Genomic DNA, 275,009 nt, shown 5'->3' with positions numbered 1-275,009 from the left:
ATAAACACACACACAGACACACACATACACACACACAAACACACACACCACACACAGACACACACACACATAAACACACACACAGACACACACACCACACACATACACACACACACCACACACATACACACACACACAGACACACACACCACACACATAGACACATACACAGACACACACACCACACACATAGACACACACACAGACACACACACAGACACACACACCACACACATAGACACACACACACAGACACACCACACACATACATACAGATACACACACCACACACATAGACACATACACACACATAGACACACACATAGACACACACACACACATAGACACACACCACATACATAGACACACACACATAGACACACACCACATACACAGACATACACACGTAGACACACACACACATAGACACACACACCACACACATAGACACACACAGACACACACACATAGACACACACACCACACACACATAGACACACAACACACACACAGACACACACACATAGACACACACACCACACACACATAGACACACAACACACACACAGACACACACACATAGACACACACACCACACACACATAGACACACAACACACACATGAAATCTGGGTTTAGTGACTTAGGAAATCAGTGAAGGAAAGACATCTGTGCTTTTCAACTGCCAATCTCACCGACACAGCTCTACGTTTTTTGATTTATTCAACAAATGTTTAACACGTAACTACGGTGTGTGGTACTAAGTCCTGGCACACAGCCGTGACTCAGACATCCTGTTTTGGTCTCCACGTCCTGTTTTGGTGTGAGCTCTTCGTGAATAGGGTGGGCATTCTCTCTCCAGCCTCATCCCTCGGCTGTCCCCCCGCAAACCCCACTCTGCAGCCACGTGGGACTTTGTACGTACCCTTGGCCCGTCCACGGCTTGTCACGGCTCTTCCCTTGCTCTCTGCTCCTCCCAGCTGGCTCGAGGTTCCCTCTTCTCCGCCCGGCAAACTCCTGGCCTTCCTCACGTCCCAGATCCAGTCTCAGTCCATCGTTTCTCTGCCCCAGAAAAAGCTTAATGTTTCATTCCTGCACTTCCTTGCTACTTTGTGCTTCTTTTCTCGTGCTTATTATTCGGTCATCGAATGATCTGTGCACATGAACAAAAACAGCATTCCATAATAAACTCAACAGAGGCAGGGGCTGTCTAACACTGCTGACGTAGCTTTACAAATGTTCGTAAAAGAATTATCTGCAGCAGTAACATGGGCATCTTGAGAAGAAATTACTTTCTTATTTCAATATTTTTATGATAATAAGGATAAACGTTTAATCTACCTAGAATGAAATTTATCATGATACGCTTGTAGCTGCGTGAGAAAATGCAGGATATTTGATAATACAAGTAAGAATTGATTGCTAAAGGCAGGCGTCCTCAAACTACGACCTGCGGGCCACATGCAGGTGTTTTTGCCCATTTGTTTTTTTACTTCAAAATAAGATATGTGCAGTGTGCACAGGAATTTGTTCATAGTTTTTTTAAAACCATAGTCCGGCCATCCAACGGTGGTGAGGGACAGTGAACTGGCCCCCTGTTTAAAAAGTTTGAGGACGCCTGGCTACAGGTCTGGCATAGCAATGTCGAAAGAGCAGTGGGTATGTCAGTCTGCGTTTTTATTTTCCTTTGGTTGTGTCGGCTGCTTTGAAATCTTTGCTAATTCCAACACCTGGGTCATCTTGTGATTGGTCTCCATTAATCAAATTTCCTCTTGCGTGTGTGTTTCATTGTTCTGTTTATTTTTTTAATCTAGTAATTTTGGATTGCATCCTGGGCGTCGTGTGTTATATGTTGTAGAGGCTGTTATTTTCCTCACAGAAGTGTTGTCTGTTGGATTTAGCAGGCGGTCGGCTAGCCAAGTCAAGCGCTCAGGTCTACAGTGGTGCCGTCTGTGGTGTGCCACAGCTGAGATCTCCCGGTTATTTTATCTGCGGCTGAGCCTGCTCTCTGTGTTTCTACGTCAGGCGTCAGCCAGAGATCTGAACAGAAATCATTTTCCGAGCTTGAGGCACCCTCTCTGTCTCTCTTTCCACTTCCCAGAATGTTCCCTTTACCTTCCGGCTACGACAGGGAATCCTAACTCTTCTCTGGTCCTTCAAGCCTGTAAGATTGGAAATCTCTCTCCTAGTTTTAGTTAAACAACGTGGTGTTGATCAGGGACAGCACTCAGAAAAAAAAAAAAAAGGAAAAAAAAAAATAACAATGAAAATGACCCAGTGCCCTTCAATCTTCTAAGCTCAATTCCCCTGCAGTTTGATGCATACTTTTGGTTACTCACCAGCGTCCTTAGATTATTGTTTTTGCTATTCTATCCAGATTTTATTGCTGTTATCTGCCAAAGAGGTGGTCTGATGGGAGCTATTTTGTTATTATCAGAAGTGGAAACTGTCACTTTAAGTAGGTAGTCTTAGATTATATCAACCTGGGTATGTGGTCCCAGAACAGGGACGTGGTTTTTTATTTATTTATTTTATTTTTTAAAAAGCTATTTTGCTTTTATTTGTGGTATAATAAAAAATTACCACCACATTCCATAATTACATAAATTAGTATTTAGGAAATTAATGTTTTTCAAATGATCAAGATTTTCTTTACATTTCATAACTCAAGGTACAAAAATTAATGTTGATATATTGCTTTTGACTTTATAAAGCACTTGTAACTTATACTGGCAGCCAAAAGTAAGTCTAAATGTAAAAAGGAATACATAAGCCTTCTATTAATAATTTAAAACACAAAAATATTTGCACACTTTCGTGGTTTTTCTGTTGACTTCTGCACTGACCAGGAGAACAGGTTTTGCCTCTGGGCACCACGTTCTAAGGGAAACCTTGACAGCTGCCCGGGCTAGAGAAAGGCATTTTAGAAACACTGTAAGGATAAAGGGATGTTTTGTCTAGACAGAGAAGACTTAGGGAAAACATGAAACTGCCTTCACATATTTGAATGTTTATCATGAGAATGGAAAAGTTGTGGTTTTTTTCTATATTAACACAGACAGTGGGAATAAGACAACGGGTTAGAATTTATAGGAAGAAGATTTCAAGTGAACATAAGGGGAAGCAAGTTAACCTTAGAAAGATTCAATAGGCCGGGCGTGGTGGCTCACACCTGTAATCCTAGCACTCTGGGAGGCTGAGGCAGGAGGATCGCTCAAGGTCAGGAGTTCGAGACCAGCCTGAGCAAGAGCGAGACCCCGTCTCTAATAAAAATAGAAAGAAATTAATTGGCCAACTAAAAATATATATATAAAAAAAAAAATTAGCCGGGCATGGTGGTGCATGCCTGTAGTCCCAGCTACTTGGGAGGCTAAGGCATAAGAATTACTTGAGCCCAGGAGTGTGAGGTTGCTGTGAGCTAGGCTGACGCCACGGCACTCTAGCCTGGGCAATAGAGTGAGACTCTGCCTCAAAAAAAAAAAAGATTCAATAATGTAATGATTGATCACACCAAACTAAGCTCCCATCCCTGGAAGCATTCGAAGAGAATCTAAGTGACCATGTGTCAGAAACATTGTAGAGAATACCCACGCACTGATTGAGAGAAATACATGGACCTCACTATCTCTAAGCATTTGCTGATGAAGCACAACTAATGCACTTTGTACGTATAAAATTTCTCAAGATTGCAGCACATATCTAACTTTGAGAATAATTAGTGTGTGTGTGTGTGTGTTTATTCAGCTTGCCCCATAGTTACTGACATTAAGACGAAAATTATAGTGTGTACCAACTGCAGAAAAGTGCTCCGTTTTCCCTCCCAAATTTGCAGGATGCAGGAGGCCAGGCTTGGTCAGTGGTATCCCCTCCGTTGGTGGTTGCGTCTTTGGGATAAATAAGCCACACTCTCCGTTAGGGGGACGTTTCCAAGACCCAAGTGCACAGAAACGGTGTCATGTATGCTGAATCGGAGTTTGATACAAATTAGTTATTTCATGAACCCATCTCAGAGGAAGGTTAGATCCGTAAAGACATAGGTCCTCACCAGAGATAATCGCGTGGACAGTCTCGCTGTGGCCGTGCAGGCTGGAGTCCCTTTGCGTTCAGAAGAGCTTTACGTTCTATCAGGATGGACGGGGTTCCTCGACTTTCGCGGGGAGGAGTGTAATTTCTCTCCAAAGTGAGGTAAGTGTGTTTGGGCTGTTCAAATCTGCATCCTTTTAATCTACTTGCTCTAAAGCAGGGGCCCTCACACTTTTTAAACAGGGGGCCAGGTCACTGTCCCTCAGACCATTGGAGTGCGCACTGTGGGCCCGGGACGAGTCGGCTGCTAAGCAGGACAGGCAGCGGTGGCAAAAACGCCCGGCGGGCCGGATAAATGTCCCCGGCGGGCGGCATGTGGCCCTCAGGCCGAAGTTTGAGGATGCCTGCTCTGAAGCCAGCAAGAGCTGATGACTGTCGTTGCAACGTTGAAAAGACGTTTTAAAGGATGTGTCCCTCATCATTCTTGGAGCCTAAAATCCTCGTTTCATTCTTCTTTGCCTCGCCAAGTGTGTTCGTCCTCAAAACTTTCCAGTCAAGACTTCCCTTGCTCCTTTTCCCAACTCCCCAATCAGCATTTGCAGAGTCTTGTCCCCGTAAAACCCTAAACACACCTGTATCACAGCATTTTATGCTAATACTAATTAAATACTGGCTAATATTTGTGAGGCGCTTACTCTGAGCCAGAAGCTATGCTAAGGTGGTTGGGAGTATTATTGTATTTATCATTCACGAAAGTCCCGAGAGTTAGGTGATATTGTTTTCCCCATTTTACTGATGAGCACACACGGTCAGAGAGCGGGCGGGTGCCTTGTCCAAGGCTGTCCAATCCGGAAGGCGCGGCACCAGCTCTCAGGCTCTGCAGCAGGTGCACCAATGCCAGCCAGCACCCCTGTGAACACCTCATTCGCCTGCTTGTCCCCCGTCCTGTGAGCTACAGAAGACACGAGAACTTGTCTTTTTATCTTTGTGACTTCAGGGCCTGGCCGTCATGGCTGGCGGCGTAGTGCCTCAGTAGTTGCCAGAGGAATAAAGGAATGGATGAAAGAACGGTATGCCGTGTGCCCAGAAGAAGAAAATATAACATTTCCAGGGATGGAGAAGGTAGGAGAAAAAAAAATGCATGTGGAAGATACTTGATCCAGGTCTTAAAGAATGGGCAGGAACTTTCTCAGCAAAACTAGAAGCCCATTTTCCCTTGACGTGCTTTTTTGTTTTGTTTTGATTTTGCTACCAAAGTATAAATTTAAATTGTTTTTCACGGGAGAAATTAATTCTCAAAGCCGTGTGCCTGTCAGCAAAGAGAGCTCAGAGTGCTCCTGCTTTCATTAATAGTGTAAGTGCCACGTTGTGTTTGTTACTATCCCTTGCTGTGGCTGGTCATTAGTTCTCCTTGGTACAACCACATTTTTATATTTGCGAGGGCAGAGCAAGGAAAGCCCGGGAATCGACCATGAGGGACGTAACCTTCCTCAGGGATCACCGAGCAAGGCTTGTGTAGATGCAAAAGAAGGAAGGAAACGGCAGATGCCAGCCCAAAAAGATAATCAGCAACATCGAGACAGATTTCGGAAGAGTCCCAGAGCAAAGAGAGAGGAAAATGTGGAAAGGAAAAACAAGCGGTGCCGGAAGAAGAGGATGATTTAGGAAAGTGCTAGAAGAAGTTCACAAGCACAAGGAGCCCCACAGAAGCCACAGGAGTTAGGGGACAGGGATGGAGATTTCTGCATTTGCCCTAAAAGGGACGTTAAAAAAAAAACAACAACAACAACCAAAGTTTATCATTTTCTACAAATCTAGTTGTCGGAAAATCCTTACAAAAACTTTTCCATATGTTCTCTGCTTTGCAAACTCAGTTTGCGATGTGCACTCCCACCTCCTCGTTGCCAATCCATCCTGCCCGTGATAAGCCACCTCCATCTGCCATGACTGCTCCCCGCGGGGTCAGCGACCTCCTGGGCTTCCAGGCAGGAAGTGCAATGTTCCGTCCTTTCCTAAGTCCCCCGGCCGAGCCGAGAGCTCCGCAAATCCCTGCGACCGGGAGGGCGCGGCCTCTTCTCAGGAGGGCGCGGCCTCTTCTCAGATCAGCGGTTCCAGCCACACGGCCATTTGGGCAGGACGTAGGGCGGAGGAGGGCAGGGAGTCGGTGAATCACAGCGGGTAATCCCTGTGGCAATCATGTCCAGGAAACGGTAATCGAGTTGTAGAGGGAAAAAAGAGACTGCCAAGACATACTGAAAATAATGAACCCCTAATTTATGTTACTGAGTTAAAAAAAAAAAAAGGCAGCATGAATTCACAGAAGTTTGATCACTACGAGCTATCGTCAGAGGGAGAGTTTTCACGGAGGATAAACGAGGCCCTGGAATGTGAGAAAGATTATTTATGGGACGGAGTATGGGAGAGAATTCCAGAGATCAAAAATAATGTCACAAGACGTGAGAGTGGGGAAAAAGTTTAGGTGGGATGAAAAACAGAGAGTAGATCAGGCCTGTCTCGTCTCTACCTGGAAGAGGCAAAGAATCCGTGAAATCAGGGGCTGTAAAAGTGGATAAATTAAGGGAAAGTCTAGATTATGGATGAAATCTCCCAAGCGTCTGTGAAGCCAGAGAAGGAAGAATCGTTTTAATACTTCTGGTCTGTGCCATGTTTTCTTCTAACCCACTTCCTGCAAATTGTGACTGTGTGGCTCCCACTAACGTTCTGACTAGAAGGGGCCTGACTTCATCTGTCTGGGCTGCTGTAACAAAATGCCACACACTGCTTAGACAGAAATCTATCTCCCACAGCTCTGAAGGCTGGGAAGTTCAAGATCAAGGAAGTCGGGCGGGGTGGCTCATTCCTGTAGTCCCAGCTATTCAGGGGGCTGAGGCAGGAGGATCCCTTGAGGCCAGGAGTTCGAGACCAGCCTGGGCATCATAGCAAGACCCTACCTCTAAAAAAAAAAAAAAAATGAAAAATCAAGATGCTTGCAGATTTGGTGTCTGGTGAGGGTCTGTTTCCTGGTTCATAGATGGTGTGTCCTCTCTTTGTGTCCACATGATGGAAGGAGCAAGACAGTTCTCTGGGGCCTCTTTTATTTTTTTTTTTTATTCATTTATTTTTTTAATTCAGGATATTATGGGGCTACATTTTGGTTACATGTGATGCACTTACCTCGCCCAAGCCAGGGGGCTGCAAGCGTGCCCCTCCCCACACAGGGCGCCCCGCCTCCCTTAGCTGTGGGTTGACCTCCGGCCACCCCCACCTGGCCGGCACCCAGTGAGTGCCACTACCACGTGGGCACCTCAGTGTTGATCCGTTAGTGCCAATTTGATGGTGAGCACACCTGGGGCCTCTTTCATGAGCTCACCACTCTCTTATGGTCATGAGGGCAATCACCTGCCAAAGGTCCCGTCTCCTAACACCGTCACGGTGGTGATTACCGTGTTTCCCCGAAAATAAGACAGGGTCTCATATTTATTTTCCCTCAAGAAGACACCATAGGGCTTATTTTCAGGGGATGTGTTATTTTTTTAAGCACGGTACAACCATCTACATTTATTCAAATACAGTTAAGTCGTCTTCTTCTGGATCATTATAACTCTCCAAACCCCGAATCCCATCCTGAATGTCTTGCGACTCTATTTCCTTTAGAACCACTGGCCCCAATCTCTCCTGTCGAGCAATAGAGCTCTCATGGGGCAGATGAGAAGGGCTGCTCGTCTTCTTTCCCGCTCCACGACGACATGCATGGGTTGTGCAGACGCGCTGCGCAGCCACGCCCGTCACTAGGGCTTATTTCGGGGTGGGGCTTCTATTGCGCACATGCTCAGAAATCCTGCTGGGGCTTATTTTATGGGTAGGTTTTATTTTCGGGGAAACACAGTAGCAGGTTTCAAGGTACAGATTTGGGGGCGGGGGATGTAGACATTCAGTTGGTAGCAAGACTTCCTGCCAAAATGTTAGCATCTTTCTTTCATAATAGTGTGAATATCAATAAAAAGTCCCTAATGACATTCTTACACCTACCCTTTCATTTTGGAACTCAAGTCAATACAAACCAGTGCAAAATTCCAGAATTCTTTTATCTTGCTGTACAGACAGAGTTTTTCTTGAGCAGGTTTTTTGTTTTTTTTTTGGAGTTTGGGTTTTTAAGCAGCTTGTTAAATGCACATATTCTTTAGCCCAATGCTAATTAAAAGTTTTCTCTAGGCATGGTTTTGTTACTAAGTCTTGCTTTAAGCCCTTTTTTAAAAAAAAACTTCATTTGAATCTTTCTAAAGTTCTTAATTGACTATTTTAATTGAGGATTTTCAGGCCTGTGATCCTCTCCTGTTTCTCTCAAAGGACCGGAGATGCGTTTTGGTCTGGGGAGGTTTGGGTATGATCAGATTAAGGTTTCCTTCACTAAAAATTGAGCAAACTCCCTGGATCAGCACCACTAAAAAAAAGAAGAAAAGTCTCTGGGGCAGCAGACTGATAGTATTCATCATCTTAAAGTACATAAAATTAAGAAACTACACTTCAGAAAATGTCCCAATTGTGAAGATAAATACAAAATGTGCCTTATACTAGCCGGGCGCGGTGGCTCACGCCTGTCATCCCAGCACTCTGGGAGGCCGAGGCAGGAGGATCACTTGAGTTCAGGAGTTTGAAACCAGCCTGAGCAAGAGCGAGACCCCGTCTCTACTAAAAATAGACAGAAATTAGCTGGACAACTAAAAATATACAGAAAAAATCATCCAGGCATGGTGGCGCATGCCTGTAGTCCCAGCTACTCGGGAGGCTGAGGCAGGAGGATCGCCTGACCCCAGGAGTGTGAGGTTGCTGTGAGCTAGGCTGACGCCACAGCACTCACTCCAACCTGGGCAACAGAGTGAGACTCTGTCTCAAAAAAAAAATTTTTTTTTTTTTAAATGTGCCTTATCCTGAGCAGTGGGTGGTGTGAACGTTTCTGTGATTAGTGTGATCTACTTTCGGAGCTGAGGAAGCCAGGTGGTCATGAAAGCAGACCCTTACCTGCCTGAGGGGGCTGACAGCCCAGGGCACGAGAAACCCTGTGTTAGGTGACCACGTGCCTCTTTCTGCCCAACTTGAGCCTTCTCTGATACCAAGCCACCCTGATGGCAAGTGCTCAACGTGCAACACCTCGTTTCCTCCCAACCCCCAGGGCTTCTCTTATTTCCACTTAATCCACGCGAACACTAAGGTCCGAAGACGTTAGGTGATTTCCTGAGGCTCACACAGTTGGTCTAGCATCAGATGCTCGCTTTCTTTTCCAGTATCTAATCCTGAGTTTCCATTTCCTAACTTGCACAATACACCACTTCAGAGACTGTTTCGAGGCAGGCCGTCCTAGCAGAAGGTTCTAGAAATGTTAACATTCTTTTAATTGTAAAATGAGCATATTTTAAAACAGATGCTGTTACATGCAGTTAACAAAAGCTAACACGTTTTTCGGAGGGGGGAGATCAACTGTGTCCGGGGTAACTCTGGAATTTTTTGAGGGACAATTCCAGGGGGAGAATGAACCCCGTCAATGGGAAAGGGATTGTAAAAGTTGCTCTGTGGTATATTTTTTGCCATCGAGTCCTATGGATGCTAAAAAGACTACCCGCAGCGGGGCGGTTTGTAAACGATCCTAATTAGCAGCTTCCCGAGGTTAACCGTGGTGTGTGTTTGGCTGGCGTGGCTGGCCGCCACTTAATCACCGCAGCAAAGGCTCTCAAGTTATAGAAACCCGTGCAAGCGTCTCCACTTAAAGGTTTATTTGCAGAACCCTCAGTAAGGACTTTGAGTGAACCGGCCTTGCGAGGTGAGCTGAGGAGGCGTCGCTTCTGTGCGTGGTTTGTCTTCTGCCTTGGAACAGAAACGGGGCGTTTCACAGATGCCCGCCGTGGCGGGGGGGTATGTGTGTGGCAGAAACTGAGGCAGAAGCTGTGCCCCTTTGTAAAGAGAGCCTGAGCTGGAGCCTGAGAACCACGCAGGCGACGCACCTGTGCGTGAGTGAGAGCGTTCGAGCAGTCGCCTCTTCAAATCGAACCTTCTGTGAGGGAAGAGGAGGCTGCAGCTTGTGTCAGCGCGCACGGTGAGAGGGGGGGGGGTGTCCACAGCAAGCCCACCGTCCCTGGGCCGGCTTCCTTTTAAGGATGTGTGCACCGGTTCGCTCATTCCGGCGATCACGGAATACAATCGTGATCAGGAGTTTCCACTAGGTCCTCTCGGTTAAGAGTCCAGAACCTTCCCCTCCACCTGGCAGAGGCAACAGGTTGCACCTGGATGGATTGGCCCCTGCTCGTCGTTTATACCCACGGGGGGCCGCACTTGTTTCACGGGGCAGCTGATCGGTCCGTTCGGTTCAAAAGACGTGAGCGACTGCAGGACGCCGCCGTGAACTCCGCAGTCGGTGGGGCAGAGAGGAAAAAGACGGTGAGTTGTTTGAATAGAGCTTTGCAAAATATAGAGACGCACGGGTCTCGAAACCCCACATTGAGACATGCCACGAGTTGTAGGAGTCTGTGGCCGGGAACATGCCAATTAGAATGTTTGCATCATAGATTCAGAAGTGTGTTTTTGTAAGTAAAAGAAGTTTGACTTTCCAGGTTTTATATTCGTGTAGCGCTGTCTTCCTTGATTTTGTCCATGGTGATGTAGGGTATACCCTTTTTGCAATAGGCTTTTTACAGGCAGTCATGTGCCTTTGCAACGAAACACCTTTTTCATTTTAAGGATTCCTATATCACCATCCTCATCATCTGGCATTTATTGAATTCAAGCACTATAAATAATATTTAACCTTACATATAAAGAAATTTGTGTGTGTGTGTTTTCACATAAATTATTTTCAGGTCATCTTTTCTTTTTTTTTTAACATTACATCTACAAGAAAATATGAGCTCCTATGTAATGGTTTTGAAACTTAATGTCTCAAAAGGAGTATTAAAAACACCTCTACAGTTCCACACTCAGGGAAACCTTAAATCCTCTTGGCAATGGGTGAAATGTTCCCCTCTGTCCTAAATATATCATGGGTCCCGTTAGTCAGTCAGAGGCAAAGGGACTGATGAGTTTTGGGGAACAGGTACGAATGCTATGGCATTCAAAAGGATTAGCTACCTTTACTGGAATGTTAGAAAATGGAAGTATCATTTTTTAATGATGTATAAATCTCAAACTTTTCATCAAAGTCAGATTGTGCTGACGTTAGTCAAACCTAATCTAGGCATTGATTCAAGAACCTGCTGATGGGGTAAAAAAAAAAAAAAAAAAATGGAAACTTGTTAACAAGAAGTACAATTATCTGCATCTCAGCAAATAATGCCAGAGTGTCGTGTTGTTAATATATGCTGAGCTCAGGCAGCCTGTAGCCAATGAAGATCTCTTTCTTTCCTTGATATTTACAGTTGGAAGCAGTACATGGCTGCAATCTTAGTGCTGCCCCTAAAACGGGGAGTTGCTGGCTTGATACTTTGTTTTTTTTGACACTGCGAAGCATGGAAACAGCTACCTCCTTAATCATCGCCTGGTAACATCGTGTCAAAACTGGAGGGTAGCGCGTGGCTGTTTCCTGCAAGCCGCAACCCTGGAGATTTTCTGCATTGTTTAGTTGTTTTCGTTCTTGATAGACAGGCTGGGGTGTTACAAGCACAGGACTGAGCGGGTGTGTATCGCGGGTCCTTTTCTTTGTTCTCCTGCTGAAATTTTCAAGGACTGTGCAGACGTGGTTTGCAGAGACAGCTACTTGCGAGGCACCTACTATGTGCCAGGCACCTCCCTAGAGCTCAAAAACCCCTTCCACCCGTCAGCCCGCTTCAGTGAAGCTTGCTCTCCTAAGCAAAGCCCTAAACAATCAAATGAGCAGGGACGCATGGCGGGTTATATCAGCTCTGTCCCATAGTAAGAGACTTGAGTCACAATGTTATTTTGTGTTGTTTTTTCTTCCTGTGTGTCAGTATGCCAGCCCAGGGTGACACCGTTGAAATTACAGGGGAGATTATGGGTTACACCTGTTAACGTCTCTGCTCCGCCTCAGGTTGCAGCTGAGCACAATTGAACATGCTCCGACCATGTGGATTCTAAGCCTGTTTGCTAGCCATGTGACTTGGGACAAATTGCTTAAATCTTTTTTTTTTTTTTTTAATAATGGCAATGCTCCCTATTATCATTAGATCGTTGTGAAAATTAAAATGAGATGGCACGTAAATGCCAGGAACGTATTGAATCCTCATCTTGTAATCACTTCTCCTGTAGGTTCCGCCTTTCAGTTCCGGTGTATTTTATGGGCCCATCGTAGAAAACCGGATATCACAAGGATTAATTAGTTGCCTGCCTAGAATGCACAAATAATCAAAGGTCTAGTCATCATCTTTGCAGTAGGAACAACGTATTTATTCCGGGTTCCTGAAACCAGCGAAAGAGCCCTAAATCATTAGCAGCAAACAGAGTTTAGGAAAAGAGAACGGTAAAGTCGTCTGGTAGAAGACCCAGGTCTAAGGACGGCTTGAGAGTAAAAACGCCTTTTTATGTCACTGCGGTCTCTGCCCAGGCCTTCCTCCCGAAGAGGAGTCTTCGGGCTGTGCCAGGCTGAGCCGGGGCTCCTCCTCTCTCGTGGAGCTTGTAGCTCGGTGTCGTTCGTGTCGCTGAATCGCAGCAGATGGCTCCTTTTCCACCCCGCGCTGCGGTGGAACGTAGAGGCGGCTCCGCGCCGCGCTGCCGCACCGGGCCGGGGCTCGCTCTGCGCCGCGCAGGCAGGGTGACCGCGGGGAGAACACGGCCCGAGCTCGTGTGCAGAGTTGGCGCCCGTCCCCGCAAACTGGGCCGGGGAGGATCTCTCGGGCCTGGGGACTGACCGTGGTTTCCTTCTTCCCGAGGCCTCTGACACAGCCGTGTCCCCGAGGACAAGCCATCTAGACGGCGTTGGAATAGAGAAGTTATAGACCCCAGGGAAATGCGGTTTTTTTGTTGTTGTTCATGTTTTTTGTTTTTTTAAAAAAAAAGGGGGCAGAGGGAGTGTTAGTCTGAGGGTACAGGAAAGAGGAGAGGGAGTTCTGCTGCTCCACGAAATCGGAGAGGCTCGGTTTAGGGTTAGAATCTCAATTCCAAGTCTCCTTGGGAGTTGAGAAAATAAAACATCCCCGTGTTCCAGATTATTTAAGTCAGCACGGGGAATATTGTTTTTTAGCAAATTACTTCAACGTTCAGAAAAAAAACGGATGTAAATAATTCGCATGGCAATATGACACAGAATATGAGACAAAGATTATTCAGGAAAAAACCCTTTCTATGTTTTATGTTAAAACCGTTAGGTTAATAGCAAATTATAGAAATGTAACAATCAATCACGTTAGCTGGGCTAGCTCCTTTCTTCTCAAATAGGGCTCTGAGCAGGGCAGGAAACGGAGAATCCGATCTTCATTTTATTAAAACGGCCACTAAAAATTAATCAGTGGCCAAAAAAAAAAGGAGTCTTCGTAATTTGTCCTTTGAAAGGAACAAAGGTTGTGGTAATTCTACTTCCTGCATTTTCTTGGGCAAAGGTCTCTTAATCTGTTATTTCAAAAGAAGATATTGATGTAAATATCATGATTACTCTGTGTGCTGAAGATCACACAGAATTAGATTTTCAAAAGTATAAAATAACCATTTCAGCTATAGTGTCTGATCTGATTTTATAACAGGTTATTAAATTCTGTGCTAAATCTATACATAGAGATAGAGCAATTTTAGTTCAGCTGTATTTTTAAACTGATAGGAAAATGCTGTTAGACTTTATTTTTGTTGCTTCCAAGGAGGAGTGCTTGAGATTCTTTGATGCTAATGTAAGCATGTCCTTCCCCCCAGTTGTGTTTTTGGGCATTTATGGGTGCACTGTTTAGTAAAGTCAAACATAGGATTTTTGTGGGCTTTTTTTCTTTTTTTTTAATCCTGCTAACTTTAAAACCTACAGACTTTTAACAAATGGCTTCTGAAAGAACTCTTTGGTTTTAAGACTAAATACTATTTCATCAAATCCTCAGGATATGGAAGTTTCCATGTGAGTTTGCTGGGTGTCAGCTCCGTGTTGTAAGTTGCTGCAAGCTCGCGGGTGTCGATAATGTTCACCTGGGACCTGACCAGCCTCTCAGCTTTGCAGGATCCTTCTGTGTTCAGACATAACACGCATCAGACTATTCTGGAGAGGGAGGGAAGGCTGAGCCGTGAAAAGCTTCCCATTAAAGCGTTATATGCGTCTTTTATCTTCCACTAGGCAGAGTTTGAACTGAAAGTCTGATAATTTGATGTGAACCGACAGTGACAACAAAAATGGCAACTTCTGAGATTATTTAAGGGAAGGGGCAGGGTATAGACATCCATCAAGGAAACCCTCAAAGAAAGGGTTTTTATGTCTGTGTTTGCTTTTTAAAATAAGAATAGAGTAAATGGCACAATAGATTATATAAACAAGGACTTCCATGACAGGCTGTCGAAGTTAAAGTAATATATTTCACCTGGGTTTCTCAACGCCACACTTTGTCACCTTCACGCGGGGAAGCCAGTTGGAGTCTGGTCAATAAAATGCAACCCCCAGAGTCGGGTCTGGGGCAAAGCCGCCACCACGGCGTGGCAGAGTCGGGTGATTTCGGATCCACTTGAGCTGGGACCCTGTGGAGCCGGGACTGGTACCACCTGGGGCATATCCGACATTTGAGCCCGGTTTGATGAATAAACAGGCAGGTACCGTGTTTCCCTGAAAATAAGAGGGTTTTCTATTTATTTTCCTCAAGAAGCCACCCTAGGGCTTATTTTCAGGGGATGTGTTGTTTTCCCCCCCAAAGCCTCAGCTTGCAGCACGCACAGGATGGCCGGGACCCGACAGTGGGAGCCGACCTCGTTGGTGGGGCTGCCCGCACCTTTCCGGTCACCTCTGGGGTAGCAGCTGTCACGGTGGGGCAGGTGAGAAGGGCTGCTCGCCGTCTTTCCCGCTCCGCGATGACACGCACGGGTTGTGCAGATGCGCTGCGCAGCCACGCCCGTCACTAGGGCTGATATTCAGGGTGGGGCTTCTGTTGTGCACATGCTCAGAAATCCTGCTGGGGCTTATTTTATGGGTAGGTCGTATTTTCGGGGAAACACGGTATGTCAAAGGGGCGGGCCAGTGAACTCTGCTCTGGTGCAATTCGGGCTCCGGTAATTTAACGCAGGTCTGAGGTGTAAGCAGGACTAGGGATTCAAAACTGGATTTACTGCAGCCTCACAACTGCTGAGAATTAAACTACATGTGCTGCAAGTTAGGGGTGGCTAGGGTATCTCATTATGGGAGGCTTTTCTTTTTTTCCTTTCAGGGGCTGGAAGCTTTGCTGAATTACTGAGGGACTTATTTGAATGTAGACTTGGACCAAGTAATTTTCTGATAAGTCGGCCATAAATCCTCAGCGAAATGAGCGTGGTGTTCTCAGCATATCTGTTGGCTTTTTGATCATTTTTATGGCTTTCCTTTTGCTGGTCAAATTATCCTTATATGCTCCTAAGGCTCCCCGGACACGGATTAAGTCGAACGCAAACCAAGAGCCCTTCATTACTTCGGCAACTGGTTTTGATTTGGGGGCAATAAACGAGATGACCCAGACCAGATTAGGTTTGCCGAAGGGATATGTGATAAGCCAGGAGGATGTCAGAGATTCGGGCACCTTTTTCCTGCATAATGTGAGAATGAATTCTCAGCAGCTCCCAGCCAGCTGAGGGAAGTTGGGAAGAAGAAAGAAACCTGAGTGAGAAAAGAGCCACCGACCACGTGGCTTTCAGGTTAAGAAGGGTAATGCCGACAGATCATAAAGTCCCTCACCACCTTGTCCCTGATTCCGTGCGGGGCAGGGGCGGGATCAGAGCCGGGTAGGTGAGGGACCAACATGTGACATGATCCGTATCTTAGGGTCTAGGAGGAGAGAGGAGACTAATGATGGGAGTTGTTGTGCAATGAAAATGAGGAGCAGAGAGGAATCGGCAAGGTCTGGACCAGCCAGGGAAGGGATAACGGAAGAAGCAAGATCTGCACATTTGGGGGTTGGAGGAACTATTTCCAATATAAAAATTATTTTTTTTCATTTCAGCATATTATGGGGGTACAAATGTGTGGGTTACCTGTGTTGCCTTCCCCGCCCCACTGAAGTCAGAGCCTCAAGCGTGTCCATCCCCCAGGTGGTGCACACCGCACTCATTATGGGTGTATATACCCATCCCCTCCTCCCCCTCCCATATGCCCAATAGATGTTATTCCTGTTTGTGCACTTAGGTGTTGATCAGTTAATACCAATTTGCTGGTAAGTACATGTGGTGCTTGTTTTTCCATTCTTGGTATACTTCACTTAGTAGAATGGGCTCCAGCTCTAGCCAGGAAAACACAAGAGGTACTCTATCACCGTTTTCTTATAGCTGAATAGTACTCCATTGTATACATATCACACATTTTATTAATTCATTCATGTATTGATTTGTACTTAGGTTGTTTCCACAGCTTTGCAATTGTGAATTGTGCTGCTATAAACATTCGAGTGAGGGTGTGTTTTTTGTTGAGTGTCACTTGATCTTTTGGGTAGATGCCCAATAGTGTGATTGCTGGATCAAATGGTAGAATCACTTGTATCGCTTTAAGATATCTCCATATTGCTTTCCATAGAGGTTGCACTAGTTTGCAGTCCCACCAGCAGTGTAGGAGTGTTCTATCTCTGTGCACCCAAGCTAGTATTTATTGTTTTGGGACTTTTTTTTTTTAATTTTTTAATTCTTTTTTTTTTTTTTTGAGACAGAGTCTCGCTTTCTTGCCTAGGCTAGAGTGAGTGCCGTGGCGTCAGCCTAGCTCACAGCAACCTCAAACTCCTGGGCTCAAGCGATCCTCCTGCCTCAGCCTCCCGAGTAGCTGGGACTACAGGCACAAGCCACCATGCCCAGCTGATTTTTATATATATATATATTAGTTGGCCAATTAATTTCTTTCTATTTTTATGGTAGAGACGGGGTCTCGCTCAGGCTGGTTTTGAACTCCTGACCTTGAGCAATCCGCCCGCCTCGGCCTCCCAGAGTGCTAGGATTACAGGCGTGAGCCACCGCGCCCGGCCTGTTTTGGGACTTTTTGATAAAGGCCATTCTCACTGGAGATAAGTGATATCTCATTGTGGTTTTGATTTTCATTTCCCTGATGATTAGAGATGTTGAGCATCTTTTCATATGTTTGTTGGCCATTCTTCTGTCTTCTTTTGAAAAGTTTCTGTTCATGTTCTTTGGCCACTTTTGGATAGGGTTGTTTGATTTTTTTTTTTTTTCTTGCTGATTTTCTTAGTTCTAAATAGATTCTGGTTATCAGCCTTTTATCAGATGTGTAGCTTGTGAAAATTTTCTCCCATTCTGTAGGTTGTCTGTTTGCTCTTATGATAGTTTCTTTGGCTATGTAGAAGCTTTTTAATTTGATCAGGTCCCATTTATTTATTTTTGTTGCTGCTGTGATTGCCTTTGGGGTCTTCTTCATAAATTATTTGCCTAGACCAATGTCTAGAAGAGTATTTCCAATGTTTTCCTCTAGAATTCTAATAGTTTCACACCTTAGGTTGAAGTCTGATACCCAGTGTGAGTTGATTTTTTTTGAGTGGTGAAAGGTGTGGATCCTGTTTCAGTCTTCTACACGTGGCTACCCAGTTTTCCCAGCACCATTTATTGAATAAGGATTCTTTTCTCCAGTATATGTTTTTGTTTGCTTTGTCAAAGATTAGATGACTATATGAGGATGGTTTTATATCTGGGTTCTCTGTTCTGTTCCACTGGTCAATGTCCCTGTTCTTGTGCTAGTACAAAAGTGTTTTAATTACTATAGCCTTATAGTATAGTTTGAAGTCTGGTAAATTGATACCTCCTGTTTTGTTTTTATTGCCTAGGATTGCTTTTACTATACAAGGTCTTCTCTGGTTCCATAGAAAGTATAAAATTATTTTTTTATATCTGTGAAAAATGATGGTATTTTAATGATAGTATTTGCATTGAGTCTATAGATAACTTTGGGTAGTATAGACGTTTTAAGAATGTTGATTCTGCCAACCCACAAGCGCAGTATGGTTTTCCACTTGTTTATGTTTTCTATTTCCTTCCTCAAAAATTTTTAAAATATTTTTCCAACCTTATTTTTTGTAAAAAAAAAAAAAAAAAAGCAAACCTAAAGAGAATCAGAAAAAAATATACAATGAACACATGTATATCCTTCACCCAGATTCACCACCTTTTAACACAATGTTTTGCTACCTCTGTTTTACCACTATCTATATACATGGGGGTTTTTGTTGTTTTTTGCTGAATCATTAGAAAGTAAGTTGCAGGCATCACAGCGACTTACCATTAAATATTTCAGCAAGTATCTCCTAACAAACAGGTCTTCCTTCTACAACCACAATGCTGGTTTTACAGTCAAGAAATGAAACATCCCCTGAACTATCTCTATTCAGATTCCTCCACCTGTCCTAATGATGTCCTTTATAAATTATTTTTTTAATCCAGGATAAAATCCAACTGCAGTTAGTTGTCAGTTGTCCTGCCTTCTTAGTATCTCATTTAACCTCAAACGATCCCTGTTCTTTGTCTGCCACTGTATATCCTCGTGCTTTTGAAATTATGTATCGAATCAATGGGCATATTTATCAATCACCTCCTAAAATCTATACAGGATGGCAGGGATAGGATGTGCAGAAACTCAAATCCTTTTCTGCATGACAGAATGCAGGCTGGTAGAGGACTCTTGGCACATACGTAGAAAGGGAACTAAATGAAGTTACTGTGGTTTTGAATAACTGGAATAGGTCACACGGGCCAGCAAAGAACCATCCATGAGGACAAGGGACACTGCTCAGGCACCTCTGGCTTCTGCTTCCCCGAGGGAGGGGAGATCTAAAGGGCAGTGGCTAAAGGTTTTCATTCCCAGGTAAACACCTTCTAGCAAACGAGCTGCCACCCCATCCTACGTCTCCAGCAGCGGCCGTCCCTAAGGACTTGCCCTCCGTGAAGCTTCCGTGGCAAGCGGGAAATGTCTCGGCATGGCGGGCGTGCTTCTTGTCTTCCTTAAAGCAACTGGCTCACGGTGTGCCCTTCTGCCTGAAACGCTTTTCTTTCCCTCATTCCCCAGCAGCTTCCCCTGAGAAACGTACGAGCTGCCGTGAGTCCCACCTTCCTTTCTGCGTCTTTCCTTCACACTCACCTCATCGTAACACTGCTAAAAAGTGAATTTGTTTAAAAAAAAAAAAAAAAGACAATGGCTATGACTTTTTCTTTTTTTTTTTTTTTTTTTTTTTTTTTTTGAGTAAGAGTCTCGCTTTGTTGCCCAGGCTAGAGTGAGTGCTGTGGCGTCAGCCTCGCTCACAGCAACCTCCAACTCCTGGGCTCAAGCAATCCTCCTGCCTCAGCCTCCCGAGTAGCTGGGACTACAGGCATGCGCCACCATGCCCGGCTAATTTTTTCTATATATATTAGTTGGCCAATTAATTTCTTTCTATTTATAGTAGAGACGGAGTCTTGCTCTTGCTCAGGCTGGTCTCAAACTCCTGACCTCGAGCAACCTGCCCTCCTTGGCCTCCCAGAGTGCTGGGATTACAGGCGTGAGCCGCCGCGCCCGGCCAGGCTATGACTTTTATAGTGTATCTCCAGGACCTAATATGCTGTCTGAATCTTTGAAGGCATTCAGTGAAATGGTGTTGAGTGAATGAATGAATGCATAAGTAAATGAGTGAATGAATTTGACCACCAACCAGTAAGCTTTCTGGGCTATACCGAACTCTTCTGACTGTTAAGGATTTAACAGTGCGTTAAACGGAGCAATGAGCATTACAAACATGTGAGTCGATGAGAATGGATCAGCCGCTTTGTGCAAAGCTCTGCGTTTTACATTATTGGAAGGTTCCAGAGTAAACACACACTCCTCCCTTGCAGTCGTGCGGGAAGGGGTAGAATCTGGCTTGGTACCCCACGAGCCGGAGCGAGACATCCACAGGCACACGCCACACGCCACACCACGCGGGCCCAGCTACAGCTCCCCTCACAGGCTGCCATTGCCGATGTCGCAAGGAGACGGGAGAGCAGAGCCACGGGCTTCCCCGGGGAGGGCTTGCAACGCGCAGAGGAGGTTCGGGAGGTTTTCTAAAAGGAAGAGAGAGATGCGATTGAAGACATGGCACGTTTCGGGGTGGACAAGTGGCTTGGTGGGAGCTGATGGTCCCTGTGTGACAAGTGGCAGGTGAAGAGGGCTGCAGGGACACAGGGTGCAGCAGACAAGGACCCCCCTCGTGAGGACATGGGGACTCACGGATAAAGGGCATCGGCTCAAACATTGGCACTCTGTGTCTGGCAGGGTCAGGTTTGATGCTGTTTTCCGTGGGCTTCTGAGTCAGATAAGTCAGGTTTGTTTTTTCCCCATAGGGCTGGCTGGACAGGGGATGTAGATTCTGGGGGAACAAAGTGTCTGGGGGTGGTTTAACCCCTCAGGTAAGAGACAGCTCGGACTGAGGCCAGGGCCGGGACCGTGGGGTGCAGGAGAGTGACATCCCCAAGTGGGCGAGGCAGGGGGCCGGCGATGAGCGGGCCGGGCGCTGAGTGACAGGGAGGGAAGGAATCTGGATCGAAACCGCGTGCGCAGCCCACGGTGCTGTAGGGTTTGCGCCCTCCGAGTCCTCAGTTAGCATCCCCTGCTTTCTAACGTAAAATAAAGGAAGAAAGAGAAGGAGAGAGCGAGCACGAGTGCCCGCCCAGCTTTTCTGAGACGAAAACAGTTCACCTAACACAGACGAAAAGGGTAACACGCTTGTGGGAAATTACAGCTGCTGCTGCTGATGATTTCTTTGTCTTTATTTTTTAATCCTCACGAGCAGCCCCTGGTTGTGTCACTCGGTGCTGTTTCCATCCTGGATATGAGGGGCAGGAAAAGGTAGAAACAGGCAGATTGTTTGTGATTAATTTCTAAAAAGAGAAGGGCATCTACTCAGCTGCCCTCATGCCCACTCAGCCCCTGGGTCCTGTGGTTCCCGCCCGGCCTCGTCCCTGTTAGCCCCGATCCCGCACCTGCCCTGCAGGGAGAGCCGGAGAGCAGCCCGCTTCCTCCCTCTGCCAGACCCCCGCTGAGGTTTGTTTTGAATGGTGGACAAGCTTATAATCTTCACGAGAGCATTTGCTCTGAACTGACCGTGTACAAGGATGATTATAAGCTGTTGTGGCTAAAAAGATGAAAAAATTGCTTGAAAGTGTCAGAAAGATGGGGGGAGGGGGGAATGGGCATTTATTGAAACCTTAAAATCTGTACCCTCATAATATGCCAATATATATATATATACATACATATATATATATATATGGAAAAAAGGGTGATGGAAAGAGAGAAAAAAAGAATGTGTCAGAAAGATAACAAAGCAAATCATCCCACCCAGGTTTTAAAAAAAAAAAATCATACCTTTCCTGGAACATGAGAGGAGGTGGGATTTATAAAGCCATGTAAGTATAAAGACCATTGGAGGCCGGGCGCGGTGGCTCACGCCTATAATCCTAGCACTCTGGGAGGCCGAGGCAGGAGGATTCTTTGAGGTCAGAAGTTCGGAACCAGTTTGAGCAAGAGTGAGATCCCCGTCTCTACTAAAAATAGAAAGGAAATTACTCCAACAGCTAAAAATACATAGAAAAAATGAGCCGGACATGGTGGTGCATGCCTGTAGTCCCAGCCACTCGGGAGGCTGAGGCAGGAGGATTGCTTGAGCCCAGGAGTTTGAGGTTGCTGTGAGCTAGGCTGATGCCATGGCACTCTAGCCGGGGTAACAGAGTGAGACTCTGTCTCAAAAAAACCAAAATTTGAATGATTACAGGAATGGAAGCTCTTGAAATATAAAGATAAAACAATTTGGTTAGCAATATGGAAAAAGAGGGCTGTGAGGTGATTTTTAAAGTCTATATAAGCTGGGAAAGTACAGGCTGAATATCCCTTATCTGAAGTGGCTGGAACCAGAAGTGTTTTGGATTTTGGAATCTTTGCATTATACTTACCAGCTGAGCATCCCTAATATGAAAATCCAAAAACCAAGACGTTCCATTGAGCATTTCCTTTGAGTGCTCATGCTCAAAAAGTTTTGGATTTTGGGACATTTGGGACATTTCAGATGATTTTCAGATCTGAGATGCTCAGCTTCTATGTACATATTCTTTTATTTTTTTATTTCAGCATATTAATGGGGGTACAAATGTTTAGTTACATATATTGCCGTTGCCCCCCTTCCCCCTTTGGTCAGAGCTTCAAGCGTGTCCATCCCCCAGATGGTGCACATCGCACTCATTATGTGTGTATATACCCGCCCCTCCTCCCCCTCCCACCTGCCTGATAACCGAAAAGTGTTATTCCTATATGTTCACTTAAGTGTTGATCAGTGAAACCAATTTGATGGTGAGTACATGTGGTGCTTGTTTTTCCATTCTTGGGATACTTCACTTAGTAGAATGGGTTCCAGCTCTATCCAGAAAAATACAAGAGGTGCTTTATAACCATTGTTTCTTATAGCTGAATAGTACTCCATGGTGTACATATACCACAATTTATTAATCCACTCATGAAATGAGGGGTACCTGGGTTGTTTCCATATCTTTGCAATTGTGAATTGTGCTGCTATAAACGTTCGAGTGCAGGTGTCTTTATTATAGAATGTCTTTTTTTCTTTTGGGTAGATGCCCAGTAATGGGATTGCTGGATCAAATGGTAGATCTACTTGTATTGCTTTAAGGTATATCTCCATATTGCTTTCCACAGAGATTGAACTAGTTTGCAGTCCCACCAGCAGTGTAGGAGTGTTCCTATCTCTCCACATCCACGCCAACATTTATTGTTTTGGGACTTGTTAATAAAGGCCATTCTTACTGGAGATAAGTGATATCTCATTGTGGGTTTGATTTGCATTTCCCTGATGATTAGAGATGTTGAGCATTTTTTCATGTTTGTTGGCCATTATTCTGTCTTCTTTTGGAAAACTTCTGTTCGTGTCCTTTGCCCAGTTTTTGATAGGGTTGTTTGATTTTTTTTTTTTTTTCTTGCTGATTTTCCAGAGTTGCAAATAGATTCTGGTTACCAGCCCTTTATCGGATGTGTAGCTTATGAAAATATTCTCACATTCTGTAGGTTGTCTGTTTGCTCTTGTGACAGTTTCTTTGGCTGAGCAGAAGCTTTTTAATTTGATCAGGTCTCATTTATTTATTTTTGTTGCTGCTGTGATTGCCTTTGGGGTCTTCTTCATAAATTATTTGCCTAGACCAATGTCTAGAAGAGTATTTCCAATGTTTTCCTCTAGAATTCTAATAGTTTCACACCTTAGGTTGAAGTCTGATACCCAGTGTGAGTTGATTTTTGTGAGAGGTGAAAGGTGTGGATCCTGTTTCAGTCTTCTAATGTGTCTATCCACTTTTCCCAGCACCATTCATTGAATAAGGATTTTTTTCCCCAGTGTATGTTTTTGTCTGCTTTGTCAAAGATTAGATGACTATATGAGGATGGTTTTATATCTGGGTTCTCCGTTCTGTTCCACTGGTCTATGTCCCTGTTCTTGTGCCAGTCCAAGCTGTTTTAATTAGTATAACCTTGTAGTATAGTTTGAAGTCTGGTAAATTGATACCTACCATTTTGTTTTTATTGCCTAGGATTGCTTTTTCTATACAGGGTCTTCTCTGGTTCCATACGAAGTGTAAAATTATTTTTTCTATATCTGTGAAAAATGATGTTGGTATTTTAATAGGGGTTGCATTGACTCTGTAGATCACTTTGGGTAGTGATCTAATCTAAAAATAGACATTTTAACAATGTTGATTCTGCCAACCCACAAGCAAGGTATGATTTCCCACCTGTTTACATTTTCTGCTATTTCCTTCCTCAGAGTTTCATAGTTCTCCCTGTAGAGTTCTTTACCTCCTTAGGTAACTATATCCCCAGGTACTTTCTTTGTTGCTATTGTGAAGAGAATTGAGTCTTTGATTTGGTTCTCACTTTGACTGTTGTTGGCATATATGAATGCCTCTGATTTGTGTGTATTGATTTTGCATCCTGAGACTTTACTGAATTCATTTATCCATTCTAGGAGTATCTTGGTTGAATCCTTGGATTTTTCTATATATGATATCATATCAGCAAAAAGTGAGAGTTTGATCTCTTCTGCCCTCATTTGTTCGCCCTTAATTCCGCTCTCTTGTCTGATTGCTGTAGCCAGGACTTCCAGCACTATGTTGAAGAGAAGTGGAGACAGTGGGCAGCCTTGCCTGGTTCCAGTTCTAAGTGGGAATGCTTTCAGTTCTTCCCCATTCAGTATGACATGGGCTGTGGGTTTGTCACATATGGCTTGTGTCATTTTTAGGTAAGCCCCGTCTATGCCTATTTTGTTAAGCGTTCTTATCATTAAAAGGGTGTTGAATTTTCTCAAATACTTTTTCTGCATCTATCGAGAAGATCATCATACGGTCTTTATTTTTGCCTCTGTTCACGTGGTGTTGCTGAGGTTTTCATTAGGCGAACGTCCCGAGAGGAAGCGGCTCTGTGTTGATAGAGTCAATAGCTTGTTCTGTGCCGGGAGACGAGCTCTTTAACTTTTAACTCCTCCTGCCAGGCGGCCGTGGTCGCAGGTCCAACTCTGGGATGAGGGGGACAAGCGTGGACCCTAACGGAGCTTCCACTATGGGGGCGGGCGGGGGGGGGCTCCTAAGCCAGGCAGACGTCCGCAGGGCCACGCGCTTGAGAGAATGAAAGCCGATTGCCGTTAAACAGGACGGGCGAGGACGGTCTCCCCAGGAAGGTGACAGGAAACAATAGCACCTGCCTTGTTGGGCTATTAGGAGGAGGAGAGTGGTTTCTGTGTGTAGAACATCTGCAAACCCCCGACACAGGGTCAGAAGATGTGGTTAACTGCCATCTTTCAACAATACATTTGCAACAATGAAATCTTGAGTTTGGGCTGCTGGGATTTGGTCCGTTCTTGTGTGAGACAGAGAGAGAGAGAGAGATGATTTTGATTCCTAAGGCCTGTGTTTCAAGGAAAACAATAGCACTTACGCCACCTGCTCCCAGAGAGAGAAATATAAAAGCAGGGCCTCCAAACTTCTAGCTGTATCTAGACTTCGGCCTAAGACCCGGCGTCCTAAGCAGGAAAGGGGCTGTGACTTACCAGGGCTGATGCCTGACGCTGGCTTCTCTGGTGGACCCAGGGCCCAGACGGGCAGGGCAGGGACGGTCTGGCAAATGGCTGCATTTCTAGCTGGCGTTGTGCTCACACACAAGCCACGTGTGCGATAATTATTTATCGAATGCAAGAATAAATGACCAAGGTCTCGGCGTGTCGCAAATGTCCGTGCAACTGAGCTCTTCCCCTAACGGAAGTCGAAGTCTTTCTTACGAGACGAAACACTCCACGCTCGGGCTGACGTCTGAAAGAGTCTGACCGTTTACACCCGAGCTGGAACTCCGGCACCCTCCGTGTGACAGGCCACCTCCCATGTCCCCTCTTTGGGCTTTTCACCGCCTTATTTCCCCCGCTTATAACTGCGGAGTGGACGGTGTGTCCGTGGCTGAGGATCGGCTGCTGGAGCGGTATTAATTTTAGGGACGGAGTCTTGGCACATGTTCAATGTTGCCATGGAAACGGCCCTTTGCAGCGATCCGCCGATGAGACACAGGTCAAGGGCTCGGGTCTGTGTGGGCAGGTGTCACCGTCCACCCCACCGAGGACCTACTTGTTACGTCGGGGATTCGCAAGAACTGCGCCCTGGAGCCTTAGACGTGGCGTATTCCTCTCCCATTTGAAGAAAAAACAATTGGCAGGAACTAGCACGAAAGAGACGTCTTCGTTTTGCTCCAGATGAGCAGATGGAAGACATTCTAACTAGCATTTTAAGAAACAATATATTTAAAGTGACTTTTCCATTAATCGCTCATTCTCATAGTCATACGTGATGGTCTCCCTCGATAACTCACATGACACGGAACACGGAGTGCACACGCACGCCTGGTTTCGGAGACTCGCGTGTTGAGGCTGGACTAGAACCTGTAACCAACTGTCACGTGCAAACCTTCTAACTTCCCGGTGCAAAGTGTCCCCGCACGTTTCTACGCGACTGACACACACGTGACTGAATTCCAGGGAGGGCTGCAGGTCATTCACGCCACCGCTGCGTTTTCCAGGAGCCGTCTTTATAACCCTCAGCACGGCCACGGTTTTTCTGTTTTGTTATGTTTTGTTTGAGATGCACCCAACTCCAATTAAGGACGCCCCGGTCCGCCTGGTCGCCTAATACGGCGTCCTCACTATCTTTGCTCCTCCCAGCCCCGCGCGGTCTGGCGTAAGCGATGCTAACTCCACCTCGGAAATCTCCCTCAACTGTTCTTTGCCTTCCGTTCTCACTCCCCGGCTAAATTCAGACCCAGGTCATGTCTTAGCATGACTAACAAACTCCCCTTTTTTTCTGCCTCGAGTTTCTTCCACGTCTTCACTCTCTCTCCCGTCGTCTTCCCTGGTACTAGATCTCGTCAGGTCATGCTCCTGCTTAAACATCTTCAGTGGCTCCCACTGACCGCTGCACAGGGTCTCGGTTTGTGGCTTTCCAGTTTCTTGACAAGAGTCATCTCCTTTATAGTTTTACCTCTCACCAACTCTTTCAGTCCTTCCCCAATATACACACTCACGCACAATGTATTTGGTCACACTAGGTTCCTGACTGTTTCCCCAAATTCTAAAGACTTTATATCCTCTTGCCTATTTTTTTTTTTAATCTCAAATTGTCTCATCCAAATGGAATTTCCTCCTTCGAATACCTGAATGTCGACTGATCCTTTAAAGCACAAGCACATGCCTCATTCCAATCTTATCCCACCTACAACCCAGTGCAATAAATCTGTGACACCCACTACGGTAACACATCTTTACAATGTCCTGTGATATATTCGTAGATCTGTCTGCATGGGTCTGTGTCTCCTCCTCTTCCTCCTCCTCTCCTATCCCCAGAGCCTGAGCGCCAGATTCCAAAGTTTGACCTTCGTATTGTCATTTCTTAGCTCAGCAAGTGCCCATGGTGACAGGTCAGTATTCGGTCGCTGAACGAATAGACACACTAAGGAGCTACACCGAGCAAGGCTCCTAGTGAGTAGGTCCCAGACAACACTGTAAGGACAGCACGGTATTATATTAGTTGTGCAATAACTTAAACCAAGGCGCAGGGAACAACAACAACAACAACAAAGACTGAGGATAACAAAGATGTTAAAACTCCCCGGGCTGTTAGAACAAGCAAGGATTTCATTTGTCAGAGCAGGTCGGTTTGGTGACACAGGGAACGGTCAGCGAGAAGCTAAAATCGTTTGCTCCTGTTTTTGCTCTGAAAGAAACAGCTCTTTTGGGGGAAAAAGAGCTAAAAACTTTAAATAGCGACTGCTCCCTATTAATATTTCTGTGCAACTCAGTCACCATTTCGTGTTGCCCATCGCAGAACTTATAGAGTCCAAGTTTGCTTAAAAAAAAAAAAAAAAAGTGCTGTGCAAACACACTGGGCCCAGCATGAAGCAAACTCTTGCGTGCGAGTAATGCCTGGGAGCCCAGGACCCAGCTCCTGCCAGGCTCCTCCTGCAGCTTTCCCTTGCCCGCTGCTTGGGTTGGATTGTCACATTGAATCCAAATCCCAGGTACCGCGTTTCCCCGAAAGCAAGACAGGCTCTTGTATTTTTACTCAAGAAGCCACCCTAGGGCTTATTTTCAGGGGACGTGTTATTTTCCCCTCAAAGCCTCAGCTTGCAGCACGCACAGGATGGCCGGGACCTGATGGGGGAGCCGGCGTTGTTGGTGGGGCTGCCCGCACCTTTCCGGTCACCTCTGGGACAGTCGCTGTCACCACGGGGCAGATGAGAAGGGCTGCTCGTGTTCTTGACCGCTCCTTGACAAAATGCACGGGTTGTGCAGACGCGCTGCGCAGCCACGCCCGTCACTAGGGCTGACTTTCGGGGTGGGGCTTCTATTGCGCAAATGCTTAGAAATCCCGCCGGGGCTCATTTTACGGGTAGATCTTATTTTCGGGGAAACACGGTATTACTGCGGAAACCGCCTTCCAGACCAGGGCGTGACAGTCCTTCCTCTGTCTCAGGATCTTTCCCCGAGACTCAACTAACTTAATTTGCTTCCTTTCCCCCCAAAGGCTGAGGAACAGCCATTTCTTCTGTCCCCAGTCGGAACTTTCTGGCAAGGGAGCACAGAGACTGTGAACAACACAGTCCTGTAGGCCTAGAACGATCTCACAAATAGGCGAGCGGGTTTGTCTCTTGCCCTCCATGACACACGCGTGGTCTCGGGCCCTCGGGGGAAGACACTGAGTGAACACGGGAGGCATTTATTTCACGCCACGTTTCCTGCACGTAGATCTTAGATGCCAGACAGGTGGCCATTTTCAGGTGATCTGGGAATAAGAGAGCAGGACTCCCGCGGACACCTTGGTCTTTCCACAGCGCGGGCCGCGGCGGCTTTCGCTGCGCCCGCACGTCCTCCCAGGGCAGCCCCGCTGTCTGCAGCGCTGGCTCTGCTCGGAATTCACGTGACGACCGTTTCCACCCCGCAGCTGGCCGGCCACCTGCTCCCGGACGACGTCCTCACAGCCACCGGCTCGCTGACCCTGGTCTCGCTCCTCCTGATCCTCCTGCTGGCCGTGGCCGCCGCCGTGGCGGCCGCCAACAAGCGGGCGACGCAGGGAAGCTACAGCCCGAGCCGGCAGGAGAGGGAGGGCTCCCGGGTGGAGATGTGGAGCCTCGTGCCGCCCCCGGCCCTGGAGAGGCTGGTCTAGGGCGCCGTGTCCCTCTGGGGCAGGGACCCGCACGCCCTGGGCACCGCGGCCGCTCTCCAGTGGCTCCTGACACGCCTGGAGACCCCGATTCGCAGCTGGGATGTCACCAGGTGGAGGGGTTGCCGTGGCCACCCTGAGGGCGTCCGCCGTGGCTGGGCTGGACGTCATGGTCCTGCCGTGACAGCCCTTGAGACGACGGCTCCGTGCCCGTCGTTCCAGCCTCGAGCTCGGCAAAGACACCTTCCGGAGATCACGGCCTCCTGGGAGAAGTGCCCGAGGCTGTCGCCTGCACTCCGTCCTCCTCGCTGCCTGGAAACAACGCTCCGGCTTGCGTGGGCCGGGCGTCTGCAGAGACAGCGGGAAAGAGCCGGAGTCGCCAGGTCGGAGGTTGGGCCCTGCGCCTGCTGCGAGCCGGGAGCTTCCGTCTTCGGAGGAAGCCGCGGGAGTGGCTTGTGGTTTAGAAAACAATCCAGTGGCAAAAAATAAAAACTGAAGAGGGTGGTTCTCCTTTTTTGAGGATTTTTTTTTTTTTTTTTTTTTTTTTTTTGCACGTCGTGGCAGTGTCCATGGGACAAAGTGACTCCGAGGAGCACTGGAAGAGCCTCCTCGTGAAGTTGATCCTGTAGCCAGATCATCTCAAGTCGGTTACACCTAAAGCAGTCGTTCGGGGCACGGCGCTGGGCAGGGCCAACACACTTCCTACGCAGGAGTGTGGACACGGGAGGAAGACGCAGGTTCTCTAGTCTGAAAGATCCAGCTCTCTGACGCACCAGTGTCGCACGGTGGAGCCCAGAGCGAAGCGCACACACCGGCAGGGTGTGCGTCTAAGACAGGTGTCTGGGGACAAAACACTGGGGCTTCCGTGTATGTATTTCCCACACGGCCTTTGGTTATATCCAATACATGTTTTGAAATGCACATAACATGCAACTGTGGTAGAATATCGATGATAATTTAAAATTAAAATACATGCATAGATGTTTGGGTATATGCTCAATGACATGAATTTCTGTTTTATTTATTATTTTTTAATTTCAGCATATTATGAGGTACAAGTGTTCAGGTTACGTATATCACCCTTGTCCCCCCCCAAGTCAGAGCTTCAGGCGTGTCCATCCCCCAGATGGTACACGCTGTACCCATCATGTGTGTATATACCCGTCCCCTCCTCCTCCCATCTGCCCGACGGCCGATGAATGTTATTCCTATACGTGCACTTAGATGTTGATCAGTTAATACCAATTTGCTGGTGAGTACGTGTGGTGCTTGTTTTTCCATTCTTGGGATACTTCACTTAGCAGAATGGGTTCCGGCTCTATCCAGGAAAATACCAGAGGTGCTAGATCACTGTTGTTTCTTATAGCTGAATAGTACTCCATGGTATACATATACCACATTTTATTAATCCACTCATGTATTGATGGACACTTGGGTTGTTTCCACAACTTTGCAATTGTGAATTGTGCTGCTATAAACATTCAAGTGCGGGTATCTTTTTTTATAGAGTGTCTTTTGTTCTTTTGGGTAGATGCCCAGTGTAGTGGGATTGCTGGATCAAATGGTAGTTCTACTTGTATCTCTTTGAGGTATCTCCATATTGCTTGCCACAGAGGTTGAACTAGTTTGCAGTCCCACCAGCAGTGTAGGAGTGTTCCTATCTCTCCACATTCACGCCAACATTTATGGTTTTGGGACTTTTTGATAAAAGCCAATCCTCAGTGGAGTAAAGACATTCTCAGTGGAGTTAAGTGATACCTTTTTGTGGTTTTGATTTGCATTTCCCTGATGACTAGAAATGTTGAGCATTTTTTCAAATGTTTGTTGGCCATTATTCTGTCTTTTGAGAAGTTTCTCTTCATGTCCTTTGCCCACTTGTGGATAGGGTTGTTTGATTTTTTTTTCTTGCTGATTTTCCAGAGTTGCAAATAGATTCTGGTTATCACCCCTTTATCGGATGTGTAGCTTACAAAAATTTTCTCCAATTCTGAGGGTTGTCTGTTTGTTTCGTGATAGTTTCTTTGGCTATGCAGAAGCTTTTTAATTTGATCAGGTCCCATTTATTTTTGTTGCTGCTGTGATTGTCTTTGGGGTCTTCATGAATTCTTTGCCTAGGCCGATGTCTAGAAGAGTCGTATTTCCAATGTTTTCTTCTAGAATTCTTATAGTTTCACACCTGAGGTTTAAGTCTGTTATCCACTGAGTTGATTTTTGTGAAAGGTGTGGATCTTGTTTTGGTCCTCTACATATGGCTATCCAGTTTTCCCAGCACCATTTATTAAATAAGAATTCTTTTTCCCAGTGTGTGTTTTTGTTTGCTTTGTCAAAGATTAGATGGCTATATGAGGATGGTTTTATATCTGGGTTCCCGGTTCTGTTCCACTGGTCAATGTCCCTGTTCTTGTGCTTATACCAAGCTGATTTAATTACTATAGCCTTATAGTATAGTTTGAAATCTGGTAAATTGATACCTCCCGTTTTGTTTTGTTTTGTTTTTGCCTAGGATTGCTTTTGCTATACTGGGACAGGGTCTTCTCTGTTTCCATACGAAGTATAAAATATTTTTTCTATATCTGTGAAAAATGATGTTGGTATTTTAATAGGGATTGCATTGAATCTGTGGATCACCTTGGGTGGCATAGACATTTTAACAATGTTGATTCTGCCGACCCACGAACATGGTATGGTTTTGCACCTGTTTATGTTCTGTGCTATTTCCTTCCTCAGTGTTTCATAGTTCTCCATGTAGAGGTCTTTAACTTCTTAGTTAAATATATCCCCAGGTGCTTTATTTTCTTTGTTGCTATTGTGAAGGGTATTGAGTCTTTGATTTACTTCTCATTTTGACTGTTGTTGGCATATAGGAATGCTACTGATTTCTGTACATTGATTTTGTTACCTGAGACTGCTGAATTTATCAATTCCAATAGTCTCATGGCAGAATCTTTGGGGTTTTCTAGATATAACATCATATCGTCAGCAAAGAGAGATAGCTTGCCCTCTTCTGCCCTCATTTGGATGCCCTTGCTTTGCCTCTCTTGTCTGATTGCTCTGGCTAGGACCTCCAGCACTAAGTTGAATAGAAGTGGTGATAGTGGGCAACCTTGTCTGGTTCCAGTTCTAAGTGGGAATGCTTTCAAAATGCAAGTTTTTTTGAATCATAAAAACATATCTGGAACATACAAATCTGATTTTAAAACAAGTACCTCAAATAATATTTGCTCACGTTCATTCTAAGCAGAATTATTCAGTTACTGCATTTTCATGTGTTTTGCTAATCTAAAAGATATTAGAATGAACAAAAAAAAATCACAATATGTCTTGCATTTGGTGCCAAGTACAGTGCAATTCATTGAAATCAAACATTTCACCTGAAATCTTACCTGGGAGAAGACATGGTGGTGGCGGGGAAATTGCACCAAACATAGACCACAGAAATTTCTGAAAGGAGTTAATCATCCCGGAAGATTTTTTTTTTTTTTCCTGTCCCGGGGAAAGAGCAGCAGAGCCATGAACGGCACGTTCTTGTGTGGATGGGAGGTGGTAATGGATTGAAAAGAGACGAAAGGGAGATGCCAGTTATATAAATAGTGGTGACATTTAAAATGTGAGAGGATAAGAAAGGTTAAAAAAAAAATTGTCCAGCCTGCAAGCAAGGCCACCCAAGATAAATGACAACATAAGACACACCAGTGAGGGTGAAGTTCCAACGTTGCTGACGATATTATTCGAAGGGTCCTCCTTATCAAGATGATATAATGATCCGCTTTCCAATGTGCCAAGGGTCAAACGTGGCCAGGATTCTATCAAATAATTTAAATAAGTTTTAAGTGACCTCTAAGTTCTTTCCTGCTAGATTATCATTTTTAAGATAAATGGGTGAATCACTCACTGTAACAAACCAAATGTCAGTTGCTCGTATAGGTTATTCAGTTTAAACTTTAAAATACGGCCTTTATTGTTAACACTGTACTTCATTAAGGGACAACATTATGTAAAGAAAGAGATTTTTGCTTAGATAAAAAGTTTCACATTTAAATTACCCAGCAAGTAAGGAAGGGGCCAGACAAATATTGATCCTTTGGTTAGAGCAGCTGTTAAAAGTGCATGTGATGCTTCCCTATGCTTTAATTCTAGCATCTGCACTCATAATTCATGCAGAAACCGCTGCAGAGTTAACTTCCTCCAGGCTTTGGAGCGTTGGAATTTTCTGGTTCTTTGCTTGAGCTTCTCTCCCTCTCACTCCTAGGATCACATCAGAGTTAGTTCCAGGCTTTTAATTTTACCATTAGCAAACTCAGCACCATTCCTCCCGTCTTCTGTTTTGCATTTCTGATGTGACGTGTAGCAGGCCATTGGCAAAGAAAGAGATAGTTTGTCATATTCGTGGAGAGTAAACAGAGAGGTAAGAAGTTTTTCCAGAGTTCTGCTGTCTTGAGCTGGTGGTATTCTGCTCTGTTCCATCCAGACCAACCTATTAAGCATCTGCTGTGAACCTAAGGTCGTGTTAAGAGCTGAAGATTCAAAGATGAGCAAAATCAGGCGTGTGCTCTCAAGGGAGTCCTGAGAGGGTGGACTGCCCACCAGGGGCAATGTTGAAACCAAATTAAATCAGATACATGAAAATGTGTGATTTTACTTATTAAAATTTTTCCCTTCTGATTCCTAACAGAGCAGCTAGGAGCAATAGACACAAATAAACCTCTGTATGAACTACTTGTGAGACGGGGTTTAGGGGAGGAGTAGGTAAGTGAACAGTCACAAAACAATGGGGTAACTGTGACAACAGAAATTGGACCAAGAAGCTATGGGCTGGCCGGGCGCGGTAGCTCACACCTGTAATCCTAGTGCCCAGGAGGCCGAGGTGGGAGGATTGCTCAAGGTTAGTTCAAGACCAGCCTGAGCAAGAGCGAGACCCTGTCTCTACTAAAAATAGAAAGAATTAGCTGGACAAGTAAAAATATATAGAAAAAAATCAGCCGGGCATGATGGCACGTGCCTGTAGTCCCAGCTACTCGGGAGGCTGAGGCAGGAGGATTTCTTGTGAACCCTCAGGGGTTTGAGGTTGCTGTGAGCTAGGCTGACACCACGGCACTCTAGCCCGGGCAACAGAGTGAGACTCTTTGAGACAAACAACTATTGGAACTTAGAAGATGTGGCATGAAGTGAAATTACAATTATCTGGAGTTGTACCTTTATTCCTCTTGGCATGCCCAGAAAACTGCTTGCTCATCTACAACTGTATTTTTCAATTCCCTCTTGTCTAGATAACAAGTTTGTTTCTTCAGTCTTTGAATATGTTTATCATATAATCAATCTCAAGTTGCTTTATGTTTTTAGTTCTGGAGGAGTAAAATTTCTCCACGTGATTTATTGTTTAAAAGCATCTTCAGGGGGAGTTGTTTGCTGTAGTGGCCGTGTGTGCTCTGAAGTCTGGGGTTACACCTCAGAGAGACTGTGCTTCTCTTCTATGGGAGTCCCAGAGTTGCCACTTGCTGTGGACCAGGCTTTAGCGTAATTTATGTTCACGACTTCTGTGCTGAGTGCATCATACACAGAATTTATGTGCACTATAATACTGCAAACCAGGCCGGGCGCGGCGGCTCACGCCTGTGATCCTAGCACTCTGGGAGGCTGAGGCGGGCGGATTGCTCAAGGTCAGGAGTTCGAAACCAGCCTGAGCAAGAGCGAGACCCCGTCCCTGCTAAAAATAGAAAGAAATTAGCTGGACAACTAAAATATATATAGAAAAAATTAGCCGGGCGTGGTGGCGCATGCCTGTAGTCCCAGCTACTCAGGAGGCTGAGGCAGGAGGATCGCTTGAGCCCAGGAGTTGGAGGTTGCTGTGAGCTAGGCTGACGCCACGGCACTCTAGCCCGGGCAACAGAGTGAGACTGTGTCTCAAAAAAAAAAAAAAAAAATACTACAAACCACGTGCAGCAAATACTGGTTTGATTTTTGTCATACAAAATTTTTTGTTTCTAGGCTTATTTTTCCATCCGCACCCCAGGCAGACAAGGTTCTTTGTCATTTCTCAGGGTCAGAGACTGAGAGTTTTCTGGTCCCAGCTTCAGAGACCAGGTATTCCTTGACCACTTCGGTGCGGCGCTCGCCGGCCGCGACACCTCGCCCACGGCGGCGCCCACGGCCCGCACGGCGGCTGCGCTGCGCGTGGACCACGAGCCCGTTGCGCTCGCTCGTGGGATGAGGAAAGCCTGAAAACACCGAAAGCTTGTTTTACTCCACAGGCAGCTTTCCTTGTGATGTAAATCGGAACAGGTAACATATACATATCTTTTCATGATGTTATTTTTAAATGTTCACAGTTTTATTTTGATGCGTGAAAAATTAGAAAAGTCATCTCACGGCTGTCGGCTGAAGTCGACGACGCTCGGTTCATCTGTGGCCGTCGACTGTAGCCGACACTCCTACCGAGGTGGTTAAAGTCTTGACACAAGGGTCCTGATGTCTCAGCCACAGCTCCTGGGTACAACGCGCTACATCCGCTAGACCCAGGAGGGTGCTGACCAGATTTTAGCTCATAGAAATTATACCCAGATTTGCCACCTGCCACCTTCTCAACTGATTTGCCTTTAAGTTTGGTTGGTTGGTTGTTTTCAAACCTCAGTTATTTTGGGGAAGGGAGAAGGGACACAGCAAATAACTTTAAATATTTTTGGCATGTCTTGTCGAACCCTATTATATAAGTTGCTGACAAGTGGTGCTTCCGCTCTAACTGGAAAGGCATTAGAGTCACCCATGCTAAATAGATAACTAAAACCAGGGGTCCTCAAACTTATTAAACAGGGGGCCAGTTCACTGTCCCTCAGACGGTTGGATGGGCCAGACTATAGTTTTAAAAAAACTATGAACAAATTCCTATGCACGCTGCACGTATCTTATTTTGGAGTAGAAAAACAAACAGGCAAAAACACCCGCATGTGGCCCGAGGGCCGTAGTTTGAGGACGCCTGACCAAAACAAACCAAACCAAAAGCATGATTTGCTGGTGACCTTGGGAGTTTGGTTTGTACGGAACTTGTATGAAGTGGAAGGAGAGAAGGTCAGTGAGCAGAAATGCTGACATTTGCATCAGCCTCCCTGGAAAGTAATCTGGAAATGGGATGTGTGTAACCAGACGGCACGCCCGTGACTGACCAGGTAGGGTGTGCCTTCTCTTTAACCTGGGAGAGACGTCTGCTCCATTCACGAGACACTGGTTGCCGTGGGAATTTCCCTGCCACCGTACACAAGAAATTTGGGCAGATCGTGTGCTGCGGCCCAAGAAACCAGCTCCAGGCAGTCAGCCCAGGACTTGCCTTACTTGCTTCTCTTCTCTCATGGATCAAAGCCCTTTGCCATCTGTTGGAACCTTCCATGATACGCTATTTCATTTTTATGCTATTAATGCAATATTTTTCACGTACATACAGAATTTTATGTGTCCTGTAGTTCACTTTTAGTTCTAGGCAAGGAAATTCCCAGACTCACTACGTAATAAATAACTCTACCTAGGGTATTTTTCTTTCATTATACATAAGGATAATCTAAACTGGTTTTGTGTTTTTGCATCTATAAAGTTAAGCTGTGACCATGTCTCCCACACAGAGACACAGAGAGGTGATAAGGATAACCCCAGTGAGGGGGGCAGGCACAGTTTTAACAACCAAAATCAATAAGAGATGGCTGAACCCTAGGCCTGCAGGGATGATACCTTTTTTTCTTGTCGTCAGACTTTTGCTGCTTCTATGCAAACAAGAAAAGTTCTGCATGTTATTCCCAGAAATTCCGTGTCCAAAGAGAAAAGCTGCTTATTTCAGTAGGAATTAGACCTGTGCTCTGGGGGGAGACATCAGAGTTCTTGGATGAGACGTTGACCCACTGGGCCCTGAAGCACCATTCGTACACACTTGACCCGTGTTCCATCTTTGTCCTCAAGCCCGAAATGAAGGTCAATAGACTATGGAGTCGGACGGTCCTGCTCTTATATAACCCTGCTCTTATATAACTAGTGAGATCCTAACTAATGCTTCTATGATTTTTATAGCCAAGTAAAATCTGTCGGCTATGCACAGAACAACAGATACCTCTCAGGCAGGCAGGCCGGTAAGAACTGAGGCTGAAATTCCCACCGCAGCACGTGCAGAGCTCAGAGACAGGTGGCAGGGCCCTTGGGGGTAACTTCAATTATAAAAGAAGAGTCACCACCATGTGAAGTTTGACTGTGACCAATTTTATTTCATAACTGCATTGTTGGGTGGGTACCTTAGGGTAATAGTCATCCAAAATGTAGTTTTGCATATTTCTCAAATTCCCAAAGCAATACTCTTATACACAATGCCTTGCCCATAGTAGTCAGCTTTGGAGATGATTCCTACTGTAGCCTTAAGGATGCAAGAACAATGAAGCAAATCTCAATGCTGGGCAGGTGTTTATAGGTATCTGCTACCAAGCTGAGCAAAAAAAAAAAGCTCAGGATTTCAGTCCTTCTAAACACAGTTCTTCATCTAAAGCAAAAGAAATAAGCTTTGGAAAAGTTTGATTTTGAAACCCCTCTGTGGCTTTTGTGCAAAAAAGCTTTATGCATTTTAAGTTACAGAACTCATGCAGTTCGTATTTGCTGCTGTTTTAGGCACTGCTGAAAGCACTGATGTGTAACAGATTGAAGAAACCTCATTTTTGGTATGTGATTATTGAATGGTTCTCAAAAATAACCTTATGGGACTTGCATTACCTGAAGGATGGCAACTTGACATATGATGCATTTAACATGCACAGTTTCCTCATTTTGTCTCGACCTAAATGTCATATAATCAAGCAGAGGGTGTATTTGTTAATGCGCCTCAACACGGCTTTAATCTGAGAACTACAATAACAAAGAGATGGACTTACAGGTTCATCATATCAAAGAGGTAATCATTTGTGATTCTGCAATATTTTAAGGTTAGAAAATCGTATATCTTCAATCACTTCACTTAACCAAAATGTGGCTTGGAAAAAAAAAAACAAACCCATAAACCATAGCTTTCTGGATGTAAAGCATTCTGTTCACACTGCTGCTCAGTACCTTGCTTTATTTTTTTGGTATGTTTGTGTATTGCATCCAGAGCTACAGGTTTTGCACAGTGCTTTTCTGCCTCATTCAAGTACAATAAAAGTAGAAATCTATAGAAGCTCTAAAGTTAAACAAACTGTACATCATACAAAAAATTAACTTAATTTACAGTCAAAAAGTATTGGCAATGCCCTTTATAAATCTTAGCAAAGATTCATCACAAAGGATGTCACAACCCACACGTGTGGTCATCAGCTTACAAACGTCATTTTGATTTGTGTGGTGCAGAACTGAGTGTCTTAAGTGTACACACATGGAATCAGCAATTTGTACCATATACATTTCCTTTAGAGTAACAGTGCTGTCAACACTAATCTAAGGTACAGGATTTTCTTATTGCATATTCACTGTTGCTGAGGCAGTTAGTTATGATACAATAACAAATATCCATAATCATTTTAAATAAGAACATTTCTCCTACCAACAAGATAAAGAAATACATTGTTTTCTGAAATCACAAAGAACATTGCTACATACAGTTTTACGCAAATACTGAAAAACATGACCTTAAGGCATCTGCCGGGAAAGCAGATGTGCATACTTGTATGAACTAAATGATGCAAGAAAAAATATTGCACGAAATCCTATTATTTTCAAAATAAAATGCCTCTAAATGTACATAATTCTTTATTTCTTCACCAAATCATAAGGTTAACTGGTTTGCTCAAAACCATTCTGCCTCTTAAATAAGCTTTAAGAAACATACACTAACAATATCACTGGGCTGGACATAGGGAAGAACGTACCAGTACTGACACAGGGTCTGTGAAACTATTTCTTACAATGAGAAGTGATCAGAGAAAACTAGATTTGGGAATTCATTTTATATTCTTAAATATTCTGATTTACAAATATCTTCTCAGGTTTGGGTCATTTATGCATACCAAACAAAATGGAATTCATATTAGAAAATTTATTCATCAAAATCTTGTCCTGAAAATCCAAATTTTCTAGAAGAGAATGAAGGTCTACTGATTGTGAGAATATTCAGTTTTCTCCTCTTGATCAGGAGTTTACTTCTACACCTTATTTAAGAAACAACTAATTCATTATCATTCCTGGATCCTAGTAATAGGATATTAACAAAGAGCCCTAATAACAGCACTGCCATAGACAGTTTTAACTTAAAAGGGAGAGGCAGTTTCTAGAGAATGCTGTTGTCAAAATTAAAGATAGTAAAAACTGGATTCCGATCAACGTGCATCCACCTCCTCAGTTTTATTCCTACGCTGGGTGAAGTGGCCACATGCGCTGAAAGGAGCTTCATCCCCTTATAGAGAGCCGGGTGCTGTCTGGTTATCTGGTAGATTTTCAGATAAACAAAAACACTCAGAGCATCTGAATCTGCCCTTTAAAAGTGGATATCTTAGCAGCATTATACTTAGCATAATAATTGAGAAAGTTAATAAGGTTAGAAATGGTACCATTCTTAGAGTATGCTTACAGTTAAGCAGCCATAAAAATAAACTTTTTTTTTCACTGTTAGAATCCTGGGCTAACAACTTCTAAGCAGAGTATACTGTTGCTGCTGCTGTTACTATTTTTAACAGATTGGCAATTCCTTTGCCTTTAATTGGTTCCTTCAGAGCAAGGACTGTGTCAATTATTTTACTTCCCCTCGTGCTCAGTTACTGCACCTTGCATATGAGTGACACAAGTCAGTAACTATTTTCTAAATGAAGGAGCCAGTAATTTTTAATCAAGAAAATAATCATGCTGTATTTGGTGCTGTTCTAAGATGTGCCAAAATGGGTAGCTATCAAAATATACCACTTAGCAACATTTCCACTTAAAACAAGAGCCCCTAATCTACACACTACTCCTTTGTCCCCTCCAAAATGCAACAGCTAGGGGCAGAAGGATAAGGGTGAGAGTCATGACTCGGCTTTGGGGCCATATAAAAGACTACAGTCCCACAGCCACAAGTCTTATTAGTTTACACAGTTCTGTTGTAGAACAGGTATTGCTTCCTTGAAAAATAATTTCAAACAGCAGAGGAGCTTTTAAATATTTGGTTTAGTTACAGTAGAAAATATGGGCATTGCAGAAAATAAGATAACACTTTCATTTATTTCAGAACTCACCCTAAATTTCACTTCATTCTCACTATGACCACCATAGTACTGGGAAGTCTAATTTAAGAGAAGTCTTCGAACACTCAAAATTTTAATGACTTGAATTATCAATACTTGCTAGTTAGTATTCTGGATTTTGTTTTTGAAGAATATGGAGAGTTTATTTCTGCTTTTGTTTTTAACACGGAATACAACAGCAAATTTTGCATGTTAAAATAAGGCACAGAACACTTTAAAATACCTTGAGACAATCATGTTATCTGAGTGGCTAAATATCCTCGAACAACAGTGTTACAGCCAAACGTCTTGTGAGGTGACAAAGATAGAAAAAGAATTTAGATTTCTGAGGCCATGATATTTATTATGTAAATGGACTGAAACTCAAATTTGGCCTACGCTACTCAACGTTATCTCATTCTCCAGAGTGTGAGTTCTGAAATAAAAAAAAACCCACTTCATTTCCAAATTCATATTAAAAGGCTGCTTTACATTCTTTTCACAAATTATGAAGATTATTTGGCAAGCAGATTAACAACCAGAGTAACCTTTTTTCCTTCTTGTTTCAAAACAGTTCTTTTGATATATGGGCTACTTCTGTTATATGTTTCAGTAAAGTAAGTTGGAATTTTGTAACGATCATATAAAAAGCAAAATTTAACAAGAGCTTTGTTTTCTGTGTTAAAATAAGGATTTTTTTTTTACTTTATATATTTTTATCCTTGTAAGGAAAACAAGATTCATCTTTCTTCATAATCATGAATGAATAACTCAAAACATTCATTTAGATCTTGAAATGTAGATTTAAAAAAACTTGGTCATTTTCTTTAAAGTATTTAGACTGACCTCTATATATATTTTTAAGTAATGTTTTTAACAAAACCCCCTTCTAAGATTTTAAATGAAGTTATATTCTTTCAGCAAATATTTTAGAATACAGTCTTTTTGGGGCTTCTTGGATGGCTTCTCAACTTTTCCAAAAAGATAATTTTAAAAAAATAATCAGATGGGGGGGTGTATGCAGTAGACATGCTGAACAAACATACTGATGACAAATGAACCATAACATCACTGTTTTTTCCCTAACCATACCTGTCAATCTAGTCTATCATGAAGTGACCAGTACCTGAGTCCCGCTCAGATGAATTCCAAAGACTATAGTGAATTTGAAAGGAAGAGACAGATTTCCAATGCAGGAGAATTTCAAATAATTCATGTAGACGCTTCTCTGCCCTAAAGGAGGGGAGGATAGCTCCTCAGAGAATCACAGCGACTTCCTTCTGGAAACTGCCTTATGGAAGAGGGAGGGAGGGAGGAAGAGTAACTTCAGGTGCAGAAACCCAACTCAGCCGGGTCACCGGGCACTCCAACACACACAGTCACGTTGACAGCACGTGCCTTTGACATGACCTGGTATACCCGGCACTTTGCTCTGTGATCCTCCTCCCCAAAACCCACAGTCCCAGTCTCACCCTGAGGAAAGTACCAGAAAATCTCCACAGGGGGACCCTACACAGCATCTGACGGCCTCAACTGCCACTAGAATCCAGGACAGTCTGAGAAGCTGCCACCGCCAAGAGGAGCCCAAGGCAACAGGACAACTTAAGGCACCCCTGGATGGGATCTAGGGACAGAAAACAGCCACCAGGGAACAACAGACTGTGACCCAGGTATGAACTATCGTCAATACTGGCTCATTGGTTGTGACAAATGTCCACACTAATGCACAGTGATGATAACAGAGAAACAACAGTGATGTGTGGGAACTCTATGCACTATCTTTGTCATTTTCCTATGAATTATTTTTAAAAGGTAAATTTGAGATAATGATATGAAACATTTTGACAGAGAATTATTAGTTGAAGAAAAAAAAAGGAAAATCTTTGCCAGGACAGTTTGTTGCGTTTGGCTTTCGTAGGGTAGATCCCTGGACAGCAGAGGCAGACAGAGAGACCGGGAAATGCTTAAAGCGTCTCACCTGTAAACACAAGTCATTACTTCACATTATAATTCAGCACTTCATATATTTCACTGAATACAAGGTAAATGTATACCTTTATAAGTAAATTAAAAAGCTCTTTTGTAGAAATACTTAATCTTGAAAAAAATGAATTTTGACCTTGATTTGATGAATAGAAAGTCATTATTGCTCCAAACACCAATAACTCATCCTTCAGACTTCACGTGTAATTTCATAAATTATGTTAAGTATGCTTAGCACAGCTTCAAGATTAAGGCAATTAGTGGGTTAACAGTTTCATCAGTTTCAGGCTAGTTTTGATCAGTTCATGCTCAACCAGGTTAGTGCAGTAGCGACTGGTTAGGTGCATGGCTTATATATGCATACGTAGTTTAAATAGAATGAATGGCAGTAAGCACCAAATACTAGGAGATCATATGTTCAATACATGTACATACAGACTAGTACCTGATTTAAAGAGCACAGTAGAATAATCTGCTTCGTATTTAAAAATCAATGGATAACATATCCATGAAATGAACAAGTGGGGGAAACATTTGTTCCCAATGGAAAAAAAATTAAATAGTAGTAAGAGGTGTCATTCCTACAAATAATTCTGTTTATTGTTCGGATCACAGGGAATCCTGAAACGTCTCCGCAGAAGCTGGGATGTGAGACTCAGGCTTGGTTTCCACTCGTGCTTTCCTCTGAAACGTTCAGGCTCTGCTGGAAGTCGGACGCCATGTGGCACAGCGACACGACCTCGTGCAGCAGTCCGGGGGCTGCCAGAGGCTCTTGGGCTTCTTTTTCCCACGGAACAAAAGTTGACGGATGCCGCCCGGGGCAGGGTAAGAGTGGATCGTCGGAGGTCTGGCTTAGTGTTTCCTCCTCTTCTATCTTTCCTTCATCAGTCGAGGAACCTCCAGGGGCCTCGAGGTGGAAATCCACTCCCGACGCCGCCCCGGCAGGGCCACTCCCCGCGTCCGCACTGGGCGGCTTCTCGCTGCTCTCCTCCTGCAGGATGAAGAGGGACTCGGCCGGCCCACTGGAGGACACCCGCTTTCGGGGGGACGGGGGCAGGTGCCGGCCGTGAAGGGCGCAGTCGTCCTGGCCCAGGTGCCACTCGGCCTGGTCGCCAGAGCCGCCGCCCAGCAGGGCCAGGTTGCTCTCGCTGGGGGCGTTGGACTTATTCTGCAAGGAGGAACAACACATCCAGAAAACTGTTAATAGGAGTAATTTAGTGATGTTTTTCCCTCACTGTGCAGTCAGGGTCTTTCAAGGCTAGGAACCTGAAGTTCCTCCCACAGGGAATGAAGCATTGAGGGTTTAGTGAACACCCCCAATAGCTCTGTTAACCGGGAGGGACACTGGCTTCCATGTCCTTGTACTGGTCACCCGTCAAATTCAAATGAGATCATGTCACTAACGTCAAGTTCCGGAGTCTCTGCCGATCAGAACGGGGTTGCCATTGCTCAGACTTCTGTGTTTCCTCTTTTTAAGGCATTTAATTCAATGTGTTTAAAATATTCATTTTTGAAGTAATAAAATGGAAAAAAACGACCTGAATGAATACTTATGTTAAAAATATTTTTAAACCCAGGAAATAAATGTGAAAGGGTTCCACTTTTTTTTCCTTTAAAAATTTGCCCATAGAAGACGACAGTAAAACTAAACTGCAAGAAAACATTTCTACTTGACCAAAGAATTTCAACTGACATCAACCACCAGAACTAGGTAAGTGAAAGGGGAAATATTGGGATTTTATTACTGGAAATAATTCTTAGTGATTAACTATTTCGAGGTTAAATACTTCCCCCAAGAGTATAAGATCAGGAAATCACAGCAAGGACAAGAGTGTTTTCTTTTAAGTCAAAAAATCAACTAACCGTAGGTTTGTAATCAATATCATCCATGGATCTAAAAAAGTCCAAGCTTCTCGCAGCTGCCAGCTTCCCCTGATCCGAGCTGTGTGTGCTCAGGGTATCCAGGATCTCTCCCAGCAAGTCCATCTCGCCCGAGTACGGCGTCTTCACTCTGGTTTCGACGGAGTCGTCACTTTCATAGAAATAGGCAGAAGCTTCTTCGCCGTCTTCCAAAGAAACCCTGAAAACACACACAGTGGCAGACACCTGACCGCGCAGCTGCGTGTCAGTGGTAGGTCACCACTCACATTGTTAGTGAGAACTCTGAAACCAAAGGGGTGTTTCATTGGAACAAGGACAAAATTGATAACTGGTTCATTGAATTCTTTAAAGTGATGTATATATCAATTTGATTACTGGAAATTTTAAGTACATGTAAAAAGTGTACTATACTTCATCAATCTGAAGTTGGAAGTAGGGCTTTTAACACAGTCCCAAATCCCACAGAATTAAGACTATTACTTTAGGAATATTAGATGGAACACTTGGAAAGTTTGCTACAGCCCAGGTTCACTTTCAATATTTTATATGGTTTCTCTTTTCTTTATTCACTTATATTAGAAGAGAATGCACATTCCTCTATGTAGAGAAATACTTAACAGAGGAAAAAATCCAATTTGTCATCCCCATATATCTTAAAATTGTTAAAAAGCTAAACATGTATTATTTCCCTTATCTTAAAATTAACACTGTACTAAATATTCCTCTTCTGTTATCACCAAAGACTAAATTCCCCCACCCCCCAATTCAGTCTGTTTCAGCCGACTCTCATCACTGCTCCTGACATCCCACCTTCCCCTCTTGAGCATGAGGGGCAGAGCCTAACTTGGGGGCTTCTGTTTCCCTTCGACACTGTCCCAGGTATCTCTGTACCCCTCACTGCTTTCCCGTCCCGAGATGTCCCCACGACATTCCAAGGAGCACTGGTCCCTTGTGGTGATGAACCTTGCAAGGAAGCAAAAGCCCGGAGTCCCGGGGGCTCATTCTTTGAAATGTCCCCAATGCCCTAAAATCCTGCCAGTGAGCCCCCCACGCACCTGCTTGCTCGTTCACTGTCCTCGTCATCCTCGTTGTCCAGAGCACCATCGAGGCTCTTAAGAGGTCTTTTTAAGCGGGCCTAGGAAGAGAAATTGGTGTTAGCAGTTTAAAATAAGTCTCTGCAGTAAGTTTTATTAATAGAGGAGCAACGGGATTCTATAAGGAACATTTAAAAAATAAATATGCAATCCGGGTGGCTTAATGTTATAACTTGACAAACGGGGGCAGGAAGAATGGGAGGAAATCAGATAATATTTAACTCAATACTTACTAGCTCCTCAAAGTGATGAATAAAATACAAACACTGGACTGAATATGGTGTAAATAATCAGGCCAAATCTCATGAGAACAGCCTTCCTTTTGTGATCACAAATAATCTTTGAAATTAGTATGCTCACAAGAGAGGAAGAGTGTCAGGAAAATTGTAAAAGACTTTGAAAGGACAGCAGTCATTTTGTGCCCATTTCAAAGGAATGTTGGGTGTTGACTAGCATTCTGTTCCAGGATTTTCTGATACTATGCAGGTCTATAATTCATGAGCTCTATTTTACGGCTTTATACAGACTGAAGTTAATTTTTAGAGGACTGATGGTAATGCAAATGCTTTTTTTTTTTAAGAGATAGGATCTCACTCTGCCACCTAGCCTACAGCACAGTGACTTGGATCACAGCTCACTATCACCTTGAATTCCTGGACTCATGGGATCCTCTTGCCTCAGGCTCCCCAGTAGCTGGGACTACAGCTGTGCACCTCCAAACCAGCTAATTTTTTTTAAATTTGTTTTTTGTAGAGATGAAGTCTATGTTGCCCAGGCTGGTCTCAAATCCCTGGACTCAAGTGATCCTCCCACCTTGGCTGCTAAAAGTGCTGGGATTACAGGCATAGCCACTGCACCTGGCTTATGTTTTTTGTATCTATAGAGATTCAAGTAAATTTTGCCCAGTGGAGATGTAATAATTATTATAGTGTGGATCTTGGTTTTATATTTGTTAGCGTATACATTTCAATATTCCTGATCATCTAAGTTTCTGTTCTTTGGATTGTCCTTTGTACCACACCTTACTGGTTCTCTTGCTAATTAATGAGCTAAATAAAACATAAGAGTCATAATTTTACTCTTTAATGTAAAATTATTCTTCAGAATAAGAAGAAATGTTTTCTGAATATATATATGTAGTAGGTAGTTTCTGTTGAATACTTACTAAATGAATTAATCAACTGATAAGAAAATACATAGTTCAAAGAAAAAATACTTTAAAAAATTAATATAAGAAGCAGAAGAGTATTTCATTCATTCGACAAAGATTAAAGAAATGCCTTCCCCATGCCAGGCACTGGGCTACATGCCAGGGCACGATGACCAAGAAGAGGAATCCTCATAGTAAATGAGACATGAATTGAGTATTAATACAACAAGCATGACAACTACAACTGTAACTAACCTGTACTAAGCTACAATTGCTAAGAAAATACTCAGAAGCTGACCCCATCTGGAAGATCAAGGGAAGCTTTCCCGGAAAGATGCTGGACTTGGGCTCTCAAGGGTTAGTAGGCACTGAGCAGACAAGAGGTCACCGTACTGGCCCCACCGGGGCAGGCACACGGAAAGGAAAGGTCACTGCCGTTGCACTGTGGAACAGAACCTGTGTCACGCACAGCATTTGTGAAGAGTCCATCAAAACTTGCAGTTACCCTTCTGATCACTAGATGGCAGACACAGACTAAGAAGGCAAAAGACTGGAATTGATTCCTGGGGAGACCAGAGACCCGGCAGGAAAGTGGGGAGGGGAGGGAGGCAAGGCACAGACCTGGACTTGCAGGTCCAAGCCATGAAGAGCAGCAGAAAGACATTTAGTCAAAACACTTATTGAGAACCTGCAGGCAGCTGCCATCGTACACTCCCTGAAAAAAAGGTGGAAGCCACGTATCATCTTTCCTTCGGTGCTTCCTGTCTCTTCTCTGCAACACCGTCTACTCCTGTATTGCATGCGGCTGCCTTCTGTGCCGTGAGATATACCAAAGAAATGGAAAAGACAGTCCTTCTGTTCAGGACATTTAGAAAATATAGGGTAAAAAATGCCAAAATATTAGATATGATAAGTTATAGATAAAAACTTCTTATTGCACATTGTATGAACATAATCAAATTTAAACTTTTTGATCCTAGATGAAAACTCACATAAATGACCATTAATACTGATCATAATTAAGGTGATATTAAACTGTAATATTCCTAATGGAAAAGTCGGTCTAGTCAACAGACTAATAATGTTAACAATATAGAATTGTAATTATATACTATAAACAATGGTAAATTCTGGGATCAAACGAGAAGGCACAGAAATTTCTGAGTGCTGGGATTACAGGTGTTCCCTGAGTGGGTGAGCACGTGTGACACGGCCAGCAGGGAGGACGCTGAAGCGGCCCTGCCACACCCAAGGACAGTCCCCAGTGACTACGTGTTCCCTGTCACCTTTGCTCACTTCATTCTCCAGCACGCAGCTCCAGCTGATACGTGCTCCCTTACAGAGACACTCTTCCATCTTAAGTGCATTCCTATCTTACCAAGTCCTTGAGACCAAGAATCATACCTTTTAATTCGCTTTGCTTCTACTCCATGCCATTCAGAATGCAGAGAGCTGCAAGAGAATGTCACTTCCACCTTAACAACGAGTGAAAGCTGGGTAATCTAAAAGAATCGTAATTTTTCTTGAACCTATCAGAGAGCTGAGTTGCAAGGCAACCAAGTACAGTAAGTTTCATACATTACAAGCCCCTCCAAGGAGAGATGAGAGACAGGATCAGCTTCACCCTTGGCGAAGCACAAGGAAAGAGGCAGCTGCCACGTAAGCAGGTAAGAAGAAATCTGCTACAATTTTGATACAGTCTTAAAGACCAAGTGTGGACTAACATGTCAGCTTGGAACAGCTGGGATTCTCAGAGCCAAGGTGAGCTTGCACTTGTGAGCTCTTTTCCACATATAAATTCCTGTAAATTTATTTCCTAATTCAGACACCCCTGCTGTCCAGGGCAAGACAGGAGACCGAGAAGAGCTTCTCTTGCTGGTTCAGGCTTGTGACAGGCTGCTGCATAGGGACAGGCATGAAGCCCTACTTACTTTTCGAGAATATTCATTTACATAAAATAAAAGCCTTGAACTACTCCCTCCCTCCCTCCCAAGATGGCTAGGGAAATGCAGAAGTAGAACCTGTCTCTGCTCTAGGGAAAAACAGGAGACCTTGAGCACAGGATGCTATGCTGATACCAAGCAAAGGTCAACCACCGCTAAGGAGGGACAGGTAACCCTCACTCACCCAAGACCAATCACGATATAAAGAAGTTTCTGTGCTGTGAAGAAAGCCCACACCGAGGCACAGGGACACCGTGCCTGCCCAGGACAAGCTGGAGCAGAGCACAGAAAGCCCACAGGGCGGAGACCACATTACTAGCAAGAGGAGCTCACTCCTAGCGTGGGGAGCGAGAGACCAGCCTTCCCGCATAGCTCGGGTACCCTGGGACTGCCTGCTGATGGCTCCAGGTGACGCAGGGACACCGAGAAGGCCTTCCAGCACCTCCATCACGAGCTCTCCACCCTTAGCACAAAGTACCAGCAGCCCACTGCGGGCAACGGATCAACAACAAAACCCAAATCCAGTTCAATTTCCGATGGACTCGGTCTCTTACACTGCCAGCATTACAGCATAAAAGCCTCGCCCATTTCCAGGTGTAAATACTATTTAACTCTTTCTACCTGTGCGTAAGCATTCAATTAAGAATTATAAGACACGAAAAAGATGGACAAGATGCAGGAATAGATGGGATGACAGCAGAGAAATGGAATCTATTTTTTTAAAAAACAAAAGTACAAAATGATAGAAATAAAAAAAATATGGCATCGATGAAGAATTCTTAAATGGACTCATCAGCAGACTAAGGAAAGAATCAGTGAACGTCAAGATAGGTCAATAGAAATTATCCAAACTTACACACGCAGAGAAAAGAGAACAAGGAAAATGAAAAGAAAAAAAAGTCAACAAGAAAAAAACCGAACAGAGCATCCAAGAACTGAAGAATACCACCAAGCAGTCCAATTCATTCTGGCCCTAACACATAGTGGTCACTCATTAATGTTTTGCAGTAGGTTGTTGCAGTTGATAGAACAGAAACATTACTAAGATTTATGAAATTTGTAGTGAGTGTTGGAGAAACAAATACTGTCGCTACGCTAACCCTAATCTCCACAATAACTCTTTGGAGGTGGACGCAATTTTCGTAGTTTTACAGATCTGAAGGCTGAAAGGATCAGAGAGGTCAGGAGAGCTGCTCGCTCAAGTTCGCAGAGCACCGGATGCTACGCTGATACCAAGCAAAGGTCAACCACCGCTAAGGGCCTTTACACTCCCACGCTGGGGCTACCAGGGACCAGGGTGATGGCTTAGAAGTGAAGAGGAGGAGTGAATATCAAGGTCAGTGAAGTAAAATCTCTCTGAATTTGTAAATGACAGTTCTTGGTAGGAGAGAGAGAGATAAGTGATCTTGAAAATTACAGCTCAAAAGCCCTCACACACAGCATGTGTCGAGAGGAGGTACAAAAGGTGTAAACCAGCACACAGTAGGCGCACAGAGGCTCCACTACGGTCGGGCTGTTCTGTCCACATCACACCACTAAATGCATTAATGGAAAATTAATGAATATTAAGTTGAGGTCTGTTCTAAAACTTGACTAAAACCCACACATTAAAGAACCGACCCGTTTACAGAGCCTTTTTCCTGAACACAAATTAGGAAGTTTAGTTTGGCAAAATACTGTTTCAAAATCATTCCAGAAACATAGTACGTTAGAATTCATTTTTCCATTATTAATCGGAGACTATATAAAAACCCATCCAACGGCAATACTCTACCAGGCATTCTACAAGACTGTCTCCTTCTGAAAAGATTCTGTTTATGTCCTTTGCCCACTTTTTGATAGGGTTGTTTGATTTTTTTTCTTGCTGATTTTCCTGAGTTCTATATAGATTCTAGTTATCAACAGATAGACTACTGACTAACAAACATATGAAAACATGCTCAACATCTCTAATCACCAGGAAAATGCAAATCAAAACCATACTGAGATATTACTTATCTCCAGTGAGACTGGTCTTTATCAAGAACTCCCAAAACAATAAATGTTGTGGATGCGGAGAGACAGGAACACTCTTACACTGCTGTTGGGACTGCAAACTAGTACCACCTCTGTGGAAAGTAATATGGAGATACCTCAAAGAGCTACGAGTAGAACCATCATTTGATCCAGCAATCCCACTACTGGGCATCTACCCAACAGAACAAAAGACACTCTATAAAAAAGACATCTGCCCTAGAATGTTTATAGCAGCACAATTGCAAAGATGTTCAAACAATCCAAGTGGCCATCAATCCATGAGTATTAATGAAATGTGGTATATGTATACCATGGAGTTCTACTCGGCCACACACACAAAAAAATTAATGGTGATCTGGCACCTCTTATATTATGCTGGATAGAGCTGGAACCCATTCTACTAAGTATCCCAAGAATGGAAAAACAAGCACCACATGTACTCACCAGCAAATTCGTTTTAACTGATCAACACCTAAGAGCACATATAACATTCATCAGGCGTCGGGCAGGTGGGAAGGGGAGGAGGGGATGGGTATATTCACACATAATGGGTGTGGTGGCACCACCTGGGGAATGGACACGCTTGAATCTCTGAAGGGCAATATGTGTACCCCAATAATATGCTGAAATAAAAAAATTTAAAAAAGACTCTCTCTCTGAAATGTGTTAAAAGATGGAAAGAAGGCCATGTGCTCACATGAGGTCTCATGATTCACCTGTGTTTATATGCAATATGGTTGTGAACTGTTAATTACTTGGTATATGAACAGTCCTTAAAGTTGGCTTAAAAGTATTAACTATATTTAAAATACATTGTTTCATTATTCTTTCTGGTCTTCAATATTTAAAAATGTAAATTTTACCAGAGATCATGAAGTACCTTTTCAGGACTGAGAGATTATTGATCAGTGTAAATATAAGAAGGTTTTATAAGACTATCAAATAGTATTTTCGAAGCAAAATAAGTCAGCAACCCTTTGATAAATGGCAAGCTATTTGCAATTTCACTTTTGTTGACAGGGTTTCAATATTTCAACATTTAAAAAGGTTTCTTAATACATGAAGTCAACTGTATTTTCACTAAAGCAAAGAATTTGGTTCCCTTCATTAAGCAATTTGAACATGACTTTTCTAGCTGATATAAATAATTAAAAAGTCAGCATTAACAGAACTATATTATTTCCAATCACCTTAATAAATTGTTTTCAAAAAGTATACAACTAAGGATAATTATAGCTGTATTTCATTTCTAAGATTTACCATATTAATATGTAATGAGCATAAACATGTATATGTGTGGAATGGTATACATAGGTATGGAGTCTTAAAATGCTTTTATGTGTTGGGTCTAGCAAGAATCTAAACAGAAATTGCAATTATATTTTGATCTCAGAATCAAATAATACTAGGTTTCAAAAGCATTTGTCACAAATGTCAAAGACACTTACACAGGCAAAAGGCAAACAAGGAACAGACTTCTTTGAAATAACCAGTATCATACTCGAACATTAGAAAAACCATAAAGAACTTCCAGAGAAGGCTGACAAACACAGTGACCCTATTTTGTAGCTGGTGTGGAGGAACAGCCCAACTTAAGATATTTATGTATTCTAGTATTTTGTGTTACATACATATTAGGAAATATAACACTGTGTAGTAGATATAAACCCAGCCCAAATTATAATAAGATTCTATTATATTCCTACAGTCATACTTCTAGGACATTTCTGGCAATTTCTTTCTCTTGGGGGATACTAGTAGGCAGAAGTAGACCCTACAAAGAAAAGGACTGTCTTTTCCTTTCATCAACACCAACACTGACCTCTGACAAAGTTTAAAAGCTGTTCTATACACACAACCAGAGGAAAATTGCCATTTCTTTATCCTGGGGAAAAAAAATAATCTGTCTACAAAAATTAGGTACTTTTGGAATAAAGAACTGTTGTTAATTTAACCAAAAACCCTTACAAATTAAAAAGGTAACAGGAAAAACTCTTACAAAGTTAAACAGGGCAGAAAACAGTGAGGAAAAATATTGGTGATGTGATTATTGATGTCTATAGTGGTAATATTCATTACCTTTACTAAATGGAAAAAATCGAGTACCTTTGTTTTTGTCTCAAGAGTTTGTAATAAATGACAGAGTATAACATTAAAAGGATATATTTCAGCTTTAAGATATCTCAAAATACATACTGAACATGTTTGCATAAGTATGATTATCTTCCACTATATCTTTTTTAATATACTAAGTATTGTTCAGCAAAGCTAAACATTTTAAAAATGAAGTCCCAGCTAGTTACTGGAAGGATTTGGTCTCAAATTATTCCTTTAATAGGATATTCCTGAATAATGTTATGACAATATAAACATCTCCATGTATATTCTACCGTGTTTCTAAAAGACTACTCTGGAAGGTGCTCTAAGTTTTGTTTTGCGTTATCTTAAGGAAAGTGCTACATCATGCCCACTAGAGGGCACTATTGTAATCCACAATGATAAAAACACTTAACTATAATCAAATTTGACATGTTGGAAATTATTATTTTGATAGAGGAATAAAAGAAAATAACTCTTTCAAAGTGTACTCAAAAGATCAATTTTATAAATTTACATTAATATAAACTAGACTAAATACAATCTACAGGAAAGACATTGGGATGGAGACTACTAAAATGTGTTTTCATTTAGGCAAAATATTTTGTAAGCATCTGTTAAAAGTATACTCACTTATTTCAAAAGAGTTTTATCATTTGAAACCTTCTAAGATTACCTGATCACGTTAATCTAACATTTGAGCTTGATAATAGCATTCTAAATATTGAGCCAAATTAAATGGAGTGCTAAAAATATACAATTAATATTGTTTTATCATAATTTGGCTAAACTTATTTGCATTATTTTGGAAAATTTAATTTATAAAATATTTTTTTCCAATTATCTTGCCCCCACCCAGGTCACAATTATATTTCTCATCTTTTGGTTTATAATCACTTTTTCTTGGTCAAAAGCAAGTGGCTACTTCCCTCTGTAAACAATGATATGCCATTTCTCTCCTGACCAATAAAGCAAACTATTCAATGGACTGTAATTTTTACAGAGATCCTAACAAGTGCACCATTTTCTGAAATCCATTGTGTCACCTGAGCAAGAAACACAACCTTGAATTACATTCATTTTATCACCGGAGTTCAGTGAATTCCTATGAAGGCAAGTGTCATAGTACAATACTATAAACCACATCCTAGTAGATATCCCAAGTAATTTAAGAGAATCTAAGTTATCTTTTAAGTTTCACAGAAACTTAATTTCATCTGCATTTTAAAATATGAGATTTATTATCTGTAAGACAAACTATGTGATTGCGCATATGTTTTCAAAGATACCAACATACTGGAATTTCTCTTAGGTCCCTATTCAACCAAAGCAAGCCTTTGAAACGCCTTCCTTCCTTACAAGTCTCTGCATGCAAAAAAGCATATATAACTTCTGCACATATTTTGAAAGATGAAAATATATTACTCATCAATTACAAAATGAACTCATAGCTGTTGTGCTATAATTCCACAAATCCATGAGAATCTGATTTATAAGCCGTTAAATATAAAAAGACAGCAGTTTCATTTTTTAAGTGTGCATATTACCTTGCATAATGGATAAAAATGGAAAATCACATAGATCCTATTTTATGGTGAAGACACCTTATTTGTGCATTCAAAAGATAAATATTTGTATCTCAAACTATCAGTCTGCATGTGACTACATTAAAAATGAGAATGTCTCCCAGTTTAATAGTGCTTGGTCTCATTAATAGAAATTACAACTATTAAACATATCTCCACAGTAAACGCTGTATTTGGGTAAGTCTTGAATACATTCTGAGTGTATTTATCAACAGGCACACCACACTGCTTCATAAAACTGTACAAATGAAAAATAACTTTGCATTTATATTTTACCATGCTGCTTTTATATAATTAATTGGATAGGTTGAAAATATACATAGACTGCTATTTGTCCTGGACATGTAATAGTTAAAAGTGATATGTGTGCCAGGGTTTTAATAGGGCTTAACAACAAAAAGCTTCAATCCTCCACTTTCACCAGGTTTTGTTGCCGTGACTGTGCCTTGCTTAGGGCCATCCATCTGTTAGTGCTGACTCGCGACACAGCTCAGCTCTCGTGCTTGCTCACTAGCACAGCTGAGGCGTCTGTGTGTCTCACGCAGACAGACACGTTGTCATTGCTGGACTAAACCAAGAATGGCTGATGGCATTAAAAATGGAGCAGTATTTTAGATATATATATATAAATTTTTCATCTTAAAGAGATGTTTTATGCTTAGAAAATTCTAATAAATGTTTACAAGGAAATGTTTTTAGATATAATTTCAGATGATAGACTTAATGATCTAAATATTGCTCACTAACTCTTCAGTATTCTAAAATAAAAACCGTGGAAGAAGGTGAGTGCACAGGAGGGATTTAAAAGTGCTCTGCGCCGTGGCCGGTGGCAGTATTCTCACTGGACCCGACCGGCCCCGCTCTCAATAAAACCAGCGGAGGATCCTCTCCCTGGAGTCCTGTTAGGCCGGGGCTGCTGTTGGAACTGTCATCTTCACACAAAAGGGAAAAGGGCTGCGTGTTACAAATTCGATGCCTAATTGGGAGATCTCCATGGCTGTACCCCTGACATTTATTTAAGCCCCATCAACAAAACGGGAAGTAACCACAGTAATTAGCAGACCAGCACACAAATCGCTATTTGCTAGAGGTGGACCATAGACTCATAATCTTTTCCAAAATAAGCTAAATAATGGAACAAAGGCTCGAAACAGGATACATTTAGATCTTGTCTTCTACAGCACCCAGATTATAACATTTTACCTTCTTACTTTAAAACACATTCTTGGAATTCAAATTATAATAATCCTATTTTCACCTTTTGAAAATAAAGTATCTTGCTGACAATTCTGGCTGAAAACTGGAAATGGGAAATTCTTTATATACCCTTAGGTATATAAAGGATATTATATCCAATATCCAATTGGATAACTGAAGGGACTAGGATGGGATGAGTCAAGATCACATTCTTTACTTAATTTTACTGACAATAAAATGACACAAAGTTTTATAAACTTATAAATAAGGGATTTCTTGGTACAAAACTATATATTTCTTTTCTAATAATATACTGGGATCTATAGTCATCTTAGAATGAAGAAAGATACTCTTAGGCGTCCCCACTGCTTTAATAACTAGAGGATTATTAGTGACTCTGGACGGTAACTACCAAGAGAGGAGAAAGTCAGATGGTGCCTTTGCTAAAAAAGACCCAGAACTCAAGATGTATGTACACTGTCCATATAAATGAACAGCCACCTATTATTGAGTACCTATTATGTAGCAGATATTTTATTAAGATATACATTATCCATAATGCCTACCGCATTATAAAAAAACCGACATGTATTGTTATACCATTATACAAATGCAGAAACTGAGTCTTAGCAATGTTTTGTTTTGCTCAATGCTAAATGCTAGTGCCTTTCTCAAAGTTAAGTTTTGTTTGGCTGTAAATTCATACCCTTCTCCACAACTACTCCCATATGACAATGGTTAGGTACTTAAGTTCTAGAATCATCTGCCTGTTTTTGAATTTCTACTATGCTATTTATGACCCATGGGACTTTAGCCACATTTCTCAATCTCTCTGCTCCCCAGTTTCTAAATCTGAAAAATGGGGATAATAGTTTCCACTCTGGATTGCTGAAGTTTTACACGAATCATGCAACACAACAGCCTCACACAGACAGCCTCGCTGTCGTCAAGAAACTTGTCTTCCCCAGGTTTGCCGAGGCTTTTATACGATTTCAACTCTATAAAAATTGAGGTTTAGAAAACAGCAGTAAGAACATGAAAACTATCTCGATTAAAAATCCCAATGGTTTCTATAGTATCTTGCTTTTAGGTAATTAAATTTATCACGTGGCAAATCTTTTAAGAGATTTTGGTTACTGAAAGAATCGAATAGAAGATGATACCCAGAACTTGGCTCCTTTTCAGGTATAACTAAGGCCAGTTCTAACATGAGAAAGTGATGCTCCTCTTCTAGCTCAACAAGCTTTACAGTAGACAGAGGATAGTGTATTCTATTTCCAGGAGAAGCCATTGGTTTTTTTTAATGAGATTCAGTGGCTAGGTAGCTAAGCTTCTTTGAGAGAGGTGTTAGTGAGACTGAGCATTTCAAATAGGAACTGCACAGAAGAGACCAAGTGAAGAAAACCAGATTCCTGTTTCCCAAAACGAAGACCCTTGCGCCTCCACGAGGCACCTCCACCAGTGTGCGCTCTTGGGGCGACAAAATCATCTGTGGATCCCCAACATCGGCCCCATTTCCTGGGATGACTGTGGAAGTCCTGAGCAAGTTACAAAAAACAAACAAAACCTTGTGTGTTATGAGTCATGCTGTTGGGGTTTTTCTTCACTTTGGCTGCTGAGCAAGGGATGGGCCCTTAGGCTTCTTACTATACTTACTATCTCTCTGCCTTAAACTTTATCAATTTTTGTAAGATGTCAAATTATTTTTGGAAATAAGGGTAATATAAATGAATAAACATTAGCGTTTCTGACATACTGATAAATTCTGCCTTTAACTACATCTAACTACTCCTAGACATACTTACACATTTAGTTGAAAAATCTTAATATGTTCAGATCCTAACATTAGTATACTCAAAGAGAATTAGGAGTGAGAGAACTGACGAGGTTTGGTAATCATCATAAAACAGTCTGTTCAAGGCTCAGCCTCAGCTTCTAACTCTGCCATAACATGCTGGACCATATCTCAAATCAGTGGGACCAGATCATCTCCAAACAGTGAACCAAGGAAGACTCTGCAATATGGGACTATAAAGGAAAGGCAGTGGACTGTGGCTGCTCCTCCTTGGTCTCCTTGCCCAATATGCAAATGGTGTAGCTTAAGTTATTCCCACTCGTAGCTTTTCTAAGTGGCTCGATCCTCATATGAGAATTAAGGCAACAGCAACCCAATAGGGTAGGCTGATCTTAAACTTACCAAGCTTCAGATTTGTGGTACAAAGGTCCCACCTCTAGGCAGTTAAAAGTATAGATTTGTTTTTCTTTTTTTTTTTGCAAAGATGACATTTTAGCAAATAGTATTACAATAGTCCCCCCTTATCTGTGGGGAATATGTTCCAAGACCCCTAGTGGGAGCCTGAAACCACAGATAGTAGCAAACCCTGTATATACTACAATTTTTCCTATATAAGTTCCTCAGTGGGTGCCTAAAAACCACATATAGTCCCAAACCCTAATTACGTTTTTTTCCTACACATACATGATAAAGTTTAATGTATTAATCAGACACAATAAAAGACTAACAATAATAATAAAATAGAGCAATTATTACAATGCTCAGAATGGCATGCAATTTAAAGCTTATGAATTTTTATTTTTATTTCTGTAATTTCTGATTCGCTATTTTTGGACCATGGTTGACTGTGGGTCAGTGAAATCATGACAGGCAAAACTGAAGGGGAGGGCTACTGAAGAAGGCACTGAGAAACAACAGACACCTTGTGAGACACTGCCACAGTCCTCAACACCCCGTTTCTGAGAACTGCTTCCCCCGCTCACCCTGCCCACGCCTACAGCCCTCCCAGCAACATGGTCCTCCCCCTGCTTCTCTGGCTGGAATTTACAGAGCCGCAGACTAATACCTGGCCCAAGTGAGCTTGGTACATTTTTCCCATAAGAAACCAGATCCCAGAACTATTATCCACTTCTAGTATCTGCTTCCACTTGGTGCCTGCCTGGACGTGTGTGGGGGGCACAGAGAAGCAGAGGACCCTGGTCTACAGAATGTATGTACGACCAACACACACACACACAACACAGGCGGGCCCAGGTGCGGGAGACAGATGGGAAAAGGGAGAGGAGGAAGGAGAGAAGGGCAGGGGAGAGGAGGGAGAAAGAGGGTGGAATAGGTTGGGGAGAAGGGCTGATACTCCTCCCTGACTGCGTTTCCCTTTCCTGGTTCCGATCCTACCAGAGGTCTGCCCATATCCCTGCACTTGGATGTCCTGAGCAATACTTGTATCTTTATTAAAAATGCCCTGATACCCTCTTTTTTCATTTGTGTGAGTTTGCTAGCACTATCAATTAAATAATTCAAATCAAGGGCTAGATGACAATTTCAATTTAAATGTCCCATGCTCTGATTTTATAGATGAGCTGCTGGCCACAAACTGGCTATCATTTCAGAGCAATGTTAACTATCGACTCAAAGAGTCGACATTAGCATTGTAAGGAAGCATGGATTCTGGGAGCCTTGGGGAAAAATATTAAGGGAGAAAAGTAGCACAGAAAAAACTGCCAGAGGGCCAAAAATCTAGCTTTTTGAGATACAGATATGAGTCTAAAACTAAACAATCAAACTTCGAAAAACATAAACAAAACATTAAGTTATCATAAATATTATTAGGTAACAAATGATTGGCATATGAAGTCTTAAAAAATTTAGCTGTTAAAATACAACACACAGATATATACACCTATTTAAATAATGGGACACATATAAAAAGAAACATATATACTGGGTATATACATTTCCTGAAACTCAGATATTTTTCACTTGAAAAGATCAAGATCGTTATTCAGACACTATCAACATTTGCATCATAATTCTAAATATGTTGGTTTAACAAATTCCTATATACCAAGCAGGAAAATCATGTTAGAATTCTTAACAGAATAAGCCCAACTTCTCTTAATTCTTGTTAGAGTCATCATTTTTGTCATGTCCACTTGAAAACCATAAAATGCTAATGAGTGCAGATAATGGAATTAATGATATTACAACCCATAACAGCCAGGAAGATTCAGAAGTATATAATAAATGCAACTTGTTGTTCTGTAAGGTTTTGTGGAACCTAATATAATTTCTCCATCAGAATGTACAGTGTGAGGATCACAATTAATAATACTGTGTACTAGACATTTGCTAGGAGAGATTTCAGGTGCTTTTACCAAAAACAAAAAAAGTAACTGAGTTGATGGATGTGTTAATTTGCTTGAGTGTGGTAATCATTTCACTGTGTGTATCAAAATATCATGTTTATATACCTTAAATATATACAATAAAAAAGGAAATGTGTCTGTAGGAATGAACAGAAAACAAGCAAAAACAGAAATCAGCAATACATTTTATAATTAAGTCATAAAAATTTTATGCCATGTTAAAGCAAAGGAAGATTTAAAAATTAAAATGCTTTTTAGTTCTATTGTGCAGTGTGTGAATATAGTTAGTAACAGAGTGTTATATAGCTCACAATAGCTAAAGAATAAATTTCAAACATTCTCACCACAAACAATGTTAAGTATTTAGGTGGCAGATATGTTGACTAGTTTAATTGTTCATGCTGTATTCATAATTCATAACATCACTTTGTATCCCACACATTTATACAGTTATAAATGATCAATTTACAAATAAAGATAAATAAATTAAAATATAAGAAGCTGATAATAGTTCTTTTAACTCATTAATAAAACTGACATTTAGGAAAGGTGTTTCTCTAATTTAAATGTTGTTGTTTTCCTATAAAGGATCCTATAGGTAACAAAGATGTCATATTTTTTCATATAAAAATCTATTCACCATGGTAATCTAACCTAAATGCTCCAATATTAAGCCATTATCAGCTTAATAAAATGAGAAAGTTAGAGAAAAGGTACGTAAAGGTACTTATTATGTTAGAAAGAGAATTTTTGTGTTTTTCCTTCTATATATATCTGGCACCTAGAAAAGTGCCTCGTAGGTGTTGAATGCTTAAATGATTTTTTTTTTCTTTTACAAAGGCCTAGGGTTGTAGTGTAGCCGTACTGGTCCTCTCACATTCTCAGAGACTGTTACGGTTTGAATGCTTTTCCCTTCCAAATCTCATGCTTTAATTTAATTGCCATGGTAACTGCACTAAGAAGGGGAACCTTTAAGAGAGGATCAGGCCACGAGGGCCCCACCATCACGGGTGGGACTGGTGCCCTCACAAAAGGGCAAGTTTGGGTCTCCCCCACTTCTGTCTTCCCCCACCAAGTGACCCAGCATAACGCTTGATCTTGGACTCTCCGGCCTTCGGAACTCTGAGAAATAAATTTCTGTTCTTCACAAATTACCCAGTCTCAGGTATTCTGTTACAGCAGCACAAATGGACCAAGACAAAGACACATGGAAGCACTTTATGGCCATCGAAACTTCTGCAGGGCCTGGCTACGCAGGAAACCTACCTGAGCGCCAGATGGGCATCGTCCTCCTCTGCCGCGGACCCGTCACGAGACTGGAGCAGTGTTGTGACCAATCTAACTACTGACTTTTCCATCCGCAAAGTTTGGCAACCGTAAGAAATGAAGCTTTGCAGTTGCTTCCAGTTCTATAATTTTGCAACTATAATCTACTCAAAAAATATTTTCTAAAGCTAATTTTCTAAAGCCACTAAAAATATGATTTTTAGTGTATACCAATTCTGCTTAGTTAAACCATCAGAAGCATACTTATGATACAAAGGCAGGGACACACACAACTTTGACTCTGAGCACTTTGTCACTTGGGATAATATTTGAAGTAGCATCAGCATATAAGGAGAAGCTTTATAGCAAATAAAATACCTAACCTTAGAAAAAGACAGACACATAGCAGTTCACATTCTAATTTCTGTGGACTACTTTAATGGTCAAATACTTAAGTATCGGTTTCGCTTTATTTTTATAAAATAAAACTATTCGTATTCTATGACAATCACACATTTAACATCTCTCCCCCCTCACTAGACTATAAGCTCCATGAGGACATGAGTTAACGTACACAGGGACTGAGATCTGGAATATTTGACTCTAATCTTCCTGTAGCCTGCCCAGATTCCACCTACTACTTTCCTTGATCAATACTGAGAGTTTTCTTATCACATGTAAAAAATTAATGGTTCCAAAACTGTTCTTGAAGAATTCATGGGAATCACACAATTTGAGACAATGGAGGCTCAGAAGGTGAAGAGCGTTACCTGGGCAAGCCTGAGCTTTTCGTTTCCTCCCTTTTCATTATGCAGCATGTAGACTGGGGTGTACTGCACAGAACCAGAGCAGGTCCCATAATCTTCTTCATTTTCCTACATATGAAAAAACATATAGTTATTTTAAAGTGCTCCTTTTATTATGAAAATTATTGGATTAATAAAGTATCTGATATACATGCTAATAACAAAATAACACTTCTGCTGTAAGTTTAAAGAATCTATTAGGAAGAAAATGTATTTTTCAATAATATGAATAATTTCCAAAATAATTCTTATATCTTGAATAATTTGAATGAAGTTTATATGAGGACAATTTGCTCTATCACTACCCTGGAAGTTTTAAGTAGCATGTGTTCTCTAAAGGTAAAAATTGTAAGAATAATTGATAAAATCTGCAAAGATGTAATACATAATCAAATCATATACATACATATATACACATAAATATTCATATACTTGCATTATTCATAGCTTCCAACACAAATCCTCATATATAATCTTTCATAAATTAAGAACATTCTTCAATTTAAAGTAACTACTATTAGAAAGAGCCTATAAAACCAAACGATGGCATTCCTGGCTTAATTCTACACCAAAGGTATCTTTAAAAAAAATTCTCAGCTTGAAGTAAGAACTTCAATTGTGATATCAAGGCAATCAACTTTATGAAAACATACATCCTGTTAAACCATCTTTGAAGATCTCCACAGTTCTGTGATAAAATATGCAAACAATAAGGAGATTATGCAGTGGATGCATATAGAATGGCAGAGAGTTGCCAGAGGGCTTGTTATAAAAAATACATTCTGGAACAAAGGGCTAAGTATATTTCAAAAGTCATTGAAAACATAAATCTCATGGGATTTGTAAAGTATAAACTTCAAACTAATACACAGGAATCAAGGTAGAACAGGAAGAAAGAATATAACACACCTTGTGTTTTAACTTACTCCTCACTTCCTTCAGTCCCAGCTTTGCATGACTTTTTGCCTGGAAAATGATAATAAATGTGTCTGGCTCAGCATGATTTTACTACCATTTAAAGAATAAGCACACAAGATCACATTTAATGAAAATGTCTAACTATTCATATTATTTAGAAAAAACAGATTATAATCTAAAACTCTATTTTCAGGGATACCATACCACTCACTATTTTATTATACCTAAATTAGCTGGTAAAAACACAGTCTGTTACTTGCATACAAATATATGAAGGCTAACACTTAGCCTATTTTGCCTTCTAAACTATAAAGGACATGAAGGGAATCCACCAGGTTACTAATGCCTAATTTTAATTTAAAATTGTGACAAACTGGAGGGGGAGAAAGTCCATCCAGCATTGTTTATTTGGGCAAATGTTTGAACATTAGGAAGCTCAGGCAACTTCACGGAGCTTTATTGAAGCACTTTTATAGGCAGATACAGATTTTTATTAGCAGAGCCATCTTGACGGAATGGCTACTTCATACATGGTCTTTCTGGCAAAAATTAAGAGTCATTTAACAATTTACAAGTTATCCTTATGTCTCGCCAGGAATCCGGCTCCAGCACCCCGAGCCTCTCGGGTCCTGCTGTGCTTCTCTGGGGTGAAGCTGAACCAAAGGCAACCAGGGCTTTCACAAAAGCTTCGGCCTTTGTGCCGCTGGAATTCCCACTCGCAGTGGCCACAGTGAAAAGCAGAGAAAAGGAATTCACATTTATTTTGTGTTTACTGAATACATGACTGTGCTCTGGGCGCTTGGCATGCATTATCTCATTTAGTCATCATGACAACTCTGGGAGATGAGCACTAGTATTATCACGCTTCACAAACAAGGAAAGTAACTGAGGGGGCGGGTAAGTCCTCCTAGCCGAGGTCTGTTTAATTATAAAGTCTAATTTCCTCTCTTCTCAAAGGGAAAAGAGGAACTAAGGTTTTAAAAAGACATCCACTGAATTTAGGTCTCGCCAAAAAGAAACATTTGTGACCTCATTCTAGAGACATAGAGACTGAGGTCATGCAGACTTATGACTCCAGTGCCAAAACCCTTGCTCCTACTAACTCATCCTGCTTTCCCCCAAGTTGCTTCTGGAAAGAGCAAATACATGTCTTTCCCAAGTTCCTTGAAGGGAGGGATCTTAATTTCTTTCCAGTTAATATCTGCATTACTCAGCACAGTTATTTGGCATAGAAAAACTACTGGAAATGCCTTGAAATGAACAATTATTTCTTTGTTGTAAACAAGGCAAAATCAAAACATATTGCACACATGATAAAAGATAATCTGAAAAGCCAAATAACATGAAATTATATGCCATGGTTCTTTAGAGTCAATAAAACATTTGTACACTGTTGTATTTGTAAAGCCACTAAATCTATTTAAAGGGTTCTATATTAATCCTATATTTCCATTAGGTAAAAATATATAATTGCCAAGAAAAAATGCTTCTGTTTCCATCCCCTAGAATTTGTGCCCATCTTTGCTTTGCTCACATTAGACTATAGTCTAGTTTATCTAAATATCCTCTAATCCACCTGACCACACTAATCTTTTCAAACGCTCCTTAGTGTACAAAGTTGAAACTAGTGTCGGTCCCTTTCATGGTTCTGTAATTCATGCTCTGACTCATTTAAATGTCTGTTGCCCGATCTCCTCCTTTGACCTCTTTAAAATTCCCTGGAAGAGGGGATATAGGTTCTCTCTCTGCTTTTCAACTTACCAGGTTGAAACTTAATATACAAGCATTCTCTGCAGAAATGCGCAGAGCAAATGGCTCTGACTAGTAATTTAAAATGCAAAGACCTGACAAGAAAGAGGACCAAAGAAACTTTTAGACAAACAAAACATACAATTCGCTTTGCTGGTTTCTAAGAAAGGTGTGTGTTAACTCTAGTGTTCTTTGTGGCTCTATGCTTACGCTATGGAAAAGCGTAAGCATAGAAACTATAAAAAAAATTAAGCAAAGAAATAAGCACAGAAAAACGTTATGCAAGTACAGGACAAATCATTTGCTTTGACAAATACATGTATTCGGTATTTTTCCAGTGTGGTCAAAGCACAGAGCAAAGCGACAGGGACACAAAAACAGAGCAGGGACAGCCCCTCTTAACTCACACAACTCCTGCCACACTCTCTGCTCTCACTCCAGTGACAGGCACAAGCCCTACCGCATGACAGGTGCTCAGATAGTTTGTTGAATGAATGAAATAGATCTCATGTTTGAAAAATGTACTATCTATGAAAACCAAGGTGAATAAATTCTGTTATACCCACGCAACAGAAATTGGGGGTTTTCTTCATAGCGATTTGAAGTCAAAGAAGGAATTTCAGTATACAGATTTCAGAACACAAGCAATCTGGAAAGATCACTTTTTGGTACAACTATGAAGGTCACAGAATCACTTATTTGCCTGCAACAAACCTTCTGATTCACATATGACATGATCACAAAATAAATGATAAAAAAGATTGTGTATATTCTAGGGACCTTAATTTGCCTGAAATTAATTTAGGGAATAATCCTCCAAAGAGCAGACCTTTTAATTTGGAAAGATTTTACCACCTTGCAAAGAAGTATTAGAAATAAAATACTCTTACCAATTGAAAGGACAAATTTTTAAATAATAAATAAGGTTTTGAGCATGTTTGCTTCATCATTGAACTTTTATGAAAGATATGAGTGAAATTAAGGAGAAAAACACATATTTGGCAAAACAATACACCTTCTCTAAGCCTAAAGGAAAACTTCAAGTGCTCACTCAAGAAAAAAAACGAGGAGCTGTTGACTACGAAATCACTTTTAGAATCTTCGATGATACCCATTTAGATATGAGAAATGAGGCTCAACATTAGTTTGTTTTTTCACAGGGCTGCTATGTGCTATTTTATTGTGAAGAAAATCTCTTTAAACACTGTAATTAAATCACACCACCAGAGAAGTCTTCCAGCAAAGACATGGGAAAACCAAACAAAAGGCAGAGGCTGATGTGTCTAAGGCAAAATGATGACCTCTTGCTTTTGCTTCACATTAGGCTTCAAATGGTTCAGAATTTTGGTACTATGATTTTGAATCAACCCTGCTATCAAATGTAATCTTTGAAATAGGTTTTTTAAACAGAATGGGTGGCTACATTTATATTGCAATTGTAAGTCAAGAAAAGAATATGATTTCTAAACTTTTATTAAAACTATATTATTTTATTATTAATTCAATCATATCAATTCATTTGCTGAGAAGGCTTTTGAAGATAAATTCTTACAAAATCAAAACCATTGCCCTAAATATTTTTAGAAATATAAAATACATGACCCATTGAATTAAAAATAAAACTTTATTGAATACCAACACACTAGCTTCTCTCGCGAGAAGCTGCTGGTCTAATATTAGAGACAAACACACAGAAAGACAAAACAAGTGCTGTAGTGTCCTGCAGACCCTACGGACACGCAAAAATAGGGACACAAACTCTTTCTGTGTAGGGTTAGAAAATTTTTTTTCAGGGGAAATACTGCCTGACCTAAACCCTATAAAAATGAACTGGTGTTCGCAAGGGGAATAAAGGCCAGCAAATGGACACCCCAAGTTGTAGGAGTAGCTTGAGTGAGAACGGAAGGGCAGAAGGGAACGTTTCACATTCATGAAAGGAGGAGCAGCTGCGGACCTTCAGATACAGGAGGTTTGGGGAAACGAGAGGAAAAGGAACAGGACGTAGGAGGGGCTGGGTTTTGAAGGGGCTTAGTTGTAATATTAAAGAGATTTTTATTTTATTATTTACTTGCTGTTGCTAGTGTTCCTGTTATTATTTTACTATATGCCATGAAGAATATTAATTATGGAGAGCCAATATATCTTTGAGGAAAAAGATTTTGCTATATTTTTCTATTTTTTTTCTACTTGAGCCTCAAGTATTCAACAAGAATTTAAAACATATTGTTGAATGAAAGAATCAAATTTAAAAAAATGGTATTCTTCATTATGGACTGTTTCAATTTGCTACACGATTTTGCTGATAGCTTTGAAATAAAATAAAGAATCATTTTTACAATTATAAAGGAAATACCCTTTCTGTGCACTGTTATAATTTTAATAACTTAATTTGCTTTGGTCATTATTAACCCTAAGCTTTTCTAAAAGCTTATCTAGAAGAACAGTAGAAAATATTCTAAATTTACATGTTTATCATCTAGGAAAATGTTAAATATCAAATAAAAACTTACAAATTTATACGCTGTCCGTACAGCAGGAGTGGCTTTGGTCACTGCTGTGTTGAACAGTGCGCCTCCTTTCTACAAAAGAGAAACAAAAACTCATTCCCCAAATCTCTTCCCCAGAATGTCCTAAAAACAAGCATTATTAGTGGTATAGAAAAGAGCTTTATGCACAACTTAAAGACACATAAAAATTATGTCATGTTTAGTGTTTTCAAGTTTTTATATACTATAATAATTTCAAACAAATTATAAACATCCTACTCTGTTCTTTTAGTGAGTGTAATACACCACTTAAAAATCATTTCTTAAAATTTAGGCAGACTTGAATAATATGACCAGGAATATGTATATACTTAAAGCTTAAAAGAAATGAAATACAGTGGGGTTTTTTTGTTTTTTTTATATTTTTTTCTCTTTTTTTTTTTTTTTTTTTTTTTGAAGAGGAAATGAAGTCAGAAGAAATACAGTGTTTATCAACTGTTTTAATGTTGGGCAATAAAGCCTCAATCTGTGAAAGATTTTAAAATTCTCATCAAATCTTACTACCCCACCTAATTCCTTGCTCTGGAATGTAATGTAGGGTGACAGTGAAATCTTGCTTTTCAAAAGAAACCATTTATCTCTGGGGGAAAAAGTTTCTATTTTAAAATTATCTTTGTGAATATCAACAAACTAGAAACATAAACTAAAAATATTTTGAATGCAACACAATATACAAACATTTCCAATATTGCAAATAAACAGCGTAAGTATCAATAGCGTACTTTTACTGAACAGTTCTCCACATGTGAGAGCGAAAGAGGAAACTTTGAAGGCTTATCATTACCTTGACTGTATGCACCCACTGCTGATAGGACCTCGGGTTCCCTGGAATATATAAAAATGAGATGCCAGGAATAGTTGATCAAAAACAAATCCAGAAGTGAAAACCTATCAAAAACTAGTATTTCCAGGATTTTAATAGGCAAATTTTATCTGCAATGTTGTAAAAGAAGCACTGGCATTGTAAGAACTAATGAATTGCTCTAATTCTTAGGAACAGAGTAGTCAGCACTTTTAAGAATAGACAACCAGTTTTTCTTCATTCATATATGAAGTTAATACATTAATATTATTCTAATCTTTCATTTTAAGGAAATGAGAATTCAAAACCTTTCCATTTTGATAAAGAGCAACAAAGCAGTTGGCATCCAGTTGTGGTGCTCTGAATGTAGCCATCTCTAAGTCACATGCTAACCAGTAATCACACCCCCTCCCCATTCTTTTTTAAACAGTAAGACCTTTAGTGAAGAATTTTAGTGACCCCTCCCACCAGAAAAGCCACCTACCTCTATTCTAACGCATGAGTATCTGGACCAATGGTTATGACTACACAATTTAACTGTATGAAAGGATCATAGTTTTATCCCCCTTATTGTCACAAAATGTCACTTTCAATTCTATAAAAGCTACCAGCCCCACGGGTCATAAAGATAATGAGATAGCAGCTACCTAAATACTGAATAGATGCCTCAAGCAATTTGTCCACAAGCTGACAATATTTTGCTTGTCTGCATTGAGAAGTAAAAAGGTGTTATTTTAACACGCAAGTTCCACTGAAGCTAAATTTTTACCCATGAGCTGAGGAAAGCAAGAAGCTGAATTGATTCCACTTTCAGCTTACTTGTTGAGTCAAGTAAACTAACTCCCCTAGCAAATGCTTCCAATGAAATGCTGCACTTATATCAGATAAAGATCTACAATGCTAAGTTCATTTGTATCTCTCTTTATGAACAAATTATCTCAATGATTTCTGTATTTTCATGGTGTGAACATAAATCTTAATAATAAAATTAAATTTTGTGAAATTTATTGATAAGTACTTATCACTTTTCTCTTCATGTTTTATTTCTCAAATTCTAGCAACTATTTATTCACAGATAGACCAAAACTCTTTTCTCAAAACAAAGCTACAAAGAAAAAGAAATTACTATTATACCACATCAAAAATGAACATAGCAAGATATAGAGGGTGAGGACTTTTAGTTCACACAGTATCTAGATCAGTGCCTAGTACATAGTAAGCACTCAGCAAATACTGAATGAATGAATGAATGAATGAATGAATGAATGAATGGGACATTTCAAGAACTCAAGCAAAATTCTCTGCAAGTCAGGACTAAACACTAGAACAATGGAGCATAAAAGTATCAGTTCACAAATAATTAACTGCCTAGAAAATTATAACATTGTTTGAATGTTTACATTAGATGGATTAATTATATTTATGGAATGGTAAACTGAAAACCTTCTTAATACTGCAGTGGTTTGCAAAGTAAAAAAGGTAAGGACTTCTATATGATATACTTAAAAACATAAAAGGAGTTGTGTCCAAACCTTTCTTTTCAGATTGTATCACAATCTACTATTTCATTCATAATCTCAGTTCTCAAATTCATATTCAGTACTAGCCATCACTAGTAATTTCTTTTTTTCTTTTTCTTTTTCTGAGAGTCTTGCTCTGTCAGCCAGGCTAGAGTGCAGTTGCATCATCATCACAGCTCACTGCAACCTCCAGCTCCTGGGCTCAAGTGATCCTCCTGCTTCAGCCTCCTGAGTAGCTGGGACTACAGGCCTGCACCACCATACTCGGCTAATTTTCCTATTTTTTTGTAGAGATGAGGGGGTGGTGGTCTCACTATTTTGCTCAGGCTGGTCTCGAACTTCGGGCCTCAAGCAATCCTTCTATCTCAGCCTCCCAAAGTGCTAGAGTTATAGATGTGAGCCACTGTGTCCAGCCCCACTAGTAGTTTTCCAGCAGAGACTACTATTGGTCAGGAAGAAAGGCTGGAAGATATAAACTAACTGGATTTCTGTTATTTATTTCCAGTGATACTAAGAGATTATCTGGGCAAACAGCTACCGATTCATGAGACCATCTTAATGCCTTGAATAACATATCAGGTAAAATAAGTTAATACCATACATAGCTCTTATGAGGTGAAAAATGTATTTAGGACATTATATATTTAGGAGAAAATAATTAGTTGTTTATCAATTTTATCAGACACAAGTGCAAAAATCAAAATAATTGTTTTTCAGAAACTGGATAATCATATTGTAACTAGTCTTTACCTCCACAAAAGCCCCCTGAAGTGATCTCTTCTTCAAATACATCAGAGAAACCTCTTCCTGCATTTAGCTTTGCCAGTCGACCATCAATAAACTGAAATCAAGAAGTGTCAAATGTTTTAATTTTTCATTTATTTCATAAGACTAAATTTTTACTGACATAAAAAATAGCATACCCTTGAATATAAATTATATTAATATGATATACATATACACACATATAATAAAATTCTCAAACAATGGAAAGAAGGTGGTGTTCAGTAAACAGCAGCTAATTAAGCCAGAAATGTACAGGACAGGCTAACTTTGTTAACAAGAAATAGCAAAGTGCAGTAGTGAGGATCACAGGTTCTGGACAGGTTGCTCAACGCACAACCTCTACACAGGGCTTTGCACAGAGGCATTGCTATCTTGCCAAGCCATTTGCCCAGGGGGCTGTGTCCTCAGTTTCCCCAGAACCTACCTCATGGTGTTGCTGCAAACATTAAATTAGATTAACCCAGACCATGTGCTTAGCAGTCTCTAACTCAGAAAGTATCAAAGAAATGTTAGATGTTATCATTTTTGAGATTAATATTAAATTCACTCAATAAAATAACGCTCCTAGTCTAAACAATTATGTTCTAAACCATAAGAGCGCCACACAATTCTAACCATTGAACAATACAATAAACACAGCTTTCATAAGTTCCTGACATATGTGTTGACTGATCAGAATTATGATTATTAATTTAAATACAACTTAGGTAAACACATATTGACTTGACATACATAAGGTTATTTTAAACAATATTTTTCAGTGCTATTAAAAAAGACACTGCAGTGGGAAATAGAAGCTATGAAAAGCACCTGAAGATCTTTTCCAAAACGCAGAAATGCAGATACCCTGGAGAGTCCCTTCCATTACCTATTCCACCCTATCCCTAACCTGTTCCCGCACACGGCATATCAGAATCTCCAGGTACTGATGTTGCATTTAAAAAATATCCCCAGGTATTTTTACATGACCAACCCCAGGTAAAAATCTATGATATATTTTATATGTATATGCATTACTGGTAGTTGCTAACTTTTTATTTTGTTGATTTGTGATGTCTGAAATTTGATGTGCTGAGGTTACTGCATTTATAATGAAAGTGAAATACCTTAAGGCTCCCTTCCATAAGAGGCAGGGGGTAACAGAGGAAGGATTTACATGCTTTTTGCAGAGTAGACTTGAAGATATGAGGATTAACACAAAATGTTGTTTCATCCTAAAATTAATCCTGACCATAATTATTTTATCCTAGAAATTTAAATTTTAACTGAATTAAAATAAAACAGCTTGACTTTAAAAAAAAATCATCTCACACTCTTCCCAGGTTTCCTATTTGAATGGCTTATGGTCAAAACTCATTGGGAGGAGTTGCATAGGGCAATATAGTATTCCTCAGGCAGTAATTGAAGATAATTAATAGCAGAGTAAGTTATATCAGTTATACTGTAAGACTTTGAGACAAAAATCTCTTGCAGACCAAAATTAAGAAAAAATCTACAGATTCCTGTTTAAAATATGGTTTAACCACCTTTTTATTATCATAGAATACTTTTGTGAAAAAAATGGGGTAAGATGGGTTCAAATAAAGACAGCCTAAAAGAACAAAGTCTTGGCTTTCTTTGGAGCATGAGTTACTCTCACAAAACTTAGAACTCTTTGAGGCCAGAGACATACATATTATCCATTTTTGCATCCTCATTCTTGGCATGCAGGTTTTGTGTAGTATAAATGAACATGGAATGTGGAGTATAAAAGGCCTGAATTACAACTCTGCCACTTACTAGATTTTATGATCTGTAAGACTCTGTTTCCCCTTCTGAAAAATGGGAATAATAAAATGCCTTAATGGGTGGGTTTCATGAAAGCTAATTAAAATAATAAAAAGTGTCAATACTGTAGATACAGAATAAATACTAAATAATTCTACTATCTCAACCTTTTCCATCTCTATCAATTTTTGAGCTTCCTGGGGAAGGATCAGCATCTTTCTCGTATATGCATCTTAAATGCCTGGCAAGATGCCTAACATACAGTTTGAACTGAATAAATGTTGCTGAAAGACTGAAGGACACAGAAAAAGTGCTAAAGATCATATACTTTTACCTGGTTTTAAAGTTAAATAATTATAATATATAGGATCAATTCATTTCATTCTATCTTGAGATCAAAGCTAGTAACTTATGTTAATGTCTTTGCTACATATTAACATAATAAATGGTAATTTGAAAACAAGGCAGTTTAAAATGCATGCAAAATTTGATTTGCACACATTTTCAACCACAGCATTATAAATCAAATGAAAGTGATCTAAATTTGATAGATTAAGTATCATTTTTTTAAAAAAAATGAGCTGAAAGCAAAATGATAAATTTAAAGTATTACATTACTGACAAGTAAAACAAACTAAGACACCCTTTTAAAGGACTTAATTTGCTCTAGAAGATTAAGACTACAAGACTGTAAAAGGTTTTCATTTTTGTGTCTATTGGAAATAATCCACTCATTTTAGAAATGAGTGGAATAGTTCAAGTCTAAAAAGAGATAAATCCCCAAACTATTTACAGATTCTGCATTTTTGAGCATGAGTAACTTCTTTGTGTTACTAAACTAGTGATTTGAGCCAAGAGAAATTATTCACCTGGTAAAAATGACAAGTGTTATCACTGACTTTGTAAACAATCCTGTCAGCGACAGTCAGACACTTACCAATGTACATAGAATTAAAATGTTTGTTCTTAAAAGACTGATTTTGTGTACACACACACAAATATAGACACTAAATAAACTAAAAATAGGTATTAATGGAGACAAATGCAGAATGTTAACAGTTCTCCAAACACCTTTTTCTACTTTTTATTCAATAACAGCTTTTTTCCTCCCCAAGTGGAGTTGGTTCATGGCTGTAACACTCTAGTAACTCTGGAGCATTGCAAAGTGAAAGAGATAAGAACGTTTTTAGCTACTCCTGAATAGAAATAATTTTGAACTAAAAAAACATTTTCTCTCCCTTAAACAACTATAATGTGAACTCTATTATTAATGTAATGAGCCATAAATGTTGCTCCATTCATAGTTACGGATACCATTCAGTAAACACTTATCTTTAAGTAGCAGAAGACATAAGTTTTGGAAGAATGTTATTGCAAGTAATGACAAATAACATTATTAACAATAAAAGTGATACAGATACAACACAAAATTGGGCTGCAAGCAGATTTTTAAGGGAATTTAAAAATTTGCTTTAAGATGATGCTTTTAATAAATCTTTTTCTCTTTTTATTCTAAAAGAAAAAATTAAAATCTATAAATGCTAATCACAACCAAACATACACAACATAATTGGATATCTAACAAAAATTAGTAGCTATAAGTCCATAGAATGGATTCTTTAAGTTTATTATAAATTATAAATAGGTAAAATTGATTTAAATAGGAATATATAGAATTCTCAAGATAAATTAAAAATATATATAATTCTCAAGATCAGTATTATTCCCTCTAAATCATCAACAATTACAAGAACCAGATTTTATTAATCCATTTGACATAATGTTAAAGCAGTGTGAGAGATTATAAGATAAATGTTTTCAAGCAGCAAAAGTATTCTGGCTTCTCCTTTTATACTAATATTATTAAGGTTTTTCAAAGCATTTTTATCTTCAAATAGCCATCTTAATAAGAGATTGGGTCAATTTAAATAAATTATCTATTGCTTTAACCATACTGCAGTAAGCAATACTATTACATTAAAATGAACATTCACCTTTTAAATTGATTTTTAAAACAAAATTATATACAAAATGGGTGTTTCAAGAATGCAGCATAACAAAGAATTGACTCTATGTCAAGCTTCTTTCCAAAAAATATAAAGAATATGTTCTGATCAGATTCATAGATTAAACCTGAATATACTGGCTAGTAAATGGGTAGGAATGTATCTGTCCTATAAGAGATAAATTATATGCTTTTTACAGTTCTTTATTCACCAGTAAATGTATTTCCAAAATTTAATCTAAAAATCCTATAGTGGACTAGGCCATTATGGGTGTATTAATGCCCTTACTGGTCTAGACATATGTTATACAAATATATACCTGCAATTAATCCATCAAAACTCTCAAGATAATAATTGAATTTCAAGCTTTGAATATAATTTTTTAAATATTTTCTTTTAAAAAAAAGCTCATAAAAAAGATTGTGCTGGGGAGATGCGGTCAGAGGTGCAATTCTCTGCCGAGCTGAAGTTAGCAGACAGAGCACTGTTTCTGTGCTAACCAGGCAGTCCTGCTACTGACACAAAGCAGCAGAGGCACTAAAACACAGTAAACAAATCTAAACACCCAAATTCCTCCTTCAGCCTGGAGAAAAAATTACCATATCCCAAAAATTTCTCTCATGTTAGGAACCCTTCTTAGGTACAAAGATTAGATAACTACTCTAATCAAATTAAAGTCTAAGAGCTAGAGAAAAATATAGTTTTTTTAAAAAATCAATCAGAAGTCTTCAGCAATTCAAAGAAAAAATTTAAATACAATAAAAAATTGCTTTTAAAAATATATTAATTTTTAATGAATCTTTAAATTTGACTTTCTATGAATGCTCTGGGCTAAAAATTTAATAAACAGTCTAATTTAAATATTGCTTCTTATAAATGCTCAGTAAACCTTGACAGGTTAGTGGAAACTATATTAAAGTGTTACAATAAATTAAATCAACAGATATTTATAGACACCTGCTAAATGCAAAGCATTCAGTTAACAGCTACATATAAACACAAAATGCTGTAACAAGTGGAATAGGGTAGGTCAGTTCAGAGCTCAAACCTAGAAAATTAAGTATTTGAAAGAATAGAAATAAATTGTTATTTTTATGCCATTTCAAAGATTAGGTAATCAGATGACTGTAAGGCTCTAGTCTACTACAGTAGATTACCATGGCACAATGAACAGGAACACACTTCTGAAGAGTATGAAGAGCCTATTTAGTACAACTTATTACTAGAATGAACAACAAAGTAACAGTAACAGACAACACTTCTACCTTCAAGGATACACCACCCTGACTAGTCAGCGGCCACCAACACTGAGGCCAGACTCTCCACCAGCAAAAACATTACACCTGCTGTGGCTCACGCCTGTAATCCTAGCTCTTGGGAGGCCGAGGCGGGCGGATTGCTCAAGGTCAGGAGTTCAAAACCAGCCTGAGCAAGAGCGAGACCCCGTCTCTACTATAAATAGAAAGAAATTAATTGGCCAACTGATATATATATAAAAAAAAATTAGCCGGGCATGGTGGCACATGCCTGTAGTCCCAGCTACTCGGGAGGCTGAGGCAGAAGGATCACTCAAGCCCAGGAGTTTGAGGTTGCTGTGAGCTAGGCTGACGCCACGGCACTCACTCTAGCCTGGACAACAAAGTGAGACTCTGTCTCAAAAAAAAAAAAAAAACATTACACCTTGCTGAAGGCTCAGATGATCATTAGCATTTTTTGGCAATCAAGTATTTTTAATTAAGGTATGTACAATGTTGCTTAGAGTTAATGCTTTTGCTCACTTTATAGACTTTTATATGCAGTGGGAAACCAAAAAAATCCATGTGACTCACTTTGTTGCAACATTCACTTTATTGCGACCAAACCCATAACGTCTCTGAGATGTGCCTGTTCTCGAATTATACTGATGAATGAAGGAATGAATAAAGAATACCTGAATGAGTGTTTCTAAAATTTTAGTGTTCCTATTTTTTGTTATTTCATTAATAATGTGTATTCCTGGACTTTAATCCAGACCTCCTGAATCAGCAATTTGGAAGGTGAGACGAGAGAACGCACATGGCTCTCTGGGTAAGTCGGATCAGGTAGGTTATGATCACACTATGAAACACTGTTTAGGCGACTACTTGAAATCAGTTAACAAAAGATGCTGAAAAATGTATCCTTTGCCCCGGATAAGCACTCTCCACTTGAACTTTTTCATCTGCCAGTAAGTCTCCATCTCTCTCCTATGTCACATTGTGTTTTTATTCTTTTTTCATGTTATGAAATATGTGCTTGATGCACTTAGCATCTCCCATCCATTCATGTGTCAAATGTTTCCCTAATACTCCAAAGCTGTTGAAGCTTTATTACTAGGAATACATGTGTTGATCTTACATATAGACTACATAACCATGGGTAGCTATCATGAGAAAGATTAATAGAAAAATGTAGAAATTTAAAACAATTTATTATTTATGTTAAAAGCTTTTTAAAATCTTCCAAAATCTCCAGCTAACATAAAAGGAAAATATTTGGCTTCTGACCCACTCCTTTTAGCCAACATCTTATTAAGTCAGGGAAACTGGGTCACAGTACAAAATCCAGAGTGTGCTCAGGATCTTATAGAATTTTCACTTCCACACACTATACCATTATGTGACTCCAAGTTGAAAATTATAGACATCATTCAATTTAATATGCAATAACACTTGATTCCTATAATTTTTGTATTACCCCTAAGTGAATTCTATTATTTTCTATTACATTTCACAAACTCTTCATCTACTACCATTGTCAAAACATTTTCAAGAATAGTCCTTATAATAGGGAGTCACTCTGAAGCTCTTGATTTCTTTAATAATATTGAATGCCTATGATATATTAGATAGTAAGACACAAAAACACTTAAAACATGATCCTTCTCATTATAGAGTCTACAACTCAAGAAGGAGCCAAAGAAACCACAAATATTGTACAGTGCAAATCCAAAATGCTAAAAGAAGAGGAATTTATAGAAGTATGGGAGGTCAAAACCTGGAAAAGGGATATCTGAGTTGAGTCTTACAGCATGACTGAGTTGGGGAATGTTAAATGGAGAGACAGGTTGGTTAAAGCAGAAGAAACAAGAACAAGTATACATATTCATTTTTGTTGTTGTTCATTTATTCCTAGAGGGATGGATATCTTTATGGTTCCCGAGATACAAATGCTGGTTCTATCAGCTACTGTGTAAGCTTTCAGCAAATTATTTAGCTAACCTCTCTGTAGTTTGGGTTTATAATCTGCAAACTGGCCGTAATAAAGCATGTGATGATACGGTTATTTTGAAGGTTAAAGTATATGAGAGAAAGCATTATATAGTACTACCTAGCATAAAGTCAGTGTTCAATAACTGTTTTTTAATTTACTCATAATTTACTGTCATTCATTCACTATATATTAAGCAACTATTACACTCAATGCAGGTTTAGAAGAATAAAACATGAAGCTTTTCAGAGAACTAATAGCAAACAGCACAGAATGGCCGAGGCAAGGATACTGGGAGAACTATTAAAGAGACAGATGCCAGAAGATAAAGGGTTTGTGTGCTAGATTGGGGATTTGAACTACGTCTGAAATGTGACGGTAATGACACAAGATTTGCTTTTTAGAAAGAATATTCTCAATGTATGGAGGAGGCTTGAAAGAGGGGCTAACCAAAAGAACATAAAACCAGCTATTCAACATAAGTCATTGACACTGAAATGAGACTAATTAAAAATAGATAAATCTAACAATTCAGAAAGAAGAATCAACAGAACATGGCAAACAACTGAAAACTGGAAGCAAGAAAGGTAGGCAGTGACAGTATAAGAAAAAGTGACTCCCAATTTTTTTGTTTAGGCAGCAGGGTAGCACCAATTTTCAAAAGAGAGGATAGAGGAGGGTCCAATATGTAGAATACTGGTAGAGATGAATACATGAATATGGGTGTATGTATGTCTATGTATGTACACTACACATATGCATGCACATTTATATGGGTCTGGGCTAAAGATGCATTTGAGATTCATCATTTGTAGTTAAATAATGACATTGTGGTCCTTACGTAAGAAAACGCAGTGAGATGATATGAGTAGGAAAAGTAGAGGGCTGAGAGTAAAGTCCAGAGACTGCAACATGTAGGAGACATGCAGAGGCCTAAATATGACGGAAACTGAAAGAACTGCTGGAGAAACTGTAAGAAAAAAGAAAGTTATGCCACAAATATTAATAAAAAGAAACAAAGCATTATAAGTAGTAATAGTCAATATGCCAATAAATAAGTACATAAGAAAGATATTTTTAACAAGAATAGAGCAAGGATTCTTCTGTTTATCACACATGTGGAAACAAAAGCGATTCCCTCAAGAAAAGCTGCAGTACAGAGGATAATGATGATAGCATGAAAGAGTCCCTACCAAGAAGACATTAAAATAACTTCATGAGAATAACTTGTTGGTATTTTTTTTGGTAATTTGCTTTAATTTTTTAAATAATTTTAGATTTCTGGAAAAGTTGCAAAAATAGAGAATTCTCACATAAACTTCATTCAGCTTCCCCAATTATCATCTTACATAACCATGGTACATTAATCAAAAGAAATTAACATAGGAATACTATAAAAAATGTACAAATTATATTCAGATTATACCAGTTTTTCTACCAATGTTTTTTTTCTATTCCAGGATCTAATCCAGTCTCCTTCACCTGTAGTTTGTCAGTCTCTCCTTGGCTTTCATGACCTTCACAGTTTTAGAAAGTATTGCCCAATAATATAGTAGAATCTCCTTCAATTTGGGTTTGCCTGACATTTTCTCATTATTAGATTGAAGTTATATAGTCTAGGCAAGAATACCACAGTGGTGATTGTGCTATTCCTGGTACATCTCACAGGGAGTACGTGATGTCAATACCATAAATGATGGTGTTGACCTTGATCACTCGGTTAAGGTGGTATCTACCAGCTCCCTCCATTATGAACTTATAATTTTTATGTTTATAATTAATATCTTAGGAGAATATATTGATCTTTTTAAAGTTTATTATAAATATGAAAACACTAATCATCATGTAGCAAATGAACATTCAAATAGTAGGTCCCAAATAAATGTTTGTCAAAAAAATAAACACATGACCACATTACCATCTGCAATGTTTTATTATCAGATGATAAATTCCCAATTTAGGCTTTTAGGATTATTACTGAATACATTTTGAAATACATGTTATGAATTAGGATCTGAAATCAAGTATTGAGTATATAAGAAAGTTATTTTTATGGACTCATATCAGCTCTATAAACATCACCCTATTTCGCCTCATATTCTAAGACTTTAACCTAGTTATTAATCTTTAATGTGATGTCTTGTCAGATGGTTTTAGAAAAGAAACATCGAGATAAACAGAAAGGAATCAAAGCAAAGTGTACTGACACAGAAACCATCAATCACAAGGAAGACAGCAAAAGAGGAACAAAGGAACAAAGAATCTACAAAACAAGAACAAAGCAATTAATAAAATGTTACTTATGAATAATTACCTTGCATGCAAATGGATTAAATTCTATAATAAAAAAACACAGAATGGCTGAAAAGATTTTTTTTAAAGACCCAACTATATGCTGCTTACAATAAACTCATTTCAACTTTAATGACACACATAGACTGAAAATGAAATAATGGAAAAAGATATTCCATGCAAATGGAAAAAGAAAGCAAAGACTGCTACAATTATAACAGACAAAACAGGTAAGTCAAAAACTGTAAAAGAAACAAAGAAGGTCACTATAAAATAATAATGGGGCAATTCATCAAGAGGATTTAACAATGCTAAATATCCCTCTATGATCTGTCTCCTTTATGACCTTTTATCAATAGCCTTCTCTAGTACCACTCTTCCCCTTGTCCACACTTGATTTATTCTGATCTTAAGACCTCCTTAGGTCTTTGCAATAGCAATTCCATCTACCTGTAATGATGTTCTCCTCCTTTTTACATCTCAAAACTGATTATTTCTTTAGACTTAATATCTTAAGCCTAGCTTAAATATCACAATTTCAGTAATGGCTCTTCTGATCACCCAATTTAAATTGTCCATCTAGTCAATATCTCATACCCTCTGAACTTTTTACTTACTGACATTTTTCTTATTTGTTGGTTGTTTGTTAACCTATTTGCTTCATTTGAAATATCAACTCTGTGACAGATGGCTATCCACCTCTGAATCGCAAGTGCTTGGAGTAGCGGTACCTGATCCAAAACAAATAATCAATACATAATTGTTAGAGTGGATAAACAAATAAAATGTCCTCAAGGCAATATAGGCACCAAGAAAGCAACGTAGACTTAGTGAGAGAGAGGGATACTCAGGGAAGCTGGGAAAGGTAAAGGTCGGTATAAAAACAGATAAATTACAATAACACGGGATAAATGCTGTAACTCAGATACAAACAAAGTTCTAAGGGTACAAAAGGACAATGATTGGTGTAAGGGCTGACATTAGAAGAGGCTATGGAAGAATGACAGAATCATATTAATGCTGGTGACACGGTACAACATATGCAAAGCATTACACTGTGAAAGATATGTTTGAAGGAATTTTCAATGTGATTAGACATTGAATTAGAATAGGAAACCAGGCAAGGATTTGATGCCCAGAGAAAGCAAAACATATTATAGAGTGTGATACTCCAAGAAAGGGGCAGAACCAGGATACAAACCCAGGTCTGCTGGATTCCAAGCCAATATATAGTTTTTTATTATTTCAGCGTATTATGGGGGCACAAATGTTAAGGTTACGTATATTGCCCATGTCCCCCCTCGAGTCAGAGCTTTAAGCGTGACCATCCCCCAGTATAACAGGCTACTTGTGGCGTGTGGCCAGAAATTTAAAGCCAAAGGATGAACGTGGTATATTTAACTGAAATCTTAATTTTAATTAAGATTTACTTAACATGAAAGTAGGAAGAGGATAATTTAACCTGTAATTTATTTTAAATGTTTCAATTTAAAATAAATACTGGTACATAATACACAATGTGTATGAATGTTATGGAAAAACAGAAAATGCTTCCTAAAATCTGCTTCTCAGTGGGCTCCTACAGGCACCTCCCCATACTCTTTAAAAACACGTGTTCTCTTCTGCCATGAGGGTACTTTGTTGGATAGAAAAGTTTGAGAAGTATACATTTATATTACTTATGAAAGGCAGGAAAGGTTTTGAGGGAACCCTAAAAGAGATTTTTCCAATTTGAATCTCCCCTATCATTTTCCTCCCCAATAGAGTTATAATTTAAACAAGCAGAATTATTCTGGGGGAAAAAGTATCTATTTCAACATATTTGTGCTCCTTCACTATTATATAAAGTTCTTAAGAGTAATCTAGATTACCAGTTAAAAGAACCTCTATTCATGGAAATCCTATAAGTTTATATTAAGGATAGTTCTAGACTAGGCTCATGGTCCTTACCTGTGGCAAGTGTATAGTAAAATGAGCAGAAAAAACATTAGTTCCAGGGACTTAACAAGAAATGTATCTCCTTTATTGTGTTAGTATAGTATGAGATGAAGGTAAGAGATCTAAAATTAATGGCTTAAATCTTTGAAATGCTGATGGCTAAAGAAAGACAGTGATGTCAGAGTCGTGGATTTAAGGAGCTATTTCTGGGATTCCTTCCAAATCCATTATCTAAAGAGGAATTCATCCAAATGGAACCTACTGTCATCCATTTAAGCCATGTTTATTTCAGAGTATCGTGGAATGTTAGAGCTGAAAGGTATCTAACACTTAGTGATCTTTCACTGTAACTCTTGTTACAGATGCAGAAACTGAGGCCAGAAGAGGTTAAGAAGTCACCGCCTATTACTAGCTAATGTAGAAACATTAAAAAATATATGTTTTCATTTAATACTTACTTTTAAATGTTAATACTTTAAATAATAATGATAAAGCAAGGACAATTAGTAGCTGATGCTTTGCTGAAAGAACTGCCCAGCGGGGGCTTACGGGAAGATGTCACTCAAAGGGTACAAAGTTTCAGTTAGAGAAGAAGACTAAGTTCTGGAGATCTATTGCATAGTATAGTAACTACACTTAATAATTGTATATTTGGCTAGGCGCGGTGGCTCACGCCTGTAATCCTAGCACTCTGGGAAGCCGAGGCGGGCTGATCGCTCAAGGTCAGGAGTTCGAAACCAGCCTGAGCAAGAGCAAGAACCCATCTCTACTATAAATAGAAAGAAATTAACTGGCCAACTAAAAAAAAACATACATATAAAAAAATTAGCCCGGCATGGTGGCGCATGCCTGTAGTCCCAGCTACTCGGGAGGGTTGAGGCAGGAGGATCTCTTGAGCCCAGGAGTTTGAGGTTGCTGTGAGCTAGCCTGATGCCACGCCACTCTAGCCTAGGCAACAAAGTGAGACTCTGTCTCAAAAAATAAATAATTGTATATTTCAAAATTGCTAAAAGAGTAGATTTTAAACATTCTCACCACAAAAAATAAGTCTGTGAGGTAATAGATACATTAACCTGATGGAATCATTCTATGATGCATATAAAGATATCAAAACATCAACAGTGTATCCCATAAATATATACAATTACTATTTATTTGCCAATTAAAATTTTTTAAAAATAAAGCCAAAAATTATACAATTGAAGTATTTAAAAAATGATAAAACTAGGAGAATGCTGTTTTACCTTAGAATGTCCCTCCCTTTGTGTTTCTCTCCCTCTACAGAAAAACCCATAATTCTTTCAGCTTATCCATTCTTTGCCTTTCTTTATGGTTTTATCACATAAATGTCTACCTAAATAATATATTTAGTTTTTCTTGTTTTTGAACATCACATAAAATGTTTTATCATACGTTTTCAGTGACTTGCTCTTTTCATTTAAATCACTCATTTTCAGTTTTGCTGTTCATTCATCTCCCTGACGTATAGTCTTCTATTGTATGACTATAACAATTTATTTAATATTCATGGATATCTAAGTTACTTCCCGATTTGCTATTATGAGCAATTTTGGTAAATGACTTTGGTGCGCATTTTACAGTGAAATTCCTGGGACATAAAAAATGTGTATGTTTAATGTAAAGTGGTCGTGCCAAAGTGTTTCCTAAATAACCTGCACAAATTTACCTTGCCATGAAGAGTTATATCTTTGTCTCTTGTTCAATGCCCTTGCTCAAATTTGGGATTTTACGTTTTTTAAAATTTGGCCAATCTAGCAAATGTGAGGTAATATTTCACTGTGTTTTTCTTTGACTTTTTTTTTTTTGCTATTATTTTCTTTCCTCTTTTTTATTTCAAAATATTAAGGGGGTACAAAGTTTTCGTTACATGGAAAGCTTCTGAGTCAGGGCCATAAGTGTGCCCATCACCCGAATAGTGTTCACTATACCTGTTAGGTTTTTGCCCCTCTCCTCCACCCCATGCCCCACAGTTGGTTTTCAATGACTTTTATTTCCTTCTGTGCACATGTGTGCCCCTCAGCTAGCTCCAATTTATTAGAGAACACATGTGGTATTTGTTTTTCCATTCTTCAGATACTTCACTTAGGATGATGATCTCCAATTCTTTCCAAATGGCTAAAAAAAAATGGCATTAATTCATCCTTTTTATGGCTGAGTAGGACTCCATGGTATATACATATACTACATTTTGTTAATCCACTCATGAATTCATGGGCACTTGGGTTGATTCCACATCTTTGCAATCATGAATTGTGCTGCAAAACACATTCGGGTGCAGGTCTCTTTTTGATAAAAATTACTTCTTTTCCTTTGGGTAGATACTCAGTAGTGGGATTGCTAGGATCGAATGGTAAATCTACTTTTAGTACTTTGAAAAATGTCCATACTATTTTCCATAGAGTTTGTACTAATTTGCAGTCCCACTAACAGTGTATAAGGCTTCCTTTCTCTGCATCCACACCAGCATCTACTGTTTTGGGGATTTTTAAATAAAAGCCATTCTCACTGGGGTAAGGTTAACTTTCTCTAATTACACATGAGGTTAAGTATCCTGCATATCTTTATTGACATTTAGGGTTCTTCATCTGTATGTGCCTATTCAAGTCTTTTGTATTAATACAATTATATTGGATCGTATGTTTTTACTGGCATGTGGGAGCTTGGTTTTTCATTCCAGATTCTGAATCCTTGGGTGGTTTGTGTGTATTGCGAATATAGTGTCTTTCGATGACCAAGAGTTCTGAACTGTAATAAAGTCAAATTTATTAAGCTATTCATTCATGTTTTAAGAAATGTGTCTCTATCTTTAAAGTAATAAAAATAATGTCAGTTTGGTGTCTTCTTTTCTATATCTTTGTACTTTTGGGGGTTTTTTGGCTAAATTTTGTTTGCTAGCAGTTCCAACGGGAATAGCCATCATCTTTCTCAGAGGGAAAGGGCCTTTCATCTCCATCAGCAGCAGGCCAAGGCCTTTGGGTGGGCCTCCAGTTGCTGGGTCCCAAAATGCAGACAATGGAGAACAGAGCCTCCAGGCAAAGGACATGCAGTGTCAGCAAGAAATAAACCTTTGTTGTTTTAAAAGAAAAATTTACTACACTTTATTAACTTTATCAAATCGTAAGAATCTAGTGATAAAATCTCATGGTCAAGAGAAGCAGTAAGTTAGATTTTCTACCCACTCATTCAATCCTTGACCCCCACATATAATTAGATCTTCACGGATCAGTTTCAATAACAGAAGATAATACTAAAAGGGTGCTAATACGCAACTCACCAGGCATACACTGTATGACCAGCGTGAAACTGTACAAAGCTACAATCCAGCAATGATAACACTTGATCTTCCTCTCAATCCTGGAAATAAGGCCAGGCACGGTGGCTGACGCCTGTAATCATAGAACTCTAAAGGGTTGAGGTGGGAGGATGGCTTGAGTTCAGTAGTTCAAGACCTGGGTAGTAATTCAGTCTAGGCTTAGAGACCTCTAGGGACAAAAAGCTCCAAAAGTAGCTCATTCCATCTTTGGAAATTCCTAAGACAGCTCTCTAATCCTGAAATCCATGCTCTTAAAGTTTGTGTCCAGGAATAACTCTGACCCTTTCCTTAAGGTAAAACTTCATTTATTGGAAAACAGATCTCCCACGGAGTATTTTCTAATCTCAGGTAATTTTTTTAAACTTCCTCAGAATATGCACAGTAGCATTAATTTGTTGCCATGCTGATTTCTTTAATGACCTGATTTGAAGGTTATTTCAAGTCATACGGAATTTTTTCTTCTAACAGTCCAAAGAAACTGGTACTAGATTTTTAGCATCTCTAAGGTATTAGTGGGTTTTTATTCATGTTTGTATTCTGGCCCCGAGCACAGTTTATGACACGCCCATAAGTCTTCATAAAATGCTGAATTCACAGGGATAACTTTACACTTAAAATGGTCAGGGGAAAAGAAAAAGCAAGTGTGAAGACCTTAATTTACATTATATAAACAGAAACTAAGACGACCCAATTTGAAAGACTTGCTATGGCCACACAATGGAATGACAGAACCAGTGCATCTAAAATTTCTGAATTCTGAAGTCAAGCTACTGCATTTTTGAAATAGGCAATTATATTATCTGAACAAAAAGGACATATAGCAAAACTATGGATTTTATTTTGAATTTATAATTATTAAAAGTCCTACAAAGCTTAAAAATTGGTTAAACACTGTTCATTTTATGAATTATTTTATAAACTAGATTACACCATAACAGTCCTATACAAAATACAGTTTAGTTACCCTATCAGTCTACCACACCAAAATAACAACTTCTAAGACGTCCTACATAAAACTATCACATTGCCTTTTCTTCTGTGAATGTACACCTTTCCTTAGTGAGATCTTAAGCTTAGTAACTTTTGGTAAGGAATTTTTTAACAGCAAAGTTATCACATATTTCTGGAGTGTTAGGCCATAACTAGCTGTAAAGTTACAAAAGAAAGAAAATTTTCTTGTAATTCTAGAAAAGATATTACTCAAGGTTTGAACATAGTTTTATAATAATAAAAATGTGTAACAATGACAATACTCTGTCACAAAAGAAAAATGTGGAGGTCCACTCTTACCTGCTTAAAAAGTTGGAGGTTAACTGCGGTTTCCAAGAACTGCTTCATCACACTTGAGCGGTGCTTGACGAAACTCTCCTCACAGAAAGTGACAGGCTCACCCTGGGCAGAAGTGAAGATTTTAAGGGCATCAACAAAAGGTCAGGCACAGAGAACCAATCGCTTTAAGGAGGCACAAGAAGAGTCATACAGGAGGTGTAAGATACAGAAACAGAACATTATATATAGTAATAGTTGGATTTCAGGTTAGTAGAAATATTCTTCAACAAAAAGAAGTAATTTCTTCCTCCTCTGACCCAGATCTTTTTGTATATTTCTTAGGTACTTCTTTTCTGCCTTGTATTAAAAGTTATTTTTACATAGTTTATCTGTGAACTTTGGAGGTCTGGGCCTAAACTCTTACTCATCTTTGCATTTCCTAGTCAATACAGTACCTGGCATTCTGGGACCTAAATAAATATGTGGTAGTTACTATGTGAATGATTTAAACAGGATAATTAAGCCACAAGGAGAATACAGATGAGAAAGGGCTATTTTTCTACCCTAATATTACATTCAACTTCACAGTGATGATTATTATTGACTTATTTTTGTTTGTTTGTTTTTAAGAATGGATATCTTTTAAGTTCTACATATTGTATTCTGGAGTAGAGAACTTTGCAAAAACAAGAGAATGCTTAAAACACAAGCTAGATCTTATGCTATAAGAATGCATATAACAAAGTTAACACTAAAAGAAAATTAAGGTCTCAGAAAGAATGATACAGCGCAAAATGTGGAATATAATCCAAAACATCAATGTTATTTTTAAGCAGTTTCTTAATATGCCTGGATTTAATATGTAATGTCAATATTTCATAAGGAGTATAAATAAACTAAGCAAAAATACCTGCACATTGATGGCTTAAATTGTCAAATCTCTGAAAGACTATGGCAGCAGGTGTCTCATAAGAATACTCAAATATGTGCAGATTATCATAAGAAACAATAATAAATGATTTCTCAGATTAGATAGCATTTTTCTTCCAAGTGTCCCAATGCTATTATCATATATGGTACACAAGTCCACTTTCAGAGTTTGTTACAATAATTGTTTTCTAAAGCTGACACTTTAGCTTGAAGTCAATGAAAAAGAGCCTCATATTCAAACTGCAAACTTTAATCATCAGCAGCAAAATCTTCTATTTATCAATATTATCATAAACTATAGTTCACCCCATAGTTACTGGGTCAGTCTTGAAAAAATATAGCCACCTACCAACCTTTCCTTTGCCTATGATCCAGCAACTTACAATAGAAAAAGAAATTGGTTGTTCTAAATTAGATACTGCTATTTCTAGCATTTTGGTTAGATTTGAACATTTAGAAAGATTAACAGATTATGCATTAACTTTGTACATACTATGAAAAAATACATTTTTCTCTCCCACAATTTAAGAAAATTAGAAAAACACTCTCCAGTCTCATAAAACATATTATCAGTGACATAAAAATGTAATCAAGTCCCGAATTCTATTAATACTTGCCCCATAGTAGTGGTGGAGAAATTTTACATTATTGCTAAAGCAACTAAGCAAAATTCTCTCCCTGTTAATTAAAAAAGAGCAGAAAGAAAATGCCATAAATACAAAATTTTTCCTTCAGAATACTGGACACACACCAGATCTCTCTCTGGTAGCAACCATCTTTAAAGTCAGGAGGACCATCCAAACTCAAGGATGGATAAGGAGATGAATAGACTCCTAAAATGTTTTAGTAACCACAAAACTGTGAGGGGTGAGTAAATGGTAATTTCAACTTGGATTTTTAAAACTCTAACAAGTTGACAGTTACAAATTTCTTAAGCGGAAGTGTTAAGGTAAAGACTTAGTGAATGGCCTCTTAAGTTACAGACACCAATCCTCTGTTTAACTTGCTTGAACTTGATCACTGAATACGCCATTACTTGCTGATATTGTTTTAAAGAAAAATCATCCCCCAAATGTCTGAGGGACAACTCTTCCAACGTGTTAAACTGAGGCCCAGATTACTACCCAATCTTTACTTTCAAAGTAATTTGCTTTGTATCCGTGAGCGAGGAGGCTGAAGGCAGCCCGGAAGAGCCCGAGTGGCGGAAAGGACAGACAGCACCCACACATTCAAGGAATGAGACTGAGTGTTGCTTCGCTGCTCTCAGACAGGACAATCAAGCCTGCCTCTGATACTCTAAGCAACACTTTAACTCGAGCAAACATTTCTTTAGCATTAGCTGCTTGACTTTTATTTTTAATAGCCCGTAACCCAACTGATACAAAGACTCTTTATTAGTTACTTAATGCAATCATTTAAAAGTATTATCGGCCGGGCGCGGTGGCTCACGCCTGTAATCCTAGCTCTCTGGGAGGCCGAGGCGGGTGGATTGCTCGAGGTCAGGAGTTCAAAACCAGCCTGAGCAAGAGCGAGACCCCGTCTCTACTATAAATAGAAAGAAACTAATTGGCCAACTAATATATATAGAAAAAATTAGCCGGGCATGGTGGCTCATGCCTGTAGTCCCAGCTACTTGGGAGGCTGAGACAGAAGGATCCCTTGAGCCCAGGAGATTGAGGTTGCTGTGAGCTAGGCTGACGCCATGGCACTCACTCTAGCCTAGGCAACAAAGCGAAACTCTGTCTCAAAAAAAAAAAAAAAAAAAAAAAAAAAAAAGTATTATCAAGTTTCCCTTTTCTGAGATCAAAGGAGGGAGCTTTTTCTTGGTTATGCTAATGAAAATTTCTTTACCAAATCTACTATTTCTAAAATTTCACTTTTAATGATAGCTAACATATACAGCATGTACTATGTGCCAACCCAAGAAGTATCATTACATTTTTTTTTTTAATGAGAAAACTAAAGCAGTAAGAAGTTAACTTGCCCAAAGTCAAACAATTAGTCACAGAATGAGGAGGAACCCAGGCAATCTGTTTTCACAGTCTCATCACTTTTCTTCAGTTAGCACATTAGTTTTATCTCACATTTCTGAATCCCTAAAAAGTAGCTAACTTGCTGCTGGCTAAAATTTTTAAAAAAGCAAAATATCCATTATTTTATTTAAATCTCTTTCCAACAACTTTAGGAGTTTTTTTCTCTATAATTAAGAGTAGGTACCATTTATTTGTCAATCATGCCAACTGTGTCATTTAGAGTGTAAATTAGGCACTGTAAGAAAAGTAACAATATATTGAAAGCTGCCCCTGAGACATTCTAAATAACTTATGCAATAATTTACTCTTGTGCAGTATTTAGCACATGTATTTAGTAAACAGAGGAACATGCAAGTCATCCTGAGGGAGCCACATCCAACTTATTCCCCAATACCAGGTCTTCCTCCCCACAGTCCTCCAGATTTGGGCCTTGAAGCCACTCAGGAGAGATCTTTCTTCCTCTCCCTTCAATGCGACTATTAATAGCTTCACTTGCTTCCCTGTCTCTGGGCTCACTCGACTGTGACCTAAGAACACCCTCATCAGAGTGATCTTGCTAATACACGATGCTTAGCACTTCCTTCTTAGGGTAAATGATTCCAAACATCATGCATTAACTCTAAGATAATTTAAAACTCTCCAGATTGATATAGAAAGACCAACTGGTTCTGCCAACTTCTATGGGAATTTAACCTGCCCTGGTCCTTTTCTTTTTCAAGAATGTGGTAAAAGATATGGATAATCTCCCCAGAAAAACATACATATTAAGTTGGTACCTCCCAGTTTTCTTCTGTTTCTCATAGACTTAAAAGCATAATTCTCTTTTATCATTTTCTGCATTTTCTTTACTATTGCTATAGAATAAATAACTACATAAGCCTACATCCCTATAAGCTCCTGGAAGGCACAGGCTTAACATTTTTTTATTTTTCTGTCTAGAAGCCTCAGACAAGTTCTAGTATAGCAGTGTTAAACATGTATTTGTTAAATGCATAAATTACATCCTTACTGCATCTTAATAAGCAGAATAAGAAGTACATTCCTATATAATGAAGTATCTTGCCATTGACTTCCACTTTAGATGATTTGCTACGGAGAAAATTAGACAAATGCAAACTTCTTTTCAGTACGATATAGTCAGTCCTGCTACTGGCGTACTGAGACACAGAAGGGAAGAGAAGAATTAGAAGGCTGGAAGGAAGCGGATGGAGCTGAGCAGTGCCAGTTACCCCAGTTAAACAAAACCATAAATGGTAATATACAGCATGAACATCAAACCATTTCCCCAATTTATACACCCACCATGAGATGCCCATACCACCTGCTCCCTTTGAGAAAATTCCCACAACTTTGTATTCAATTCAGTCTTTCCATAGGTGAATACTGAATGCCTTACAGGTATTTTCATTTTGAAGAAATGTACATTCAGGAAACTTATCTTAAGGAGTGTGTGACAGGATAACAGACACACAACAGAACAGGAACTCGCCGACTGGGGGAAAAACTGACTCTAATCCAAGCCTCAGTATTCACTCACTGGGGCAAATCAGTGAGGTTATTTAAATTCTATGGGTACCATTTTCCTCAGCTTTAAAATACAATATATGAAAAAGGAAAAACAAATGTGTTAAATAAGTGTAATTAATTCATAGCAAGAAAGGATCAGTACAAACTACAGCTTCAAGAATAAGAAAGGAACTAGATGGCTATTAAAAGCCAAAAAGATTAAAGCCAGGAAGAAAGAATATTATAAATAAAGGTTTGGAAGCCTGAGAAACTTGGGACATTTGGAGTCTTAGGCAGAATTCTCTGAAATGAGGTCAGTTTGGGAGAAAGGCAAAGACAGAGGACCCCAAAGCAAGGGCTTGACTGTCAGGTGGAGAGATGGCCCCTGGATCTGGTCACAGGCCTAACCAACAGGTTTAATTTTGTCAAATGTAAGGGAAAATAATAGTTCATTTTTTATGTATATAAACAATCACAAAACTTTAAAAAGTAATGCCTAGTAAAAGATTTCAGATCCACTTTAAACTAGCAATTTTCTCCTTTCTAATTATACTATAATAACTAGAAAATACTCCTGAAATATATTTCTGAAAAAAGACAAAACCATGAAATAATTGCAACTTCTACACTTAGTCCCCTTTTTTTACATCAATCAAAAAATATACCAAAGACATAGGCCTGTTATATAAATGACCAAAAGAAGTTCTAAAATAAAAAAATAAATATACTTTTAATAAACTATGATACAGGGTAATTTGTAAAGATCACAGATGAAAAAACCCATATTTTAGATACAATAAAGAAACAAATCATTTCCCTTAAAAACTACTTTTTGTGAAAATAAATACATAGAAAAAAATCATTGAAATGTATTCAGTATACTTTGAAAAAGAAGCTTTCATTCAGAGATTCAGTCAGAAGAAATATAAGGGCATATAAAATGAAATATGATCCTAGAACCAGAAGCAGAAAAGGAGAAAACATCAAATATAAAAAGAAAAAATGGCCGGGCGCGGTGGCTCACGCCTGTAATCCTAGCACTCCGGAGGCCAAGGTGGGCGGATTGCTCGAGGTCAGGAGTTCGAAACCAGCCTGAGCAAGAGCGAGACCCCCGTCTCTACTATAAATAGAAAGAAATTAATTGGCCAACTAATATATATAGAAAAAAATCAGCCGGGCATGGTGGCGCATGCCTGTAGTCCCAGCTACTCGGGAGGCTGAGGCAGGAGGATTGCTTGAACCCAGGAGTTTGAGGTTGCTGTGAGCTAGGCTGATGCCACGGCACTCACTCTAGCCTGGGCAACAAAGTGAGACTCTATCTCAAAAAAGAAAAAGAAAAAATGTAAATAAGCAAATAAATTTATAATAAAGTGTGATCAATAAACAGGAAAGATACTCTATGACAAAACTTTTCATAGATACTGGGAATCTGGCTTTCAAGATGTTTTTTTAAAATAAATTAAAGTCATTGACATTTTCTACCCTTATTTGTTCAATGAAGCTCAAAGGGGGAGAAAATTAAAGTATACAATCTGTAGTAATTAATGTTAAAGATGAGATAGTTTAATAATTTCACCCAGTACCTAAAACTGATAATTTTAAATAATTTAAGAAAAATCCTCTCTTTAATTTGCTTCTTTCTTCAAATCTGAAGTCTTCCACAAATTTTTAAAGGAAAATGAAAAGAAAAAAATTAGTTTGTGTAGATGAATAAGTATTTAAATATGTCAAAACTCAAGCAAAGTGATATTTTTAACTTTCCCTCCTGCTATAAACTTGAAATCAATTCTTATTTTAAAAATCTGACTTAACTAAAATTAATCACTAACTTTGTTTTTCAAACTCATTTTTATGTTTTAATTAATATTTAATAATTTGAAGATGAACACGCTCTACTGTAGTGTGGATAATTAGTTTCCAGTCATTTATAGAAAGAGACCCTTATAACTATAAACAATTTTTTGTTTATGAGACCCATGTGAGATATGTATACTACGTACAATACTATGAATTCTATAATGCTTTAAAAATACACACACAGTTCAAAAAGATTAGCATGTAAACTAGATAGATGCACTTATCTAGAAACATAAGCTGATCTGCCCATGGATTTAAGGATTCCTCCTGATAACTCAATAACCCTCCAGAGGTATAAGAACCAGAGGGTGGGAATCACCAATTAAGAAGTCAGTTTAAAAAGCATATAACCCATTCATGTTTGTTTAATGCTTCATACTTTACAATAAGGTTTGCACACCATCCCTGAAAGACAGATAGGGAAGGTATATGAATTCTTATACCTTATTTTACAAATAAGAAGATCAAAGTCTAGAGAGACAAAGGAAGTGGGTCAAGGTTACACAGCTTAGTAACTGAATTCCTATTAGATGGCAGTTCTTATCATTAATTCAATGTTTTTCTCTCTTACAACTTATTCACCGGTCATTGAGAATAGTGTAATAATTTTTATAAAATCAGCCTAACATACTTTAACCAACAATCCAGAGAGAGAAACAAATATATTTTGACTTACACCTTTTTGGACCACCTAAAAACTTGGCTATAATTCTACACAATAACCATTTTTAGTTTAATAAACAAAAAAAAAAGGGAAAATGAGCTAAGATATGCCATTATAAATAAATGAGCCTACTTTAGAAAATTGTTATGAATTAGGAAGAGAACTTTCAACTACTGTTAAATGTTCAAGGTGTAATTTTTTTTACTTTGTACTTGTCATTTCAAAATTCACTCATCTAATAAATCCAATTGTCCAGTGAATTTCTTAATTATCTTAACAAGATCAGGAAAGTTTTAAAATACATTAACATAATTCATTCATTAGTTAAGAGATAAATATTCCATTTTTGGAACATCAATAAGATGATACGCAAAGGAATGTGGGAAATATTAACTAAAGATTACTAAAAACTAAAAACAAAAAGTCAAGAAACCGGATATGAATGTGTTTTAAAGCATATTATTTTGGATTTTTAAAAAACCATCATGATATGTTTTTTAAGGTGTGATATTAAAATGATGTCTCTTTTTCCTGCCTTATTTTAAAGAACCATAAAAAAAGGAAATGAAAATAGTGATGAAATAAAAAGCTTACGGGTTTGTATCTCAATGCATCTCTGTAGGATCCAAACAAAGCAGCCTGCGCCCTAAGAAAGGCCCTGGCTACTCCATCACCCGTAGCTGTAGACTGCTTCTTCAGTTTATTTTTCAAGGCCGAGACCTGCATGACAGAGAGGAACAGTTAAATTAACACCTCAGAAATTGGTACAGCGAGGTACGAACCCAATCAGCAGGCAAACCACAGTGTCTGCAGGTCAGCCAAAAATTCATCCTCCTCCCTGGTAGCTTATCTTTTTAACTGCAGAGAGCACCTGCTGGTCTGTTAATTGAAACGAAAGCAGGAGAGGATAGTAAAGTGCTAATGCAAATTGGTTTATGCTCTCTTTTTTTTCTCCCAAGGCCTCTTGACATAAATAAGCTTTAATTATTTTACAGTAAACTGCCTGTGAGCCACTTTTCTGCAGACTTTTAGCAATTACAACATGTGTCTACTTGTTTTGAGATGAAGCTGGCTGGGTGTCGTTCATTTCTGCTGTGTAAGGTTATTTGTTATGGGTCCTTCAGGATCACTTACCATTTAATTTTATTTTTGGAAACCTCATTTGCATTCGTAATTTTCCAGTCATTTGTTGAATAGCTTTTGTCATTATTAGATTAAAAAAGGGGGAGAGGAGATAAAGTTATTGAGATCGTATCATGAGTGGAGAATTGTATGCATATGTTATACATTGTCTCATTTAATTTTCACAACAGTCTTTTAAGGAAAGCATTCGCATTCCCATTTATGAATGAAAAAACAGGGCACAAAGATGTGAATTAATTTGCCCTTACTATGTAGCTAAAAACTGACAAAGCTGTGATTTAAACACAGTTCAGTCCTGTTGTTTCTACTACCACATGCTGGGTTTGAGTTCAATGCCATTGCCTCATGAACCAGTCATCAGATTAAAACACTCCTGTTTTTGAATCAAAGAAAAACTTACCTAGGAATTTGCATTATTTAAAAGACACTTAAATGTTATAATGTTTACACATTTTCCATCTTTTAATTTCAAGGGTTATGTCTCAAAGCAGCGGTCCCCAACATTTCTGGCACCAGAGACCAGTTGCATGGAAGACAGTTTTTTTGCGGATGGGGCGGAGGAGGGCAGGGGAGGCTCAGGCGGTGCCCACAGGCAATGGGAGCAGCTGTAAACAGACAGGAAGCTGTGATGGTTGCCTGGCCTGGCACTCACCTGCTCACCTCCTGCTGTGCCCCAACCCAGCTCCTGAGTTGATGGGAGACCATTTTTCAGAGGGTGGGGGGATAGTTGGGGGGACCTGCTCAGAGCTCTGGGGCCTGGCCCCTACCAGCAGGCAGACCAGTACCCGTGCACGGTCCGGGGTCTGGAGACGGCAATTTTAGAGAACGCATATTATTTATGAATAGCCCTGACTTAGATTTTTAAGTGCGATCATACTCCTGATGCAAACTCTTATTTTCTTAAGGGGGAGGAGATATAAAATGTTCCTACACATTCATTTCACCAATTCCTTTCACACAAAATAGGAAACTATAGACTGTACACTTAAAAATACTGATTCTCATATATTCCTCATCAATGCTTAAAATGGAAACATGTGAAATTGCATAATTATTTTTTTAAGGGGAAGAAAAGTGATGAGACAGATTCTGGTTGAATTGCTTCCTCAACCATATTCTTATCCTTACACAACTAGTGGGTAACGAGATAATGTCATTTCTCCATATATATACATGCCTGAGAAGGAATATTTTTATTTCTTTATGCAAGCAGCCCTGACTACTCTTACAGATGATGACTGTAATTGAAGTGTCAACCTAATTAACAACTAAACTTTGAATAATGCTAATGAGAAATGAACACAGCATCAGAGGAAAGACCAGCTCTACAGGTGATAAACCTTCACAGTAGTGACATTTTCCAGTGTAAAGTCACAGTTGCTGTGATCTGATCAAAGAAACAGACCCCCATTGGGTCCAATTATAACCATAGTTTTGAAAAAATTATTGAGTTATGATGTTCATAATCTATGCAGAAAGGCCTTTGCGGTATAGGTCTTCTCCCCATAGCTGTGATCTTTTCAATTTATATCCAAGCTCCATAGATTCAGACAAAAGTTTAGAACCTAATTCATTTAGCCCACAAAGTGCATAAACCAGGATTCATTTACGAGGGAATTTTTATTATTAAAATAAATGCACATTTTTTAGATAACCCACATATTCAAACAACAAATACAAAAAAACCTTCTGAATTAATGCCCTTTATTCTGAAATTTGTAATTTTTTTAAGTTTCAAATGCCTTTTAAAAAAACTAATAGGAATGAATATTAATAAACATTTAGTTACTGCCCCTCCCACAAGGATTATGATGGAATATGATTTTAGTCTTTAGGAGTATTATAAAAAGTAAATGGTTAAGAAAATTTTACTTTAGAAAATGAAAAACAATAAAAATTGTCATGCCTCCTATCTTTGCAAAAGAAAATTCCTCAAAATATATTTTTTATAAAACATGAAACTGACAATTCAGTTCCCCACGAATCAAGGACGCAATGCTCTTAGGACAATCACAACACAGGTGCTCACAGAGGGCGGAATAAAGTCGAACCACTCTTAGCCTTTATCACCCTCAGTCCTCGACTGAACGACTGCTGCTTGAGCCGCACAGGATTATTCATCACACGGCCACAGGCCCTTCCTAACCAAGACACAAATATGCAGCCTTCACTTCCAAAATCAGTCAGTCAATGGTCCCTGAGCTCCCTATGTACGTGTAGAAAATAGGAAAGGAAAAGAAAATGTTTGTTCCAGAACTGTGCTGTCCAACAGGTAGCCATTAGCCACACAAGCACTTAAAATGTAACTCATCCAAATTAAAATTTGCTGTAAGTGTACAACAGACATTGTACTGAGAAGACTTAGTACAGAAAAACCTCATGAATAATTTTTTTACTGATTACATTTTCAGGTAATACTATTTTGAATATAGGGTTAAATCAAATATATCATTAAAATTAATTTTACCTATTTCTTTTTATTATTTAATGTGGCCATAGAAAACTTAAGATTACACATGTGTTTCACATTATTATTATTATTGTAATTATTTTGGACAATGCTATTCTACACGACTATACTATCTAATTTCATACAGGTATCTGAGGCTACAAACTGCCTAACAAGAAATACAGTTACATTTTTCCTTTGCCTCTTTCTACATTATTTCAACTTTTACATACTGCATTAAAAAAAAGTTTTCCCTTGACCCACTCTAGTGAGATTTGACTGTCAACAGATCTCAGGCTGTTCCTGTTCTTCAGAGACCAGAAGGACAGCCAAGTGTTTCCATAGGCACAACTGAATGCTCAGAAACAGTCTGTTTTAGACATAAGGATATTAATCTAATGTAAAATGATTGTATCAACCTTGCTGTTCTCCTGGCCTTTCTATCACCAGAGTGAATTATCACCAGTTACCACTATCCTTTGCAGTGCTGATTAGCTTTTAGCAGTTTTCATCTATAAAAAGGATGATGTGTCTTCTGCACTTTTTCAATACCTGGTCAGGGAAATAGCATTTTCTGCCTTAATTTCCTAAGTTTAGTTATCATATAATGTGCATCTTTCCATGAAATCCTAAGGCTTATACTCACATAGAACTCTTAATTCAGAAAAGCATTTGGAACCCTAGTCACACAATCCTATTAATACTGAAAACATATCAATTGTTCTCTCTTCTTATTTTTAAGTAAGCAAGCTAGCCTCAACCTTCAGTGGCTAAAGATTATTTCAGAAATGACATTTTATTGTTTTTAGACAGTTTTTACTCTGTAAATAATTTTTTAGTCTAATTAGGTATTAAGCTAGACAACCCCCAAAAATGTTAAACAGTGAAAAGAAGTTCAGAGATAAACATCATTTCATTGCTCTCATCAAATGTTTAAATTCCTTTCGCACAATAAGAATTCTGACCTCTAAGCAGCCATCCAAGGGAGGAATTATAACCTGGATTTTAGCAGAGTTGGAGTTCACTGCAGCATGATTATCATAACTAATTCTCCACTTCTACCCTCTTATCTACAAAGTGACTATGAATAAAGAGGGAATTATACAAGTAAACACAGCAAACAGGTATAAGTTAAATGAGTGCAAGCCATGTGCACACAGTCTGAGTAATGAACTACTTATACCAACAGACAGAAGTCAGGAAGGAAGAGCACAAAAGGGGGCTGAGTTTTCAGAGAAGTGATTTTTCTCTCACTTGACTTCTAGATGCATCTTTGCAGTAAAAATAAATTAAGTGCTATATCTAGGCATTTCAATTTCACTTTTTGAGATCACAAAAAGAAACAGCAGGATAAAGGAGAGAAGATAAAAATAAGTGTTTTGAAATAACATTTAGATAACCTACACCATCTAAAACACCCCTCATGTTTTCAGATATCTTTTACATAACTAAACTGTTCTCTAGAAATGACAAACATTTAGAAAAGTTAAAGTGTCAAGTAATCATCTGCTTTAAAACAAAGTTATGAAGTTAAAACCTTTCATTCTCCCATGAAACATGTTATGATTGTCATATGAGTTATGATATTAATTCTCCACGCTTCTTTGACCTTTCTAACATTCAGTTTTAAGAAACAAAATTAATATTTCCCTCCTAACACAATAATTTTCTAACAAGCCTCTGAGGATTAAAACAGTAACTTTTTACATTTATTAAATGCAAAGCATACGATACAGTCACCTACAGAGGGTACTGTTACACTGTTTCTTTGCATGCTTAACGTGCCTGTGAAACCCTAACATGGCATCACCTGCACCTAGTTTTCTCTCGGAGACACCTTAAAATTAGGACGAAACTGTCACTGTCTCCAGCTCGAGCTCAGTGCCATGCCAGTCACTTCCACCCACCCAGGTACTGGAGAAGGGACATCGAAGGTCCTACTCCACACCTCGCCCTTTCCTGCTCCCCATTCCCAACACATATGCGCTGATGCAGAGTTCAGATTTGTCCACTTTTCTCTAAATCCGTCATTACCCGGTTGAAGCAACTACCGTAATCTTTCACCTCTGCCACTGCACATGATCTCCTAACTGACCTTCCTGCTTCATTTCTCACACCCAGAACCCAAGATGGTATTTTTTGAACTCCAAGTGGATCACATTATCCCTATGCTAAAAATCTTTAATGAATTTCCAACAAAACCCACAGGTCCTTAAAGAAGAACTACAGGTCTTTCATAATCGCCCTTGCCTCCTCTGCAACCTCATTTTGCATAGTTCTCCCTTTTGTCCATCTCACCGGTCAGGCTCCAGACACAGGCCTCCTTCCCAACTCTCCACTCTGCCAAACTCCTCTCCCAGCAGAACCTTTGCACGTGTTCCTGCTCCCCATCCTCCCTTCCCACTGTGCTTGGCCTACTCACAGTCATCATTCATTTCACTTCTGGAAAGAGAAGTTCCTGGCACATTGAGCTGGGACCACAAAACGCTGACTTCAGTTTGTAGACTAGTAAGAATGGCATCTCAGCTTGGCTACAATTATTTTCACTTCGGATTCCTCATAAGAGCAGAGATGGCTGTCAGTCCACCAACATCCACTCCCTGCCCTTTGTAATGGAAATCTTACGTTTGGGCTGGTGCATGGTTAGTTAACCATGCTGGGTTAACCCAGCTATTTCCCAACTTCCCTTGTGGCATGGACACATGGCTGGGCTCAGGCAGACAGAATGTGAGCTGAGGAGTGGAATACTTCAGGCCATACCCCCAAAAGGGATATGAGCACCCTCTCCCTAGATTGCCTGCTGTCTTCTGGGGCAAGGTGGACAAAGAGTACAGGACTGCTGCCTGTCTTGAGGATGGCAGAGCTGTCCCACAGCCCTGGACAACGTAGCTCTTAGTAGTCATGCAGGAGAGAAATAAATTTCTATCTTGATCTAAGAATGGGTATTTAGGTCTCTATGTTACAGCAGCTTAGCCTGTACCCTAATTAACATGCCACCTAAAGCAGAAACATCACTACAGAGGATGTATGAGAGATGTGAAGCAAGAATACAGGCCAAGCTCCTGGCTGCTCCCACAGCCTCTCCCCCTCTGGGGCACCTGAAATGCAACCCTCAGTGCAACCAACAGTGCATCAGGTTCCCGTCCGGTCATAAGAAAAAGTAAACCTCAGGACTGCAGTCTTTCCTACCACGCCGTCGACGGGAACACCTGAGCTCCCGAGAGTGTTTGTGCTACTACCGAAGACAATTCCTGGCTGCACCTCGGAGGCACACACTTTCTGTTTGCCGGCATTACTGACTCATACCAGGTGCAGCCTACCCACTTCACCCTTAATCTAAATTAAATCCCAGTTACTCTCTCCCACTGCACCCTGTTCCTTCGTCACATTTGTCTCAGTTTGTTTGTTGACACAACATAAGTTCCATGAAATCAGGGTGCATGTTTGTTTCTTCACCACTGTATACCCAGTTCTTAGCACAATATAGGCATATAGTAGGTGCTCACTAAATACTTGTCAAACGAATGAATAAATTAATCACCTGTTTCAGGCACACTTTTACATTTATCCCTTTAGTTTACTCAATAAAAATATCTGTGGTGGATTCCAGGGACACGATTCGTTTAAAAGTTCAGCAGGTCATTATGTTATCAGCAAGATCTGGGAACCACTACTGTGATAGTGCTCACAGTATTACACACAAAAACATTTCTTGAATATAGAAAACTCAAGAATTTAACAGTAGAAATAAAGTGAAGATAATGTTAAGAGCCAAAATTAAGGTTTATACCTTTTTTAAAATATAAGCAGTAAGAAGAGAGAGAAGCCTGCTACTAGGATGGTACAGGGGGTGAGGGGTGAGACATTGAAAGAAAGGCTGGGTAATTTAGTTGGAAATGAAAGGCCATGAGAAAGCCAAGGAGCACTTCCAATCCCTGAAAGGAACAAACAATAAATCAACTTTAGAGTGGAAAAGTGCATAGACATGCATGGAGGATTACCAAAGCCTGGACCACTTCAGCGGGAAGGACAGATTCTCTTGTTCAGTTGAGAGAAAATAAAAATCTTTTAAATGTTCAGAAGTGCAATTAGGTTTGGGGTTTTGCTTTTATCTCTTTGCTTTATCTTTTATCTTTGCTTTATTTTGTCTTTGCATTTAAGGTTTACATTTTTAAAACACACACCAAGAAAACAGTAGGGAAAACAGCTAAATCTGTAATAGTTTACTGACAAACCAAAAAAAATAATAATAATAATAATAATCACTTCTCCAAAAGTAACTTTAAAAGAAAGGTGAGTTTCCGCACACGCTCATGAGAGCGCACAGAGGCCCAATGATGGCCACTTCAACACAGTCTCCTTCCATCTCCAGAGACAGGAAATAAAAGGTTGCACTCATAGTCAAAAAGTATATTTTAAATATGCTTCCAGGTTTCTTGTTTCCATGAGTATGAAAGTTAAATGAAAATATCTTTATACAATGTTCTAGGAGGTAACTACAAACAGGGACCTTAAAAGCAAACTTCTATTACAGAAGATAAAAGAAGCGCAATTATATTTCCCTTCAATGATCATTTATTAGATGCCTACTATTTACAAAGCACTACACCAGGGCTGTAGGGTAGGGGCAAGGCACGACCAGATGCCTGGATTCTAAAGAAAGAGCATGACCACACTTTTCCAGAGCAGGCTGAAAGCAGTATCTGTCTCCTGAAGTCTACTCTAAAAACTAAATGAAATGTTCTCCAAATTGCTCTAGAAGCTGAATGAAACTGCACTATCTTTCTAACCTGGCCACCCTAGAAACTTGTGAGGGACTTCACTTGCCATTAAACACAGTGAGGATTGTGGAAGAATTGTGGCAAACCTGGAACTAATATTATATTCTCTGGGGCCTTTTTTTTCTTTATAACATATATTATGACAATTTAACATGTTAAACCATCATGTTAGGTTAGAGGAAATATCCAATGAATTAAAATATCTACTGATAATTTGTGTGGTTCTAAGAGCTTAATTTGTTTATATTCTTTACTATTTTTTAAAAATTTGATTTTAAAATTCTCTGAAAAAGCTAATTCATTTCCAAATTTATTCCCAAATTAATAAACTGATTTGGATGTAGATATTCAAAGATCGTATTTAATGTCAGAATTTTAGAGGTTTTCTTCATTCAGTTCTTTATGATTTTGATGATTTTTGATAATTCAGAGCAATTTGTGTCTTTCCTTTTTATATCACAATAAGACCACTAATGTATTCCTTCATATAATTTCTGAAAGCTTCACTACAACATGAGAGGTATTTTATTAATAGATAACACCAATTTATAATAAGGTCTTTTCAATGTTTTAGTAATTAAATGTTTCACACAAAATATAGCTATCCTGTAACATAAAATGGTCTCCAATAAATTGTATAACTCTTAAGTCCACTATTTCTATATGCCCTAATAGAAAATAGAAAATTATTTTCCAGTAGTATTATCTACAGATGAAAATGAAGTTTTAGAAACAGTGCAGAAAATTCCAATTTAAATCAAATGGATCAGATTGATATTTCCTTAACAAGATTAGAATGTCAAATAAACATCTGTATTAAATTTTAAGAGTTATTCATTACATTGTATATCATGTTTATATGAGAAGGAGCATGGTCTAATGTTTTGGGGTATAGGTCTGAGGATCAACCTCTAAGAACTAAAGCTCTAGATATACCAATAACAGTATACTTTTTGTGCCTTGATTTTCTTTTTTTTTTTTTTTTATTTTGGCATATTATGGGGGTACAGATTTTAAGGTTTCAATAAATGCCCATTTCCCCCCCCATGATTTTCTTATCTAAAATAGAGATAAGCACATTGACCTAACTCTAAGTAAATTATTTTTTACAATTAGTTAAGATTATTCAAAGACAGTTAAACAATATAGGTTAAAATTTACTTGTCCCTTGTGATGAATATTCTAATGCATGTAACTTTTTCAGATGTCAATTCTAACTTGCTTTCATCTGTAGGACTTAGTTTATAATTGTTTAACTTAATTTCATATGAAGACAGAATTCCTAAAATTTATTATAATTCTAATTACTTGCTTAATTTTCTAATAAGTGGCTTATCCTATTTATTTCTGAAATATTTCTGAAAAGTAACAATTCTCCAAATTACTTTTTTAAAATGTTAATGTTGATAAATATTAAAATGAGCAGTAATCCCTTAGAAATAGAACACTTTAAATTATTATGTAATAGAAACTAAATTTGTGTATATATTTAAAACGGAAGGTAGTGCATTTTTATAAATTAAAATGAACTCATTTGAGATTTCAAATGATATAAATAATTCAACTGGTTTTTTTCCCACCCTTATAAAAATACAATAACACTAACTTTAATTGGAACTGTTACTTAGCCCTAAAAATTTCTTTTTTAAATTTCAAAACACTCAAACTACAGATGTTTGAAGGTGTCTATTTGGCATAGCCACTAAAAAAGTAAAGTCACAATCTATTCATACACAAAAACTACAAAAGTATATTTTTAATGGATCTCCTGCCTTTAAAAGTTATTCCATGTAATAATAATCAATACCATTAAAATCACTCCCAATAAAATATGTTTTTTTTCTTTTAATGATCCAAATCTATACTGAAATGATGAAATTGAAAAACAAGTGTTCTTGTCAGAAGACAGGAAGAAAGTTTTTTCTCCTCCCTTAAGGAAAACAAAGGATTCCTGAAAGCCTTGCCCTGATTTATTTTTCCAATTTTAAATACCTTAAGAATAGCGGAACTGCTACTGGCATGGTAGTATTTCTCGCAGTCAATAAATCTAAAATATTATGTGTGAATATTGGAATGAAGCCATTAAGAAGATTACAGCATGCAACGCAGCAGAGGGTCCGCAGGAAGAAAGCAGCAGTAATTCAGGACAACTGTGACCACTGACCTGTGGGCAGCAAGGCCAGTGGTCAGGCTGACAGGGTAATGGAGTGCACATGCACAGACAGCCCTCCAGCCCATACGTGTAATTCAAACGCTTTCGTGGACGATTCTAAAAGTCCCCCATTTCAATCTCAGCTAACTTATTAAACAAACAATACCAACAGTAATATTTTTCAGGTTAAAAGTATATTGATTCAAATCACGAATAAAAAATTTCGGTAAGATCATCTGTGATTTTAACACAGGTCATCTAAAATATTTATAATTGTAAAAATATGGTGTGATATTTCATCGTATTTCCTCTAGAATTATAAGAGATAGCTTTGGAAAACTGAGTAAAAAGCTAAATTTACTAGAGATGCTTTAAACAATCACCCAAAATTTTTAGAAAATTACTATAACTTTAAAACATCTCATAACTTCAGTCAATAGTCTTAGCTCCATCTCAGAGCTATTTTGATTTCTGCCATCTTCAAATTTGTAAGTACAAGCATATATTTATTTAATCAATCTGTACTACTTTTCAGTGTTCCTTTTTAATCTACATTTTTAATATTTCAGTTATGTTTAGTTATACTGTTGCTTATGAGTAAACTATAAGATGTTCACTTTTGTCATCTCATATAGACTTCTATATTATATATTTAACTTCTCCATATATATTTAAATAAATGTTTTAATTATCAAACTAATTCTACTAGAAAGTAGTACTTCCCAATTAAAAAAGAATCAAGAATCACCCATCAAAAAATGAAATTTCAAAGATTGTTTTTCCTCAAGGAATCATGTATCATTGAAGCTGACTATAAAAATTTTAATATCATATACAGAAATGCTGAATTTCTTTTTTTTCTTTAACAGTTTTTTCTCCATAAGAATTAACAGTGGGAAATACATGCACATAAGGAAAACATTCTTAAAAGCTGAGATTCTACTTTCATAATTATTTCTCTATCCAGTTAAGGATACTTTGATGGACTTTTAAATTAATAACTATAATCATTTCTAGCAGTTTCTGCAAAATTTTATAATGAGGCAATGTAGTTATAATGAGTTAAAAAGAGAATTTTTCACTGGCCTTTAGTGAACAATTTAGATTTGTTTATATGTAGGATCAATTTTACTATAGAAGAATACAGTAGTTCAATTTTAATGTGCCTCAAAGTCGGCAAGTATTTTAGGTTATTTATGGGCATTAATAATTTGATTTTGACTTTCAAATCATATTTTTGCTATCACTAGCCATAAGAACAATCAAGGCTAGTTAGTATTACTGTATTTTTTGAGTTTATGATTTTTAAGTTCACTTCCTCGAACTCCTTAATAATGGATTTCAAACTACTTGCAATATTACAGAAAAATATATTCTGATTGTTTTTTATCCCCAAATTTTAATATCCTTGAAAAGAATGAATGCTTTGATTTATTAAAAGGGAAGTTATTTTAACTGAACTATGTTATAAAGATATTTTTTAAAAGCCATTAAAATATACACAGAAACAGTACTAGTTTGCATTTTTACCCTGTACTAAGGAATATGCAGGCCCAAAAATGCACTTTTTGGAGACTATTTAACATGAAATACAGAATATGTCCCATTATAAGCTGCAGACACACACGCACACACACATAACCCTCTGCAAGATCAAAGACCAGAAGAGAACTGGCACTTAATTTATCAGCCTTTACAGACAAAAGACAGTTTTCGTCATTTCAAAAGGATCAGATGTCTTTTATGACAAACTGGGTTTGCAGTTTAATTTACAAATAGAATTCTAAGCAAGCAGTCTTTGCTTTGCCAAAGCAAATGACAAACAGTGTGGGTTTTCATTCTCGCGGCCCTCAGCAGGATAGAAAAGATTAAAATAAAACTGAAATAATTTAGAGAAAACAAATAAATGTTTCAGAAAGTTGAGGGAGATCAAAGCCGGAATTTTCTGACCCCAACTGTACAAGCATTTCTTATTATATTGACCAGTAACATCAGATCATTAATTAAAAGGAAAAGCGCTGGCAGGTGGCAGGGAAGCGAGAGCCGGTAATTGGCCCCCTTCTTCCTCTTCCTTCAGAAACTCTCTCATTCTTCTGCAAGACATGCCACCAGGCAGACAGAAATGCCTACTTTGTAATATAATGATTAAGACGAGATGAAGAGACTCGCGTTTAAAGGAACTCTGCCTAATGAATGCATCTAGCTTTTTAATTATGACCCCACTTTTACAATAAGGAATATGATGTTCCACTCAGTATCTCAACTGCCAAAAGGTAAAAATATTAAATACAGAATCTGCATCAATTCCTCTCATACCCATGGCACATACCCAACCCCTTTTATTTCAGACAGTAAAAAGTGGGGAAAATAACTCTTCATAATTCCTGGGTCTAGGAGAAAACATGTATGTTCATCACAAAATATCCTCAGACTTACCACATCACTGGGTAGGTTGTACAAGTCGTTAAACGGTGACTCTAAAGTGTTTGTATCAACATTTAACATGACCACATCTTCTAATGATTTGTTTTTCACTCTCTGTTTAAAAAACACAATTACAAATAAAAATCTTAGTACTCTTTTCCTACAAAATTATGATGCACTTGGAAACACATTTTAAAATTATCTTAATGTATTAGGCTTGGGAAAATAAAAAAGGAAAATCTTGCATTATAAAAGAACATAAACAATTTTGCCTTCTGAGAAAGGCAGTCTGAATACAACCCATTCAAAAGGATTTGGTAAAAATGCTTATAATACAACATTTGCTCATCTAACATTAAACATAACTACCAAAGAGATATCTCAACAAAGACTTATCAAATAGGCAAAAATTACATCAAATTGTAAAAAATTACATCTTTTAAAATTTATCAATTCAATTTCAGTCCCATGATGCAGGAATTTGTAGCCAGCTCTGTATCTATTTTTAGCATAAAATATATTGCAGGGATAACATAAACCTACCTAACCTGTAGTTACTACCATAGTTAACTACAACTATGGTACTAAACTGCATTTTAAATTAATAAATATTCTCTCTATATTTCTATACCTATAGGTATTTGTTGATGATGAGGACTGAAAGTTGAATAAGAAAATAAGAGAGAGGATACTAATATGGAATTCATTGTTAGTAACACTTTTCACATGAATTTCAATATAAAGAATCACATTTAATTGCCTATCAGATTGACTATCTTGACTTGTCTTTTCTGTTTAAAAAAGCTTAGTCAAAATAGTCAAATTATCTCAATATTTCCACAAATGATAACACTAGAATTCTATCAAATGTTTTCATTTCAAAATATTAAAGGGGTACAAATGTTTTTGTTAATGGATACCTTTTATAATGTTTTAAGTCGGGGCTTTTAGTGTGTGCCCATCACCCAAATAGTGTTTATTGTACCCGACAGCTAAGTTTTCTACCCCTCTCCTCTCTTCCTCCCTCACCCCTTCTATCAAATTTTTCATCCTTAAATAAAGTAAATATTTATGGTTCATTTTTCCTACTTACACTATTATGTATACTTAAAAAGTCATATAATTCTATTAGTCTTACATAAATTATAGCAAATAGTATTAATCCTCATTGATAAACAAGGTGTTCATTAATATATTCATGAACTCAGAATTTCTTAACTGTATAGGTCAACTAGCAATAGGTTAATAATTTTAGTATAGTATTTTTAAAGTTATGTTTTATGATGATAGTCATTTTTGAAAATTATTACTTAAATACCTTGAATTTTAAATTGGCTAAATTGATTATTTTGTTTTAAGTTAAGTTAGCATGATTGAACTTTCTCTGATCCATTTAGAATTTCAAATCTCTGCATATTAAGCAGAATGTTAAGTTTGCTAGGGTAATATTAGTCTAGGGTAGGAAATTTCTATGTTAAGAAAACCATAATATCTATGTAGAGTGTGGATTCTCAGGGGACATATGATTATAAAACCACACCTTGTAAAAGATATTATAATTATTCTAAAGACTAAGATAGTCTTAGATATTAGCCATCTTAGATATTAATTGTAAGATATTAGCAGCAAATCACTAATGATGACACTATTAATACTACAAAAACTCATTTCTCTTCCTTTCCATCTATATACAGATATATAAGAAGTTTTAAATACATAGATATGTGGTTATTCAAAGATTAACTATAGTATAACTATAATAACCTATTTTATAAACAAAAATATAATCAATGACATTTATGTGGAAAAAATATGTCATAATTTTGATTTCATCTTCATTTTTAAGTTGTCTTTATGATAGAAATTGTAAAGATAATCTAGAAACCTAATATATTTTTTAACGGATGAGTTAGTCTATAAATAGCCTAGGATAGCTATGTGCCCTCAAAATGTTTTGTGATGACATTAACACCAAACTCTGAATAAAGGAAATTGGTATTAATATAACATGTATACTTTTTTCAAAATTGCTTTTAGTTTTAAAAAGTCTAATAATAGCTGAACATTAAATTCAGTTCAAGAGACCACTCAATAAGAGCAGAAAATCACATTCATTCCAAATCAATAAACTACAGTCCCTCAAGTGAGAATTCCACATAAGCAAAATATATATAATTTAATTTTTTTAAATATTTGGATTACTATCAATATTTTATCTATTTTTTCCTCTCCAAATCAGACTTTTGCAATTTTTTCCTAAATGGGCATGGGAAGTCATATATGGTATATAAGACTGTGCCTCTTTCTCTGTCTCATATTGTCTCATAAAATTATAAGATATAACATTAAGAGAAAATACAAAAAATGAATTTACCTATTTATTCAAAAATAAGATAATATGGGACATAGACCAGAAGGCTTATTAAGAACAGCAGTAAAGTGTTTGAGGACACCAGTGATACCTAACCCTTCCACACCGTGTGGCCACAAATGTACACGATGCACATCAATGTGAAGAAATGACAGTGCCTGCAATCGCATGATCTTACGAAACTGGTTCAACATTTCATTTAGAATCCTTTGTGTGTTAAAACAAATAGGATAACCCTCACAATTGTAGCCTCTATTAATTTATTCCTAATGACTGACAAGCCCTAATCTGCCTTGAGTTCATCCCTGTAGTATATATAGTTTTCAAAGGAAAACAAAATGTTTTTATCCTTGATTTTAGAATAAAATTTTTATTTTACAAAGAGATTTATGGCCATCTTTTACTCATAATTTCATAAAAATAAATGAAAGAAAGATATAAAAAAACATTAATTTCATGTCTTTGAACAACTATGTTTAGAAGTTGTTATAAACCTAATAACATGTGTTGAAACTGTCTTGGCCAATAGAGATGAAATAAGAGAATATTTTGACTATTATGACAGGAAAAAATTGGTTGTAACTGCCAAACAAAATGCAAAAAATTACTCAGCTAAGTCTTGCATATTAAATATGTAAATAACCATATTGGTATTTTAATTATAAGACAATTTTTTTATAAAATAGAAAAGCCCAAAAGATAGATATTTTAGTGGGAAAAAACTTTCTGATAATGACTTAATAAGACTGAAATTGCAGGATATACATCACCTTGTAAAAGATTAAAAAGAAAGTTAATAAATGGTACCCAACGGGTTTAAAGAATTCCGGAGGTTCCCAGTATACCTTTTCATTTACTCAAATAAACAATATAAAGCTGACTATTAAGACCCTCAAACAAGCCCTGAGTATAAAAAAATACAGAGATGTCAGCCAACCTAATCATGGTTGTAAATGTTTTCACTTAATAATAGGAGCCATTTAAAGTTAACAGACTATTTCTCCAAGACAACACTTGCAATAAGTAAGTAATTCTTAAATTTGCTCCTTAAAAAGAGTACTGGATTTCTCTATAAGTGTCCAATAAATATGTGATAAATTTAATTGAATCCTTAAAAACATATACCACTTTCTATATTATTTTGGAAAAACTGAATCATTTGTTTTAAAAGTTGATGTAGAATCATTATGCAAAAAAATTACAACATCAACAGGTAACAAACAATTTCAAATATTTTTCATCTCTATAAATATATTGTAAAAGTTACATATCGTATTAGATACATTAAATAAGGAGAGAAATATATACTAACACAAAAATCCAATTTGACAGCTCTTTTTAAAGAATCCAACTATGGTCAGAGTTTGAATAAAGTTACAATACTGATGAATAAAATGCCAGCCATATATTCCATGATCTAATAACAGATTAAATACCTATTCATTCATGTTTTATTTCATTTAATTTGTCCTTTCACTATAAGTGCCTTGACATAAGAACAAGTTTTCTAAAAATGAATAAAATATAGAGTCATAAAGTTATCCAGCCCAGACTTCAATATTAAAAACCTACTAAAGAAATCCATCAAAATGTACAGTTTTAAATATTGAAACAAAAAATGTTGCCCTAGCATTTTGCAAAAAGAAAACAATGCCCAAAGATGGAGCACAGGTAGAATTCCATAACCCAGGCCTCCGACAGGGGTGACTCTCTCCCAGTATGATCCTCGGGAGTTTTAAAACGCATCAACAGATTTTTCTTTGATCAAAGTAAGGACTAAGGGTATCTACAACTAATAAGAAAACCAAGCATGATTCATTAAGGTTGCTCATTAGAAATTGGGTTAAAGTGAAAACTGCACAATCAGCAAAAAGAGAAATTTATTTGAATGAAACTGAAATCATCCAGCATAATGATGTCACTCGATTGACCCAAGTCTTCTGTTTTAATCCAAGCCTTTTGTTTATTATTTTACATGCTAACATTATAAGAATCTTCTGTGAAATCTCACAGATTTTAAGTTCAAGGTGTTTAAAATTCAAGGTGTTTCACTATAGGGACAACTGAAATGATAAAAATCATTCTGGAATGATGTGGTAAAGGGGATAAACGTTGCTAAATTTTACATCCCCCAACAGGACTGAAAATTAACGCTTATTTAAAAACCTATATTCTAATTTAAAAGTTCACAATTAGTACATTAAAACCACATTTTGTAAAAGCATACTGATAAACTGAAACATAACAAAGTTTGTAAAATAAAAATGTTTCAGTTTATGACTCATAAGTATGTAAATTTTGACTTTCAAAATATAGGTCTGAAGAAGAGATATAAATGAGCAAGTTGCCATAAAAAAAAAGTGGTTCATCACATACTAAAATTTTCAATATTTAAAACTTACCATATAACATCTACCAAATATAACCTATTTCCATGGTTTCCTGCTATTGAAAACGGTCATTTAGTATACTAATTTAAATGAAATAATTTTAATGTTACCTTTTTAAAAATGAACATTTGAGTATAATCCAAATATAAAACTAATCGTTGCTTTGTACTATTCAATTGATATTCCTTCAAAGCAAAATTGTTTCAAGTACTATTTTTATTAATTGTATCACTATCCCATGTCTGAAAGATACTCACCTCTATGAGGCTGGAGTGTATTCCAATCAGGTATGGCATTGGGGCACTAAATTAAAAATATATATATGCATAGATTCATATAGGTGATTAAAAATGAAACAACAATATAAGTAATTCAGAATGTTTAAAAATATAAATGTATTAAATGCTCAGTTCTAGCATAACACATTATAGATATTCAAAATTATTTAACATATAAAACTCAAATTTAATCTTAGAGGCCATTAATATATTTAAATTAAGGTTGGTTTATATAAAAGTCACAAAATCATTTATAATCAAATCAACAGCTGCAATACCTAAAAAAACTTTTTCATTTAAGGAGAGTATCAGGGTCTGGGCCATACTCTTGAGTTGAATTTCTTCCATCTACCTCATAGCAAATATATACTAAATAATCATCACATTTATTTACATTTCTTTTGTACATCTTTTCCTATTCAATTAAATTCTTACTTCTATGTTATTTTTTAATATGTCTCCATTGCTTCATGCCTACTAAGCCCCAACATTTATGAGGCCAGTCAGCAAAGACAGCTCGAGACTTGCTGTGCGTCTAGCACAGCTCTGGAGCTAGAGGAGCAAAAACAAACAAGGTCCTCACCTACTGTGCCATCTCTCCCTTCAAGTACCTTGTCTTTTATTTAAATTTTATAAATTCAGGTATATCCAAATTTTACTTTTATTAATAAAATAATTTCAATAAATTTTAAAATAGTTAAATGTGAGAATGATTTTGAATTAACTGAACACATGATATCTGGAGCATACCAAGTGCCAGGCCATGAGGTAGAAGTTTGGGAACAATAATCAACATAGAAACAGAATATATTCCCTTATGGACCCTATACTCTAGCAGAGAAGACACATATTAAATAATTTTAAATACATAAAATCAGAATTACTAGTTATTTCAGAAATACCTCTCATGAAATACATGAAGGAAGTTATTCAATTTGACATTTCAAAACTAAAATATCATCTAACATGAAAACATGAGAATGGACAGATGTCTACCAAGGTGATAAAAAGATATGTGAATAAATAGCTATTTTAAAACAAAACATTCTGGACAATTCTTTTATAGACATCTTTGTGCTCTATTAATGCAAATTTTTCTATTAATGCAAACAGATAATCCTCTTTCTCAAAGGATTTGCATAATTTTCTAAACATCATTGTCATTATTACAACAAAGCTGCCCAAACTGTGTGTTCACTTTGCTACTGAGAACCAGTAATAGATAAAACTAGCAGGCACCCTGACAGACCCAGAGATTTCAAAGTAACCTCAAACAGCTCCAAATTTAAGGATGGCTAAACACTAATCTATATAGCCAGACTTCACAAAAGAAGTGTTAAATTCTTATTTTACTCCTCGTTAGCCTGTGCATTCTAGTTCATTACCTCTTCTACTAGATTCTAATTCCCAGTTGTCTTTGCCTTTAGTAGCTTTGTTCCTCCCTACTTTTTTTTTTTTTTATAATTTTTATGCAACAGACCATCTGGAATTGATCTGATATTCTGGATACTTCACTTGACTGAAAGTTGAGAACTATTTATAGGCCTTGATATCTTTAAGACCCAACAGATTTTCTGCCTTCAAAAGGAAACGGGGGGACAAATGTGGACTGTTCCACTTTTGCTTAAACGAGGGAAGGCCAGTCACATCCCCAGCTCAAGTTCTCATCCCTGGAATTCCTCCTGGGACCCCACAGAAGACATAAAATGCACATCACCAACCACTCTGGGCTTTCCATGACCTGGGTTTGGGCAACTTTGACTAAACAAGCCAGGCAACTCCCAAGATCTTTACTGCATCAAGCCCTCCACATGTACAAAATGGCATTAAATTATTAAAGTCACTATGCAAACTTCCAATTTGCCCCAGGTTAGGTTACCCTACCCACAAGATTTATAATATTTGAAGAGTCCGTGGTATCTCAGGTTTCAAAGTATATTTTAATAAAAGAGTGTTAAACAAAACATAAGCCTCCTAGAAACAATCCCTATGGCCATTTTACAAATGTTGAAGGGATACTGAGTAGATAAGAATTTCATAAAATCAGAGACAAAAGTGCTAAATAACCTGTTGAAATACTATGAAATACATCTAGGAAAACATTTTTAAAATTTTATGAAAGCTACTAACCTTTAGAAGTATAAACAATAAATTTATAAAAATTATTAAGCTAAAATAAAAAGTTCAATAAAAAGCTCCTACATAGAAGTTAATAATACAGTAACTTGAAACTTTTAAAAATATTATCACTGGGTATCATCCACATATTTTCTTCTAATTTCTAACAAAATCCAAAACATGACAGATAAGAGAATGGGTAATCATTATTAATCTGAAGCCTAATTTCCTAAAATAATTATGTTTTACAGAATACAGAATTAATTGAATAGTTGTTTCTTTCTCACAAAAATGGATTATAATCCTAATATGAAATCAGCTAGATCTAACAAAAAGTGATTTTGCAACCCTAGCTGAAATTTCCTAATTAGATTAGGGCATTATAAGAAAGAGCTTCTTGGCAATACAACACGTTTTAACATCCATGTGCAAAACTGTTCTAGAACCTTCTGTCAATGAAGTTATTCTGCAAAGACAGGATACAGAAGGCTCCATTATTTCTGCTGCTTTTTGTTAGCAAATTCTTCTCTACTCAAAAATAGGTTTTTTTTTTTTTTTTTTAGGTTTTCTTACAAAGAGACCGTCCACGACATAGACTATAACAGCAGTCTCCTAGAGTAGTCTAAAGGACATAGCTTTTATTTATTTTTTTAAAAACTATTTGCTCAGAAGCTAAATCTGCTCCTTCCACAGGAGAGTCAGATGGAGAGCCTAAACAAAAAGAGCTACCCAAACATTCCCTGAAAACATAACAAACGATCATGACCGTAAGGTCCTCGAGTCACCCCCCTCCTGCGTGCTCATGGACTCAGACAGGTTGGGGGCGCCTGGTGACGCCACAGACTCCCCACATTCGGGCTCTTGTGTCAGCTGGCTAAGGGGGCAGTGGATGGTGTGGCTTCTCCCAGGAGCCTCCCCAACTTGCCGCAGCGTGGGCCACTCCTTCCTTTGCACTCGCGTACACGGTCTCTCGTACGCCTCTGCCGGAGCACTCAGAGTGTTTCAGCATCATGCTTTGCTGTGTGTGTGTGTGTGTGTGTGTGTGTGCATATGCACACGTGTACGTATGTGTAGATTTCTTCCTGTCTGTAAATCTCACAAGGACAGATACCAAGTCTTACTCATCGCGTTACATATTCACAGCTTGGTAAATAGGTGTTCACTAAATGTTTAATGAACACATGAATGAACGAATGACCCAACAGAGTCACAGGGCTTTTGCAGCAGATCAAGATGCGCTATTCGCCCGTGGTCACCAGATGGCACCGTGGCCCTCCACAGCCCATGCCACGGCAGAGCTACAGGTTCAAAACAGAGAGACTTTGTGGAGGCAGGGTTAACTCAGGACTCAGCAGGTCTCAATCCCGTCAAAGAGTTAGCAAAGATGTATCTACTCCTATCAAATCTTCCTGGTGCTATTTTTGAACTGGCATATAAAAATTACTTATTCAAAGCCCATGAGATTGAAGGGATAATCTGTACCATTTTTCTCCCTTTTGCATATAGATCAGTGTGATTCTAACCTCAAGGATGCAGAGGGAAGAATATCATTTTTCCTAGGAAACAGTTTAATCCATCAATTTTTTTGACAATGAAAGAGAGCCAGAGTTTTAGCTATTCTAAAAAGAATCATATTGAGTATACTATGGTATTATACTTCCTATGGTAGAAGCTGAGCCTATCACTGTGGCCTAAAGGATGAGGGAGTTTCAGACGCTCCTTGTTTGAGCGCCACTGCTCTGCTCTCTGGGCCAGGGAAGTGTCTGGCATGGAGACTGTCAGAAATCATCCTAAAGGCTATTTTAGATGTTAAAACTAGAAAGAAAATTCCAGGAATTGAAATACGAAACAAGCTTCCTTCATTATAGTGGAAGCAGCAGAGAAAGAAGAATCTGACAGCAGGGATAGTATCAGAAAGACAGCTCTGGAAAGGATTAGCACAGAACTGCCTGTGTCATAGAATAGATTCTAAATAACATTTTAGAAAGCCTTAAATGTGTAATTCATTACACAGAAATGAACTTAAAGGTGTGTTACCTGTTAAGAGGTCAGAACATCTTAATAGGAAAATTAAGATGTCATGAACAGTATATATGATAAAATATAATTCTAAACCTCATAATTAGAAGTGTTAGTTCTTGAACCATTAACTTGACATACTTTTAAAAATCATATCAATATATTTTCAAATGCTTTCATAAAAAATATTTTTGAAATAAATCAGTTTTAATTACTGAAATCTATGTGCAAAGATCTACCACACATGCCAACATAAACAGACTGCAGTCCCTGCCTTCAAGAATGCTAAAATACTATAGGTATGTTCATCAAAGAAAAACTCTAAAATGAATAAAAGAACCTATTTATGGATTTAGCTTTACTCTTAGAGTAAATGCCTCACGATAAAATTAAACTGCATTCCTATAGTGTCCTGCAAAACTGTTTCCTAGTTATTAAACAGCAGAACACAGTAGTGGTAGGACACCAGCATTATGAATACTAATAATAGTAGTACCATGCTGTGGAAATACACAATACATTAGTATAATCAATATGTGGCCAAACACGTGTTGTCATTACAATCACCTGTTCTGAGGAGGGCCAGTCATAAAAACTTAAAAGAAAACCTGTATGTACAAACTTAAATCATTTTAATCCTTAAATACTTTCTGCCTTTAATAGAAAGTGAAATAAATACATTTATTCTAAAAGAGTTTTGTTTTTTAATAACATTAGCTGTGATATAAACAAACACATTACAGTCAAAATTATTTCCTTCTATGTATGTGTGGACATGCATGGTTTAGAGGAAAAATCCTGTCACATTTCTTAAGAATTAAGCTACACCTGCAGAAAATGATTATGCAATGAAGACACCGTTTTACTGCCCCCCCCCATCCTGAAAAAAGCCCTAAAGCTGCTGCTCAGGCAGCATAATCTTGTCCAGCCTCACTGTAAGTGTGCAGACTCTTTCAGGGGAAGAGGACAAGGAGGTTCCAGAGGCCTGGCTGAATTCAGATTGGGTTGGATCACTGAGAGTTGTTTCTAGTACTGGGAAGCTCTTTAGAATTACTCCCAACTCTTTTCAACATGACTTTTCACAGTGGCTTAAGGCTGAGACTTTGAATCAAACCTGAGACTGGAGAATTCTTGTATTAAAGGCCGCCTGTTTGCTGGCACGTGGTACTTGGGGGCTACTGAGGAAAGAGAGGCAGAGGGAGGCGTGCCCTGACCGAGACAACGTGCTTCCTGGCAGACAAAGTCTGACCTTCTCTAACCAATGCCATAACTTCCGCACTATTTTCCTAGCCACAACCTGATTGTATCTATTTATGCACTTAGTCATCTAAATGACTGCAAAAGAAATTCACAAAATCCAAAGAACTTCATGTTTGCCAAGTATAAATTTTTGCTGCCTCTGAGAAGAATTATTCTGTCGTTCATAAAAATCACTCCTTAGCACTTATTTCTAGTCATTAGGTTTCCATCGTTCCTTTCATGCAGACCGCAAGTTTACCTACTCTACAAACAAACGCACTTGTTTCCCAACGGTGAAGCCTGGGCGTGGAGGCCTGGCGAGGCGGCTTACCAGCAGTAGTCCAGCAGGTGGGGAGGGAGCACGGGGATGTAGATGTGCTGCCAGTACATCGGGTACAGCAGAGCCGCCGATCCGTGCAGACACGCGGTTAACTGAAATCGGCAAAAGGATAGCAAAAGTAAGTAGCCGCTGACCCTCCAAAAAAGGGGGGGGAGGGGCACATTCAAGGTATCAGAGATGAACAATAATCATGAAACAATTCATGTAATGACAGAGATCACATTGTCTTTATCAATTCCACGTGTAAAAGGGCTTATGTCTCAGAGGCCCCTCGGAAAAATACATAAACAGCACAAGTAGCTCCTTGGGAATCATATGCAGATCGTGATGATCACCTGAAAAGACAGTTTGGGTCAAAACCTAATGCACGAACAGAAGTAAAACTGAAGCATTAGGTGAGCATCTTAGAAATACTGCAGGAAATCACAATTTGTACGGCGCGGTTTGCGCATCGCTCAGATTAATACGACACGATTAAATATGGAGAGGAAGAGCGGCTGAAAGCTCCTGAGGGATATCATTAGGGCAAATTGCCAAAGAATGAAACATGAGCCAGTCAGGAGCGTCTGGAAGCTGCAGTGATACCAGGGGAGCCGAGCGCTCGACAGTTGGAGCTTCAGCAACGTGTGAACCGCGGGTCACGGTACCAAGAGACTCTGCTCACTGACACGCAGGATGTCACCATTGACCAGCGAACCGCCCAAGCTTGACAGCTGTATCCAGGAAGCCAAGGATATCATAATTTCATGTTTAAACTGCTCATTCCAGATTAACATTTTGTTTCTTAGCTTTCTATCACAACAGCTGCAATTACATTATTGCTATTTTAAAGGTAATTGCCATTTTAATTGTTTTGTTTTGGCAAGCGGTTAAACGCTCAACAAAAGGAATATCACTTTTTTTCTCCCTCCTACTAACCCTCATCAGAATTGTTTCCATGTGACTTTGTCTCCATTTTAAATTTTATTTCTGTGGGTGTAACATCATTTTTTAGTGTTTAAAGCGATAGTTAAATCGGCATTCTTCATCATTTTAAAGTTTTGTTATGGTCTGTATTTCAAGGTTACCAACTAAATCATTTAATTCAACTTGAAAATCAAAATTTTGAAAATAAACTATCTGACAGTGAACCACAGATTCTATTAACCATTATCTCTATTATTATACAAATAAATTAAAACACTGTAATAATTAATTTAAAATAAAGGCACACAAAGCAATCCATAGCTTACTAATAGCAATATTTGTCTATGTTTAAAAGTGCAAAATAGTTCCATTAAATAAAAAAATCAATTAAAATAATCTGATCTGAAAAAGATACAAATTTTCATTGAAAATACACTTGTCTTTGTCATAGACATTATATTGTTTTAAGTCACATTACTAATCAATTTTATATGGCAAACAATATATTTTGATTTCACTCAGGATGTTACCATGTTAGGGTTTCAGTACTTTGCCCTTACAAGCCTTAATAGTTTGTCCTAGTATCCCTTCTATAAATATTTTTTAAATTTCTTAATTGGAGCATACAATGTGCCACTAGGAGGCATTCAAATACCTCTATTTAACAATTACAGACCATAAATTTATATACTCACTAACTTGAACTAGAGGGAAATGAAAATGGAGTTGATCTAACTCATTGTGTCAAATTCTCCAAAGAGCTCTTAGGTACCCAGGTTGTAAATTAGGTCTCCTTAGAGCTTGTTAACTCTTTCCTCCCCTTCCGTGTAACCTGGTGGGCTAAAGAGCTTTTGCAGCTTTGAAAGGCAGCTAATTACTCGATTTCTCCATCTGCACACAGATGACTTTTGAAACAGCTCATTTAAAACCTTAAAAACAAAAAAAGGAAAGTGTCCCTTTTTTATTACTGAGAATATAACAATGGAGCAAGAGAAAAAACACATTCTCAAAATGAGGAATTATAAAGGAGGACGACTTATTTCACCGAGCAAATTCAGAGTCCAAAGCACCCTGCTAAACGCTATGTAGATACTTTCCCTGCCCCCTAAATGGTCATCCTTAAATGAAGTCATTAATTTCCCACTAACAAGACACAACATTATCTGATGCGTTTGACTGGCTCCTTAGAGGATGGTTTCTGTGATCACAAGCAGAGCTGCAAAACTTCTGCAATGGCAGCATCAAGCAGAGGGTCATCTCTGCTAATCAGTATCTACCAGGAGAGAGGGAAACTCTACAGGACTTGGCAACTTTGGAGATATGGGGAATGGGTGACAGAGAGAGGTAAAAATATATGACCATTCCTCCACAACCCTGGCTTCTGAAATTCACAACTAGAATGAATTGATATAATAATCCATTATACTACACAGCAAAAGTATCAGGTTTAAGTGGAACTATAAGTCATTCGCTTTTGCAAATATTGACTGTTAACTGTGAGGCATCCGAGTGGATATTTCCAGAGAAGGCAGAAGCACAGCACAGAACAGCCCTCACGTTCACCAGCAGCATGCATGAACTCTGTAGCTTTAAACATTGAGAAAATACTCTTATAGCATATTCTTTGTAAAGATAACAAAGTTGCAAGTAAAGAAAAATACAATTAAGAAAAAATGAATTTACTAGAAAATTAAACACATTTATATATAAATTTTAACACTTAAGTGTACTATAGAGACAAAGTTAGGGCTGTACCACCACCAAGCAGAGTGGCCTCTAACACACCTGTTAATATAACCAGGTCTCAGAATCCTAATCTTTAAAATAGGAACTCCATGCTAGATGATCTGTAAGCATTGCCTCTCATTGATCAAATACTCTTTATTCTTAGATCAATTCCAACTTTTTATATTCTTATTTTTTTCCCCATTCAGGTGGTTAACAGAATATTTTAACCAGACTATAATTCAGATCTACGTTCAAAATATATGTAAAGATCATCTCTAAATGATTTAAAACACATTAGGTAACTGTGAAACTGGAAACACAATAATTTGCTTAATTTAACAAAAAATTTTGAGTGTCTGCTATGTGCCAACACAAATCCCTACTAGGCAACAGGGCCAAGGCAATGACAGAACCAAGTCCCTGTTGTCATGGAGCTTACATGTGAGTGGGGAAGGCAAACAGTAAACAAGTAAAATACAGATTATGTCAGATATGAATTTTATGAAGGAATCTAAAACAGGGTGAGGGGCAAGAGAACAATGGAGGAAGGAGGATCATAGCAGAACTCCAATGCAGGACCCAACTGCAGCGAGGGAGCAAGCCGTGGATTTGAGGAGAAGAGCATTCAAAAGTCCTGACACATAAACACGCTTCACACCCTCACAGAGCAACGAGGAGGCCAGTGAGATCTGACTGGAGGACGTGGGAGAACAGCATGAGATAAGGTCAGGCAGGAAAGCAGGGTCAACAACAGAGAACCTTCTGGCACATGGCAAAGTCTCAAAGTTTTATTCTGGTGAGACTTTTCTATACCTCTGAAGAGAGTACTGCAATTCAATGAGCCAAGTAAGAAAAAGAATCTTAATAAAGTTATTTACGACACAGTGAATCTTTAAGCTTCAAGAGAAATGACACATCACAGAGTCTTTCTTTGGGCTACATTACTCAAGAGCATACGTCTGGTTAGTGACTCCACATTGCTTTTCTAATATTGCCAGTTACTTCTTTAATATCACAGTTATTCTTCACAAAAGCAAAGAAAAGGGTGAGGGAAAATATCTCCATGTTTCAATTAAAACATACATCTGGCATTATACTCTAAATCTGTAGGATAACAATAAATTGTTACAATTTTCTGAGAAAAATAAATTTACCTGGTAAAGGTTTAAGAAAAAATTCCTTATCTTTAAGGTGCACACGTATTTCCATAAAGCACACTCAATATGTGGAACTGATACAGTTCCAAAGGGCTGACTAATGCAAAATGAAAACACTGAGAATGTTTATTTCCTACAGACTCCCATTGTAAGTATATACGGGAACCACGGGAAGAGACAAGAACCAGGGCCTGTGAAACCCAAGAGAGAAACCTAACAATAAAGGTCAGCAACAGTGAACTCAGTTCATAGCGTAAAGGCTCGACCTCAGTCCCAGGTCAGCAGGCCTCGATGGCAACCGTGCCAGCAGCAAACATCTGCACAGTGCCTGCCACGTGCCAGGCACTGCCATGAGCGCTGAAAGTCCTCAGATCCATCTAGTCCTCAGGACAGTCTCATGAGGCAGGGGCCATCACCATTATCCTCATTTAGCAGGACACTGAGGCAAAATCAAACCGACTGCCCAGATCACACAGCCTGCAAGCAGCAAAGCCAGGACATGCACCAAGGCAGGCTGGGTCCAGACGACAGTCATCACTATTTTGAACTGCCTTTAGTCTACAAAGATTTAAAATTTCCATCACTATGAGCTTTAGATGGCATCTACCGACTGAAAATGCTGTATTTTATACTAACTGTATAATAGAGAAGGCATCTTTGGACTGAACAAATAAACAAGAACAGTTGACCTTTATTTGAAGAATTTAGGGAGCTCTGACAGAGATCCAATTTACAAAACTTTCCTCAGGCATTACAGTCTACAACTTCAGCAGGAAATTAATAGAATAGACTCTTGAAATGTTAAAAGGATAAGATCACTGATAAAAGTTCTACAAGTTATCATCTCAACCTGTATTTGCAAATACACTTAAGTTTGAAACCAAACCAAATCTTTCCTGCTTTGTGATATGAAATTTTTTTTTTTTTTTTTTTTAGTTTCATTTGCCATTTTGCTTAGAAGTGAAGTGTGATATGAAATTTGATCTATTCCTGTCCTTAAACTATATTTATTACTGGAAATAAGCCTATTAACAAAATTTAGCAGTGTTTTAAGCAATTGAATAGGCATGTATGTTGAGGGGGAAAAACCCACATTTATCAGATTCCCATGGATACAGCGGAAAAATGGTCCCTCCAGTATAATCACACAATGAAAGACAGCACAATTCTTACCAGGACACCTTACAGGTAAAGATCTCATGTTGATACTGACACATCATGACTCCCACTATTCTAGTCTCTGTATTGCCCAGCCAGATGGTACCTCATTCTCTATGAAGAAATTCTACTCACTCCAACTAGCATTCTGTATGAGTTACTGAGGGCAGATTTACATCCCCCAAAAAAGTATTTATTGATAAAAATCCAAGAAGCATATATTAGAGACTTCATTTTCAACTGAATACTTAATTCAGAAATTTAAGCACTATAACTATTAATAACTACAAATATACAGAACTGCTGCAAATGGGAATATAATAAATTCCTCACATAATTTTAAACATTTAGTGGAAAACATCTGCTTAAAAACATTTAAATTATATTCACATTTAGAAGTTTAGACCAAAAAAAAAAAAAAAATGGTTGGGCACAGTAGCTCATGCCTGTAATCCTAGCACTCTGGAAGGTCGAGGTGGGAGGATCACTTGAGCTTAGGAGTTCAAGACTAGCCTGAGCAAGAGTGAGATCCTGTCTCTACTAAAAATAGAAAAAATTAGCCAGGCATGGTGGCTCATGCCTGTAGTCCCAGCTACTCAGGAGGCTGAGGTGGGAGAATCACTTGAGCCCAGGAGTTTGAGGTTGCAGTGAGCTATGAGGACGCCACTGCACTCTACCTGGAGTGGCAGAATGAGGCTCTGTCTCAAAAAAAAAAAAAAAGTAGTTTAGATCAAAAAAGGTATAACAGCAGCATATTTGAAAATTTCAAAATTATCTCAACTATAAACTAGTCTCATTTGAGTAAAACTCTAACATTCAAATTAAGTAATAGTTATAAGGAAATGTTTGCAAAAATGGCAATTTTACATAATGAAAAAGACAAAATCTGGCCGTGAATTTTTTCTTTTTTAAATAGCATTTATTTTTTAGAGTAATTTTTTAGACTCATAGCAAAACTGAGCAGAAAGTACAGAGTAGATATTTCTCATGTTTCCCCTGGCCCCACACATGCATGCACAGCCTACCCTATTATGAACATCCCCCACCAGAGTGGCACATGGTTACGACTGACGGACATACGTGGACACAGCGCTATCACGCAGGTGAATAGTTCACAGTAAGTTTCACTCTCACTGTCGTACATTCCATGGGTATGGACAAATTTATAATGAAATGCATTCAAACGTTACAGTATAAAAAAAAAGCCTCTGTCAAATACTTAGGCATAAATCTAACAAATTTTGATCTATAGATTTAATGTGATCCCAGTCAAAATGTACAAGATCTATACGAGAATAACTACAAAATTCTGATAAAATAAATCAAAGAAGAACTAAATAAATGGAGAGAGATCGCACGTTCACAGAAAGAAGACCCAACATCATTGAGATGCCAGTTCTTCCCAACTTGATCTGTAGATTTAATGTGATCCCAGTCGAAATCCCAGCAAGTTATTTTGTGGATATCAACAGACTGACTCTAAAGTTCACATAGAGAGGCAGAAGACCCAGAATAGTCAACACAATTTTGAAAAAGAACAAAGTTAGAAGACTAACACTATCTGACTTCAAAATTTACTCTAAAGCTACAGTACTCAAGACAGTGTTATACTTGTAAAAGAACAGACAAATAGATCAGTGGAAAGAATATGGCGCCTAGAAATATACTAATATAAATAAAATTATCTGATTTTGACAAAGCAGCAAAGGCAACACAATGGAAAAAGGTAGCCTTTTCAATAAATGGCGCTGTAACAACTGGATATCCACATGCCGATAAAAATGAACCTAGATTTACACCCTTCACAAAAATATACTTAACATAGATCACAGACTTTATTGTAAAATGCAAAACTATAAGACTCCCAGAAGATTCACAGGATAAAATACACATGATCTAGGGTTTGGTGATGACTTTTTGGATAACGACACCAAAGGCATGACCAAGAAAGAAAGAATTGATAAGCTGGAACTTCATTAAAATTTAAAATTTCTGTTATGTGAAAAACACTGTCAATAGAATAAAACAATAAGTCACAGACTAAGAGAAAAATATTTGCAAAAGACATACCTGATAAAGGACTGCTATTCAAAAAAATATACAAAAAATTCTTAAAATTCAACAGTAAGAATATAAACAACTCAGTTAAAAAATGGGCCAAAGAACTTAACAGACATCTCGCCAAAGAAAATATACAGATAAAAAATAAGCATAAGAAAATATCCCCCATATCATATGTCATCAGGAAAATGCAGAGTAAAACAGCAATGATTTTCCCCTAATGTCTATTAGAATAGCCAAAATCTAGAGCAGTGACAACAGCAAATGCTGGTGAAGATTTGGAGCAATGGTGACTGTTATTTCTGCTGGAAATGCAAAATGGCATAGGCACTTTGGAAGACAGTTTGGTTGGTTTCAAACAAAACTAAGTATTTTTTTCTTTTTTAATGCCTTTTCATACTAAAATTTTATATTTCATTTTCTTCTTTTATTCTATTAGGATGGTATTAGGGTGGTATCTTAGTCTGTTTGGGCTGCTATAACAGAATATCTTAAACTGGGTCGTTTATGAATAATAGAAATTTATTTCTCACAGGTCTGGAGGCTGGGAAGTCCAAGATCAAGGTACCTGCAGATTCAGTGTCTGGGGAAGTCTTGCTCTCCGCTCAGCAGATGGCATCTGTTCCTGCATCCTCCTCACCTGGCAGAGGGAGCAGACAGCTCTCCTGCACCTTTTTTATAAAGTTACTCATCCCATTTGTGAGGGCAGAGCCCTGATGACTCTTAATTACCTCCTAGATTGTGATTTAATCACTTCCAAAGGCTTCACCTCGCAATACTATCACACTGGGGTTTAAGTTCCAAAATACAAACACGCAATCAGACAACATCATTATTTACCTAATAATGGCAAGTGGTAAATTCTAATACTTCATTACTAAAAAGTCATTCTAATGTCTTTCCATTGTAACAAACAAAGCCCTTTTGAAAGTTCTAATCATCTCACACTCTGGTCATCCGTTTATTAGTGTTTCCTAGCCAAATTATTCTAAATTTCTCTTGCCCGCTTGCTTCCTTCAAGTATTTATTCTTTCATTAATTTTACAGATGGGGATACTGAGACCAGCTTAAACCAAGTGCCCCAGATTATGCAGCCAGTGAGTGGGGCACCAAACGTGTGGCAGGGACGATTACTGGTACTGGGGATCAGTGACAAGCAAGAGAGACAAAGATCTCCTCCCTCAGGAAGCTTACTTACGTCCTAGTTGCCCTCCACACGCCACCACTGCTGCCACACCAGCCTCTTCTTGGCTCTGTGGGTGCCTGTGGCCATCCCACTGTACACAAAGGGCAATGTCCTCAAACACGCGTCCTCCCCTACAGGACCGTTCCCCCTGCTACTAAATTTACTTTCTATTCTCAAGTCAATTCAATAGCAGTTTTGCTTTTCCTGGAGAAGGGTCTTCTACTTTTCCACCAAAATTAAGGAGCCTAACACTACAACATTCCTCAAATTTACCTGTCTATCCTCTCTCTTTACAAACACCCAAACTCTACATTCAGAGGACAATGGGTTAGTATGTCCAAATGGATTATACAAAGATTACATAATTTGGCAACTACTAAAAAAATAAACTGTACGATAAAACAACCACTGCACTTAACAACTAGAAAGGACCCAAGAGATCACTGTTGTCCAATTTCTTCATTTTTAAGATAATAAACTTCAGGGTGTGGCGTGATCTATCCTAATCCTGCTGGCCAGCCTATGGCCTGCCAGGTTTCACTGTGGACCATAGCGCCCTGGCAGCCTCATCCAAGGAGTGAGCAAGGGCTCATATCCTGGGAGCTTCTCCAGACATGCCAATTAGCAAAGGAAAAAAAAAGAAGAAGAAGAAGAAAAGGGGGAGAAACTTCAGGGTAGAAAATATAAAATTAAATGGCTTACATGAAGTCACCTGATCTATTGATTGAATAGTTAGGACTGAAACACAGATCTTTAATTTTAGAAGACATCATTAGTATAATCACACTACTACCATATCTGCAAATAATATTTCAAATAACCAATAAATAAAACCTGATTGTCTGAAGCTACTCCTTGATTATTAGTCATATTTGAAAACCACAGTTATCTCTCACCAAGAACAAAACAAAACTGATCATAAACCACTAGCAATTGAAAAAGAGGTGATCACAATAGCAGAGCAATCACAAATTCGAAATCTTTATAAGCGGAGGTAAGTATTCTAATAATTTTTAAATCACATATAATTTAATGAAAATGAATAATTATACATATACATGATATATTTCATATTAAAATTATGAGATATCTTTTCCATATATGTTTAATATACAGGTATATATTTAGAATACACATCCTATGTTTGTAAATATATACATATCAGAGTTGTAAGAACAAAGCTTACAGAACCTAAAAGAATGACAATTTAATATACCCCTTAGATAATCCCATAATCATTAGAGTAAAAATTCTGCTTTGTGAATTCAAAGCCAATTGTTTACTCTGAGAAGACAACTGTACCAAATCATAAGGTAGAAATATGAGCTTATTTTCATGAAAACCAGAGCTATTAGCACCACCAAAGCTGAAAGATACAAACACTTCCAGTTTCCCTGTCTCCTCCGGCTCGCCTGCCACCCCCCTTCCCAGCAGAGTTCCAGGCGGCCTCAGCAGGCCCGTCTCCACACGGCACTCACAGTCTCAGTGTTCAGGACAGCAGTGTGCATGCCAGATAATACACCAGTAAGTGGACTCATCGTCTGTAATTTCAGCTGACATAACTGGTTGCTATGGGTTTGGGGAAGAATTAAAAATCTAAAAATTGTTCCTAGAATCTCTCTCCCTGAGATCTTCTGGTAACAATTTTTAGCTGCCCCTCTCTGCTGCAGCTTTACAAACAGGAGGGGCATGAATACACCTCGATAACCCCAACAGCGGAGAAGGCCTGGGCAATCTTTGTTCTTCGCCAACCGTCCAATTCCTAGCCTCCAGAAAGAGTCTCTGTGCGTCAAGGTTTCGGAGCAAATGCTGATACAGGTGGTACCATCAAGAGACAAATCAAGAATATGTATAATCCAGATGAAGAGGTTAGAATCCTCCGGACTCCCTTTCAGTCTGACTAAACCTATAAAATCTGCATTTTAATGGCTGGTGCTCCAGAGATCACAAGGTTTCTTTCTGCACGTGCCCTCCAAGGAATTAACGAGAGGAGGAGGGAAAAGCATATGCTTCGATGCCTGGGGGTGACTCGCACAAAGGGAGAAATTACAGTTTATTAGCATAACTCCAGCACCCACAGCATATTGCTTGCTCTACATATTCCAAAAATAACACACACTACACAATCAAATCTCCGTAACTAATGTGCTTACGGGCTTTAAGAGGGTAACGTTTACCAACGAAACACTGGTCAAAATAATAGCTAACATTTAGACATCTGCTTTCAAGAGAGGCATCCTTTCCACCTGCTTCTGCAGGCCACAGAGATGCACTCTAGTTAACATATCACTGACAGGATGATGAGAGCGCTCCTGTCAGATGCTGGCCAGCCGGGTGTCTGAGACAAAATGCACAGCCCCAGCTGACTAGTTAGAGAAAGTCTGCTGAAGCACAATTATAGAGGCATATGACAAGGCTTCATGCCTGGCTGATTTGAGAGCCAATGACATGGCTTTAAACAGCAATCCTCCCTATCTATGGTCACAAAACAGCAATAAGTCAACTGATAGACGCTTGTAACACCATGATTTATTCCTCTGCATCACTGATATGATGTTCTGCTCGTCTGCCAAGACTCACTCGGGGCTGACACCTACAGCCTGCCTACAGCATGCGTAAAATCAATGTCTTGTTCAGGATTACCAGAAACCTTCCCCTGTGTACTCGCTAATATGTAAGTCAACAGGATGAAAACAAAAATGATTATGTCCCAATTCCTTAATCTCAAACATGCAAAACTATAATAATAGGTCCTAACACAACGCCATATTTTAAAATACAGAGGGGGGACCCATTAAAATTTTAAAAATATTAAATATTTTTATATATTTGTTTATATATCTTAGAACTAAAATTTTTTAAAGTTTATCTTTATAAAGGTACAAATTATGATTTTTTTAGCTACAAAGAACATCTGAAGAACCCTTAAACTAGCTAATTTGCTACCAGGGTATCACCACTAAAACCTGTAGCAAGATGTAAGGCTAACAAGTATGATTCTACTATAACCGTAAAAAATTATGATTGTCAAAGAGTAAATAACTGAGGCAAACAAAATCTTAGCACTACCGGTGTTAAGACACTTTAACTTATATGTGTCCTCCCAATAATTAAAATTCTCACTGTGTTCTTTAAAAATGAAAAATGAGTAAAACACAATTCCTTATAGCAAGAAGTACATTATAATCTCTATGGTATATAAAAAATATAACAATGTAAAAAGCTTAAAAGCAACTATTCTTTCCTTTGATGTTTCAGACAGTTCATTAAACTCCTCTTAAATAGCTTATTTCTAATCTATGTTACAGCACTAATCCTTGACCTCAAATGTTACCATGCATACACTTTTTGAGTTATTTCCATTACCTTACAATTGAAAAAATACAATTTTGAGATTTTAAATTATAGTACTGATATGCCCACTTTCACAGAAAATTGAAAATATATTTTACATGCTGAAAAAATATATGCATTTAAAAGAGTAAGTTTGGAGAAATGATGTAGTAATATCAAAAAATAAGTACTAGTCAGTGAAGCAATTATTTCTTTTTTCTCACCCATCTTACAGAGATGTGAAGAAATTCAGTCTGAATCATGTTGTATTTTTATGTATTTCTTTTTCTGATATCTTTAACTTAGCATTAAAGTAAAACCATTCTTCTTACCCCTCCTGCTGCTCCTCCTCATTTTTAACCATGATTTTCTTAAGATTATAAAGGAGATATGTGTGTGTGTGTGTGTGTGTGTGTGTGTGTGTGTGTGTGTGAATATTGTCATCATGATTTAAAAAGTTATACAAACTTGTCTTATAGGCCTAGGTTATTCATATCAGGATTACCTCATGTAACCAATATTAATTAGGCACATACCATGTGCCAGGCACTAAGAATTCAATAAGCAAAGTCAAGCCTAAGCTCGCTTGGTGCTTATGTCCAACCGGGATGAGAAAGATCATAAACAAATGAACCAATAAATAGCTATTAAGTCCTATGGCTGTGAGTGCATTAGGGCAATGCACAAGCGAATGTGTGCGGGGTGGGCTGGGGGGCAGGTCTCTATCTTACTAAGGTGGTGATGGAAGAGAGGTTGCTCTGAGGAGTAGGGTCTGAGCAGGGATCTGAAGACAGTGAGGGAGTGAGCTATGTGGATGAAGTACAAGCTGCTCTGTTTGTGAAGACATTAAAAATAAATCTAACTATTTGCTTTTGAAAGACATTGAAGTTTTCCTTTGTTTTAATTTATATCCACTTCTCAATGGCTGGGTAGTCTCTCTTTGACTCAATTTTTTTCATGTGTAAAGTGGGAGTATTAGTAGTCTTGATCTCATAGGGTTGCTATAAAGATTAAGGAAACATATAAGAGAAATTCTTAGAATTGTATCTGCACAGGATGTTTAATTATTATTAGGTATAATTGTATAAGAGTCTAGTTCTGTAGTTTAGAGTAAACATTAACATGGCTATCTTTTATATTTGCCTTAAAAAACAAATTGTTATCATAATGGCTTGGTGTTACTCAGGGACTTGTTTCCTATGTTCGAGGTCAACTGAAGATCAAGTGTTTATGACAGTTCAGGAAAACCTAGTGGTGACGGCACCTCTGAGTTACCAGCTCTGTTTTGGTTCACTCTCCAGGGCAGTTGAACTGATAAAAAAAAACATAATTCAAGTTCTCTTTCATGATCTTCTCACCCTTCTTATGTGGGGGAAGCTGCTTTACTTGAATCTATCTTGAACAATTCCTTTATATATACAGTACACATAAAAATACATCTGCTATAAATTCTATGCATAGTAACATTTAAGGTCAAGGATTGGTGCCTTCACATAAATTAGAAATAAGCTATCTAAGAGTTGTTTAATGAAATCTCTGAAACATTTAAGGAAAGAGTAGTTGCTTTTAAACTTTTTACATTCTTATATTTTTTATATACCATAGGACAATAATTACTTCCTGTTAATGTAAGAAATTGTGTTTTATCCTTTTTTTTTTCATTTTTAAAGTACACAGTGAAAATTTTAATTATTAGGAGAACACACACAAGTTAAAGCGTCTTACCATTCATAATGCTAGAATTTTGTTTGCCTCAGTTACTTACTCTTTGACAATCACGATTTTTCATAATTGTAACAGAACCACATTTGTCAGCCTGGCATCCTGCTGCAGGGAGAATTAGGAGACCCAGCTTCACATAATGTGTCTCCAACAAGCTTTTCAGACTTGGGGCAGCCATGTAATCACTCTCAAATATCCTCCTTACTGGTAAAATACTAAACAGATACCCTAGAGAAATCCTAAAACTCTTTCTACTCTAAAACACTAAAATATTATGGAAAGAGGTTTTTATTTCAACTACTGCAGAGTAAGACATTTTTTTAATTAAACAAATTTGTGAAGAAAATTCATGTCATACTGAAAAACAGTTTTTAATAAAGATATCATGGACTACTCAAAACTATATTTTAATTTATGTTAAAAATTAAAGTTGAAAATACTAGATTTTTAATGCTTGAAGGAGAAAAAAATTATGAAATCTAGCAAAATACTTTTGAATATTTTTCTACAACTGAAAAAAAATCCTTCTCTTCTCACTGCCTTTACCACAGTAATGAACACCTTCCAAGAGAACATTTTAGTGAGTGTCATAAAACCCATGATTTATAAAAAAAAAAAAAAAAAAAAAATGCTACTTTGACTTTTAAGTTATTATCAGTCTGAAGAGCTCCTCCAAATCAAACTATTATAGCAGCTACTCCCAAACCACGACTTGGCAACAAAGATGAATCCACCTATTACCAGGTTAGGGTAGCAGCTATTATCATGGCCCGTTGATTTCTTTCAAGTAGCTCCAATGGAAAAAGCCACAAGTGAATAATAAAGATCTCATAATAGCTCTTAAGAATTCTTTATATGGTAGAAGGCACTAAAATGAACTCTGGAGAGTTAAAAAAGGGGGGGAAAAAACAACTCTCATCTCTTGATAAGAAAAAATAATTAACCTGACTTAATGCATCTGAGAAGGCCTCCTATAAATCAGACTTTTGTACTTCAAGGGCCAGATTAAAACCGTATATCAAAAAAGTATGTAGATATTGTCTTGTAAGCACACAGGAACACTGCTGAATCTGCCGCGGTTTCCAGGCCTTTCTGCGGAGCGCTCGATGCGTGCTGCGCGAGGGGAGAAGTGTGAAGTACTCACAGTGCTTAATTTGCCGGAGGTGATGAGGATGCGCCGCTCGTGCAGCATGCTGGCGTACAGCTGCAGCATGTTGCCCACGTCCACCGCCACAAAGTACTCCGTGAGGTTCCTCTGCGCAGGCAGAAAACAGCTGTGTGAGCGGCGGCTCTCCACGCGCACGAAGGAAAACACTCTATGTGCTTACCAGAATGTCTTCAGATTCAGAGGACGTTATCATTTAAAATGGTATTCATTACAACAATTAAATTCAGTGCTACTCCGCTGCACATGAAGCATGAAATAATATGTTGTTGTTACTATCTGACACATAACCTACTCCAGGAGAGTGTTTCCCGGAGTGTGACCACAGGATCATGGATCAAGCTAATTTCCTGGGCCCCAACCTAGACCTGCTGAATTGTCATCTTCAGGGTATCGCCCCCAAGAATCTGCTTTTTAAACAAAAACTCCTGGTGATTCTTAGACACACTGATGCTTAAGAATCCACTACCCCAGAAAATACATTTAAATCTTTTTTTAACAAATAAATAATGCTATTTAATAAATAAATATTTTATGTATTAAATATATATCAAATATAGTAAATTTATTTTATTATTTATTATAATATGTTTATTATATAATAAATATATTGTATTAAATATAATGAATTTATTTTATTTATTATAATTATAAATATATTATATTTCCTATAACGTTACAATAACGTTAAATATATTTAACGAATGTTTGCCATTTGTTATACAGGCAAAATCACAATCTGATACTACACAGTATGTACACAGCACCCAGAGGATGAGATGGATCTATAAGGCAGTTATTTGTCTTGTTATTAAGGAAAATCTCTTGTTTATACCCCATGTCAGACTTGCTTTATGTCACTGTAACCAAATACAATTTGGTGATGCTCTAAACTGATTTTTTAATTTAGCACTCTAAATTATTTCCCCCACATAAGAACAAAGCTGAGATAAGCTACACTAACTTTGACTTTAAATTCTCTCCTTCTCATTACTTATTTTTAATTTCCTGTAATCAAACTTAAGTGCATCAAAATGCAATGAATCCATGAAGAGACTGAATAAGACCCAATAATAAACTGTAACTGTATAGCACCGGGTGGACTATGACCCAGAAGGCTAAAACTTTTAGTTGGGAAAGAAAATAAGAAATTCAACTGTTTCTTCAATTTCCAAAAGGCAGAAATTTTACCAGCCCAAATTGGAAATCATGACAGAGCATATCAACAGAATCTCTGAGTGCCAGTGAGCGATGGCGAGTTGGATGAGGGGACGTTCATCCCGGCTTTCTCCATCTGAAGCCCACCTCACCTTCTATCCTTCGTACAGAAAGTCAATGGCATTCAGCATCAACATATTTCCTGTAATCTTAAAGAAAGATACTTCTTCCATGGGGAGTTATTTCCCAACACAGAATGCTGCCTTATGCTTACGTCCTTGCTTTTTATTTTCCCCCAACCAGGACTTTTTACAAAATAAAATGTTTATTCTCAGTGGCAGTTTTTCCTTAGAATGTTTTCTTTTAAACTTTCAAGGCAATGGTCTTTTTAAAAATGCAGGGCATTTGGTAAATCAAGCTATGAGTTGTCTGTTAACAGAAGTAAGAGGAAGGTAAACAGAGAGAGAGCAGAAGGGAGTGACTTTGAGTTTGTATCAGAAACTCTGAAGTGAAGGGACCAGAGTCACAGACCGGGCGTGGCCAGGCAGCTTTAAGGACAATGTGGGAGCAGCTGCCCACGACACACAGCAGTCAGGACTGCAGGGTCTGTTACGTAGGTGAGAGCTCTGATGGTCTAACTCAAGTCCACACGAAGAGCAACTTAATGCAAAGTCTTCTCAGAGGGGTTTATCTAAATTCAGCTGTGCAAAAACACCATGATAGCCTTGGTTTGATATTAGAGAATTTACAATTGTTTTCTTGGATTTCATTCACTACCTGTGTGCTTTTAGAAACCAAACACTGAATATATTTCAAAACATATTTAGAAAAATACAATATACGTAACCTTAACATTTGTACCCCCATAATATGCTGAAATAAAAAAAAGAAAAAAAAACAGTAAAATTCTAAAGTAAATAAGAAGTATATATGGAAATACTATATTGCTGTTGATTTTACTTTCACTTTTGATTATTTCTACTGATTCATTTTACGTTTCCAAGGGAAGCTAGAAGAAAACTATGTAAGGGAATATTTCCTTTTCACACAGTTATCTGATATCATAAAAGCATACTTGTTACTTCTGCTTATCCATGTTAATTTTTCCTACAAATTATTAATTTGTAAGAACTACTGAATCACTGAACATACTCCTGATAGAGCTACAATTAAGACTCTAAATAGAATGCAAAATTTAGCTATTTTTATAATTTCTTATAATATTCTTCAAGCCTTAGGAAATATTTATTACTTTAAATTAAAATCAGGAAATCAAGTACAAGACACCTAAGACTTGAACAGAATTACATACAAGGAATCTAAAATACTATAGTTATTTCATTAATTATTTGTGTGAAGACAGTTCCCACTGCTAGTATTCCTCCCTACCAGCAGAGCAATCTCCTGAGATCTCTCTCCTACCTGATAACAGGGGGGCTCAGGACCTAATTAAATGTTTATGATCCTAACTAGTTTAAATGACAAAAATAAGTTTTCTCATATAATTATTCTCAATTTTCCTTACATAAAACCAAATATTAAGAGGGTAATGGGGCAGATATATAAAGAGGAAAAGGAAATATTATCACTGTTTCTTATTTTGCCATGATGTCTCATAAACACAGATAATTACAAACTACCCTATTTCTCTATACATAAATCCATAAACAATGAGACCAAAATAAATAAAATTCACTATGTAAGTAGAATAATTAAAGTAGGAAACAGAAAACTTACACTCTCGGGTATTGTTGGGAGTCCAGTTACATCAGGGGCAATGAAGTAGGAATGCTAATCAATACAAACAAATCACATAAGAAAAAGAGAATTAAAATTTTTGGGTGTTATATATAATTTGAGAATAAAAATAGAAAAAATATATTGACTGAATTAATAAAGGCCATGGACTGACACTCATGATTTGTTGAATTTGAGATATTCTTAAATGAGTTAGCAAGTTTATATGAAATTTAACAACTTTCTTATATAAAAAGTTAAGTGTTAAAAATTTTCACTTTAAAATTGAACAAAATTGAAAGAAGAATCCTGGGAGAGTTTTAAGGTAAAAAGGGTACAGTACTGAATGGTTTTTCATATGTATATAACATATAAATGCATATATTCTTAATATACATTTAGGTAGACTAAGGAAAGTACATAACTAAGAAAGTTTTATATATACATAAAATATAGAAGTATATATATATTTCTTTTTTTTTTTGAGACAGAGTTTCACTCTGTTGCCTGGGCTAGAGTGCTGTGGCGTCAGCCTAGCTCACGGCAACCTCAGACTCCTGGGCTCAAGCGATCCTCCTGCCTCAGCCTCCCGAGTAGCTGGGACTACAGGCATGTGCCACCATGCCCAGCTAATTTTTTCTATATATTTTTAGTTGTCCAGCTAATTGCTTTCTACTTTTAGTAGAGACAGGGTCTTTGCTCTTGCTCAGGCTGGTCTCAAACTCCTGAGCTCAAACGATCCACCTGCCTCGGCCTCCCAGACTGCTAGGATTACAGGCATGAGCCACCTCGGCCGGCCTGTATTTCTTAAAATACATTTAGTTTAGACTAGAAAAATAAAGCTTGCTAACCCAAGTGTATGTCAAAATCTATTACAATTCCTGAGTTTTTGTGGTAAGTCACAACAAATCTCTTTTGTAAACATCAGCCACTATATTATTTAGAAAGCAGCAACAAACATAATTTTTAAATGTTTAAAACTTCTTAAAAATATTCTTATTCCAAAATATGAGCCTCACACATTCACTAAACAAATGCAAATTAGCTTCAATAATGTTCAAAGCAGTATAACATTTGATGAAAATATTTATGTAATGAACATACTGTGTGCGTGCCTTCATGTTTCCCGCAATGTCCCCAAATTCTACCACCCAGAACCAAAGTGCAACTTAATCACTGAAAACCGTTTTATCTTCTGTTCATATCAATCTCCAAAATTATTTTAATATCTTAATCACATAAGGACATATTTAATACCATCTTATAATTAAAGATTAAAAAAGAAACATTCTGGCCATATTTGAGCACAGTTGAACTAGTCAGAACAAAGCCAGTTGACACAATCATAGCATATAATTTTCCAGGGCAGAAGAACAATAGGAGATAAAGCATAAGAACTTTTGATAAAATACATGACAGAAAGCTCATTTGGGAATATATTTTAAAATTACTATGGAAAATGAAGACTATGCATAGATTTGGTTTCCATTAGCTACTTTGATTTTGAAGGGGTTTTACTATTACTATATTTTCATAAAACTATGGTTTAAAAAATAGCATAATCAGAAAATATATTCCCAATGATTACTTTTCTTAAAAGAGTCAAATTTACCATTTCCCAAAGGACTAGAGTGAATCTTAAAGACATAGTGAAAGAAGTTAATTATTTTTCCAATTTAATAGTGATTTTTAGAAGCCAATGTCCTTTTAACTCACCGGTACTAGAGAGGGCTGATCTTTCACAACTTGCTCACTGGCAATAAATATCTCTTGGTTCTTATGATATATGAGAGAGAAAAATGAATACTTTCATAGGGAGGCTTACACAACAATTTGCTGTGTATCTGAGACAAATCCATGTAGCTACGTTAGCCATTGAAAAATACTTGAATAACATTAATTATAAATGTTATTTTAAATGCTGATTTGCTAATTTTATGCTAGAAAAATCCTAAAGGGAGTATTTTCATATTGTGAAAATAGAGAATCCATGGATGTTTAATGATTTTGAAAGACAGTTTCAGAAAACCACTTACATTAGAGATTAACTTTTCATAAAATCTGATATTCTAGTGGCCACTACCCACTTGTACAGGAACAACACTTTCCATGATCAATTTTAACCTGGCATCATAAAACTACAACCTCTACTGGTAGTTAAAGAGAAGTATTCTAGTCCTAAATTTGCCCCTGATTAACAGCATAACACTAGGCATATTACTTTAGTAGTCTTTTATTGGAATCAAATGAAACTATTAATGAATTTCACACAAAAGTAACCAGCTGATTTTACTAATACTTAAGATACTGCAGCCTGAGAATAGGTATACAAGATTTGAAAACTATCATAGACTATTTTTTCAAAAGGATATAAAAAGCAAGCTTTAATTATAAAAATCACTATCATATATAGAAATAGTACATAGTCAAACATTTTAAATAAGATTATTTCCGCTACAATGAAAACTATCTTCTTCATATAAGAAACTTCAATTCACTGCCAACTAACACCTGAACAGCTCTTCATGTTAATATTTAGATACTTCCATTTCATATAATTACCCAAACAACTTTCTCAGAAGTTGACTCACTCAATTTCTCAAATGGAAAAAAGAAATTAACTTTCTTGCCTAACAGCACACATTTAGTGACTGTGACTTAAACCAAAATCTTCCAGTCTTAGGTAGAGAGGCCTAGAAGTCTTTGACTTATGATTCATATTAATAAAGGTAAAGTATTTTAATAGCCAGTATTTTCGAGATGTATTTTTTAAGATATTTATCCCTGAGCAAATGTGATACTCAAATTTAAAGAGAACACCTTTGTCTTTCTCACTAATATTATCTCTATTATCTTAGTACCTATATTTTCTTAACTCATTAACAAAGCATTAGAATCTCTTTATAAAAACAATGCTTTCAAAGATGACTTCTTTTGGTAAAATCCAAAAAAAGCTTTTCTTTGCTCTCCTTGCCCTTTCCACTGCACTCCACCAACCACAAACCCTGCATGCCTTCGGCTGAGTTTCTCCTTAACTGATCTTTGCTCCGATTCTTCCACTGGATCCCCTTTCTTCATCCCCATGGCCTATTTGAGCAACGAGAGCTCGGCCTCAGCTCTATGCTCTCAATAGTCTCCTTTAAATTCCATGTACCTTGATGACTCCCAAATTTGGGTTAAAAAGTCCAGGTTACCCTTAGCTATCCATCCCCAATCTCCAAATGACTACTAAACATTTCCACGTTGGCAGTGGCACAGCAAAAGAGGATGCAGCCGCAGACATAAAGCGGCAGAGAAGATCACAGGAAAGAAAGAACAGTTTATGCTGCATGACAAGAGGTTTCACCGAGGTGGGAATTGAACTAGTTCTAGAATAAAGACAGATAGTCTATAAAGAGGCTTTAGAGCAAAAGGAAAGCATGTTTATTCACCAAACTGAACGGAACAATGTGACCAGAGCGGAGAATCAACTCGGAAAAAAATAGTGAGACAAAAAAATGAAAAGTCAGATTGAAGCTAAGTGGATCATCCTGAAAGCCTGGCCAAAAGTTTGAGCAAATTCTATAGAAAATGGGGAGCTACAAAACATGCTCAGGAGGGGATTTTATATAATTTAAGTAAGTTTAACTTGATAGTGTTGTAGAAAGGACTGGAAGGAGAGACTCTAGATTAAGAACTATATGAAGTACTAGCATGTGAAAACAAGGGTGTTAACAGTGGAGATTTAAAGAATGGAATTATTAAAAGATTATTTTTTGAAAGAAACAAAATTAATATAAATAAATTTCAAAATTCTATACTGTACATCAAATAAATGAATAATGAAAACATTCATATTTTATCATGAACTTTGAATATTCAAAAAAATCCAAATGAATGTTTTTAGATACAGATAGTACTGTTCATCAAAAGTTTCAATTGTACAGTAAACAATCTATCCCACCACAAGCTTGCTGTTTTGACAAACTTTAACCATATTTCCAGTGTTTTGTGATTACACTAGAAAATGTACTGGAGTATGGAGAAAGAAGAAAGAACTTTTCACCCAGAATTTTTATCACATGTTATATGCCATTTTCTACTCCTACTGTTTTCATTTTAGGAAGGGTAGTGAGAGTGTGAGTGTGTATGTGTGTGTGTGTGTGTGTGTGTGTGTGTGTGTGTCTGTGTGTCTTCCTTTATTACATGTGGATTTAACCTGAAAAATCAATGTTTCTTACTACCAAAATGTCCTCACAATTTGGTTACTTTCAGTTAATAAGTTTTTTAAATTTTGTAACTTAACAGCTATCAAAATACACACCTAATGTATCAAGTTATGATAATTACAACAGTGCAAAAAATCTCAATGCTATCGCCTAGTAATGTCATTACTAGCGCTGAAGTTTTCCTGGAAGCAGAGGTGACCTGGCAAAGAATTAATTTCTTGAAGGTGCATGCGTTCTTAAGTGAGAAATTGTTCTGACTCCAAAAAACAATTACTGATTAAATACTTACCACACTCAAATTGACAGGAGTGTTTGCCTTTGGTACTGGGTGGTTATAGAGTGATTTGAGAGTTTCATTCAAATCATTTTCCTAGAGCAAAATAAAAAGTACATTTTATAAACGAAATATATAGTAAGCAAATACAACTAAAAATATTTAACAAAATTGCCCCCTGTGCCATCCCATATTACTTATTTTATATACTTTTCCACAGAAACATTTCAAATAACTGAAATTGAAATATTTAAATCTAATAAATACAGAAAACTAAATTCCTTTATGTAGAAGAATAGCAACATTAAATTTAGTATAAATGCATATTTAGAAAAAGTTATTATTAAAAAAAAAACACTAATGCATATAAATCAAAATCACAATGAGATATCACTTAACTCCAGTGACAATGGCTCTTATCAAATAGCTCCAAAACAGCAAATGCTTGTGTGGGTGCAGAGAGAAAGGAACACTTACACACTATTAGTGGGACTGCAAACTAGTGCAGCCTCTATGGTTGTACCATGGAGATACCTCAAAGAACTAAAAGTAGAACTACCATTTGATCCAGCAATCCCACTACTGGGTATTTATCCAAAGGAAAAAAAGATATTCAATAAAAAAGACATCTGTACCCAAACATTTATACCAGTACAATTCACAACTGCAAAGATGTGGAAATAACCCAACCGCCCATCAATACATGAGTGGATTAATAATATGTGTATCATGCAGTACTACTCAGCCATAAAAAAATAGTGAACCTCTTGTATTAACCTGGATAGAACTGAAGACCATTCTTCTAAGCAAAGTATCACAAGAATGGAAAAACAAACATCACATGTACTCACCATTAAATTGGAACCATTCGATCAATACTTAAGTGCACATATGGAAATAACATTCATCAGAAATCAAACAGGTGCAGGGGAAGAAGGGGATGGGTAAAATGCACACTATCTGAGTGATGGGCACACTTACAACTTTGACTCAAATGGTACAAAAGCAATTTCTGTAATCGAAACATTTGTACCCCTGTAATATTCCAAAAATTTTTTTAAAACCCAGCAAAAGAATGATTAAAGGGAAAAATTTACAAATTATTATCCCAGAGAAGTTTGTTAATTCAAAAGCAAACTTCAGTTTCTGTATTATTTTTAGGAAAAAGACATAAAGACTTAACTGTAAGAGCTAAAACTATAACATTCTTAGAAGAAAACATATGGGGAAAGCTTCAAGACCCAGATTTGGTGGATTTCTTGGATATGACACCAAAAGCACAGGCAACAAAAGAAAAAACAAATTAGACAATCAAAATTAAAAACTTTTGTGCAAAGGACACCATCAAAAGAGTGAAAAGGTGGACGACCCATGGATTGGGAGAAAACACTTGCAAATCATATATCTAATAAGGGATTAATATCTTAATATATAAAGAATTCCTACAACTCAACATCAGAAAACACTATTATTTAAAAATGGGTGAGTCATCCCCAGTGGCCAGCTTGGCCAGGGGATGGCTGTGCAAATGAAATCTTTTTATAAAAATTTTTTTTAAAAAGTTAAAATTAGGCCAGGTGTACAGTGGCTCACACCTGTAATCCTAGCAGTCTGGGAGGCTGAGGCGGGTGGATTGTTCAGGTCAAGAGTTCAAAACCAGCCTGAGCAAGAGTGAGATCCCGTCTCGACTAAAAACAAAAAGAAATTAATTGGCCAACTAAAAATATACATAGAAAAAAATTAGCTGGGCATGGTGGCGCATGCCTGTAGTCCCAGCTACTTGGGAGGCTGAGGCAGGAGGATCACCTGAGCCCAAGAGTTTGAGGTTGCTGGGAGCTAGGCTGACTACAAAGCACTCTAGCCTGGGCAACAGAGTGAGACTCCATCTCAAAAAAAAAAAAAAAAACAAAGTTAAAATTAAAAAAAAAAAAAAAAAAAAAAGGGCAAAGGACTTGAATAGACATTTCTCCAAAGATGATATCCAAATGGCCAATAAGAACATAAAAAAATACTAAATATCACTAATCATTAGAGAAATGCAAATCAAAACCACAATGATGTACCACTTCATACCCATTAGGATACTATCATCCAAAAAAAAATCAGAAAATAACAAGTGTTGGCAAGGTTATAAGGAAATTGTAACCCTTGTATAAAATGGTATAGCCACTGTAGAAAGTGGTATATGGTAGTCCCCAAAAAGTGAAACACAGAATTATCATATTACCCAGCAATTCTGCAATGGTGGCTGGCAAGACTGAGAGCAGGGAGGAAATGGGTAGTTACTATGAAACGGCCACAGAGTTTCAGCTGCAAGATGAAAAGTTCTAGAGATGTATGGTACTGATGGTTGCAGAACACCATAAATGTATTTAGTGCTACAAAACTATACAATTAAAAATGGTTAAAATGGTAAATTTTATGTTATGTATATTCTATATTTTTTAAAAATGGGAAAAAAAAAAAAAAAACATAGCCTACCAGTTCCTTAGCCAAGTAATCTGCCAGAGTATTCAGAAGCTTGTAATACACTTCAAACCATGGCAGGTAACTGTAAAAAAAAAAAAAAAATTATTTAAAAATGCATATATAAAAAAATGTAGATCAAGAAACTAGCAGACAAAATAAGCATTAAATTTATATTATGTCAAACAGGTTAATCCTAGAAAGGTAAGAAAGAACTAAACTCACATTCTCCTTACTTTTTCAGTTAGATTTAACATATTATCTATTATTAGTTTTCATAAAACAAATCAGAATCCAAAGTTCTATTATAGTTGTTCATTATATATTAGCAGTATCTAAAATTATTTAATCCTATTTCATGATAACCACTAAAAGCACTCATAGGATAAAAACCACTGTAAGAAGAAATTACATAAAAACTAATTTTAGTAAGCTTTTTAATAAAAGATACAATTATTTTCTTTTTAAATGTTAATGAATTTAGTATATAATACAACAAAACTACATGTTTAATTAATCAGTTCTTTAGATATGATGTTTAATTCAGATAGTAAATTTCAAAATAATTATCAACATAAATATCAGAAAGCCTATTCTAAAAATTATAAAAATTGAAAATGACTTTTAGATACCAAAAACAAATATCATTTAAAATTCATTTAATTCATTTTGCTAGATAAAAGTATAATTAATTTTTATGAAAGCTAAATACTAAATCAAAAAATCATGTGTAAAAAATAAAATCTATATTTCTTATTTTAAAAATTTAAGATATTAGTATATTTAAAATCTGCCCAAAGATTTTATTTTAATGTTTATTAAAATTTTCACTTTTCATACAGAAAAACAGTAAATCACAAAACACACCAGTGCTACTGATTATCAATTAACAAATACTTTTTCTTCAAAACATTAGTACAACAGGCTACTTCTTAAGACATAATATTGTAATACTTTTACTACATAATTGTACACAGATAAGAGCACACAGATGAAACATTTTAAAATCTAAAAATCAATACAGCTTAAAAACAGCACTCTATTAACATTTTTTCATGTAATGTCTCATTTGTTAGTGACTATAAATGAGGCTCTTTGAATCAAGAGCAACGTAAAGTCATAACAAAAGAAGGTTAGGTAAACTATAGTATCTTTACTCAGAAAATTATAGAGTTCTTTGCAATGATAATTACAAATACTATGTCATGATATGAAAAATTTCTATGATAGATAAAAACACCTACCCAACTTCAAGTTAAATCTAGAATACTGAATGCATGCATTTATCTATTTGTCCTCTGGAAATACCACTAAAATGACAGTAAACAAATAAAGGGTATAAATTAATAAGTGCTGAGAAATGGAGAAAAAAGCAGTAGCAACACAAGGGGATGATTTTGTAAACATGATAAGCAAACAGTAATAACTGACACAGGAAAAAAGAGGAAACCAACATCTAAGTGTCAACACAATGGAAAATGACCAGCAGATAAAGCCCCCTCCCCAGGATTCCAAAGCCCTGATTTAAGAATCTCTCAAAGGAAAAAGCGCCTCAATGTCCTATGTTCTTGGAGTGAATCCATCAATGCACATATAGTGCTTCCAATTCAGTTTAGTACCTGCCTCTTGGATATAAATTAACAGCCCAATTAAGCAGACATTTGAGGAAATACAGACATAAATACGTGTTTGTATTGAACAAACCTAAAAGGAACTAAAGAAAACACAGACAACACAAACAGCAGAAAGGAACTTTAAAGCTTATCCTAAACATCCTTAGGAACTGAATAAACAGCAGACTGCTAGTAAACAAAAATAAATAAAAATAAAAGTGGAAAAAAAATAATAGAGAAAAAGAAAGAGCTCTTAGAAATTCTGAAAGCTGAAAAAACTAAAAATCGATAGAAAGGTTAGTAGGATAACTCAAGAAAATCTCCCAGAAACTAGAACAAAGTGTTAAACAGATAAATAATGAGAGAAAATGTTAAAATACCAGGGCAATTAATCTTAAGGATCATGTAGTTGACTAACAGCAGTTCCAAAAAGAAAGAAAAGAAAGCCTAAAGGAATGAAAGTTTCTTTTCTAAAAATTACTGGAAAGTTTCCCAGAACGTCAGGCGTGAGTCTCTGGGCTGAATGGACAAGTGAACAAACAACACAAAGAACGAGCCAGGCCAGAGTACCGAGTGGAAGTCCAGAACAGGGCACAGGAAAATGCCTCAGAGTTTCCAAAGAGACAAAAAAGTGACATAAAAGGAAGCAAGTTCATAACGTCACTGGCTCTCTCACCAGCAATACCAGAAGTTGGAAGGTAACGCCTTCAAAACACGGAGGTGAAATTCTCTGCACCCAAGAATTCTAGGTCAGAGCAACTGTCAATAGGCGTGAAGACAGAATGATGGCATTTTCAGCCATGCAAGGACTCAGAAATCTACCTCCTAACCATTCAGGCTCCAGCAGACGAGGGAGACCAAGAAGGAACATGGGGACGTAGGAGATGGGAACTCTATGACAGGGAGGGACAGGGAAGTCCAAGGATGGGAGCTGGGCAGCCACGCAAAGTCCCAGAGCTCTAGAAACCAGCTCCAGACTGAACCAGGAACGGGGCTTCAGGAAAGAGACACCAGAACAGGGTGTTTACAGCAAGCAGGTGTTAACAGCTTTGTATGGGAGCCTGGAAACATGTGGACAGGGATGTGACAGAGTGGTGGCAGCTTTGGGGGTATCTCAAAATCAGTTACTACTGGTAATCTCGATTTTCATACTTAAATTACCCAACACTTCAAGCCCTGGTATTTAGCTGGCTATTCTACTACATGAATCTTCCATTTACAAAAGAACAGTAATCCTTAAAGATTACTAATACTGTTTTTAAACTGTCAACTCAGTGTAATGGAAATTAGTACATCACAGTTTCTCTATTCACTGTAACTCAAAGAAATAATTTTCATGGAGAATGTCCTTCTATCAAGATATATGATAGCTCCTTAGAGTGTCATTTATTTCATTTGTAGTCATTTCATACTCACATTTCAACTTTTAATGGCCTGAAGAAATTGCTATTTCAAGATAATTTCAATGTGCTTTCAGATCCATAAGTTCAGATAAGATGAGACCTAATGTATTCAAGGAACATGCTGCTCTGTTTCTATCCTCCTCTCAAGGAGCTTTAGATAAAGCAAAATTTACTGATTTTAGGGGGCTGTGTCTCTCTCTACTTTTTAATGCCTACATTGTCATTCTCATCTCACTTAAATAATTTGAAATCCTATTAACATTATTCTTTCCAGGTCCACTATAAAAATAAAAAATATAATACATCTCTCATATTTGTGTTATTACAAAGTGAGATAATCTTTCTCTTTCTAGATCAGATACGTTAACACTCCCCTTTAAATGTTCTGATTTTCTCATCTTTATATTATTTTTCATTGGTTATCTTCCCCTTTCAAATTGTGAAGACAAATCAAAACCCAATTTTTCATTGAGAAGCTAATTTATACACATAAATGTAATTTATGAGATTATTTATGTGTTTTTGAATAAATGATTAACATATCCAAATTTAGGTTACTTTTAAAAATTTAACAGTTCTTATTTATGCCAGGCATTTTGGTATACATATAATTATTACTGTTTTTCAAATGTCCAATAATACTTTTACTGAATTTCATAGATGAAGGCTATAACTTCATCTATAAATTAGACTACTACTATTTAGAAATAAGCTTTACCCATATGAGGTATTTCTCATAGTCATCTCTAAGATCCCAAAATATTTTATCATTTCTACTTGGGAAGTATAACTCACTAGTAAGTTATATGCTCATCTGGGGGTTAGAGAGTAGAATCTGAGAATCACAGAATCTATGTGTGGCTAAAATAACTGGAAGTACAGGAAATAAAACTTCTTAAGCACTAACTATATGTACAACACTATGCCAGGTGCCTTTTATGTGTGATCTCATTTAATTCTCACTATAATGCTTTGATATATACTTGACTAAACTAAGGTAAAACACTTATCCAGGGTCACAGAGCTACCAAAGGGCAAGCACTGGATGAGAATTCTGATCAGTCTGATTGAGTAATATATGCTTAGGGGTCTAAGATGCCCATCAGCCAACGTGGGCATGGATTTCTAAACTATCCAGCCTTTGAGTAAACATGTCACTAACCAGGCATTTTAGCTCGATAAATTGTGAAAACATATATTCTGGTTTAATCTTAAATCAGACTACTTATAATTTCTATCCATTAAGCAAATTCTATCATTCAAAATTAGTTTAATGTTTAGAGAGCATTACCTTTATGCATTTGAAATTACAGTTTGTCCATATGTGTGAATTTCTCATCAGACAAAGATTTATCTAATGTGACTCTTTCATCTAACATTTTGGTGATTCCTTCCAATTTCAGGTTGAGTACTGCTTCTCTGTTCATCACTATAGATACAAATCTTCAAAAGGATTTTGTGCCTGCAACATGGTGTAAGGTGCCTTGCAAAATAACATAAATCTACTATTTATCAACACTTTAAGTTGGATGTTTTAACCTCATCAGAAGATTGCATTATTTAACTGACATTTTTCTCTACGGATAATTTGCTTGTGAAATAGTGGGACAGACTCAGAGTCCTACCACAGCACTCCCTGATACACTGGCACATACTATTATCATAAAGAACCAAGCACAGTTACACACAATGTGCTCTTTGTAAACATGTCCTTTTAAAGACTACATATCACTCATGCTTTTTAATAAAAACAGCACTTATATAAAAGTGGAAATGCTCTATAACCTAGCCATGCTGCCAGAAACGTCAAGGAAACAAGGACATTTTCTGTTGCAAATAAGCAACAGCGTCCAGAGCAGAGGGTGCAAACTGGCTACTTGTGGGCTGCATCTAACACATGAGCACATTTTGTTTGATCAACACTGTGGTGCTGCTGTTTAAATAAATAAGTTGCCAACTTCTGAGGTTATTCATTTAAAAATCTGGATTTCTTGTTCCTCTTAGAAATCAAAAAGCTGGCAATACTGGGCACACATTTTCATGGCTGTAACCAACGCCTAGAGCTGAGTAGGCTTCTGCCTTTGGGGGTGGCATGTGCTACTCAGACCACTACACTCAACCCAGCTTCCCACTCTGTCTCTCATCTGAGTTATCCCGTTATCCCCCTACCCTCCGCCTGCATGGTCCCTGTAGGTAACTGAATTCGCAGCCCCTGATAGGGAGCAACTATAGGCAACTGAATTCCAAACCCAGATAGGAAGCAACTGCTCAACAGGAAACCCCACTGACTCCTCAACTTTTTCATCTGACAAGAAAATAGTTCAGAATAAACAAAGTAGTGTGATAATCCCAATATTTTAACTAAATATCACTGCACACTTTAAGTCAAAATATGTGGCAAAAATAACATTTTCCTTTTTCAGAAAACTATGTCCATACTTTTGAAATGCATACACACACACACACACACAAAAAAAATATTATAAATTATATAAGCTTAGCTCGCTAGGATAAGAAATGTTATTCTCATGCCTTTATTTTGTGGTTTCTCAGATAATTTTCAAATGATATATCTTCAAAGCAATTTTTTAAATAATATGAAAGCTCTTAAGTCAATTAATTATCAATAAGGTAAAAGGTTTTTCACTAAATTTTATAGGCCCAAAGACAATCAAAAATCTGTTTTCTTACAACCAACCACCAAAATCCTAGGAAGTTAAAAAAAACCTCAATATATTATAATACGTAAATAAAATATTTTATTTGAATTTTTAAAAACTGAAAATATAATTCCTTTAACAAATAATTGACTGTAACTCTCATAGTCTTAGAAATATACATAAATGTAAAACAAATACATTTAGACCAATTCTTTTAAAACAAAGAAGAGGAGATTAGTTAAAATTTAATTGTAAGATATCCTTAATTTTCTGCAAAGGTGTATAGCAAAAGACAGATGTATGTATAAAGTCATGAGTTCATTTTGTATTAGTTTTTAAGAAGACTTCCCCCATACTTGTGCTTCCAGGATAGAGCTGATAAAACTTTTACATCCAAAAGTCAAAGGTTAAATAAAGGAAAGGAAATGTTTTTTGTCAAATAGTCAGGTAACCACTAAAGTCTAAGCCATCAGCAGGAACCTAACTTATAGTAATCAAATAAAACTAAGGAAACTGCCTTTCCGTAGAAAAACGTCTAATGTCTAGAGGCTGTTTTTCTGTCTGGAAAACTGACACAAAATGTGTAAAATTGAAACATTCTGCTTCCAAGGGATTTACCCAAAGGAAGAGTGTGAAAGCTTCGGGTTTGGTATGAGTTAAAGGGGGCAGGGCAACTACAAAGGCCCCAAACATAAATCTGTCTTCCTTGCTGGAGGATTTCATTTTGAACCCTTGGTGACAATTTTATAGTTGTAAAATCATGTTAATCAAATTAGGAAAAACAGTTATTTCTTGCTTTTTGCCTGGCATGTTGGAGCAATTCAAAACACAAGCAATGGCAAAGTTAAATTAGTAACACCTCAGGATATTTCTGAAATTTTGTTAAAACCAGGATAGACATGTCATAGAAAGAACTAAAGCGTGTGACAGTGGCTCAAAATCATGTATCAACTTTCACATTAAATAGGCTTAAATTCTATTATTTCTAAAAAGTGAACAAAATGAATAAAATCTAGGAAATATATTAAACTTTCAAATATTTTAGTGGCAAAAATCCAGGAAAAAACAACATACAGTTTTTATAGCATCGTGTACAAAATTTCTCACTCAGAAGTCTAAGTTAAATCTAAATTACAGTACTTTCAAATTTACAATAGCGTCATCCAGGAGTAGAGAAAAGTAGCTTTAAAGTATTATATCCAAATTTTCTAGCTTAAGAACTCTAAGGACTAGAGTAGTTTTTAAATAATGTACGTGAGTCACTCAGCAGAGCAATTGGCTATGGTAAAGAAACACTAAATGATGCTGCAGTTTATTTATTGTCAATATTAGGATTATCATTAGCATCTTTAACCTAAAGGATGTCTCTGCTATTCAAGAAATTCAACCAACAAAGTTATTTTTTTGCCTCTCCTAATGAAAATATTCTATCAATTTGTACTGCTTTATCTTACTTTGTATTAAAATATCTTAAAATTCCTTAAATGTCATTTTCAATATGACTACTCTTTTATAAGGACCTAAAATATTTTCAACTGTTCAATATCAATTCAATTATAAATATTTTTCTTTTAAATTTCCAGATCATTAAAACACAAATTCAAAAATTAGAGGATAACTCATAAATGAGAAAGTTTTTCTGAAGAGATATTTGATCACAATAGAAAAAATTAATATTTAGGATACTGTAAAAACAATAGCAGAAATATCAATTAATTTCTAAGAATTTTAATTCATTTGCTACTGAGAATGAACCTTAAGTCAAACCAGTATTATCTCACAACAGAATACCAACAAATCAAGTATGATTCAAATAAATGCACTAATTTTTCACAAAAGATAGCTTCAAAGAGAAGGTATTACATTTTTTAATAGTTAAAAGTCATATTTCAAGTGAAGATGTAAGTAACTGATTTAAAATAACCTATAATCAGAAGGAAAATACTTAGTGCAAAATCTCAACTTATTAAGGAAAGAAAAAAAGACAAATGAACAATTGTCACATTAAGCATGTGCGAAAATTGGGCACTTATGAAGGATAATATGAAAACCACTACAGACTTCTCAATTTTAAATTGCTTTAAATGCATTTATTCATTTTATAAACTGAGAATAAAGACTATAGTTAATCATACAGTCAGATGTCATATAGAAAAATTTATAACTGTACCTTAGTAAATCTTATAGAACGAGAACTGAATACCAAAACGTAAGCATCATGTGTCATAAGCGTTTGTTTTCTTTTTTAAATTTCTCTGATCTTCCAAATTTTATAGCAGAATATATTACTTTTTTAATCAGAAAACATGGTTAAAGCATTTTGTAATATTTCTCAATGAATTTTAGTCCTATTAAGAACATGAATTCTAAGACTAGGACATTCCTACAAAACTGAATGTAAACCTTACTCTAAGGCTTTGGCCAGTCAATACTCAGAAAACCAGCACTGTTGAGCTCCTCTCCTATACCCATGGGAGCAGCACAGTCTGTTATAAACAAAATGGGCCTATAAATTAAGAGACCGGATTACCCCAAACAATTGTACGAACAGCTCATTAGACAATCCTACCTTCCCTTTCCACACTACCCCCTGCAAAAAATCACTAGTTATTCTAAGTTTTGGTTTTATAGTGAAATAAAATAAACTTTTTTTCTACTGTATCTTAAGGGTACAGTGAAATTAAATGAGTGATATTAGAAGGGGGAAAAAAGATAGGAAATAAATTCTAGTTGTATTAGCACTTCTCCAACCATCTCACACAGCATTTCCATAATATTGAACATTGTGTACTGAAATTACAGAAAAATGCCAATATCTGGCTCTGATTGTGAATTCACCCCACCCATGATATTTTTTTCCTCTTCCAAAAGTCATTCTTCCACACTGTGATCCCAAATTTCAAGGGCACAGAATGAAACTGTTCCGTTTCCATTCTTAAATCTGCGATACCACACACCAAGATCAACTGACTGCCTACAGAGTGCATCTACTAAAACACACTAGAGAAATAATTTCCCATCACCCTGCAAACACTCTACATATTCCACCTGACAAATGTGATCTGGCTTAACTCCCACCAATTTTTAATGTCATAAAGTTCCACATTTATAGTTTATTATTATTACCTATATAATGATAACATCTCAGAATCTTATAGCAGGGAAAAATTGATTGCAATAATTTTTGCTCATTGCAAAAAGTAGATAAATGCTGAAGTGAATAAAGTTAAAGAAAATTGATGGTATATATCTAGACTTTTTATAAGTACATATAATCATACTATATATATTAATATATATGCATATTCATTATATATTAGCTATTTCTTAAAATATATACATATTTTTATATAACTTGTTCTTTACAAACATACTATAAATATTACTTTGAAATTTTTCATCATTTCACAAAAGATCATAAATATTTCTCCAAGTTGTATATGTATATATTTTTCCTAATAGCTAAATAGCATTCCATTGTATGATTAATTTATTTATTCAAACATTATCTATTAATTCTACTGGGAGTCGTTATGTGCCAGGCACCGCTGTAGATAATGGGAACATATCAGTAAACAGACAAAAATCCCTGCCCTTGTGAAGGTCACATTCTGTTGGGGAGTGAAGAGATTATGGCACAGAACAGAGAGTGAGGAATGTACCACAATATACTAACTAACCAATGCCCACTGAGGGAAATCCATGCTGTCACCAATTCTTTTTAGTTTATTTTTGTTATTTTTTTACACTGACAGTTAAAACTGTACGTTTTTATTGTGCACAACACATGGCATTTAATACATTGACCCTAGGAAAAAAAACTATTTTCCTTGGGGCCACAGTGTTTTATTACGAAAATAAAACAAAAACATTGAAAACAAAATGGTCCCTTCTAATTTAATGAAAAATTTGTTATTTTTTATTGTTTTCTGTGTGTGAGTTATATACAAGTTATATACAAGTTATTTCAAGTTATATACAACTTGAAAAATAGTTCACATGGTTCCCAAGGTAAAGATACATGTGAGTTACATGTGCTTCACAAGGCCCCAGGCTTAAAACTAGCATGAATTAAATACAACTCACATGACAGTTAATGTGTTAAGTATTGATATACATATTGTAAAATGACTAAATCTAGCTCATTAACATTTTTTGCTACTATAAATTTGGTAATAAATAACTTTGTTATTTTGTTTTCTACACATTCTTGGGAATAATCTTGGGCTTTAAATCTTTAGAACTTAAAGATTCAATCAAGACTAGCCTGGGCAACATAGTGAAACCATGTCTCTATCAAAAAAAAAAAAAAAAAAAAAATTAGCCAGGTGTGGTGGTATGCACCTGTAGTCTCAGCTACTTGGGAGGCTGAGGGAGGAGGATCACTTGAGCCCACAAGTTCGAGGCTGCACTGAGCTATGACTGGACTACTGCACTCCAGCCTGGGTTACAGAACAAAACTCTGTCTTAAAGAATAAGAGTATGAGATTTCAAAAATCTGGTAAATATTATTAAATTTCCCTTCAAAGAGTTATGTCATTTTATAGTTCTACAAATAGCACATGAAGTATGTTTCCCCTCACACTTACTAAAAAAGTATTTTCAATTCTGCCAATCTTAATGTGCTTGTTTCTTTTATCTTCAGTTAGCTGAACATCATTCACAGATGTATATGGTGTTTACATTTCTTCGGTAAGTTATTAGATGCTTTACTGATTTTCTACCAGGTTTTCTTATTAATTTACAGGTGCTTATTAGATATTGTGGCTATTAACCATCTTTAGTGGTTATAAATTTATTTCTACTTGTTCATTATTTGTATTTTACATTTCTTTGTCATCAAACAAATGTTTTCATTATTATGTGCTTAAATACACCAATCTTTTCGGTATTCCATATTAGGTATATAAAGGCTCTCACCATGATGGTTTTTCTTTTAGTACATTTAGAGATTTAGCCTTCCTTTCAAACAAGTATAAAGTTAAATCTAAAATAGAGAAGGACCACCAAATCAGGTGGACAAATCAAGACTAAAAACTCCATTATTCCTCTCACTAGAGCACTTACAGAGATTTTTCAGAATTATCTTCCAACAGATACAATTATAGCTTACAAATAGATATTTGCCTATCCATAGCAACTTTCTGAAAAAGATGCTGAATTTCATTATTTTGAATTCTTTGTTCATTATTAAAACTAGTTAGTTATATGGTTGACTAGCTAATCTCTAATTTAGCTGTTCTCAAAGAACACCTTACTATATTGTCTTTCAGTACAAACATTGAGCATTTCTATAGAATCTAGCTTGCCCAATATTCACATTCTAATCTTATTCCCACGGACTATATCTGGATTTCTGATTCACCAGGACACCTTACAGGGACCCTAATCTTTAGAATTCTTCCTCCGCAACAGCCAGCAGCTCAGACCCCAGGTCCACAGGCAGGAGACACACTCTCAACCACCTACTGACCCAGGGCAGATGACGCAGGCAGGTGACGCAGGACAGGTAGGACCTGTGGGAACCAGCTAGCTCAGGACACAACTAAACACCTGCCATTTAGTCCCACCTTACTGTTGCCAAGGGGGAATGCACGGTCAGAGTTAGATACCCCCATTTCTCAAAAGGAATTACAAATATGAATTTATACAAAGCTTCCTAAAATGTATAAGGCTAACAGCATCTAAGATATTCAGGACACTCAGTAGCCAAACAAGAGCCTCCCACACTTCTGCCCAGCATCGCCCGCTTACATGGTTGCCTTAGAGCAGCAACTCACTTTCAAAAATCCAGATTTTGGTTTAGTGACAGAAAAGGGCTCACATTAATTTAATTGCTTTTTTGCATCCCATTTAATATGCCAAACTCATATGTTATTTGAACCCATATCTTCATACTTAATTTTCAAAACTAAATCCACAGAAACTAATCTTTAAAAGAGGCAATTCTTTCAAGAAAAATTCCACCATTTTACTAATAAATCTTTAAACCTGATTCTGTATACAGAAAGTAAGGAAAATTATTTTTCAACTTACTTTGATTTAGAGAATACAAGTCAAAAAAAAACAAATTATAGGAGTATAGGGTTTTTTTTAATCCCAAGCATAATGAAATACAAATGAAAGACACAGTGAATCTATTTAGCATCTCATTTTTTTTTACTACAAATACTCACCTAAGGATGCATAAACAAATTTTGCCTCCTGATGTGAGTCTGCAGAATCCAAATCTCTGTTTACTTTCAATGTCTGTCAGTACAAAGGTAAAGTGCTGTCCAACTTGGTTTTGAGACACCCTAAAATTCAGAAACAGTATGAAACATTAAGCCTTATGTGATAATTTTCTTGAAGAAAAACAAAAGCAATAATATATTTATATGCAGCATTAGTTTCATCTTTCCAATCAGTTGGTTCTTAAAGCCAGAACTACGTTCTAAAACTAAAATGAGTATGTAACATATAAACTAAATCATGAGTCAAAAACTGAAATAAGTTGTGATACCTTACAGATGGAGCAATTCAGCATATGCTAATCCCTTACTAGAAAATCAAAAGTAGTTTACCATAAGCTTTCATAAGAATAAAAGTACTTATAAAATATTCCATAAATTATCAAATTTCCCCAATCATTCTCAAATTACCTACAAAACAAATCATGATGCTTTAGAATTTAACAGTAGCCACCACCAACTCTCTTTAAAGAATAAGAGTATGAGATTTCAAAAATCTGGTTGACAGTGTTCAAAAATCTGTTGACACTCTCACCCAATAAAGCACCATACAAAATACTCCTCGTGTTTTTTCTTAGCATTCTCTTTTAAAGCTATCAATATATTGAGGAATATATTTCCAAGTACAAAATAAAAAATATAATTTCTACAAAAAAAACCTGACTGGCTAAGCTGTAAAGAACTGTAGTTGGGGGAAGGGAGAAAAAAAAAAGAACTGTAGTTAATTTTGGACTAAGTATCACGCTAATATAATATGTGCTGTAGTGTAGTATAAGGGGCAATAAAAAACATTAGACTGAATATTTATTTCTATGTAAAATATATGAATATATTTCCTGGTCCTGCTATGATTTTGCCATTAGATAACCATAAGTGAACTTTTGCTTCCTTGCCTCAAAACAAAATATCCATGACACCCAAACTTTGTTTTTGAAATAACCATAGGAATTGTGAAAAAGGAAATAAATTACTACCAGTGTCAATAACACAAACTGTTTTGTTAGGAAATACTGAATTTCAAATGCTGAACATTTAACAAACACGCTTTTAAGTGAATGGTTTTTCTTCTTAACTTTTATAAACTTCAAAAAAAAAAAAAAAAACCTCTCCAGTATCTAATAGACCCTCTAGTGCCCAAAGTTCATCATATTACTTTGTATCTTTTCTTCCTTTACTTTATCCTTACAATTAATTTGAAAATTACAACTTTCCTTTTGGGTGGCAGTGGGCAAATGACTCCTTAGAAATGAAGTAAAACAAGGAGCACCATTCATCACAAATACCTGTTAGTATCAATTAGCCCATCATTCAAAAGGCTTTACCTTTAACATAGTAAAATTTTGTAGTCTCACTAATCTTTACAAAATACGTTCCTAAAATGAATCTTCTTCCAAAAATCCTTCATATCACACTCTTAAGAAAACTGATAATAGGGTGTGAAAATCACATGAAAAACAATAAGTGATCTGTTATTATGCTCAAAGGGCTATATATTACATGAAATTCCAATTGCATGCAAGTATTTCATTATTTGTTCAGTAAAATATAAACCTCATGACATTTTCAAAACCTCTTGGAGCGTTTCCCTGCAGCCTTCCATGATGCTGCACCATTTCTATAAAGCTATACTTGGAGACAACCAGCCATGAGTTTCACAACATCACACAGATGGTCTTTTTAATTAGGATGAAGTGAGATAGAAATCAAGATATATACATCCAATTTGAAAAAACAATTCTAAGACTCTGATCAAGAACATATTAATATCTTTTTTCTGCTAGTGCTCATAATTTGTAACTGAAGAATAAAGGGGAAAAAACAGAACCTATTGGCAACACTGTTTTAAGACTTCTAACCAGCCACAGCAAAGATATGATGATTTAAAAGGCTCCTTCATTCCAAACATTAATTTTGAATACCTAGCCTTTGTTGTTAGAAGCAGTGAAGAAAAGGTACATTTCATTTTATAAGAAAGCACATGTAATCATTTTAAAGTGTGCACTAAGATAAGCTAAAATTATTTTAAATGATGATTATACTGTACCTTTTAACGTCAAAAGGGAAACAGAACTTTGGCACGCTCTGTAGTACTTCCTACAAATGCAAATTAAAAAAAAAAGAAGCTTTAGAATATTGTTTTTAAAATGCAGCTAAAACTTTTTTGAGACATTTTTCAGAAAAAAAAGTTTTCTTTTTGTTTTTTTTTTTTTTCTCAAGAAAAATGGCACAGGTTCCTAGACTAAAATAATTGATTATTAAAAGGGAATTAAGTTTGTGCTTTGGCAGATTGCACTGACAATGCCTCAGGAGCCCCAGGAGGGAAAGGCCTGGCCTGAAGGGTATTAACACCCTTCACATCCCCGCTGGGAGTCCCTTCAACAAGGCCATATGGATTTTACAAGAAGCACCGCACCATATGGGTAAGCCACGTCTGCTACCACTTGTACCGCAGACTAGCCACAGGGACTTCTGACAGATCCTGGCTCAAAAATATAAATGTTGTTTCAATTAAAATGCAGGCAGAGAAAAGGGAATGAAGTTGGCAGCAGAATAAATTACTGAGAGGTATAACAACTCTACACGTCCCATAGTCAGACAGTTAAAAAAAAAAAAAAAAAACCCACAAAGAGGCTATACCTAAAAAAACATATTTACGTTTTTCAACTCTTGGTACTATGTTTTACCCTACGTAACACTCAAAGAAATGTGTACCTAAAAGCAAGCATTTAAATTAAAACACAGCTTATATTCTCTGCACTTTCATTTAAGATTGCCTACTATGAAAATCAATGTTTTAATTAAACAAAGAAAATAATCTGATTTTGAAACCTTCAATAATTTTACAGCCATTATAAAATAATTTTTAAATCTTTTGGAAATCATATGCATTAACAATTATAACAAAGTGCAAATAACTGTCAGCTACTTGGCAAAAAAAAATAGCAAAAATCCATTTTGTTATATTTGAAAAACAACTTAAAATGAACTCTGATTCAAAAGTTTAAACTTCAAACTTGAAGACAACATCATACAAGGTCAAAGTCAGGTGATTTTACAAGACAAAGCAGAGATTCATGAGGATGCTTCCTATCAAAAAGAAAAAAGAGCAAATATCTTAGTGCAGTAGTTATTCCTCCTCCAAAAAGAAATACCTTACCTACCACCTCTTTGCCACTAAAATTCAGATCCAGAGAAATTATGCTTCAAGAGTCCTAACTCACATAAGCAAAAAGAAAAGCATCACATGAAGAACACAATCTGCTCTCAGGGCAGAGCACTCTGATTTGCTTTTGGATGCACACACACCTTTGAGAGTATGGGCACAGGCTCCACAGTTAGAGAAAGCTAACTGTCTCACTAATGGCAGTATTTTGTTTGTGGAAATTAAAAGTCACTAGACTGGAAATAAGCTAAATCACTTAAACTGAACAACAGTTCATCACAAATGTGGACAGTTCATTCTGACATGACCATTGCTTAATCCCCATCTCGTACTGCATGAGGCCATTTGCCATCTTTACTGTGTACAGGAAAACTATTCAGGTACCCTCCTGCAGAACTGTCCACAGATTAATAAAAAATATGTATTCAAAATTCTACGTCTGCCTCTGAATATGCCCGAATTACACCTTTCACATGAGTTTTCAGACTCAAATCAAGAAGGACGCGCCCCGTGTGTGGCTCCGTCTTGTGCACACCTCCCTCCTTCCACGACACACACGCACATACTTGTGCACGGCAGCCCAGCTCGCTTCCCAACTGGCAGACACATCCCTCGGGGGACAGGTCTTTAAACCTCCACACTCTTTAAGATTCAGCCAGCCAGCAGGTCTATAGACTGGTGTATAAACAGTACGGACAAAACCCTTTCTCGGCTTATGCCGGTGACAAAGCAGCTCGGCAGTTGACTGTTCCTCCCCTGACGGCATCAGCTGGGCTGACACAGATCAATAGCCGGGAGTCCCACCCAGCTCCCCGGCTGGTTTTCCTCCTTAATTACAGGTGCTATTCAAACTGGAGTTTACAAAGAAAAAAGAGAGAGAGAGAGAGAGAGAGAGTCTGTTGAAGGGAGGAATAAAATGCATGCCAATAGCTTTCTAGATCCTTATAGTAAAAGGTATTAATTGAAAATTACACTCCTTCATTTATTGACAAAGTGTTCATAAAGGCTGGTATTTCCACTACCCGGTGTTTTTGACATGACACACACATAAGCACACATACAAAATTCTAGGTTAGGAACCACAGATTATGTGAAAGGTATAAGATAACACTCTCCAGAAGTTGCCCATTTCCCCTTTTTCCACAGGCTTTGGCTTTTAAAGAAATTTACTTAGCCAAAAAAAAAACTATTCCGGTTTCAGAATCCTCCCAACTCTCTAAAATATTTTATTTTTATACACAAAGAACACACTGGCTAACACATGTTAAATGATACAAATAGGAATAACAAAAAGAATGCAATAGAATACAAAACTATGAATAGCAAAATGCAAAGGAAAATAATACATATTTCTGTAGATGCCCTAAAACAATACATCTACCATCATATTAATGACTGGAAATAAGGACTGATGAAGATTTATACATTGGCTCCACCACCAGGCAATCTCCTCTACGCCCATGGTTTCAACTGCAACTACTAAATCTCTTAGTCGCATAGTTTAGACATTTCTGTAAACTCTAGGATTACACATCTAATTACTTTTTAGTGTCACTCCCTGGATGTTCCCAGACACTCAACTTCCGAATGTGCCAAACTGAAGCTAGTTCTTTCAGTTACAGTCCTTATCATCTCCACTGGCAAAACCTTCTCCCCAGTTACTCAAACCAAAAACACGGTAGCCATCTAGATCCCTTTCTCCTGACTCCTGTATAAAATCAATCATTCACCAAGCCCTTCAATTCAATTTCAGGTCTTGCTCCAGAAGTTAACCGGAGAATGGAAAGGATTAGAAGGAAGATTACAAGATAGCAGTGTTTTAGTATATATTTCCTTTGATCTAAAAAAATGTTACTTATTAAAATAGGAGTGAATGAGGCAAAGGCCACAGTTAAGGACCTAGAAGGCCACATGTGGCCTTAAGGCTGCGGGTTCCCAGCCCCTGCAATGGACCTTCAGTTTTAGAAAATAAGTAAGAGTCCCTATGTTTTAAAGTGTCTGAAAAATATACCTTTGGATAGCTCTTATATTCTGGGATCAATGGCGTATTTATTAATTATTTCTCTAAGCTTTGGAGGTCCTGGGCCTGTAAGATCACCTAGTAGAAATGAGAACCATGGCATATTTTAAAGTTTGAAAAAATCCTAATTGTTCATTGAGCTATTTGGAAGCTCTGTCTGGAGAAACTAAATTATCATCACACAATTACAAAGAGCAGATTGTTCTATGAATACTATTTACTTAAAAAGGTATAAAGGTATAAAGTCTAATTAGTGCTATCTAGCTTATTTATGTAAATAATGTTTATACACGAGTGTGGTCCCTTTGTAAATATTTAATGTGTGAACAGCAATCACAGCTAATCATGATAGAGAGTAATAAGAGGATTGGTGGGAAAACTGAAAAATATCAAGGAGTCTAGAAAACAGACACTAAGCCAATTTGAAGGTGGGGGCGGGTGATGGGGATTTGTACTGAAAAGTCCTAAGGGAAGAAATCATATGTGAATAGAGAAATGAAGAGAGGGTAAGAAGTTGGCCAGGCTTTCAGTGTGAGGAAAGGAAGGTGGCAGAGTTCAGGGGTGGTCTTCCCATTACAGGAAAGAGTATGTGCAAAGAAATGTCTGGAGATGACAAAGAACAAGTACAAAGGTTTGAAGAGTGATAAGAGACTGTGGCTTGAGAAATAAGCAGAGGACTTATTAAATAAGACCTTTAGGCCAATTAAGAAGTTTGGACTTGATGCAAAGAGCAGGAAACCCATTCCTACTGGTTTGCCCAGAACACTTTACATGCATCTCCTCAGTGTAATTGTCAACAGTGTTCCTTTTTCAGAAGAGTGGCTGTCTGGGGTGGGACGAGGGTGCCATGGGGAGTCACAGTGGGCATTAAACAGATTAACCATGAAGGCACAAGAAGGAATTGTCTGGAATGATAGAGATCCTCTATACCTTGCAAGAAATGTGAGTTACGCAGGTGTATACATCTGTCAAAACTAATTTTATTGTACACTTAAGGTCTGCATTTCATCATAAATTATATGTCAAAAATAAATAAATATGTCAGCTTGGACGATAAATCACATGGTCACTATACCTAAGAGAAACAGAAAAGTTCTGAATGGTTTAAAGCAAGGGAGGGACATGATTGGACTTCAATTTTGGCCAGATCACTCTGGGTATAGCGTGCAGAATGGATTAAAAAGAGGCAAGACTGAAAGGTGGGAGATCATGTAGAAGGTCTTTATTAACACAAACGAGTAAGGTGAATGGTGTCACCCTGAAGTAACACAGCTGCAGCAGGAATGCAGAGATAAGAACAAAATTAAGATATATAATATATATATATATATGACTATCCCAGTACAATTCACAATTGCAAAGATATGGAATCAACCTAAGTGTCCATCAACTGATGAGTGGATAAAGAAAATGTGGTCTGTCTATATACCATGGAGTACTACTCAGCCACAAAAAGGAATGAAATGATGTCATTTGCAGCAACTTGGATGGAACTGGAGACCATTATCCTACATAAAGTATCTCAAGAGTGGAAAACCACACACTAAATGTCCTTGCTAATACAGCGGCAGCTAAATGATGGGTGCAAACAGGCACAAAGCGTTGTAGATGAAAAGACACCGGAACTCGAGCAGGGGAGAAGGTGGAAGGGTGAGGGATAAAACTTACCTGCTGGGTATAATGAACACTATTCTGGTGACAGGCACACTAAGAGCCCTGATGTCAGTATTATACAACTTACCCATGTAATAAAAACACGTATGTAACAAAAAACCCCTTAGTATTTTGGGAAAAAATAAAGTCCTATATAGGAATAAAATCAATAAATATCAGAACACTTAATAAGCTTCACAATTTATTTACCTAATTTTCTAAGCTAGAAATTCTGGTCATCCATTACTTTGCACTTTCTTAAAGTTCTTTTAATAGATACAGAAAAAGCAATTGACAAAATTAACCTTTTCATAAAAAAAAAAAAAAAAACAAAACTCAATGAACTACAAATGGAAGGAAGTTATCTCAAATTAATGAAGGCATATATGAAAAGCCCACAGCTAACCTCATACTTTACAATGAAAAATCAGGGCTGGGTGCAGTAGCTTATGATGCTTGTAATCCCAGCAAGAGAATCTCTTGAGCCAAGGAGTTCAAGACCAGCCTAGGCAAGACAGCAAAACTTTTTTTTTATTATTTATTAAATTATTATCATTATTTTTGACCAATCAACATGGAACAGCGAAACTCTTGTCTCTACAAAATTTTAAAAAACAGCCAAGTGTGGTGGCATGTACCTGTAGTCCTACCTAATCCCAGCTACTTGAGAGCTGAGGTAGGAGGATCACTTCACCTGAACCCAGGAGTTCCAGGCTGCAGTGAGCTATGATCACGCCACCACACACTAACCTGGGCGACAGACTGAGATACTGTCTCAAAAAAATAAAATAAATAAAAAACTAAAACTAAGCACAATCAGAAACAAAGCAAAAATATCCACTCTTACCATTTCTATTCAATATAGTACTGGAAGTCCTAGCCCAGGCAATTAGGCAAGAAAAAGAAAAAGGCATCCAAATTGGAAAGAAAGAAGTAAAATTATTTCTGTTCACAGATGACGTGATCTTATATGGAGAAAACCCTAAAGACTCCACACCAAGAAACTTTTAGAACTAAAACAAATCTGGCAAAACTCAGGATACAAAACCAATATAAAAAAATCAGCTGTGTTTCTAGACACTAACATCAAGCTATCTGAAAAGGAAATTTACAATAGGATCAAAAAGAATAAAATACTTAGGAATAAATTTGACAAACAAAGTGAAAGGTTTGCACACTGGAAACTATAAAACATTGATGAAAGAAATTTTAAAAGACACGAATAAATGAAAAGACATCCCATGTTCATATACCGGAAGACTTAACACCATCAAAACATTCATATTACCTAAAGCAATCTACAGATTCAATGCAATCAATGTCTATCAAAACCCCAATGACATTTTTTATGTAAACAATCCTAAAAATTTTAGAAAAACAATTTTAGAATTTTAGAAAAAAATAACCCTAAAATTCATACAGAACCACAAACGACCTGAATAGCCAAAAGAAAAAAAAAATCTTGAGAAAGAAGAACAAAGCTGGAGGCATCACACTTCTTGATTTCAAAATATATTACACGGCCACAGTAATTGAAACAGCATGGGGTCACCTTTGCTCCAATCAACGTCACAGCTGAAGTCAAGTCTGTTGAAAGGCACCATAGAGCACTGAGCACAGCTTTTCCTGAGGACAGCGTGGGCTCCAGTGTCAGAGCATGCCGGTCAATGACGTTCGCTGTGGCAACATTCCTGCAGACAGCACAAACGGCCCACCAGTGGAAGCAGCTGGCTTCACTACTCAAGTGCCTGCACTGAGCCATTCAGGCCAGATGCGTGCTGGCCATGCCCCTGTACAGGACACTCACAGAGCTAACGTCACTCGCAAGTTTGCTGGGCTGAAGGAAAGGACCGAGTGCTATTCTACTAAGAAGCTGGAGCATGGTCCTGAATTCTTGAAATCTAGCAATGGTGTCTTCGCTGATCTGGTTCCTGGCAAGGCCACGTGTGCTGAGAGCTCCTCTGACTGTCCTCCTCTGATCCTTTAGCTGTTCATGACACGAGCAGACAGTTGCTGCGGGTGTCTTCACAGAAGTGGACAAAAAGGCTGCCAGCATGGGAGGGTCACCAGGTCTGCCCAGAAAGCTCAGAAGGCTCAGTCTTAGCCAGAGGTGAAAAAACAGTTTCAGAATTGTCTGCCTCAAATGGTCAAATAAGTTTAATAGTAAAAGACTAGCTAATGATAACAGTGCATTGTAAAACCTCCAGAAGGAAAGGAGAATGTTTTGTGGACCAAACTTTGGGGTTTTTTGGTGTGTCAGTTTTTACGTTATCAGTCTTTAAAACCAATACTTTTTAATGAAAACAACTTGATGAAAAATCTGTTGCAGAATTTTGACAAGATTAAAATAAAGTTTAATGGAAAAAAAGACTTAAAGGACCTAAAAGTGTAAAACTCTTAGAAGAAAACATATGGGAAAAGCTTCACAACATTGGTCTTGGCAATGATTTCTTGGCTATAGTAACAATCATGGACATATGATACAGATGTGCACAGATGCACGCACAGGCAACTAAGGTGAAAATATACGAGTGGGATCACATCAAACTAAAAGTCTTCTTCACAGTAAAGAAAATAATCAAAAGACTGAAAAGGAAACCTACAAAATGTGAGAAAATATTTGCAATCCATATATATAAGGGATTACTATCTAAAATATATAAGGAACTCGCACAGCTCAATAGCAAAAAAACAAATAACCTGATTAAAAACTGAGCACAGGACTTAAACAGACATTTCTCCAAAGAAGACACACAAAAGGCTGACAGGTATATGGAAAGACTCTCAACATTACTAATTATGAAGAAAATATAAATCAGAATCATAGTGGGATATCATGTCACACCAGTTAGAATGTCCATTATCAAAAAACAAACAATTATTAAAAATTATCAAAAATTATCAAAAAACAAACAAAAACACAAAAGGCAAGTGTTGGTGAGGATGTAGAGAAACTAGAAGCCTTGTTCACTGTTGGTGGGAATGTAAAATGGTACAGCAGCTATGGAAAACAGTTCCTCAAAAAATTAAAAATAGAACTACCATATGATCCAGCAATCCCACTTCTGGGTTTTTATCCAAAATAACTGGAATCGTGATCTCAGAGGGGTATTTGCCCTCCCATGTTCACTGCAGCATTATTCACAACAGCCAAGATGCAGAATCAGCCTAAATGTACATCAACAGATGAGTGGACAAAGAAAATCTGTTATATACATACGATGGATTATTATTCAGCCTTTAAAAAGAAGGAAATCCTGGCCGGGCGCGGTGGCTCACGCCTGTAATCCTAGCACTCTGGGAGGCCGAGGCGGGCGGATTGCTCGAGGTTGGGAGTTCAAAACCATCCTGAGCGAGACCCCGTCTCTACTAAAAATAGAAAGAAATTAATTGACCAACTAAAAATATATATACAAAAAATTAGCCGGGCATGGTGGCGCATGCCTGTAGTCCTAGCTACTTGGGAGGCTGAGGCAGGAGGATCGCTTGAGCCCAGGAGTTTGAGGTTGCTGTGAGCTAGGCTGACGCCACGGCACTCTAGCCTGGGCAACAAAAGTGAGACTCTGTCTCAAAAAAAAAAAAAAAAAAAAAAAAAAAAAAGAAGGAAATCCTGCCATATTTGAGGAAGGGAATGCATCTTGAGGACACTACGATAAGTGGAATAAGGCAGTCTCAGACAAACACTGCATGATTCCACTTGTATGTCTAAAATAGTCCAACTCACAGAAGCGGAAAGTACAACGGTGGTTGCCAGGGCCTGGGGGGAGGGGGAATGAGAAGTCGCTGTTCAACAGGTATAAAGTTCAGTTATGCAAGAAAGTCACAGAGATCTGCAGTACAACACTGTGTTTATAGCTAACAATACTGTACCATACACTTAAAAAAATTTTAAGAGGATAGATCTCATGTATCTGGCTCCTTCACAATAAAAAAAAAAAAAAAAAAAAAAAAGGACAAAAGATCTCAAATTCATTCCCTTTCCCACTTTCTCTTTGACCTTTCCCTAGTTCAGCCTCTCAGAGGTTCTCCTAAACAACTACATGGCCTTCCAACTAGTCTCTAGTTTCAAGCTGCTTTTCTCCTCTCCAAAGAAACTAACTTAAAGTTACCTTCCTAAAATACAGGTGTCATTTGGAAACTCCCTTAATATACACCATTTATGGTATTTTCTCTAGGCCAATGCCAAAGAACATAGCACAGTATGTAAAGTTCTTCATAAACTGGCCCAGGTACCTCGACAGCCTCAACACCAAGCTCATATATCCCACATTAAATCAGTGGTTACTTGAACAAGCTCTTGTGCTTAATTTCATTTTGTTACTTTTTCCATGCCATAAGGCTCTTAATTTGGGGTTATTTGATGTTACATGTTCCATACCCTGTAAATAATCAAGGCACAATTTTTTGCTGTTTTAACTTCATGGACAATGCAAAAATTTCAGACTATTGTGATTTGCAATACAAAACATATTTCATGATCCCAGCTAGTTAGATCTAAAGAAGGAAGTTAGATATATTGTCCAACTCTTACAAGCCAAAATAGTTATAAAGGTCACAGAGTATGGTTACCAAATTACATTTCTCATTATGGATTTAAAGAAATACACTGGGGTTTATAAAAACAAATGTCCTCTGAGATTCTTCTCTCCCCTAAACTGTGGTAAGTTCATTTACACTAGTAAATTCCACATCATTATCCTCTCTTAAACTCCAGCCAGAGGTTTCCAACTACTCAGAGGAGACATTCCTACTTGAATACCTGTCATATCCAGAACTGAAAACATCCTCTCTCAAATTATGATCCTCCTCCCAAATGCCTTATTTTTATATTTTCATGCTAACTTTCTCCTAGTCTAAATTTTTCTGTTCTTTAGAATCAGGGAACCACCTTTCTTTTTATTAGCACATCAGAAACTAGTTAAAACCACATGGGCCCTGTGTCTGCATTTAACAAGAGTGACCACTAGACTGCATCGTTGTCTTGTCTGGTCAAACAGGCGAAGGATAAAGCTGTATGTCACCACTCGGTACTAACTCACCAAGATAAGCTGCAATATTATCACTTATCTAGAAAATACATATGAATAAACATGTAACTGTGTATTTTAATAACTGAGTTATAAAAGTAACAGAAAATAATTCATATTTTGCATAAAATTTTCACCATCACAATTAGTTAAAATACTTAAATATGATGACCATGAAGTTAAATTTTTGACATTAATTCTTTTAAAAAGGCCAGATACCTAGCAAATACTATATGCTACTTAAAACATTTCTATGAAATATCATATCTAACATTACATCTTTAAGATTTAAACATCTAACATATGCAAAGTCTATCATTAAAATGCACATAATTTATCTGAATCGAAATAAAAACATATCTAATAAGTAATACTATTCATCTGGACTCTTTTAGCTCTCTCTTAATATACAAATGCATTCCTTTTCTCCAAAACACAGCAGCTGGGAATGAAAGGAAAGATTTCAAATGATCATGTTCTCATCATATTCCATCATCTTTTCATCGGTTTGTCCCAGCTTTGCTTTGAGCCCCATTCTTTCACAAGAGGTCTCTTTTAGATCGATCCATATTTCCATAATCCACACTGCTGTTTCCTCCCCTGCTCCCCAGGGTGGACTAACCCCCACATCCAGAACCGTGGCTTACAACTGTCATTAAGCCTCATAACAATAACAAGACAACAAAAGAACGGGTGGGGACGAGGCTCGCTGGTGCCATATGCTGATCAAGTTCAATATTTCCAGCTAATATGTAATATTTTTAAACCTAAAAGTTTTAACAGTGAAGTGCCTTCATATATACTTGTTCTCCCTGACTGTACTTCAGGCTTAAATTTTAAACATTAATGAGCAACCTGGCAATACTTCATTTAAGAGCTTATCTATTAATAATGTATGAAAGGGGGAGGGAAAACAGAAACCACCAAACAGAAAGGTGAGGTGGCAATTCATGGATGGATATTCACTTCGTAACCCACGAGCCCCACCTCTTCCTTTAAAAAAGAAATCTCTAAAGGTCATTTTCTAAAACAGTATGCAGTTAAAGTAAGCAAAGATAATTGCAAAGTAATATATTCCATGTGACTTAATAATGAATTTATGCCAATTGTGAAAAGACTTTATCTTCCATCAAGTTAACATTTCAAAATGTTACTCTTATCGTTTCCGTCTTTTGTTTCACAGTTAAGTAATTGTAACTTCTTTCTAAACTGAGGATAAAGAAAACTTTGAAATGTAAAATTTTGAACTGGCAGAGACTTAGAATTTAATAAATTATTTCTGAATAATGTAGATCTTCTATATGACTGATGCAAGAAGGAAAATTACAAAAAATGCTCACGTATGAATGTACTTCAATTTCCAATCATGAAAAATTTTAATCATTCTGATCAAATTTTTTAAATAAAGAAAAATATATTTTTTAAAAATATGAATGTGTAAATTTTTTTTAATTAAAAAAAAAGGCATTCTTCCTAAACCATACAGACCAACCATCAGACAATGTTGAACATAAAAAGAAAATTGTAAACAGTGCTGAGTATTTTGGATTTAGTATCAGCTAACTAAATGGCTGTCTGCAGTTATAAAAGGCCTATGAAGATACAGCTGATGGGTAAAATTAAAAATGCTGAGCTACTACAGTATGATACCTAATTTCTTACTACAATGCACTCTTAGAATTGCAGTTCAAGCTGTTCCCAGATAATTTCTACCAAGATTTGCTTAATAGAATTTTTATTATTGTTGGCATTAAAAATAATCATGTGACACATGTACTTTTCTAAAAGCATTTCCAAATGCATTTTTATCACCCAGCACAAGCACAAACTAGGCTGCTGATATATATTAAAATGTAATTTTTTTTCCTTATACAGAAATGAGGGGTGGGAAGAAGAACACACAAGTCAGGTAATTGTCATGAACAGTCCGTCAGGGACCTACTAAATCTTCACGAGGCCTAGGCTCTTCTGCTAAGCCACTTCTTTTCATTCATACTTTGATGAATCCCCATTGTATGTCATAACACCAATTTTAAATCTTTCTGAATACAAGGTGGCATACCACTCCTAAATCCAACCCTTAGTGTATTACCTTTCCTCCTATTTTTCCAAGAAAATTAAGATAACCTATCATGAGTTTAATGCAACTTCCTCTGACCCATCACTCATTCAACCAGCTGTTCGAAAAACATTCACATCTTTTTTTTTTTTGAGACAGAGTCTCACTTTGTTGTCCAGGCTAGAGTGAGTGCCGTGGCGTCAGCCTAGCTCACAGCAACCTCAAACTATTGGGCTCGAGTGATCCTTCTGCCTCAGCCTCCCGAGTAGCTGGGACTACAGGCATGCGCCACCATGCCCAGCTAATTTTTTTATATATATATCAGTTGGCCAATTAATTTCTTTCTATTTATAGTAGAGACGGGGTCTCGCTCTTGCTCAGGCTGGTTTTGAACTCCTGACCTTGAGCAATCCGCCCGCCTCGGCCTCCCAAGAGCTAGTATTACAGGCGTGAGCCACAGCGCCCGGCCTTATTCACATCTTTATCACGTGCCAGCCACTCTACAGATGTGGAAATTGAAAAATGAGAAGATTCTGTTTCCTTTCCTTCAAGAAACATTCATATATAGCAAAAAAGAAAAAAAAAAGGAAATAGAACAATACAATGTAGAGGTATATATAAGAGGCTATGGAAGTATAGAGAAGTTGCCTTGGAGACTCGGGAAAACCTTCAAAGAAGAATTAATTTGCAAACTGAGATTTAAGAACAGGATCGCTATATCTCTCAGCACTCACAAAAATTAATTCAAGAAAGATAACAGACTTAAATCTAAGACATGAAACCATAAAAATTCTGGAAAAAAATGTTGGAAAAACTATTCTAGATATTGGCCTAGGCAAAGAACAATCACACCAACAAAAAAAAATAAATGGGACTTGATTAAATTAAAACGCTTCTGCACAGCCAAGGAAACAATCAACAGAGTAAACAGACAACCTATAGAATGGGAGAAAATATTTGCATGCTATATATCCAATAAAAGGCTAATAACCAGAATCTACAAATAACTCAAGCAAATCAGAAAGAAAAAAGCAAACAACTCCATTAAAGAGGGGCAAAGGCCGGGCACGGTGGCTCATGCCTATAATCCTAGCACTCTGGGAGGCCAAGGCAGGGAAATGATTTGAGCTCAGGAGTTCAAGACCAGCCTGAGCAAGAACAAGACCCCATCTCTACTAAAAAAAACAAAAACAAACAAAAAAAGAAATTAGCTAGACAACTAAAAATATATAGAAAAAATTAGCCAGGCATGGAAGCACTTGCCTGTAGTCCCAGCTACTCGGGAGGCTGAGGCAGAAGGATTGCTTGAGCCCAGGAGTTTGAGGTTGCTGTGAGCTAGGTTGACACCAGAGCACTCTACCCTGGGCAACAGTGTGAGACCTAGCTCAAAAAAAGGGGGGGATATGGCGAGGGCAAAAGACATGAACAGAAGCTTTTCAAAAGAAGAGACTAATGGCCAATAAACATATGAAAAAATGCTCAATATCACTAATCAACAGAGAAATATACATCAAAACCACAACAAGATATCACCTAACCCCAGTGAGAAAGGCTTTTATCAAAAAGTCCCAAAACAACAGATGCTGGTGTGAATGTGGAAAGAAATGAACACTTATACACTGCTGGTGGAACTGCAAACTTGTGCAACCTCTATGGAAAATAGTATGGAGATTCTTCAGAGAACTAAAAGTAGACCTCCATTTGATCCAGCAACCCCATTACTGGGTATTTACCCAAAGGAAAAATAGTCATTTTATCAAAAAGACACTTGCACTAGAATGTTTGCTGCAGCACAATTCATAATCACAAAGCTGTGGAACCAACCCACTGCCCATCAATTCATGAGTGGATTAATAAAATGTGGTATATGCATACCATGAAGTACTACTCAGCTATAAAAGAAAAAACTAAGGGACGAAGACATAAGGTTTAAAGATAACCTCTTATGCACTCCTCCTGGCCACCAGCACCTCCACATGTTAGGTATAGTGCAAGCATACATTTTATCCTACTTGGGTTTGTTTTTCCCAAATCTATACAGCTTACTAAACAGATAAGCTAACATGACAACCTCAGCCATGCACTCAAATTAGAAGAGCCAGAGCAGTAGCTCACTTCTGATACCCTAACCTTCCTTTTCCTAACAGACTCCTGCAAGGCAAGAACCACATTTCTTCTTTACAACCGTACTGCTGATCTTGCAAAAAAAAAAAAAAAAAAAGTACTCTATAATTAATTTTAAGGACAGCCAGATCTACATGCTAACTGTGTAGGTTAAGTTCATTTGTTCAATATTTGGCCAAATATTTCATTTCTGATTTAAGAGTAACAATCAAAAACAACTTTAAAAAGCCTTGAAAATACTTTTATAATTCTATTTTTCAGCTCTCCTACCTTTCTGTATTATCTGTACACTATATATATAGTACACCCAAAAATGCTGATCTCTGTGAGACCATATGTTTATATTTGAAAAAGATCTTTGCTCTTATAGTGATAGAAATGATAGTGAAATGTTTCACTATCTCTGTAGAGTATCAGTAAACTAGATTACAAAGCCTCATACATTAAGGAAGCTCTGTTCTGGTTGACTTTTAAAGAAATATGTACATAAATGGAATATTCCTAAAAGTCGTATAAAATAAGAAAATTAAACTTCTAGTATTTCCAATGAGCTAGATTTACAAAGATCTTTTTCAAATATAGACATAGTAAATAATTCCTAAAAAATTCAAATTCACATTAAGGTAAATGTTCAGTAAACTCATCAAGTTTTATAATTTTGTTTGATAAAAATAACTGTCTCCTCTGATTTAGCAATGTTGAGGATAGTACACGCATATATTTTACCCTACTTGGGTTTGTTTTCCCCAAAATTTTTATAGATGACCAAACAAATAGCCACACCCATTTGTAAGTCGAGTTCCCCGGGACGCTGAGACCCATTTCCACCCATATTGGAGGACGGAGCATCAGACCTCCCTGTGGGATTTGTTTTGAGGCTCCAATTTGGGGTTGGAGGTCAAGAGGTTGAGTGGAACTAGGGAACCTGGTTTGGACTGAGTTCTTTTGTGGTTCCCAGAGAACCAGGGGGGACTGGGCGATGTTTGTTCTTTCGTGTGAGAGAATCTGATTCTTGGTTTGTCCCTTTTGGGCTAAGAGACACTGATTCTCGATTCAGAGTTCGGTTTTCGTTCTGTGGTTAGCATTTCGTCAGCAGTGGCATTTTGTGCTGGGGATTCCCTGTACTGCTTCTGTGTGTTTGTCAAGTTTTGTCGCAACATAGGGAAGCTCCATCTCAAAGCCCCCTGGGGAAAATCTGGCTGAACGGTTAACTTACAGCAATGAACCTGTGTGGAAAGAGAATGTGTTACTGTGATCCAGTGTACTTGCTGGAGTGTGGGGAGAAGCGGCCACTGAATGAAAATTCCCATTTGAGTGACAGGCCTTGGTGTTCTAGATTGTTTGTGTTGGGAGTTCCCTATACTGTTTGTGTGTGTTTGCGAGTTTCTGTCTGATGAAGTTTTGCACCTACGTCTAAGGATTACTGTGATACCATTTGCATGGAGTGTGAAGAAAATGAGTGGTTGATGGTCCATGGTTTATTTTCAGCTGTTGGTTCTTCTAAAATTCGGAGCTCGAATGGTCAACCTGACAATAGAGAGTTAAAATGCTGAGTCTCAAGCTCTCTGCTTGAGATAAACTCATAGTTTGTGGTATACAGAATAATCTATGTGTGTATGACTTTTGATAAATTAGGTCCTCCCCTCCCGCTGGAACCCCCTGCCGGCCGGGGCGAGGTGCCAGGCGGGGCCCAGCCCAGTGGCGCAAGGCAAGGGGGAAGGAGCGCCTGCCGCCACCGCCATCTCGGCACCACAGGCGGGTGGAGAGGGCGCCTGAACTGACTCTTCAGTCCCACGCCCAGTGAATCGTGACTCGGGGCTCAGAACGGCCTCTCCCAGCAGCAGACCCAATTCGGGCCGCAGGGAGCCCGTATCTGGGGCAGGCACTTTGCGCAATATCAGACAGGGGCTTGAACGTGCAAGAACCACCAGCAGGGTCCTTGGAGACAGTCAAAAGGAACTGCTGAAAAAAACCGCCCCATACTTTTTTAAAGGAGGACCTTGAAAGGAACATTGCTGAAAAGTTGCAAAGCCTCCACAGCAAGAAGCCCCCAGGAGAGAAGATGTTTTCTTTAGGTGCAGGACTCGGATGGCGAAGGAGGGCCGGAGCCCCCTGCCTCCAAACACAGGGGCCGGGGAAACTGACGGTGGGGGTTCCACGGTGCCGCCGTCCTGCGTGGACAGAAGTGTCTGGTTGGGGGGGGTCCCTTCCCGGCTACAGCACGGACCCCGGCACCAGCCGAGCCCAGCCGCACAGGAACTGGTGGGGGCAGTAGCAGCGAGGCAGCGCAGGCAGGCAGCTGAGGAACCTGAAGGGTACTCGTGGTGCTCAGTCACATTTACATGGCAGGATCCTGGGACTATGCTGCCTCGGGGGTCTAAAGGGCTCTCCTGCTCTGCTTGACAGGAGCCGAGCAGGGGACTTGCAAAACCCACAATCAGAAAGATATGAAAACTTGTATTAGCTTATCTGGGGTTCCTAGGAACGGCATCTGCATCCCAGACTGCGGACTGATGGTGAAACCCTTGCACAGAGCAAAACAAGGAAGGAGCCTCGGAGTCTTAGTACAGACGCTGAGAGGCGCCCCACGGCCCGTGGCACGTCAAAGCCACTGGACAATACTGTGCACGGACGGCCTCTTGGCGTCCGGGCAGGAACAGCTACCGTGAGTTGTGTCTATTCCCAACGCTACCACCCTACTGCCAGCCAAAGAGGAGGGGCCTTCACAACACGACTGCTCAGAGGTTCTGGAGACTGAACTCTGGCAGGACAGATCTGTCAGATCAGCCCAGGCCAGAGCAAGCATCTCTTTCACTGACGGGAGTGGCTTCATGGACAATGAGGGGCAGACGTTGCCACCTGGGACTGAGCGCAGGATGCTGAAGTGCAGTTATTGAGAGGAAAAGGGCAAACATTTATACGGACTCTAAATATGCTTTTATGATTGAGCATGCTCACAGTGCCATCTGAAAGAAAACATGTCTCCTGACAGCAGGAGATAAGAATATCAAGATTGCCACTGAAACAATGGCCTTGGCACAGGCTGTGGCTGAGCCCAAGCAGGTGGCCGGCATGGCAGGAAGAAGTCAGGCCACAGCAGAGCTGCTGAGGAGGAACAGCCATGGTCGGTCCCACTGCACATTTTGCCATAGCTGGGCCCAAAAACTGAATTATCACCCTTATGTGAACCCAAAGTCAGGAGTCTCCAGATCTCCTAAAATTCTCAAGGGCAGTTTAGTAAAGTGGTAGACTTAAACAAAACAAACAAAAAACCTGAACAGGGAGGGATAAGAGGTTTATTCTTGGCTCAGTAGACAAGAAAGAATGGAGAAGACCAAGGAAAGAACAGTCTTTTAAAATCACAAAATGAGTGGGCAAGACTCTACTCTAACTGCACACTATATGGGAACAAACCCAAATAAACTTATTTGCAAATTATGACTTCACTGTAGACACTTCTTTTATATACTCAAGCTATTTATAAATCTATTCTTTCTCTAAAAAGCTGCAATCAATTTGAGAGTATATACCCTCTTTTTATGTGAAACCATGGTCAAGGGTTGCAATAGATCTAATAAATGTTTAACATGACCATTTAACTGAAATGGGCATGACTTTTTCAGTGTCATTTCTAAATCTTTCCAATTGACTTCCACACCTAGAAAAGTATTCTTTCACATATATTCAAAATCACATATCTATATACTAAGTTCTGAATGAACTGGTTTAAACATAGACTTTTATCAGTTATTTTTGTAAATTGTGAGAATTATATCCATGAGCTTAAATTCTATTAAGTTTGTGGTACTATAATGTTAATAGTAACAAGATTATTTTATGCCATTTCTTTGAAGAAAAAAGAAAGGAACCTGCTCATCAGGTGTCCAATAAGTACTTATGTCTGTCAAAACTTAAATTTGCATAATATAAGATCCAAAAATAGTTATGAAACTACTAAAAGAAAACAGAGGAGAAATGCTTCAGGACATTGTTTAAGGAACTATAGAAGACTGTGTTTTAAAATACAAATGGAATAAATTTATCTAGCAGTCTCCCATACCGTATCTTTTTAAGAAAGTAAAGCTATAGATAAAAATAAGAAAATACTGACAATTCAAATTCTATATGTAAATGATTTCAGCTATTACTGTGACAAAGAGAACTGATCACTTATTTATAGCTGTTACACTTACTTCTAAGTAAACAAAAATAGTAAGAGTGTATTCAATAAAGATTTTGTATTGTCAAGTTTTTTTTAATGGGGAAATTTTTAATGTTTTCAAATATATATTCTGTAGGTAAATTAAAAGAATGTAAAAATATGCTGAAACTTTAAACATCCAGTCCCTATGAATTTTAAAAGATTCTTCTGTATATTTTGCACATACACCCTTTTTTCTCACAGTTGATCAAGAGAAAATAATTATAGCTACTCATGTGTAGTAGTAGAAGCAGCTGCAGCAAGAGTAGCAGTAATTGTAATACTCCAATTTTAAATTTTTTTTAAAAAATTATGTGGTTCCAACCTGGTCTCCAAAGTCCTCTGGGAATTTCCACAATACCACAGGATCTGTAAATAATTGACACACATCATTAAACAGAGGCAAAGGAACACATTTAAAGCAACAGTCCTGGTTAAACACTCTTAAAATTGTCATAGCTACTTTAATTATAATTTTTAAATTTCTCTTTAAACATTTACAGTTGATGAGGTTCACTTCTTTTCCTTCATCAAATTAAATATATTAATCTTTTAAGGGTTTTTAATGACCTTTGGAACAGAACAAACAAAATTAATAACTTAGGTCATCAAAAACCATTACTGTATTTCTTTCAGCAACTCACTTTTTTATTTATGTATCTTAAATATTCTGAACTTTGAATTTTTAATTTTAACTATGTTACAAAACTACTGGTTTTAATTTGAAAAGAAAAATATAAATGTGGTAAACATGTAATCAAATACATTATAGCCCTCAGGCACTAGACTAAAATACGCATCCTAAATTTCAATTAAAATCCCAAATAAGAATTTATAAAAATTGTAATAATGTTTGCTTCATATTGGCTTTAAAAATTCCATACTTTGTAGTAATAGATAAGTTCGTAGGTAGGTGTAAGGCAGCTTATTTAAAATATAATTAATATTTTCAGGGCATTTCAGAGAAATCTTTCTGATATATCTAGTAGTTTATATAAATCAATATTGTTTTCTAAATATTCCATCAGATTTTCTTTTCATTTCTCATAATATTTCTCTTCTATTTAGCATAATACAGTGAAGTTTTAGTTGTAATAATCACTAATAAATATTTTGGTCACATACTTATTTTTTAATTTTGTCGAAAACTTTTGAATACTTTAAATGTCTCTTAAAAGGATAGTGTATAACAGATTATTACTCCTGACAAACACCTTTGAAAGCCCAAGATAAAACAGGAATAACAAGTACCACCTATATGCCAGGGTTCAAGCTCCACTCCAAGTAAAAAGACTTTCTGGACCAAAGATCCACCACTCTAGGAACCCAATCAATGGAAATTTATAGCTTATTTCTACTACTCCATACTGCTTTTTAAGAAATATAATTAATTTAAGGATGTATAATTTCAAAAGTTTTAATTCCAAACTTCAACAAATGCCTAGTAACATTTTTAGCATGAGCTAGTTCCTCTTGTGTTTTTATTTAACTTAAAAAGGAAAAAAAAAGCAGGCTTTCTATAAACTTTTTACTTATAAAGGAACACAAGTTATACAAGTTAAAGGAATACAACTTATAAAGGAATACAAGGAATATAAGTTTCCATATAAGTTAATATAAATAAATCATTTAAAACATCTTATATGAAAATACTGTATTACAAATTTATAAAGGTAATATTAAATGATTATGTCCTTGTGTAAAACAAAATGTATCCATTTCTAAAATAGATGTGAAATGTATTATTCATCACCTTGAAATACTCAAACATTAATGTTCTGTGGATAACTATGTTCCCAATTGGAAAAAATATCCATATATGGCAATCTTACCAAAATGGTAGCTGCAAGATCTAAATCTCATAAACAAAAGTGTATGATGGAATCGCCATCAGATATGAAGCAAAAGTTATTACCTTGACAAATTAATAACTAATAGCCATATAAACAAATCATCACACAAAAATGTAGAAGAGTCCTTTCTCATAAACAATGGAATTAAGGGGTTTCAATGTGGGCCCTTACAGTCCGCCCTCACAGTGTGCAGCATTTACCTAAGTGTGTTTTCCTGTCTCGCTTTTCCTCATCTCTTACTCCACCATTTTTTTTCTGTACACTCTGCTTTTTCACAGAGGGAAAACAAGTAAGTACATGAAAACAGCATCTATTGGTTTCATCACAAAGTGGAAAATATCCTTTTTCTTTTCATTCAGTGAATGTTATCCTTCAGCACTCAAAAATTTATTATAATCATGTGCATCCATATTTTGAAATGGATTAACTTGGTCCCTGCCTGCGTGATTAGATTTAGAGCACATCTGACACATCTTTGTGGCGACTTTTCAGAAGTACTGCAAAGGAAGAAACAAAAGGGCTCTGAAAAAAATAATCCGATTCGACAACTTTATGCACAAAGACTGAATTTTCTGTTCCCTGAGGATTACTTTCCAGATACTCGATCTGATCTGGCAATGTTAGGTCAATTTTATGCTGATTTTATGGGTGAGAGGATGAGAACTGCTGGTGGGAATCTTCGCTGCCAGTGATGACTGATATACACGGCGCTTCCCTTCTTTCTAACGTCTGCTGGTAATGCAAAGGAGACTCTGTACCCTAATTTTAAAAAAAGCTTTGCTGACAATCTAGAAACCAAGTAATGATAAAAGAATATATAACTTCATTTTGACATAGATATAATTTCTTATTTTAATAAGAAATGTCACAGTGTAGTAAGAAAAATATACAAAATTTTATTAAATCAGTAAATTTGGAAGGTGAATATTTAAAGTATGGTTTGTGTGCCACCATTACAAGGATTCCAAATCCATTAAGGCTTTTTTTAAATGTAAAGTAAGATAAATTCAGCAACATTTTATTTTCTTTCCCAGATATTTCACATTTTCTGGCCCTTAACAAAAATTAAAATTACTTAGAATACTAGTGTGATTCTACTTCATTACAAAATTACCCAGGAAAAAGTTTCTAATTTTCATAAGTGAATATTTACTTAATTCTGTAGAATTCAATGATGAATTAAATATACAACATCTTTAAAATTACAGATTTGTAAAGTTGCAATTCAGAGACTACTTTTGAAAAGGTGGAATGTATACTACTAGTGTTTTGCAGGATTATAGCTTTCAGTACTTGATTTACCTACATTGCAGAATCAGAACTTTATGTATGAGGAAATTAAAGTCAAAACAATGAGTTCTTAAGCCATATAGCTAGCTAATGTCAGAGCCCAGAGTTTTCTTGAGATGTAAAGAACACTTATTTTAAATAATTGCCAATAATTCATACATTTCTGTGGCACATTTAACTTAAGTTCAATTTATTTCATTGAAAAATCTACGCAGCACTAAAGAAACAGGGAAAGTCCCTGCCCTACAATGACCTACAACATCCATGGAAAGAAACGTCAACAGATTATCTAGTTGTTCAAAGCACAGTTTTAAGCAAGGTTATCAGGTAGGACCATTTCAACTCAACTTCAAAAGTCACTGGCGTAATAATGTCAAAAAACATTACTAATGAAGAAATGAGGTCTTTTGAATATAAATGAGCGAAAACCATTAGAGAAAATGTGCGATTTTTGTTCTTTCACCAGTAGAGAGATAATGGTGAACAAAACAAGGCAGAGCCCTTGCCACTCACAGAAAAGAGGAGCATCCAAACATACAATACAATAAGATTTAATGCAATTTATGATCCTAACTGGATAGGATGCTGCAGGGGCACACAATAAGGAAATCTAATCTAATTTACAGAGTCACTACAGGACTTCAGAAGGAAAGGACAGGTAAACCGACACGTAGGTTAGCCAAGCAAAGGATGATTTGTGCTATGAAGTGGGCAAGGGAGAATGTTGTAGGGTGGGGAACCAATATGCATGAAGTCTTGGAGGCTAAAAGAAAGCAGAACACATTTTAGAAACTGAACAAAATCTACTATATCTAGAATGTAATTTGGGAGGGAGACAATGTCAAGAGATGAAGCTGGATGGGCAAGGAAAGCCACCGAAGTGGACGGTGGCATAAACCAGGTGAGAAAGAACCACCAGAAAGGTACGGAGATCGCAGCTAGAGCATGTATTGTCATGAAGTCAAGGGAAGAGAATGTATCTAAAAGAAATCCTCCAAAAATGCTGCGAAACATTGAAAAGTGCCGACTGGAGAACTGCAACTATATTTAAAGACATAAAGCCAGAGTCAGATGGGCTTCCATTAAAAGGCAGGAAGAAGGACGTGATTTAAGATTATGCAATGAGTGTGAGGAAAGAGACTGTGTATTGAGGCAATTTATTTAAGAAAGGCTATAAAAGGCAGAAGAAAATAAAGGTAGGTAGAAAGGTTAAGCTTGATAGATTTGCTGTTGTTTTTAAATTTTAGACTGGCACAGACTTGAGCATGTTTAAAGGCTGACAGGAAGTAATGAGCTAGCAGAAAAATGAGCTAGTGCCAGTGAAAGACAGAGCGTAAAGTCCCTGAGAAGACAGCAAGGGCTGGAGTCCTGATCAGGACGGTGGGATGAGCCTTAGACACAAGCTAGATTACGTCTCCCATTGTTATAGGAAAAAGAGAAGAGAAAGTCATAAATCTAAGTAAAGTTGTTGTGGTACAAAGATAAGACTTTTGTGTGAAAGTTGCTAATTTTTTTCTGTTCAGTAGGAATCTCTCTGAAGCAAAGCTCTCTGCTAGGAGAGGTTGTTGGAGGTTTGAAAAGGAAGCGTGAACAGCTGTTTCAGGCAACGTTGAGAAGGCAATTTAGGAAGTTGTCCAACCTGGCAACAAAGTGGGATTTCCTCCTCATCATCCAACAGTCCAGACAGAAAAGATAACTGGTGGATTCAGTCAAGGTTGAGGTTTCTGTCAGTCATGTGTGATGGAAAGAGAATTTGAACAGAATAGTTATAGATATGAATTACTTATCTAAAGCTAATCAAGTGATTTTTTTCTATAAAATCTAGTAATATTATATGTTATACCAAAACATGCAAATACATTTTAAAACAGCATATTTTCAGTTGAAGATGAACTACATATATATGAAGAGTATAGGATTGAGAAATGAGATGAAATAAATAAATGGAAGCATATGTAGAATTATGAAATTAGGCAGCTTAAGTTCTGGTCTTCTACGTATATGAATAACACAATGCTTTCTGCCTGTGATCAGATGCAGGTATTGGAAAATAGCTAATCAATTTCCTTCTCCACCTTTTTCTCTAAGTTGATCTTAAAAGAACAGTGCCTCATCTATTTATCCAATTATACTATGTAAATGTCATTTTTCTACATGTACTATATATGAAAAAGACTGAAAAGCATGGAGTTTAATAAGCACAGTTAAAATTATAATTTTTATTACATCTGCCAAAATAGTTTTCAAACCCATTAATCATTGTAATTTTATATGCAGCCTGATTGCAAAAAAGGATTTAAGGAAGTATCTCAGTCAATCACTTAGGGCCACAAATGACCTTGGCGGAGCCAGAGAGCCAGAAAGCCAACACCTTGCTGTCTTTCCTCAGCATGTGCCCCAGCAAAACACAGATTTACAGCGTCGATGAAAAAATATCACTCATCCTGACAAAGCAGTAATAAAAAGCTTTACTGATCCAACCAAAAAAAAAAAAAAAAAAAAACCACAATATTACAGATTGCACAACATTACAAATATTAAGACTACAAGCAACAGTGAAAACAAATACATTGCTGAAAAATCTTAAATTCAGACTACACATAATCTTGATAAGACATAATCAAATATGTGTACAAATTATTTTAAAGGTAACATATAGATGGTAACGTAGAATTTTAGTATCTTTTTAAAGGTCTAGTTCAGCAGTTCTCAAACTTCAGCAGGCAACAGAAATGTCCAGACATACACATTGTTGAGTGCTACTCACAGAACTCGTGAGGTTGGTCTGAGAAACCACATTTCTGGCAAGTCCCACGTGACATGGATGCTACTGGCACCACACTTTGAGAACTGACAGCACAGACCATGCATCTCTCACAATGATGACCATTATGTGTCACATGCTAAGGAATTTAATATTTCCTGATTGTAAATATTCTTTCTAGTATCACAATAATTAAAAATTTCCTTTATTACATATTTTTTATTTGACAGTAGGTAGATCTTCACAGAGCTAGAAAGAAACACCAACCACAGCAATTAGAGCAGGAAACATTGTTAGCAAGAAAAACACTACCAAAATGTTTTTAAAACACTTTCTGTGCTAATGAGTCTACTAATACGATAATTCTATTTCCATATCCCAAGGAAAAGAATTTTATTTCAAAATTGAGTGTTTTATGACACTGGAACAATGTAATTTATGGAGAACTTCAGCTGTGTATACATAAAGATATACCATCTATTTATTTCTTCTATCTCTACATGCCACCTACATACACACTGGCAATCCACATCTAAACCAGACAGACAACCTTTTGTACTTTTCCAGGTCAGAAACATGAGGAAATATTTTTTGCTGTGCTTTCTTAGAATGCTTTGTTTTGCAGAATTCAAGCAATTAGTTCCAATTTGAACAGAAAGGTAAATGCACAGTAAATATATCTGTGAATGTGAAAAAAGATAGAATCTTAGAATTTTCTGAATGAGAAAGGACCTCAAAGGTAGTATTTACCACTCAGAAAAGTTGTATTTTATCCTGCGTTTCTGGAGCTAGTAACGGCTAAAGCCAAGACTAGAATCCAGGTATCCCTGCCTCCAGCACAACATCCTTTCTGAAAACGCTGCTGCATGTACAGCATCACAGACAAACCCAGTTTGCTCTAGTTGGTCATCTTTGACTTTAATGTTCATTCATTGGACAGCAGTTTAAAGTACATTCACACTTACTTATTTCTAAGAAGATACTTTCAGCAAAACAAATATTCAATTTGTTTTTGTAAAACAATGGCCTAAATCTTACAGACTTCCTCTGAACAATACTTTGAAATCCATATGTGAAGAAACCTTGAAAACGGTATTAACAGTACTCAAATCAATATCCTCTCAATCTGGAATTAAAATAAATTCTTCATATAATCATGTAAATTTGACTTACACAAAAACCTTATAGAAATTAAAACATTATTTCAAGATCTTTTACTTCAGAACCAGTTGCAAAAACAGAGATCACACTTCTATTTGTTGCTTTACCTAATGTACACATTTAAAAGCAAGCAAACTTGGAAATTTGTCCTTTTGTTCACCATCCTAAAAATGAACATAAGCAGTGGTAGAAATAAAATCTAATGTGATGGCCCCATTGTGATTATCTTCAGTCTAAAGAGTCACCTGGAAAATCAAACTACTGCTACTGCTGTAAAATAATTTTGGTGCTTTTGAAATGCAAACCATAGAAACAACTTAATGGATAATTCTAGTCGTACTAAATGTTTCTCCCCAGAATAACCTAAAATTAGCATCACAGCTCAAAATGAGGGAAGCTATTTGTGTTCATATATTACCAAATTCTAACTAAGGTAATGAAAATGGAACTTCAAAGAACTTTAAGAAAATATAATCCATAGCATGTTAGATATATCATTTTACTACTTCCATTCCTTTTAAATAAGACCCATTATAATAAAAACTCGCATCAATCACCTGATAGAGTAATTCCAAACTTAACCAAACAGGGCTAATGGGTGAGAATTGAATTGAAAACACCTTGACAAAGAAAGCAATTTCTTTTCTTCGCACTCCTCTGAAGCTGTGGGTGATCATGGTAATCGAACCATCAACAGTGAGGGGCCATCTGTCCCAAGGGCCCTTCCTGAGAGAGAGTTAAAAAAAAAAAAAAAAAAAAAAACCAACAACAAAAAAGGGAAAGAAATGCTGTTCTACAGATGTTCAATTTTGATTAATCTATGACAAGGAACTTACAACTGAGAATCAATGTTTTGACGTTTTTCAGATATCAATCATTAAAAGCCAACACAAAGTTTTTATAAGAACAAAGGGGAAAAAAAGTTAATAGGTTGCTTGCAGAAAGATGATCTGTCATACAAAACCTGATACACCTTTTAGTTAGCCAAGATGTGCATCAAATCCTACAGCAACAGCTTTTATTATGATTCCCTTAAAAAGGAAGGAAGACAAGAGGCCATGCTTTAATTTAGCATGAGACAGTGTTTTTTAATAATTCTTTCTACAAGTATGTGATTAAATAAAAAGAAGACATGTATTTTTATTCACAACACTCTTTATATTTAACTCTTCGAACTAAAACATTTTCAAGAAATACAGCCTTAGCATGAAACTTCAGAAATAAATGTAAAATTAACTGAACCTCTTATAAAACAGTTTCGTTTTATTCATAACAATTTTTGTATTACACCAAAAATAATTCTACATAGAAATGCAAACTTAGTGAAGGCTCTTCCTGTTTAACATAGATAGTTTGAAGTGCAATACTCTTAGCACTCCTGGATATAACACACAGTTACAATAATTTGGAAATAAGCTAAAATTTATGAATAGAATCATACCAACTATTAAAATGACTCAAAGCTTACTAAGATAAAAATATTTGTAAGCTACATTAAGAATTAGTAAAAATATTTTAAAATTAATTTTAAAATGAAAAATACAATAAAATATTAAAGAACCAAATTAAGCCATGTGTCACATTTCTTTCAGAATACATCCAAGTTAGGATCAAATCAAATGTAGAATATACTTAAGACTCAACAAATAAATTCACTAAGAAATGTACTGTAAATGCAATGACTTCTTATCTTATTTATCTTTTTATCTACAAAGCCTAGGAATTGATTTTGTGGTCCCAGAGCGATGTCATATGAGGCACATGACAGAGGCAAATACAAATATCCTCTGGAAGAAGAAACACTCAACTCGGGTCTCATCAAACAAATCTGCAATTCAAAATTACTACAGAAAATCTAGACAGCTGTGATTATAACCCATCAAAAACAACAGAATTAAAATATTAATTTTGGTTTGCTTCTCCCTCAAAGGAAAAGCAAACTTTTGATATTAAAGTTGTCTGAAACATATATAATAAAAATATTTAAAATGTTTAAAAAAGAAAATAAGGTTTCTAAGCATGAGCAAACAATAAGATTTTTAAATACAGATTTTGAAAACTAGAACTTCAAAAAAATATAATTTTGAAATTAAAAGCTCCATGGATAGAATAAATGGCAAATCTTATAAAATTGAGAAAATAGTGAAATAAATCAGACACAAAAGATAGTAAACAGAATGAGGCACAAGGATAAAAGAAATGAGAAACATAAAAGAGATTAAGAAAAACAGGGACCAAAATAATAACACAAATCAATTTAGAGTTCTAAAAGATCAGACCAGGCCAGGCGCTGTGGCTCACGCCTGTAATCCTAGCTCTTGGGAGGCCGAGGCGGGCGGATTGCTCAAGGTCAGGAGTTCAAAACCAGCCTGAGCAAGAGCGAGACCCCGTCTCTACTATAAATAGAAACAAATTAATTGGCCAACTGATATATATATAAAAAAAAATTAGCCGGGCATGGTGGCACATGCCTGTAGTCCCAGCTACCCGGGAGGCTGAGGCAGAAGGATCACTGGAGCCCAGGAGTTTGAGGTTGCTGTGAGCTAGGCTGACGCCATGGCACTCACTCTAGCCTGGGCAACAAAGCGAGACTCTGTCTCAAAAAAAAAAAAAAAGATCAGACCAAAGAGACTGGAGTGTGTATAATGGGGGAGGGAAGAAAATAATATTAGAAGAAATAAAGACTGATTTTTCCAAAACTGGCAAACAACATAAGTTTCAGATTTAGAAAACACAACAAACCCAAACTAGAGCTCAATAAAGACACTAGAGGCATGGTAATGAAATTGCAAAGCACAAAATGATGTCGATACCTTTAAAAGTATCCTAGAGAGAAAAGAGATAACTAGAAAAACATATACAGTATTACACTGACAGCAGACTTCTCAATCGCAGCAATGGAAGCCAGAAAGCAGTGGAATAATATATTCAAAACCTTTAAGAAAGTATGCTTCTCATTTAAAACTGTGTAAACAGAAATGTAGGTAAAATAAAGATATTTTCAGAAAGACAAAAACTAAAATATGTACCAAGAACAGACCCTTGCTAAAGGAGTGGCTAAAGATTGTAACATCAGGAAAAAAGGGTAATTCTCCCAAAGGAAAGTGTAAAATGCAAGAAAGTATATATTTCATGTATGCAGACCAAAACATACAACGTTTATTGAAGCACTGTTTGCAATTAACAGTTTTAGAAATAACCTAAATGTCCATCAATATGAAAATGATTGTATCATTATTCTATGAAATACTATACAGCCCTAAAAAGACTACAATCTTGAAAAAAATTACATTTGCTCATATGAAAAAAAATGTACAAAAACAATATTAAATGAAAACAAGGAGACTAGATGAAGTCAAAAAGATAAGAGGGAACAGAGAGAACATAAAGGACCTTAAGAGCCACAAAAAAGAACTTGTCTTGAACTCTGGGAAAGGAAGCCACAGAACAGTCTGAGAGGTCACATGGTCTCACATATTTCAACAGGATCACTCTGGCTTCTGTGTTGAGCACAAACTGAAAAGTGACAAAATAATGAGCCCAGGTGTGAGGCTACTGAATAATTCAAATAATATTTTAAATGAACCTCCTGGGAAAAGAACTTTCACCTTATAGATGTTAGGACTGGAATTCAGACATATATTGACAACTTGTGGTGCAACACGGGGAAGAGAGCAGGTAACGTAGGATCTATGAGATGATCCACCCTCCTGAGACGGAAGGCATCCCAAGAGCGATAAAGGCCTGAGAGTGGAAGGGAAGCTCTCCCAGGAGATCACAGCGGGCGTTTCATGAACCTGATGCAACTCAGCGACCTTGCCAGCACGCTGGCCCCGTGGAAAGTGTCTGACGTGGCGACCGAATGAGCTCTGGCTCTGCAGAGCTTCAACATGCATGAGAAGAAGCCGCCCCTGCTCCGTGGCCCGCAGTCCACGCTGTGAAGGGTCAAGGGGCACTGAGAGCAGAGAGCTGGCACCACCACCATGAATGGCAGCCTATGTGGCAGGAGCAGCAAGGTGACACGCGGTGCACTTCCAACAGCGGTCGGAGGTCTGGCCCGCGTCCCCACCAGCACCTACCAGTGTCACAAGCGCCGTCCTCGGGGGAGCACCGAAGGAGGTCTGGAGAGACGGCTGCGTCAGTGCGTGGAGACGACCGCAGGGAGACAGCAGAGGAAAGGCACGGGGCACAGCAGCTGGGGGCCAGCGCCTCCTCGCACCCGTGAGGCGCCCCTGGGGGACCACAGATGTGGCGACAGAAAACCAGCACCTCAAACCACACTGAGACCCAGAAGGCGCGCAGATGAAGGTCACCACACTGGTAACAGCCGAATCTGAATTCCAGTGTGTCATCGCTACCCTCAAGTTAGAGACACCTAAGGACTTGTGGGTAACACTTATAAAATATCTACAATAAAAGAAACCTGTCGATGAAAAAGTATAATGATAAGCAAAACAAGCATAACCTAGGTATCCTATTTCAGGTCTCTCTTAATCTACTATGAAAGAACAAGTGAAAGAAGTGGAGATGTGAACAAATATTTCACTCTGTTACTAATTAAGCATTTTTTTTAATTTCTAAAGTCTTCCCTGATAGCATCTTCCTTAACTAATAATGAGTTTATATCATTAACCTTTGAGGTCAATATTATGACTGGTAAATATAACACTGATATTGGCAAAAGAATCATTTCCTTAAAGGGGTAGAAAGCTATTAGTCTGAACATGCTTACCAATTATTAACTCCTAGAGTAATTTTCACCCATTTTTCCTAAAACACGTAATTATCAAGTTATTGGGAATTATATTAGAAACACCTTGCTATGTATTTCAAATAGAAAACAGTGATCTGGTTTTGGGGCTGACCAGACTGAATTTTCTACTTCTATGATACACAGAATGCAAGAACATACACAATCTCACAGGGATAACTTGTCATGGGAGCTGACGTATGAAAATAACCACATACTGGAGATCACAGGTGAGAGGGGTCATAAGAGGCCTGTTCCCTGTCCCGCATGTCAGGCTCCTTCGCATCACACTGAGCTGGGTATGTGCGTTTACATTCTGCACGTACACCACACAAACATCCTAGCTTCCCTCCTGCAGTGTCCAACAAACCTAGTGGTTGAAAGTTCTTCCCAGGAGGACGGTCCAAGTGCAGTGGTGTTTACAACTAATTGATCTAAACCAGTTACCAATTCCTTCGTTCTTTCTCCACTCCCCCTGCTTCACTTGCCCAGCCTTGGAAAGTTCTTCCCAGTAGGACAGACACTGGAGACTCGGAAGGGCAGGAGGGTGGGAAAAGGGTGGGAGATAAGAAATTACTTCATGGGTACGAAGTACACTAACCGGGTGAAGGCTACATAAAAAGCCCAGACTTCACCACTATGCAATATTTCCATGTAACAAATCTGCACACATACCCCACAAATCAAAAAATAAAAATGTTTAAATTTTTAAAAAATAAATAAAAATTCTTCCCAATGTCCAACTAAACCTCTCATAAGAGAACTCAATTCTTTTCTCTTGTTGAAAAGCTGGAACATCCCCACGCGTAATTTAAAACAGACCCAAAAACTGTTACTGAAACTATTTCCCATATCTCACAAATGATTTCCTCTATAGAAATGTAGTGGCTCTCAACCCTTTCTGTTCATTAAATTACCTAAGGAACATCGTTTAAAAAAGAAAAAGGAGGCCGGGCGCGGTGGCTCACGCCTGTAATCCTAGCTCTCTGGGAGGCCGAGGCGGGAGGATTGCTCGAGGTCAGGAGTTCGAAACCAGCCTGAGCAAGAGCGAGACCCCGTCTCTACTATAAATAGAAAGAAATTAATTGGCCAACTAATATATACAAAAAATTAGCCGGGCATGGTGGCGAATGCCTGTAGTCCCAGCTACTTGGGAGGCTGAGGCAGGAGGATTGCTTGAGCCAGGAGATTGAGGTTGCTGTGAGCGAGGCTGATGCCACGGCACTCACTCTAGCCTGGGCAACAAAGTGAGACTCTGTCTCAAAAAATAAATAAATAAATAAATAAAAAAGAAAAAGGTGACCTCTTTATCCCACCACTTACCATACTAGATGTCTGCAATTTTTTTCAAAAACTCCCCAGGTGATTCTGACGTGCAGCTTTGGTTGAGAACCACTACACCTCAGTCTTTCTGAAAAAAAATTTCAGCCTTTTTTCAAGTTTCAGGTGTTTCAAACTGGACTCAAAACTAGAACATACTATATAATTCCATATGCAAAACATTAGTGTTTTTTATAGATGTTCATAAGCATAAACAAAATTCTGTATCTTAAGCCAAATTTTTCCAATGATATCATTACACCATTCCCTTAGTGTCTAAACTGAATCATGCCCATCTCACCTACGAATGAAACGTAGGCACCAAAGCTGAACATCTCAGAATCATCAGCCTTAACACACCTTCTTCATCCTCTACACCTAATCAGCTGCTAAGCATGTTAGTTCTTCCTCTGAAATGTCATTCTCACCTTTCATAGTCACCCTACTCCAAATTCTTATTGACTGACTAGTCTGGCTGACACTTAGCTCTTCTCATCCCACTGCCGCTAAATTAATTTCCTTAATATAGTGTTGTTCTTTTGTTTTGTTTTCTAGAGACAGGGTCTCACTCTGTTGCCCAGGCTGGAGTGCAGTGGCACAATCATAGCTAACTGTAGCCTTGAACTCCTGGGCTCAAGCAATCCTCCATTTTAAGATAAAATGAATGTGGATATTAACAAAATAGTTTCCTTGAACTTAAAAATACTTTTAAAAGAAATGTCAGATGTGGGTTGTTTAATCACGATTGGCACATAAACACATCATATATGTATATTATTTAACATTTTTGAGATGTCTGAATTATATAGGCACACTGTCAAAAGAAAATACAGGCCAGGTGCGATGGCTCACGCCTGTAATCCTAGCACTCTGGGAGGCCAAGACAGGTGGATCATTTGAGCTCAGGAGTTTGAGACCAGCCTGAGCAAGAGCGAGACCCATCTCTACCAAAAATAGAAAAAAATTAGCTGGCATGGTGGTACACACTTGTAGTCCCAGCTACTCGGGAGGCTGAGGCAGGAGGATCGCTTGAGCCCAGGAATTTGAGGTTGCTGTGAGCTAGGATAATGCCGTAGCACTCTAGCCTGGGCAACAGAGTAAGACTATGTCTCAAGAAAAAAAGAAAATACAGTCTCAAAATTCAATAGAGTTTACTACTCTAAAAAAGTAGCTTACTAGAGCTCATAAATGTTGATATTACCCTATGACAACTCTATGATTCAACCACAAAGAACAGAAGAAATCTCAAAGGATATTAGCCACTCGAGAGTTTTAAGGAATAGCAGATACTACTTTAATTGTGGTAACTTCCTGAGTTGTATTCACATTGCACAACTTGGAAGAAATAATGACAAAACCAGATAGCCAAAAAGATTAAAACAGATTAGTAAGGGAATCAGAAAGAGGAGAACTAAGTCATTTGGAACAAATAGAATCACACATTCAGAAAAATAATTATTAACTGAGAAACTGCATTAGGAAGATAATCTGAAAGAAAAAGCGAAAATTTGAAATTCATTAGCTCAGACCAAAAATATCCTCACATTTAGTCGTGTATTCTAATGCCAGGCTACCCTCTGAGAAAGTGTGCAATTAATCCCTGTTTAGGTTGTCCTACAAAAAGTGCTGAAGAAGCGAAACAATGTAAGAGTTGGGGGGTTATCATTTGAAGCCCAAGACTTTAAGCCTATAGAATTATACCTTTAGTGAATTCCTAGAGAATCTGTGGCACCGTAGGTAAGAGGCTGGGTTCTGAGGTCCAACTTCACACAGACATGCCATGCACTGCTAGTCACTAGTCATACATGATCCTTCTGAAGTTGCTCAACACTCTGCGCCCGTTTTCTCCTCCTTAAAGTAGTGATAATAAACACCCACCTTGAAGGATGTTAATAGCATGAGTGGGGATAACACAGATATGTATTAATATAATACCTATATACAAGCATTGCCTAGAACAGTGCCTAGCACATAGGAAGCCTTATATCATTAGCTATTGTTATATTCATAATTGTAAGGCAAAAGGGAGAAAATGCTGAGATACAGATGCAGAATTCTGGCCATGGTGAATGGAGATAATGCATTAGGCAAAAGGACAGACAGGCTGTTATTTTTTCCTTATCTTCACATAAATCTACCTCCCTCTACCCCCGGGGGCCTTCCTAAGTCTGGTCACTCGTTTTAAGCCATCCTGGTATACTTCTGTCCTAAGGAACAATTCCTTATCAAATTTTCATCAACTATTTATTAGTTGAAAACTTAGAGCACGGAATAATAGCTTGCCACCCACTCCTACCTAACCTGTCCATTTTACGTGTTTCACCTCTTTTGTCTTTCCTTCAAACTCACTGTCAACTTCTACTTTCTACCCTTTCCGCATTATCACTGGATAGCCAGTAAAATCTCTAACCTCTCTTTCTCCTTTTCTCTTTTTCAGAGTAAAAGTGAAACTCAGTAACTACAGAAACAAGTGCCCAATATTACCAAAGGGAAACAAAAGAAGAATCATTAAGTTAAAAGATGACACCATAGCATACTGAACCTTAGTATAAGCCTCAAATAACACAGTATAAGCAGCTGCTCACCTGTATTTACATAGGGTTATTCTCAGGAATAACTTACATACATTAATACAGCCAAGCAAAGAGCCCAAGTGCATAAAACCTTAATTATTGTTCAAGATTGATATCTGATTGACAGGGAGAGGCGAAGCAATTAGTCCAGACTGATAGGTACAAGCCAGCAGGTGACACAGCGATTAGCAATTCAACTTCCATCAGTTCTAAGCAGATCATGACTAAATTCTTGGCATTGATAATATTAATATCAATATAAGATCAGACAGAAATCTCCAAATCCTTTTTACACTAGGACTACAACCATCTTCCCTGGAGTTGTATGATATAACAACACTGACCACCCGAAGACCTCTATGTAGTAACAGAATAGGTACCAAAATGCCACAGACCAAATGGGAGTCTTTTTTTTTGAGACAGAGTCTCACTTTGTTGCCCAGGCTAGAGTGAGTGCTGTGGCATCACCCTAGCTCACAGCAACCTCCATCTCCTGGGCTCAAGCAATCCTCCTGCCTCAACCTCCCAAGTAGCTGGGACTACAGGTATGCGCCACCATGCCCGGCTAATTTTTTCTACATATATGTTAGTTGGCCAATTAATTTCTTTCTATATAGTAGAGACAGGGTCTCGCTCTTGCTCAGGCTGGTTTCAAACTCCTGACCTCGAGCAATCTGCCCACCTTGGCCTCCCAGAGTGCTAGGGTTACAGTGGGAGTCTTAATATGTAGCAGAGATGTGCACTGCCCGACCTGTCGATTTCTGTAGAGACACACAATCATATTAAATAAGGAAGCTGGGGGAAAATGAAGAAAAAGAATCAAGATTTTATCCTCACATAACTAAATAAGCATTCGGAACTTGATAAAAGTCTGTAATGGAGCTTTTTAATTAGGGGAAAAAGAGCAAAAGAAAAACGTCACATATCTATTGTTTCCTGCATTTATAGTGTGGTCTGCAATATACACTTTCCAAATTAAGGAGTTCAGACACCTATGTTTAAGAACGATAAGTCACAAGACAGCTGGAAATACGTGTGTGTCATTAGAACCTAACTATCCATCTCTGACGGTTATCTGCTTGACCTATTTTTACAAACACAACACACAGACCTCGATGGATGTTTCCCCTCTTACTCTTCTACCTTACCCAACACTTTTCCCTCCTTACTGGCTTATTGTATGGTCAGAGGTTAAACTGCTAACCCTTCACCTTCCAGGAAAGTTTTTTTCCTCTCTCCATAAAAGGTTTTTCACAGTGTGGATTAGCTCCTCTCTTGGAGAACAAAAGCTGTGTCTTTGTCTCCGTTGTTTGTGCCGGAGCCCCGACATCAGAGGAAGCTGCTTCTACTCTACACGCACAATGATGACATTGTGAGGCCCGAGAAGGCCTGGCCGCTCCGTGTCTAGACTCCCATCCAGCCAGCTAGCCAAGGAAAATCCTGTCAAGCACTCAGCTGAAAATTAACTAAGGTACCCTGTTGAGAACCTGATGAAGATGTTATTTGACCATACGGTAAAACTTTCCATTGTTGAACATAAAGATAAGAGAAAAACTTTCAGAGCTCAGAGCTTTAACAATCTTGGTCACCCATTCACACATGGGTCAGTAAATGCATTTTACTGACATACAACCCCTTCCTCTGTACGCGCTCTTAAAATAATGCACAGGCTTATTTATGACATTCTAATCTCTTGCACTTAAAAATCTAACTAAAGGATACATTCAAAAATATTACAATAGATTATTTCTTATTTGCAGTTTTTACATTAGATATTTCTCGTTAGAAAGTTTGCTATTGTGTTTATCGCTGAAGGAACTGGTCAAAATGCAGAAGTCAAAAGAAAACTGCCGTATCTTTTCACATCCCTTAATATTTATATATTTTACAAGTTTATAATATTGAACAAAAAGGCAAATAGTAAACCAAAAGCAGATATTTGATTAAAGCTTTAAAACAGAAGTAAAGTAGTACATAAAACAAACCATACTTATAAAAACTATTTGTAAATTTTTTTAACCTGTAAAATGTTAAATACATTAAACAAATTTAAATTTGGTCATGCGATATCAGTAGAAGAATTCCCTTAAAGTATGTTAAGTTATGGGTGAGTTCATGAATATTTACAATGATTGTAGGGAGGACTACAGTTTTTAAAATATAACCTTATAAGTTCACATCCATGGAAACAACTAATGTTGAAAATTATTAAGTGAACATAATATAGTGAAAACTATATTATATATAATTAAACAAGCTCATAGTGAAATCTGAAAGGAAAAGCACAAAAATAGATATTTTTATGTTATTGGTATAAAAAATAAATTTTTTCCTTTTTTTAAAACTGTCCATAATATATTACATTAATAATTTTAAAAATAAACTGTGCAGAATAATCAGAATAGTTCAAAAGGCTACAATGGATAGGAATTAATGAGAGATAAGAGTGCAACCACTGACTATAGCATTCAGAATTCAAGAATAAATCATGGGTTATATATAGTCCATACAGCAATATAAACTGATTCCCCAAATTTTAGGAGAAATATAAACATGCCCTTTTTTTAACCTATCATGATGATTAGCCTGACAATTTCAACAGATCACAACCAACAAACTTCACAAAAGAAATAAATTTATTCTGAGGAGGAAAAAAAAGCAACAATGCTTACACATAGCAGATGTCTGATTTGGAGAAGTATGTGCTATTCTTTTAAGAGTCACATGAAAATCTAAGCCTGGCAAAGAACACCATTTAAATTGAAGACTCTGGAACAAAATGCATAAGCAATGACTGGCAGGAAATGTTAAATATTTCATTCCTTCTTCTGTAGAAAAAAAATGTATAAAAAATTTAACAAAATTAAAAGGAACATTTGATAAAACATAAAAATACAATTATAACAAAACAAATTTAGCCAAATCTATATATGTACAATATAATAGTTAACAGAATGGCACAAAACCCAAGATTAAATAGATCTATCATGCTTATCATTAAATATCTTTTCTGTCCATGAATTTTGCCTAAGTAAAATGATGGAAAAAAAGACAATTTTCCATGACTCTTAAAAATCAGTATTGTATGTACGTTAAAGGCATGAAGGAAATATCCAAAAATGTTAACAATGGTAATTTCTAGAATATGGGATTAGGCACGATTCATATTTTCTTGTATATGTATATATTTTCTAAATTTCTATCAATAAGTATGCATACATATATACTCGTATATATACTATATATTAATACATCTATCAGTACTAGACTACTATCATAGTTAATAGAAAAGTTAATTATTTTATAGAGTAACTTAACTTTGGAAAGAAGAATACTTTATAACAAAACATTCTTATTTGAAAGTATTTCTATATAGTCACTTCCTCCGACAAACTGAAAATCAAGAATGTCAATGCTTCCGTTAAAAACTTAAATTTGATCTGGCTTATGATAAAATATACTAACTTTCCAACTTTCAAAAATTTAAGAAAGCTTAATGATAGAAGTAAATCTTTCTGAGAATAAATGAAGCATAAGGGAAGAAAAGGAAGGAGAAGAAAATATGGGAGAAAGATGAAGGAAGGCTACAAAAGAGAATGCTATGGCACAATGGTGACCAGCTGAGATTTTTACTATCAGAACTAATTTTTAGCTAATATGTGACACTTTCATGAAGCTTGTTCATAGTTTTAAATGCTTTTCTACTACAAATGTAACTGGCCATTTTTGGCCAGCTGAGCTAGAATTAGTACAAAGGGTAACTCCATTCCTACCATTCTTTCCCTGGTGTTTTTTCAAAATCCATTGGTATGTACAGCAGCTTAGGTTTAGAAATTAGATAAGAAAGGGTTTGCATCACAGATAAAGGATGAAAAACAAAAGGAATAATAACAAAAAAAAGTTGGGGCCAATAATGTGTCCAAGCTCCTTAGACTGGGATGAGCTTCTAAAATCATACAAGATAGTGATTCAGTACAGGCCTGAGTGGCCAACTGATTGCTGATCTACTTAAAATTCTTTTACCTTTTTCCTCAGCACTTGGTCATAAAGTTAGAGATGACATTTTCCAATCTCCCTTATCGTTAAGTAGTTAAGTAGTATCACCACGTGACTAAATTCTTAGCAGAGAAAGTGATGTATCAAATTTTCCCCTGCCTTGCCTAAGGAATTTCTTGCCTTAAGTATTTCTCTTGCCATTCAAGACGCAGCTTTGTATGAAAATAAGAATAACAATCTAAGGGCTGGGTGCGGTGGTCACACCTGTAATCCTAGCACTTTGGGAGGCTCAGGTGGGAAGAGTGCTTAAGGCCAGAAGTTCGAGACCAGCCTGAGCATGTGTGAGACCTCATCTCTACAAAAAAAAAAAATAATAATAGAAAAATTACCCAGGCATGGTAGCACGCACCTGTAGTCCCAGCTACTCAGGAGGCTAAAGCAGGAGGATCACTTGAGCCCAAGAGTCTGAAGTTGTAGTGAGCTATGATGATGCCACTGCACTTTAGCCTGGGAGACAGAGCAAGACCCTGTCTCAAAAAAAAAAAAAAAAGGAATAACAGCCTAGAATACAGGAGAAAAACAAGAGGTAAGAAACATGGATCCCTCAATAGCTTCACAAAACAGTGCCCTCCAGTCACTCCAGCCAGATCACCTGCTTCTTTTTATTTTTTTTTTTATTTTGTTAAATATTTTGGCTAGTTGATTTGGCAGGTCAGTTGTTAAAAACCACCTGCTTCTAAACTTTCATATTATTTAAGCCTCTGTATTTGGAGAGGTTTTTTTTTTAAAAAAAAAAAACAGCAGATTGGCCTTTATTCTTTAGAAGAAAGCACTAAGTAACATAATGGACAATTCTTAAAGAGGAATAACTGATTTAGAAGAAAAGCTTTAGGGATTATCTCAGAACACACAGGATAAAAAAAGATCAGGGAAAAATAAGAGATGCAAAGCTTAATCTGGAATCTAGAATAACTATGATTCAAAAACTCATACCCCTCTAGGACCTAGTACTGTGTTTAGAACAGTATAGGCTATCAATTAACATGGGATGGATGGATGGATGAGTGGACTGCCCTCAATAAGGGACACAGGACAGAAAATGCACCAGAGAGGTACAGATGATTCTTTCTTGAATAGCATAAAAATCTACATCAATTCAAAATAGATAAATCACTTCTCTATATAAAAGCTGATAGATAAGAAAAATTCTGCTTTCTTACTTGTACTTCCTCCAATTTCAGAATTCATAGTGCAGAATTTCAAGTCACTGCTACATGTCTAGGTCAGGATTTGTTTCTCCTTGACTACAGCACCAACTACATCCACCCAAATACTGGAGGCAGAGTGGCTCTATTCTACCATATGTTCTGCAAATTCTATCTGCTTCAGGTGATTTTTTATTGCCTGAGAATGCTACTTGGCTCCACAGAAAAGGTTTTATAAAATACCCTGGCTTTTGGCAGGAAGACTAAATAAAATTTAAAAGCCCAAGCTGAGCATTACCTCAGAGTCTTCACTACTAGGTTAACAAAAATAATAATAATAATAATAATAATAATTACTCTGAGGCTACTTCTCATGGGTTCTTAGGGACGTTTCCTGTTGGAAGCTGTGATCTAAGTTTTGCTAACAGTTAACAGTTCATGCTCACTTTAATGTGAACTATGAAACATTTAATTTACAATAGGTATTTAGACTTTAATTTTAAAAGGTATCATTAGAAAATATAGGTTGGAATACTACAAAACAACCCACTCTCTAGAGTTCAAGCTCAAGTTTAAGCAGATTAAAACTGTTATTGAATCTGAATAGCAAAAAATTTGAGTTAAAGGGAATCTAAGATCTACTTATTTTGAGACTCGAGATTAAATGGTTACTCAATTCTCATATTTTAAATTGAAATGATAAATCCTATATATGTCATAGAAATCATCCCTGAGATAATTAGTAATAAATGTGTTACTATAACCTTTCTCTACAAATGCCCATAACACACTCCTGTTGTAGCAGAATGACTGTTCATTAGTTTCAAGGCTCTACTGATCTTATGTGCCTTTCTCTTCTGACTGCCACCCATAGTTCTGTTGTAACACTCATTCTAAAAACAGCTTCCTCTTTTTTGTGGCTGCTGAGGACACACCCAAGCCTCCATTCCTTTGAATGTCTCTTTGAGACTATTCACAAATGAGACCTCTCAATACTCGCATTCACGCAAGACATCAAAAATCTGCTGCCCCCTCCCTTGAAAATCACCCAAGACTGCCAAATTGGACATGCAAAGGCTTATTCTCAATCCAAATCATCCTTCATCTTTTTTGTCACATGACACTGTCAGCCCTTGCCTACCCAATGGTCCCAACTGCACACACAGGGCCTGTCAGAGACAAGGCAGCAACCGAGGTACCCGCGACAGCCACCACAGCACGGTGGGAGATCTGCCCACATCCCAGCAGCTGGGTCTATTCACGGCCCTAGTCCTTTAGGCAACGACTTGAACTTTCAAATGCGTAACAGTCACCTGGGAAACTTTCTCAAAAATATAGATTACACTCCCACCTCCACCCTTAAAATAATCTGAAGTATACCCCAGGAACTGATGTCTCAATCGACAGCTCCAAAACACACGGACAAACACTGAAGAGCAGCTCTTTTTAAAAACCTGTGGATATCCATCCAGCAACATCCCACCTGGGAGGCCCCTCAAAACAAGCAGATTTCTGCATTCTCTATCAGACTTGTCTGCCTCTCTCTCCACTCAGCATCACAGGAGGTTCTCCTGCCTAACCATTACAGCGACAATGCAACAAGGGTCCTGACTAGTCTTCAGGCCTTTTCTTAACTAGACAAGAAAGACATTCACAGAGATAATAAGAATCTAATTTTCTAAAGGTTGGGAAGCCTCAAGATTCTAATTACATAAAAATCAGATTTAAAAATAAGTATTTAGAATTCTGCTTCAAAATATAAAAAAGGTCTGGCTTTCTGCCTTAGTTCAGTTACACATCTTCCGTTAGTTTAGGCAGCCCGGTGTTTTCCAGTCACCTAGCCCTTGAGGAAATGAAGCATTACTTAGTTCTAAAGGCAAAATTCCCCGTGTTTTGCTGGAATTGCATTAGGAAAGAAAGGGATGATGTAGGGATCTTACCCAGAAAGCAGATAACCCACCTCATTTTCCTCCAGCAAGATTTGAATACCTCCTAATTTCTGAGAATTTGTTTTCCCTGTTTATGTCCCCTTCAACTGTATTCACACTGATTTCTCTGATGCTGGTTTATTACAGTTCCTCTCCTCTCTATCACTGATCCAGTATGAATTAGCACACGAGTGCCCACTGTTACCTAACATCGCAAAGAGGAGCATCTAACATAGTTACAATTGGAGGCCTGGCACAGTGGCTCACGCCTGTAATCCTAGCACTCTGGGAGGCCGAGGTGGGCAGATGGCTCAAGGTCAGGAGCTCAAAACCAGCCTGAGCAAGAGCGAGACCCATCTCTACTAAAAACAGAAAGAAATTAATTGGCCAACTAAAAAATATATAGAGAGAAGAAATTAGCCGGACATGGTGGCACGTGCTTGTATTCCCAGCTACTCAGGAGGCTGAGGCAGGAGGATCACTTGAGCCCAGGAGTTTGAGGTTGCTGTGAGCTAGGCTGACGTCACGGCCCTCTAGCCCAGGCAACAGAGTGAGACTTTGTCTCAAAAAAAAAAAAAAAAAAAAAAAAAAAATTACAATTGGAGAAGAAGCTTTCATGGCGAATTATATTGAAATAATGCTGATTTTGAGTTTAAGGTACTATTTTTCTCATTTGGACATAGAAATGTTTTCCTTTCAAAACCAAAAATATCAACATTAAATCCACTTAGGGAGTGAGAGCCAAGGTCAGAACAGGACTCTCTTTCCTAGGAGCCACTGCCTACAGCCAGGGTGGGCCCCAGCAGCTGCATCTGTACTGAGCAGGTCTGACCCCCGGACCGCAGCGAGCGAGCCACACATGGCCTCGTCTGGGCCAGTCTCTGTCGTAGAAGACTCGGATTGTGAGCTGCGAGAGACTCAGCACGGAAGATGCTGACACAGAATCACCTTTTGACAGAAAAACGACAGAAGATGCCCAGAACTACCAAGGTAACTATATTCCCCAAAACTGTTTACCCCATGGACACAGTCAGCACAGCTTTTCCTCTAGCCACAGGCATAGAATGTTAAAGCAGCACTTCCACAGAATCTGCAAACCGGACGTCTGCTTCCAGCCAAGAGCAAGTAACAGACTCCATTTACCCTCCCTCTTTAATGACTAAAAATTTTCTTAAAATATATTATGCAATTTTCAGACATCAGTTAGTGCAGGACCGTGGTCCCTGACAGAGAGGAAACAAATAAGGTAAAGCTTACAGTTGCTGTCATTTACTGTCTGGAGTTTCCAGGACATGGCACAAGAAGGGGGAAACCCAGCCAGAATGCTGCAGTCTCCCCGAGATGAGGCTGGGAGGCCGAGGCATCATCTAGCGTCCACAGAGAAGAGGGCTGGCCAGCAACAGGGCTCTGGGGAGCTGCATGGGGTCACCACCACCCCACCCACTGCAAGCAGATGCTGACCAGTGCACACGTGTGAGGAAACTACCCGAGGCTGGAAAAAGAACCATCCAAAAGAAACAGAGGGGAAAAAACATCCCAGGACCAGGAATAGTTGATGTTCACACCACCCAGAGTGGGAAAATCTTCATAATGAAAAGGATTATTGGGATCCAGCACTCAGAGGGCAGCAAGATCAGCACTAGACTGACAGGCAGCTTTGGTTCATCTAACAAAGCTTAAGAGCAAGCCCCAAAAGTTCAAACTGTTTTCAAAGAATTTAACTGTGCCCTAAAACAAAAACTTAAGTGCACACAGGACATTCAAGAGGAAAAACCATATTCTGGACCAAAAAGCAAGTCTCAATATATTTGAAAGGATTCAAATCATACCACAAATATTCTCTGGATCATATTACCAAAACATAACACAAAGATCATTGGAAAATCTCCAAATATTTGGAACCTAAATAACACGCTTCTAAATAACCCATGGCTCCAAGAAGAAACCAAAAGGCAAACTAGATAGATATTGAATTAAATGAAAATGAAAGCAGGCCAGGCGTGGTGGCTCATGCCTATAATCCTAGCACTCTGGGAGGCTGAGGAGGGAGGATCACTCAAGGTCAGGAGTTCAAAACCAGCCTGAGCAAGAGTGAGACCCCATCTCTATTAAAAAAAAATAGAAAGAAATTAATTGGCCAGCTAAATAAAAAATATAGAAAAAATTAGCCGGGCATGGTGGCACATGTCTGTAGTCCCAGCTACTCAGGAGGCTGAGGCAGAAGGATTGCTTGAGCCCAGGAGTTTGAGGTTACTGCGAGCTAGGCTGACACCATGGCACTCTAGCCCGGGCAACACAGTGAGACTGTCTTAAAAAAAAGAAAGAAAGAAAAGAAAATGAAAGCAAAACTGATAAATTGATAAAAACTAAGGATTCTTCACTCCGTAAGACACTGTTAATGAAGAGAATGAAAAGATAAGACACAAACACTGAGAAAAACTTTGCAAATCCAACAAGTTATTGTATCCTGGATACACAAAATGCTCTCAAAACTCAGTAGTAAGAAAGTAACCCAACAAAGGAAATATAAGCAACAGATTTTAATAGACATTTCACCAAAGACATACAGACGGAAAATAAGCACATGAATTAATTTTAATAAAACATAATCGAGTCTCAAAATGCTTCCACCAATTTCTAAGAAATCAGACGTAGACTTCTAAATTAGAATATGCAATGTGCTAAGATAGTGTTTATAGTTCCATTCAATTATCCTAGGAAACTTTTGTATTGTCAAATTCAATTTTATATCAGCAGAGCCAATCACTATAGTCCTGAACCTGTGTTTGATTCAGGCGTGAGTACACAGCCTGATCGTGAGGGCCGGAGAAAGGAGTGTGCAGTTGTAAATCTATTAAATTAGCCAAAGTGGGCATAGAAAGTGGGCAAAAACTAAAAGAAGGTAAAAAAAAAACAAAAATTAGCCGTGCAAGTATCGTGAGGAAAGCACCAGAGGCCGAGTGAGCGAGAAGTGCGCACTCTCGCGGGAGCACGGCTGAGGTGCTCCAGGGCCAGCAGGGAGCCCAGGTGGCTGCAGCTGAGGGAGCAGGGAAAAGCGGGGAGGATGAGGCTAGAAACATTTAAAAACAAAGGGAGGGGGTCTGAGTAAGTGGTACGGAGCAGCGTGGGTCCCTAGAAGGTCTTTAGTCATTGGAATAATCTGGAAAGGCAGAGGGATGGAAATACAGGGGGACTGTATGTGGAAGACTGACTCTTGGAAAGTCGAGGCTTGAAAACTGAGGTTATAAACTGATTTTCTATTATTATACCCAACGTGCCACACAACAGTTTGAACCTAATTATCAAATTAACAATTTCAAGTAAATAAAGTAACACAAAAGCATACTTTATGCCTTTATGCCTATTGTCAATTGTCAATTGAAATTGACAATTTCAAGTAAATAAAGTAACACAAAAGCATACTTTATGCCTTACTATAGATTTATGGTTTATGAAAACTTTTAAAAGTAATACTAATTTCTCCAGTAACTTTCTTTCAAAAACTCAGTAACAGTTCATAAAAAGTTTTATGTTATCAACTATAGGCATATGTTTATGTGGAGATAAATAACTATAAACAAATCTGTCATACCCTAAAGTCTGGTCATTATCTTAACAGTAATATCCAGGGACAGAATCTTTGTGCCTCAATATAACCTTTGTACTTCAGTCTCATATTTGCAGTGTGTTTGGTGGAACATGACACATTTATTAAGTACCTGTTTATACTCTGAAGAATGACAAAAAGGCCGGAAAGATAACACCTCTGGCTTTAGCAATCTTGCAATCTAGATGGCATAATACTATATATTCATAAATATTTCAAATTAACACATTTCATACCGCATAGAAATCTCTAAGACATATGCCAAGGACTGCATGTTTTTGGGCAAACTGCACGTTATTTAAATCATCATAACTACAGTGAAAAACGAGAAAACTCGTGAGCGGTCCTTAAGAGATGATGCACAAAACAGAGGGACACTTGTGAGTGGTCCTTAAGGTGTTACGTGATGGGAGATGTCATTTTTCACTATGAGGCAGTAACAGTCACAAACTAGCCAGCCCTCCATAAACAATGTAAAATAAGACTGCACAAAATATTTGAAAAAAATGTTTTTAAATGTTGGGCAATAGGCAAAGCAGGACTGTGGTCCCTGAGAAAAAGAAATTACAGAAAATGAGAACTGCAATGCCCCTGGCTTTCTTTCTGGAAGCATTTTCAGAACTGTAGTACACAAACAAAAAACATCAGCCTTCCTCAGCAGAGGAAGAAGAGAATAAAGTTAGGAGGTGCAGCAAAATTTGTGAGAACAAAATGCCAAATTAAGGAGAACCAGAAATCTGTGTAAGGGTCACATTAAGCCTTGAGCCAAACACTAGGCCACACACAGGCAGGGTGACACTCTGCAGAGCCCGGCAGTTAACACCCGAGTGGAGATTCTGGTAGAGTCACATAGTTCAGAGAGACAACATGCAGATAAACCATGAAAACATGAGGGATTCAACTGAGACTACGCCAGAAAGGTCCCAGTGATGGAAGACATTCCCAGAAGTCTCTCGTCTTTCTCCAGTTCTGGAAAGCAGAGACAGTGCCTGGGTTTGGTTCCAGACTGCCTTTTCCAGAACATTTCATTAACTGAGCAAATAATTATTAAAGTAGTTTTAAACTGTTAACATATTAACATGATTAAATCAAACAGACTTAGAAGACAGACTATTTTTACCCAGAGGAAAGGGCACATTAGCGTATAGCCTTGAAAGACAGAAATACAGGCACACCGTAGAGAGACTGTGGGTTCAGTTCCTGATCACTGCAATAAAGGAAGTCATACAAACTTTTCGGTTTCCCAGTGCATACAAAAGTCATATTCACGCTATGCTATAGTGTATTAAGTGTGCCATGGCGTTGTCTTAAAAAATATACATACCTCAGTTAAAAAAAATACTTTGCTAAAAAACACTAATGATCATCTGAGCCTTCAGCAAGTCCTGATTTTTTGCTGGTGGAGGGTCTTGCCTCAGTGTTGACAGCTGTGATGGACAAGGGTGGTAGCTGCTGAAGACTGGGCCGATTTCTTAAAATAAGACAGCAATGAAGTTTGCTGCATGTATTGATTCCCCCTGTCATGAATGGTTGCTCTGTAGAGCCTGTTTGACAGCAATGCTGTTTGACAGCATTTTACCCACAGAAGAACTTCTTCCAAAACTGGAGTCAATCCTTTCAAACCCTGCCCCTACAAGTTTATGTAATATTCTAAATCCTTTTTGTCATTTTAACAATGTTCATGGCATCTTCACCAGGAGCAGATTCCATCTCAACTGAACACTCTCTGTTCATTCATAAGAAGCAAGTGCTCATCCTTCAAATGTGATCATGAGACTGCAGCAATTCAGCGACGTCTTAGGACTCCACTTCTAATTCTAGTTCCATTGCTATGGATATCTTGAACCCTCAAAGTCATCCACGAGGGCTGAAATCAACTTCTTCCAAAAGCCTGTTAATGCTGACAATCTGACTTCATCCCACGAATCACAAATCTAGAATGTTGAATCCTTGTCAGAGTATTCTCAACATACTTTGCCCAGATCCATCGGAGAAATCGCTGTTTATGGCAGCTATAGCCTTCAAAATGTATTTCTTACATTTTGACTTAATAAGACTGGAAAGCTGAAATTACTCCTTGGTCCATGGGCTAAAGAACGAATGTTGTGTTAGCAGGCATGAAAACATTAACCTCCTCCTTGTACATCTCTATCAGACCTCTTGAGTGAACAGGTACATTGTCAATGAGCAATATTATTTTGAAAGAAATCTCTTTTTCTAAGCCATAAGTCTCAACAATGGCTTTAAAGTACTCAGTAAACCAGGCTATAAACAGACGTGCTGTCATCCAGGCTTTGTTATTCCATTTACAGAGCACAAGCAGAGAAGATTTAGCATAATTCTTAAGAACCCTAGGATTGGCCGGGCACCGTGGTTCACACCTGTAATCCTAGCACTCTGGGAGGCCGAGGCGGGTGGATTGCTCGAGGTCAGGAGTTCGAAACCAGCCTGAGCAAGAATGAGACCCCCATCTCTACTATAAATAGAAAGAAATTAATTGGCCAACTAATATAGAGAGAGAAAAAATTAGCCGGGCATGGTGGTGCATGCCTGTAGTCCCAGCTACTCGGGAGGCTGAGGCAGGAGGATCGCTTGAGCCCAGGAGATTGAGGTTGCTGTGAGGTAGGCTGAACCACGGCACTCACTCTAGCCTGGACAACAAAGTGAGACTCTGTCTCAAAAAAAAAAAAAGAACCTTAGGATCTTGGAATACTACATGGGCATTGCCTTCAACTTCAAGTCAACAGCTACATTAGCCACTAATGAGATAGTCAGCCTGTCCTTTGAAACTCTGAAGCGAGGCACTGACTTCTCCTCTCTAGTTACAAGAGTCTAGATGGTATCTTCCCTTAGCAATCTTTTCTTCCAGATTGATCGCATACATCAAAATAGGAAAAAGGTTTATCACTGACACAACTTCTGTTGAAGCCATCATGCCTTTTTTCATATAGCTAGCTAACAATGACAATATGGAAGCCAAATAAAACTTTATTTCTATATGGTGTTTTACACTGCAACTTACAAACCATTTTCATGGCATTATGTATTTGACCCTCACAGCAATTTACACAATGCAAATATTTTATAAATGTGAAAAGTGAAATTAATAGTAATTAAAGTACTTGACCAAAGTCACATGTCTAATAAACAATGAAGCCAGGACCAAAAGCTATGTTTCAACTCTTAATCTAGTTTCTTCCCCTTCCACCATGATGTCCATCAGGTAAAACATTTCTTTATCCATAAGAGGATTTCAGATTTTCAGAAATCATAGCATTGAACTCATTTACTCCTGTTCACCTTGAAACAGATTTAATTACCTATTCGCATTTGATAAAAGCCTAAGTATTAGTTTTAGAACAGTGTGTCTGCTCTGAGAGTTTCTGCTACATTTTATAATACTCTCTCCTCTACTAGATCTCCTTTTCTCTTCATCAGAAAAATAAAAGAGTTTCAGGCTGAGCACAGTGGCTCATGCCTGTAATCCTCGCACTCTGGGAGGCCAAGGGAGGATTGCTTGAGGTCAGGAGTTCGAGACCAGCCTGAGCAAGAGTGAGACCCCATCTCTATAAAAAATAGAAAAAAAAATGAACTGGGCACAGTGGTGTGCGCCTATAGTCCCAGCTCCTTGGGAGGCTGAGGCAGGAGGATCGCTTGAGCCCAGGAGTGTGAGGTTGTAGAGAGTTATGATCACACCACTGCACTCTACCCACGGTGACAGAGTGAGACACTGTCTCAAAAAAAAAAAAAGAAAAAAGTTTCAAGGGCACACTAATTATATCAAAACAAGAAAAAGTATGACTTTTCCAAACAAAGGAGAGTATTTTGTTAAATGAATTTTTAAAAAAATAAAAACATTTAAAAACCAAACAAGAAAAATATAAAATAAAAACGCATATTATACAATTAAAAGTAAAATTTAAAACTAAAATCATAAGCCAGAACATTTCAAAGCAATATTAAATATCCAATGAATGAAAAAAATAAGCACTAAATGCACCAAAAGATAAAAGTGAAACAAGGAAAAAATACAAATTCCAAAATGAAGGTATTTGTACCACCTTCATACAGGTGATATAACCAACCTGTGGGCCAAGTTTCTGGTAACAGATTCCAGAAGTAGAAAACCGAACTCTGGCCTCCCCCTTAGTGGCAGAAGATTCTATACTCCTGTCCTTCTCTGTTAAAATAGGCGTGTGATAGGAAGATGCCTCGTGAACTCTGAGCTCTGCCTTATTCACCTCCTCCAACCCATAAATCAAGCAAGTGCACCCATCATATACTCTCCCCAAAACCTGCTTTTAAAGTTTTAACTCAGAATAAGACAGACAAGCCCTTAACACTAATACATAAATCATTTTTGTCTTGACCAAATTGAATTCAGCCGTATCTAAAAAAGATCAATTCTAATCATATTTAAAATTGTTTTAAAATAAACTTAAATTATATATGTTTAATCTCTCATGTGTTAAATACAATACAAATTATATTTTTGAAGAATTAAAATACCCTGAAAATATAAACTGTAAGCCATCCTAAATATAATTGAATCTTACTTTGATGATTTAAAAGCAATTTAGAAGTATTCAGTGACTTCAAATGTCTTCAATACTGTGATCACTGTTTTGAATATATCATAAGCAGCAATAAATGATACAAGGTTTAATGGAAAAAATTCAATATCATGGCCATCTCCTTTCTTCTTTCCATATCCATCTATAAACAAAATAGTCATTGCTAATCTGGACAATTCCTGAAGGAAATGAATCAAAAAAATCACCAAAAGATTTTATAATTTCCCAAGTGGAGTAAAATATAAAAAAACAGGCTTAATAATGGGCTTTATAATGAATTTTGGACAGCTATAAACTAAAATGAGACAAATATTTAAAAATTAAAGTTTTATCTTTCAACTAGTATTCCATTTTTATATTTCCACTTTTTAGCATAAATATTCAATGTCACTAACAAACACTAAAGTAACTATTTAAAACTTAGAAACTAGTATTCTTTTTTTTTTTTTTTTTCTTTTTTTTTTTGAGACAGAGTCTCGCTTTGTTGCCCAGGCTAGAGTGAGTGCCATGGCGTCAGCCTAGCTCACACCAACCTCAAACTCCTGGGCTCAAGCAATCCTCCTGCCTCAGCCTCCCCAGTAGCTGGGACCACAGGCATGCGCCACCATGCCCGGCTAATTTTTTCTATATATATTAGTTGGCCAATTAATTTGTTTCTATTTATAGTAGAGACGGGGTCTCGCTCTTGCTCAGGGTGGTTTCGAACTCCTGACCTTGAGCAATCCGCCAGCCTCGGCCTCCCAGAGTGCTAGGATTACAGGCGTGAGCCACCGCGCCCGGCCAAAAACTAGTATTCTTATACATAATAATTCTCAGCTATTTCTTCTTTAACATGTCTAAACCTGTACATAGTGAACACAACCGACACATAATCTTGATGAAACTGTGCTGTTCCTTATTGTCAGTGATTACTCTGCAGGTATTCATCACTAAAATCACACATTTCATAGTAAAACTAAGACTCTAAAATTTAGTTTTCAAGTCCTATACAGTAACAAAACCAAAATTAAAAACCATAACACATTACTTTCTAAAACCAAATAAATTAACTTCATTAACTTATAATTATTAAACAGAAAATGCTATTTTATATAAAAGAGTAAAAATGACCAAAACTTTGAAAAAAAATTCCCCAAATATTACATAACTTCCTTGTCCAACATAGTATCCAACATACACTGGAATCTCAAAAAAAAAAAGTAAAGTCATTTAAGAATCTTTTCTGAACCACTTCCCTGTAAGCTTATTTAAGAGCACCTATGCTTTTAATGCATACCCTGAGAATATATGATGTTCCAGTGTATTAGAACACATCTGAATTTATTTGGGTTTCATTTCAACCATGTTTTCCATACAAATTTATAAGTTAATTTCAAGTAACTTCCAGCTTATAATTTGATAATAATCTTATTAAAATAATAGTCACCTAAATTTTACAACTACCCAGGTAACAAAATTTTAAAGGAATGCATAATATTAATTAATGGTAAATTTGAATATAAACATACCTTTATGCTACTGCATTTCTGTTACCAAGACAAAATAATTTTTAAATTATTAATTTCTAGAACCATATACATCTGCAAAAGACTATCAGATGTACTGAACTGATAGTTGTGTGCCTTTTTTTTTTTTTACAGATTCAAGTGATAAATAAAAAGGAACTGAAAGAGGAAAAGGTTCTATCTGATCTTTACTAGTTCTGTCTACCAAGCTACAGTTTGTGGTTTATCGACAGTTCTATTAAAAAAAAAAAAAAAAGTGTTTTTTCAATAAAGCACTCATTGCTTGTGATGATAAAAATCTGCAGCCTTTCAAAGTCCTTTAAAGCTTTTTAAAAGACTTCAGAAACCTTCCATGGGCAGAAGAAATCAGAACAATCATTTATTAATTTCACTTTAATAACAGAATAACTTAGCAAATAATCACTGAATATCATTTGTATGCAGGACACCGTCCTAAAGTCTGCAAGACTCTCAAAAAGGTACCTGTCCTCAAAAGCCCAAAATCCAGTGGACAACATCAGTTGCAAGATAGAATATACTTGCCATAAGACAGATACCAAAAGGATTATCTTCTGCAACTTAATTTTATTGTGCATACTTGAGATTTGCAACATGGTGTTATAAGATACATACAGATAGTAAAATGGTTATGGTAGTGAAGCACTTAACTTATCTAGCATCTTGCATAGTTACTTTTTTGTAACAAGAGCAGCCAAAATCTACTTATTTAACAAAAACCCCTAATACAATTTTACCAACCTTAGTACTCATGTTGTACAGAAGAGCTCTAGACTTGGTACATATCTGCTACTTTGTATCCCTTGACCTACATCTTCTCATTTCCTCCCTCCCTCCCCCACACCTGTGGTAACAACTGTTTCATTCTCTGTGTCTTTGAGCTTTTTAAAATATATATTTTACATAAAAGCGAGATCATCCAGTATTTTTCTTTCTGGGTCTGGCATGTGTTACTGGACTGTAACATCCTCCAGGTCTATCCATGTTGTGGCAAATAGCAGGTTCTCCTTTTGTAAGGCGGAATTCCTATGTGTGTATCACACTTTCTTTATCAATTTGCCCACTGAACTACTATATGGCCCAGCAATCCCCTTCCCCCCCAAAACATGAAATCACTACCGCATAAAGACATCTGCACTCCCATCATCACTGTAGCATTATTCACAATAGCCAAGATATGGAAGCAACTTCTCTTTATATTTTTTACTCTGTGTGTAGCTTCACTATCAAAAATTTCACCCATCTAATAATGTAATTATACTTGTAAAAAAGGAATATTTAATGGCAATTTATGACATCCTCCATAGGTTATACAATTCCCATTCCTTTTCTTTAAAAGCGATCTCAGTAAGGAGCGCCTTAATCAGTTCTGCAACAATTCAACGAATGTTCGCTGAGCACATACTATGGGTCAGACACTGTCTTAGGCTCTGAGTAAACAAAACTAAACCCAACTAAACAGGGTAGGTTACACTGTAGCAGAGAGAGTGGTTCCTGGCCTTCTTCAATAGATGTAAATATTTATACCAAAGCAATATATTTCTTTACTCTTAATTATTCACACAAGATTTTGAATATGAAGGAAAATTCCAACTAAGGAAAAAAGTAATCATCTGGCACCCAACTGAGAGCCAACAAGATGTCTAAGTGCCTCTCCCTCCATCACCCCACAACTGTCCCCAAGATCTCCCCACTCCTCTGTTCCCCAGATGCCCCCCACACTGAGCCGAGTTAGGTGCCCTCCTGTTTCAGCGGTCTACACTGCACAACCTCCAACACAGCCTTTACTACACTATTACAAGCACTGATTTGAAACTGACACTTCCCCCTCAAGAATGCCATCTCCTTAGACTGTTGGCACTCGCTGAACGAATGAGAAGGCTGAATACTTCATGGTGTTTAAGCTCTTCTTCCCATAGTCTTCTGGTATCTTTTAATTAATATAAATATCACAACAATGCTGCTCAAGCCTAGAATTAGTCGGGGATTTTATACAATGAGTGACTTTCCAAAATTGCTGCAAACGATTTCACTGCTAATAGAAAAGGATGACTGCTCAAGCCCTCAGATGAACACATCCCTGACTGATGACGAACTGCAACCCCTGAGAGACCCACAGCAGAACCACCCTAAGTCACTTCCGAATTCCTGACCCACACAAACCCTGAGAGAAAAAAATATGATTACCTTTGTTTTTCTGGTAAGCCACTGTACTTTGGGATGAGTTGTTACACAGCCGTACTAACTGGAATGCTCACATACATATACACACACCAAACACAGGACACCCAGAAGAGGACTCAACTCAACCAGGAAAAACATTTTGCCAAGGTCTCAGCCCTTCCAACAGAGCATTCAGTGGATCACATAAAATAATTATTTTGTTGATAAATCTTTAAAGTCCCCAAAAATTGAGCAAAAATTTTTGCACATCAATTAAATTTTTCTTCCTGGAGCCAAAAAAAAATAAAAGAAAAAGATGATTGTTTAAAAGGTAGCACAACTATTGTTAAGAGCTCAGGGTCTAGTGTCATAGAAACAAGTTCTAATCCCAGTATTATCACTTAAAGCTGTGCACTTTCAACAAGTTGTTTAACCTGAGACTCCATTTCCTTATCTTCATGAAAAGGGTAATAGTATCTAACTCCTATGGTTTCAGTGAAGATAAACGGATGTGCAGCTTCTTGTCACCTTTCCTGACATTTTGTAAATACCAAATACTAATAAACAGTATTCAGTTCTATTTCTGTAAATCATCTAGCAGGAAGCCAAATCTGAGAAAATAAACTGATAAGGCCCTGTAGCCATAACATTATGGCTTTATTTCATCAACTGAGAACAACAACAAAAAAAAAAGCTTAATAAAGTTCACTGAACAGGCCGGGCGCTGTGGCTCACGCCTGTAATCCTAGATCTTGGGAGGCCGAGGCGGGCGGATTGCTCAAGGTCAGGAGTTCAAAACCAACCTGAGCAAGAGCGAGACCCCGTCTCTACTATAAATAGAAAGAAATTAATTGGCCAACTGATATATATATAAAAAAAAATTAGCCGGGCATGGTGGCGCATGCCTGTAGTCCCAGCTACTCGGGAGGCTGAGGCAAAAGGATCACTCAAGCCCAGGAGTTTGAGGTTGCTGTGAGCTAGGCTGACGCCACGGCACTCACTCTAGCCTGGACAACAAAGTGAGACTCTGTCTCAAAAAAAAAAAAAAAAAAAAAAAGTTCACTGAACAAACTGACACATATCATACACGCAAAAAAGAGTATCAATACGCATGGGGGAAAGATGGCAAAACCTAACTCGAATTTGTGTTAGAAGCGCATTTGATCCTTAGTTCAGAGATTTTTCCACTATAGTTATCTGTATCTTTTTAATTAAGTTGAGTTTATAAGTCTTTCTCTAAAATCAACATGCTCCCTTAAAAAATAAACAATTTAAAAATAAGTGTTCCTGGCCGGGCGCGGTGGCTCACGCCTGTAATCCTAGCTCTTGGGAGGCCGAGGCGGGCGGATTGCTCAAGGTCAGGAGTTCAAAACCAGCCTGAGCAAGAGCGAGACCCCGTCTCTACTATAAATAGAAACAAATTAATTGGCCAACTGATATATATATATAAAAAATTAGCCGGGCATGGTGGCGCATGCCTGTAGTCCCAGCTACTCGGGAGGCTGAGGCAGAAGGATCGCTCGAGCCCAGGAGTTTGAGGTTGCTGTGAGCTAGGCTGACGCCATGGCACTCACTCTAGCCTGGGCAATAAAGTGAGACTCTGTCTCAAAAAAAAAAAAAAAAAAAAAATAAGTGTTCCTTGAGAGCTATCAGTTCTTCACACCTCACTGTGAAATACTTTAACCAGATAAGTATTTTAGAAAACACCTATCTACTTAAAGAAATGGTTAACTGAAGGGTGAGGAGAGGGGTAATTATAAAACAAGTGTACTTGGGGTGGAACACCCTGCAGAATGCTTATTGCCAGACCCTTCACCTGTCACCAGGCAGCATGATGACAATGTCTGGCACCTGCAAGGTGAGCTGGCACCTGCAAGGTAGGGCAGAGGGGCTCTAGGGATTACAAAAGGCAGTAAAGCCATTTCCCCAGTGAGGGTTTGTACTAAATGCTCTTCGAGGAAACTTCAAGTTCTATTATCCTACTGTTCTACGCAATGTCCTAAGTGTCGGTACCACAGCCTCCTAAATAAATGCCTCTAACAAGTCAATTCAGGGCCATCTCTAGCAAGCTCCCCCACAAGGCCATTGACTAACCTATCATAGAATTAAACGTGCACCAAGACACTCCTTTCTACAGGTACGTTACTACCTGAAATAAATCATCTTATCCTTAATTTATATAAACTAAGAGTCTAACTATGCCCAAAATAAATATATCAATTGAAAAGCCATTCAACCTAATGATATAGGAACACTACAGTATCTCAGGAGCTTTCAAATCTATCTTTAATCCTTTCCAGTTCAAGTAAAAAGCATTAAACAAAACAACAAAAAAAAACACTACCCTAGTTTCCATAATGTTCCATAAGCATAAACTTAAGAGCCTGAAAGTGGGAAAAGTTTTTAAATGTTAGATGTTTCAACTTATTTCCAGGGAAGAAATATTCCTTTGGAACTGATTGAAAAGCAAAGGATTTAAGTGTGATATCTTCACTGTTATCTGAAATATCATGGCCACCTGCTTAAAGTACCCCAAAAATGCCTGTTGCTAGTATTCTATATACACTTTAAAAATGCATACCATAAACATTAAATTATTGGCCTTATAACTTGCAAATAAAAAATAAAAATGTGGAGGAAAAGAAAGAAGGATATTATTTGAGCATAATAAAAATCTCCAAATGAGAAAATATTATCGAAAGCGTATCAGGCACATGTTACCTTGGAAGTCAAGAAAACAACGTTCCAAGAAAAAACCTGAACAAACTTGCCGCACCATGGCGACACAGCGGTCACCAAACAGCAGTCTGAGAGTGTACCACCGTGAGGAGAAAGGCAGTAGAGGCCCTGTGGCCTTGCATGTTAACAGCAGGATTTATTAGCACTAAACACCAAGAAGTCACCTTGGATTAAAGTTGCAAAAATTAAAGAACAAGCACACAAATTACAGTACCTATGAGAAAGTTATTAATCAAACCACTGAAGTGTAAACTCTGCAACATACTATCGAAGTTAATAGTCAAAACAATACTAACCGGTGAAATCTGATTTGCTTTTTACACTTGCAAGCAGCTATGTGAAAGAAGATGTAATGCCCCAAGCCAGATATAAAAGTATAAATATTCTTAATTATTTCCTATGTAAAACAAAAATGGCACAACCGAGAAAGATAAGGTTCTAAAGAATCGCATTAAATTTTGTTTCTGTTTAGCAAGTACGAGAGAATAAAATAGTTTAATTTTCTTAACAACCTAGATATATAGTTAATACTCAGTCCAGATTATTTATAACTGGATTGAGAGGGACTCAGTAAAAGCTCTTTAATGAACACAAAGCTAGAGCAAAAACAACTATCATGGTAACCACACTTTACTCACAGATTTTTTTTCCATGTTGGACAATAATGTAATAATGTCTCCTAAACTAGTTTATTATCTGTATGATTTATTAAGGTTCTACTTTCTAAATATTAGGATTGTGCTGGGTTTGGGGATGTGTGAATTGTAGATGGGTAGGAAGGTAACCCCCAAACATATATATACAGCAACTGTTCTTGTATGTCTTGTGACATGAAGACAGGAAAAGACAAGAGATGTGGATACTAAACGAAAAGAGCTTGATTTCTGCATATCCCAAAACAGCCCAGTCCAAGGTATATATGGACACGTATTTCTTTTCTTTTTTTTTTTAAGTGCCTTATCCAATCAGATGGACATGTATTTCTAATGCCCCTGCTACTGTTGTACACTTAAGACCACTTCTGGCCGGGCGCGGTGGCTCACGCCTGTAATCCTAGCTCTCTGGGAGGCCGAGGCCGGCGGATTGCTCGAGGTCAGGAGTTTGAAACCAGCCTGAGCAAGAGCGAGACCCTGTCTCTACTATAAATAGAAAGAAGTTAATTGGCCAACTAATATGTATAGAAAAAATGAGCCGGGCATGGTGGCGCATGCCTGTAGTCCCAGCTACTTGGGAGGCTGAGGCAGAAGGATTGCTTGAGCCCAGGAGTCTGAGGTTGCTGTGAGCTAGGCTAACGCCACGGCACTCACTCTAGCCTGGGCAACAAAGCGAGACTCTGTCTCAAAAAAAAAAAAAAGACCACTTCTGGCCCGGCGTGGTGGCTCACGCCTGTAATCCTAACACTCTGGGAGGCCAAGGCAGGCGGACTGCTTGAGGTCAGGAGTTCAAAACTAGCCTGAGCAAGAGTGAGACCCCATCTCTACTATAAATAGAAAGAAATTAATTGGCCAACTAAAAATATATAGAAAAAATTAGCCGGGCATGGTGGCGCATGCCTGTAGTCCCAGCTACTGGGGAGACTGAGGCAGGAGGATTGCTTGAGCCCAGGAGTTTGATTGTTGCTGTGAGCTAGGCTGACGCCATGGCACTCACTCTAGCCTGGGCAACAAAGCGAGACCCTGTCTCAAAAAAAAAAAAAAAAAGACCACTTCTACAAGCAGCTCTCTGTGAATCAGCACCCATTTATTCACGGCTAGGCATTAAAACTAGGTCCAATTTCATTTATTCATTCTGTAAATATTCATTAAACATAACAAACATGGTAAGCTTTCTCTTAAGGATACTAATTAATAAATTTTTGTCCATGAACCACTTACTTCAAAGCAGGGCAAACTGACATTTAGACATATTTTATTTATATGTCTATATATGACCATATTAGACATAATTATAAAAACACAGTAAGTGCTAAAACACAACTAGAAGTAAAATATGGATTCTAGTATCACTATAGATAAAAAGTCATTGAACGCAAAAGTAATCATAGAAATACCTTTTATGTGCAGGGCATGGGGGATACTAAGAATTCTTTGGCTCAAGGTTATGATTTAAAAGAAGAGTGAAAGGCAGTTAAACTGTTAACATGAGACAGAGATAAGAAAGATGGATAATTTGATATTGGGTTAGATGTGACGATCAAAGTAGAAAGTTAGTAGCAAATGGGGACTTGTTCCTAAGAGAAATTATTCTAGGTACAGCGAAAGGAATAAAGAAAACAAGATTTGCTAAAGATGTATTTAAAACTACTAATAAATAGGCAGAATGGTTCAATCAAAGATTCACTAAATACAGACTGGTAAATCCTAAAACAGAGAAGTGGTGAGGACGGAGATCCGCTGAGTCAGGGTCTGTAACTATGAGAAAAATCTCAGTAATTGTTTTAGGTGGAATCACATTGGGTTCATTAATTTTAGAGAATACACTGTATTCCCATCTAAGAAATTTAGCTGCAACATATATAGTTCATACACAAATACCTCCTCACATGATAAAACAAACAGCCTGTACTAGACCCACACCTTTCACCTCTCACAAAAATCAACTCACGCTGGATAACAGACTTAAACCTAAGGTATGAAACTATTAGAATTCTAGAGGAAAATGTTGGGAATACTCTCCTAGACATCAGCCTAGGCAAAGAGTTTATGAAGAAGTCCCCAAAGGCAATCACAGCAGCAACAAAAATAAATAAATGGGACATGATCAAACTAAAAAGCTTCTGCACAGCCAAAGAAATAGTCATGAAAGTAAACAGACAACCTACAGAATGGGAGAAAATTTTTGCATCCTACGCATCTGATAAGGGGCTGATAACTAGAATATACTTAGAACTCACGAAAATCAGCAAGAAAAAATCAAATAACCCTATTAAAAAGTGGGCAAAGGACTTGAACAGAAACTTTTCTAAAGAAGACAGAAGAATGGCCAACAAGCACATGAAAAAATGCTCAACATCTCTAATCATCAGGGAAATGCAAATCAAAACCACAATGAGATATCACTTAACCCCAGTGAGAATGGCCTTTATCTAAAAGTCTCCAAACAATAAATGCTGGCATGGATGGGGAGAGAGAGGAACACTCCTACACTGCTGGTGGGACTGCAAACTAGTTCAACCTCTGTGGAAAGCAATATGGAGATACCTTAAAGCGATACAAGTGAATCTACCATTTGATCCAGCAATCCCATTGCTCAGCATCTACCCAAAAGATCCAATGACAATCTACAAAAAAGACACCTGCACTCAAATGTTTATAGCAGCACAATTCATGATTGCAAGGCTGTGGAAACAGCCCAAGTGTCCATCAATCCAAGAATGGATTAATAAAATCTGGTATATGTATACCATGGAGTAATATTCAGTTCTAAGAAACAACGGTGATATAGCACATCTTATATTTTCCTGGTTAGAGCTGGAACCCATACTATTAAGTAAAGTATCCCAAGAATGGAAAAACAAGCACCACATATACTCACCAGCAAATTGGTATTAACTGAGCAGCACCTAAGTGGACATATAGGTACTACAGTAATAGGGTATTAAGCAGGTGGGAGGGGGGTGGGTATATACATATATAATGAGATGTGTACCATCTAGGGGATGGTCATGCTGGAGACTCAGACTTGTGGGGGGAAGGGGGAAAGGGCATTTATTGAAACCTTAAAATCTGTACCCTCATAATATGCCGAAATTAAAAAAAAAAAAAAAAAAAAAACCAGCCTGTACTGAGATTACGTGAGATCACTACGCAATGAGAGGCAGGAGAGCAGTGTTTAAAATACTCACTCTGGAGCCCGATCGCCCTGAACACAGCCCATCATTTCTCTGTGCTTCAGTCTGCACGTGCAAAACGGAGATAAGCATTTCCTATCGCATAAGATTTCTGTGGGGTTTAAATAGTCAGTGCAGGAGAAAGACCCAGAGGCGTGCCTGGCAAAGAGCAGGCACCACAGGCAGCTGCTGCCTCTGCTGCTGCTCCTCCTCCAAGCAGCAGGATAAGCTATGGGCGAATACAAAGGGAAAGCTCAAGTACCAAGGCCACTGCCCAGAAGAGAAACGTTTAAAGGAGGCATCTCTAATCTTTTCTTGACTGAGGGTTACTTCCCATTTCCCTGAATCTTGAGTCACTTTGGGGAAAGTGGAGGCAGACAGTAACGACGAGTTCTGTCCACAGAATGGAGGAGAGGCCAGGGCTGCTGGCTGCGCTTCCCTGACGGCTGGAATGACAGCAGCAATTAGCTTGGAGATCTACCAGGAAGAGCATTAAGATCTAAATTTCGGCACTTCAATCTTGGATAGCTGGAGCAGAAGTTAGTGGGGTTGTGCTGCCAGGGAAACCCCCATGATCAAAAGATGCCATAACCTGTCCACCAGACACCGCCAGAACCAATCCCACTGACACACAGGGGAAACACTACCAACCCCTCTGACAGCAACTTTTGTACCTGTGAGGCCCTCCCTATGAAACTGGCATGCTATTTTCTAGAGCATTCTGTAATAAAATGTGTTTTCAAAAAAAACCAATGTGTTATCTTTGAAACAAGTCCAAACAGCAATAGATCAGATAAAGATCATAATCTTACCAAAACTAGCGGTATCATATTTTAACAACCAATGCCATTTCAAACCACTAAACCTTAGTAACAATAACTTGTCTCTCTTAGGATCTAAGTTATTCAGGATAAATGGAAAAAATGTAAACTTCTCTATTAAAAAAAAAAGAACAAAAGCAGCATACCAAATATCACAACAGAGTATCATGAATCTTAGTATAAACCAAGTTTTTACCCTGAGCTTATTTTCTATGAGATCAAATAGTCATCAAAAAATAAACCAGTCTTCTGGGTGTTCTTTTACAAAGAGCAATTTAATTGATTTCCCAACATCTCTTCCTTGCCAATTATTTAACAAATCAATCATGACAGCCTTGCCACCCACTCCTCTACTTCTACCCAGCCAGTAATTATTTCAGAGATGGCCGTGCCAACTTTGGCCACTAGGACACAAGGAGGGTTTACTGGGCAATTTGGGGAAAGATCTTTTCTGGCTCTAAAAGAGAGAGCAGTGAAAAGCCAGTTTCTGTCACCCCCAAAATCATAAATGAGAAAGCAGAGTTCCAGCTTCCACTGACAGCCACCTCACACGCACAAGGAATGGAAGCCTTCTAATGACACCACTGCTGTGGGTGGCGGAGCTGAGATGCAGAAAGAACCTGGATATTTGACATCCTCTTATAGGAACTATCAAGTTCCCACATTATTAAAATCAGTTTTATATTTGTATCCCAAAACATTCTAATTCATACATTTTGTTTTCCAAGTCTATTATTATATAAGAACTTCACCCATGCCCAGTTAAATGTTAATTAAAAAAAATTATCCTACTTTAAACAAGTTGATGCACATATTAGACTCTTATTAAAACAAATAAGCATGACAGATAGGGATATCCCAATAAGTTTTTAAATAATTTCTGTACTTTTTCCATTTGGGATTTAGCAATAAAACAGAAAATAGAGAAAACATTACATAAAACACTCAATTCAACATAAAATTTTACTTTTATAGCCCTCTTAGCTATAGATAGCATTAATTTTTAGGGCACAAAAAGTTATTGCTTTTTAGACCCTAAAATATTAGTTATATTCATACTATTTAAGTTCTTCTTCAAAAGACGAAAGATTACTGGTTTTTGCATGGTTGAGTCTAGCTTTTAATAAAATCTTTAGAATTTTGTGCCAATTAGCCATATAGAATGCATTAATTGCAACCTATAGAGAAGCCAAAATTGCTTACTTTAATCATTTATTGTATTTCAAATTTTACTAAGCTGGATAAACTTACAATACAAATGAAGATGTTTCTAAAAACTAGTGATTTAAATAGTAACAGCAAAAAGACAGGAAAGTAATAAAAGCAGGGCAGAAGTAGAAGATACAAACTGAAATGACCAGTTCATGAAAAGCAGGAAAGAGTGAAGGGAGGAAGGTGGGAGTAAACCACTCAGAAGTCTTTATGAAAAGGTTAGCATCTCCTTTCTTACTCATGCATAGACTGAACGTTACATAAGGCAGACTGATCTTTCAAGATCACTTTAGCATGAATTTAAAATTATGGAAAATCCATGTTTTCCAAATGAATTTCGCCTATTTTGCAAACAGCATTAGGTAAGCATTATTCCATACACCTTAGGTAACATTATGGTTGTTATTTTCAAGATTAATTCATAACAAACACACTATAGAATAGATTTAAACTGGAGCTGAAAAAATAATATATCCATTTTTTTAGTACCCATTCTGCAAAGAGGACTAGGTTGGGCCTGGAAAGAATGCAAATGGACAAACTTTATTCCATGTAGGACAACACAGAATAACCTCTTTAATCAGAAAATGCTCCCTACAACTCAGGATCACTCTTTGTCGGTGGCCGTACCTGATGACAGCAGTAGTTCAAACAGGGCAGAAGTGCAGTGGGCAGAGCTGGTGGAGCCAGAACCATGTGTGACTTCCTACCTAAAATTAGCCATGCCCATTTCACCACAGCTGGGTGGGGCTCCTCTATTTTAAGGTGTACATCTCTAAATTGCTTAAGAGAAGGTAATTGCTGGCTTGTTTCTGGAGCTAAGAGTGTCAGCAAACTTTCCACCGAGGCTTTTAGGATAGCTGACTAGCCTCCACAAAACCCCACACTTAATCGTCATGCTATCCAGGATCTAAGTACACTGCGAGTACGGTCCTATGCTGGAGCCACCTATGAAGATACAGCATGCAAATAAATATTAAAAGAACAAGCAAGGAAACATTCCTTACTCTTATCTGCTACCCAGGCCCCCTTACACACACATGCACATATACAATGTAGCAAAAGTGGGGGGAAACTATAAAAATCACCATATTAAAGTACTATACTCTCATCTTTTCAGGAAATCACATAGAACTGACAGCTGAAACCTTTCCAAGTAATGTCACGCTATTGTTTATCTCTCTCTGAAAGTGCTGTGCTACTGAAGCAAACCCAACCCAAGGGGCTACTCAGTCCACATTCTGCATTCCAGAAACATCAGAAGGGAACTGGTGCAGCCTCCATGGATACTGGCAGAGAATTTGCCTTCATGTTTTTAAAAAGATGCTAAATTTTCAAACACAAATGAAAGAAAATGAAAATGCATACCCTTTCCCAAAACTAACAGTAAATCAATGAATCATGGTACAGTTGAGTTGTAAGTTATATGGGCTTAACACACACCTGAAATTCAAGCTGCACAGATAACATTAATGATTTCTATAACCCCAGGCAAAGACCTAGCATCTAGTTTATTACCAGAAACTTGAGACCCAGTGCAGAATACACATGGAGTACTATTATTTTCCTGATATTATCATGTTCCAGCTGTCCAGAATATTAACACTTACTTTGACAGACTCCTTCAGTTATTTTAAGAATTAACAGAACACACATACCTTCATTTTCAGAGGCATGACATTTCACTTTCAATACCAAGTCAAAGGTTCTTTCTGGATTGGCCCTAAAAAAAAAACAAAAAAAAACTTTGTTATACTTATTTCCTATAACAAGTAAGCATCTCCATAAAGCTTGTATTTTCTTAATTCTAAGACTAATCTTGTTCTTGTCTCAACATATTAAATGTAACTATATGACTACGGTATAGCAGAAGTAACAATGAAAATGCTTTCTCAGATTAGAAATTTAATATTACTGATATTTAGCAGATGAGATCTGAGACTCGGGGAAAAGCATTTAACCTCTGAGACTGTTTTCTTACCTTAGGAAAAAAAATACAGTGCCTTGTCCACTTCACAGAATAATTGTATTACAAGTTAAATAACATATGTGCAATTACATTACAAATGAAGTGCTGTATAAATGCAAATCATTGCTTTTATCTTATTGCATCAAAATTGGAAGGCCAGCGTGTCCCTGAGTGTTTTTATAGCCTGCCAACAGAGCTTAACACAAGCTCTCAGTCTTTCTTCCAAGGACTCGCAATCTGAGTGTAAATGATGAATATCTGGTTCCACCTGCCAGGTGCTATTAATAGAGCACCATGAGACATTTATAATGCTCCACGAATGGGACACTTTGCATACACTTTCTTTGACATGTATTTACGGTACTAAAGCATGTTTAAAGTAGCAAACTATTCAGAGACTCCAAAGCTAACAAAACAAAAGACTTCTTTTATACCAATTAACATTGGGGAAACTGGACACCAGCCCCCGTCTTCAATTCTCCCACTTCAAACTGTAAGGTTGCTTTGCAGCATCCAGAACTCACTGACTTTTCTTTACTAACTCGCCACACGTTTAGCCTATTTTACTGGTTAAATTTCGAATCGTAAATTGAAATCTATGATGACAACTGTTTTCTTCAAAACAGAGTTCTGCTTTCTCTCTCTCTCCATCAGAGGGTACAAAAAACGAGCACAGTCTGATACCACAAGTCCAAAGTGTTAACACCTCTCAGTTATCCCTGCTAACGAGACCTGAGTAGACACACACAGTTACGTGTGCACGGACTTCCTTCGGGAGACTAAAGCCAGCTCTGACTTCTAAATAAACACTGATTTAAAAAAAAAAAAAAAAGCCGGGCGCGGTGGCTCACGCCTGTAACCCTAGCACTCTAGGAGGCTGAGGCGGGCGGATTGCTCGAGGTCAGGAGTTCGAAACCAGCCTGAGCAAGAGCGAGACCCCCGTCTCTACTATAAAAATAGAAATTAATTGGCCAACTAATATATATATAAAAAATTAGCCGGGCATGGTGGCGCATGCCTGTAGTCCCAGCTACTCGGGAGGCTGAGGCAGAAGGATCACTCGAGCCCAGGAGTTTGAGGTTGCTGTGAGCTAGGCTGACGCCAAGGCACTCACTCTAGCCTGGGCAACAAAGCGAGACTCTGTCTCAAAAAAAAAAAAAAAAAAAAAAAAAATTTTATTACAAGACATGAGTCTAGAAACACAGAGAGTGACAAGCCATGTAAATCAATTCACAAATGCACACGTCCTCAGCCCTCCCACTATTTAACTGGCTTCAGTGGGGAAAATCTCTCGACTGATTCCTTCTCCAGCCTTTCTCTCCCTCCAATTCGTGCCAAAAAGTATCCACACTTTCCTACTCCCCCTTCCCGCCGCGATGCCAAACAACGAGGAAGATAATTCCAAGTCACACACAGGTCTCCTAACAGCCCGCAGTGCCTGAGGTGCGCAAGTGCACGCACGGCCGGGCGAGCTCCCGCGGAACCCAGAGGCCCTGCCCGGCGCCACAAGCAACTCCGGCGGCGCGGGGAGCGAAGGAGGGGCGAGGGCAGGAATTCTTCCCAAAGAAAGTCTCGGGAGAAAGAAAAAAAAAAAAAAACCACAAAACTGACGCCTCTAAGACACCTGGAAATAAAACCACCATGGTCATTAAACCCGCTTTTCGGGATCGCGGGGTTTGGGGGTCTAGACCCGCCTCTGAGGGAGCGTCGCGGAGCGGGAGGGCGCGCCTCTAACCCTCGCTAGGGAGAGGCGGAGACACTAAACGCAACCAAAATGTTTCTCCTCTCATAATTTCCTGAGATAAATTTAAAAAAAAAAACAAACTGCTTTTTACCTCATCTCCTGAAGTAAAACAGCCCCTGGCGACTACCTGAGCGCGCGCGCGCGCACACACACACACACACACAAACACCACCGGCCGGGCGGCGTTCTGCAAGCGCCAGGGCCCGGTCCACGGGAAGACCCGGCAGGGGAAACACCCGAGACGAAACCGGTAAACACGACGACGGGAGAAACGGCCATCTGGACGCTAAGATTCAAATAACAACCGCTTCCCCCCCCCCACACTCCGCCTCCCCCGGACGCCACTCACGGCAGCGACCAGGAAGCCCCGTCGGACGCGCTCGGGGCCCTGCGCGGCCGCAGACCCCGCGCTCTCCCCTCAGGGGGCCGCGCCGGGCCGGGACGCGAGGCCGGGGAGGCTCTGCGGCCTAGCGCGCCCCGCCGGCCGGAGCTCGGGGTCGGGCCGCCCGCCCACGCCGGCGTCCTCCGTAGCCGGGCCGGCGCTGAGGGGCGCGGAGGAGCCGGGGACGTCGCCCGGGGAGAGCCCGCCCGCCGGCCGGCCGCACTCACTTGGTCCTGCGGTCCATGGTTGCATGTCGGAGCGCGGCCGCCGCCAGCCAGCCAGCCCGCCGGGAAGCCGGCTCCTCACAGCCGCGGCGGCGGCGGCGGCTCCATGTCGGCCGCGCCCGGCGCTTCCCCGCCGCCACCCCACCCCGCCCCCGGCCTCTGTGACAGCAGCGGCGCGGCCGCCGCCCCCGCGCCCCGCCGGCCGCCGCCCCCGCTCCGCCGCCGCAGCCGGCCGCTCAGCTCCGGCGCCTCCTGCAGACCAGGAAGTCGGTGGCGGCCGGGCAGGGGCGCGGGGACGCGCCGGCCGCTCCACCTGGGCCGGCGGGGTGGCGGGGAGGCGGGGCCGGGCCCGGGCGGCCGAGGGGCGCAGGTGCCGGCGGCCCTGACGGCCACGCGCGGCGCTGCGGCCGAGCCGAGAGTCAGGGCGCCCCGAGTCCTCAGCCCGGGGCCAACCGGCCGGCTCCCTTTCCAGAACAGTCCAAGCTGCAGGGCCTGGAGGCTGCAACCTCCCGCCCGCCACACACACACACACACACACACGCGGCGACGCACCTGGAACAAACAGGACCTCGGCTTGCAGGGTTTTGCACGTCACGCGCACACGGAAGGGGGCTCTTTTCATTGCAGACTGCAAATTCAGGGCTCAAGTGGATGCTCCTGGCTCCACCTAACTCCCTCCAGCTGAGGCCTGGTTAAGGCTCTCTGAGTTCCAGACCTACACCCCCCACACACACACACACACCCCGCCCTGGTTCTGGAATGTTCAGACGTGTGCACCTGCAACGCAGCCCTGTCGAGTGGCCCAATGACAGTGCTGCACCTGCCTGCACACGTGGGAGGCAGGCATTGCCGTACCGCGGACTGCAGCACAGCCAGACACCAACTCTGGGACACACTCGAGTGGGGACAGGCCTCGCAGACTGACAGGCCGGGGGAGTTCGGGGAGGGCGCCCCCGGAGTGCGCGTGGGAGGGCCGGTTTGCAGAGCACTGAGGCGCCTAAGTGCATTGCCTCGCCCAGCGCGCTCTGCGGGGGGTCCTTGCATCAGCACTTTGCAAATGAGCCAGTGGGTAATGGCAAAGCTGGGAATCGAACCAGATGTATCTGAGGCTGTTTACTTCTACTACTGCACGTTGCCTCTCGCCCTCCTGCTCTGCCGCCTCGCAGTTAGGATCCACCGAGAAGAGGTGTGCTATAGAAAAAGTCCCATGACGGACGCTGAAAGGGTTGTGCACAGCAGAGCTGTGAACGCAGGCCTCTTCCGGGGAAGGCCTAAATTGCCCAGCTGAATTGCCACCCTTGTCGCATGGCCGCCACAGTGGTTGTCATCCACATGGGGGTGGGTGGCTTCAGAATTTATTCATGCAGAAGGTAAGAGGATGAGAGGAAATGCGGTCTGAATGTCGTGTGAGTCATGAGGCGTAAGAGTCAGACAAGGAGTTTCAGGAATTAAAGAGTTTAGAATCAGGGAACCTGAAGTTAAACCCAATTTCGACAATCTTAAAGTTTCTTACCAAAATTGGGTGTGACTCGGTCAACAAAATGACATAGATTGTAGAGCCATGGATCAAAACTGAGGACAGAGCATAACTGGGAAACAACAACAACAAAAAAAATTATATTTTAGCATAATGAGTTGTCATAGCTCGACTTGGGGTGAGACACTTAACTTTAGTTTCTCGGTTCCTACATTCATAAAATGGCAATGATTAATTGTATATACCACATGAGCCATATGATCGAGTAAAAAAGTGCTGCAACTGTGTGTTGTCTTTTGATAAATTATTCTGTGAATTTCAGTTTCACAATTAGGCAAACTATACCAGATAAGGGATTTTATTTTTCCCCAAATAAAGCTTTTTCTACCTAAGGTTCTTCTACCATACTCCAAAACCTTGAAAAATATTGTATAAACTAAAAACCACTTCTGCTCCAAGTGTTACTGAATTTCTCAAACTTCTTCTTTCATTATAATTAATTCTTCTCCAAAGGAAAAAAACCATACGTGGGGTGCCTACATAGATGTTTTTAATTGGGAGTGAGGAAACACTAACACAATGGTTTTCCCCATCAATTGTTGGGATTTTTTTTAAGTGACAGTCATACCCCTGCATAATATAAAATCATCATTTATTCAATTTACATTAAGTGTCTGGAGGGAAGATACTACGCCTGCATACCTCAGCCCAGAGCAATTGTTTTTAAACCAGCCTTTAGGCTGACGGTAATAAAGAGATTTATCTATTCTGATATTACTGAGGCAAAAGGGATAGACACACAGATGGACATGATTTACATGCATGATTTTTTAAAAGTACTGGAAAAAGGATTTAGTATATATTTATCTTGATAATATGTTTAGTGAAACCAGTGGTATAATTTTAGTAACACCCATTTCATATAGAACTTCCCAAATGACTGACAGAGGGAGGTGTATGAAGGGCAAACCTTCAAATTAGTCTTACATATTCCCAAGATTATATTAAGATCATATTTCAGCAATGATATTTCCTACTCAACAATTAATATTAACATTTTTCAGGATGGTAATAGTCAAAGAACATGGTCTATAAGCTATTAATCTTTCTAAATGCTTTGAGACTTATTTTAAATGTTTTGCATGGGTTTGTAAAGGGTATACATTCTGCAGCTTTTGGGTACAGTGTTCTAAATATATGTGCTTGATCAAGTATGATGATTGTGTTGTTGACATTTTCTGTTATTGAATTTGCATCTGCTTGAAATAATTCAATTGATGGGAGAGGTAAATTAAAATAGAATGGTGGTTGGGAGGCCAAGGTGGGCGGATAGCTTAAGGTCAGGAGTTCAAAACCAGCCTGAGCAAGAGTGAGACCATGTCTCTACTAAAAATAGAAAGAAATTAATTGGCCAACTAAAAATGTATAGAAAAAATTAGCCAGGCATGGTGGCACATTCCTATAGTCCCAGCTACTCGGGAGGCTGAGGCAGGAGGATCCCTTGAGCCCAGGAGTCTGAGGTTGCTGTGAGCTAGGCTGACGCCACAGCACTCTAGTCCAGGCAACAGAGTGAGACTCTGTCTCAAAAGAAAAAACTACAATACATGACACATTAGGAAAGTTGTTTTATACAGTCAATGTTTGTTTAGATTTACCCAGAATTTACCGCTTATTTTGCTCTTCTTTCTTATTTTCATCTTAGAACTTCCATCTACAATCTCTTCCCTTCTGCCTAAAATATACGCTGTAAGCACTGGCATATTCTGTCACTTTTTTGTTTCAGTGGGAATGTATTTATTTCTCTTTCATTCTGCAAAAAATATTTTCACAGATAAAGAATTCTGAGTTTACAATTATTTCCTTCTGCATATTATCAATATTACACTGTCGGCCAGGTACGGTGGTTCACACTGGTAATCCTAGCACTCTGGGAGGCCAAGGCGGGCAGATTGCTTGAGGTCAGGAGTTTGAAACCAGCCTGAGCAAGAGCGAGACCCTGCCTCTACTATAAATAGAAAGAAATTAATTGGCCAACTAATATATATAGAAAAAATTAGCCAGGCATGGTGGCACATGCCTGTACTCTCAGCTACTCAGGAGGCTGAGGCAGGAGGATCGCTTGGGCCCAGGAGTTTGAGGTTGCTGTGAGCTAGGCTGACACCATGGCACTCTAGCCCAGGCAACAAAGTGAGACTCTGTCTCAAAAAAAAAAAAAAAATATATATATATATATACACACACACACACACACACACACACACACATATATATATATATATATATATATATATATATATATATATATACTACACTGTCTTCTAGGTTCCCAATTACAATTTGAACTTAGAAAGGAATCTTGATGGGCAATATTGCTAGGTAGATATAGCAAGGGACGTCCAACTATCCTAGAAACAAAAGTGGGTGCCGCGCCCCGGCGCTGCCTCTAGCAGTTGCCCTACCTGGGGAAGAAGTACAAGGGCGGTGCCCGGGGTGCCCGGTCTGCCTGCTGCCCTACCTTGACCCCGCCCTGAGCACCTGCTAATCTGCAAAGGAATTCGGGGAAATCCCCAGGGCCCAGGCCAGGCAGCCCGGGCTCAACAGGGTTTGGAAAGCGACCTAGAGTAACCCGAGGCTCACCATCGTGTTGTTAGCTGTCCATCAGAGTGGTTCAGCGGTGGGGTCTGGGCCAGGAAGAGGGCCCGCTCCGGACACTGTAAAACAGGACCCCAGACCACAACCAGAGCCCTTTGCTAGGATCGGGGGTCTGTTTGCCGTCTTCGGTGAATGTGTCTTACTCTCGCTCTGTGAGCCTATCTCGCCCGTCCCCAGGAAACTTCGCTTCGTGCCTGCCTTGCTTTTGGGGTGTCTGGCCATTCTTCGGCCAAGAGCACACCAAGAACTCAGAACAGACAGCTGCCACCCGACGATACCTTTTCTCTCCGGCTTCAGTGAAGATTTTTCTTTTTGTCTGTAGTTTTCTAAAGTTTCACCATGAATATCTAGATGTAGATGTTTTTAAATTCATCTTTCTTGGTTTCTTTGGTTCACTTGGACTCTGGGCTAGTCACTTTCATCAGTTCTGGAAAATTCTGAAATCCATTTTTTTCTTTTTTCCCTTCTGGGATGCTGATTATATACCCGTTATTCTGTAATACTGTCCGTGTCTCTTAACATCTCTTTCATATACTTCTCCCTTTATCTCTCTGGGCTGGATTCTGGTTAATTTCAAAAAAAAAAAAATATCATGTTCACTAATTCTTCAGCTTTGTCGCATCTGTTAAAGTCATCCGCTTAATTTTTAATTTATATTATTTCTAAAGTTATTTTTGGTTATTTTTTTAAATCTGCTTTATCTTTTTTTTTTTTTTTTTTTTGAGACAGAGTCTCACTTTTGTTGCCCAGGCTAGAATGCCGTGGCATCAGCTTACTCACAGCAACCTCAGACTCCTGGGCTCAAGTGATCTTCCTGCCTCAGCCTCCCGAGTAGCTGGGACTACAGGCATGCACCACCATGCCCGGCTAATTTTTCTCATATATATATATGTTTAGTTGGCCAATTAATTTCTTTCTATTTATAATAGAGACGGGTCTCGCTCTTGCTCAGACTGGTTTTGAACTCCTGACCTTGAGTGATCCACCAGCCTCGGCCTCCCAAAGTGCTAGGATTACAGCATGAGCCACCACTCCCGGACTAAATCTGCTTCATCTTAACCCATATTTTAAGCCTCTCCATAATTTCTTAAAATATATTTAATGTACATACTTTAAGTTCTATTTCTGGAAATTCCAACATCTGAAGCATTTGTGGATCTGATTCTGCTATCTGAATTTCTTTTCCTGCTGGTTCTTACTAATAGGACCTTTGTTTTCTTGTATGTGTGCTGATTTCTTTTTATGTTATCTGACCCTTGGAGCTTTGTATATGGAAATTGAGTAAGGTCTGAAATAAAGAGGAGCTCTCTGGATGGGATACTCATTTACTGATGGTAGATGCCTGGAGTTGTTAGCAGTTCAGGACCACTTCATGCTAAATTCTCAGCTTGAAATTTTCCAGACCACACATGTGAGATCTGGCATGTAGCTGTGAATCCTCTGGAAAACCATTTTCCTCTTGACCCTGCTCCACTGTTTGAGACAATTTTCCTGGAATCCTTTTGGGGTGTCAGCTTCATGAGGGGAATCGTGTGGGATTTCTCACATTAGGAAGGGTTTGTCTCAAGCCCCATAAGACCATGACAACAAACACTCCAGTTCATACAGTTTAACAAATACCCTCAAGATGAAAGGTGGCTCTTGGGGCTACTTTTACTCGTTCCCCCCTCCTCTACCCTCCAATTATTGCTTATTTGATTGCCTGCCCTTGAATGCATTAAAAAAAATTTTTTTTAAACATTTAATTCTGAATTTCTTCGTTGGTTTTCATGAAAGTTTTGATCACCATGATTGTCTAGTTTTGATTATAGTATCGTAAAAAAAATTAACAACATTTTATCCACCTAATAATGTTCACGCTCCTCGAGCCGTAAGACCCACATAGTCCCTGACTCACACATCCTTGCATATTCATGGTGTGGACAAATCCAGGTTCAGGGCTTTAGTGAGCCAGCCTGCCCTGTTTTCCAATGTACCGTGACAACCACAAAGGAAACCTCTGGCTCCCCACCCCACAACCTCTGCACACTGAGTGCAGCAGAAATACGCCTTGGACAGACGTGAAGAGTGACTGATACCCGGGACCATTTCCCTTCGGAGTGTGGAATGAGAAACACTATTGTAAGCTCTAGAATGGTATTTCTAAAATAATAACATTAACAATGCTTCAGGTTCAGTATAACTTAACTAGACTCATGTGGGCCGTGAGCCTCCCCAATTTATATCAAGATTTTGAGTTGCAAACAATTAACTCAGAAATGAGCATTTATTGATTGATTGATTTAAAGACAGAGTCTCACTCTGTTGCCCTGAGTAGAGAGAGTGCCAGACGCCTAGCTCACGGAAGCCTCAAATTCCTGGGCTCAAGCAATCTTCCTGCATCAGCTTCCTGAGTAACAGGGACTACAGGTGTGTGCCATGATGCCCAGCCGGTTTTTCTATTTTTAGTAGAGATGGGGTCTTGCTCTTGCTCAGGCTGGTCTCAAACTCCTGAGCTCAAGCGATCCGCCCGCCTCAGCCTCCCACAGTGCTAGGATTACAGGCGTGAGCCACCGTGCCCAGCCAGAAATGAGCTATTAGATACAACCCTCTCTTGAGTTGTATTCAGCATGTAGCCAAGTCAGGCACTCCCTAGAATCTAACTCTGCACAGCCTTGTATTATTGTTCTTAGGTGAAATTTATTAATAGTATTGCCTACTTCATTTATTACAGAAGAATTCTTTCTAAAAATTATTTAAGTCAAAGTTTTTGAAGCCCTTAGAAAACCATCTAAAAATCACATTATCAGGACCTGCCTTTTAATATCAACTTGGACAGTGTTGTTAAGAAAAACATTCTCCAGCCGGGCGTGGTGGCTCACACCTGTAATCCTAGCACTCTGGGAGGCCGAGGCGGGCGGATTGCTCGAGGTCAGGAGTTCGAAACCAGCCTGAGCAAGAGCGAGACCCCGTCTCTACTATAAATAGAAAGAAATTAATTGGCCAACTAATATATATATAAAATTAGCCGGGCATGGTGGCGCATGCCTGTAGTCCCAGCTACTTGGGAGGCTGAGGCAGCAGGATTGCTTGAGCCCAGGAGTTTGAGGTTGCTGTGAGCTAGGCTGACGCCACGGCACTCACTCTAGCCTGGGCAACAAGCGAGACTCTGTCTCAAAAAAAAAAAAAAAAAAAAAATTCTCCAAGTAGATTGTTCTTTTAACACTTAGCGACAATATCATGAATTTGAATCTAAAGATAAAATCTCCCTCCGTGAGACATATGAAGTTCTTTTAAAATACAGAGAAGGAAAAGGAAAGGATATGGGAGCATATCTTTCCCGAAAGATGCTTCTCTGAGTTGCTTTCACACCTCGTAGCATATAATGCTAGCGTTCTACGTAGATTTGAAAGCCAACTCCAGCAAAAAGGTATCTTCCAGTTTGTAGACAAAAGGGCTCAGATAAATGTTTACATCTTTATCACCAAATCTGAACATATCCAAATATTTATGAAATTCAAATAGTAAATGATGAAGAAGGGTTTGTCTCTTTTGCTGTTAAACTTTTTAGTGGAAAAGATAGCAAGACTTTCAAAAATAATACAGCACGGCATGAGATCTTCTCCTTCCGCCTTTTTTCAAGAGATTTGCCCAAAACCATAGGATAAATTATCTTACCTCTGACCAGCTTCTGCTTGTTCCCCCTTATCTTTGTTCCTCAGTCTTCGAGACATTGGAAATCCTAAAGCAATCCTTGTAGTTAAGAACAAAGGATATTTGAAGCAGAATATCGCCAACAGATTGTAATCACAGGAGGCAAACTTTCTTCGGGGATTCTTTGCGGAGTGTCACTTGGGCCTCAAGAAAGAGCACAGTGTTGGTGTAACCCTGTGGCATTGCGTGGGAAAAAAACTTCTTAACCCCACCCACCAGATACTCCACACACATAAAAGCATCTTCATTGCATGTCAGCTCTGCTCACACCCATCTAATACCCTCGGGAGAATGAGTAAGCATATCCAACGAGCAATGTCCTTAGAATGTACTGGAAGGAAACATAAAAAGAGAATCAACCCATATAAGCAACCCTAATCCTAACGTGAATAAAGAAATGGGCAAAACAAATTGCTGTGTACCAAGTTCTGCTCTCCCAAAATACAAGGGAATAACTAAGCAAATATCGCATGTAATTATGTATGATCGATTCGAGAAGGAAAAAAGAAATGCAACATGCCAGCAAACAGAACTCAGAACTCGAATACCAGGTCAAAAGGTGGCATTCCAAAGCAGAAGGTACCCTTTGAATAACAGACAAAGACTTAAAACTCCAAAATATTTGACAACCCATTCCCCATATTTTACGACTGCAAATAGGAACAAGACAAAAAATAAACCAGGACTGAGAGTTCTCCTGGGATTCAAGAGTGTGGATACCATCTTACCTCTGCTGTTGCTTCTGATGCCACAGACCCAAGACGGAGGGACGCATCTGGTAAGACGGCTTCTGCCTGTCATATTCTCTGGAAAGGAGGGGACAGCGGGATGTCAGCACCGTGAAACTGGCCAAGTGCTTCTTAGTTTGGTGGGAATTTATTTACTCCTCTCATGAAAAGAATTCCGTCTCGGCCGGGCGCGGTGGCTCACGCCTGTAGTCCTAGCACTCTGGGAGGCCGAGGCGGGCGAATTGCTCGAGGTCAGGAGTTCGAAACCAGTCTGAGCAACAGCGAGACCCCGTCTCTACTATAAAATAGAAATAAATTAATTGGCCAAATAATATACATAGAAAAAATTAGCTGGGCATGGTGGCACATGCCTGTAGTCCCAGCTACTCGGGAGGCTGAGGTAGGAGGATCGCTTGAGCCCAGGAGTTGGAGGTTGCTGTGAGCTAGGCTGACGCCAGGCACTCACTCTAGCCTGGGCAACAAAGCGAGACTCTGTCTCAAAAAAAAAAAAAAGACAGAGTCTTATATTTATTTTTCCTCAAGAAGACACCCTAGGGCTTATTTTCAGGGGATGTGTTATTTTTTTTAAGTACGGTTCAATAATCTACACTGATTCAAATATAGCTAAGTCGTCTTCTCCTGAAACATCATCATAACTCTCCAAACCCCGTATTCCATCCTGAATGTCTTGTGACCCTAGTCCCTTTAGAACCACTGGCCTCAATCTCTCCTGTCGAGCCATAGAGCTCTCACGGGGCGGATGAGAAGGGCTGCTCATCTTCTTTCCCGCTCGGCAACCAAATGCACGGGTTGTGCAGACGCGCTGCGCAGCCACGCCCGTCACTAGGGCTTATTTTCGGGGTGGGGCTTCTATTGCGCAAATGCTTAAAAATCCTGCTGGGGCTTATTTTATGGGCAGGTCTTATTTTCGGGGAAACAGGGTACTACTGGGCTATCCCCAGTTGCTCCAGAAAACTGCCAAATGGGTGCTGCTAATTCCTATTCTGTGATGACATAACTAAAGCCCTTGAATACCACACAGCCCACTGATTTACCTCTATGACTTTTAACACAAACAGGTTGTACTTCCTCTTTAAATAAGCAGGTATGAATCCTTAAGTAATGTGTGCATGAGTTCATGGCGAGAGGCCTACTATTAGGATTAGAAGGAAGGCTTTAAATCAGGCAGCCTACTGTTGAGTTTGAAACGACTCACTCCAGCAAACCAGTTGGAAAAGCTCCTCCCAGTTTGTGAAAGCAAAAACAAAAAAGGGAAAAAAGTTTCTTCACATTTGAGTCACTATATAATTTCATGCACAAAGACTCCACATACACACCAGAGAGAGGAGCCTTACCCACGTTTGCATTTATTCTTTTTTTTATGGCTGTTGTGGTTTTGCCAAGTGCTTTATGACTGTTTTTTATTAGCTAGGCCTCTCGACAGTCCTGTGAGGTAGAGACCAGTAGGTAAAACAGGTACCACAGACGATGAAGCAGGAAGCCAGCTCTCCAGGGACACTTTATTCCAGGAAGGCCTGGGTGGAAGAATGCACTTTCCCAAGTTTGCCAGAGGCGCCAGGGAATAGAAGTCAGCCTGCATAATACTACTGGCCATTTTCAAAAGCATTTGTTTTGTTTTTTTCCCCTTCCAAAAACAGATATGCATCTCCCTTCCCTGTCTCTCACTCACTCTCTCACTCTCAATTTCTCGCTCTCAAAGCCAAAGTGAGCAAAGCTCAAGTGGGTCAGTATTTTATTTCAGATGCATTTATTACCATATGGTAATATGGTAATATTACCTTATTGACGGCTTTTTTTCTAACCAAGCTTCAGCCAAGGTGCTACCTTGTTGATATGTTTAAAGACCAGTTACAAGCAGTACTAAACACTTGTGTAGTCAGACCATTTTTAAGAGTTCTTGGTACAAGATGTAAGATTTTACAAAAGCATTCATGTAAGAAACTAAAAGAGATGCTAGTGCATAGTCCCTCGCTCTACAGGTAATGAAAGCTAAAGTTGAAAGAAACTTTCTGAACATAGACAAACTGCATCTTTTAAGGAAAAGCTTTGTCTAGAAACTGGATTTCCTGATTCCAAAGGTGAAAAAGCAAAATTAGAGTATAATTCTCTATGAACATTCATAAAAATAGAAAATAAAACCTTATGACTCTTTGTCATTTTATATTTGTTTTATGTATTTGTGGTATGAAACTTCATTCAACATACAGTTTGTAACCCTTATGTTAAAATCACGTATTGGAAAACAAATTATATAATAGGGTTTGTTTTTTTAATGGAACGTGGGTGTCTACAGAGAAAAGGCGAATGAAGATAAGCTGTCTACCTACGCAAGGTGTCTATTATTGGAAATGGATACTAGAAACAGTTGCCAGTGTGGGTTTGATTTGGCAATTAATTATTTCGTGAGCAGCTTAGTCACTCGCTTCCTGAGCCAAGGTTCAAATCTAATCTTCTGCTGTTCATCTATTGTGCTTTCTACTTCTTCTCTGAGTTGCCTCCCTGGCTGTAGGCTGTGTCATGTGGTTGCCTTTGTCCTGTTCAGACCTTGCCCTCTTCCTTTGAATTGAACAAAGCCTCCAAAGCCTCTGTCCTTTTGTTTTAAGCTGTCTTCCTCTTTCCCTGCCTGGCTCCACCTCTCCTGGAAGACTCTATGTGTCTTGGCTTCCAAGCTCAGTTGGAGTCCCTGATACTCACTCTCTAGCTGGTGAATAAGGCCAGCTCTGCTCTGGTGAAGTTCAGCTTCTTTGCCTAAGCCCATATTCTTTCTACCACAAGAGGCCACGTAGTCCCTGCCCTCATGGAGCTTATATTCTAGTTAATAGAGACCAACAATAAACATGTAAATACATGAGTAATAAAATTCATGATAGAAGTAGCATAAGTAATACAATGTATGATAGAAGCACGTGCTAAGGAGAAGAAAAACAGAACGATGAGATAGAATGATGGGTGGACGACTGCTCTAGCTATTAGTAGGCTGGACAAGGCAGGCCTCCCTACGGGGAAGATATCTAAACTGCAACTGGAATGATGAGGAGACAGGAGCTGTGGGAAGATTCAGGGGACAAGGCTCCCTGGCAGAGGGAGGAGATGACGCAAAGTCCCCGAGTCTGGGACCAGCTTGGCACCTTGGTTTAAGGAAAGCCAGGGCACAGGATAGCTGGTCGGAGTGGTGGGAGATAAGGGCAGAGAGACAGGCAGCAGCCAGACTGGGAAGGGTGTTTGCAGCTATGGTAAAGACTCTGTATCTTACTCTACTTGCTGTGGAAGCTACCAGAAGGAAATCAGCACAGCCTCCAGACCCCCATTGCCGTGGGGCTGGGCAGCTCTTGCTTACTTGCAGCTCAGGTCCTTTGTTATGCCTCTAGGCAGCAGCCTTGTTTATCACAACGACCCTGTCTGGAGCACCTTGCTTTTAAACGCTCTGGGCAGAACATGCACATTACTCGCTAAATTTAATTCTTAAACCAGGAAGATATATGTCAGTCCCCTACATTCAGGTGCTCTGGTTGCCTCATACTCTGCCACTGTGATTGGGGGGCGCTCCCCGGGGGAGCCTGGCAGCTGAATGAGGCCGGGACAGGAACTGTGGAATCACTGGAACGGCTTGTAGGAGCCCCCCAGCACACCCTGAAATCAAGCCTTAAGCCCTGTAGACACGAGGGTGGGAGTGTCCCGCTGCACTGGGCACCCCCGGTCACAGGCAGTTCCTGCAAGGCGTGTGGAGTGGATGGGCACACAGCCCGTGTTGACTCACCTGGCCCTGGGCTGTCCGGTCACATGTGGGCATGCGCCAATTAACGGGGGAGGACGGAAGCCTCTCCGGCCGACGTCCTGCATCCAGTGTGTTCGGCAAGCGTGGCATCATGTTCGGGCGGTGAGTCCGTCAACATAAAACTAAATGCTGCCAAACACTCAAGACCTACACAGATGCAGCTCAAGTCTCCATGAAATTGATTCCATCTTCTATGGTGAGAAAAAAAAGAAAAGAAAAGAAGAAGAAGCAGAAGCAGAAGCAGAAGAAGAAGGAAAAGAAGAAGAAGCAGAAGAAGAAGAAGGAGGAGGAGGAGGAGGAGGAGGAGGAGGAGGAGGAGGAGGAGGAGGAGGAGGAGGAGGAGGAGGAGGAGGAGGAGGAGGAGGAGGAGGAGGAGGAGGAGGAGGAGGAGGAGGAGGAGGAGGAGGAGGAGGAGGAGGAGGAGGAGGAGGAGGAGGAGGAGGAGGAGGAGGAGGAGGAGGAGGAGGAGGAGGAGGAGGAGGAGGAGGAGGAGGAGGAGGAGGAGGAGGAGGAGGAGGAGGAGGAGGAGGAGGAGGAGGAGGAGGAGGAGGAGGAGGAGGAGGAGGAGGAGGAGGAGGAGGAGGAGGAGGAGGAGGAGGAGGAGGAGGAGGAGGAGGAGGAGGAGGAGGAGGAGGAGGAGGAGGAGGAGGAGGAGGAGGAGGAGGAGGAGGAGGAGGAGGAGGAGGAGGAGGAGGAGGAGGAGGAGGAGGAGGAGGAGGAGGAGGAGGAGGAGGAGGAGGAGGAGGAGGAGGAGGAGGAGGAGGAGGAGGAGGAGGAGGAGGAGGAGGAGGAGGAGGAGGAGGAGGAGGAGGAGGAGGAGGAGGAGGAGGAGGAGGAGGAGGAGGAGGAGGAGGAGGAGGAGGAGGAGGAGGAGGAGGAGGAGGAGGAGGAGGAGGAGGAGGAGGAGGAGGAGGAGGAGGAGGAGGAGGAGGAGGAGGAGGAGGAGGAGGAGGAGGAGGAGGAGGAGGAGGAGGAGGAGGAGGAGGAGGAGGAGGAGGAGGAGGAGGAGGAGGAGGAGGAGGAGGAGGAGGAGGAGGAGGAGGAGGAGGAGGAGGAGGAGGAGGAGGAGGAGGAGGAGGAGGAGGAGGAGGAGGAGGAGGAGGAGGAGGAGGAGGAGGAGGAGGAGGAGGAGGAGGAGGAGGAGGAGGAGGAGGAGGAGGAGGAGGAGGAGGAGGAGGAGGAGGAGGAGGAGGAGGAGGAGGAGGAGGAGGAGGAGGAGGAGGAGGAGGAGGAGGAGGAGGAGGAGGAGGAGGAGGAGGAGGAGGAGGAGGAGGAGGAGGAGGAGGAGGAGGAGGAGGAGGAGGAGGAGGAGGAGGAGGAGGAGGAGGAGGAGGAGGAGGAGGAGGAGGAGGAGGAGGAGGAGGAGGAGGAGGAGGAGGAGGAGGAGGAGGAGGAGGAGGAGGAGGAGGAGGAGGAGGAGGAGGAGGAGGAGGAGGAGGAGGAGGAGGAGGAGGAGGAGGAGGAGGAGGAGGAGGAGGAGGAGGAGGAGGAGGAGGAGGAGGAGGAGGAGGAGGAGGAGGAGGAGGAGGAGGAGGAGGAGGAGGAGGAGGAGGAGGAGAAAATAATTTATAATTAATTTTAATAAAAATAAAGAAAAAATGTTTAAAATATTAAATTTTTTTTTAAAAAAGAGTCTTCATGAAAGAGGGCAGCAATATTTCTACAGCAACTGTACCTCTGTTTGCAGCTTTTCATGAAGAAATTCAAAGAACAAAAAAATGTCAAAAAGTCTCTAATGGCTGGGCACAGTGGCTCACGCCTGTCATCCCAGCACTCTGGGAGGCTGAGGCGGGAGGATCGCTTGAGGTCAGGTGTTCGAGACCAGCCTGAGCAAGAGCGAGACCCCGTCTCTACTATAAATAGAAAGAAATTAATTGGCCAACTAATATATATAGAAAAAATTAGCTGGGCATAGTGGCACATGCCTGTAGTCCCAGCTACTCGGGAGGCTGAGGCAGGAGGATCGCTTGAGCCCAGGAGTTTGAGGTTGCCGTGAGCTAGGCTGATGCCACGGCACTCACTCTAGCCTGGGCAACAAAGTGAGACTCTGTCTCAAAAAATCAAAACAAAACAAAGTCTCCAGTGACAAATCACATCATTGCTACGCATGACCACACGCGCCACCTTAGGCCGCGACACCCCTCTCAGCAGCAGCCATCGAACGAGCTTTAGTTGTGTCCCCCACAACGTGATCACACTGGACTCTAAGTGCCCACACACCTGGCCCTTTTACACCCCCATTACTGGTCTCCCCAGTTTCACGGAGCAACCAGAACGTTGGCAAAGAAAGAATACGATAGGGAGCGACGTCCACAAGACGGTGGGACGGGACTCCCCAGGCTCACCCTCGTGCAGAAATATCAATTTAAACAGCCGTCCACGCGAGAAAACACTTTCACAGGGGCTGAGGTGGCACCCAAGGTGGAGCTCGGAAAGAAGACACAGTGAAGAGGGCAGGGGGGGACAATTTCACGGTATCCAAACCTGCAGAGAGCAGCTCAGAGAGAGATGCCCTTCACGTGGGGGAAGGAGGGTGAAGTGAGCGGTTTGCTGCTGAACCTGGCACCCGTGTAGCACCCAGGGACTCAGTCACCAGGCTGGCACTTGGCCCGCCCCCGTGGACCCAATTAACAGGCTCTGCCCCAGCGGATCCACGCCCCAGGCCCAACCCCATGAACCAGTGCCAGACCCACCCTCCTGCTGAGCCAGGCACTGGGCCAGCCTGTCCGAGCAGGGACAGCAAGCCCAGCCAGGGACCACACCACACAGCCTGCCCAGAACATCCGGACAGGCTGACTGGCGCAGAGCTTTTGCCAGACAATGTCAACCTGCAAAGACCAGAGGAAGTCCCTTCTTCTTCAAGTGAAGAACATGGCCACAAGGAGGTCATGGCAACCTGACACGACCTGACACGACCAAAGGAACAAAGTAAAGCACCAGCAGCCAACTCTGAAGAAATGGAGCTTTATGAACCGTCTGACAAAGAGTCCAAAATATTTGTTTTGGTTTTTGAGCTGGGGGGGGTCTTGCTGTGTTGCCCAGGCTGGTCTTGAAGTCCTGGGTTCAAGCAATCCTCAGCTTCCCAAGTAGCTGGGATTACAGGCACGCACCGTGGCACCTGGCCCCAAAATAATCGTCTTAAGGAAGCACAACAAAATTTAAGGTGTACAACATGGTGTTTCAACATATATACATATTGTGAAATGATTGCAACAATCAAGCTACCTAACATATCCATCACCTCAAAAAGTTACCTTTTGCTTTAGTTTTTGTGTGTGTGTGTGTGTGGTGTGAATACTTAAGAACTATTCTTTTGGCAAATTTCAAATATGCATTACAGGATTAGTCATTATAGCCACCATGCTGCACGTCAAATCTCCAGAACGTATTCATCGCGTAAATGAAAGTTTGCACCCTTTAAGCAACATCTTCCCATTTCTTCTGGCCCTGAAACCCACCCTTTTGCTCTCTGTTTCTATGAATTCAAACTTGTTAGATTCCGCACATACATGAGATCATGCAGTACGTGTCTTTCTGTGCCCGGCTTATTTCATTTAAGACAGTGTCCTCCAGATTCTTCCATGATGTCACAAATAAATGGCAGGAATTCCTTCCTTCAAGGCCAAATAATATCAGTTGCATGTAAACATGCCACATTTTCTTTATCCGTTAATCTGCTAATACGCACTTAGATTGATTCCGTATCTTGGCTGCCGTGAATGACGGTGCAGTGAATCTGGGAGTGCAGATGGCTCCGAATCCACATCTTCTATCCAAGCCATCAGAGCACACTCTTCTACTAAGAGCAGCCTTGTCAGACTAAATAAACAAGTCAAGTCGTGGCAAAAATAAAGAAATTAACTCCCTAAACTTTTAAAACCTCACCAGTCCCATTCTGCACTATTTTTTACACAGAGCACCGGGCAGCTCAGCTACTCGCCATTGCTGCTTTGATCACTCAGAGTACCCTCAGCACACCTGCTGCCTGCGCAGACCTAAAGATTCAAGTTAACATCCAAACAATAACGCCACCTGCCTATGTCTTGAGGCATCAATTCTCCTCAAGTAATAGTAGTGTGAACTAAAATCCTCAACCCCTACCGGCTGACTGAATGGACCCCCTCGTGGCTGGAGGAATATTCAAGGGCAAAGTTGCCTGCCAGGAGGAGGGAGGTCAGACAGGCCTTAACATGCCCCGCTCCCTTCTTGGAGACTTCCTTTGTAACCTATTAACAGGCCTGAGGGTATGCAAGACACACCTGCAGGCCTTCTATTTGCAACAAATGGTGGCTTACCTCTGGTAAACAGTTTATGTTAAAACATTCCACCTCTTTAGACAAAGCTTCATGTCTTTAGCCAATTACAATCTAAAGAATCTTTAAACCCACCTATAACCTGTAAGCCCCTGCTTCGAGATGGCCCTCCTTTTTGGGCCAAACCAATGTATGCCTCCCACACATTGATTGATGGCTTTACCCATAACCCTTTTCTCTAAAATGTATAAAAACCAAACTGTAACCCAGCCACAGCCAGTCCACTTGCCCAAGGCCTCTTGGCAGTGGCTCCGGGTCATGGTCCTCAAATTTGGCTCAGAATAAATCTCTTTAAAATTATTTTGCAGACTTGGCTTTTTTTTTCCGTCGACAGTAGCCTGGTGATTGCAATCTGTTACTTGCAGTCAGTCAAACCTTGCTTTGGCTTCTAATTCAGGAAGCAATAAACAGCAGCATCGTTTTTTTTCTTCTGGCTTCCATGCCTGCATTCCTGTTGACCCACCCACGCGTTTGGATAACCACTCCTCTCCCTCCTACCTGTCCTTCTAGGTCCAGCTCACATCTCACCTCCTTCGTAAAACCTCCTCCCACTGGTTTTGGTCTGTAGGAATCTGTCTCTCCTTTGTGCTCCCATGGTGCTTTTCGCCAATTTACAGCTGTTCAAATTTTAATTTCTCTTGGCTTTTAAAATATATATATATATAATAGTTTAAAGCACTTCCAACTATAAATACCTTGGGGGACAGGAACTATGATTTCTACTTTGTGTGTGCACCCCCTCTGTACTACCCTATATATTTAGTAATTTGGGGGCCATTTGATATTCAGTAAACATTTACTGATTGGTAAATACAATGATGTGACAGCCACCAAGCAAAGAAGGGACGAATGATAAACTGTTGTTATTGTTATTATGGAACTCTTAAGACTCTGGATTTTACTATTTTCAGGATGCATTTCTTCGGTCAAACTTTATAGTTTCCATAAGACTTTGATAAAGAAAAGACATTTGGGGCTGGGCACAGTGGCTCACGCCTGTAATCCTAGTACTCTGGGAGGCCAAGGCAGGAGGATTGTTTGAGATCAGGAGCTCGAGACCAACCTGAGCAAGAGCAAGAGCCTGTCTTTACTAAAAATAGAAAAAATTAGCCGGGCATGGTGGCGCATGCCTGTAGTCCCAGCTACTCGGGAGGCTGAGGCAGGAGGATCGCTTGAGCCCAGGAGTTTGAGGTTGCTGTGAGCTAGGCTGACGCCATGGCAGTCTAACCCAGACAACAAACTCTGCCTCATGAAAAAAAAAAAAAAAGAATTTTTCTGCTTAAAAAAGTTTAAATCCATAAAAAAATGGGTTAGAATATGAATGCTTAATAAATTATTTTATAGTTCTAATAATTTGAGGCAGAGGAGGAAAGAAGCTTCACTCAGCAAGTAATAAGGATGTATCGTTCAACTAAAGTTTAGAGATTTCCCCCCCAAGGTATCAGATGAACTAACTTTACCTAATATAAGGCTCTGTACCTCCCAGACTCTTCTGCCTCACTTCCTCTCAAATTTTACTAAACCTATTTACCATTTCATTCATGCATCTATTCAACCAACATCTTTTTATTTTATTTTATTTTATTTTATTGAGACAGGGTCTCGCTTTGTTGTCCAGGCTAGAGTGAGTGCCTTGGCGTCAGCCTAGCTCACAGCAACCTCAATCTCTTGGACTCAAGCAGTCCTCCTGCCTCAGCCTCCCGAGTAGCTGGGACTACAGTCACGCACCACCATGCCCGGCTAATTTTTTCTATGTATATTCGTTGGCCAATTAATTTCTTTCTATTTATAGTAGAGACAGGGGTCTCGCTCTTGCTCAGGCTGGTTTCGAACTCCTGACTTTGAGCAATCCGTCCGCCTCGGCCTTCCAGAGTGGTGGGATTACAGGCGTGAGCCACCGTGCCCGGCCCAACAAACATCTTTGAGTACTTATTTTCCTACCTCCTAGGTATTTAAAGACCATAGTGACTGAACCACATAAACATAGTATTTGTTTTTAGAGAACAGTTGCATTAAGTTTGAAGAAACGTGTTTTCTGCATTTCCATAGAGCCCTGCCTTGTAAACCTCTCAGAACTCTAGACCAGCCTGGCGCTGCCCGCCCGGTGACCACGCCGGGGCTCCCGGCCTGAGGAGATGCCTGCAGCAGCTGTGGGGGAGGCACGGGTGGAGCTGTATGAGCGGTCTCTCTGCTGAGTGCTGGGGTCCCCCTGCGGCTCCCCTTGGCTGCCTGGCTCCTCTCGGGGTGCTGTTAATGAAATGTCGTCTGTCACATGGTGGCTTCTCACCCACGATCAGAAGTTTACCGGTAAGGCAGCTACTACACTCCGGTGCTTGAGATTTCAGTAAACTGACACACTCCGCAACAGAATTTTGACCAACATGACCAACAGAAAGCAGCTTTTGCTTTGACATAGTGCAATGTTTAAAAAATATAAAAGAAAAACCTTACTCTTCTCTTGCTAACAAGGAGCCAAAAGCTCCCTTTTTCTTTAGCCATTTCGCTATGCCAGATCTTGCCCTCCCTTTGCAGTTGCATGCAAGCCTGTGTTCCCTCTGCGGCACACGCAGTCATCACGGGCTCTTGCCATGCGTTTGCACTCGCAGGTCCGTCAATTAGCACATCTCCAGCGCACCTGTTGCCTGCAGGGCTTGGTACCCACACCCCAAACCTCTGCTGCACACAGTCCTCTGTTGGACAACCTCTGTGTGACTGGTCCACAGAGCTTGTATTCACAAATCGATGGGATGAGTACAGTCTGCTATTCCATCATCAGGCAAGTTAACCATGCAAAAGACAAATACATCAGACACCTGCTGTATTTCCATCAGTCTCTCTCTCTCTCTCTCTCTCTCTCTCTCTCTCTCTCTCTCTCTCTCTCTCTCTCTCTCTCTCTCTCTCTCTCTCTCTCTCTCCGTTTCTTTTCTTTTTTGAGACAGAGTCTTACTCTGTTGCTGGGCTAGAGTGCCGTGGCGTCAGCCTAGCTCACAGCAACCTCAAACTCCTGGGCTCAAGCAATCCTGCTGCCTCAGCTTCCCAAGTAGCTGGGACTACAGGCATGTGCCACCATGCCCAGCTAATTTTTTCTACATATTTGTAGTTGGGCAATTAATTTCTTTCTATCTTTTTAGTAGAGACGGTGTCTCGTTCTTGCTCAGGCTAGTCTCGAACTCCTGACCTTGAGCAATCCTCCCGCCTCGGCCTCCCAGAGTGCTAGGATTACAGGCGTGAGCCACTGCGCCCAGCCCCACTGTTTCTTTAAAATGCTACTTCTGAAAAACAATATTTCTACCAATAACTGAACTCACAATTTCCAGATTGAAAATCGCCAACTTTAATGCTAAGCTTTTTCTCCCAAATGTTTTGTTGTTAGAGTTTAATGATTACCACATAATTTTGTGGAAATTTTTTACAAATTTAACACATCTAAAAAAAATAGCTATTATACTGAATAGCCCAGAAAGGAAGTATGAAATCATTTTTGAGGCACAGGCTAACTTTGGAAAGTGATTTAAATAATTTGTGAGTCCATAAAAATTTTACCATTGATCTCACTTAAGCTGCCTTGAACCTTACTTTTTTGTGATCCTGTGTTATAGTCTCAAATTTCTACCAACACTTTACGTAAAGAATAATTCACAGATACATTTGCTTCATTATCATCATGTTAGAATCTCAGGCTACATAATGTAATTTATGTAAACCAAAGTGGATTCAGCCTCCTGTCTGATATATGTGGAAATAGGTAGAAAGACTTCCTCGTTAGAAACCTACACATCCTCAAGAGTGGAGGCTTCCCTTTCTTCTTCTTCTTCTTCTTCTTTTTTTTTTTTTTTTTTTTGAAACAGAGTCTCACTCTGTCTCCTGGGCTAGAGTGCTGTGGTGTCAGCCTAGCTCACAGCAACCTCAAACTCCTGGGCTCAAGTGATCCTGCTGCCTCAACCTCCCGAGTAGTTGGGACTACAAGCATGCGCCACCATGCCTCGCTAATTTTTTGTATCTATATTTTTAGTTGGCCAATTAATTTCTTTCTATTTTTAGTAGAGATGGAGTCTTGCTCTTGCTCAGGCTGGTTTTTTTTTTTTTTTTTTTTTGAGACAGAGTCTCGCTTTCTTGCCTAGGCTAGAGTGAGTGCCGTGGCGTCAGCCTAGCTCACAGCAACCTCAAACTCCTGGGCTCAAGCGATCCTCCTGCCTCAGCCTCCCGAGTAGCTGGGACTACAGGCACAAGCCACCATGCCCGGCTGATTTTTATATTATATATATTAGTTGGCCAATTAATTTCTTTCTATTTTTATGGTAGAGACGGGGTCTCGCTCAGGCTGGTTTTGAACTCCTGACCTTGAGCAATCCGCCCGCCTCGGCCTCCCAGAGTGCTAGGATTACAGGCGTGAGCCACCGCGCCCGGCCTCAGGCTGGTTTTGAACTCCTGAGCTCAAAGGATCCACCGGCCTCGGCCTCCCAGAGTGCTAGGATTACAGGTGTGAGCCACCACGCCCGGCCTCTTTCTTCTCTTAGACCTGTCACATTAATCAGTATAGCACTCTGCAAAATAATGGGTACTCAGCCAATGCCAACAAGCAGAAGTGTACACACTTATTTTAGTTGTGAGGTATGAGGGCGTGAAAAATTCACATATCGGTAACTTGGATGCCTCAGTCCTGCACCCAGAGGCAACAAAAAGCCCAAGAAAGCAAAACCGGCCCCCTCACTGTCCTGCGGTACCTCAGCCCCAAAGGCACACAGCCCGGGTTGTTCACAGTCACTCAGAATTTCAACATTGTATATCCTGCTTGAGAACTCGGGTGTCGCCATAGCTGTGTTCCTCATCACAAATACAGAACAAAGAAATGGAGAGAGGATATCATCGAAGAGATCTTCAGAGAAAATTTCCCAGAACTAAAGGACATGAGGTTCCAGACTCAAAGGTTCTACTCCCCATTCGGTGACTAGAAAGAGACTCCTGTCACATCTGCATGAAAATTTATAACACCAGGGATGAAGTGAGAATCCTTAACAAACAAGCAAACATTCCGTGGGAAGGACAGGACCCTCCCACCGACACCCCTGGATGCTGGAAGACAACGGAAAAAGGTCTGCAAAATTCCCAATTTAAAATTCTACACCTCACCAACCTAGGAGCCAACGGTGAGGGTAGAATAAAGGTATTTTCAGAAATGCAAGGTCCTTAAACCTTTACCATGCTCCCTTTTTCAGAAAGCTGCTGGAGAATGTGCCACAATGAAACCAAGAAAGAGGAAGATGCAACACAGGAGAGAAATAAGAGGAATTCCCAGAACGGTGAGAATAGAAATGCTAATACCAAGATAACCTCGGCCAGCAGAAACAAAGACTGGATCAAAGCAGGACTCTAAGAGCAGTGTCTTTAAGAACAATAGAAAACTGATTGAATAGATAATATCTGTGAACGTGTTCAAAGGACAATTCCTTTTTTTTTTATTAGAGCATGATTTTTATTTCATCATATTATGGAGGTACAAATATTGTTAGGGTTACAAATATTGCTCTTGCCCCCCCTCCCCCCGAAATGTCCAATCCCCTGGTGGTGTGCATCGTACACGTTATGGAAGCACACACCCCTTTCCTCCTCCCCACTCCCGCCTGCCCACCACCTGCTAGAAAGTTTTTTTTTTGTTTGTTTGTTTTGTTTAACATTTTGGTTACATTGTATATATTTGCCTCTCCCTAAGAAGGGTTAGAGTTATAGATGGGGATGAGGTGGCCGGGCACACTGGCTCATGCCTGTCATCCCAGCACTCTGGGAGGCCGAGGCTGGAGGATCGCTCAAGGTCAGGAGTTGGAGACTAGACTGAGCAAGAACGAGACCCCGTGTAAATTAATTGGCCAACTAAAAAAAAAAAAAAAAATATATATATATATATATATATATATACTAGCCAGGCATGGTGGCACATGCCTGTAGTCCCAGCTACTCGGGAGGCTGAGGCAGGAGGATCACTTGAGCCTCGGAGTTTGAGGTTGCTGTGAGCTAGGCTGACGCCACGGCACTCACTCTAGCCTGGGCAACAGAGTGAGACTCTGTCTCAAAAAAAAAAAAAAAAGAGGTGCTTAATGGGATGAGAACTGGGAGTGGGATGGAATGAATGGGGCAGGACAGACTGCTGTTTTTCATTATTATAAGGCTTTAAGGACTTCAAAATGAAAAGCTTTAAGGTCAAAGCTTTAGCCCTGTGTGTTTTCTTTTTTTTAAGTGGAGCTAAAGAAGTGGCCATTAAGATGTATATCACTATAATGATCATGGTCCTTAATCCTATTAGGACTGGAGGTCATGATGTAGGCAGTGATAGAGGTGGAGTTTGGGAAAGGAGTAATTTTTTTCTCTTTTTCTAAAGGGGGTTTTACTGCAAATGGGAAAGGAATAATTAAAAGCATTCCGCATGATATTATAGAAGGCTAATTCTGTTGCACATGAGTCATTTAAATATTTTGCATAATAATGTGAAGGGCTAACTTTGCGGAAGGCAGGGGTAGACAGCCTTGCAAAGGAAGAGGCTCTTAGAAAAGTGATTCTCTTTTTCCTTAAGGGTTTCAGAGGCTGTATCTACTCTGTCAGTACCAACATTTGCCTTGATTCACAAATCAAATCTGACTGGCACTGCACTCAGACTCGTGAGTTGAAGGTGAAGGAGACAGTAGTTTGAATGCTCTTTTCTCCACCCTGGCTTTTTGAGGAGATTTGGAGACCCAAAGCCTATCTGACATAGAAGTTATTTTAAAACTGAATGCGGGCTGGGCGCGGTGGCTCACGCCTGCAACCCTAGCACTCTGGGAGGCCGAGGGGAGTGGATCATTTGAGCTCAGGAGTCGGAGGCCAGCCTGAGCAAGAGCGAGACCCTGTCTCTCCTAAAAATAGAAAGAACTTAATTGGCCAACTAAAAATATATAGAAAAATTTAGCCGGGCATGGTGGCGCATGCCTGTAGTCCCAGCTAGTCTGGAGGCTGAGGCAGGAGGATTGCTTGAGCCCAGGAGTTTGAGGTTGCTGTGAGCTAGGCTGATGCCAGGGCACTCACTCTAGCCTGGGCAACAAAGCAAGACTGTCTCAAATAAAAAAAGAAATGAAATTTTGAAAAAAAAAAGTATATAGCACATAAGTAAGCAGGAACCCTGGGTCCATAGTACACACACAATTTTACAGGCAGAGGCTTAGCCTTGATTCCTTTAGAACAAAAGGATGAGGTAGGGGCTGGGGGGAAAGCAGCCAATTAGGGTTCAAAGAGGAGTATTTCTCAGACTTGCTAACTTTAAGGATCAAGCTCACCCCAGCCTGTGGGGGAGAGGCCAGTGAATAGTGGAGAGTGTTGACACCATTTCTATTCTCATTCTAGGTTGGCACAATTCTTAGAGTGATCATTAGGGACACAGACAGAACAATTGTAGCTATAGGCTGAGATCATTTCTGCAATCCCCAGCTAAATTGCACAGGTTTCCAATAGAATGAGTTTCTATAACTTCCCAGACAAAGGTTACTTCCAAGCAGCAATGACAATGACTGGGCCAGGTAAGATACATTCATATTCAAACACAGGATTTACGATCGACACCACCTAGCCAGAATTTCCCATCGGCACTTGGGCATACGGGCTTTATTTCATCTTTTTTACCTATAACTTGAATTCCTTTCCTTCAGGATTTAATCGTTCGTCTGCAACATCAACCTCTCCCAAACGAAGCCCACTACCAAGACTTTCTCCCAAGATGAAACTACCTGAGCCATGTGTCGTTCTCCTCATAATTTGCTATTTACTTCATTTGCACGTATCTCCTTTCATTTTTTTTTTTTGAGACAGAGTCTCACTTTGTTGCCCAGGCTAGAGTGAGTGCCGTGGCGTCAGCCTAGCTCACAGCAACCTCAAACTCCTGGGCTCAAGCGATCCTCCTGCCTCAGCCTCCCGAGTAGCTGGGACTACAGGCATGCGCCACCATGCCTGGCTAATTTTTTCTATATATTTTTAGTTGGCCAATTAATTTCTTTCTATTTATAGTAGAGGCGGGGTCTCGCTCTTGCTCAGGCTGGTTTCGAACTCCTGACCTCCTTTCGTTTTAACGTCGTTACCATGGGGAAGAGGCCTCTGCAAAGGCAAGGAGGAATACGGGTACTTCTAATTCAGCCTTTACTAAAACCTTAACCTACTTAGGCACTTGGCTCAGCTTAGCTCTGTGGTTCAAAGAAAGTAAACGTTCTAGAGTTTCTCCTCGTTTTGTCTGTTTCTCCCCGAGCCTTTGGTAACCTATTTATATTCCCCTGAATTCACTCGTTTTCGTCCTAGTAATTAACCCTGAGACACTATCCTCTCCTGTTCCTTCTCCTTCCGAGCGAGATTACAGGTGCAACAAGGGGCACCTGCGGGAGTCCGTCTCAGAACTAGGAGCTCGCGCTGGTCAGTGCACGAGAGTGAGCCGCACGCTTCACCTCTGACCAGCCTGCAATGCATAACGAGAGGCCAGACCGCACACCCAGGAGGGGCCAGAAATAGGAAAGGGAATTTTAAAACGTTACTCACCAATTACATAAGAATCACACATTAAATGTATTAATTACTGTCTATGAATCCTTTTATAAAACTAAGATACACACACACATATGTTATACAGCACACACACATTACAGGCTATAATAAATTATTAATGTAAGACATAACACCAAAATCAGCCCTCAACACATACAATCACTCCCTAATTTATCTCTTTGATATAGTTTCCAATGTTATGACTGACTCATGCAATTGATACGTTGTATCTAGAACTGACAATACTGTAACGGTCAAAGCATCAGCACACTTCCTACTTTAAGACCCAGTTTAGGTCCTTGCCTGCGAGAGTGGCCACTGCGTTGGTGCTCTGGGGCTTGGACCCTGGCTAGCCAGAATTAAAAAAAAAAAAAAAAAAAAAAAAAAGACCCAGTTTAAATACTTCCTTATCTAATCTGAACAAAAATAATATGACATTTACAATGTTTAAAAAAATCTTGCGAGTGGAGTCTTTGTTACAACTTACACATTGCCTCCGAACCCCCGAAGAGGATCTGATGTCCCCGAGATTGATTTCCACACCAAACCCCAGAACCAGATAATCCCCACGCAGGTGCTGCTCTGGGGCTGCTCTGAGGTTCGGGATTTCGCCTCGGGGGCCGTGGCCATATTCCAATTTAGGGAAATACATGTTGGCCACCAAAAAATCTCCTGGGGTTTTCATTCAAGAACAAAGAAATCATTTTTTAAGAACGTTTTCCAAAGATTGTATTGTCATTGAAATTTCTATGAACGTGTTTCCAGCCACTCTGCATTAATGTAGAAGAATCAGTCCTTTTAAAATTTCTCTCCTTCGACGTCTTTCTCCCCCCCCACCCCGTCTTTCTATTAATTAACATGGGCTCATTTTTTCTCCCCATTCCTCTCTTTCTTATGCCGTTTCCCCTTGTCACACCACTGTCCCCTGAAGCAGGAGCCTGTGACTCAGAGACATGTATTTCTGGCTTTACTTCTGACTAATATAACATTCCCCTAAGAAAGCAACTTCCTCCTTGTTTTGTTTTGGTTTCTTGATCTTTTTTAATTAATTTATTTATTTATTTATTTTTGAGACAGAGTCTCGCTTTGTTGCCCAGGCTAGAGTGAGTGCCATGGCGTCAGCCTAGCTCACAGCAACCTCAGACTCCTGGGCTCAAGCAATCCTCCTGCCTCAGCCTCCCGAGTAGCTGGGACTACAGGCATGCGCCACCATGCCCGGCTAATTTTTTCTAGATATATTAGTTGGCCAATTAATTTCCTTCTATTTATAGTAGAGGTGGGGTCTCGCTCTTGCTCAGGCTGGTTTTGAACTCCTGAGCTTGAGCAATCCGCCCGCCTCGGCCTCCCAGAGTGCTAGGATGACAGGCGTGAGCCACCGTGCCCGGTCTTGGTTTCTTGATCTTAATTAAGGATGGCCACAACAACACGAGATACCCTGAACATCTCAATCGAGGGTATCAAAAACAGAGCCGAAGCATCCACAAAAGCAGCTGTTTTTCCTCATAGGTCTAGGATCCATCGGGTGAGCCATCGGGAAGCTTCCTGGGCTGCCTCTGGGGCTACGACATTCCAGCTTTAGCTTTCGTTTGCCTGAGAGCAGAGAGTCATTCTGCTTGGTGAATAGTATCGCAACAAGCCAGACGCCTTTTATTTTTTTCCTTGCAAAAATGTGGTGAATTGCACAAGGCCGAATTAGATTTATTTCAATTAAATCCCTCAGCAAATGGCATTTGAATCACTGCTTCATGTTTTAAACGTCTAAGAAAAAAGAAGTCACTTGTCAAAGCATTTAAATTTTGAGTAACACAGCAAAGCAACGTGAAACACACACACACACAAACCTCACAACCACTTACATGAATTCTTTAAGGCTTATGTAGACCCAAGAAATATACTAAATTTAAGTTCTTAAAAATATTTTTTTCTCTCTCTCCTCAAGGTAAAGCCTATGCTTCATAAAATTCTTCTTTTCTTCTGTCGGATCCCTGGAAATTTGCTGTCCATTTTCTGATACACACAAGAACTGACACAGGAATCAGAGAACTTTTACCCTGTTTTGTTTTTTTTTTTTTGCCAGTTTCTCCATCAGCCAAATAGTATATTTTCAGATTCAGCTATCTTTGTTTATTTGTTTATTTATGTATTTATTTTAGAGACAGAGTCTCGCTCTGTCTCCCCGGGCTAGAGTGCTGCCGTGGGTCAGCCTAGCTCACAGCACCCTCAAACTCCTGGGCTCAAGCGATCCTCCTACCTCAGCCTCCCGATTAGCTGGGACTACAGGCATGCGCCACCATGCTCGGCCCAATTTTTTTTTTTTTTTTGTAGAGATAAGGTCTTGCTCTTGTGCCGGCTGGTCTTGAACTCCTGACCTCAAGCTATTACAGGCATGAGCCACTGCGCCCCACCCAGCTACTGTTTATTGAACCTACTATGTGCCAGGCAGGATAGGATCATTCACAAGCCACGAAAGCAAGATTCTGTCTTGAGGTATCAGTCTGTACTGTACTGCTCCTTCCTGGCACTCATCAGAACTATAAGCAACTAATTATTAATGCAATTATGTGTTTAATGTCTGTCCCCCCCCCATGAGCTACAAGGTTCTCGGGGGCAAGGTTTGTGTGTAAAGTGTTCATTTCTGTGACCGCAGTGCCTAACCCAGGGCCAGGTGCAATAGAAGACACACAGCAAATGTCACTTGAATAAATTAACTGACAAAAACAAACAAACCCACACCCAAAACCAGGGCTCAGAGGTGAAGGCAGCTGACCAAGCTGTCAAACAGCAGAGCTGAGGCTGGGACTCAGCCTTTACCTCCAAGGGGAGTTCCGCCTCTCAGGCTATTTTCATTTATATTCATCGCTTCCTTTTCAGAGGTTATGTGAGAGACTGAGAGGGAACATGGAGGCAGAAAACAAAGTCCTTGGGTTATAAAAAAAAAAAGTGAGGTGGGTGATTTATTTTGTCTGATTGCCCAAACTCCAGGTCACAAATCCTCTGTAGACTTTTAAAGAGGAACACTAATTTATGCACAGAAAGACCCTTGGCCTTGGACGGTCTATTTATTATGAAATAAGATGGAATTAGTCAGGTTTCCCACTGTACACTGCCCAAAGGAATTAGCAAAAAAAAAAAAATGCCAAAAGTATTTCAATCGCCATTCGCCTCTTTCCTACTGTGGGGTTCTGACTACGACAGGTTCTGGGTCAGGCTGACTCGCTCTACTGATTTTTATAGTTGAAAAATGGAAATGTTTAAACTGTAAACATGAGTAGATTCTGAATTTATTGTGTGTTTTTCATTTTTAAGGCATTGCACCTGTACAACATTCTCTTTTCGAAAGTGAGAAAAAAGTTTAAAGTCTCAATAGATAATGCACAATTATGTCTGAAATTGTTTTATAGCATAATTTTTTTTTTTTTTTTTTTGAGACAGAGTGTCACTCTGTTGCCCGGGCTAGAGTGCAGTGGCGTCAGCCTAGTTCACAGTAACCTCCAACTCCTGGGCTCAAGCGATCCTCCTGCCTCAGCCTCCCAGGTAGCTGCTAATTTTTTCTATGTGTATTTGTAGTAGAGGCGCCTCCCAGAGTGCTAGGATTACATGCGTGAGCCACCACGCCCGGCCATGTTTCATAGGATAACATTTTTTAAAAATTCATTCAGGAATGCACATCGTTAAGATTCCCTGCAGTTGTGAAGCAAGGATAAACACACGAGTAAAACAGGCTGCAGAGGAGTTCGGGGGTGGGGAGCGGCCGGCTACTGTGTTCTGGGCTGAGATCCTGAAGTATTCTCCTGCGCGGTAGTAATCGCCAAAATGCAGGGTCATTTCCCAAGAAATTTATGCTTCTTCCACCTTCTGCTCCAGCTGGCGTACCGATTTCCCAGCGCCCTGTTCCAGATCTGGGCTCCCCCTCCTCCCGGGTGCCGACCCGTGGGGGTGACCAAGGTGGCGTGCAGCCTCTGGAGGGGGGCAGGAGGGAAGAGGAGGGGAGGTGAAATCCATCTTCGCTTTGAAAAGCCCAGGGTTGCCCTGAATTTTGCAGGTTGATACAGTCATTTAGACATGCTGATGGACTACAGATCCTCCTCCCTTGCTTCTGGCTTTCTTCCTTGCAGGAGAAGACAGGCTGTTTTCGCAGTGACCTTCCCCGCTTCTGCCCACACTCGGTGGCTCCATTCCACGCTTTAAATCATGGTCTTCATGAGGTCTGAGTAAGCCTCCTTCCAAAGCTCTTCGCGTTCGGTGGCATACTGTAAATCACACGCTGGCTGCTTCGATTGCCTGGGCATCACTGTGAGGATCTTTGACTGTTTTTCAGAAAGCAGCAGATTTGTGGCAAACGCTTGGCTGAAGTTTCTATGCCATTTGCCAGAATTTGAATTTTCAAATGAAGATTTTTCCATTAATCTCAGTGGTGGTTTAATGGATGTGGTCTCTTCCGTGTTCGCTAACTAATCGTTTCATTTCGCTGATTATGATATCATCCTTCAGACGCCTCTAGGGGACTTACAATGACTCTTTTTTTTTTTTTTTTTTTGAGACAGAGTCTCACTTCATTGCCCAGGCTGGAGTGAGTGCCGTGGCATCAGCCTAGCTCACAGCAACCTCACACTCCTGGGCTCAAGCAATCCTCCTGCCTCAGCCTCCCGAGTAGCTGGGACTACAGGCATGCGCCACCACGCCCGGCTAATTTTTTCTATATATATTGTTTGGCCAATTAATTTCTTTCTATTTTTAGTAGAGACGGGGTCTTGCTCTTGCTCAGGCTGGTTTGGAACTCCTGACCTTGAGCGATCCTCCCGCCTCAGCCTCCCAGAGTGCTGGGATGACAGGCGTGAGCCACCGCGCCCAGCCCACCAGTCTCAGTTTTCTAACACGCAAGATGACGGTGATCCTCGTACGTTTTTGCGCAGATTGCTCTCGATGAGATACTAGTCGTAAAGCACTTAGCACAGTGACTCGTACAAAGAACTTTCCCAAAAGTGCAACTGACATTATCACTGTCCTTATGGCGGCATTTTACTTAATCTATTTTAAAACGGGCCATTCATTTATTTCCCACCCAGAAAAAAAGAAATAGTATCAACTAAATAATAGTGAGCCATCGAGATGAGATACATTTCATTTTACATGAATAAAGATGTGGAAAAAAATGTCTTTAAATAGATCAAATGAGCTAGTTTTGCTAAGTGAGGGATCACGAGATAGCTAATGGGTGTGGGAGCAGAAATGGTGAGAGACACGTGTAAGGAGCCAGCCCTTGGCTGACCGGGGGGTTCACGGCCCGAGGTTTCTGGCTGGGCGTGAGACAGCACGCTGTTTTCATGCCTATTTGCACCACAGGACACGACTGGGAGCTCACGACTTTGCACAGTTGCCTCTTTCCCAAATGTCTGGCTGTAAGAGTTTAAACTGAACACAACTAAACCGTCCATGAAATATTTTTATTATTGCCTTTTCTCAGGTATTTCTGCTTTAAATTTTAGAAAGCAGCCCAAACACAGAAATCGCATAGAGCAGCGGTCCCCAACCTTTTTGGCACCAGGGACCTTTTTCATGGAAGACAATTTTTTCCGCGGACCTGGTCGGTGGGTGGTTTCGGGATGATCCGAGTGCACGACATTCATTGTGCACTTGATTTCCATTGTTACTGCAATGTGACGTGTACTGAAACAATTATACAACCCACCACAGGTTGGGGACCCCTGGCATAGAGGATTTCTTAGTTTTCGAGGTTTATTTTTTTTTCTTTTTTGACTATATAGCTGCACAAGATCTTCATTCCATTTCCTCTGAGCGAGACCCTGAAAAAAGTCTCTTCTTTGTCTTTTTTTCTGGTGCTAAGACCCTAGGGAATGAATTGAGTCTTTGGGTCATGGCCAGATGTGTGATGCAGTGCTAGAAGGAAAACAACAAGCGATCCCCCCTGTTTGGAAAGGCTGGATTCGCAGACTACTGCCCTGACAGGTTAGACATAAAACTAGTCCTCTCTCCTCTCCTCCAGCCCGTCTTCTGATTAGCCCTCCTTTGAAGGCTGACTGAGATGAGTTAGAGTATCTTTTCCAGTTCAGACCCGGTGGATGTGTGTGTGTGGGGAGGGTGTCACGATTTACACACAGAGCTGAAAACTCTGCAACGCCAGGCCCTAAATCACCACTATCGCTGAGTTTAGTCTAGTGCCACCGGCCTCTTCAGACACATATATTTCTCTCTGTCATAAGGGATTTTTGGGGGCAGCTCACTTCAAAAATCTTAGAGCACAACTGTTTCCTCTTCGTTCCTACACATTCTTCATTCAATATTAATCTAAACGGCTTTCTACAAAAAATTATGCCTCGTTTTATTGCCAAGAAATTCTGCAGCGTCCGTTGCTGTTCCTATTTCTGACCACATGGCACTCGTGCCCTGGCCACTCCAGGCAGGAGAAGGCCGATGATCGGAGGTCAAGAAAGAGATCTCAGAGCAAGAACCGTCACTTGCCGTTTCGAAGTAAAGTGAGAAAGACCCCGTGTTACCAATAAGGAATGATTTCTCCCCTTACGGAAATCTAGAGGGTAGTTTTTCTAGATGTAAATGCTGCTACCGCCTGAAACCGAAACATGTAGTTTCCAAGCAAAGCGAACTTGGCCGAAATTAAGACAGAATGCGATCAACCGGTCAGAACACTCCGACAGGAGTGTTCCCGCCTCGATTCTGGTTTGTGAGATCCTTGATGACAAGGAAAATCTTTTTTTTTTTTTTTTTTTTGAGACAGAGTCTCGCTGTGTTGCCCAGGCTAGAGTGAGTGCCGTGGCGTCAGCCTAGCTCACAGCAACCTCAAACTCCTGGGCTCGAGTGATCCTCCTGCCTCAGCCTCCCGGGTAGCTGGGACTACAGGCATGCGCCACCATGCCCGGCTAATTTTATATATACATATCAGTTGGCCAATTAATTTCTTTCTATTTATAGTAGAGACGGGGTCTCGCTCTTGCTCAGGCTGGTTTTGAACTCCTGACCTTGAGCAATCCGCCCGCCTCGGCCTCCCAAGAGCTAGGATTACAGGCGTGAGCCACAGCGCCCGGCCGGAAAATCTTAATTGTGTCTGAATCTTCCGCTGTTTCAAAACAACACGTGTCAGCTTCTACGTTCTCAGCAGATGTTTGTCGAATTTAGTGGAACTAATGTCCAAGCTCCCAGCCATTGCTACCAACACCCGTCCTAAAGAAGTCTACTTTTATACTTATATAGAAGTAGAATTCAGTCAGCATTTTTTCAGGAAAAAAAAAAAAGAAAGAAAAAGTAAAATAAAAATGTAATAAACTTAAAAACAAACAAACAAACAAAAACCCAAAACAAAACAAAAAAAGAGGTGGAGTAAGTTTGTTGTAGACCACTGAAGAACTACAGATAAGCAAACAAAGATTTCAGCCACAATTCCGCCAACCGCAGACAACCACGGTTAAAATTTTAGTGAATGATTGCTTTTAGAGCTTAGTCTGCCTTCGGTGTTCAGAATTCCAAACTCACCAGAATTGTATACCAGCCATACCATAAGATAATCAGCAATTTCAACAGAAATGCAGTGGACTCACACTGCAGAACTTTTTTTTTTTTTTTTTTTTTTTTTTTGAGACAGAGTCTCACTCTGTTGCCCGGGCTAGAGTGAATGCCGTGGCGTGAGCCTAGCTCACAGCAACCTCAAACTCCTGGGCTCAAGCAGTCCTTCTGCCTCAGCCTCCCGAGTAGCTGGGACTACAGGCATGCGCCACCATGCCCTGCTAATTTTTTATATATGTTTTTAGTTGGCCAATTAATTTCTTTTCTATTTTTAGTAGAGACAGGGTCTTGCCCTTGCTCAGGCTGGTTTGGAACTCCTGACCTTGAGCGATCCGCCCGCCTCCGCCTCCCAGAGTGCAAGGACTATAGGCGTGACCCACCGCACCTGGCCACACGGCAGAATTTTTTTACTAGTAAAGGGAAAAGCTCTTTCCTAACCCTAAAATCATAAAGGTTGGAGAAGGTGGGATTCCCCAGGAAGCAGACCCTCAGATGAAGTCAGGTGTGCAGAAGTGTTGTTGAGGAATAGCACCCAAGAAAGAACAAAAAGAGTAATCAGGACCGGGTGTGGGGGGTGCTGTCAGACCAGAATGCAGGTCTCACAGTCTCCACCCAGCAGGGGCTCTGGAACAAAGCTTGCCCATCCACAGAATCCCGTGCTGGGTGCAAATGGCTTGAACTTTGATCACTACCTTGCTCAGTCGTCCGTTGGCTGGTGGCCTCCTCAAGAAGAGCATGACCTTGAGCCAAAAGCTCAGGTGGATCCAGAGAAAGCCGGAGGCTGACAGCTCTTGACACTCCTTGCTGTTGCCCAATGAGACATTTCTTGAAAATGGATCTGAGCGGTGCCTTCTCGCCAGGCACGAAGATACTCTCTTACGTTCTCTTTCAAAAGAAAAATGCTCTGTCCGTTGAGATCTTTAATCCAAGAGGAATTTATTTTTGAGTATGCCCTGAGTTGGCCCTCTAAATGGTTATTTCTTTAAAAGACAAGATGATAAAAGAGAAGATAATCTGAGCACTAATCATAAAAGAAAGTCAAATCAACAATGCAAGCCCCTGGTAGAAGCACATAAGATTATCTATGAAGTATTCTTGCTGAAAAAGAGAACTGAAGTTCACTTCAACATCTAGATCCAACTCCCAACTGATTAAAAAACAGGGGACAAAGGAAAATGTTAAATGGAGCCACTGTTATGCAATCAGCAAGATTTGGGGGGGGGGTTCTTCAACAAATAAAAAAATAGAGATGAGGAGTCTACAAGTTAAGAGAGAGTTAAGAGATTTATCAACCACTTGCAATGTATGGGCATTACTTTGGTTCTAATTTAAACAAACAGATTACGGGGGAAAAAAAGGGAAAACTGAATACTGAGTGGACACTCAAGGATATTAAGGAACTACTATTGACTGTTTAGGCGAGATATGATATTATGGATCTGTTTTTCAAGTAAGCCTTACCTTTTGGAGACCGATGTTTGAAAACGTGTGGGCGAAGTGACATGATGCCTCGGACTGGCTTCCAAATAATCTAGGGGGTGGGGAAGCGTGTAGGTGCAGAGATGAAACAAGGCTGTTGTTTCTTCTTTTATAAGTCTGAAATTTTATACAAATAAATTTGTGTGGTTTTTTTTTAAACAAGCAGAGAAGCCAGACATATTGTCGCATGCCTGTAATTCTAGCACTCTGGGAGGCTGAGGCAGGGGGATCGCTTGAGCCCAGGAGTCTGAGGTTGCTGTGAGCGAGGCTGACGCCACGGCACTCTAGCCTGGCTAGAGAGCGAGACTCTGTCTCAAAAAAAAAAAAAAAAAAAGAAAAAGAAAAAAAGATTTAAATTTGTGTAAATACCTCCATAGTATCACAAACATAAAATATGCTCTGACTATATTTTAAATACCACGATCCGGCTTCAGTGCAGGGAGATACATTATCAGCAGTGGAGCCGGGGCTCCCCACAGCCTGCAGCTCCTACACGCCGGACACTTCTGATGACCCTCCTCCCGCCAGACCCCTCGTCCCTGCAGACAGCAGACCCCCACTGTCTAGCGCCATGAGCCAGAAATTAACCCTCGTGTCCACTTACATAAGAAAACTTAGTGCTAGCTACATACTGGGGAGCCTGACTGTCACTCTCAGTTAAATTTACCTTCCCATTATCTACACTTTGCTCCCTGGTGAATGTCAAAGTCACAAGATTAGTTCGCCGAACACACAGTGCCCAGCCCCGAGAGCACAACATGCCCTGTTTCTGAGTGCGTGGAGAGGGCGTTTTCATGCTCCGCTGTATGTGCTGCGGCGTGCGTGCATTTGGGCATCTGGGCTGGCCATAATCGCCCAACATCAGAGATCTTCTGTAAATGAGTCGTTTCTAAGTGTTTCTAAGTTTATTCACCACCCTGCACTGAGAACAGAAAATTAAAACAGCTGGGATGTTACGCTGAGGTTTCATCAGGCCGCTTACATATTGCCGAGCAGTTTCGGACCCTTAAGGGTGATTTACACGTCCCCCATGCGGCGCACATATTCATTAGTAGGCACTGCAGACCGGGAGATGCGCTCCGTGGGCGCCACACAGGGCATGGGAGAAGTCAGGCATCTTCACAATTAGATAAATTAAAAAGAAAACAATACTGGTCAGAGGCAGACAACAGTTTCCACATCCTTCTGAAGACATTATGCTTAACTTTTTTTTTTTTTTTAAGTCAGAGTCTCGCTCTGTTGCCCGGGCTAGAGTGAGTGCCTTGGCGTCAGCCTAGCTCACAGCAACCTCCAACTCCTGTGCTCAAGCGATCCTCCTGCCTCAGCCTCCCGAGTAGCTGGGACTACAGGCATGCGCCACCATGCCCGGCTAATGTTTTTCTATGTATTTTTAGTTGGCCAATTAATTTCTTTCTATATTTAGTAGAGACGGGGGTCTCGCTCTTGCTCAGGCTGGTCTCGAACTCCTGACCTTGAGCCATCCTCCATCCCCAGCCTCCCAGAGTGCTAGGATTACAGGCATGAGCCACTGCGCCTGGGCCTTAACTTTTTTTTTTTAATGTAAAAACTTCTTTCTCAGAATCCTTAGTGCCTTGCCAGATCGAGTTTTCCGGTAAATACAGAGAACTTTCCATTAATCTGCAGATACACAGAGGTGCCTGAATACATCTCCATGTGAACAGCCGAAATGTACACAGACCGTAGGGTCAGGCTCTGTGATAAATGATTTACTGGACTGGCAGTATGGAATTATTAGGAGCGTGGACTTCAAAATCAGAATGCTTGCGTTAAAATTCCATCTGTATTGTTACTAATTAATTGGCCTTGCAAAAACTACTAAACTTTCTTGTGCCTCGGTTTCCCTTCTTTAATATGGGGATAATGACAGTACTTACTTCATAGGTGTGTTGTATAAAGATTACCTGAGTTAATGTACGCAAAGCACCCAGAATAATGCTTGGCACAGAAGCCTTAGCTATTGTCATTCAATCCTCCAAACAACTATTACTGTTTTGCAGGTGAAGCAAATAACTTGATCAAGACGAGAAAGCTGACAGTAGCAGAACAAGGGCTTGGACCCAGGTTCTGTCCAAAGCCTCTGTTCTTTCTACTGCACATCTTGCACTTCCTTGTGTTTGTGAGTGCAGACCGGCTATTATGTCATTGAGAACGCCATGTTTATCAGAGGACATGAAATTTAACCTAAAACTTAAGTGACTTCGAGATAGTTCAGAATGAGATATTTGAAAATGATCAGATATAATTGTCCACTACCTGCACGGAGAGATTCCGATCAGAGGCCGAGAAAGATTTGGAAAAGAGGTAGACTGGGGTATCAGAAGATTAACATGTTCATGTACATGTTCAGAATATTTAAACTACTTCACGTTGTGTTGGTTTTCATTAGTTAAGAAGTGGTATCTCACATAGCAACGATAAATATTAACGCTTCCGGGATTAAACAGGAAACAATCATAAGGCATAAAAGTTCCTTTCAAGTCATCATGATATGAAGGATGTATAGCGAAAGAAGTGACAAATTTGAAACCAAATGAGGAAGCACAGGTTAAAGCCATCTGTACGCTTAGACGCAGGGGAAATGCCACGTGGGGAAAGAGGCAGACGTTGGAGTGATGTGTCCATACGCCAAGGAATGCCGAGGGTTTGGATTTCAAGCGATCAGCAAACGCTAGGAGCCAGACATGGAACAGAGTCTCTCAGAACCTTTGTAAGGGACCAACCCTGCTGACACCTGGATTTGGGAATTCTAACCTCCAGAACTGCGAGAGAATAAATTTCTGGGTTTTTTTGTTTGTTTGCTTGCTCACTCTGTTGCCCGGGCTAGAGTGAGTGCCGTGGCATCAGCCTCACTCACAGCAACCTCAAACTCCTGGGCTCCAGCGATCCTCCTGCCTCAGCCTCCTGAGTAACTGGGACCACAGGGATGTGCCACCATGCCCGGCTAATTTTTTCTATATATTTTTAGTTATCCAGCTAATTTGTTTCTATTTTTTTTCTGTAGAGACAGGGTCTCGCTCTTGCTCAGGCTGGTCTCGAACTCCTGACCTCGAGCCATCCACCCGCCTCGGCCTCCCAGAGTGCTAGGATTACAGGCGTGAGCCGCCGCGCCCGGCCAATTTCTGTTGTTTTAAGTCACCCAGTTTGTGGTACTTTATTAGGGCTCCCCTAGGAAACCAATGCACATACATAGGCTAAGTCAATGACCACTACCAATACGTAATCGATAATTTCATAGAATGTTTCTGTGTCAAGGATTCTCTTCATCATCAGCACATTATTTTTAGCTGTTCTCATTTGAAGTGTGCCAAAGTAGTTTAAAACAGACACGCATACACACACACACACACACACACACACACACACACACACACACACACATTGTACTTAAAGACCTAAGGAACGACAGAAAGTATGATTGGACATGAAATGCTAATTAGTGTTAATAGCATAGAATCATCAAACAAGTAAAACATTATGCTGATAAGAAGAGTGCCATCATAGGTACAATATTTTTTAGAAAGACCAAAAAGCCTGCTGGCAGAAAATATGCAATTACTTAAAAGATGCCTTTTAAAACAAAAGCTCTAAATATCCTCAGTTTAAGAAAATCTGATGAAAACATAACTATGAATAAGCGCTGAAGAAATAAGTTAGATCTAAAGAGTGAAGATTTTATCAAATTATCTCCCATAGAGCATTATCTTAAATCTTTTAATCCATCATTTCATAAAGTGTTGACATTTTGTTTGCTGCCTGGTGCAAAAAAGAAAGAGAAGTAAAGTATCGTGCATGTTTTTAAGGGGCAACGTTCAGATTAGATCCATGCTTTGTTTCCTGTGCCCACTGCACCTGGCTTCTTTAAATATACCCACGGCTTCTTTAAATATGGGCAGACAAATACATAAATCATTTCTTTGTTTGCTTGTTTATATACCTCCCTTAAAGATGTGCATGGCTACTTGCAGCGAACATAAATATGGAAAACATAAATGTGGTGAACAGAAAAAATACACTCTTGGGACTTACTTTTAGTCTTGCTTTTGTATTTGCTCTATTTTGCTTTGAGTTAATTCTTTATTTCCCTATCAACAAGCCAGGGGTAGAATATGTCTAAGATTTCCACTGAAGAAATAGAAAACTCATAATAATAAGAGGGAAACAAATTTTAAACAAGTATTTTAGGCACTCAAATCCAATTATAAGTATGGAGATATTAGGGTCATGAATTCTAAAAGATGGAAGAATATAAATCCAAAATCTACACAATCCTCTTTTCTGTAAATACTACAATGTCAGGCAAAAACAAATGTAGGTAAATCCCCTGTGCGATTGAAGATATCAGATATTTCAACAAATCAAATATATTCTGTTCAAGAAAATGATAGGGGAAAAATATACCAATGGTCCTTCTGAAATGACAATGAAAGAATTGAAAATATTTAAACATATTTTCTTTCTTCCATTAAAAGAAATTAAGCACTGTTAAGCAGAATTGGAAATATACAATTAATTCTGAAAGAAGTTCTCATAGCATTTGTATGCAATTAATTTAATCTCTTACACTTCATGGCATTTGCATCAGATTTACTTAGTGAATGTCTAAATATATACACACAGCTTGACCCTTGAAAAAAGCAGAGGTTAGGGGTACTGACTCCTTGTGCAGTCGAAAATCAGCATATAACTTTTGACTCTCCAAAATCTTAACTACTAATAAGCTACTGTTGGTTGATAACACAAACAGTTGATTAACACACATTTTGTATGATATACATATTACATATGGTATTATTATAATAAAATAAGCTAGAGAAAAATGTCATTAAGAAAATCATAAGGGGGGGCGGGGCGCAGTGGCTCACGCCTGTAATCCTAGCACTCTGGGAGGCCGAGGCAGGCGGATTGCTCAAGGTCAGGAGTTCAAAACCAGCCTGAGCAAGAGCGAGACTCCATTTCTACTAAACATAGAAAGAAATTAATTGGCCAACTAAATATATATGGAAAAAATTAGCCGGGCATGGTGGTGCATGCCTGTAGTCCCAGCTACTCGGGAGGCTGAGGCGGGAGGATCACTTGAGCCCAGGAGTTGGAGGTTGCTGTGAGGGAGGCTGACGCCATGGCACTGTAGCCCGGGCAACAGAGTGAGACTCTGTCTCAAAAAAAGAAAAGAAAAGAAAAGAAAAGAAAAGAAAAGAAAAGAAAAGAAAAGAAAAGAAAAGAAAAGAAAAGAGAAAGGAAGGAAGGGAAGGGAAGGGAAGGGAAGGGAAGGGAAGGGAAGGGAAGGGAAGGGAAGGGAAGGGAAGGGAAGGGAAGGGAAGGGAAGGGAAGGGAAGGGAAGGGAAGGGAAATCATAAGGGAGAGAAAACACATTTACTATGAATTAAGTGGCAGTGGGTCGTCATAAAGGGTCTCCGTGCTCAGTGTCTTCACACTGAGCAGACTGAGGAGGAGGAGGGGTTGGTCTCCCTGTCCCAGCTGTGGCAAAGGCAGAGGGAAATCCAAGCATAAGGCGGACTCGTGAAGCCCCAACCCACGCCGTCCAAGCGCTCCCTGTCTGTGGCCCACGGCTCTCACAAACCGGCACCGTCCTGGGCGCTGCAGGAGGCGGACGCTAACACGGGGTCAGGAGAGCCGGCAGCCCACGGGGGACAACACCTGTGGAAGGTAAGGGGAGGACGCTGACCGACTGGGCAGACAGATCCTTGGGAACAGGATGTGACAGGAAAGGAGGAGAGGAAAGAGAATCTGGCAGGGAGAACCTCAGACCAGGAGGCAGATCTGATAAAGTCGCAGACAACCCAACGGGTCCGCGCTGGGCACAGACAACAAGGCCTTGTTACCCCGTTGGTGTCCGGTTATCGGGCTCAGGCTGCCCAGGAGGAGCGCGGCCTCAGCCCAAAAGCCAAGGTGTGTTCCTAGAGTCACTGCAACCAGTGGCTAACTGCTATTTGCATCACCATCAAAATAAATCTATATTTTCAAATACATTAACTTATTTTTTTTTTTTTTAAAAAAAAGAGCTTCTAAAAAAAGAAGAGCTTCTGACTTTGAACTCATAACTACAGTGGCTTACTTCTCGTGCAAGTGGGCCAGCTGTACCCTTCTCTCTCCATTGCCCCGGCCACATCAGGAAAGAAACCTCACTTCCACATCTGTGCAGTAGTGAACTGGCAAGAGGGTGCATCATCTCGTGACGCGTGAATCACAGTTCCCGTGCCCTGCTGCCGATGAGCAGTCAGTTTGGCTTTGAAAATTTCAAGCTGTCTTTTTAAAATCTTCTACAGATTTACCCATGATTTCCTGGCTTTTAAAACTACAGCTAGGGGAGGAGCAATTCATCTATTTTTTTTTTTTTCTGGTTATTCCAAAAATAACCACAGGGAAACGAAGGCTTGCCTGGAAACTCAGTTTCCAAGCTACAGGCTAGGGCAGGGGTTGCAAACTCAGAGGCTCATGGAGCTTAGGGAGGTCTCTCAAGTTAAAGAAGGAGGCATGGCCGGCCGGGCGCGGTGGCTCATGCCTGTAATCCTAGCTCTCTGGGAGGCCGAGGCGGGCGGATTGCTCGAGGTCAGGAGTTCGAGGCCAGCCTGAGCAAGAACGAGACCCCGTCTCTACTTAGAAAGAAATTAATTGGCTAACTAAAAATATATGGACAAAAGTGAGCCAGTACTCGGGAGGCTGAGGCAGGAGGATGGCTTGAGCCCAGGAGTTGGAGGTTGCTGTGAGCTAGGCTGACGCCACGGCACTCACTCTAGCTTGGGCAACAGAGTGAGACTCTGTCTCAAAAAAAGAAAAAAAAAAAGTAAAGAAGGAGGCAGGAGGGAGGTGGGGACCATGGTGACGGCAGCTCGTTGTGATGTGGTAGGAATGTGGGCCCAGGACGGCCAAATGCCCAATTTTCCAAGAGAAAACAAAATACAGATTTTTAGGGTGAGAAATATGTTGGAAGGCAATTTGGCAATCTATCGAATTATAAGCTGTGCATGCTCTTAACGTCTCCTGTAGAAAAACTCTGTCAAGTACACAGACATACGTGTAGCATTGCAGTTATTTATAGTAGTGAAAGTGGGAGGAAAGTTCAAGGGCCATCAATAAAGCGTTGAGTAAACAAATTGGGTACATCCAGAAGAAGAAAAAAAGTATATAAACATGCCTATTCCAAAGCATTTTTAATTTTCTTTCTTCCCTTTTTCCTTTTCCTTCCTTTCTTACTTCTTTCCTCCCTTCTATCAGCCTGTCACTTTTCTTGAGCAGAACCTAAGTTTTGCTCATTAAAACATATGTGATACAGACCAAAAGAATATATAAGAATATATATATATAGTCTGGGAGGTGACTTCTCTCTTCTGCTGACCGTAGAGTGGTACCATTTGGTCATGCAAATGCAAGGTAGGAAAGCCCCTGCTTTGGAAAAAGTGTAACAGCGCCTTTCATCTGATTCGCCAAGGCTGCCCCTCCCCTGGGTAGACAAAGAACCGATTTGTGGACCGGGCGCGGTGGCTCACGCCTGTGATCCTAGCACTCTAGGAGGCCGAGGCGGGTGGATCGCTCAAGGTCAGGAGTTCGAGGCCAGCCTGAGCAAGAGCGAGACCCCGTCTCTCCTAAAAATAGAAAGAAATTAATTGGACAACTAAACATATATAGAAAATTCGCCAGGCATGGTGGCTCGTGCCTGTAGTCCCAGCTACTCAGGAGGCTGAGGCAGGAGGATCGCTTGAGCCCAGGAGTCTGAGGTTGCTGTGTGCTAGGCTGACGCCACGGCACTCACTCTAGCCTGGGCAACAAGCGAGACTCTGTCTCAAAAAAAAAAAAAAAAAAAAAAAAAAGAAGGAAAGAAGGAAATGCCTCTAGGCTAGAACATTTGGAGACATTTTCAAGAAGCCACTGGGCATTTGAGCTGAGCCAAACACCAATCATTCTAAGAAAAATATTTTAGCTTTAAGTGTTTCACTAAAATAAGGGGAAACAACCATGATAAATATAACTCAATAAATATTTGCTGAGACAGGCATTGAGTCGGCTAACTATAAAGCAGTATATTGGACACGATGGGGTATAATTTGGTAAAAAAAAGATAACCAAACATCGGTTGCCAGCTTCAGGGTACTTACTGTCTAGAACTGGGCTGCCTAACGCGTAGCTATTTAAATTTAAGTCAACTAAAGTCTAGTAAAATTTAAAATCCGGTCTCTCAATGGAGGAGATACGGAACTCTGTTAACCCTTGTATCGTGATGCACGCACTACTCTCTCGGCCCATCCCACTACAGCATTCCTCGAGGGTTACCTCACACTCCTGAGGATGAGGTTAAAAAAGCAGAGTCTTGGTGGCTGGCAGCCAGCTGTGCTCGTTCTCTGGTTCTCAACACACACATTTTCCCTTCGTCAAGGTCCCATTTCCTACTTACACGAAATTACAGAAGACTGTAGGTCACAAACCATTGAAGTCATTCAGATATTAACATTTCAAATAATTAAGGTCTACTTGTTCATCAATATTACCACCGGAACCTCCATGTTAATTATGTACGCATGGTTAAATTTCCCTTTTTCCTTTTCCCCAGTAACATGAGTATGTTTGGCCTTAAAAAAAAAAATAAAATAAGCCGGGCGCGGTGGCTCACGCCTGTAATCCTAGCACTCTGGGAGGCTGAGGCGGGAGGATTGCTCGAGGTCAGGAGTTCGAAACCAGCCTGAGCAAGAGCAAGACCCCGTCTCTACTATAAATAGAAAGAAATTAATTGGCCAACTAATGTATATATATATATAAAACTAGCCAGGCATGGTGGTGCATGCCTGTAGTCCCAGCTACTCAGGAGGCTGAGGCAGGAGGATTGCTTGAGCCCAGGAGTTTGAGGTTGCTGTGAGCTAGGCTGACGCCATAACACTCACTCTAGCCTGGGCAACAAGCGAGACTGTCTCAAAAAAAAAATAAAATAAAATAAAATAAAATAAAATCCGATTTCTGAGCACAGTAAATTCACGTGCTCTATAGCCACATGAACCTCAGCACAGAAAGTTCTGTTGTACAATGCTGGTCTGGAGCAGGCGCTGGCTGTGGTTTTCTGCTTTGCAAACCGGAGGGTCTCTGTTGCAACTGCTCAGCTCTGCTGTTGTAGCATGAAGCAGCTACAAGTAAATAAGCAATAAGTAAATAAGTGACCATGGCTATATTCCAATGATATTTATTTACAGCCCAGGTGTGGTAGCTTGTACGGATAATCCCAGCGCTTCAGGAGGCCGAGGCGGGAGGATCCCGTGAGCCCAGGAGTCGGAAGTTACCGTGACTGTCTCCAGGCCCCTGCGCCGTAGCCTGGGCCGCAGAGCAAGACCCTGTCTCAAAAACAACAAGACGAAAAGCTTTATTTACAGAATAGGCATCAGGCCAGATTGCCCGAGGACCATGGTTTGCTGAGCCCCTGTCTGGAGAAAGAAACAACCAACTAGGATGCAAGGGCATAAGACAGGAACAGAGAAATCACTAATTAACTCTCTGTGGCCATTTCGACAGTCTCAATGGATGCTTTATCTGTGATAATAAATGATTTTTGTTCTAAGCCATTGACTCTTGGGTGATTTGTTATGCAGCAGTGGATAATGCCTACAGTTAATCATGTTACATTATTTTTCTTTTTGAGACAGAGTCTCACTCTGTTGCCCAGGCTAGAGTGAGTGCCGTGGCGTCAGCCTAGCTCACAGCAACCTCAAACTCCTGGGCTCAATCGATCCTCCTGCCTCAGCCTCCTGAGTAGCTGGGACTACAGGCATGCACCCCCATGCCTGGCTAATTTTTTCTATATATATTAGTTGGCCAATTAATTTCTTTCTATTTATAGTAGAGACGGGGTCTCGCTCTTGCTCAGGCTGGTTTCGAACTCCTGACCTCGAGCAATCCGCCCGCCTCGGCCTCCCAGAGAGCTAGGATTACAGGCGTGAGCCACCGCGCCCGGCCCATGTTACATTTTTAAGACCTTACATAAACAACTTTCTGGACACCAAGATAATAGTATATTTACCCTATTTTATACCTTCCAATGCTCAAAATTCACATCTTCTATGGAGCCTTTACTAACTTCTCCATGAAAATCAGTTTCTCTAACATTTAAAAATCTCTACTGTTGGGCACTGAATCCTAAGTATTTGTTATACACTGTAGTAAATATATGAGTAAGCTCTTTGAGAATAGAGTTCATGCCTTTCTTATCTTTGAGTTCCCAGCCTCTAACACAAATGCAGGCATTCAATAAATATTTGTTAAATTAGTATCACCATGACTTGATATTACCCTCAGAGCCTACTTATTTAGCATTTTATAGAGGTTTTGTGTTCTAGGTATTTTATGTTTGTTTAGCTGTTGCTTATACCCTTGCAATAGCTCAATATTGTGTCTGTTCAGAGATTCCCTGAACCATAAATTTCTACACACTATGTTTTATTTATCTAAATTTCCAACTTATGTCCATTTTGTTCATAAATGTCACAATCTCAAAACAGATCAGTTACTGTTTTTGTGTATATGTACTTTTTCTTAAAAATATACGTAGGCTCATTTTACAGAGTGGCATGATGTACATTTTGGCATTAGCTGAAAGGCAGTCGTGTTCTTACCTAAAGCTGCTGTGAATATATATTTTTAAGTGAATATAATTTACATGCTAAATTTGCATTTTTATGACCAGGAGTTGTAATTGAAAACAAGGGAATTGGACACACAGAAGATGAAATGTTACTTATTGTTTAATCATCCAATTGTATTTCGTTAGGAATCCTGTTAAAGTAAAAGCAATCATAGTATTAGATCATAAAATATTACCAGATTAAAGTATATTTTCATAAGAAACAGCATAAATAAATGACTGTATTCATCTTCCACAGTGGAGAAATCCATTCTGTTGTGAGAATTGCATCATGTTAAAAGTCTAGATAAATAACAACCAGATTTTTAAAAATCATTGAATAAATAAATGACCTCTTTCCTAAAACGGTGGTGTTTGTTAAAACAGATAATTAAAGTTCATTATCTACTTGATATAACTGTAACTATTTAATTACATGTTAAAGAATAAATCAAAAGATAAAAGAGCAAAAAAAGAATTTAGGCCGGGCGCTGTGGCTCACGCCTGTAATCCTAGCTCTTGGGAGGCCGAGGCGGGCGGATTGCTCAAGGTCAGGAGTTCAAAACCAGCCTGAGCAAGAGCGAGACCCCGTCTCTACTATAAATAGAAAGAAATTAATTAGCCAACTGATATATATATAAAAAATTAGCCGGGCATGGTGGCGCATGCCTGTAGTCCCAGCTACTCGGGAGGCTGAGGCAGAAGGATCACTCGAGCCCAGGAGTTTGAGGTTGCTGTGAGCTAGGCTGACGCCATGGCACTCACTCTAGCCTGGACAACAAAGCGAGACTCTGTCTCAAAAAAAAAAAAAAAAAAAAAAAAAGAATTTAATTCATGTTATATAAGACACATTTTTAACATACATCTAGTTATCATTCTAAAGTAGAGATTAAAAGCAGCCATTCATAATGACCTTCCAGCATCATATAGGAATCTGAACTAGATGACATAAAAGTGTCCTAGATTGTATTTATTTTCTGTATGTTAAATTCAAATATTATTAATTTGTATCAAATGTGATTTCCCTTAAAACTTTCAAATTAATGAATATATGCATCAGGAAAAAAGCAGTCAAGGAATAAACCTTTAAAAATCCAATTGTCCAAAAATACTATCCCATTACGGTTTTCTATGCTATGTAAATCATTGTTTTCACTACTTTGTGCCTCCAACTACGGCAGCTACTGCAGATGTGCCTTTTTCCTGGAGCAAACCGACAGCCCCGGCACACGACGTGCAGCTTCTGAGGAGGGGATAACCACGTTTCCCCGAAAATAAGACAGGGACTTAAATTTATGTTTCCTCAAGAAGACACCCTAGGGCTTATTTTCAGGGAATGTGTTATTTTTTTTTTAAAGCACGGTACAACAATCTGCATTTATCCAAATAGAGTGAAGTCGTCTTCTTCTGGAACATCATCATCACTCTCCAAAGCCCGAATTCCATCCTGAATGTCTTGCGACTCTATTTCCTTTAGAACCGCTGGCCCCCATCTCTCCTGTGGAGCCATAGAGCTCTCGTGAGGCTGCTCGGGTTCTTTCCCGCTCCCAGACGACATAACCGTCACTAAGGCTTATTTTCGGGGTGGGGCTTCTATTGTGCTCATGCTTAGACATCCTGCTGGGGCTTACTGTATGGGCAGGTCTTATTTTCGGGGAAACGGGGCACTTTGGCTCTGTGCTGACAATCCGGGAACACAGAGGCTCACTTTCACCTGGAAGGACAGGGAGCTCCTTTGCTGTCTGGCTCCAGGGTGGTGACGGCTCCCTGGGTCCGTGCCAGGGCCGAGCTCGTGGAGGCGTTTGCGGCCTCGTCGTCCCGCAGGAGCCCGAGACGGCCCCCTGCACCAACGCCAGTGCAGCGGCGCTGATGGAACGTCCGTGTGCCGGTGGCGCCGGGTACTAACCCCACTGGCATACAGGGACCTGCTACGCCCATAAAACGTCTCGAGAGCCAGCGAAACCGAGCACATCAGTGAGTCCTTACACTGGTTCCCTGCCTGCCTGCCACCAAGAGGGAGGCACGGAGCTGAGCAAACATCTTTGACTTTGGAAGCAGCGAATGCCAGATGTAAGCACGCTGTTCTTATCCACTTACCAGGTTTACTGAAAGGCTGAATAATTTATATATATATATATATATATATATATATTTTTTTTTTTTTTTTTTTTTGAGACAGAGTCTCGCTTTGTTGCCCAGGCTAGAGTGAGTGCCGTGGCGTCAGCCTAGCTCACAGCAACCTCAGACTCCCTGGGCTCAAGGGATCCTCCTGCCTCAGCCTCCCAAGTAGCTGGGACTACAGGCATGCGCCACCATGCCCGGCTAATTTTTTCTATATATATTAGTTGGCCAATTAATTTCTTTCAATTTGTAGTAGAGACGGGGTCTCACCGTTGCTCAGGCTGGTTTTGAACTCCTGACCCCAAGCGATCCGCCTGCCTCGTCCTCCCAGAGTGCTAGGATTATAGGTGTGAGCCACCATGCCCGGCCTGAGGCTGAATATTTTTAATGGGTCCCAGAGTGAGTGAAAAACGTAAACAAAAATGTAATGCAATTACAATGAAGTTTTATTTTATTTCTTTCTTTCTTTTTTTTTTATTGAGACAGAGTCTCACTCTGTTGCCCGGGTTAGAAGGCCATGGCGTCAGCCTCGCTCACAGCAACCTCAAACTCCTGGGCTCAAGCGATCCTCCCGCCTCAGCCTCCCGAGTAGCTGGGACTACAGGCATGTGCCACCATGCCAGGCTGATTTTTTCTATATATTTTTAGTTGGCCAATTAAATTCTTTTTTTTTTTTTTTCAGTAGAGACGGGGTCTCACTCTTGCTCAGGCTGGTTTCGAACTCCTGACCTCAAGCGATCCTCCCGCCTCGGCCTCCCAGAGTGCTGGGATTACAGGCGTGAGCCGCCGCGCCCGGCCTACAATGAAGTTTTAATTGTAGTCTATGTACGTCTATGACCGGTTGTGATGCTTTTTGCAAATTTGGGGGGGGGACAAAAAATAACCCAGGGTTGGCCATGTATCTTAGCAAGAACAATCCTCTCTAGAGAAACAGCTCTTGACTTGGTCTGTCCCGGGCAGAGGATGAAAAGCCTGACTTTGGGGACGCCGAGCGGCAACGGGACACCCCCGCCATGACACACCAAGGTTGTGTGGCGTCCTAGTCACAGGGCCGGGCACGCCCAGCGGCGGTCCAGGATTCCCGCGCACTGGACTGGAATATGTGGGTCCAGACAAAGCGGACCCCGAAAAGGCAGGCGCATTTCATTGACAGCCGACTTTCATTCCCAGCTCGCCCAAGCCTGCTGCTCTGCCAGCCTCCTTCAGTCTCTACTTGCGTCTCCCGGGGAGTTTCCTATTATTAATTGACCGGGAGGGGAAAGTTCAAGCCTTCTTTTACAGTTATCATTGCGTAATTTACAGGCAGAAGTTCACAGCCGGGGCTTTCCGGCCCCAGCCAGGGTTGACCCTTTAAAAAGCATGGGTGGGAGAGGAGGAAGAGAAAACCTTTTAATGGTTTATCTTGTTGTTCACTTTGCCTGGAAGGGGAGACGGCGGAAGGCACCTATCTGCGCTTTTCTTTCCTTGAGAAATCACTCCCCACACCCCCAGGGCTTCTCCGCCCCGTCCCAGCACTTGAGGCAGTGGTCAAAGCTGGGGACTTAGTTGGAGCTTCCGTGCTACGAACCAGACAGAGGTTTGTGGGTGACATGTCCTTCCCATTATGGTGAATCTGGGCTCTGTAAACTTTCTGAAACTTTAGAACCGTGTTTCCCCGAAAATGAGACCTACCCATAAAATAAGCCCTGGCGGGATTTCTAAGCATTTGCGCCATAGAAGCCCTACCCCGAAAATAAGCCCTAGTGACGGGCGTGGCTGCGCAGCGCGTCTGCACAACCCGTGTGTGTCGTCGCGGAGTGGGAAAGAAGACGAGCAGCCCTTCCCATCTGCCCCATGAGAGCTCTAATGCTCGACAGGAGAGATTGGGGCCAGTGGTTCTAAAGGAAATAGAGTCACATAAAATTCAGGATGGAATTCGGGCTTTGGAGAGTCATGATGATGTTCCAGAAGAAGACGACTTAACTATATTTGAATCAGTATAGATGGTTGTACCGTACTTAAAAAAAAATAACACATCGCCTGAAAATAAACCCTAGGGTGTCTTCTTGAGGAAAAATAAATATAAGACCCTATCTTATTTTCGGGGAAACATGGTACTTAGGGAAGGAATGCTTCCTCTAGGTACACAAAAATGTGGTACCAATTTGGAGGTCGAGCTTCTGCACAGCAAAAGAAATAATCAAAAGAGTAAACAAACCACCTACAGAATGGGGTAAAATATTCAAAACTATGTATCTGACAAAGGACTAATATCCAGAATCTACAGGGAACTTATACAACTCTGCAAGGAAAAAAAAAAAAACATTAAAAAGTGGGCAAATGACATGAACAGGCATTTTCAGAAGAAGATATGGAAATGGCCAAGAAACACGAGAAAATGTTCAACATTGCTAATCACGAGAGAAATGCAAATTAAAACCACCATGAGATATCATCTTACTCCAGTCAGAAAGGCCATTTAAAAAGTCAAAAAGCAATAAATGCTGGTGCAAATGAGATGAAAGGGAACACATACGCACTGTCGGTGGGAATGCAAATTAGGGCAACCTCTGTGGGAATCAATATGAAGATTTCTTAAAGAACTAAAAGTAGATCTACCATTCAATCCCCCAATTCCACTACTGGGAAAAGGAAAAGGAGTTCTCACATCAAAAAGATGCCTGCGCTGGTATGTTTATCATAGTGCAATTAACAACAGCAAAAATGGGGAATCAGGCCGGGTGGGGTGGCTCATGCCCGTGATCCCAGCACTCTGAGAGGCCCAGGAGGGAGGACTGCTTGAGCTCAGGAGTTCGAGAACCAGCCTGAGCAAGAGCGAGACCCCATCTCTACTAAAAATAGAAAGAAATTAGCCAAACAACTAAAAATAGAAAAAATTAGCCAGGCACGGTGGTGCATGCCTGTAGTCCCAGCTACTCGGGAGGCTGAGGCAAGAGGATCATTTGCTTGAGCTCAGGAGTTGGAGGTTGCTGTGAGCGAGGCTGACGCCATGGCACTCTAGCCCGGGCAACAGAGTGAGATTCTGCCTCAAAAAAAAAAAAATGGAATGTGGAATCAAACTAAGTGCCCATCAACTGATGAGTAGCTAAAGAAAATGTGGTATATATATATGCCATGGAGACTACTCAGCCATAAAAAAGAATAAAATAATGTCTTCTGCAGCAACTTGGACGGAACTGGAGGCCATTATCCTAAGTGAAGTAAGTTGGGAATGGGAAAACAGATACCGCGTGTCCTCATTTATTAACGGGAACTAAGCTACGGCCACGCGTGGCCACGCGGTGATATAATAGACACTGGAGGCTCCAAAGGGAGGTGGGTGGGAAGGCAGTAAGGGATAAAAAAATCACCTCTTGGGTATAGCGTTCACTATTTGGGGATACTAAAAGCCTCGACTTCACCACTCTACAATACATGCCTGTAACAAAACTCGACTTGTGGCCGGGCGCAGTGGCTCACGCTTGTAATCCTAGCTATTGGGAGGCTGAGGCGGGTGGATTGCTCAAGGTAAGGAGTTCAAAACCAGCCCAGCCTGAGCAAGAGCGAGACCCCGTCTCTACTATAAATAGAAAGAAATTAATTGGCCAACTGGTATATATATAAAAAATTAGCCGGGCATGGTGGTGCATGCCTGTAGTCCCAGCTACTCGGAAGGGTGAGGCAGTAGGATTGCTCGAGCCCAGGAGTTTGAGGTTACTGTGAGCCAGGCTGACGCCAAGGCACTCACTCTAGCCTGGACAACAAAGTGAGACTCTGTCTCAAAAAAAAAAAAACTCGACTTGTACTCCCTAATCTATTGAAACTTTTAAAAGAGACACCACTTGGATATTTCAGATTCTTCTAGTCTTTAAGCAAGCAGACCAAAAGTGAGTTTTATTACTGGTTGGGGTGATCGATCCCGATTATTCAGAGGAAACAGAAACACTGGGGACAGGGGAACATGAAGCTGTGTAGATAAAAGCAAAAAAAAAACCCCTGGAGGATCTTTCATTTTCAGTGTCAAATATTAAAGGAATTTTAGGCCGGGCACAGTGGCTAAATAGAAAGAAATTAACTGGACAACTAAATATATATATACAAAAAATGAGCCGGGCATGGTGGCGCATGCCTGTAGTCCCAGCTACTCGGGAGGTTGAGGCAGAAGGATCGCTTGAGCCCAGGAGTTTGAGGTTGCAGTGAGCTGTGGTCACACCACTGCACTCCAGCCTGGGCAACAGAGCAAGACTCTGTCTCTAAAAAATAAAAATAAAAAATAAAATGACACACAGGAAGACAAAAGATGAAAAAAAATGAGTAGAGTATTAATGACCTGTGTGAGTCAGTATCAAGCAGTCTAACATAATGTGATTGAAGTCTAAGAAGGAAGGGTTAGGTAAATAGGAAGAAGAAAGTGAAAAATAATGGCAGAACTATTTCCAAATTTCAAGAAAAACACAAACCTACAGATCCAAGAGGCTCAATGAGCCCAAGGAGAAAAAAACACAGCAAGACGTAATAGTTAAATCGACAAAAGCACTAAGTAACAATGAGAAAATTCTAAAAGTAGCCAGAGGGAAAAGGTTACATTACACAGAGAGGACTTAGAATGACAAAACTACAGTGAAATACCACTACTCAGCCACTAGAATGGCAAAAAAATTAAAGCTATTAAAAAACATTAGCTGTTTTCAGTAGTTGTTGCTAGTGGTGGTGTCACTATCATTCTGATACTTCCAAGCGTATATTGTGATAGGCAAATTAGCAAGTGTGTGGTATTCTAATTATATCATCCTTCACGACCTTGAGAACGAGGCCCAGGAACAGTGACCATGCCGGCAGGACTAGGACCCCACTAACAGGAGCCTTGGCTAATTACAAGTCTTGGGTAGAACATTTCTAGTGTTTCATAGCCAATACATGTTTTTCTATTCTTTTTTTTTTTTTTGAGACAGAGTCTCGCTCTGTTGCCCGGGCTAGAGTGAGTGCCGTGGCGTCAGCCTGGCTCACAGCAACCTCACACTCCTGGGCTCAAGCGATCCTCCTGCCTCAGCCTCCCAAGTAGCTGGGACTACAGGCATGTGCCACCATGTGCAACTAATTTAAACTACTACAAAGCTGTAGTAATTAAATCAATATGGTATTGGCACAAAAATAGGAATATTGACCAGTGGAACAGATGTGAGAATCCTGATATAAAACCATCCTCATATAGCCATCTAATCTTTGACAAAGCAGACAAAAACATACGCTGGGGAAAAGAATCCCTTTTCAATAAATGGTGCTGGGAAAACTGGATAGCCACCTGTAGAAGGCTAAAACAGGACCCACACCTTTCACCTCTCACAAAAACTAACTCACGCTGGATAACAGACTTAAACCTAAGGTATGAAACTATTAGAACTCTAGAGGAAAAACTTGGAAACACTCTCCTAGACATCGGCCTGGGCAAAGAGTTTATGAAGAAGTCCCCAAAGGCAATCACAGCAGCAACAAAAAGAAATAAATGGGACATGATCAAACTAAAAAGCTTCTGCACAGCCAAAGAAATAGTCATGAAAGTAAACAGACAACCTACAGAATGGGAGAAAATTTTTGCATCCTATGCATCCGATAAGGGACTGATAACTAGAATATACTTAGAACTCACGAAAATCAGCAAGAAAAAAATCAAATAACCCCATTAAAAAGTGGGCAAAGGACTTGAACAGAAACTTTTCTAAAGAAGACAGAAGAATGGCCAACAAGCACATGAAAAAATGTTCAACATCTCTAATCATCAGGGAAATGCAAATCAAAACCACAATGAGATATCACTTAACCCCAGTGAGAATGGCCTTTATCAAAAAATCTCCAAACAATAAATGCTGGCGTGGTTGCGGAGAGAGAGGAACACTCCTACACTGCTGGTGGGACTGCAAACTAGTTCAACCTCTGTGGAAAGCAATATGGAGATACCTTAAAGCGATACAAGTGAATCTACCATTTGATCCAGCAATCCCATTGCTGGGCATCTACCCAAAAGATCCAATGACACTCTACAAAAAAGACACCTGCACTCGAATGTTTATAGCAGCACAATTCATAATTGCAAGGCTGTGGAAACAGCCCAAGTGCCCATCAATCCAAGAATGGATTAATAAAATGTGGTATATGTATACCATGGAGTACTATTCAGCTCTAAGAAACAATGGTGATATAGCACATCTTATATTTTCCTGGTTAGAGCTGGAACCCATACTACTAAGTGAAGCATCCCAAGAATGGAAAAACAAGCACCAGATATATTCTCCAGCAAACTAGTATTAAGTGGACACATAGGTACTATAGTAATAGGGTATTGGGCAGGTGGGAGGGGGGTGGGTATATACATACATAATGAGTGAGATGTGCACCATCTGGGGGATGGTCATGATGGAGACTCAGACTTGTGGGGGGAGGGGGAGAAATGGGCATTTATTGAAACCTTAAAATCTGTACCCCCATAATATGCCAAAATAAAAAACAAAACAAAACAAACAAAAAAAAAAGCCAGTAAAGACATGTCATTTTAGGAAGAGAAATTTTAAATAGTTTGTGCAAATGTTTTAATAATATTTAATTATCACTACTGCATGAAAAAAAATCTTGGTTTTATTTGCCAAGATTTATTACTAATTTCAACTAATTAATATATCTTATTCTTTTTTGCCCCTGTCCACATGAAATCAAAGCCAAAATATACCAGTTTTCTTTCAGAGCACATGGCGTTATTGCTTACCAGAAAAAGAACTGCTGCTGCTGCCCTTCCTATTTTTCAAAAAAGAAAAAAAAAAAGAAAAAGAAAGGCATTTTGGTGTTGTGTCCTTTCTGAACAGCATGGTCTTAGGAAGTCCCATTCACTGAACTGGTAGAACTCTTTGGGAGCAGAGGGGAAAACCTGTCTTCCACTGGAAAATAATTTTTATAATATATTCTTAGTGTTTGCAGTGTAAAAGGATAAAAATAAGCTGCTTCTTTATATCACTTTAAATCTTGTTCAACATTTTGACTTTGTAATGTCTTCCCATTTTCACGAAAATACTTTGTGGGGTTTTGTTGAGGGGCAGTGGAGGATAAAAAAGGATAAGGAGGAAAGTTGGGGGTGGGGTGGGGAAGAAATTAGAAAAAGGAATAAAAAATAAGAACAGGAAGGGAGAGTGGGAATATTTTTCTGAAGAAATTTGTATTGTGCCAGAAGCAGGTACATTTTGTAATTAAGCTCTTCCTTGTTTAAAACTCTTTTTTTCCCCCATTTCTTTCATTCCAATAAAAATTTCATCTGTTGCCAGGCATGGTGGCTCACGCCTGTCATCCTAGCACTCTGGGAGGCCAAGGTGGGTGGGTCGCTCGAGGTCAGGAGTTCGAAACCAGCCTGAGCAAGAGCGAGACCCCCTCTCTACTAAAAATAGAAAGCAATTAATTGGCCAACTAAAAATATATAGAAAATATTATCTGGACATGGTGGCGCATGCCTGTAGTCCCAGCTACTCGGGAGGCTGAGGCAGGAGGATCGCTTGAGCCCAGGAGTTTGAGGTTGCTGTGAGCCAGGCTGACGCCACGGCACTCACTCTAGCCTGGGCAGCAGAGTGAGACTCTGTCTCAAAAAAAAAAAAAAATTTCATCTGTTGCATGTAAAACAACGCAATAACGTATGTAGAAAACACGGACCCTCCTAGACCCAGAACTTAAAGTAACTAAGGTCGTGGACCTGGTGACCAGCCCCACCTCCACCATTATATATAAAATCAAAGGGGATTTGAAGTTGTTTTTGTTAGTCCGTTTGTCTGCTGTTTCGAACATTAGGTAATACTACAAATATTATGCTGGAACTTGCTTTACCCAAATAACAATACATTATGGGCCTCCCATATGGGCCTCTATCCTATTTAGATAGAAATCTAAATCATTCTTTTAAACTGTTGCCTAATAT

General features: G+C 39.3%; 1 protein-coding gene, 1 long non-coding RNA gene and 1 other non-coding gene across 7 annotated transcripts; 2 read left to right on the top strand and 1 right to left on the bottom strand.

Moving 5' to 3' along the window:
* Positions 1–37,058: 37,058 nt before the first annotated feature.
* On the bottom strand, positions 37,059–220,822 carry DENND1B (DENN domain containing 1B). 5 transcript variants are annotated; one of them, XR_012914500.1, is made up of 24 exons: positions 220,105–220,258; positions 217,441–217,505; positions 172,800–172,843; positions 154,272–154,321; positions 152,174–152,293; positions 140,337–140,406; positions 137,871–137,951; positions 135,090–135,149; positions 133,374–133,427; positions 130,458–130,568; positions 116,054–116,154; positions 110,326–110,371; positions 105,320–105,421; positions 92,953–93,078; positions 85,390–85,491; positions 69,499–69,589; positions 67,211–67,251; positions 66,391–66,459; positions 62,123–62,179; positions 61,178–61,282; positions 44,953–45,032; positions 43,880–44,096; positions 42,462–43,184; positions 37,059–42,011 (listed from the first exon to the last, which is right to left on the bottom strand). XR_012914500.1 is itself a non-coding variant. In XM_012744347.3 (23 exons), the coding sequence occupies exons 10-23, from the start codon at positions 130,524–130,526 to the stop codon at positions 42,672–42,674; spliced, it is 1,719 nt and encodes a 572-aa protein (XP_012599801.1). In that variant the 5' UTR covers positions 130,527–130,568; positions 133,374–133,427; positions 135,090–135,149; positions 137,871–137,951; positions 140,337–140,406; positions 152,174–152,293; positions 154,272–154,321; positions 172,800–172,843; positions 217,441–217,505; positions 220,654–220,774; the 3' UTR covers positions 37,059–42,671. The 5 variants fall into 5 exon arrangements, 4 of the variants coding, with proteins under 4 accessions (XP_012599801.1, XP_012599798.1, XP_075853104.1 ...); XM_012744347.3 differs by lacking the exon at positions 220,105–220,258 and adding an exon at positions 220,654–220,774 and having other exon boundaries at positions 37,059–43,184; XM_012744344.3 differs by having other exon boundaries at positions 37,059–43,184.
* Positions 124,752–124,876, top strand: LOC142864038 (small nucleolar RNA SNORA52). The gene has a single exon (XR_012914634.1). It is a non-coding gene; the product is annotated as a small nucleolar RNA SNORA52 (small nucleolar RNA).
* Positions 220,823–241,596: 20,774 nt separating the features above from the next.
* LOC142863879 (uncharacterized) lies at positions 241,597–246,905 on the top strand. The gene is made up of 3 exons (XR_012914529.1): positions 241,597–241,853; positions 241,977–242,060; positions 246,817–246,905. It is a non-coding gene; the product is annotated as an uncharacterized LOC142863879 (long non-coding RNA).
* The last annotated feature ends 28,104 nt before the right edge of the window (positions 246,906–275,009 follow it).

This window comes from Microcebus murinus, chromosome 23, assembly GCF_040939455.1.
Source record: "Microcebus murinus isolate Inina chromosome 23, M.murinus_Inina_mat1.0, whole genome shotgun sequence".
Taxonomy (NCBI): domain Eukaryota; kingdom Metazoa; phylum Chordata; class Mammalia; order Primates; family Cheirogaleidae; genus Microcebus; species Microcebus murinus.
Note: the sequence above shows the minus strand (reverse complement) of the source record. Positions and strands in the feature narration are given on the sequence as shown.

What these genes read in the sequence shown, in the direction of transcription:
- DENND1B (XM_012744344.3), bottom strand. An exon ending in CAGAGGACTTTGGAGACCAG is followed by an intron (nt 154,322 to 172,799) that starts GTTGGAACCACA and finishes TTGCATTTGTAG; the next exon opens with GAAGTACTACAGAGCGTGCC. An exon ending in GGAGTAAGTTAAAACACAAG is followed by an intron (nt 61,283 to 62,122) that starts GTGTGTTATATT and finishes TTTCATATGTAG; the next exon opens with GAAAATGAAGAAGATTATGG.